This window comes from Panthera pardus, unplaced genomic scaffold (genome assembly GCF_024362965.1).
Source record: "Panthera pardus isolate Hobbes unplaced genomic scaffold, ASM2436296v1 HiC_scaffold_27, whole genome shotgun sequence".
NCBI lineage: Eukaryota > Metazoa > Chordata > Mammalia > Carnivora > Felidae > Panthera > Panthera pardus.
In genome coordinates, this window is record NW_026526843.1 from 20,349,718 (window position 1) to 20,604,654 (window position 254,937).

Consider the following 254,937-nt stretch of genomic DNA (forward strand, 5'->3'; position numbering starts at 1 on the left):
AGGGAAGTGAGACCTCCCACCTTCCTCTCTAATGAGTGAAAGGGACTCTGTCCCATCACACTACCAGACAATGGCTAACCATGTGATAGCCAATTTGTTATAGGATAAACCATGTGATAGCCAATTTGTTATAGGATAATCAGTGAGGAAATGTTACATGAGTGCTGCTTGAGGTTACAAAATCCTAGTAACTTAACCACAAAGCATGTTTATTTCCATCTCACATTGTGTGTCTAATGCAGGTCATCAAGTAAAGTTGGGGGTTTGGGGGGAGGTGTCTCACATTAGTGATTAAATGCTATATTCAGAAAGGATACACATCACTCACACAACTCATTAGCTAGAATTATAGCCCAACCCAACCTTGAAGAGCCAGGACATTTACTTTGCTATGTACCTAGGAGAGGTGAACCACATACATAATCACTGAGAAGTACTAAGGACAACCATTGGAAGTTTCCCTTGATCTTTGCAGGAATATTATTTGTTCCTCTTCCCACTCTGAGGTAGTTATGCCCTCCTTTATAGTAGTCGTCTCATCTTTAACTTTGACACATGAGCCAGCAACATATATTAAAATTCCAAAATGCTGCCAATCATCAGTGAGAGTGTTTACCATTCTTAAAGGAGGGATTTCTGGCCTCTGGATGAAGTTGCACCCTCCCTATGGCCAGGAGTGCAATTAGTCGTTCCACCCATCCCAGGATAACTTGGTCCTGAGCGAAGTGGACCTGGAGATAATTCAAGCCTCCATTGAAATCTTTGACAAGACTACAGGTAAACTTCTTTTGGGATCTCAGTATTTCTGAATTCTTCTGAGAGTCCTGTCAAGACTGAGAGCAGCTGGGGGAAAAAAATGTGTGGAGCAGAGATGGGGTGGGTCCATTTCTGAGCTAGCAACTCCCCATGGGTGGATCAGATGACCAAAATGGACTCCTTCTTCCTGTGGGGTCCCCTCAGCTAATAACCTTATGGCCCTACTTATGGGTGATACCATTCTTAGAGAATGAGACTGCCAGCCTGAGGCCTTTCTAATTAGGAGCTTCAAATCCTATTTTTATGGTGGAGGGACTTTATTAAACACTTCCATGAAGTGCTGCCCAGACTGGTGGTACTTCATGTGCTAGAGGAGGAGGTGCTCCCACTGGCATTTCTGGAAGCTCCCTGACCACTGTGGAATCATTCCATTATTCCTATCATCTCCCCACTTAGAGTATCCCTGACCTCAGGGAAAAGAGAGGCCCTTCCATTGCTCCAGTAAGTACCCCAAGCCCCAGTAGTGGGGGTCTGCATAAACCATTTTCTGCAAGGTCACCTTTGCCAGAGCAAAAAAGGAGTGAGGCCAGGGCTTCCGAGTCCTTCCCTCTAGCAAGAGCTCTCATCCAGGTGGGGAGGGAGGTAGAACTCTGCTCCCATCACATGTCAATAACCTGGCACTGACTTTAAGTCAGCAAAGGACTACTGGGCCTGTTCAGGGTGTTTGTAGTCAGCCCAGCATCTCATTGTCATGAGTCTCTGGAATTACACTATCAAGTCATACATGTATGACTATGTCAAAGATATACTCTCCAGAGCTCCAGAGGTCAGCAGAAAGACTGGTCCAGTAGGAGGCAGGATAAACTGATTATTGGCCCAGTAGCTTTCTCCCAAGCCACTGCTAAGTACCAGGTCCTGCTCTTTGAAGGCAGAGGCCCATGAAGGTGGCAAAGCCATCAATGTTAGCAATAAGGGGGCAGAAGGAGCTACCATTTCCATTCCTCCTCTCTAATTCATATAATCTCTACCCTTTTTGTTATTGATTTGACCAATATCCCCAGCCTCTTCTAGTCCTTCCCCCTCCAGCATTATCCATGTCCTACTTGACTGGGACTGCTGGTTCTCCAGATGATAGAATATATGAAGGATCATTTTACTATTGTGCATACTTACATGCACAGTTGAATATTTTTATAACAATTTTATTTTTTAAGTTTATTTATTTTTGAGAGAGAGAGAGAGAGAGAGAGAGAGAGAGACAGCGAGAGAGAATGGGGTAGGACCAGAGAGAGTTGGAGACACAGAATCCAAAGCAGGCTTCAGGCTCTGCTGTCAGCACAGAGCCCAATGCAGGGCTCGAACTCAGGAACCGCGAGTTCATAACCTGAGCCAAAGTCAGACACTTAACCGACTGAGCCACCCAGGCGCCCCTCTCACTTTCATTCTCATATTGTTTGTTGCTGTAGAAACAAAGTTTACTTTTTATATATTGATACTAAGCCCAGCAAACTTTATATTCACTTTATTGATTGAATAGTAACTTAAGTACTTTTGAATTTTCTTCGCATGCAATCTAATCATCTGTGAATCATAGAAACTTTGTTTCTTGTTTTTCTGATTTCTACCTCTTTTATTTTTCTGCTTTTCATTCCTGCACTGGCTAGTATTTCTATGAAAATATTGAATAGAAATGGTGATTGTAGGTATCCTTGTCTAGTTTGCAGTTTCAAATTAAAAGTGTTCAACTTTTCCTCATACAAGTATGATGTTTGCTATAGGTTTTTCATACTTATCCTTTAGCTAGTTGGATAAACTTTCCCTTTTATTCATTTGCTAAGAAACTTTTTATTTTAGAATGGTTTTAGGTTTGCAAAATTTTGCAAAGATAGTACAAAGAGTACTCATATATACTCAATACTTAATTTCCTCTAGTATTAACATCTTATATTCACATGGTGCATTTGTCACAACTAATGAGCCAATTTTGTTATACTGTTATTAACACAAATTCATACTTTATTCAGATTTCCTCAGTTTTTATCTAATGTCCTTTTTGTGTTTCAGAATCCCATCCAGGATCCCACAATACATTTAGTCATCATGCTTCCTTACGATATTCTTGACTATGACAGTTTCTCAGGCATTCCTTATTTTTGATGACTGATAGTTTTGAGTAGTTTGAGGAGTACCACTCAGGTATATTATAGGATTCCACTCTTGGCATCCTTCGGGTGATTTTGTCATAAAGATACTGGGGTTATGGGCTTTGGGGAGGAATAGCACAAAGGTAAAGGGCTATTCTCATGACATCATATCAAGGGTACATACTATCAACATGCCATGAGAGTTGATGTTAATCTTGATCACCTGGCTGAGGTCATATTTTTCAGGCTTCTCTACTATAAAATTACTCTCTCTCCCACCTTTTTCACATTGTACTTTCTGTGGAAGGAAGTCATTATGCATCACACACTTAAGGAGTGAAGAGTTATGCTCCCCCACCTTGAAAGGGGAGTACCTGTTATGCCCAGAATTCGTGATCCCCAAAGACCACCAGGGAGCCAAGTCCGATGCAAAAGCAAAAGAGCCTTTATTCGAGCTAGCTCGAGCTCAATCCCCTACCTGCACCGAGGCAGTGGTGAGATACCAGGGAGAGAGAGCGAGTTTCAAAAGGACAAATGTTTTATTGGGGCCTAGGGGCAGTTGGTGAGGTAATGGCTGTGGCCTCAGCCGATTGGCTGGGTAAGGGTCAGAGTCCTGTTAGGCAGGTGAGAGGGAGGTTACAAGGGGAGGAGGCGTGGTCAAGGTGAAGGACACAGAACAACATGGAGTCGGCCGGCGTAGGCCCGCCTTTTCAGTACCTACAAAAATGATTTGTAATTCCACCACATGAGAGGTGTATCTATAGTCTCCAATTTATTTATTTATCCAGTCACTTATTTACATCAGTATGGACTCATGAATATACACTTTATACTCTGGGACTAACATTTCTTTTTATTATGACCAGATATAGATATTTATTAAATATTTTTATTTATCTACTTAGATATGATGTTCCTCACTCAATCTGTTAATATAGTAAGGCAGTCTTGGGCCTATTTGTCCCTAGATCCATCCCTCATTCTTCTCCTGGTCTGCCCTCAATTATACAGGGGCTAGTCCCTGAAGACTACAATCCTTAGGCTCACCAATATTTGGCTACCATTCTAGTGCAGCCAATTGGAGGCACCAGCAGGAGATTAGAACCCAGGAGGATAGAGAGTCAGACATTTTTCCTCCTTCTTCCTCTGCATCAAGTGGCTTCTCCTTCAATGACTACATGGGCCCTATGGGTCCAGCCACCATCACATTGGCCCACCATGCCTCCAGATACTAGAATCCAATATTTAGATTATAGTAACACTATCACCTCTCTTTGTCCTACCGGCCTGGAGATCAGATTGACTTTCTCATGTTGCTAATTATTGGGTTGTCCAACTTTCCCTCATTGGGTTCCTCCATCACTTGTGTAATCGGTCCTCTGCATTAAATTTTCACTGTGTTAAATATTTAGAGATGTTTCTATTTTCCTGGGCAATCCCTGACTGTTACATGAGGCCAATTACATTGATTGATTTTCTAGTGTTAAATTTCTTTGTTTTCCTGGGATAAATCAACTCTGTTGCCAGCAATCAAATATGTTTCTCTTTATAACTAACAACAAAAATAAAATAAAATAAAATAAAATAAAATAAAAATAAAATAAAATAAAATAAAATAAAATAAAATAAAACAAAATACTCTGGACCCTGAAATCTCCTCTAAATGACATTTTACCTCTCTCATCTTCTTCACATCCTTCTCAAAAACAATTTTTAGACTCAATTTTCAGTTCCACATGTAAGGAACTTGGAAGTTGCCGCTCCTTCCTAAAAATGAATAAAAAGCTGAACAGACTAAAAAATCAACAACTTTACTTAGATCCATAGAAGAGGTGAGAACACAGGGCAAACAAGTTCTCAAGATTATTGAGACAGGCAGGTGAATACAGGAGGTTGAGAACTTAGCAGAGCAGAAGTTCATAATGGAAACCATTGTGGGAACCAGTTCTGGGGTGACCTGTACTGTAAGTGATGAATTGCTAGATGCTCAGTGTAGACAACTTTGAGAGTTAAAAATTCCGGGTTGGGGGAGTCACTGTAGGGGTGGGAACATTATTGTGAGATTTACTCCAGGCACTCAAACAGGTTCCCAGAGTAAATATCAGAGAAAAATCCCCCCATGCTTCTGGTAGAGGAAGGTACAAAGGAACCATTTTGAAATACACCAGAGCACTCTGTTCTTTGTAACAAGGCCTGACTTCAGGGAAGCCTAGTTAACCAGAGCCTAACCTGGTAGGGTATTATCAGAGCATAACTGACTAGGGGAAGGGAAATACCCAACTCCAGTCAGCTCTAGCTTTTCACGTGGGAGAGGGAAATACTCAATTCCAGCCCACTGTAGTCATCCTGTTCCATCAAAGGGAAAGGGAGAGGGGAAAAATAGAAACACTTGTGAAGTTCACAGTGCAGAGGCACAAGCTCACTAAAAGACTGGGATCTAACATAAGACCAAAGAAAACTTCCCATCCCCCCACACTTTACCACTATGTTAAAGTCTTATTTACAGTAGTTCTTTCTACCCAGTACATCATGTCCAACTACCAAGAAAAAAATTACAAGGCATACCAAAAGGCAAAAAACACAATTTAAAGATAAAAAACAAGCATCAAAATTAGATGTGGCAGGGCTGTTGGAATTATTGGACCAGAAATTCAAAACAACTGTGATTGACATGCTAATGGATCTGATGGATAAGATAGACAGCATGCAAGATTGGCTAGGCAAGGTAAGTAGAAAGAAAAAAAAATTTAAGAACCAGGAAGAAATGTGAGAGACCAAAAACAATATTGAAAGAGAAAAATAAAGTTGGAAGACTGACACTACCCAACCTCAAGACTTATTATAAAACTATAGTAATCAAGATAGTGTGGTATTGGTGAAAGAATAGATGAATAGAACAACAGAACACAACAGAGATCCCAGAAATAGACAATATAAATATAGTCAACTGATCTTTGACAAAGGAGCAAAGACAATACAATGGGGGAAAAGATAGTGCTTTCAAACATATAGTGTTGGACAACTAAATATCCACATGCAAAAAAAATTAATTTAGACAGAGACCTTACACCCTTCACCAAAATTAACTCAAAATGGATCACAAACCTAAATGTGAAATGCAAAATTATGAAACTCCTAGAAAATAATGGGAGAAATCCTAGATGCCCTGGGATATGGCAATGACCTCTTAGATGCAACACACAATCTATGAAAGAAATAATTGATTAAACTGGACTTCATTAAAATTGACAACGTTCTGTTCCATGAAAAAGAATATAAAGAGAATGAGATGAGAAATAACAGGCTGGGAGAAAATATTTGCAAAAGACACATCTGATTAAGGACTGTCATCCAAAATATAAAATGCACACCTAAAACTCAAAACTAAGAAATTTTGATTTTAAAATGGGCCAAAGACTTTAACAGACACCTTACTAAAAAAGATATACAGGTTAAAATGCGTACTTTTAAAGTAACTGTTGGGTCCAAGATGGCAATGTAGGAAGACCCTGAACTCATCTTCTCCACGGAACACACCAAATTACACCTGTTAATTGAACAACTCCTCCTAAATAAGAACAGAGGGCTGACTGAACAATTTCTGCACAACCAGAAATAGAACTACAAAAGAGAACAGCAAGAAAGATGGAGACGCAGTAACAAAGGGAAGCCCTACCCCTGATGCTGTGAACAGCAGTGGGGAAGGATAGTACCAAGGGACCAGGAACAGATTCCTCTGTCCTTGGGCACAGAAAGAAAGCCACAGTTTAAAAGAGCAAATAGCATATGAAAGAGACAACCACTAGAACTCTGCCAAAAGGTAGAGGAGCTGCGGGAACACTCTCCAGGTCAGAGAGACTGGAGAACAACATGGTTTACATTCCCACTCCTGTTTAAATATCCAAAAGGGAGCAGGGTCCAAACTGGCAGGTCTGGGCATCACAACAAGCTTGGGACCACAGTGATCCCAGAGTCTGCAAGCCCACACTAGCACCAGTAGCACTGGGGAACAGACAATAAGGGGTTTGTTGTTGTATGTGTTTTTTTGGTTTTTCGTTTTGGTTTTGTTTTGTGGTTTTTTGGTCTTGTTTTGTTTTTGTTCTTTTTGTTTTTTTTTTCCTTTGTTGCTTCTTTTTCTTTTTTCTTTTATTTATTTTAAAAATTATTTTATATTATTATTATTTTATTTCTTTAAAAAACCACTGTTCAAAAGACCAACTATGATATAAAACAGTCAGCCCTAGAACTCCACCAGTGAGGGGAGCTGATGGAACACTCTCCAGATGGGAGAAGCTAACAGATACAGTCTACACCCCATCTCCACCTTGAATCACAGACCAGTGCATAGTCTGGGCACCCTAACTGGCCTGCTGCCTCAGTGAGCCCCAGGCCCCTAGCCCACACCAGCCCCAGCTGACCTACCAAGGTGGCCAAAGGGCAATGAACACTGGGACACCACTAGTTAGCACTCAAAATGGCCCCAGCCTTCGTGCCAAGGTGACACAGACACAAAGCACCCTAGAACACTTCAGGCCCACACCACTTTGGCTTCAGATGTCTTGCTAGGACCCTCCGGGTGCAGAGCTCTCTAGAACACCTCATCTGATGTCTGTTTTAAATCCAGTCACCCTGCCAGGGTGTCTTCTAAGATGAGCACCCCAGGAATCCCAGGTTTGTGCCTGCATCAGTTTCCGCTAACCCACCAGGATGCTCCCTATATGGAGTATTCTATTTTTTTATTTTATTTTATTTTTTAATATATGAAATTTACTATCAAATTGGTTTCCATACAACACCCAGTGCTCATCCCAAAAGGTGCCCTCCTCAATACCCATCACCCACCCTGCCCTCCCTCCCACCCCCCATCAACCCTCAGTTTGTTCTCAGTTTTTAACAGTCTCTTATGCTTTGGCTCTCTCCCACTCTAACCTCTTTTTTTTTTTTTTTTCCTTCCCCTCCCCCATGGGTTTCTGTTATGTTTCTCAGGATCCACATAAGAGTGAAACCATATGGTATCTGTCTTTCTCTGTATGGCTTATTTCACTTAGCATCACACTCTCCAGTTCCATCCATGTTGCTACAAAAGGCCATATTTCATTTTTTCTCATTGCCACGTAGTATTCCATTGTGTATATAAACCACAATTTCTTTATCCATTCATCAGTTGATGGACATTTAGGCTCTTTCCATAATTTGGCTATTGTTGAGAGTGCCGCTATAAACATTGGGGTACAGGTGCCCCTATGCATCAGTACTCCTGTATCCCTTGGATAAATTCCTAGCAGTGCTATTGCTGGGTCATAGGGTAGGTCTATTTTTAATTTTCTGAGGAACCTCCACACTGCTTTCCAGAGCGGCTGCACCAATTTGCATTCCCACCAACAGTGCAAGAGGGTTCCTGTTTCTCCACATCCTCTCCAGCATCTATAGTCTCCTGATTTCTTCATTTTGGCCACTCTGACTGGCGTGAGGTGGTATCTGAGTGTGGTTTTGATTTGTATTTCCCTGATAAGGAGCGACGTTGAACATCTTTTCATGTGCCTGTTGGCCATCCGGATGTCTTCTTTAGAGAAGTGTCTATTCATGTTTTCTGCCCATTTCTTCACTGGGTTATTTGTTTTTCGGGTGTGGAGTTTGATGAGCTCTTTATAGATTTTGGATACTAGCCCTTTGTCCGATGTGTCATTTGCAAATATCTTTTCCCATTCCGTTGGTTGCCTTTTAGTTTTGTTGGTTGTTTCCTTTGCTGTGCAGAAGCTTTTTATCTTCATAAGGTCCCAGTAATTCACTTTTGCTTTTAATTCCCTTGCCTTTGGGGATGTGCCGAGTAAGAGATTGCTACGGCTGAGGTCAGAGAGGTCTTTTCCTGCTTTCTCCTCTAAGGTTTTGATGGTTTCCTGTCTCACATTCAGGTCCTTTATCCATTTTGAGTTTATTTTTGTGAATGGTGTGAGAAAGTGGTCTAGTTTCAACCTTCTGCATGTTGCTGTCCAGTTCTCCCAGCACCATTTGTTAAAGAGACTGTCTTTTTTCCATTGGATGTTCTTTCCTGCTTTGTCAAAGATGAGTTGGCCATACGTTTGTGGGTCTAGTTCTGGGGTTTCTATTCTATTCCATTGGTCTATGTGTCTGTTTTTATGCCAATACCATGCTGTCTTGATGATGACAGCTTTGTAGTAGAGGCTAAAGTCTGGGATTGTGATGCCTCCTGCTTTGGTCTTCTTCTTCAAAATTACTTTGGCTATTCGGGGCCTTTTGTGGTTCCATATGAATTTTAGGATTGCTTGTTCTAGTTTCAAGAAGAATGCTGGTGCAATTTTGATTGGGATTGCATTGAATGTGTAGATAGCTTTGGGTAGTATTGACATTTTGACAATATTTATTCTTCCAATCCATGAGCAGGGAATGTCTTTCCATTTCTTTATATCTTCTTCAATTACCTGCATAAGCTTTCTATAGTTTTCAGCATACACATCTTTTACATCTTTGGTTAGATTTATTCCTAGGTATTTTATGCTTCTTGGTGCAATTGTGAATGGGATCAGTTTCTTCATTTGTCTTTCTGTTGCTTCATTGTTAGTGTATAAGAATGCAACTGATTTCTGCACATTGATTTTGTATCCTGCAACTTTGCTGAATTCATGTATCAGTTCTAGCAGACTTTTGGTGGAGTCTATCGGATTTTCCATGTATAATATCATGTCATCTGCAAAAAGCGAAAGCTTGACTTCATCTTTGCCAATTTTGATGCCTTTGATTTCCTTTTGTTGTCTGATTGCTGATGCTAGAACTTCCAGCACTATATTAAACAACAGCGGTGACCCTATATGGAGTATTCTAGAACAAACCCACTTGCAAAGGCCTTGGCTTCAGTATCTCAACCAGCACACCCACTGTGCTAAACAGCTTGAGACACCATGGCTTGCACACAATTCAGCTTCAGCTGTCCTGCTAGGGCACATTTTGTATGAAGAGCCTAGGGACCACATCAGCCTGTGCCCATTTTAGCTTTTAGCTGTCCTGCCAGGATGCCCCCTGGAATGCCCCAAGACCTCCCAGTTTGTACTTCACCTTAGCTCCAGCTGCCACTTTAGGGCACCCTCTATGCAGAGAGTCCATAAACACCCCTGATTACATCCACATCTGCTTCACCTATTCCTGCCAAGGTGCCCTCTGTTTGTAGAGCCTTGGGTCCTCCCAGCTTTCACCCACTATAGTTTCAGCGATCTTACTAGAGCACCCTCAGCATAGAGAACTTACTAGGGCCCATACATCGCATCAGCTCTAGCCACCCTGCCAAGGTACCCTCTGCACAGAGCACCATGAGACACTCCATCTTGCACCCATCTCAGCTTTTACAGTCCTTCTAGGGTTCCTTCAGCACATAGAAACCCCGGGACACCCTGGCCTGCATCCACTTTAGCTGTCCTGACAGGGCACCTGCTATGTGGAAAGCCCCAGGACGCTCAGCCCATGCCAGCCACAGCTCCACCCAGCCAGCAAATTTACCAAGCACACACAGTTAACACAGGGGATGATGATACACAAATATATTCCTTCCAGCTGAGGAGAAGTGGCTATTCCACCTAATCCATAGAAACAAACACAGAAAGTCAAGTAAAATGGGGAGGCAGGAATATGTTCCAAAAGAGAGAACAAGAAAAAAAAAAAAACTCTAAAAAAGAACTAAAGTAAACAGATAAATAATATGCCTGATAAAGAAAGTAATGATCATAAAGATACCCACAAGGCTGGAGAGAAGAGTAGAAAAAAATGAGTGAGAACTTCAACAAAGAGATAGAGGGATGCCTCGGTGGCTCAGTCAATTAAGCATCCAACTTTGGCTCAGGTCATGATCTTGTGGTTCATGAGTTCGAGCCCCATGTTGAGCTCTGTGCTGATAGCTCAGAGCCTGGAGCTTGCTTCACATTCTGTGTCTCCCTCTTTCTCTATCCCTCTCCCACTTGCACTCTGTCTCTCTCTCTCTCTCTCTCTCTCTCTCTCTCTCAAAAAAATAAACATTAAAAAAATTTTAAAGAGATAGAAAATATAGAGAAGAACCCATCAAAGTTGAATAATACAATAACTGAAATTTAAAAAACATTAGAGGGAATTATCACTCTAGTGGGGGGTGTTGATAATGGAGGAGGGTATGCATGTGTGGGGACAGAGAGTATATAAGAAATCTCTGTACCTTTCCCTTAATTTTGCTATGACCCTTAAACTGCTCTAAAATATTGTCTTAATAAAAATAAATAAATAAAAATAATAATTCTACACTCTAGTTTTTGTATATGTATGTCTAAAAACTTCTAATACCATAAGTTATAGAGTGATATATTCAACTTGTAAAATATTTAAGTAATACACATAAAGCTATACAATATTACCTTTGTCTAAATGATACTTATCTGGATACTAGTCTAAATGATACTTAACTGGAAATATATACCCTTGAATGTATTAAAAAATAAGAAATATTTATAACATCCAAGGAATTCAAGAAGCTAGGCAATGAATACTATAATAAACCTAAAGAAGTAGAAAATTAGACATAATGAATATAAATGCAGAAATAATGTGCCTGTTCACACTCTGTCTCTCTCTCTCTCAAAAATAAATAAACTTTAGAAAAAAAATTTTTTAAAGGGGCACCTGGGTGGCTCAGTTGGTTAAGCGCCTGACTTTGGCTCAGGTCATGATCTCACAGTTCATGGGTTCAAGACCCTTGTTGGGCTTTGTGCTGACAGCTCAGAGCCTGGAGCCTGCTTCGGATACTGTGTCTCCCTCTCTCTCTGCCCCTCGCCAGCTCACACTCTGTCTCTCTCTCTCTCTCAAAAATAAATAAACGTTAAAAAATTTTTAAAGAAATAATGAAACAAATAACAGTTGAGCTAAATAACAAAAGCCAGTTCTTTGAAAATACTTACAAAATACTTTTGCAAATATGATCAATTACTGAAAAAAAGCACAAATAAACAAATTAATTTAAATAAAATTGGACAAAATATAGGTGCACAGGAGATTTAAATATTATAAGAGAACACTACAAATATGTTACACCTTTTCCTCAGTGTAACCAATGGTGGATGTGGACAAGGAAAGGTCTCTACTGTGAAAACTAAGGAAACGTTGGTTAAAATGGAGTCAGAAGTCCAGTAGGGGGAGCTCTCACATACTACCACTCTTGGTCAATTGCAGACCCAACAGAAAGCGCCCCACCTTGCAAGTAGATTATACTTTAGCAACTACTTTATAATCCCAACAAAGGTAATAAGGTTTCCTTATCACCTAGCAACAGCCCAGCCAATGAGAGAAGGTCACAATTTAGCCAATGAAAAGCCACTATATTTCAAACTCCCAGTTTACTCCCATAGGCTTTTCTGCTCATAAGAGCCCTCCAAACTTTCCCCTTTTCTCTATAAAAGAACCCCTCCTTTGTTCTCCAGCATTGCCTATGGTTTTGCAGTAGCTTGTGTGTCCTAATATTGCAATTCTCTTTTATTACAAAAAAAAAAAAAAACATTTTGCTGGTAAAATACTTGGCTGTTTTATTTTTAAGGTTAACATAACATATAGAAGTATTTCAGCCAATAAACTATGAAAGAGAAAATGAGAGAATTACCATCCTGCATTAATAAAGGTGGTAATTGTTTTTTTTATTTTTTAATGTTTATTTTTGAGAGAGAGAGAGAGAGAGAGAGAGAGACACAGAGTGTGAGTGGGGGAGGGGCAGAAGGCTAGAGAGACAAAGAATCTGAAGCAGGCTCCAGGCTCTGAGCTGTCAGTGAAAGGGCGGGCCTACGCCGGCCGACTCCATCTTGTTCTGTGTTCTCCACCTTGAGTGACTATGTCCCCGACATGACCCCTTTTCCGGGAAAATCACAGAAACCTCAGACCTCGCCTCCTCCCCTTGAGTAACCTCCTGCTCACCCCTTCAAACTTCCTGATCAAAACACGCCCAGCGACCTGCGTAACAGGACTCCGACCCTTCCCCAGCCAATCGGCTGAGGCCACAGCCATTACCTCACCAACTGCCCCTAGACCCCTATAAAACCTTTGTGCTTTTGAAACTCGCTCTCTCTCCCTGGTATCTCACCACTGCGTCGGTGCAGGTAGGGGATTGAGCTCGAGCTAGCTCGAATAAAGGTTCTTTTGCTTTTGCATCGGACTCGGCTCCCTAGTGGTCTTTGGGGATCACGAATTCTGAGCCTAACATTTGGGGGCTCGGCCCGGGATCCCCAAGACCCCCGAGGGACCCCCGACCCGGAGAGCCTGACTGGCCACGGTTAGTGTCTGTCTGTTTGTTCTGTCTTTTCTGTGTGAGCTCACTTCTGGAATTCTGGTAGTGCCCGACGCGGTCTAAGTGGACGCACTGGAGGACCACGGGCCGGGAGTTTCGGAAGACGTTCCGATTCTCCCTTCTGGAGGGACGTGGAATCCCCTCATCGGTTTTGGAGGGACGTGGAATCCCTCATCGGTTTTGGAGGGACGTGGAATCCCCTCAAATGTCTAAGCTAGCTTTCAGTTTTGCTTCCATGGAGTTGGAAGATTTTCTAGGGGCCCTCTGTTTGTCTGTTTTTGTGTTTCTCTGTTTTGTTCTGTGGACTTACTGGACGGACGTTATGGGACAGACTACTCCTCTAAGTATTATGATTGATCACTTTAAGGATGTGAGGGGAAGAGCTAACAACCTCAGTGTGGAAGTCCGAAAGGGTCGGTGGCAGTTTTTTTGTTCTAGCGAGTGGCCAACTTTCAATGTCGGATGGCCACCAGAGGGGACCTTCGACCTCCCTACCATCCACCGAGTCAGGAGTATCATCTCTCAGCCTAAGACAGGCCATCTTGATCAGCTCCCTTACATTATCACTTGGCAGGACCTTGTAGAAGACCCACCCTCTTGGCTTAAGCCCTTCCTAGCCCCGCTCCCTCCGGAGCCAAAACCCATTCTTGCTTTGCAGGGGACAAAGAAGAAGAAAAGTCTTATCCAGCCTTCAGCACCCCTCTACCCTGTCTTACAGGGGGGTACTGAAGAAGAATTAATTTTTCCTCCCTCGTATAACCCCTCTAGGATACTGGAAGAACACCATCCTCCCCCTCCGGGGGAGGCAGACGCTGTTCCAAGAGCAGGAGGCGGAAACGCTCCAGTGGGAAGCCCGCCCTTCACCAGACAAAGGGCTCAGAGGGAGCAATCCGCCTCCGTTGCCGACTCCACTGTTCTGCCCCTGCGAGCCACCGGACCCCCAGACGCGGAGGGGAATCAGCCCCATCACTATTGGCCTTTCGCCACTAGTGACCTCTACAATTGGAAAGCTCAGAATCCTAAGTTTTCCGAGAAACCGGCAGGGCTTATTGATTTATTAGACTCTGTTCTTTTTACCCATCAGCCCACGTGGGACGATTGCCAGCAGCTTTTGCAGGTCCTGTTCACGACTGAAGAAAGAGAAAGAATCCTCAATGGGGCCCGAAAACTAGTTCCGGGCACAGACGGGAATCCCACCACCAACCAGGCTCAGATAGATGCCTCCTTCCCCTTAACTCGGCCCCAGTGGGATTTCAACACGGCAGAAGGTAAGGAGAGGCTCCGGGTCTACCGCCAGACTCTAATGGGGGGTCTCCGAATGGCTGCTAGAAAGCCAACCAATTTGGCCAAGGTAGGAAATGTACAACAGGGAAAAGATGAATCTCCGGCTGCCTTTTTAGAACGGATCATGGAGGCATTCCATACCTATACCCCCATGGATCCAGAGGCTCCGGAAAGCAAGGCAGCTGTTATCATGGCCTTTGTAAACCAATCGGCCATAGACATTAGGAGAAAATTACAGAAAATAGATAGACTAGGAGAAAAAAGTCTGCAGGACTTACTGGTGGTAGCCGAAAAGGTATATAATAACCGGGAGCCTCCTGAGGACAAGCAGGCTCGCGCCATGGCGGCTGCCAGCAGTAAGCAGACTCGAGACCTGGCCAGAATACTACTAGCTACCACTGCTGACTCCCCTGAGGAACGAGACTGCCGTCTCCGGCAGCTGGCAGACGACACAAGAAAAGGTAAAAAGAACCACCAAGGGGGGGAAGCAGAGGCTGCAGAAGGATCAGTGCGCATGCTGCAAGGAGATAGGGCACTGGGCCCGAGATTGTCCAAAAAGGGCCGGTGGGAAGGGAAGCAAGACTGATCGAGTAAAAGTCCTAGAGCTAGATGAACTAAGTGATTAGGGGAGTCGGGGTTCGGACCCTCTCCCCGAACCCAGGGTAACTCTTAAAGTGGAGGGGACCCCTGTTGACTTCCTTGTCGACACCGGAGCACAACATTCGGTCCTCCGCACCCCACAAGGAAAACTAGCCAGCAAGAAGTCCTGGGTACAAGGGGCAACTGGTATGAGCCAGTATTCATGGACTACCCGAAGAACAGTAGATTTGGGAACGGGCCGGGTATCCCACTCCTTTATGGTAATACCAGAATGCCCCTACCCGCTGTTAGGACGGGACTTACTGACCAAGATTGGAGCTCAGATAACTTTCAGACAAGGGGGGCCTCAGGTCACCGATGGCAAGGGCCACCCCATCCAGGTACTGACCATGAAACTGGAGGATGAATACCTCCTCCACCAGGAGGCGCTCCCGAGAGAGGATAATATAGACAGATGGCTACAAGAATTCCCCTTGGTTTGGGCAGAGACTGGGGGGGGATGGGACTAGCCGCTCATAGGACCCCAGTCCTGGTAGAGCTCAAGCCAGGAGAGAGTCCGGTAAGGATCAAACAATACCCCATGTCTCAGGAGGCCCGGAAGGGGATCCAGCCACACATCCGGAGACTACGAAGCCTAGGGGTACTAGTTCCTTGCCAGTCTGCCTGGAACACCCCCTTACTGCCGGTCAAAAAGCCTCACACAAATGACTATCAACCGGTACAAGACCTCCGGGAAGTAAATAAAAGGGTCGCGGACATACACCCAACTGTTCCCAACCCATATACTCTCTTGAGCTCCTTGGCGCCCTCCAGGGTCTGGTATACTGTACTAGATTTAAAGGAGGCCTTCTTCAGTCTGCCGCTGGCACCCCAGAGCCAACCCCTGTTCGCCTTTGAGTGGCATGATCCGGAGGAGGGCTACAGTGGGCAGCTCAGCTGGACACGGCTGCCTCAGGGATTCAAAAATTCGCCCACCATCTTCGACGAGGCACTACACGAGGACCTGGGTGAGTACAGAAGGGAGCACCCTGGCCTCACCCTCCTACAGTACGTAGATGACATCCTGAATGCTGCTGACATGGCCAAAGACTGTGAGGGAGGGACCCAGGACCTGCTGGCTACCCTGGGGGCTTTAGGGTACCGGGCATCCACGAAGAAGGCTCAGATATGCAGGGAGAGGGTAAGTTACCTGGGATATATCCTGGAGGGCGGACAGCGGCGGTTATCAGATGCCAGAAAAGAAACTGTCCTAAAGATCCCTACTCCCACCTCCCGAAGAGAAGTGAGGGAATTCCTAGGATCAGCCGGCTACTGCCGCCTCTGGGTTCCAGGTTTTGCTGAGATCGCCAGGCCCCTATATGAAGCTACCAAAGAGGGGAAAACATTTAAATGGACTGAAAAAGAAGAAATTGCCTTTAATCGGTTAAAAAAGGCCCTCCTAAGTGCCCCAGCCCTGGGCCTACCAGACATTACGAAACCCTTCCACCTCTTTGTAGACGAACATAAGGGAATAGCAAAAGGGGTTCTAACTCAAGCCTTAGGCCCCTGGAACCGCCCAGTGGCTTACCTGTCTAAGAAACTAGACCCAGTGGCTGCCGGCTGGCCACCATGCCTAAGAATTATTGCGGCGACAGCACTCCTAGTCAAGGATGCAGACAAACTGACCCTAGGACAGGAGATCTGGATCACGACCCCACACGCCATTGAAGGGGTCCTGAAACAGCCTCCTGATAGATGGATAAGCAACACACGTGTGACTCATTACCAGAGCCTCCTACTCAACCCTCCACGAGTGCGGTTCCACCCCGTTGCAGCCCTCAATCCTGCAACCCTGCTGCCCGACCCTGACCTAGTTGCTCCACTACATGACTGTGCAGGAATCCTGGAACAAGTACATGGATTCCGGATGGACCTGACCGACCAGCCCCTCCCCGATGCCGAGGCTACTTGGTTCACTGATGGCAGCAGCTTTGTGCGAGATGGACACAGGTATGCGGGTGCAGCGGTGGTCACCGAAACGGACACCGTATGGGCGGAGGCTCTACCCTCTGGAACGTCAGCCCAGCGAGCGGAGCTCATAGCCCTCACCAAGGCGCTGATGCTGGGAGCTGGAAAACGGCTTAACATCTACACAGACAGCCATTATGCATTTGCCACAGCTCATATTCATGGGGCAATTTATCAGGAGAGGGGGTTACTGACGGCAGAAGGACGGACTATAAAAAATAAGCAGGAGATACTTAACCTGCTTACGGCCTTATGGCTTCCTGCCAAGCTAGCCATTATCCACTGCCAAGGGCACCAAAAAGCTGATAACCCAGTAGCTAGAGGTAATCGAAAGGCTGACCAGGCAGCCAAGGCAGTAGCCCTTACTCCAGTCCCCACCATGACCATACAACTACCGGACCCGGGAGACCCAGTTTTACCAGACCAGCCCAAATACTCCCAGGAGGAGTTACAGCGGATCAAGAAACTCCCCATGGCCCAGGAGATAAAGGGATGGTGGTATACACCTAACAAGGAGCTCGTGCTGCCAGACCGGCTCGGAGTCTCAATATTAGAGCACATGCATCGGTCTACTCACATGGGGGCCCGAAAATTAAAAGACTTAATCCGACATGCCGGAATCAAGATTCACCAACAGGACACCAAAATAGAGCAAGTTGTATCTGCCTGCAAGACCTGCCAACTCACCAACGCGAAAGCCACATCAAATAAAAAAGGAACCAGGCTCAGAGGCACCAGACCGGGAGCCCAATGGGAAGTCGACTTCACTGAAGTCAAACCAGGAAAGTATGGTTATAAATATCTTTTAGTATTTACAGACACCTTCTCTGGCTGGGTGGAGGCATACCCAACCAAGCATGAAACGGCTCAGACGGTGGCTAAGAAGCTACTAGAAGACATCTTACCCAGGTATGGTTTTCCTGCCATGGTAGGATCAGACAATGGACCAGCTTTTATCTCTCAGGTAACACAGGCAGTAGCCAAGGCGGTGGGGGCAAACTGGAAATTACATTGTGCTTATAGGCCCCAGAGCTCAGGACAGGTAGAAAGAATGAATAGAACCCTAAAAGAGACCCTTACCAAATTAACCATGGAGACTGGCGGGGACTGGGTGACTCTCCTACCGTACGCCCTTTACCGGGTTAGAAACACTCCTTACACTCTGGGTTTTACTCCCTACGAGATCATGTTTGGCAGGCCACCCCGTTATTCCCAGCCTTCGAGCTGAACTTCTTGCAGAGTTTAAAGATCAAGAACTTTTTCTTTCCTTGAGAGGGCTCCAGAGGGCGCACGAGGACATTTGGCCGCGCCTCCGTGCCATCTACGAGGCTGGCCCGACCCCGACACCTCATCAGTACAAGCCGGGAGACTGGGTCTATGTCAAGAGGCACCACCGAGAAACTCTCGAGCCGCGCTGGAAGGGACCCTACATTGTAGTGCTGACAACCCCCACCGCTCTCAAAGTAGACGGCATCGCGACCTGGGTCCATCACACCCACGTTTGGCCAGCGGACCCCTCCTCGATCCGGAAGGACTTCGTCACGCGATGGGCCATCAGTCGGGACCAACACAACCCGTTCAAGCTCAAGCTCAAGCTACAGCGCATTCGACCCACCTAATATTGGTAACTCTGTTAACTCTGCTTGTCATTGCTCATGCTGCCGGGAGTCCCCACGCCCCCCAAAACATCACCTGGCAGATCATAGATACCAGCTCGGGGACAATACTTAATTAGACCTCCCAGAGCCACCCCAGGGACACATGCTTCCCAGAACTTAGCGTAAACCTCCAAACTCTGTTCCCCTTGTCACCATAAATGCAGCCGGTCCCATGATTGGGTCCGTAAGTTACATGACAAGGGGGGAATGAAAGGGCGGGCCTACGCCGGCCAACTCCATCTTGTTCTGTGTTCTCCACCTTGAGTGACTATGTCCCCGACATGACCCCTTTTCCGGGAAAATCACAGAAACCTCAGACCGCGCTTCCTCCCCTTGAGTAACCTCCTGCTCACCCCTTCAAACTTCCTGATCAAAACACGCCCAGCGACCTGCGTAACAGGACTCCGACCCTTCCCCAGCCAATCGGCTGAGGCCACAGCCATTACCTCACCAACTGCCCCTAGACCCCTATAAAACCTTTGTGCTTTTGAAACTCGCTCTCTCTCCCTGGTATCTCACCACTGCGTCGGTGCAGGTAGGGGATTGAGCTCGAGCTAGCTCGAATAAAGGTTCTTTTGCTTTTGCATCGGACTCGGCTCCCTAGTGGTCTTTGGGGATCACGAATTCTGGGCATAACAGTCAGCACAGAGCCTGGTGCGGGGCTCGAACCCATAGACTGTGAGATCATGACCCGAGCCAAAGTTGGATGCTTAACCGACTGGGCCACCAAGGCGCCCTGATAAAGGTGGTAATTATTAATGACTGCCGGCATCAGCACAAAGAGAGACAACCAGACAATATGTAACGCCTAATGGAAGTACATAGCATCACCTATGGAGTGGTCTTGCAAAACAACAATAATAACAACAATAAAACAAAACAAACACAAGCAAATTAATCTGATCAAGCTTACACTTCTAACCACTAATTAAAAGAAACACAAGAGGCTAAAACACATGTTATGGGACACCAAATTGTTACATTAAGTAAAATCTACACTACAAGAAACAGGTCACAATAGAAGACTTGGTTTGTTTTCTTTTTTCCAACAACAAAAAAATTGTACGGAAAAAGATGTGATGTGAGGGGAATTTATAGATTTTTAAAGATTTAAGGAACATAATGAATAATCACAGCTGTGAACCATATTTGGACACAAATTCAAATTTTTGAAAAAGTATAAGGCCCTCAGGTAAATATGAAAAATAACTGGATATTTTCAATATTTAACATTTCATGCTTAGAAATGTACGTTGAAATATTTAGACATAAAATAATTATTCCAGCAGCTGAGGTGCAAAGTAGGTGGAGAAATAATTGGAACCAGATTGGCCATGTAATTAAGGTTTTTGATGATGAGGGTCAGGTATATTGAGTTCATTATACTATTCTCTCCACTATTGTATATATTTATAACTTTCCACAAGAAAACATTTCATTATAATTATCATTTTATTAAATTTGAAGTCCTAAGTGAAAATGATCATTTTTAGGGGGGAAAAATGTCCAAATTGGCCCATACAGAAATAAAAAAAAAAAACCTTAACAATACAAACTGAAACTGTTTTCAAAACTAAAGTCACCCTCAAAAGTTCTAGGACAGGCAGTTTTGGGAGCCAATTCTACAAAATATCAGGGAAAACTAATCACCATCTTATGTCAACTCTTCCAAAACTATAGAAAGATGGGCAACTGTTCAACTCATTCTCCCAAGCTAGCTATTCTTTTTTTTTTTTTTCTTTTTTTTGAGAGGGAAAGAGGAGGGAAGGGTGGAGAGAGAGAGAGGGAGAGAATCTTAAGCAGGCTCCACACTCAGCACAGATCCTGATGTGGGGCTTGATCCCACAACCTGGGATCATGACCTGAGCCAAAATCAAGAGTTGGATGCTCAACCGACTGAGCCACCCAGGTGCCCCTAGCTATTCTTTATTCAAAAATTAAATGTGGACATACCACAAAAAGAATACTTGTGCCAAGTTCATTCATATAGCAGCAAATATCCTAAGTAAATTAATAGCATATTCAACCCAACAGTGAATTAAATGAGCAGTAATGTCTAAGGGATGAAAATATGATTTAACATTAAAAAATAATTTCAATTGTAATTCCCTACATTGACAAATTAGAGGAAATAAAAAGCATTTGATCACATCAGTTAGTAAAGAAAAAGTATTTTAAAGAAATTCAAGATGAATTCATAGTAAAAAGTTTTAGCAAACTAAGATGAGAAGAACTTCCATTTCCTAAAATAGTGAACATATTTAAATGTCAAATGTTAGAGGCATTCCCATTAAAGACAGGAACTACATTTAGGTAGATACTCTCACCTTCACCATTCATACCTGTACTGGAACACAAAGCCAGACCTATGAGTGTCATATAAATAATATGTATGCACATTGAAAATAAAGAGATAGTGTTTAATAACAATCTCTTCACTTATTTTGAAAAGTCAAAGGAATAGGCACGTGCGATATTCAAGGGGATGAGACTTCAGATAGTGTATGAAAGATCCTTATAGCAAACTACCTAGCTCTGCCACACAAAATTATTAACAAGTTAGAACATGTAATAGAATATACCCCATTCACAATGACAACAAAATTCAAAAATTACCTATAAAGAAGCCCAGCAAAAATGACAAGATCTATGTAACTATACAGAAAACTATATAACTAGGGAACCTGAGTGGCTCAGTCGGTTAAGCATCTGACTTCGGCTCAGGTCATGATCTCACAGTTTGTGAATTCAAGTCCCACTTCGGGTGAGCTAGAGACCTGCTTTGGGTGACCCCTGCTTCTCTCTCTCTCTCTCTCCCCCACCCCTGCTCACTTGCGCCCCCTCTCTCTCTCTCTTTCTCAAAAAAAAAAAAAAGCCTATACATAATCATATCAATTATACATATATATGACACATAGCTTTATATATCTTTATAAATATAGTTAAGTATACAAGTACACAGGTTTACTGATAGATTCAGGTAAAAGAGGTCCCAAATAAATGAACCAGTATATATTGTTCCAGAATATTCTAAACACAGAATTCTGTTTAAATGATTTACAGATTTAGTGCCCTACCGTGTAGCTGGCAAGATGACTATCAAGCTCAGACTGCTGACTTCTCCCCATACCAAACCTGGAAGACTGTAGAAGGAAGGGGAGAAGGGGAATCAACAACAAATTATAAACAACAAACAGGAGAAAGTTCTTCGGGAGAATAGGGAGTAGTGAGTTGGTGCCTGTGTCTGGGCTTGGGGTGTGAAGAGCAACAGGGATGTGGGAAGGTACTGTAGGCTGCATAGATGCAAATGACAGGATGGATAGGAGAAATTATTTTAAACTTCTGCCCCTACATCCTGGCACAAATCTGAGGCGGGTTCTGGCAGCACACATGCCAGTAGCCCTGGAGTAATACCAAGACAGAGGGAAAGATGGGATGATTGAGGCATTTGAGTCCAGAGTCTGTGCTAATAACCATCTGAAATCATCTTAGCAGGGAGGAATACCCTTTCCAAAAATTATTATGTAAATAGAATATAAACAACAGACTAGAATAGAGAGTATCAAAGCAAATCACATGTAGTAAGACAAGTTAGTCTTCATCAAATAAGTATAGTCTACACACATATACACATATATATGCACACTCATATAAATATATAACATAAAGAGGCATGCATATGTATGTGTGTATACATATATATGTATATAGTACACACACTAAGTAGAGTTGGACAATGTACTTCTTACTATGGATGAGCATGACAAAGGAAAACTCACTGCACTGGACCCTGCAATATTAGATAACCATAAAATCGTAGGATCATCCCCCAAAACCCTTGGAGCTCCTCAGCCTCCTCAGTAAATTAAATCTTGAACATATTTCTGAAGTCTGGGTGCTGGCAAAGGGACCACATGGGAAGCAGTGCATGTTCTCTGACCCTTGCCCAGGTTTATGGGCACTAAAGCTCCACTTCAGGCATTTGTCCTGCAACTGCGTGCATTCCCTAAGTGTTGATGAGAGCCTCCTGGGTAAGGATTGAAGATGGCACATGACTCAGAATACTGGGGGCTACTTAGCCCACCTGTGCCCCTGTTGGCAGCTATGAGAGACCTCAAGCCAGGGCAAAAGGCTGGGCACAACCCTCAAAAACGTTCCCTCATGTCTTCAGGAAAGATAGGGAGTGAGAGCCTGGGTCTGAGGCTCTGACCTGCCGGTGCCAAAGTAAAAATGAGGCTCTGACCCAAGCCTGCCAGAATCAAGGTGAGGATCCCAGAGAGGAGGGAAGACTCCCCCCCCCCCCCCCCGCCCCAACCTCCGCCAGCCTCCGAAACCCACCTCTGAGGGATATTATCAATGCCTGGGGACCGGTGGCCATGGGGTCCAGACGTGACGTCCGCCGACGTCCTCCCTGCAGACAGGGGTGACAGAGGTGGGGGTCTCGGTCCAGAAGGCCCAATTCAGGTCAGCCAAGGGAAGGGGCCCAGACCCGGCAAACAGGCATATACGTCGACCTGTGAGGGAGCACAGCGGGCCACCGCAGCCAGGAATCCAGGTCAGCCCCGCCGGCAGCCCAGAGAGACCCCGGCAGGGTCGTCAGGCGGAGCCCCTCTCCCAGCAGGGCTGTGTACACGGGGCCCCAGAGGGACGCGCCCCGGCTCTTCATGGAGCAGGTGTTGGGACCTGAGGGACAACCGTGGAGCCCACTCCACCCCGGCGACAGGCGCTCTGCCCCTGCAGCGGCCCTGGGGTCCCTGGAGAGGGAGGCTGCAGGCCGCGTCCAGCCACCTGCTCCTCCGAGATCCGAGGGAGCTGAGGACCTTGGGGTGAGGGGCAAGATCCCAGTTAGGAGAGAGCAGGGACACGGGCCGGGCCAGGGCCAAGGGACACAGGACCCCAGGACACACAGAGGGGACCTCCCAGAGTTTGGGCCCTGGCATCCTTCCAGTAAGGGCCCGGGGCGGGATGGGGACTCCTGGAGGCAAGTCGGGCCAGACTTCCACAGCCGGGTCTCAGAGACATGGGGCAGAGTAGGGGGTGGGGGGGGCGAGGAGAGGGCTCGACACCTCAGTTTGTCAGAGGGCAGGGCCCAGGTCCTGCGGCGATTCCTGGTGAGTATGCAGAGGACGGAAAGGAGCCTGGACCCAACATCAGAATCAGTCCTGTAAGGCCCCCGAGCGGGATGGAGACACTGGGCAAGACTGGATTCATGCATCCGGGTCTCAGGTAGCCAGGGCCGCGGAGTGGGGTGCGAAAGGGCAGAACAGGGGGAAGGATCGGTGAGCTGGGGAGGACAGGGGACCGTCTGTCTGTCGGGAGCAGCCGCTCAGGTGGGCAGAGGTGAAGAGGGCCCAGGTGCTGTCAGGAGACCAGGTCCACCCCAGCCCAGAGCTACGAAGTCAGTCCGTGCCGCAGGCCCGGGGAGCCCCTGCATCGGGTGGCCAGAGGTGGCGGGCGCCCCGTCACTGAGCCTGGGCGGTGCGTCCCAGAGACCTTCGGACCCTGGTCTGAGGGGCACGAGTTCCCTTCGTCAGCGGCCACGCGCCCAGGCCATCCCCGGGGTGCAGGAGGCCACGGAGGGAGCACCGAGGGAGGGACTCCGGCCCCCAGAACGGAGGCCCCGGCCCGGAAGGCGACCCCTAGCGGCAGCCTAGGGAAGCCCCTAGTGGGAATGAAGCCCCGCGGGGTGTCTGGACTTCCGCATCCGGGTCTCAAGAGACTGGCGGGGCGGGGCGGGGCGGGGCGAGGGGGCCTCGGCGTCGTCGGCGTCTTCCGGCCTGCGCCTCGAAGCCCGTCGGGCGCGGGAAGGGCGCCGAGCCTCGTGGGCTTCGAGGTGAGGCCCAGAGGGAGGAGCGAGGGAGCCGGGACCCAGAGGGGAATGAGTCCGGCGGTGGGGGCGGCGGTGGAGGCCGCAGGGTGGCGCGGCCACGACGACTGTGACCAGGGCGTGAGGCGTGGGCGGCCTCGGGCTCTGGGTCCCAGCCCGACCGAGAGCTGGTTGCGCGCGAGGAGCCGGCGTCAGGCGGCAGAGCCCGAGGCCCAGGCCGCCCAGGGAGTCCGGATGGGGACGAGAGGACAGGGCTGAGGGACCCCAAGGAACCCATGTGAGCCCCTGCCATCGGCCCCGGGCCTCCCCGGACTTGGTCGCCTCGTGCGACGCCAGCCGCCTTGGCCCGGACCTCGCCGGGCCGGGAGGGCTCTGGTGGGAGGCAGCGGGCCCGGGGCTCCCCGGGAGAGCCGTGCGGGAGGACGGCCGGAGGCCCCTTGGACCCCAGCCCCGGGGCCGCCGTCGGAAAGCCGCCCCCGCGGTGGGTCTGGGCGAGGGGAGGGCCTTGGTGTGCGGGGCTGGACCCCGGTCAGCCGAGGCAGGATCCCGGGCCCTGGCCGGGGTGCAGGGGAGAGAGGAGGCGCTGCCTCCCAGCCCAGGACACCTACGTAGGGCCCGGGAGGCCTGCCCTGCCGCTCGGGTCCGCTCTGGCTGTCAGCGGAGGCCCAGAAGGGGCAGGTCCAGGCTGGATGGGGTGGGGGCTCCCGGGGTGGGGGGGCGCCCAGAGTCCTGGCCAGAACCTCCTGGCCGCAGTGGGGGGTGGGGGCCCGGGGCGGTGCACGCGGTCTGCACCCACCCTGAGACCCTGAGGCGCCCCCTCCGTCCCTCCCTCCGTCTCTCCCTCCCTCCCTCCCTCCCTCCCTCCCTCCCTCCGTCTCTCCCTCCCTCCCTCCGTCTTCCAGGGGCTCGGAGAGCTCTGGAGTTGAGGCCTTGGTCTGAGGCAGGAGTCCCGAGGTCACAGAGCAGAGGAGGCGCGGCCGCGTGCCAGTCGGTTGTCCAGGCGAGGTGCGTGCTCCGCGCGTGGGGCCGGGGGCTCGCCCATCCCACCCCAGAGGGGACCCCTCGGCCCCCAACCCCCACGCGGCCCCCGCTCTCAGGCCTGGGAGCTCGGGCTCTGTGGGCTGGGCCTCCCCCTGAGGAGCCACCCCTCATCTGTCTTCAGGGTCTCGCGACCATCATGCCCCTGGGTGAGAGGGGTGCGCTCTGCAAGCTTAAGGAGGAGCCAAGAGAGGTCCCGCTGCCATGGGATGCACCGCTGCCAGAGCCTGAGGACAAGGAGGTGGAGTTGAAGAAGGAGGAGGTGGAGGAGGAGGTGGAGGAGGTGGAGGAGGAGGTGGAGGAGGTGGAGGAGGTGGAGGAGGAGGTGGAGGAGGTGGAGTTGGAGGTGGAGGAGGTGGAGTTGGAGGTGGAGGAGGTGGAGTTGAAGGTGGAGGAGGAGGAGGTGGAAGAAGTGGAGGTGGAGGTGGAGGTGGAGGTGGAGGTGGAGGACGTGGAGTCGGAGGAAGAGGAGTTGGAGGAGGAGGAGTTGGAGGTGGAGGTGGAGGTGGAGTTGGAGGTGGAGGAGGTAGAGTCGGAGGAAGAGGAGTTGGAGGAGGAGGTGGAGTTAGAGGAGGAGGTGGAGTTGGAGGAGGAGAAAGCAGAGGAGGAGGAGAGGGGGGGCCCGTCTCCCTCCTCCTCCTCCTCCTCCTCCTCTTCCTCCCTGTCCTCCTCCTGCTCTGTCCTCATTCTGGTCCCCCTGGAGGAGGGATCTGCTGCTGCCCGGTCCCCGAGTCCTCCCCAGAGCCCTCGGAGCACCTGCCCCTCCCCCAGTGCCATGGCAGGCGCTCCGGGGAGCCAGTCCCACCAGGGCTCCAGCAGCCCCGATGAGGAGGGGTCGAGCACCTGGGGGGCCCCGGCAGGGGCCCAGGCCTCGCTCCCAGATGCGCTCCGCGTGAAGGTGGCCGGCCTGGTGCTGCTGCTGCTCCTCAAGTATCGCACCAAGCAGCCGACCACACGGGCGGAGATGCTGGCGGCGGTCAGCCGAGATGACCGGGACCGCTTCCCCGTGATCTTCCGCCGAGCCTGCGAGTATCTGCAGCTGGTCTTTGGAGTCGACGTGAAGGAAGTGGACCCCCGCGAGCACTCCTACGTCCTGGTCAGCATCCTGGGCCTCAGCTGCGATGGGACGCCGAGTGGTAGGGACGGCATGCCCAAGACCAGCCTCCTGGTGCTGGTCCTGTGGGTGATCCTCCTGGAGGACGACCGTGCCCCTGAGGAGGCGGTGTGGGAAGCGCTGGGGGTCATGGGGGTGTATGCCGGCAGGGAGCACGTATTCTATGGGGAGCCCAGGGAGCTGCTGACCGAAGTCTGGGTGCAGGAAGGGTACCTGGAGTACCGGCAGGTGCCCGGCAGCGAGCCCGCACGCTACGAGTTCCTGTGGGGTCCCAGGGCCCACGCAGAAACCAGCGGCGTGCAAGTGCTGCAGCACATCCTCGCGGTCAACAGCAGGCAGCCCGGGGTCTCCGTGTCTGTCCGAAGAGGCTGTGAGCCATGAGGAAGAGCGGGCCTGAGCCCGAGGGGCAGCCGGGCCCGTTCCCGCCTGGGGTCGAGCAGCTTCTCCTGCGGGGCACGAAGCCAGGCCACTTCTCGCCTGCGAGTGCGAGCAGAGCGGGCGCTGGGCGTTGTGAGTAGTGGAGGGCCAGGGCGGCTTGGGGGAAAGCGGGGCCAAGAGCACGTTTGGGTGGGTTCTTGTTCTCTGTCTACGTGGCCTCGGAAATCGATCTTTGTTTCCTCGAGGAAGTTTTCAGATGTTGTTCCTTGTCACAGAAGGTTTCGTGAGCTTCGGGCTCAGCGTGGGAGTGGCACCCACGCCACAGGTGTTCGAGAGTCAGAGTTTTGCCGTTTGGTGCAACGAGCTGGGAACCCTTCCGTCCTCGTTCGGGATCCAGAAGGGAATCGCGGTGCCTGGGCTGGGCACAGACAGGGATGTCTTGCAAACGTGAAGACCTTGGCAGTAAACGGATGGTTTCAGGACATGGAGAAGTAAAAGATGTTCGTTCTTGCTTCTCGTCCCTTGTCGTCTGTCATTCTGGACAAGGGACATAGAGATGTGTGCCTGCCTTTGCTTGGGTCTCCAAGAAAGGAGGAGACACTCGATCTGAGCAGAGGTCCCCAGCTCACTGGGACATTTGTGGCCGGACATTCGCCGAGCTCTGCTCGCTCTCGGAAGGGCCCTGTGTTGGCAGTGAGGACACTAGGAGAGAGAGGCAGGACACGTCCCACCCATAGGTGACTGTCTAGCAGCGACAGTCCCAGTGGGAAGGCAGGGAAGGGTCCCCTAAGAGGAGCAGAACAAACCAAAGAAGGGTGAGGCAGTGTGGCTCCAGGGGGAGCCCTACAATGGAGACATCCTGAGCCAGGCTGGCTTGGTGTCTCTGGTCAGTGTGATGCCTTCTGCGCAGCTGATCACAATGAAACTGGATGTTGACAGTGGCCAGGCCCACAGATGGTGTCCCTTAGGGGTATGAGCAAAATCTCAAATAGATAATTGCTCTGAGAAGTTCCTTTTGGATCATGGACAAACCAAAGAAATCTCCTCCTGGGTCCGGAAGTGAAAGTGTCCTGCACTCTTGTCCCGGTGTAGTTGAACACAGTGCACGGACTAGGTGTTTTCTACCCATCATCTGCAAGGATTTCTGGAGAAATGCAATAATATTCCTTTAAAGTCAAGCCCAGAAGGCTCTAGACGGACACTGTTGTTCCTGGCCATGGGAAACCAGAACCAAGTGCATTATAAAGATGTTTTCATTTGATTATCTTGAGTGTCCTTAGACAGCTGTAAGCCAGGTCTAGGTTTTGGTGTGGGAGAAATGAATGAAAGTTGTGGTTTGGACGGAAGAGCATGTGGAAGGAGGGAGGAAGTTGGTCTTTGATTCAAATTCTAGCAGCTTTGTGCTGTATCCAGCTGGGACGACTCCCCCACGCCTACATTCCACGCATATTCTCATATATCCCACATATATCCCCTATTTAGAAAATGGACTGTGGGGACCCTGGGCGGCTCAGTCGGTTAAGCATCTGATGACAGCTCAGAGCCTGGAGCCTGCTTCAGTTTCTGTGTCTCCTTCCTCTCTGGCCCTCCCCTGCTCGTGCTCTGTCCCTCTCTCTCAAAAATAAATAAAACATGTTTTAAAAATTAAAAAAAGAAAATGGACTGAGTTTTATTTATGAAGCACCCTCTTTGGCTTATTAGCTGTTCCATGTTCTGTTGAGCTGCATATTCTCTAGCATGACCTGGAAAACAAAAAATATCCCAGAGGAGAGAGTAGAAGGGTCTGGGATCAAAACAACATTAGAAACAACTGCCATTCATCACAGTTCCGATATGTGCCCGGCACAGTGCGAGGTGCTTTCCATACATCACATACATTCCTGCAGTCCTGCAAGATGGGGCTTATGAAACCCACTTACTTCACAGATGAAGAACCTGAGGCCCACAGGGCTTGGTCGTTTTCCCAGGATCACACGGCTAGTAAGTGACAGGGCAGAAACCGGACCCCTGGTCTGAATTCATGGAGAGCCCACGCTGTTCCCACCCACCCCAGCCTGTGGCCGACCGTCTGACTCCTACGTTTCTCTTCTCGCTCCCATGGTGTTTCCCAGGTGACATAAAGTAGGACCCCGAGGCCCAGGTAGTAAAAACAGGCCTAAGGAAGAAAGGTGACAAGAAGAATCAAACACAACTTGGGGATTTTCCGAGTCTTGTCCAGAGCAGACTCTGCTAGGTGCCGCCGTTTCTTTCCAGTCCCAACACTTTCCCCCATGACAGCCCCTGGTCTTCCCACATGTGCCCTCCTGTCCAACTCCGGAACCTGGCCTGCCGGCCAGCTCATCACCACCGCCTCCTCTCCTGGCTGCACAAGGGCTTCATGCCCTCCCATGACATAGAGCATGCCTCCTCCCTGCCCAGGTTCCCTGGCTCTCCTGGAGCTTACCCTCCAACCCCTCTGACAGCTAAAGCCCTTTTGATGGGAAACGGGACTTGGACTGTGACCTTAAGACATCTGTTCATCCCTCCCCAGGGAGTCTTCCATACACTCTCTGTTTTCCCAATGGGCTGTGAGGAATGTCTCATTGCACCTATAACCTACAGGGACTTGGGGATTAACCCTGATGTTACACAGCGGATATTTGAAGCCACCCTGGTGTGTTTGCAGTAGGACTTCAATGATTTTCTTATTTGAAGCTGGGAACGGAACACATATTCAGATGAAGGAGCTTATTTAGGTGGTCAGATAGTAATGCTTCATCACAAGTGGTAGATGAGCAAACATCCACTGAAGTCAAATTCCTAAAATCCCTGGAATGCTCCTGGGTGGCAAAAAATGGTTCCTCGGTGGACATATTAGGCCAAATTGAACCAGAAAGAAAGAACCATCCTCCCACTGCCTCTTGTCTGGTACCAGCCCCACGGAAAAGCCCTGGCGGCCAGTGAGCCTAATGGCACCTGTGCAGGTAAGGTGTTGAGGCAAGTTTAGTCACGTGGAGGGTAGCAGAGACTCACAGGTTCAGACTTTACCCATGTTTCAAAAAGAAGGAGGAAATCCTCGCCTATTGTGATTACAGATGGCAATGCAGGGATTTTCTGCAGGCAATGCAGAAAAGTACTATTGAGTGAAGAAGGTGAACGCTTCCTGCTGAGAGGTACAGGATCCTCTTAACATTAGATGTGGTTCTCTATTTGAAAGTATCTGTCATGTGGTAGGCACTTGAAAATTCAAAGAAAACCAAGGCAAATCTGACCTCAGATTACTCCTCCGAGCAATAAGGTCGGTTGTCCTAACAAATTATGATAGTTGCCTTTGGTTGAGCACCTACTGTGTAGCGATACGTGGGAGAAATTTCAACGCTCATCCATACCGTGTCTTTGCTTTCCTTCCTGGACACAGGGGACCCTGCATTTCCAGTCCACTTGTAGTTAGGAAGGGTCATGTGATGACCCTTTGCCACGGAGACGTGAGCAGAAGCATCGTTCGTCACATCCAGGCATCTCAGAGCCAGTATGTCGGTATGTCAGCTCCGTGCTGTCTCCCTTGATTCACCATGGCCACCCCATGTTGAGATAGGGGAGCCACAAGATGAAAGCAACCTGTCTCTCCAGGGTCTAGGAAAAGCGGAGGGCCCCTGCCAAACTGTATCAGAATTTACGTGCACCAGCATGCACTTTTGTTGTGCTAGCCCTTCAAGTGTCAGGGTTTGTCTGTTGCATCAGTTAGCAGTTACTTTGACATGGCTGCTTTTCTGTTGTTAGACTTACATGGAAATTTCAAGTACAAAGGTAGTAGTGCATATCTTCCTGCTTCCAAAAAACTCTAAAAATACAGGTAAGTCACAATGTTCCCTTTTCAAAGATCTTCCACAGTTCAGCCTTCTCCTCAGAGGTCCCCACGACTAACAATCTAGTGTGTGTTATTTAAAGGTGACTACGGTTTTCAATAGTGTGCTGTCAGAATATATCGGTTTTCTTCAACATAATAGGTAAGAGTGGACATATTGTTCTGCCACTAGCTTTTGGTACTTAATAAAATGGACGCAGGATATTCCCGTGACAGCACATATAGATCCACCTCACTTTTGAAACTACTCCCTGGAGTGTTAAAGTATGTATATACCACAATTAATAACATAAACATTTTTTTTTCCTGGTGGAGATGTAAGTGGTTTTCCCTGTGTCCTATGATTAATGAAGTGAAAACAACATCTTTGAATACGAATGCCTGGGTAAACGTTAGAAAACATTGTTTTCTAATGACATATACATACTAACATAGACATTGGGTTAAAGTGGAAAGGGTGTGGACAGTTTAACATTTTATAGATACGTCTGAAATTTTATTCCAAAAATGCTATACTGATTTGTATTCTCATAAAAATTGCAAATGATTTGAGATTATGCAATACCAACAAGATATTTCCCCTTTACTTTGAGAAAGAAGGATTTGGCCAGAGTGACCAGGAGCCAGGGGAGGGAACCAGACAGGACACCCTCAGCTAGGAAGGGGCATTGAGAGCATCCAGCAGAAAGCGATTGCCACAGTCCATGAGAGAAAAGGAGTACAAAACCAAGTCCAGGGAGCCCCCAGGCAGGCTGGGAGTTGGGGCTCTGAATCTAGAGTCTAGCTTAGGGGCAAAGGGGCCAGAAGGAGAGAAGGTGGGGAGGGAGAGGGACCTGGGACAAAGAACATGAACAGGCTGGGGAAATCTCTGAATCATTATCACTAGCTGGAAGCTTCAGGGTGGTCTGAACAGGGCAGGTCTATTGGATGAATGGACCAGCACCATGCCAGACACCCCGCTGCCTTAGAGTCCCCCTACCTCTGTCAGGAAGAGTACACTTGGCTCCCTGCGTCATTCAGGTGAGCGACATCTCTGGATTACTCTAGCATTATAGCATTATCTAGTGCATCCTTGCCAGGGTCCTGGGGCTGGAAGCTGTCAGGATGCCTGCTGGAGGCTGGGGACTTTCCCTCTGGGTGCAGTGCAACCCCACACAAAGGGCGGGGCTATGTGAGTGAGGGGTTAGTGAGCCGAGGAATGATGGCTGAGAAGGGCCAGGAACAGCCAAGAGCAGTGGAAGGAAGTGTGCAGTGGCAAGGAGGGCGAAATCAGAAGGAGAAAGCCCTGGGACTAATCATCTCAGACTCTGCAGATAAACGGCTGGGCATGGACACGCTTGAACGCTGTCCAAATGGTGTCCCTGGCTCGGACTGCCTTCCAGGGCTTCTGGGGCCTTGGCATAGAAGGAGCGGATGTCCTGTGGCCATGACGACTGGCCTGTGTTGCCATCAGATTCTGTCTGGGATACAGGACTGGCCCAAGATGCAGATGTTTGCAAGGTGGATGGAAAACCTGTAAAGATGGCACTTTTTCTTGTTCAACTGATGAGGAGGTGTGGGCCCCAATGCACGACAAGGAACATGAATGGGCTGGGGAAACCTTCTGATAGACTATGTTTCCTAGGAAGGAAGCACCATGGACACCCTCAGAAATAATTTCCTATGGGAATTCTGAAGTTCATGAGCCATTGGAGAACTGTAGGTTTCATCTATGGAAAGTGGAAGGCTCAGGCAGGGGCCAGGCTCCACATTTTGAGTCAGTGAATGGCACTTTCCAGTAATTTGGTTGATTCACTCATTCATACAGCAAACATTTACTGAACATATGCTGAGAAAGAATATTAAGCAAACAAAGCCAAATAAGACGACAAAGCACTTAATTCAGCCTGAGTGGGAGGATGGTGAGAGATGTGATGTAAAAGAGTTTCAGGAACTGTGAGATGGTGGGGAGAGTGTATAATGACCCAGAATTCTGAGGTTTCTCACTTTGTTGGAGCTTTTGCTCTCATCTCAGATTGAGGATGAGAGAGGAAGAGGTAGTGGTGAGTTGATGAGGAAAATATGGAGAATGCAGTCAGTATGAGCCATGTGGGTGGTGAACTTCTGCTGGTTGTCCAGGTGGGTCTATCCAGTGGGTAGTAGGAAACATGGGTCTAACAGGAGAGGAGCTTGGACTGGACATTGTTAGGCTGTGTTAGCAAACACAGTTGGAAACTAAAGTCACATATTAAATTTAGGAAAGACTTTAATGGGAGAAAAGAACCAGAAAATATAATTACAGAAAGTTTTTATAGTATATGTACTATACTATACTAGTATAGTATAGTACATATATATATACATATGTATATATATATATTCTTGCATTTGTGGCTCATGTACAGTTACACTAATGACCTTTCAATTTCACATCTGCTGTGTTGGATCACTTTTAAGGACTTTACTCTTGATAGCCTTTGGCAAAACTAAGCTTACACTCTCTCTCTGTTGCCTCCAATATCCAGACACTATCTTTTCAAACCTAGTGTGTGCATTTTAGGCAGTTGGCAGCTCTTCAGTAACAGAAGTTGCTCATTACAAACAGACTAGGGGCCTGGAGGACACCCTTGGACTCAAGTCTCTAGAGGCTAGACCCATGATGGGTCATTTAGTGGACATCAAAATTTTAGATGTAGGACCTCTTATTTCAACTGAAGCCTTCCACAGAAATCCACTCCATATACACGAGCAAGGCAGAGAACTCTGGTTGAACTGTTGAAGTGAGGACTATAATCCTAAAGTCCTACCTAAGCCTTAAAAGAAGTGGACCCTGACACTCAGCCACAGACTCTAGGGTCTTCCTGAGCATAGATGTGAAAGCTGTGTGCTACAAGGCCCTTCTTCAGACATGGACTTCCTCATGCTCCTGCATAGACACCTATCTGTGTGGACTCCAATGCGCCCAACGCACTGACTTCTAATTTTGCTGTTGGGTTTTCCAGCACTGCCAAAAGCAAGTGGTGCCCTAACCTCTGTGTGTTCAACATACGTTATAATCCCATTTATTTTCCAAACTCCTCATTGCCCATTGCCCCCCCCACCTCAATCCAGACACACATAAGCACACATTATCTTTCTACTATTCTCTACTGTCAGAACAGAATTGGCTACCCTCCCTCCAACCCACCATCCCTGTTTTTTCTTTCCAGACCTGCCTTAAATTCTAATTTGAAAAGAGGCTTCTATGAGCACCTAGGTGGCTCAGTAGTGAAGCATCTGACTCTTGGTTTTGGCTCAGGTCATGATCTCACAGTTTTGTGAGTTTGAGCCCCACATTGGGTTCTGCACTGATGGCATGGAGCCTGCTTGGGATTCTGTCTCCCTCTCTCTGTGCCCCTCCCCCCACTCATATTGTGTCTGTCTCTCTCAAAATAAATAAACTTCAAAAAATAATTTAAAAAAAAAGAAATAAAAGAGGCTTCTACTTGTGTTTTACCTGCTAGCTCTCAGCCCCAAGAAACATTATGGGCCTTCTTTACCTTCTTACCCATGTTTCCTTCTTTTAAAAGTATCCTCAGGTAGGGGCGCCTGGATGGCTCAGTCGGTTGAGCCTCCGATTTCAGCTCAAGTCACGATCTCGCGGTTCGTGAGTTCGAGGCCCGCGTCAGGCTCTGGGCTGATGGCTCAGAGCCTAGAGCCTGCTTCTGATTCTGGGTCTCCCTCTCTCTCTGCCCCTCCCCCATTCATGCTCTGTCTCTCTCTGTCTCAAAAATAAATAAACATTAAAAAAAATTTTTTTTTTTAAAAAAGTATCCTCAGATCAAGTTCAAGCACCTTCAACAAGAGTGTGGAGCTTGGCTCATTTTATTTACATCTATTGCCTCTGCTTCCCCAGAACATTGCAAAGACATTTTGTTTACTTCTATGAGAGGAGTGTTTAGTCTCCAAATTTAACTGTAGATGTGACTATTCTTTCAGTTCAATCAAACTTTGTTTCTTATATTTTGAAGCTCTGCTTTTAGGTGTATACACACTTAGGATTGTTATGTCTTCTTGGCAAATTGACTCTTTTATCATTATGTGATGCTCCTTTTTGTAAATGTTTATTGATTTATTTTTGAGAGAGAGAGAGAGAGACAGAGTGTGAGCGGTGGAGAGGCAGAGAGAGAGGGAGACATGGAACCTGAAGCAGGCTCCAGGCTCTGAGCTTCAGCACAGAGCTCAACACAGGGCTCGAATTCACAAACCGTGAGATCATGACCTGAGCCAAAGTCAGACACTTAACCAACTGAGCCACCCAGGCGCCCCTGTGATGTTCCTTTTTGTCCATGGTACATTTCCTTCTTATAAAGTCAACTTTTTCTGATATTAATATAGTCACTCTAGATTTCTATATTTCTTATTTTTAAATTTTCAAACAGTAAAATTAGTTTTTTCTTTTGGTGTACAGCTAAAAGTGATGTATAGATTTATGTAGCCACAACCATAACACAAAATTGTTTCCTCATGCTCCTTCCAAAAAAAAAAAAAAACTCTCATATGCTATTTATTTATAATCATACTTTTCCCCAACACCTAACCTTGGTAACCACTCATCTGTTTTCTATCACTGTAGTTTTGTCTTTTTAAAAATGTTACAGATATGGAAGAACAGAGCATGTAATTTATTAAGACTGGTTTCTTTCACTCAGGAAATTGTATTTGAGGTTCATTCAAGTTGTTGTGTGTATCAATAGTTCATTACTTTTTTGTTGCTGAGTAGTACCCCATTGTATGGATACACCACAGTTTGTTTATCCATTCACCCATGGAAGGACATTTAAATAAATATGAACAGATTTTGGCAAATATGGATATAGCTATTATAAACATTCATTAGTAGGTTTTTGTGTGAACATGAGTTTTTATTTCTTCCAAGAGTGGCATTTCTGAGTCATGTAGGGTCTGTATGTTTAGAAGAAATTACCAAATCATTTTCCACAGAGGCTGTACCATTTTACATTCTGACCAGTAATATGAGATTTCAAGTTGTTCTTTATCCTTGCTAACATTTAGTAATGTCAGTAATTTTTTTTTTAATTTTAGTCACTCTCTTTTTTTCTTTTTTTTTAATTTAAATTTTAGTTTGTTAACATCCAGTGCAATATTGGTTCCAGGAGTAGAATTCAGTGATTCATCGCTTACATACAATTCCCAGTGCTCATCACAAGTGCCTTTCTTAATACCCATTACCCATCTAGCACATCTCAAATTTGTGTTGTGTTACCTCATCTTGATTTTAATTTGCATTTCTCTTTATTAGTGTAGAACAATTTCCATGTGCATATTTGCCATCCATATGCCCACTTTGGTGAAGTGTCTATCAAGATTGTTTGCCCATTTTTAAAATTGGGTCATTTGTTTCCCAATTTTTGAGTTTTGAAAAACTTTTATGTATTCTGGATACAAGTCTTTTGTTGAATATATGATTTGCAAATATTTTCTAACAGTCTTTAGCTTGACGTTTTACTCTTTTTTTCTCAGAGCAAGTTTTTAATTTTGAGTAAGCCTAAATCCAGGTCATGAGATTTTCTCCTATATTTTCTTTTAAAATTTTATAATTTTCACCTAATATTTAGATCTGTGATATATTTTATTTTTGTACCATAAAGTGTGAGGTTTAAGTACAGATTCTTTTTTCTTTTGTTTTGTTTCTTTTATTTAATATGGGTGTCTAATTGTTCTGTTACCGTTTATTGAAAAGACCAACATTTCTCAATTGAATTGTCTTACTCCTTCGTAAAAAAACTCCATTGATCTTATTTGTGTGGGTCTATTTCTGGACTCCCTAATCAGTTCCACTGATCTATATGTGTATCCTCTATCCAATATCACACCATCTTAATTACTATAGCCTTGTCTTAAAATCAAATAGTGTGATTCTTCCAACTTTATTCTGCTTTTTCATAGTTGTTTTAGCTATTCTAGTTCCTTTGCTTTTCCATAAACTTGTTGAATCAGCTAGTTTATATCCAAAAAAAATATCCTGCTAGAATTTTGATTGGATTGCTTTGAATGTATAGATCAATTTAGTGAGAACTGACATCTTCACTATGTTGAGTCTACCAGTCCATGAACACAGTATGTCTCTGTACTTACTATTTATTTAGGTCTTGATTTCTTTTATCAACATTTTGTAGTTTTCAGCATACAGATCCTGTGCAAGTCTTACTAGATTTATACCTAAGTATTGCATTTTTGTAGCTATTGAAAATGGTAAGTTTTTAATTTTGGGTTTCCAATTTTTTAATTGTAGCTGTGTGTAAGTATAATTAATTTTGTGTATTGATCTTGTATCCTGCAACCTTGCTGAACTTGTAGTTTCCTTGTGATAGTCTCTGCGTCCCTCCCAGGCTGTCTGATATGAAAAGGCCCACAGAGTGCCAAGCCAGCAGATGCGTTCCAAGCCGTCCTAAGCTGTACCCTCACTAGTAAAGGTGACACAATGCCTAGTGCTTCACCCACTGAAAAGATCATGGACTGGCCAGCCAGAGGCCTACCCACTTAGCCTAAGCCCTTTGGTCCTAAGAAGTAGAGGTTAGAGTCATGATACATTCTTTGCACCAGAAAGGAGACTAAGGGCAGTTGTGTCCAGTACCCACTGTGTACTAAATTCTGAATGGTGCTTAAGAAGGCTTCTAGAAGTCGGGGGAGTCAGGGTCAGTCCTGCCCTTTGACTAAGGCAAGATCCCTGGGGTATTCCACTCCCACCTGTTCTGGACCCACTGCAGCTACAGCTTCCACTCTAGTCAGTTTCCAAGCAAAAGAGTGGAAAGAGAAAAATAGTAAGAGAAAGGAGGAAGAGTATACCTGATCTCTAGGCTGAATATCAGGACTGCAGAAACAGACCAACAATGCACAAGTATTGGGGAAGGAAATGAATAGTAATCTCTTTGTATGTAAGAGGGAAGCCGATAGTCTGCTGTGGTTATATTTCAAATACAGAAATCTGATTTAATAGTGTTCTGAAGGTGCTGTGAAGGGGAAAGTAAGGATCTTTGAAAATCAGAGACACAACAGGAAAGCCAAACCTGGGCAGTCAGTCCAGACCTGGTTCTCTGAAAAGAACACCCTCCCCCCCACCAAGTTGTGGAAAACACTATCGTTGGGGCAATATCAACCTGCAGAGCACCCACCCCTACCTAAGGCCCCATTTGCCTTCTTAGGACTACCTGAAATGCGGCAAGACTTCAGGCATTAATGGATGAGTTTCTCCACATGCCCTACCCACACCATGCTCCTGAAGGCTTCTTCTCTCCCTCCATCCAACAGCTAGACATGAGTCACCCTCTAAATAATCAGAAACAAAGGCTGCAAATATAAAACAGACTATTAAGGAGAAAAAAATAACAGTCTTTGGTCCAAGAACCAGACAGAATGATTTAAATGCATATTTCCCACTTGGAATGTAAAGACACTCAGCAGCACTGAGGAGAGGAGGAAATAAGATTAAGAAACCAAGACACTCAGTTAGAAAGTGCACAGCCTCAGACCTGTGTGGAATGGCGATTGCCCCAACCCTCTCCCACCCCCATTCTTGACTGACCTTCCCCCATCCCCTGCTAAGTCTTCAATCCTCACTGCCTATGGTGCTTGTAAAGCAAACCTCAGAGGGATGAACTTGAAACTTTGAAGAATGATGAGGATTAAAGGGAAAGTGTGGCCTTGATTACAGTAGACTATATAGAACCAGGTAAAATTGCTCCCTGAGAAAATAGTAACTTTGTTTTTTAAAACAGGAAGGAAAGGGAAGAAGGAAGGAAGAAAAGGAGGTAGGGATGAAGGAGAAAAGGGAGGAAAGGAAAGAGAGAGAGAGGGAAGGAGGAAAGGAAAATTATTTATGAATTCATGAAGCAAATAATTGAAAGGGCTGATCTGGAGGGGGTTGTTGGGCGAGCAGAAAAGAAAGCGAAGCAAAAGGAAGTAAAAAATGGTTAATGAAAAACTGTCTAGTGGTAAAAACCTAGGACAGGGATTTTTAGGGAATTCACATTCTAGTCACTGCTCTGCCACTGATTTACTAAGTTACAAGTGTAATCCCTTCTCTGGGTCTGTCTCTTCTGTCACTGGGGGTATGTGGAGACTTAGAGATGCCACCAAGTTTCCTGCATGGCCTGTTGTCATGGGATAAAAGCAGACCAGCTAACACAGAATTAGGCTGTCAATGGGGATATATAATATTTACTCAAATTAGTAATTGATTCAGTAAGTATAAATGTCAGCTGTTTATGAGAGGTTTCCAATATTCCCAACCATCCATTAATTTACATAAATTTCATCATATTGCTCACATTATACTGCAACTTTCTTTCTTAAAAACAGCTTTATTGAGATATAATTCACATACCATAAAATTCGCCCACTTAAAGTATACAATTCAGTGATTTTTAGTATGTTCACAGTTATGCAACCATCACCACAGTCAACCTTAGAACATTTCCATCAACCCAATAAGAAATCCTGTATCATTAGTGTTCACTCTCATTTCCTCCCAATCCCACACCCCCAGCCATAGACACTTTAATTAGTCTACTTTCTGTTTCTACAAGTTTGCCTGTTCATATAAATGGAATCATACATGCAGAGGAAGGGAAACACTTTTGCACTATTGATGGGAATGCAAACTGGTGCAGCCACTCTGTAAAACAGTATGGAGGTTCCTCAAAAAATTAAAAATAGAACTAGCCTATGACCCAGCAATTGCACTACTAGGTATTTATCCAAAGGATTAAAAAATGCTGATTTGAAGGGGCACATACACCCCAATATTTATAGCAGAACTATCAACAATAGCCAAATTATGGAAAGAGCCCAAATGTCCATTGACTAATGAATAAAGGAGATGTGGTACACACACACACACACACACACACACACACACACACATATATATATATACAATGAAATATTACTGAGAGATTAAAGAGAATGAAATCTTGCCATTTGCAACAACATGGATGGAACTAGAGTGTATTATGCTAAACAAAATAAGTTAGTTAGAAAAATAAATATCATATGATTTCACTCATATGTGGAATTTCAGAAATAAAACAGATGAACATATGGGAAGAGTGTAAGAGAAGACAGGGAAACAAACCACAAGAGACTCTTAACAATAGAGAACAAACTGAGAGTTGATGGAGGGAGGTGAATGGATGATGGGCTAGATGGGTGATAGACATTAAGGAGGGTACTTGTGATGAGCACTGGGTGTTATAAGTAAGTGATGAATCACTAAATTCTACTCCTGAAATCAATACTACACAATATGTTAACTAACTTGAATCTAAATTTGAAAAGGAGGGGCACCTGGTTGGCTCAGTCGGTTAAGTGTCCCACTCCTGGTTTTGGCTCAGGTCACGATCTCATTGTTCTTGAGTTCTAGCCCTTCTTTGAGCTCCGTGCTGACAGTGCGGAGTCTGCTTGGGATTCTGTCTCTCCCTCTCTCTCTGCTCTTTTCCCACTCTCTTTCTCTGTCTCTCTCTAAATAAATAAACTTAAAAAAAAAAGTAATAAACCAAACGTTGTGGAAACACACACACACACAAGAAAAGACAATTTCTCCCTCTCTAATCTTTCTTTGCATCCCTATTTAAAATCAATTGTGTGGGGCACCTGGGTGGTTCAGTAAGTTAAGCGTCTGGCTCCAGCTCAGGTCATGATCTTACAGTTTGTGGGTTCGAACCCCGTGTTGGGCTCTGTGCTGACAGCTCAGAGCCTAGAGCCTGCTTCATATTCTGTGTCTCCCTCTCTCTCTGCCCCTCCCCAGCTTGTGCACTCTCTCTCTCAAAAATAGATAAACATTTTTAAAAACAATTTAAAAATAAAATCAATTGTCTGTATATGTGGACATGTTTGAGTCTATTTCTGCACTCTCTATTCTGTTCCATTGATATATTTCTGTCATTATGCCAATATCATGCTGTACTGATTATTCCCACTTTATAATATGCCTTAAAATCAATTAGCGTAACCCCTCCATCTTTGTTCCCCTATGTACAGTTCTTTTAGTTATGTAGGTCCTATCCACTGTCCATATGAGTGTTAGAATCTAACTGCCAATTTCTACTAAAAAGTTTTCTGGATTTTAGTTGGGATTGCATTAAACCTATCAATAAACTTGGAAAGAATTGATATCTTAATAGTACTGAGTCTTCAAGCCCTTGAACAAGATATCTATTTCCATATATTTAGGTTTTAATTAATTTATCTCTGCAATGTTTTATAGTATTCAGTGTACAAACCTCTACATATATTTTTGAGATTTATTTCTAAATATACTATATTTTCTAAAGATATTTTAAATTGCACTGTTGTTTATTTCAATTTCCAAATATTCATTGCTATAATATACAAAATACAATTGATCTTTCATATCGATCTTGTATTCTGCAATTTTGCTAAACCCAATTATTAGTTCTAAAAGCATTTTTTTAGGTTGATAGAATTTTATGCTGTCTTGTGGTCTTTAAATAAAGACAGTTTTACTCTTCTCTTTCAATCAGGAGGTCTTTTTCCCCCTTGTACTAGACAGAACTTCAAGTACAGTGTTAACCCCCTCCTCACCCCCACACTGTGATATCATTAGTTTTAGGCTTTAGTTTTCTACATGAAAACATCCTGCACAACATCCATATGGAAATATTTCCTTTATAGCCCCTACACTGTTAAAACCCAAGACTGGATACTACACCTACTGAGATGAACATGATCGCCAGATTTGAAACAAGACTTAATTTGAAACAAGATATTCAGTGGAACAAGTTTATTCACTGAAGTCTTGACAGCCAAAATCAGTTGTTTTGGACTGAGCAAATTAGGAGAGTGGGACATGGACACTGAGAAAATGAGATGGTTAGAAAAATTCCCTGGTGTAGCCAAAAAGTGGATGGTTTTCACAGTGCATAAGAGCAGTTTGAAAGTGGGAAGTGGGATTATTCACATCTCCACAAAGACTTAAATACATCCACAATGCTTTGGAGTAATTTTAGGTAAACCATACAAACACTAGGTAATGATGGGTGGGAGAGAACACAGTGAACCACTGAATAGGGTGACCAGGGGGAAAAGTATTTCCTTCTCCCTGCCATGTGACTCACCAGGATTAAACATGGGAAGATGATAAGGGGGTGGAAGGTCAGTTGGAAGGGCCCTTTAGGGGTGCTAAAAATACTCGCTTTCTCCAACCAGAATATTTAGGCTCTCCATCATCCCTCCCTCAGCCAGGGGTCAGGGTGATGCATTGTGAGATGTGTAAGCTGCATCTTGGCTTCCCCAGCATCTCCTCGCCCACTATGGGAATGTCAAGAGGGTGTTTGTGATAGCTAAGCTGCTCTAAGGGCTACCATTGACTGGGGGAATGCCTTGCTGACCAATCAAAGCTGAAAGGTGTAGCCCCTCATTGTCTGGGGGAAGGGTATATACATATAAGGAGTTCAAGAAATCTGGAGTAGACCACTGGGAAGTGGTGATATGGCAAAGGTGACCAGGAAACCTCAAACTCCTAGCACATTTATGGAACAACCTACTCTAGGCACCAAAGGGATGAAGAAGAGGAAGATGCCTTGTCAACCCATGTCCAGATGCAGTGTTAAGGTAAGGTGACCACACCCAAGCTCTTTCTCCTCTTCTCCATTAACACCCTCAACAAGACTACTCTCCTGTATTTGTGTGGCACACATCCCCTCCTCACAAGAAGAGTGCACCCCTTCTCCTGAAGCTGCTAGTTTCATCCACCCCTCACCCTGTTCCCCCAAACCAGTGCCTTTCTATGCTCATCCTATTGTCCTTCCAGGTGGCAAAGACAACCATGGGGGTAAAAAGATTCCTTTAAAGGAGTTTTAGGGGAAAAAAATCCTCTCCAAAAATTCCCACCCCTTCCATAAAATCTAAGAAACCTAGAGTATCAACACTACTAGGCCACTATCATAGGCTGAATAAAAATGAGCCATACCAGGACCAAGAGAGCATGGAGAATCCCACTACTTCAAGTGACAACCTGAGCAGCCAGTAACTTTGGAATGATGACCAAGGCCTCAGAACTATCTACAAAGTCTCTGGGATCTGGCTTCTGAGAAATGATGAACTGTATAGACATCAAAATTTACACCAGTAGGGTACACCAACAGTAATGACTAAAATAAAATCAAAGTGTTGTGAGAAGATGTGTGTCTCTGCAAGTTTTTGATGGTGGGGAGGGGGGACGGGAAGAAGCACGTATGTGAGAAGGGAAGAAGGTGGGTTCTGCAGGGTTGAGGCCAGACTTTTAGGTCCAGTTAGCCAGACATTGGTTACAAGGACTGGATAAAGACTGAGTACTGAGGTTAAATCTCCTTAAGTTCCTATTTCTGTGATAAATGCCCAATAGCACAATTTCTGAAAAGTAAATTTCACCTTCACTTTTTTTTGCTTTTTATTTTAATTTTTTAATTTTAATTATATTTTTTTAATTTACATCCAAATTAGTTAGCATATAGTGCAACAATGATTTCAGGAGTAGATTCCTTAATGCCCCTTACCCATTTAGCCCATCCCCCCTCCCACAACCCCTCCAGTAACCCTCTGTTTGTTCTCCATATTTAAGTCTCTTATGTTTTGTCTTACTCTCTGTTTTTATATTATTTTTGTTTCCCTTCCCTAGTGTTCATCTGTTCAAATAATCCAGTGAAAAAATGGGCAAAAGACATAAATAGACACTTCTCCAAAGAAGACATCCAGATGGCCAACTGACACATGAAAAAATGCTCAACATCACTCATCATCAGGCAAATACAAATCAAAACCACCATGAGATACCACCTCACACCTGTCAGAATGGCGAACATTAACAACTCAGGCAACAACAGATGTCAGCGAGGATGCGGAGAAAGAGGATCTCTTTTGCACTGCTGGTGGGAATGCAAACTGGTGCAGCCACTCTGGAAAACAGTATGGAGGTTCCTCTAAAAAGCTAAAAATCGAACTACCCTATGATCCAGCAATTGCACTACTAAGCATTTATCCACAGGATACAAGTGTGCTGTTTTGAAGGGACACATGCAACCCAATGTTTATAGCAGCACTATCAGCAATAGCCAAAGTATGGGAAGAGCCCAAATGTCCATTGATGGATGAATGGAGAAAGAAGATGTGGTATATATGTACAATGGAGTATTACTCGGCAATCAAGAAGAATGAAATCTTGCCATTTGCAACTAAGTGGATGGAACTGGAGGGTATTATGCCCTAAGTGAAATTAGTCAGTCAGAGAAAGACAAATATCATATGACTTCACTCATATTAGAACTTTAAGAGACAAAACAGATGAACATAAGGGAAGGGGAACAAAAATAATATAAAAACAGGGAGGGGAACAAAGCATAAGAGACTCATAAATATGGAGAACAAACTGAGGGTTACTGGAGGGATTTGGGAGGGGAGATGGGCTAAGTGGGTAAGGGGCACTAAGGAATCTACTCCTGAAATCATTGTTGCACTATATGCTAACTAATTTGGATGCAAATTTAAAAAATTAAGTTAAATTAAAAAAATAAGATAAAAAAAAAAAGGAGAGACCATCCACTTGTCAGCCTTGAGGATGTTTTGCCCTTGGTGACCTGTTTGCCCCCCTTTGCACAGATAATGAAATTCAGAGGAACCAGCCCTGCCTCTCTTGGCAGCAAAACATCAGCTGCCCTTCCCCCTCTTCTGCTGACACCAGATATATTCAGCTGTGGAAGCAGAGATGCTCACTGCGCTCTCGGTAGCTATGGAAATCCCAGGGTTTCCTTAGCAACAGTTCTGGTTCTGCCTTGTTGCTAGGGAACGCTGGGATTTCCCAGGTTGCCCCTTGAGCAAGACTTCTCTAGCCCGAGGGCAGAGGTGTGAGCACAGCTGTGGGTCTATTCCTAGGGAATAGATGATCCCTTTTGATTCTGATCATTTTAGGTCATCCTGGCCCATAGCCAAGTGAAAGGGGGATGCACACCGGGTGAGAGGTCTTGAGAGGGGGATCAGGAGGGAGTGCTGTACAATAAGCAAACTAATTAGAAAATTCCAAATGAGCTCAATAGATACCAAGAGGTGGAAGATGGTGGGCTTTGGGAAGCGTTTTAGTCTTCAAGTCCAACATTTGGCTGTCTATAAAGCACTTTCCCTAAGAGTATCATGCAGCACACACCTGTTTGGTTTCAAAAGAAAGCCCAAGGTTAGAACTAATGCCAGCCTCCCTCATGGGTGTGTAACCTAGGCAGTCCCACAGAGCCCCTGCTTAAAAGGGCTCTGAATGGTTGGTATAATGCTCTGTTGTCACCTTGAAATTCAATTTTTGAACAAGAAGCCTTGGATTTTTATTTTGTGCTGGGATCCACAAATTATGTATCCAATCATAATTATAACCCTCATTTTACAAAGGAGAAAACTGACCGATAGGAAGCAGATAAAATTAGCCCAAGTTCATGTGTCAGAAAGCACATCTTACTGGTGACTGTATTTGCCCTTAGCTGCTTTCAGACACCAGCAGCTGGAAGGGCTTAACCCAAACAGGTTTTCAGCATGGGGAGGCTTCCCTGGGATTGCAATGGCAGGAAGATAAGAATGACCAGAGTCATGGTCCTCTCAGTTGTTCTGGGGGTTGAACAGAGAACTGGAGAAAGTAGAGTTTCAGGGAGCTCCAGTCTAGTACAGGAAACTGCCAGCATTAAGGACATATAATTGGAATAAGGTCTGGGGCAGTGGCAAGTCTGTTGGCAGGGGTGGGTGGGTGGCAGGGTTGTAGCAGTTACTGGTTCTGCTCATGTCTTAGAAAGCCCTGAAAAGTATGTCAGCTTCCTACTGCCTGGGATTCTTTAGAAAGTGGACTTTTCCCATCTCTTTGTCCCATAGGCACTAATTCTATGGCAATGGGAAAATAACCATGCAAAATTATATACATATACATATTTAGATTTAGAGATTCCTGCATGCCAGACTCTGGGATAATATCTGTTCTCAGCTGAATTGTGTCCTCCCAAAATTCACATGCTGAAGTCTCAACAACAGTACCTCAGAATGTAACTATATTTATTTTTTAAGGTTTATTTTAGAGAGAGAAAGAGAGAGAGGCAGAGAGAGAGGGAGACACAGAATCCGAAGCAGGCTCTAGGCTCTGAGCTGTCAGCACAGAGTCCGATATGGGGCTGGAACCCATGAACTGTGAGATCATGACTTGAGTGGAAGTTGTCAGATACTTAACCACCTGAGCTACCCAGGAGTGCCAGAATGTGACTATATTTAGATACAGGGTCTTTAAGGAGGTAATTAAAGTTAAATGAGGTCCTATGGGTGGTCCCTAATCCAATCTGATTGGTGCCCTTATAAGAAGAGATTAAGACACAGACACACAAAAGAAAGATTCTGTGAGGGCACAGGGAGAAGAGGACCATCTATGAGCCAAGGAGAAAGGCCTCGGAAGGAACCAACTCTGCTGACACTTGGATCTCAGATTTCCAGCCTCCAAAAACTGGGAGACAATATGTTTCTGTTGTTTAAGCCCTCAGTCTGTGGTACCTGGTTATGGCAGCCCAAGCAGACTAATACAGTATCCTTCAGTTCCACTCCTGTGAAACAAGGACTATGACTATCTCACAGAGAAGGGACCCAAAACTCAGGGGTTAAATATCTTGCTCAGCATCACCCAAGCTACCAGGCTGTCATGCCAGGACTTGGACTCAGCTAAGTTTGCCCCCCAAGCCTGTGTTTACAACTCAGCAGGCCTAGATGAACTGCACCCCAGCTCATCCAATTATGAACATCTGGAGCACTTCCCAGGGCATGTCTGTCCCTCTGCTGTCCTGTGGACTCAAGGACTTCTGGCACAGTTCTCCTGCCCTATTGCCCATGACTAGCATATTTCTGCTTAGCATTCCAGTGTCTCAAAGCTTCCTGGTGGTTGGCACCCATGCCCCAGGCTGAGATGATCACCCAGGTTGGTTCCTTTCACAGAAAGACTCTGAGGCTATATAGACATTGGTCCTGAAGACCAAACAATAAATAGAGTGGATATGCAAGGCCTTTGATAGGTGTTACAAAGTAAAGTGGCAGCTGCATGAAGTCCTTAAGCCCTTCAGTACTAGGGGGACACCTTTCTTTAGTGTTAAAGTGGCTGCATCAGGAAATCCCAGATTCTGCTGCCTTCACATGGGGGAGCAATTAAGCCCTCTCTTTGAATTTCTCCTCTCATCCCCAAGACAAAACTGTGTTACTCCCCTGGAAAGCAAAAGCAACTGCAGGTAGTTAAAGAGATTTTTCTTCTTTTTTTCTTTTTAAAAAAATTTTCTAGGGGTACCTGGGTGGCTCAGTTGGTTGGGCGTCCAATTCTTGATTTCAGGTCAGGTCATGAGGTCATCATGATCATGGTATTGAGCCCCACAACAGGCTCCATGCTGAGCGTGGAACCTGCTTAAGATTCATTCTCTCTCTCTCTCTCTCTCTCTCTCTCTCTCTCTCTCTCCATTTTGTGGAGCTGCTTGTGCTGTCTCTCTCTCTAAAGTAAAAAAAAATTGTAGGTTACTAGTGTTTTACCAAGGTATAATATACATCTAATAAACTGCCCAGATTGTAAGTGTAAAGTTCAATGAGAAATTTGACAAGGGTACACTTCCATGTAATCATCACCAAGTTCAAAATGGTAGTGTGGTTTTATTTTTACATATTTTTTAAATTTTTTAAATGTTTTATTTATTTTTGAGACAGAGACAGAGTACGAGCAGGGGAGGGGCAGAGAGAGACACACACAGAGAAGCAGGCTCCAGGCTCTAAGCTGTCAGCACAGAGCCTGACATGGGGCTCAAACTCGTGAACCATGAGATCATGACCTGAACCGAAGTTGGACACTCAATGAACTGAGCCACCCAGGTGTCCTGGGTAGTTGTGGTTTTAAATATAAATCCCCACCTCTCTGCTACAAAGTCTCCATACATAGTATGTCAACTCTGGCCATGGTAGATATTGGGCCCCAAGGATGCAGAGTTGAAGCACAAGGTCAGTGGAGTGGATGATCTTGCTAATCTAGCAGGACCAGAGCTATGATGGAGAGGACATGGGCTGGGGGAGCACAGAGAGGAGTATAGATCCAGCCTGGGGCCAGTCACAAAAAACTCCCCTAAAGCATGTGACAGGTAAGCTGGATCTTGTAGGCTAAAAGTGAATCTGCTGGGGGTAGAGGAGAAATTAGAGGACATTGTAGACAAAAGGATGTGTGAAGCCTTAGGGGTATCAAACAGCTTAGGAGAAACAGTTCAGACCAAATGGGATGGCTCAGAAGGTGCCACTGGCATCAGGAACAAGATATGATTATAGAGAAATGAAACTGAGCTTCTTGTCTGACTTAGAAACTGTTTCTGAGGCCAGAACAGTCAGTGCCTGTCTAATGTTCATGTCAGGTTTTATTGCTTGTGGTCAAAGGCTGTTGCACAATATACAGTGCAAGGAGCAGGGACTGCGTGATTCTCTTAGCAACATCCAGAATAAATTTGAGCCTCTGTCTGAAAAGTGACTTTGCAGAGCAAGTTACCTAAACGGAATTATCTAATGGATCACAGCACAAATTGATCAAGGCATCTCAAATCAACTTAGCACTGATATTTAAAGCAGTCATTATTAAAGAGATGTTTAAAGTTAGAAAACCTAAATGTATGTTTCATGTCATTGTCCCAACATGTCATTTTCTTCCTCTTCACACATTTGTTTTATTTTGTTGCCAGAATGTATATTTCCAAGCTGCCATAAGTCCTTTCTTGAAAAAAGAAAGGTATACACATAGATGACCATATACATAGGTGCATCAGAGGCAGTCTGTCATTTCACACCTTTCCTGACATAAACCAAATCGCCATATACACTGAAATTTGATTCAAGACCATTTCTTCTGTTCCAATAATCATTTATTTGTTCCTCACCCTACACCACACTGTATTTACTGTAGTTCCTTCCCTTTAAACATTCAAACATTCTCAAGTTTCTCCCATTAAAAATCAAAACAAAGCAAAGCAATTCTCCCCATGCCACTTCTGCATGACCACTAGCTACTATTCCTCTCTGACCCTTTTATAGTAGTCTACTTTCTCACCCACATTCCACTCCTAAGCCACCACAGTCTGATTTCCACAGACATTGCTCTAAGATCTGTCTCTTCTCACAGTTTTCCCTTGCTTCTGTGACATTCTTGCCGTCACCTTCCTTATTTTCAGTGTCTTTGCTTTCCCTCACCTTCTCTTCCCATTTCTTAAACACTGAAGCTCCTGGGACTTTGGTTTTGGGCAACTTTCCCTTAGCACACACGATACACAGTTGCCCTAGGAGTGCTCCCCCCATTTATATTATTTATGACATTGGTGATGCTACATGTTCATCAAACACCATTACCTTTTCCTCCTTTATTTGTACCTAGACCACATTTCCCAGAATCCTTTGTGATTCAGTGTACTTATGTGACTGAGTTCTGACCAATGGGTATAGGAAAAAGAGATGTATGACATTTGCAGGTCTGGCCACTCAAGCCTCACACATGGTCCTCCAAGATCTTTCTCTTCACTCATCTGCCAGCCAGATGCAAAGAAGCCAGGGGAGGCCTTGGAGTGTCTAGGGCCTCTGCAGCTACTGGTCAGAAGGAAGCTGGGTCCCTAATAGCCTGCATAGAGTAGAGCCCAACCCCCACTCCACCCACCCCCACTGATTTTGAACTACAACATGAGTGAAAAATAATAGTTTATTGAGTCGGCTCACTGAGATACGAGATTCTTTGATATGGCAGTTAGCCTGCCCCAACGAATACACTATCTCTATGCTAATGATAACCAAATATGTGAATTCCAGGCTTCTAATTCTCTTTGTACACAAAATAATTGACAATGGTGCCCAAAATGATAGGACAAAAAATGTTTTTAAATTTTTTTAGATGTTTATTTATTTTTGAGTAAGAGAGACAGAGCGTGAGCAAGTGAGGGGCAGAGAGAGAGGGAGACACAGAATCGGAAGCAGGCTCCAGGCTCTGACCTGTCCGCACAGAGCCCAACATGACACGGAGCTCGAACCCACGAGCCTTGAGATCATTACCTGAGCCAAAGTTGGACACTTAGCCAACTGAGCCACCCAGACACCCTGAAAATGTTTTTTAAGGTAGATTATTAGCAAGTCACAGATATTCATTCATTTAATCAATGCATATTTACTGAGTGCCTACTGTGCACCAAACACTGTGCAAGGCTCTAAAGTTGTAATGATGAGCAAAGATAAATTTAGTCCCCACTCTCATGGAGTTTAGCATGAAGTGGCTGACAACGAATTCCCACATCTCCTTATTATATTCCAACTGTCAGAAACTTGCTCAGCACTTGCTGCTTCAAACACATCATCCATATAACTGAGGCCTCTGTAGTCCCTAGAAGCCACTCTTCTCTCCTTTGTGAAAGGAGATCCCTTGTGTATCTAAATAGTGCAACACTTGTTTTTTGTTTGTTTCTTTCTTTGTTTAAGAATTGTTCAGGTTTTTTTTTTACTGTGGTAAAATATATATACCATAATACTTATTATTTTAACCATTCATAAGTGTACAACTTAGTGACATTAAATATATTCACACTGTTGTATAGCCATTACCACTACCTACACTCAAAACTTTTTATCATCCCCAGAAAAACTCTGTACTTATTAAATAACAGCTTCTCCTTCCCTCTTCTCCCAGCCCCTGGTAACCTCTTCTTTACTTTCTGTCTCTATATATTGGCTTATCCTAGGTATATCATGTAAATGGAACTGTATAATATTTGTCCTTCTGTGTCTTGCCTTTTTTCACTAAGCATAATATTTTCAGGATCCTAACACTATAGTATATATAAAAATTTAATTATTTTTATAGCTAAATAATATTCCATTGGGTATGTATACCACATTGTGTTTATCAATTCATCTGTGTATGGACACTTGAGTTTCCACCTTTTGACCATAGTGAATAATGTTGTTATGAACATGGATGTGCAAATATCTTTTCAAGTCCCTAACTTCAATTCTTTTGATAACATATTTAAGAGTGAAAATGCTGGGAGGCTCCTGGGTGGCTCAGTCAGTTAAGGTTTTCAGGGGCACACAATCCAGAAATCATAATGAAAAAAACTGATCATTTAAATGCACTTACATTAAAAAAAAATTTTAAAAGCGGGGTGCCTGATTGACTCAGTTTGTTAAGCGTCGGACTTCGGCTCAGGTCATGATCTCACGGTTCATGGGTTTGAGCCCCACGTCGGGCTCTGTGCTGACAGCTCAGAGCCTGGAGCCTGCTTCAGATTCTGTGTCTCCCTCTCTCTGACCCTCCCTCGTTCATGCTCTGTCTCTCTCTCTCTCTCTCTTTCTCTCAAATATAAATAAACAGTGAAAAAAACATTAAAGAGTGAAATTGTTGGGTCATATGGTAGTTTAATGTTTAACCTGAGAAACCACCAAACTATTTGGCAAAGTGGCTGCACTATTTTACATTTCCACTAACAATGTATCAGGGTTCCCATGTCTCTACATCCTCACCAACACTTATTATTTTCTGGCTTTTTTATTATACCATCCTAATATGTGTGAAGTGTTATTTAATAATATTTTAAAAATATAAGTCATACTGCGATACAATCTTGTTTTAAGAAATTCAAACCCAGAACAGAATAAGAGGAAGAAATCCATTTCCCATAGCCCACCAAGCACCTTCCTCTCTCCAGAGGAAACCACTATTAAAAGTTTGGTATGCATCTTTCCAGACCTCATTCTCTGCATTTATATTTTACATAGGTATGAATATAAGATTATACATAATGTATACACATAAACTATGTCAGTAATATCATTTTCCATCCTTCTTTCCATTCATTCCCTTTTTCTTTGTGTTAGAGAAATTCCACCTGTGAAATCTGGCCCTATAGCTTATCCCACTGATTATGATGTGGTCTTTGATTTCCAGCAGAACTTTGGTGTCTATCTCATGCAGAAAAATCATGATGTCATTGTCACTGTAATAAGCCTGTTCTGGGGATGACCATTTCCTATCACATATACCAACAGCTCTTTATGCTCCTTTCTCCCTCTGAAGTTACCTTTCTTTTGTCTGGAAGGAAAAAAAGAATTAGAAAGATTTTCTCCTTTTTAAAGAAAACAATTGTCTGAGTTCCAAGTGGGAAACAGACAATGTTTGATGGGAGATTGCCCTCTGCTGGCTGTATTAGTTAGAGTTCTCCAGCGAAACTGAACCAACAGATTATACATATACATATAATTAATTATATCTATCTATCATCTATCTATCTAGACAGAAACAGAGAGACACAGAGAGAGATTGATGGATGGATGGATGGATGGATACATGCGTAGATTATAAGGAATTGCCTCACATGATTATGGGGACTGACAACTGTCAAGATCATCAGGATAAATCAGCAAACTGAAGACCCAAGAGAGCCAATGGTGTAAGTTTCTGAGTGTGAAGGTCTAAGAACTAGCAGAACCAATGGTGCAATTCCAGTCTGAAGGCTGGCAGGCTTAAGATCCAAGAAGAGCTGATATCTCAGTTTGAGTCAGAAGGCAGGGAAAAAGCCAATGCCCCAGTTCAACGGAGGAATTCTTTCTCTGTTACTAAGAGAAGGGTCAGCCTTTTTGTTAAATTCATGCCTTCTACTGATTGGATGAGGCCCACTCACATTAGGAAGGGCAATCTGCTTTTCTCAGCCTATAGATTTAAATGTTAATCTCATCCAAAAACACCATCAGAGAAACACTCAAAATAATGTTTGACACCCCATAGCCCAGTCAAGTTTTTACATAAACTTGATCACTGCAATAGCCAAGTGAATGTCTTTGGAGACCTAACCCCATAGTAGGAAGCTGTAATGCATTTAAGTAATTGCCCTGATGGGTGTTGTAGGCAATCAGAATTCTAAGTGAGAAATTAAGATAGAAATCGTGTAAGCCAAACCAGAGAGAAAGAGATAAACCATCCAGCTTCCACTTAAAAGTATTTAAACTCCTTGAAATAAGAATCAAATTGTTTTACTTAGCAGAGTGATAGAGTAGAAAGAGCATGAGCTTTAGAGTCAAACTCTGAGCTTCAGTCTTGGCTTTCATGCTTAACCTTCCTGAGCCTTAGTTGCTTTATATGTAAAATGGGGTAATAATTATCACTGTGCAACACTGATAATACAAAGATCAAGTCCTTTCTAAACCATAAAGAGTTTGGGAAATCCTAAGTCTGGGAGTTATAAGCCACTTTCCCTAGAATGATCTATTAAACCTGACCAGCAAGAGAGAACTGACTGTGGCTGAGAAAATAACCAGAACTTGAGAGAAAATAATAATGACATTTTGAAGTTCATAATAATAATAATAATAATAATAATAATAATAAACCCATTTGGGTAGACATTAGCTATAAGCTTAGACTAGAGGACCCGAGGAGGCAAATTCTGGGAGGAAACAGGCAGGAAGCTAAATAGCACGGAGTATAATCTGTGATCCCACTGCTAGAGACTCTAGAAGGGAATGTAGCTCCTGAAAGATGGGAATTCTAAAAAGGAGAAATCTGCCTCTAACGATTCATATTCCATAACAAAACTTGCCCCAGAAATTTCTCAATCTCAAATAATCCAAATTAAAAAAAAATGTCTAAGTCAGCCATGTAGCTATGCAGGGAGACCTTTAAATGAGCTCATACTGTGAAAAGATACATACTCTCATAGGCAATTCTCAACACAGCTGCCAGCATGAGACTCCGGTGTAAGGCATGTTACTTTCCTGCTCAGATCCCAGTGCTGACCACCACCCCCATCACCCACAGAACATAACCCTTACTTTGGGGATTTACAAGGCTTTAACTTACCCAACTGCTGCCTCCTTCTGCAACTTGCCATTTTTCACTTTGGTGTGAGTGAGGAACAGCTCACTGCTGCCTCAGGGACTTTGCACTTGGTGTTTCCTCTGCCTGGGTACTCTTTCCCCAGATCTCCACATGGCTTCAGGTCTTTTCTAGAATGTCACCTCTACAAGGAGGTCCTGTCTACCCTGTCTAAAATAGCACCCCTTCAATCCTTCACTAGATTGTAAATCCCATGGGGCTCCTGGGTGGCTCAGTCAGTTAGGCATCCGACTTCGGCTTGGGTCATGATCTCATGGTTTGTGGGTTTGAGCCCCGCATCCAGCTCTGTGCTGTCAGTTCAGAGCCTGCAGTTTGCTTCGGATTCTGTGTCTCCCTCGCTCTCTGCCCCTCCCCCACTCTTGCTCTGTCTTCTCTGTCTCAGAAAATGAATAAATGTTAAAAAAATAAAAAATAAATAGACTGTAAATCCCATGAAGCTAGCAACTGTGTGTTTCTTTTTCACTTCAGACCCTGGGTCAAGGCCTGAGTGCTCATTAAGTATTTGCTGAATGAACAAATGAATGAATGAATGAATGAATGCAAAAGAAAGGAGAGAACAGATCTAATAATGGATTTAAAAAAAAAAGCAATGATGTGGATCCCAAAGAAAAAAAAATCAGGGAGGTTAAAGCTGAAAATGGATTGAAGGTTTCAAAAACTGCTGAAGACAGATAGGTAAACAGCCTTTTAGTCAGTGCAAGTAAGAAAAAAAGCAACTTTCTGAAAGAAAATAAATACTCTTGTTGGCATATTCCTTGAAGAGGATTGATTTTTCAAGCTAAAAAAGACTGGAGGGAAGGGAGGGAAGATCGCAGGAAGTCCAGGTGAGTGATGAGGTTGCTGGGTCCAAGGAGTGACTAGTTGCCAGGAAGTCTAAACAGGGGCAGATACAGCATTGTAGAGATCGCAGGTCCCACAGTGACAAGGAAGAAAGGCCATTATAGCAATCCAAATTTGGGTTGAGGTGGTAGTTTCAGAAATGAAAAAGAAAGGGGTGCATCACAATGACTACTACAGGGAAATCTTGGTGACATAATAGACTTTTGGGGCAAAGAGGAGAAAGGAAATGAAAATCACAAGCCTCTAAATGGTAGCTAGCAACCAGAATCAAAAGGAGAAAGGCAGTGGTTACTAGGAGGCTTAGAAGAGATGACTGGCAGTCAGCAGGGAAAAGCTAGAAAAGACAAGTTCTGGTCGTAATATTTTAGAAATGGGCTCGGAGCCTCTGTGAGAGTCTTAGGGGCCACTGATGGAGATTTGGGTCACTAAATATGTCTGATATGTCACAGCATGGCACACTAGAATGATGTCACTGTTTCACAGCTGTGATCAATGCAGAGTGATTACTTTTGCTACAGCTGAAGATGTGCAGTAGTCCAGTGGCTTCTAGAATACAGCCACTAGAATACAGTGGCTTCTAGAATACAGGGGGCGCCTGGGTGGCTCAGTCGGTTGAGCATCCGACTTCGCTTCAGGTCATGATCTCACGGCTTGTGAGTTCAAGCCCCACATCAGGCTCTGTGCTGACAGCTCAGAGCCTGGAGCCTGCTTCGGATTTTGTGTCTCCCTCTTTCTCTGCCCCTCCCCCGCTCGTGCACGCGTGCACGCGCGCTCTCTCTCTCTCTCTCTCTCTCTCTCTCAAAAATAAATAAACATTCAAAAAATTAAAAAAAAATTTAATTAGAATATAGGATGTTGAGCAGAGCAAGTTCTGAGACATGGAGTGGACGAGGGAGCCACTTGCTACAAGACAGTTATCACAATGGCCATGGAGGGCTCAGAAACACATAGCACCTAGACTGGGGGGGAACTTGGCTTCGTGAGGGAGCATCATCAGGGAGCAAGCAGTTCTAGTCAAAGCGATATATCAATGCATAGTGGGATGGCTGTGGAGATGTGACAGAGTTGTAATTGTTGGTAAAGTGCTGCTTTGAGTGTATTACTCCCTTCGAGTGTGCTGCCAAAACTCAGTATTTGAAAGTGTGACCAAAACAAGCATTTAAAATCTGATAGGAGGTGAACAGACCCCAGAAGATGCCCCCAGGCAGCCAATGTATATTTCTGCCCTTTGATGTCCCGTCAACATCCTGGATCCAGCAGCTCTTCCATGTCTGAAAGATGGGGACTGAGCTACCTCCTTTCTTTAAACAACTTTCTGAGATAGATTTTACTTATATCAAGCCTGAGTATGGCTATTGATTAAGACAGCTGTTCCTAGCAGTTGGAATGCTTTGGAGCAAAGAAAACACTATTCCACTGGAAAGTTCCTTCAAGGAAATCCAGTATATCCCTCAGTTAGTATGGAGGCCCACAAGGCCCAACAGGAACTGGCTTTTTTTTTATCCCACCCATCTCCCCCCACCCCAAAGCCCCCATTCCCACCATCTCCCTGGATCTCTCTGCTGGATTCTCGTAGGAAGTGACCCCAGCTCCCTCTCTATCCTCACCCCTCCTCCTCCCTCCACCTGTCTGCTCCAGCTCCATATGAAGATACTTCTGATCCCTCTTTATCTACATGCCTGCCATCTCCCTATGACTCTCTCTTGTCCATCTTACATCAACCAACTTCAGCTCCCTCTCCTTTCCAATACCCAGCTCAACATGAAATGCCCTCTCTTGCTCTCCATCCTACTACACCCCTACATTTTTCTACTACCCCCTAACATGAACTAACCTCTGCTCTCATTCCCCTCAGCTCCACATGAAGGAATCTCGCCCCCCACCTCCCCTTCCCAACTCTCATGAACAAATCTCTGTGCTATGTCAAATCCCACCCCACTCCTCTACAGCTCCCTGGTCCAGCTCCACATGAACTGACCTCTGCTCTCCCCATCACCCCCAAGCCCCTACATAGAAACTATGGGCTGGGCCATGTACATGGAAACTATGGGCTGGGCCATCTACATAGAAACTAATTCTTGCTCCCTTTCTCTCCCCTTTCCTCCTCCCCCTACCTGAATCACTCTTTCCTGCCCTCATAGACTGACTTTGGGCCCTCTACTTCCCAGCCACCTCTCCTCAGGATCTAATTCATCCCCAATTGAACTGACCTCTCCTACCTCTCCCACTCCACCCTACCCTACTCTCCATACATCTCCATCGTTGGTTCCTGTTCCCTTTATCTCCCTTCCTATCTTCCTTCATTCCCCTCCAACTCTGTAGACCCTTCCTGTGAACTGTCCTATGCTGCCTTTCCCTCCCCATCTACCCTACACCCCCCAAGTCTTACCTAACTACTCTTCCTACATTTCCCTGATCCAGCTTCACAAAAACTAGCTTCTACTTCTCTATCCCCACCCTCTGCCATCTCCCCTACATCTCTTGGTTCAGCCCCACCTAAGCTGACTCTGCACCCCCTCTGTCACCATCACTCTCCACCCACTCTACAACTCTGCATCACCTGCACCTGCACTGACCTCTCCTACAATTTCTTCCCCATCCCATCCGTTCCCTTCAACTACCTGGTCCAGCCCTATATAAACTGACTGCAGTCCTCCCTCCATCCACATTCCCCCACCCCCTTGTAGTCCTCTTTTCTGCCTTCGCATGAAGTGGTCCCAGCTGCCTCTCTGTCTTCATATTCCTGACCCTCATGTGACTCTCTGTTCCAGTCTCACACCCACTGATTCATGCTGCTCCCTCTGTCCCCATCCCCTCCACAAACCTATTTTAAAATGGCTGGCAGGCACCAATATAGTGAGTACCTCGTGCTTGTTTTTATCCTTAAGGATAACATGTTACGTACCACTCTCCCTTCCCCCAAGATTCCTGACTATATTTCATTTATGAGAACATTAAGAAGGAGGAGATAAGAATGTTTCCAGGGTGACAGTTAACAGTAAAATGGGAAGTAGGACCCAGTCTTCCCGCTCCTTTCCATTATCGTATGTCTTTTATCAGATCACATGCCTCTTATTAGAAAACAGAAATATGACAAAGGTCAAATCCTCCCAGTAAATGCTGTCAACTCGACTTTGGAGGACAGTATACATTAAAAACTTCATGGATGCACATCTAACAAAGCTATGTGACAATCACACCAAGGAAATGACATTGAGAACAAACAGTTCTGAAATGCCCTCTTGGCCCTTTGTGTGAGTCTGCATTGTGCCCTCAGAGAGTCAGACTTAAGCACAACTCTTCTCCCCACTACACAGACAAGGAACCTGAGGCACTTGGAGAGGGAGCTTGTCCCAAATTACCCAGCCAGAAACTGGTGGAGCCCATGAGAGAACCCAGGTCTGAGGCTACTCTGGGTTCCCCCACCACATCCCCCCAGTGTTTCTCAGAGTTATGCCCCTGTAGACTTGTCTGGGAGTGGATCACCAAGTTGTTCAGGATGCCAGTGTCCAGGAATGAGGCCCAGGGTCATGCCTCTTTACATGTTCTCCATGTAGGGTTACCACTTGAAATACAGGAAACCCAAGCAAAGTTAAATTTCAGATCAACAGTGAATAAACAACACAAAGTCCAAATGGGACATACTTGTACTAAAAAAAAATTGTCTAAAATTAAAATTGACCTAAGTGTTCTCTTTATTAGCTAAATGAGGCAACCCTATCCTGGGATTAGGATGCCCCCAGAAGTTTGAAACCCATTCTTTTCCTCTCCACGTGTGGGTGAATGAGCATTCCATCACTGTTGTTCATTTTCCACTTCCCCTCCGCCTTTCTTGTTCCCCACCCTCAGCCTGGGGCAAAGACTTTAATATTATCTGCCATGGCTTCTCTTCTAGGTTATCCCATGTAGGGTGAAGAGGGGGCTAGACAAGGTCATTCAGCCCAATCTGACACAGAGATTCTGAGACACCATCCAGCAAATAAACTGACCAGAGGTTGGCTGAATTCAACCTACTGTCATAATAACTTGCCTTTCCCCAATTTGTCCAAGCACAAATTACCAATAAGACTCTCAGACTAACTGCGCCCAAACTATTTTTAAGGCATCGTTTAGGCTTAGGTGAAATGGAAATTCTACTAGTTTTACACACTGATGGATTCCCAAAGAAACAAATAATTCAAGTCAGTAGTAAAGGATTAATTTTCTGTCCATCAGCTGGGAAGGAGTTGGGGATCTACCAGGCTGTCTTCAACACAGTGGTTTAGAAGATGAACTCATATTCAAGGTTAAAGAACTCACCCTTAGAGAACAAAAGCTCAAAATAAAAAAGGCTTTATTTTTAAGACAAAAAAATAGCACAAACACACATCCAAATGCAAGTGAATAACTTCACTGGGTTTTATAAAAGAGAAAGCTGCACTCAGGTGTCAATTATAACTGGAAACCTCAAAGAGAGGCCCCCTGCTTCTGGTGACATGGGTACAACATGTGCTAGTCCAAGAAGTCATTCTGTGGTGGCATCAATGTGGAAATGCATGACAAGAGTGAGGTGATACAAGGCAGAACTGCAGGTGGGTGAAAGCTTTAAGACCCTTTTCTCCACTCTAATATGCTCTCATTTTGCTTTGGGGAACTAAAGTAACCAGCAGGTCACCTTACAAAGAACTTTAATGTCTAAGAACACTTTCAAATACCTAAAAGAGATTCAAGGTTGTTACTAAAGTTATACAGGGAGGTCAGTGGGGGAAAATAGTTTGTGTTCTCAAAACCCAGATTTCACACAATATGAAAAGAAGACACTGATCTTAGTAAAGGCTGGTCTTTTTCATGATGCGCAGGAACTCCTGCTCATTGACTTCTCCATCTCCATCTCGATCAGCCTCATCGATCATCTCCTGTAGAACAATAAGGATTCAACTTAGATTCATTCATAAATGAATTAAAATGACTGAGCAATGGCTTTCATAAGGTTACATGAATAGACAGTTGTGGTCCACCCATTGCAAATGTGCTGCTTTTTAGAATAGCTTGGTTCCCAAAAAGTTATTTGAAAATCAAGCAATACTTTGTCATACATATCATCCAGAAGAGAGCCTGAAAATCATCCTGACTAGGGGGATTCTTAAAACCTAAAATAGGAGGTAAAATTTTACGTGTGCATTTTTCTGGGAGCAAGGCCCATAGGCTTGTCACACTATTAAAGGAGAAATTAAGTGGTCAAGAGAGGGACAAGAGAACACTAGTTTTCCTTCAAAGTGGGGCTCACATCAGAGAAAATGTTATTCAGAAAAGTCACACAGGGGCTCCAAGCAGGAGCTAAGCTCAAGTCCGATGCCTTACAAACCTGCAGCTCCTCATCAGTGAGGTTCTCACCCAACTCCTTGGCCACACGCTTTAGATTTTTGAATGATATCTTCCCAGTTTCATCATCATCGAAGAGCTTGAAAGCTTTCAGAATTTCTTCTTTGGTATCTTTCTCAGACTTAGCAAGTAAAACAGATAACACAGAAGCAGTTACTTATGCAGCAGCTCACCGGCACCTAACCCCTCTACGTGGTCTTGGTGATGGCTTTCATGACATAGGTCCTAGCTCACAGGAGATCAAACGTCATCCAGGGTAGAAGAGGACAAACTCAATGACATTATTATAAACAGGCTAAAAAGGAAATATAAAGGACTGACTTAAAATATTCTTTCTATACAAAGCAGAGAGAAACAGGAATAGAGGGTAGAGTTAAAGCTAGAGGAAATATAGTGCTTGAGCTGGCAGAAGAGGGGTCCTCTCGGTGGGGGAATGGGGGTGCAGGGAGGAAAGTGAGGGCTATTTAACTTGTTATGAGATAACAGAGTTACTGGGATCCCAAGTACTCCAAAAGAGGAAGAAAGGAAAATCCCCCAACAGCTCAAACTCCAGAAATTCCTGAAAGGTAGCGAAAGATACACAGAACCTCTCTAATAAGAGCAATTTCAGAACCCACCTTTAAGGTGGGACAGCTTTACTAGGTGGTTACAGAAGGTTAAGCTTCCTGATCACTTAAATTAGTACACAAAGAAAAATACAGGTATCATTAGATGATTTCAAAGCCACAGAATTATTAGAGTAGGAACAGACCTGTGACCTGAGACACACATGGAGTTACTTTTTACATGCTACTAAAGCGAAGATAAGCCTCACAAAAGGGGAGCTGGAAGGCCAATGAATGAGCAATGGCCCAATGGGAACATCAACATACATCCTGGGTGGAATGACACTCAGGGGAGTGAGGTGTATTGGTCAGGTGACACGTCTTTCTTGACCCCCTGGGCCCGTTAAAATGGTGACACCTGAGGGACTAGAGAATGGGTGCATTCAACCTTGAAAATGCTAAAAGACCAAATTCCCAGGGCAGTGAAAAGCTAGGCTGTTGAAGTAACCTGCCCTCAGGCTAAGGCTGCCCAGAATAACAAATGAGAGAGAGAAGAATTTTGACCTTTAAAGTATAGGCATTTCATCTTGTCAGGCACTGTAATATTGCTGGTGTTTATAGGTGTTACTGCTTGTGGTTATCATATTGAGAAATCAGTTGAGAAAAATAATCACAAAAGAGTGACAGCAGTAGTACTTTTACGACTTTACAGAGGGTAAACTTTACAGAGGGTAAAACACTTTTCCTGTGATTTGTGTGGCCTTGAAGAAAGCCAAGAGGAACCTAAGCATTCTAATTTTCAGTCATAAATACCATCCTTTATCAGCTGAACCCTCCAGTTTGTATTAACTTTTCTTCAGTGAAGACATTTTCATATCTAGATTCAAATTTGTTCACCATTATGGGTGGAAAATATGCTGATTATTCCAGCTAACTTACCATTTTCTGAGTCATCACAGTCAAAAAGTCACTAAAGTTCATTTTTCCTGTCCCTTCCTTATCAATTTCGCTTATCATTTTCTTGATCTCTTCTTTCTTGGGTTCAAAGCCCAGTGCTCTCATTGCCACCTACAATGAAAACAGGATCATCTCAATATGCACATCTAAACCATTAACAGGAACAAAAATGACAGCATTGAAAGTATTAACCCAGCATCTGACACAATTTCATTAAAATGATTGGGAGGGGCGCCTGGGTGGCTCAGTCTGACTTTGGCTCAGGTCATGATCATAGTTCGTGAGTTTTGAGCCCTGCATTGGGCTCTTTGCTGACAGCTCAGAGCCTGGAGGCTGCTTCAGATTCTGTGTGTGTCTCTCTCTCTGCCCCTCCCCCACCCGCGCTCTGTTTCTCAAAAATAAATAAACATTAAAAAAATTTTTTTAATGATTGGGAAACACTAGAACATTATGCAGATTGATATTTGTGCTCCATTTTATTTAATAACACTTGAGGTAAAAAAAAAAGATAGGAAAACAGAACACAGTGCATCCTCCCCTGTTACTTCTTGCAGAGAGATGAGGAAAAAAGAGGTACAGTGGTGACAGGGAAACAAAAAGATGTAGAGGAAAGGCAAGGCTGGGGAGTTGGAATGTAAATGGCTTGCCTTAAGTTCCTTAACATCTATGGTTCCAGTTCCATCAGCATCAAAGAGATCAAAAGCTTCCCGGATTTCCTGTTTCTGCTCTTCAGTAAGCTCAGGCTTAGGACTCATCCTTTTTCGCTGGGCAGATGTTGCCATGCTTGCCTTCTTAAAGTTAGAGGCCTTTACACGTTTTACAAACACAGAAGCACAGTATTATGTAATATAATCTATATTTTACATAAAATAGTTACAGACAACAAATTATTTTAAAATTGTTTACACCAACCAATTCCGAAGCTTTGCTTAACAGAAAAGATAACAGGGTTTACTGGAAAGAACAGTGAATCCTTCCATGCACCTCTATCCCTCCCTCTTCTTTATTTACTACTGTTTCTAGAAGCAAGAAGACCCCTTGTTCGTTTGGACATCTCTGATTGAAAATCATCCTAAAAGAGATCTAGCCAAGGAGCTGACTGCATAAACGTACAGATAACCAGGTGACCTTGATTTTGGGGATCCTAATGATTATCTAGAAACGTCCTTACAACACCCACTCGCGGTACTCCGCTTCCCTCTATGCAGTCCGACTTTAAGAAGTAACCACGCTTCCAGATTTGGCCAAATATTACTAGGTTGCTAAAATGTATATTCTGCCAATATTAAACAATAAAACTCAATCCACTTGACACATCTGTCCCTCCTGCAAGGAGCTCAAAACATGTCCCGAATATCCCTGTACTTAAATTTCAGGATGCATGTTACCAATCAAACATAATAAATCTCCTCCCCAGTTCTATGGGTAAACTTTGGTAGAGCGAGGCGGCCAGGTCAGGATCTGAGAAGTCAGGGCCTGCAGGTAACGTCAGTTTTCTTTGTCCAGGGGCGGTCACCGAGGGGGCCAGCAGGGGAAGATCAGGGGAGCCTAAGGGATGGGTGGGCGCAGCGCAGACTGGGTGAAGGGGAGCAGCAGCGAATCACAGGCCCAGCTGGGCGGCAGGCGTCTCTACATTACGCTTCCGGGAAAGAACTCAGAGGAAGGAGGGGCACGCCAAAATCGAGAACGGCGCAGGAGAGCTGGCAGGGCCAGACGAAATCTTGGAAGGGCTCAGCCTCTGGGCGCGGGGCACCAAAGGACGGCCTGCACTCACCATTGCCGACCAACTCCGCCGCCCGTTGTTACGGCAACCGACGTATACACTGACTCGGCGCCTTTCCCACCGCCCCACGCGCGCGGCCCTGCTCCCCATTGGCGGCCCACTAGCCGCCGCCGCTTCCCATTGGCGCAGGGCTGTGGTGGGTGGGGCTAATCGGACAAAGGCCTGGCCCAGGGCCTGGGGGCTGTGCACTCACAGCTAAGACCTGGCCTCATTGGGCAGGATCACGTTGTGAGCGCCGATTGGCTGAACCAGCGCCAAACTAAGCCAATCCCGTTGGCGGAGGAGTCTCGGCAGATCCTCTGCTCACGCGGGCGTGGAGAAACCGGTGCCCGTCGGCGGCTGCAAGTCTTTGGGTGCTAGCTGGGGGAGCGCTGAGGCTGACCAGGGGATCGCTTACGGACGGTAAGGGTTACGACCTCGCCCTGGGAGGCTGCCTTCTATCGGCTACAAGGCAGGAGGGCAAGGGGCTGGGTGAGGAGGTCTGGTCGGGAGGTTTCTGGTCTGGCCTAAGACAAAATTAGGGTCAGAAGGGCCAGAGAAGACCGTGACCTTGCGTGTTACAGCGGAGACTACACAAGGAGCAACTGAGACCCAGAGAAGTGAAGGGGAATGTTGCAGAGGTTTGGACGGCTGGGACTTAGAAACCGTGTCCCGCTGAGGCTATTTCTTCGAGAGTGTCCATTCTATAGCACTGCCTTCCCCCCCCCACCCCCCCCACCCCCCGCGCCCTGCCCGCAACTGATTTTAAAAGTGGATCACTTTGGTTCCCTCCTGGCTAAAAGCAGCCAAGGAGATGAGGTGGGAGCCTGGGAACGGACTTTGAAGGAAGTGAAGGAGATATGAGCGAGCATGAGGGGAGAGGTCGTCAAAATAGACTTTTTTGATAGTCACTCAGGCGGATAGGGGGGAGCATTCCAGGCCCAGACATTGCCATGAGCAAAGTCACGGAGGACTTTGAAGTGTGAGGGGTGCTTGGAGAGTGTGGTTTTAGATTTTCTTTTATTTATTTTGTTTTTATCATGATAAGTGTAGTCTTTAATCCCCATCACCTATGTAACTCATCTCCCCACCTATTTCCCCTCTGGTAAGGATCAATTTGTTCTCTATAGTTGAGAGTCTGTTTCTTGGTTTGGCTCTCGTTTTCGCTTTCCTCATTTGTTTTGTTTCTTAAATTCCACATATGAGTGAAATCATATAGTATTTGTCATTCTCTGACTGACTTATTTCACTTAGCATTATACTCTGTAGCTCCATCCATGTCATTGCACATGGCAACATTTCTTTTTTTTTAATGGCTGAGTAACATTCCATTGTATATTTATACATCTTCTTTCTCAGTTCATCCATCCATCAAAATATGGGCTACTCCCAGATCTTGGCTATTGTAAATAGTGCTGCTATAAACATTGGTGTGCATGGATCCCTTTGAATTAGTATTTTTGTATCCTTTGGGTAATACCCATTAGTGCAATTACTGGATCATTTTTAATTTTTTGAGGAACCTCCATAGTGTTTTCTAGAGGCACTGCACCAGTTTACATTCCCACCAACAGTGCAAGAGGGTTCCCCTTTCTCTGCATCCTTGCCAACATATGTTGTTTCCTGAGTTGTTAATTTGAACCACTCTGAATGGTGTGAGGTGGTATCTCAGTGTGGTTTTGATTTTTATTTCCCTGATGATGAGCGATGTTGAGCATCTTTTAGTGTGTCTGTTGGCCATCTAGAGGTCTTCTTTGGAGAAATGTCTATTCATGTCTTCTGCCCATTTTTTAATTAGATTATTTGTTTTGGGGGTATTGAGTTGTATCAGTTCTTTATAAATTTGGATACTAACCCGTTTTCAGATATGTCATATGCAAATATATTCTCCCATTCAATAGGTTACCTTTCAGTTTTATTGATTGTTTCCTTCGCTGGGCAGAAGCTTTTTATTTTGATGTAGTCCCAATAGTTTATTTTTGCTTTTATTTCCCTTGCTTCAAGACACACATCCAGAAAAAAAAGTTGCTACAGCCAACATCAGAGAGATTACTGCCTGTGCTCTCTTCAAGGATTTTTAGGGTTTCAGGTCTCACATCTAGGTCTTTAATCCAAATTTTGAGTTTATTTTTTTGTATAGTGTAAGAAAATGGTCAAGTTTCATTCTTTTGCATGTGGTTGTCCAGCTTTCCCAACATCATTTGTTGAAGAGACCATCTTTTTCCCATTGCATGTTCTTTCCTGCTTTGTCAAAGATTAATTGACCATATAGTTGTGGGCTTATTTCTAGCTTTTCTATTCTGTTCTATTGATCTATGTGACTATTTTTATACCAGTACCGTACTGTTTTAATTGCTACGCTTTGTAATATAACTTGAAATCTGGAATTGTGATATCTCCTGTTTTGTTTTTATTTTTCAAGATTGCTTTGGCGAATCAAGGTCTTTTGTGATTCCATAAATATTTTAGAATTGTTCCAGTTCTGTGAAAAATGCTGCTGGTACTTTTCATAGGGGTTGCAGTAAATATGTAGATTGCTTTGGGTAGTATGGACATTTTTAAAATATTTGTTCTTCCAACTCATAAGCATGGGATGCCTTTCCATTTCTTTGCCTTATCTTGGATTTCTTTCATCATTGTTTTATAGTTTTCAGAGTACAGGTCGTTGACCTCGTTGGTTAAGTATATTCCTAAATATTCTGTCGTTTTTGGTGCGGTTGTAAATGGAATTGTTTCCTTAATTTCACTTTCTGCTGCTTTATTATTAGTGTATAGGAATGTAACAGATTTCTGTACATTGATCCTGTATTTTGCGACATTACTTAGTTCATTTATCAGTTCCAGTAGTTTCTTGGTGGAGTCTTTAGGGTTTTCTATATATAGTATTATGTCATCTACAAATAGAGTTTTACTTCTTCCTTACCAGTGTGGATGCCTTTTATTTCTTTATGTTGTCTGATTGCTGTGGCTAGGACTTCCAGTACTATGTTGAATAAAGTGGCAAGAGTAGACAACATTGTCCCGTTCTTGATCTTAGCGGAAAAGCTTTCAGTTTTTCACCGTTGAGTATGATGTTGGCTGTGGGTTTTCCATACAAGGCCTTTACTGTGTTGAGGTATGTTCCCTCTAGACCTACTTTGTTGACGGTTTTTATCATGAATGAATGTTGTATTTTGCCAAATGCTTTTCTGCATCTAGTGAAATGATTATATGGTTCTTATCCTTTCTCTTATTGATGTGATATATTACGTTGATTGATTTGTGAATATGGAACCAGCCTTGCATCCCAGGAATAAATCCCACTTGACTGTGGTGAGTGATTTTTTTGAACGTATGGTTAGATTTGGTTTGCTAATATGTTGAGGATTTTTGCATCTGTATTCTTGAGAGATATTGGCCTGTGGTTCTCTTTTTTTGTGTGGTGTCTTTATCTGGTTTGGTATCAGGGTGACACTGACTCATAGAATGAATTTAGGAGTTTTCTTTCTTGTATTTTTTGGAATAGTTTGAGAAGAATAGGTATTAACTCTTCTTAAAATGTTTGGTAGAATTTGTGGAGCCGTCTAGTGCTGGAGTTTTGTTTTTTGGGAGTTTTTTGATTACTGCTTCAATTTCTTTGCTGGTAATTCATCTGTTCAATTTTCTATTTCTTCCTGCTTTAGTTTTGGTAGGTTTTATGTTTCTAGGAATGTATCCATTTCTTCTAAGTTGTCCAATTTGTTGGCATATAAGTTTTCATAATATTCTGTTACAATTTTTTGTATTTCTCTGGTGTTGGTTGTTATTTCTCCTCTTTCATTAGTTATTTTGTTTAGTTGAGTCCTCTCTCTCTGTCTTTTTTGATGATTCTTGCTAGAGGTTTACCAATTTTGTTGATCTTTTCAAAGAAGCAGCTCCTGGTTTCATGCGTGCTTGGAGAATTACAAGGGTGTGTGTGCAAGGGTATGGGCTGAAGCATTGGAGCTGGAGGTCCAGGATCTGCCCTCCACAGCTAGCCTAGTGTAAGAGGGCTCTCAGTCCTTACATGCTTCCCCTCTGGGCATTGGGGCATTATTTAGGGAGGCAGGGCATAGAGCATAAGCTTCTTAGGCTGAGAAAGGCATGAGATATATTAGCATCTATTAAATGAACATCTTTGCTGACCTTCTACCCTTTTTTCCCTTCCTTTTTCAGCATGAACCAGGTCCAAAACCATTCAGTCATATTTGACTCTTTTCCTGTCCCCTCCGCATTAACCAGCCTCTAGGTTCTATCCGTTCTCCCACTTAAAGGCCATTCCTTTTCTCTTTTCCACCTCTGCTGCTCCTCTTCCAATTCAGGCCTTTGTCAGCAGTCTCCCAACTCCTACCAGCCAGAATTCTCACCGTGGTCTGCAGGGCCTGGCATAGCATGCCCTTTCCTTTCTCCAGGCTCATTCCAGCTGGGACACTAGGTTCCTTGTTGGGCCTCAAACACACAGGCACAATCCTCAGAACTTTGGCTCCAGCTGGCCCTTCTGCCCGCTTGCTCCACTTCTTTCCCTCCTCCAGGTCTTTGCTCCACTATCACCTTCTTTCTTAGTGAGCCACCCTAAGCACCCTATTTGTTTAGCACTGCAGCCCCCAGCATGCTTGAGCCCCATATCTTGCTCTACTGTTTTCTCCTGGTACTTGCTTATTTTGTTCTTTATTGTCCACCCACTAGAAGGTAAGCTCTATGAGGGTAGGCATCTTTGTTTTGTTCACTGCTGGTACTCCAGTACCCGGAACAGTGAAGGGCACATATTAGGTACTCAGTAAAACTTGTTTGAATGACTGGTGAATAATGTCCCTGTGCCTGCTTCGCACCTGCCTAGTCTACCTGCTCTGCCAGGTTTGTCTTCCTGGTGAACACTCTGGTCAGGTCATCCCCCCTGCTCTTAAACCTTCAGAGGCTTCCCATGACTACAGAGTAAAGTCCAGACCCAACCTGGCATCTGAGCCCCCTGCCCAGTTTTGCCTCTGCTGGTCCTTATATGCCTTGTCTTCCATACCCTACTTCCCAGTCTGCAGGGTGACAGCCTGGCAGAGTAGAAAGAACAGCCACAAAGTTCTGCCTTGGCTGTGTAAAATCTGTGTGGTGCAAGTCACTCGATCTCTGTGCCTGAGTTTTTCTTTTGTTGAATGAGACCTAACTGGGTGCTTTAGGGATCTTAATGGTGTAATATACTTAGATGTAAAAAGACCTGGCATTTGGCAGTTTTTCGAGCAATGTTATTTCTTTTCTCTGATTTGCTCTTGTCATCTCCCCTACCCTGCATGCCCAAAACTTTAGACTTGGGTAAAATCCCTTCTCCGCACTGCAGCCAGAGTGATCCTTCTGATCTTAACACTCACCCTGCTTACAGCTTCCCAGGGCTTCTCCCTCTCCTCTTAGTGTAACCTTAACCTGACACACAGTCCTTTCATATTCTCAACTTTGCTCCCAATCTTGCTTCATAATCACTGTGACACAACTTGTCACAGTTGCCAGAACATGCTGGCTCTGTGCTATCACCTGTCCTTCCCACCCCTGGCCATGGAAAGGCTTTTAGGACACCCACCCCTGTTTGACTCACTCCTCCATGGCCTTGAGAACTTGGCTCAGGGATCGCCTTCTTGGGCCAGCCTCCCCGTTCTGGGTTTACCTTCATGAGAACTCAGAAGCATTCCACAACTGTCCACTAAGTCTGTCTCTCACACTAGATCGTGGGCTCCCTGGAGGTTGGTGCTGTGTCTTAACGCGGGTTCTGCCTGGCAGTGGCCGGCATTGGGTGAGTGAGCCAAAACCTGGGTGATTGCTCTTTTACAAGTTGTAGCTCCACTTTTATCCCCGAGCCTTGTTTGAGCCCCATAGCAGCTCTGAGGTCAGCAGGGAGGATCACTGCTCTACAGAAGAGACCTCTGGGAGCAGCTGCAGGAGAACAATACAACCCCTGCTCTGTTCCAGGCTCTTTGCTGGCCCTCAGGGGGCTCACAACCAAGTAGGAAAAAAAAGGTATAATTGAGTGTGCTGAGTATTAGAACGGGAGCAGACAAGGAAGGAGCTGACTGTCCCCAGGGAGGGAGAGGAGGTTCACAGTAGTGACAGTTGAGCTAGGCCTTGAAGGATAAGGAGGAACTCACCAAGGAGAGGGAAGGTATTCTAGGTGGAGGGGATAGCATAAGCTCAAGCTCGCAGGCATGCTGATGGGTTTCTCGGGGGCCACTACAAATCCAAAGCCAGGGTCTTTCTGTGTCCTAAAAATAGACAATCAGAGAGACGAATGACTAACAGAAACAACCAGACGCCTCAGGTCTATGAAAGGACAAGATTTGGCTGATTGAGTCCTTTGGGGAAGTGTGTTTTGCCTTGACTCCTGTTTGCAGTTTTCTTGCATACACAGACATTGTCTGTCCACAGACTAGACCGGTGAGCTTGTGGTAGCTACATCTTACCTTCCTGCACTGACTCCATGGAAGACAGCAGGCCGGGCCCCGACTACCCCCACACACCCTAACACACCCCTCTGAATTGCTCTGCATTACCCCTTTACAAAGAAGCTGATCTCCCATGTTTTCAAAGGAGGGAATACTTTTTCTTTCTATCTGGTTTGAGGTGGACAGACTGTCCCTTCCTTTTGCCTCCAGGACTTAGTTTTTGGGGACTTTCCCCAGCAAGAAGATTAGGCTCACTTGCTTGTCTTCTTATATAATCCTGTCAGCAGCCTTTCTCCCCTTGCCCAGAAGTTGAGCAAGGCACTTAGATTTCACCAGTAGAAGGTGGATCTCTTCCTAGTTTGTTTTTTTTAGTTCAAAGCTTTGTCTCAGTATGAATATACTGGTTTTTAATGGATTCAAAGAACTAACATTTTACAGGAGAAAGACTTGAGGCTTCTGATGTGTGAACCTTAACAATCCCAGCCCCCTGAATGTTGCTCTTTAGGGTCTTATTTTCCCATTCAGAGCTATTCTGAGCCCACTTTTAAGAGTACGGTCAGTGGCATTCATTTCACATTGTTGTGCAACCATCCCCACCATCCATCGCCAGAAGTCTGACTCTTGTAGAACTGAAACTCTACCTAGTAATCACTAAGTCCCCAATTCCCCCTCCTCCCAGCCCCTGGCACCCACCATTGTTTCTACATATATGAGTTTGACTACTATACATATCTCATATAAAAAAGGATCATACGGTATTTGTGCCTGGCTGATTTCATTTAGCATAATATATTATGTGAAAAGTGAAGTTTTAATATGTATTTTCCTGATAACTTCCATTATGATTTCAGAAACATGTTTCCGTAAAATGGCCCCATCAGACACAGAGGTTCATAATATCCATTTCAAGGCCATTTCATCCAACCACAAAATCATTTCCTACAAGAACGTGTGTGTGTGTGTGTGTGTGTGTGTGTGTGTGTGTGTGTGTGTGTGAGAGAGAGAGAGAGAGAGAGAGAGAGAGAGAGAGAGAGAGAGAGACTAGAGGTGTGGAATTGGATCGGAGCAGTCATGGTGTTTGAGACCCTGGTGTTGGCTGCCTGGCAGCCACCTTCTCACTGATAAGTGTTCTGTGAATCTAGCTTTTTGCACGCAGTTGGACTGTTTTCTTTGTCACAGATTTCACCACCTCCAGATGTTAGGAGATCCATGACTTAAGTAAATTGACCACTACCAAGAAAACAGATGTAAGACCAAATACATCTAACCCAAAATTGAATGCTTCTCTTTGTTTGTGAGTCAGTATTATGGGTGAATGAAGAGAGGAGCATATCCTAAGGGCTGTCACAAAAGCTTGTCTTATAAACTACTCGTCTGTTTGGTGTTACGGTTCTTCCATCAGCTGGTATGCTTCATTGTGTCTTGGTTGTGAAGTGCTCAGTCCCCACCATACTCTGACCACTTCCTGAAGGCTTCTGACAACCCCAGACAGAGTTCTTCCACATATAGTCAGGGTGGCTTTAATTTCACCACGAAGAGCTCTGTCTTCTATTATGCTGTTCCACTCCCAACACCCCCTGCCCTAGCATCATGGGGATGAGCACATAGTCCCTTTTATTCACGGGAAAACTCAGCTGCAGCAGAAAGACAGGACTGGAGTGGATTTACCTAGTTTGTTGTAGGGCTGGCACCAGAACCCAGCACTCCCTGGGTCTGTGCATTTTCCCACTGCACTCCCACAATGTAATGATCAACACAAGGAAAATCGAGAATAATTGAAATGTGTGAGTGCCATGGAAAAAGCTACAATGCCAAAGATGCTCCTTTTGTTGTAAATGACGAGAGAGGCCATTTAACTGGCTTCCCATTTTGCCTCTAATCCAAGAATGCAGTGAGTTATGGGCCCAGTTACACCTTTTCCTCAGAAAGAAGCCTGTCACAGGAATATTAAGCCAAAGATGCTCCTTTTGTTGTAAATGACGAGAGAGGCCATTTAACTGGCTTCCCATTTTGCCTCTAATCCAAGAATGCAGTGAGTTATGGGCCCAGTTACACCTTTTCCTCAGAAAGAAGCCTGTCACAGGAATATTAAGCGGAGGGCTTCATTTAATAGCTACCACTGTGGTTCAGCTCTTTGTGGAAACTTGACAGGGGAATGGCATCCACACAAAAACACTAATGCCTAAAAAATGTTTCAGTTTATATTATATAAATGTCTGTCTCTAAATATGTCTTTATGAAGAGAAAACTTCATCGCAAACATAACGGTATTTGGAGCTGAAATGGAACGAGCATTTGGTGAGCCAATGAGAGACCAGGTCACACGGACACATTTGACAGAAGACATTCCAAATGTGAGTACTGACACACAAAAAAAGGTTAACCAAAACCAGATAAGGGGAAAGTCGAGCACATATATACCAGGAAGCCACTGATATTACCTGTGGATTAAAAATTGTATTTGGTACATTTATCAAATCAATTAATGTTGAGTTTATACACATACACACACATATATACATATATATTCAAGGTTTCAGTTACTTATTGCTATGTAACAGTGTTAGAACATAGTGGTTTAAAACAACACCATACCCATTTCTTTGTTCTTGATTCTGTGATTCAGGCTGGCCCCACTTGGGAGTCCTTGGCTGGTTTCCTCTGGGTTTACCCACCCACCTGCAGTCAAGGGGACCCCCCCCCCCAAGGTGTGAGTTCCAAGAGGCCTCACTCACATCCCTGGCAGTAACTGCTGGCATTGGCTGGGTGCCTCAGTTTGCCTTCACGTGGCCTTCAACAGGCTAGACTAGGCTTTTGGTTGGAATGGCAGAAGGCTTCCCTAGCAACCACACTGGCAGTAGCAAGGACTCCTAAGATCTAGCATTGCAAGTATCAGAAAGGACTTTAAGGAATTGTCAGGGCTCCTGGAGGTTCTTCATGTAGGTCTGCATAGGTTTGGTTTGATTCATTTTTAATGAATGCTAATGTTTCAGAAATGAAATCACGTCAAGATAAAATGTGTTTATATCAAATGTTAATAAATTAAAGATGCCCAGGAGTTTCCCCACTAGATCACACTTGTCTTGGTGGGTAGCTCAGAATAAAGCCTCCTCTGTGCCTCTATAATAGAAGGTTAATGTGAGATTCTAATGTTCAGATGAACCATCAGAGTCCCTTGCCATCTGGTTCCTTGTTTGTATAAATTAGGATTTTACTGATACTCAGCAACCCAAAAAAATTACATTTCAATGGTTGTGTCATGGTGTTCTTTCTCACTGGTTGCCTTTATAAGAAGTATAAGTTAAAAATTTAAAAAGAACACTTTCATCTTACCTTATATATATGTTCTGTGTAAGACTTCTCTGAAAAGAGGCCCACTGCTAGAGACAAAGGAAAACAGAACAGGTTAAAAGAAACCCAGGGGCCTAGATCATTCTCTTACCTCAAGGTCATATTGCAATTAAAATCATTTAGATGGCTTTCTTTTCTGTTCTTAAAACTCTCTCCAAGATGTTGATTTTATAACTTCTCTCAGTAACCCATTCTTGAGTCTCATTACCTGTTTACAGTCCAGAGTTTTATTCTTGTTAGTACATGTTCCTTCTTGTCTACTGTGCCCACTTCCTCTGCATCATCTTTCATGGCCATAAAACGTAAGTGGTTATTTCATATGATCTCTAACCATGTGGTATTATAGGTGTGATTAAAGACGTTGGCCCATCACACACCTGACTTTTCTGGGGTAAATGTCAGTTCAGTTCTCATCACTACAGAACTCTCTGTGGAATAGCCATTGGCCCACTTGTTCCAAGCAATATTGGTGCCACATTTCAAAATAATAATAATGATTTAAAAAAAAAAAAAAAAGCGGGGGCGCCTGGGTGGCTCAGTCTTGATTCTGGCTCAGGTCATGATCTCGTGGTTCATGGGTTCAAGCCCCACATTAGGCCCTGCACTGACAGTGCAGAGCTTGCTTGGGATTGTGTCTCTCCCTCTCTCTGCTCCTTCCCCACTCATGCTCGTGCTCTCTCTCTCTCTCAATATAAATAAACTTTAAAAAATAAATAAATAAAATCATGAAAGGAAATTGCACTGGACATAGTAGAAAGGTTATTTGATTTTTTAAAATAATTAGACCATCAAACTATGAAACAATTATAACTAGAGATGCTAGATAACAAGAGAATCTGAAATCCTTTGGAATACTGTCAAAACATGTCTAGTTTGAACCTCTTTGAACTAAGGCAAGCTTTTAGCAAACCAAGAAAAATCAGTTTGGGGAGCAGGGAGGCTCAGAGTTATTCTAAAAAACCTACATTTACCTGTACAGCTGACTTGAGGGAAGGAGAAGGTATAGCCAAAATGAGGATCAAATGGGATTTGTGTATTTAATTTGCCTGTGTCCTGGGAATATCTTAGAAATTCCAGTCAAGGTACAAATTATTTAGCATGGTGTGATTACACGTATATGAGAGTAATCAAACAAAACCTAGACAAAAATGGGTTGAAGAGATCATTTTGTTGGGGATGGGGTGCGGTGTGGAATAGTGAAGCTGATTACATCAGTAGGTTACACGTGCCTGAACAAATGATGCTTAAGCTCCAGAGCCATCTCTGGGTGGCCCAGTGGACTCCAGTAAAAATGCCAGTCCATGGGATACTAGGTTGGGAGGGGCGAGTCTGTAGTAGGGGCCCTGACACCTCTGAAGTCTCCTGCATAACTCAATTGTATAGATATTTAAGGGATAAATAGAGGGGTTGTTTGTTTGTTTTCTAATCAGGATCAGAATTTCTTTAATATCTTTAGTTTCCACACTCCCAACTTTGATTTACTGTACATGAGCTTAGGGAAAATGGGTGTTTGTCATTTTCAGGAAGCCCAGATACAGTTTTTGAAAGACCCCAGGGAGGATGGATATCACTGGTCCTCCTTTGGAGACTGTTGGGGCCAGCTTAATCAGTGTGCAACAGACAGTTTTATTCTCCCTGGCATCAGAATATTGAAGTGTCTGCATCTGGTGCTCTGTCCTTCCATTATCCCCAGTTGTCAGATTTGGAATTTAGCCCAGAAAGTGCACATGTTGCAGAAGGTGAAATGTAAGCACCATAGCTCTTCCCTGATTCGTCGGTTTGCTCAGAGCTCAGAGAAGGGAAAGCAAAGCCGAGGGCCTGGCTGATTAACAGTTTACTGATCCTCCCTGCAACCCCTCCAGGAGATCCCATCAGATAGCAATAGTCTTGGATATACTAAGGTGGGAAGGGATTAGGTGACAAATCCAAAGTCACACAGCACAGCCCTGTAATGGTCAGTTTGAGGAAAAGAGGCTGACTTTCTCCTGCGAGCATAGACACTTTGCTTTCTTCTTACTGGTATTTTAAGTCGACATTGTCAGTTGAGTGGGTGGCATGTTGTGTTGTGTTTTATTTTGTTTCTGTCTGTTCTAGAAGTGCCCAGGGCTCTGTTATTAGGAGCAAGAAGGTATGACTTTGGGATTTTTTGTATTGTCCAGTTTTGATCATACATAGTTTCATTTTTTCCAGAGGTGTTTCCTGCTCCTTTCGTTAAACACACAGCATGCGTGTATCAGATCATCCAATCCAGCCAAAGTCTATCTCAGTATCATTTGCTATCTCTCTTTCCTCCTTACTTATCTCTGGAGAGGAGGGTGCCACTGGCTATAGAACACCAGAATTATATAAAGCTTCCAACTTGACTCAAAAAGAATTTCAAACAAACAGATGGACTTGCTCATGAACATGTGAGTCAAAGTTCTTTATAGCTTCAAATTCTCATATACCCTCTGCCCATCCCTCTCTTTCTGCAGGCCAGTAAGTGCACAGTGATCGGAGGCTCTGGATTCCTGGGGCAGCACATGGTGGAGCAGTTGCTGGCAAGAGGCTACGCTGTCAATGTATTTGATATACGGCAAGGGTTTGACAATCCCCAGGTGCACTTCTTTCTGGGTGACCTCTGCAACCAACAGGTAATGGACCACCCAGCCTTGCCAGTTTTCCACAGGCCCCCAAAGGGAAACTACCAGGCTTACCCTGCTCAGAGGTCAGCCAAATTGTTTCAAAAAAATTTCTTTTGAAAAAATTTAAAGTTACATGAAAGAATTTAACACATACCCTCATTTCGTCAGTACAACTGCACTCTACCATGGTAGTGCAAAAGCAGCCATGGTCACTACATAAAGGAATGGGTGCAACTGTGTGCCAATAAAACTTTATTTACAAAGTTGTCCACAGGCTATACTGTGCTGACTACTGTTCCAGAGTATTCAGTTGATCTTAGAACAACATGGGTCAGAGGCACCGACCCTCCGTGTACAACTTTTGACTCCCCAAAAGCTTAACTGCTAGTAGCCTACTGTTGACCTTACCGGTAATATAAACAGTCACTTAACACACATTTTGTATGTTGTATGTATTATATACAATATTCTTACAATAAAGTAAGCTACAAAAAAGGAAATGTTGTTAGGTAAACCATAAGGAGTAGGGCACATGGGTGGCTCAGTCACTTGAGCATCTGACTTTGGCTTAGCTCTTGATCTCACAGTTCGCAAGTTTGAACCCCACTTTGGGCTTGCTGCTGTCAGTGCAGAGCCCACTTTGGATCCTCTGTCCCCCTCTCTCTGCCCCTGTCCCTCTTGTGCTCTCTCAAAAATAAATAAGCATTAAAAAAAGAAAACCACAAGAAGAGAAAATACATTCATGGTCCTGTACTGTATTTACCTCAAAACCGCATATAAGTGGGCCCATGCAGTCCAAATCCGTGTTGTTCAAGGGTCACCTACGTACCCCAAAGTGCAGTCGCTGGTTTTCAGGGTTTTTTTATTGGTATGTTTCACATTCCATAAACTTCATATTTTTAAAGTGTACAATTCAGTGGTTGTGTAGTCAAAAAGTTGTGTGACCATCACCTTGGTCTCATTCCAGAACATTTTCATCATCCCAGCAGAAAATCCCAGGCCCATTAGCAGTTGCTCCCCTTTTGCTCTCCTGCCCTCCCAGCCCTTGGCAACCCACTCATCTCCTGTCTCTGTAGATGTGCCTGCTCTGGGCATTTCGTATAAGTGGAATCATGCAATAATATATGTCCTTTTATGACTGGCTTCTTTTACTGAGCATGTTTGCAGGCTTTACTTGTGTCATAAAGGTATTAATATTTTGAGTTTTATTAGATGTTGCCAAATTGCTGAACAAAGCTGCTATATCAGTTTTCTGTTCACACCAGCAGTGTGGTTGGTAGGATCCGCATCGTTCTACGTCTTTGCCAACACTCAGTGTACTTAGACTTTTTGGTATTGCCATTCCAAAGAATGTGGAATGGTAGTTTGGTGAGGCTTAGAGTCATGTGCCCTCCCTATTCAGGAGGCCAGACTCTGTGCTCTTTGTTGATCCTCTGTGAAGTGCCTGTCAACAACCTTTGTCCATTTGTCTTTGGCTTACCTTGTTTCTCTTATGGATTTAGAATGCTCTATCACAGACAGCTTCCTTCAGCCTGTCCGTGGGCTCTTATCTTGACTTTGGCGTCATTTGCCATAGTTGTTTTACTTTGAATTTTAAGGACACAGCTTCCCTCGCAGGCTGTCTTCTCTCCCATCCTGCCCACACCTCTGAGCCTGGAGATGGGGTAGAAGTCTTCCTTGTCATTGCCACTTCCTCACTGCCCTAAGATCCCTCTGGCTGTACAGATGGTGCCAGCGGACTGTACATACCCCAGTGCCTTCCTTGGGACAGTCATCCACAGCCATGTGTTCCCTTTCCCAGGGGACTCCATCTTATTTCTTAGTGATTTTAGCTCCTGGCCGAGGTCAGCCTCATCATAACTGTCGATAAGTTCAGTAATCACACAAATGACCCTGCCAATACCCTCACCTCACCTCTCCTTGGCCTTCTGTCACTCAGCCTCTTGGCTTCCAGGCCTGTTGTCATCCCCCGCCCCAGAGCCTGTTACTGTTACTAAATGTGTCCTCAACATGATCTCACTTACAGGCCCCCCACCACCTCCTATCTTTCTAGTTCGTAACCTAATACCTTCACCTACCAATCCTTAAACCACACCCAGATTTCTGGCTCTTTTCCACTCTCCGTCACCCAGTTTGTGTCCTCACTGCCTTTGAGTCCAAGGCTGACTTACTCTCTTGCATAACACTTATCCCCCTTGCCTCTTTCTTCTTGTCTGTATCAGTCAGGGTTCTCCAGACAAACAACCACTAACGTGTGTGTGTATGTAGATAAAGAGGAAGAGGGAGAGAGAGATGGAGAAAGGGATAGAATAAGATTTAATTAAATAAATTGGCTCATGGGATTGTGGGGCTGGCAAGATTGAAATTTGCAGGGCAGGCCAGCTGGCTGGAAACTCATGCAGGAGCTGATGCTGCAGTCCTGAGGCAGAATTTCTTACAGAAACCTCAGGGTTTGCTCTTAAGGCCTTTCAAGTAATTGGATGAAGCCCACACAGAGTATGGAGGATAATCTCCTGTACTTAAAGTCAGCTGATTATAGATGTTAACCACAGTCATAAAATACCTTTATGGCAACACCTAGACAGGTATTTGATGGAATGATGGGACTGGAGCCTCACCAAGTGGACACATAAACTTCTACATCAGGTTATACTTCCTAGGTATAACCCCAGTCCTGGTTAAATCTGATTCTCCCTCCTCCCTTGGGGCCTCTGGGCACTGAACAGGGCCGAAGAAGAAAATACAAGGTTTTTTGCCTTGTTCTTCATGGCCATGGCCTTCAAGCTGGTCCCATGGTACCTCATGGCACCACATACACAGACGTGCCTGTGACCACATCCACGCTCTGCAGGTGCCTTATCTGTGCCAGCTGGAGCCCCTCTCTTCCTACCCAGTGATTCAGCTAGGGATTCTGGCCTTTCTCTCCTGCATCAGCAATTGATCCCTTTCTGCCCAATCATAGCCATCAGCACACAGACATATTGCAGGCTCACCCATCGTAAGAAAGCAAAACGCCCTGATGGGAGATCCCACTCCAGCCATTGCCCCACTTGTCTCTCTCGTGTCATAGGGGGAGCTCAAAGAACCATTTGCACTTGTCGCCTCTGATTGCTTCATTCCATTGTCTCTTACAAGTACTCCAGCTAGGTTGTCACCAACAGCCCCCTGTCACAGCCATCGGGGGCCTAGAGGAAACCAGATCCAGTGGCCAAGCCTAGGACACCCTACTTGCCCATTTCTCCTCTTGCCATTCTGTCTCATCTCTATAATTTCTTTTTTCTGGTTCTTGTTCTCCTTATCTCTATAGTTTCTAAATGTGGCAGGCTCCAGAGCTTATTGCTTAGATCTCTTTTCTTCTCTGAGCACACTCAGTGTCCACGTGAATCCCCCCTCCCCTGGTTCACCGATGAAATACAGTCTAGGAGCTGATGAGCTCCCAGCTTGATATCTCCAGCCTGTAGCTCTCCTGGACTGTATCTGTCCAGCAGGCAGATATCTCTATTTAGATACATAACAGACATTTTAGACTTGCCATATCCAAAATTCAGCTCCTGGTTCCCTGCTACAGGCCCCCTCTCCCACTACAGCAAGCCTACTAAAGTCCTTTCCATCTCAATAAATGACCCACTCTGTCTTTCCAATTGCTTTGACCAAACACAATACATTTACCTTTGATTCCTTTCTCTTGTACCCTTCATCACATTCATCATCAGATCTTTTTGACTGCACTCTCCGAATAGATCCCCAATTCACCAACTTCTTATTCCTTCATTTGTTACCATGCTTCTCGAAGCCACCACCCTTTTAATGCATAAATCAAATCTTGATACCCCTCTGTTCAGAAGTCTCCAGTGATCCAGTTATGTTTAGAGCAAACATGTAAGCCCTTATAGTCACCTATGAGGTCCTGCATGATTTGCCCTCACTACCTCTCTGGCCTAACCCTCTCTTGTATTACTCTGCTCATTGCTCTGCTCCAGGCATACTGGTGTCTTTACCACTCCTCAGACTCACCGAATTTCTGCCTCAGGACCTTTGTACTCACTGCTCTTTCTACCAGGAATGCTCTTTGTGAACCACCAACCTTGCTCCCTAAATTTAAGTCTCCGACCAACTTATTATGCTAAGCCACAAGCCACTCTAGATCTCCTTTACTCGGTATTATATTTCTGTATAACACTTGATACTAGCTGATATACTCTGTATCTACTTGTTTATCTGCCCACCATCCCTGGAGAAAGGAAGTTCCATGAAGGCAGGGATATTGTCTCTCTTGATCAATGCTGTGTACTCTCAAAGGAGATGAGACTCCTTAGCAAACTTCAGCTTCCTTCCAAACTGCCCTCTCAAGTCTCTACTACTCCTGTGATATGGTTGCTAGTCTTTTATTTACAAAGTTTTTTTTAAACACAAACTTAAAGCAAGACCCGCCAGCATGGTGTATTCTCCAGCTACACTCAGCTACTCAGGCACCAGCAGGGAGAAGGAGAGAGTTGCATTTAACCAGGGCTGCAGTTTGCCAGACCAACTTGATAAAGACAGACATAAGCAAGGTCAAGATTGCAATGATGGATCAAGAAGTCCAAGCTAAAGAGGATGTGAAGAGGGTGAAGGGGTTTAAAATGGGTTTGAAAGTCACTACTTAGGTTTTGTGCCATATTCTTGAATTCGTTCATCAGTACTTCTTCTCTCCCATTTCTTTCTAGGTTCCTTCCTCTTCCTGAAATGTTTCCTTTAGCATCCTTCAGTGAATATTTGGGCAGAAAACTTTCTATGGCCCTTGTATGCTTGAAAATGTTGTTATGTCACCCTTTCTCATAAGTGCTTATTTGCTGGGGGTGGAATTGTAGGTTCATAACTATTCCTTCCAACACTCAATCTGATCATTCCTTTGGGGGTCAGCTGGGTTTTCCTCTCATGCCTTTTAGGATTTTCTTTTTTATCCTGTATACTCTATGGAAAACATGTCTAGGTCTGACTTTTCGTTTTGTATTTAAATCCTACTCAACACCTAGTGGGCCGTTGGACTCTGAGGATGGAATTCGTCCTCATTTCTGGAAAATTCTTCAAATACTGACTCTACTTCCATTCTCTTTTCTTTCTGGAAACCTTACCAGACATACATGGAGGGAAGGTGGGAGTCCTTAATTATATTCTACATGTCTGTTAGTTTCTCCTTCATGTGTTCTTTCAAGTTCTGTCTTTGTAATATTTCATAGATTTCCTCTGTATCATATCCACTCACAGACAGTCTTGTTTCACCTATATCCCCACCCCACCCTCAGATTGTTTTGAAGCCAATCCTAAACACCATTATCATTTTTATTCCTGTAAGTATTTCAGTATTTGTCACTAAAAGATAAGGAGCCTTTTTAAAAACACAGTTCCATAACTACATCTAAAACATGGTGACAATTCCTTAAGTTCCAGCCTGTGTTTAAATACCCCTAAATGTCTCATAAGTGCTTTTAAATAGATTTCTTTCCAAGTAACGAACCAAGAAGATTTCTTTCCAAATAACGAACCAAGAAGATTTCTTTCCAAATAACGAACCAAGAAGATTTCTTTCCAAATAATGAACCAAGAAGGTTAAGATACTGAAGTTGATTGAGCTAGTTAAGTCTCTTATAAAAGTTCCCCTTCACATTTCATTTGTTGAATAACTGATATTTATTTAGAACTGTATTTATTGTCCTGTAGCATTTCCCATGGACTGGATTTTGCAGATTGCATTCCCATGGTTTTGTTTGACATGTCCCTCTGTTCTCTAGGGTTTCTAAACTGGTAGGTCTGGGACTGCACTGTCCAGTAAAGCAGATGTAGTACAGAAAAAGGGAATATACATAATTCATTAATAATTCTTATCTGGATTACATATTGAAATGATAGTATTTTGGATATATTAAATAAAATACATTATAATTATTTTCATCCATTTATTTTTACTTTTTTGATGTGAGTACTACAAAGTTTAAAGTCAGATCTCTGCCTTATATTTCTAGTGGACTAAGAGCTGGATCTAATTCTGGTTCAGTTTTTTCCTTTGGGGCACCAATAGCAATATGTACATCTAGTGCTCAGATTTTGATTTCTGTATGCTATTGCCCATAAAAGGACCAGGGTTCCTTGGGAATATAGCCTATTCAGGACTCTGAGCAGGGGTAATACAGTGAGCCTGAGACATTTTCTTAGGACAAAATTAAGAAAGTGCTCAAAACCTAATAAGAATATGTCAAAAGGACATAGGAACCTGGGGTGCCTGTGTGGTTCAGTCAGTGAAGTGTCCGACTCTTGACTTCGGCTCAGGTCATAATCTCACAGTTTTTGTGAGTTTGAGCCCTATGCCAGGCTGTGCTCTGGCAGGTTTGGAGCCTGCTCAGGATTCTCTCTCTCTGCCTCTCTTTGCCCATCCCATGTGCCCTCCCCACCATCTCTCTCTCTCTCTCTCTCTCTCTCTCTCTCTCTCTCTCTCTCGATATATGTGTGTATGTGTGTGTGTATATATATATATATATATATATATATATATATATATCTTTCAATAAATAAATAAATAAATAAACTTTAAAAATTTTAAAAAAGAAGGACATGAACCAACTTGAAGAGCTTCCACTGGCCAAATTTGGGGCATTTAAACCTCACAAAAGGTAATAGTAGTGAATAGTAATGCATTGAATAAAATAAGAATCCATGTGTCCCTGAAAATGATAAAAAGAAAAATTAGGGGGCACCTGGGTGGCTTAGTCAGTTATGCTTCCAACTCTTGATTTTAGCTGAGATCACGATCTCACAGCTCGTGGGCTCGAGCCCTGTGTCGGGCTCTAGGCTGACAGCATGGAGCCTGCTTGGGATTCTCTCTCTCCCTCTTTCTCTCTGCCCCTCCCCTACTTGCTTCTCTCAAAATAAATAAATAAACTTTAAAAAAAAGAAAAACTAGTATAGAGGAGGGGGAACATCTACATTACAGAGGAATGCCAACTAATAAAAGTAAAACAAATGCTAGAATTAGGATTTTTACCATTTTGCAATAATGTGTTAATAAGTGTTCCAGGCAAGAATCATCACTGAATGTTCGAGATTGAAAGAGACAGAAGAGATATGAGGACTAAATACAATATGATCCATGATTGGATCCTGGATCCAAATATAAAATTGCCTTTAAAGGACATTACTGGGACAATGGGAGAAATTTGGATATAGACTAATTATTGGATAAGAGTGTCCCATCCTGTTACATTTATTGTGTGTGATCATTAGTGGTATTTAGGAGGATGTCTTTATTCTTAGAATATACCTAATGAAGAGTTTAGAGGCAAAGTGGCACAGTGTCTCAACTTACTCTTAAGTGGTTTCAAAAAAAAAAAAAAGATCTTGTGTGTGTGTACCTACAAAGAAAATTATGGCAAAATATTAATAATCAGTGGATCTAGGCACATAAACTCATGATTGTCTTTGTTTTAGTGATGTTCGTCTGTTGATCATTCCTAGATCTTATTGCTTAATGAAGGTTTTGTAAAATGGCGACATGCCATCATTCTCTCTTTCTTTCTTAATTCAATTCTTTGCACCTTATGCAGATTAAATGTTTGACTGTTTGTTTCCTTTATTAGTTTGTAGAAGGAATTCTTATTCTTACTGGTGATCAAATTGCCCCTTCTTTGGCCAGTGAGAGCCTCTTCAAGTTGACTCTTGAGTCCTTTTAACAGGACCCCAGGAGTCTTGACTAGCTAGCTTCCTTACTTTCTGGCTCAACAAGGTGTTCCTGACTCGTCTTATCTATTTCCTGCCCCAGATCTATAATCAGCCCTTGCTCTCAGGAGCTCTGGTTCCTTTTAGCAGTAAATTAAGCATACCTGTTTTTATTTCCTTTCAGCTCTTGCTGTTCCATATCTATTTTCACAGAAGGGACTACTCCTGTGTATTGGCTGTTTGCACTGCCTTTCATGTTGTGGGACTTTTTCATATTATTCATAATTTGTATCTATGAGCTGGTTTTCCCAGGAGTTTTACCATCAGGTGCCCTGAATTGTCACACACATGCATACATACCCCCCATGGTACACAGAGGCACAGATATTGCCTTTGTCTGGACCCCACAGGCTTCTTTCTCATGCCCTAAACCAGTTTTCCCTGGGGACCAGTCAATGGGGAGGGGCGATTGAAAGGACAACATGGTTTCTATCCTATGTACTTCTGTATTATTTGAATCTTTTACAATGAGATGTATTTCCATGTTAATTAGACTTATGAAAGGGCAAGACACCTACATGCCATAGATTGGAGAGTGGGAATGTGAGGAGGCTGTTTACTTGTCTAAAGCAGGAATAATTTCTTTGGTCTCTGTTTGCTTTTCTAGGATCTCTACCCAGCTCTGAAAGGTGTAAGCACGGTTTTCCACTGTGCATCACCCCCACCATCCAGTAACAACAAGGAACTCTTTTATAGAGTGAATTACATTGGCACCAAGAATGTCATTGAAACTTGCAAAGAGGCTGGGGTTCAGGTAAGGGGAAAGCTGGAGTGAGTGCTATCAGGAGCATGTCGTGGCCCCTTCTAAGTGTGTGGGAGCCAGGGTTCTTCTTGCTCTCTTCCTGGGTCTAGCCAGGCTTGCTTCCTAAAATATTGTGAAGATCCTAGAATCAACCCTAGGAGCTGCTGGGCCAATTTGAGCTATAATATTCTAACTGCATCTCAGTAGACCATCTGAGGATGCTAAGGCTTATCAGTCTCTGGTTAAAGAGCTGTAAAGTGTCTATTGCTTATATTTTTTATTATGATGTCATAAAATTTACCATTTTATCCATTTTTTAATTTACAGTTCAGTGGCATCAAGTACATTCACATTGCTCTGCAAACATCCCCACAACCCATCTCTACTTTCATCTTCCCAAACTGAAACTCTATCCCCATTAAACAATAGCACCCCTCCCCCTCCTATCCAAGCCCTTGGCACCCACCATCCTACATTCTGTTTCCATGAATCTAGAGACCGCATAGAAGTGGACTTTATATCTAGCTTCTTTCGCTCAGCATAAGGTCTTCTAGGTTCATCCATATTGTAGCCTGTATCAGAATGTCTTTTTTTTTTTTTTTTAACCACTGAATAACATTCCGTTGTGTGGAGAGGCCACATTTTGTCTAGCCATTCATTCATCAGTGGACACCTGTTGCTTACATGTTTGACTATTGTGAATCATGCTGCTAGAGGTGTAGGTGTATAAATATCTGCTCCAGTCTCTGCTTTCAGTTCTTTTGGGTAAATACCCAGAAGTGGAATTCCTGGATCATACCCTAATTCTATGTTTAACCTTTTAAGGAACTGCCATACTATTTTCCAGACCTTGCTTACATTTTCAAAGAAAAATTAGCTGTTTACTTTTTACCAATAGAAACCTGTTATAATTCAGATCTGAGGGCATATGAATTTCCACCCTGTCATAGCTTGCTGCTTTGTTATAAATCCTGGTTCTCAGGATCATCACCCTTAATGGGCCACCCAGCATCATCAACTGACCCAGCAAGAACAAGTGGGTGCCTGGTGGCTCAGTCGGTTGAGCATCCGACTCTTGATTTAGGCTCAGGTCATGATCTCACGGTTCATGGGATCAAGACCCATGTCAGGCTCTGCACTGATAGCATGAAGCCTGCTTGGGAATCTCTCTCTCCCTCCTTTGTACCTCCCCAGCTCATGTACACAATCACTCCTGCTCTCTCTCTCTCTCTCTCTATCTCTCTCAAAATAAATAAACAAACACCAATAAATAAAAAAAAAATAAAACATTAAAAGAAAAGAACAAGTGGATAAGGAGCTCTTCAGAGGTCAGTGCCTGGAAAGGTTGGATCATAGTAATAGTGACCCCTTATACTTTGCAAATGATAAGACATTTTGCCCTGTAGTTGTCACCTGATTTGCTTCTCAGTAGGTAACCAGGAGCTACTAATGTCTCTTAATAGGTGAGGAACCAGATTTGGAAGGCTAAATGATATCTCTTTGCCAGTAATGAAAGAGGTGGGATTAAAATCACCCTCTGATGCCAAATCCCAGACTCCTTAGTCTATACCATGCTTGAGCTCTGTGAATTTCACTGCTGCTGTTTTTTTTTTAATGGAATAAACAAATAAGAATAATATAGTACTCATATAATCATCACAGAGTATAAGTAACACTACTGGTGAAGTTGAAGCCCTGTGTGTTTCCATCCTCAATGCCATTGCTGTCCTTCCCCACCCATGGAGAATGACTGTCCTGAACTTGGGTTTATCATTGCTCTTTGCTCCATGTGCAGCCAATATAAGTTATCAGTTTGCATGTTAAAAACTTTATAGAAATGATATAGTGAATATATCTTCCTGCAACTTGCTTTTTCTCCCAACATGTTTTTTGAGATTTTTCCATCTCAATATATGTATATGGAGTATATTCACTGAAGTGGCAGAATAGCTTAGTGGGCTGCAGTGCAGAAAATGGCTTTTCATATTATATTTAGGAAACATTTCCTAACACTGGAATCAAGAGACTGTTTAATGTGGGTTTTCTCCCCAAAGGTTTAAAGTGTTATTTTGCACATTCAAATCTTTAACCCACCAACAGTTTAAGTTTGTATGTGGTCTGAGGTAGCGATTGAATTTTTGTTGTTCAGCATCATTTATCATGTGACCCATCCCTTACCTGCTCTTCAGTGCCCCCTCCAGCACATCTCAGATGTAGGTGCCTTCCATGGGTCTCTTCCCAGCTCTTTCCTCTGCTTCATTGGCTTCCGCCTGTGCCCATGCTACTGTGCTCTGCCTTCAGTAAGCAAGGCTTAAGGTCAATCTCAGTATGTGCTAGAACAACTCACCCCCTAGCCATGTTCTTCAGAATTTGCGTGGCTGTCCTTAGCCCTTTGCTCATCCATGTAAATTTTAGAATCAACTTCTCGAGTTCCTTGATAAAGGCTGTTGGAGTTGTTATTGTCATTGCATCAAATTTAAAGGTAATTTTGGAGAGAATCGATACCTTTCCAATACTCAGTCTTTGTATCCATAAATACATGATAACATCTCTATCTCTCTCTTTAATGCCTTTTAATAGAGTTTTATCCTTTACTTTAGAAAGATTTTGTACATCTTTTGTTAAACTTATCCCTGTGTTCTTAATTTTGGGTTATTAAAATAATATCTTTCATATTATATTTTTAATTGCTAATGACAAACACAATTTTTGTATATTGATTTTGGACTCCCCAACTCTGCTGAACTGTAACTATAATATTTTCTGTATGTTTATAATGTTTTCTGTGTAGACATTTCCAACATCTGTGAATGGTGATAGTTTTGTTTCCTCTTTTCAAATTACTCCTTATTGTTTGTCTTAACCCACTACACTTACTAGGACTTCCAGTACAATGTTGAATAAAAGCGGTAAAGATACGATTCGAGCTATTGGTGTTCAGTTTTGGACGTGCTGCCTTTAACCAGAGGGCTGGAAGCTGGGACCCTTGTAAGAAAGCATTTCCTTTCTAATAGCACTTCTCAAGTGGGTATGGTGCACATGCGCTTGTGTACCTGTGCTGACATGCCAGGGTTGGTACCAGAAGCACCAGGCATCTTTTTCAGACAGACATCTCCCTCTAAGTTTGGGGGCTATCCTTCTCCCTTGAGGAATCATTCCCACAGTGAGATACCTGTTCCACCTCTCAGTAGTGATAGAGAAAAAAACGTGAAATCCACTGTTTTAAATGCTATAGAATGTATCTCGAATCCACATAGCTAACAAAAGATGCTGATCTTTGAATTATTTTAAAAATACCTGAATAGCAAAGCATTGCAGTAAATAATTTGTGCGGTGCCTTGCCTGTGAGGGTTGTGAACATGTTGTTTGATTCTCTTTCATGCATGACCATCAGATTGTTTAAATAACGATCATTTCTTACTTTTATTTTTTTTAACCTTCCTTTCTCCTCTGCCAGAAACTCATTTTAACCAGCAGTGCTAGTGTCGTCTTTGAGGGTGTCAACATCAAGAATGGAACCGAAGACCTCCCTTATGCCATGAAACCCATTGACTATTACACGGAGACAAAAATCTTACAGGAGAGAGTATGTACCTGAGAACTCATTGAGTGACAAGCGAGTTCCATGAACATCTGTAAGGTTTAGATTTTTAAGAAAAATATTTATGAAGTTAGTGTTCTCAGGCCTGAATACCTAACTTGGGAAGTAAAATTCATGGATGAAATTCGATTTAAAAAATAATAACAATAGCTTAATGTGAGTGTTTTACAGGAACTTTCTCATTTAAACTTCACAATGACCCTATAAGGTGGATATTATTATCATCACCAGGTTACAGATGAGGACAGTTGATGCACAGAGATTCACTTTCTTCCTGAGACTCTGCAACTAGTGGGTGGCTAACCCCATGCACTCAACCTTTACGCTATGCAAGGTTACTCAGTTGCCATAGAAATCAGAGGCAATTTATGATAATTCCAAGCATTCAAGCAGAACTTGGGCTTGACACACAAGTGTTTTCATTTGAACACACCTTCCTAGTGGCACTCTTACCCCCTTCCCATATTCTTAAGCAATGAAAGGATCTTGCTTTATTTTAAGGAAAAGTACACTGCAAGGCACTGGTTTCCACTTGGCAAACTAGCTTCGCCCAGGAGCGCCTGGTTTTAGCAGCAGTCCGAGTTGAGTAACAGGGCCAGTAAGCCTTTGGACTCCAGGGCTACAGGGACCCTGACAGCAGCTAGCTCCAGGACTAATGTCCAAGGAGAATATTACCCTAAGGACATACTTAACTTGAAGGCCATAGATGCTCATTGAGCACAGACAGCTTGCCTTAGCAGGGGAAGCTGTGACCTTACCTCTCCCAGGTGTTTGAAGCATATCATACCCACTGAGGTTGCATTTCACAGCCAGCAAACTAGAGCTTAGTGCTGGCTTGGCATGCATCCCACTGTGCTGTCTGAGAGCCAGCTGCCTCCCATCTGTTTGGTATTACTCCAACTCAAAAAGTTCCTGAATAACTCATCTTCAGGGAGACACAAGGGCCTCCCCAATCTAGGGGGTGGAAGCCTGGCTTTTTGTAAGCTGCAGTCCTGTCTCCAGCTTCTGCCACCCTCTCCTTGGAGCATGGAGAGCCTCACAGAGCTCCCACCTGATAGGACTTGAACCAAGAAGCACTCTCGTCTAAGGCACTGGGACTCCCCCTGTCTACTGTAAGTGGCAGCCATGCCTCAGACCATCGGTGCCTCACTTGCGTTGACTTTTGGCTGCTCAATTAGAAGTAAGCAAAGCCTATAAATGCCTGCAACATTGACCTTCCTGGAGCCCCATGGTAGCCCCTGTTGGCACACATCTCGCTGTTGATTTTCAGACCTCTCAACTGATGATAAACTCAGTCAACTCAAAGTCAGCCTAAACTCACTGGGAGGAAAACATGTGCAAGAATTTTGCCACCATAGAGTAGAAATCCTAGGTGAGGTGGTACAATAAGTACACATACCAGGCACATACCGAAACAGTTGACGTGGGTCACCTCATTTGGTCAGTGCACAGCCCCATCCGGGTAGGAGCTGTCATGGTCCACATTTTTACCAATAACATAGCAAATCATTTGGGATGTTTTGTCACTTTTGAAGCAAAACCTGTTTCTCTGTACTTCAAGTCCTTAAGTTCTAGTTTGTCCACTAAGCCACGCGAAACATATCTTTTCTGACAGTGGATGACAGAAATAACGGCTGCCACTTCTTGAGTGCTTACTAGGTACTAGGCACTGCTCTAGACTTTACCTGTGTTGGATCATCTCTTTAGCTACCCAGTAACTGCACTGTTTCTCCCAGACCCATTACCTTCTCAGTCCCTTCTTCCTGGCCCACTTGGGTTCATCAGAGACCCTTCCCGGGAGGTCGTTCTTAGAACTGACCAGAGCGGCCTGTGACTGGTGGAAACAAGCACGTGGAGCTTAAGGCAGGAGGCTAAAGGCTAACTTGCTAACTAGAACCCTCAGATTTTTTCCACAAACTGCGGCCAAGGCTCATCTTCCCCTGGCTGCAGTTGTGCATTTTAGGCCTTTCTCTTTAATCATACTGTGGTTGTTGTTGTTGTTGTTGTTGTTTAAGTAGGCTCCACACCCAACATAGGGCTTTAATTCACAACCCTGAGTCGCATGTTCCATTGACTGAGCCAGTCAGGTGACCTTGATCATACTGGTTTTGACCCAGCTACCTCTCCTGTGTTTTCAAATTTGGGTGGCATGGGTGGATGGAATAGAGCAGTAGCTTCAAATTATACCAGAGCAGAGGCCAGCCTCCATGTCTCCTGTGAGTCTTGCTACTGACCTGCCCTTTCTGCTCTTTACAGGCAGTCCTGGATGCCAATGATCCTGAGAGGAATTTCTTAACCATAGCCATCCGCCCTCATGGCATTTTTGGCCCAAAGGACCCCCAGTTGGTCCCCATCCTCATTGAGGCAGCCAAGAAAGGCAAGATGAAGTTTGTGATTGGGTAAGTTGGCCCACAATTGGTCTTCTTCATGACCCCTTGACAAGTATCAGTCAAGTTTGTGTAGCTCTCTTCTAATGTGGCCTTTTCTGCCACCCTCTCTGTTTGTCTCCTGGGGCTGCCACAAGTGACCACAAACTGAGGGCCTTAAAACAACAGAGATTAATTCTCTCCCAGTTCTGGAGGCTAGAAGTCCGAAATCAAGGCATTGGCAGGGTTGGTCCTTCTGGAAACTGAGGGAGAATCTCTTCCAGGCCTTTCTCCCAGCTTCGGGTGGTGGCCAGCAGTCTTTGGTGTTACTTAGCTTATAACAAGTCACTCTAATCTCTGCCTCCACATTCACATGAGCATCTTTTCTGTGTGTCTCTATCCCAATTTCCCTTTTAAAGGGATGCCAGCCACTGGATTTAGAGTCCATCCTACCCCAATATGTCCTCATCTTAACTTGATTACACCTTCAGAGACTCTAATTCCAAATAAGGTCACATCCAAAAGTTCCAGGGAGACATGAATTTGGGGAGGACAGTGTTCAACCTAGTACACTGTCAGGTAGCCTGGGAAAATATTTGTGTCCCTGTTGGGAAATTGAGGAAATAGGCTCAAGGGGGAAAAGAGTGGCACAAGGTCAAGGGCCAGGCCTTCAGCTCTCCTTGCATCTAGGAAGGCAGGTAGAGGTGTTCGCATTCCTCATCAAGGAAAGTGCAGGTGGTAAGACCCTTGCAGGTGGTGACAGAGTGTGGCTGTTTCCCCAGTACACCTGGCTTCCTTCCTTTCTTTTTCTTTCTTTCCTCCTCTTATTCCTGTGTCCTGGCACCTTGCTTCTCTGCCTCTTGCTTTGCTTCCTTGCTGCCCTGTCTTCTTGCTTTGAGGGATTAGAAAGAGATGGTAGAAAAGTGTGAGGCCAAAGTAAGCCATTAGCCCAGAGTGTCCCAGGGGGAGTTGAAGACCCTCTACCCAAATAGAAGCCCAGAGCAGATAATACCGGGGTTGGCCTTGCCAGGATAGGGCAGGCTGGGCACTGGGCTCTCAGACTCATTGCTTGGCCCTTACATATCCCACCTCTGAGGGCCCCAGAAACGTTGGCCCCTGCACATCTCTAACTGTGGAACCATTCCCGGCACGCCCACAGAAATGGGGAGAACCTGGTGGACTTCACCTTCGTGGAGAATGTGGTGCATGGACACATCCTGGCTGCAGAGCACCTCTCCCAAGATGTGGCCATCAGTGGGAAGGTAAGGCTCCTGCTCCTCCTGCCCCGTGTGTGTTTGCCCGTCTTCGGATTGTGTCTCCCCATGATTGGATTTGTTGGCAAATTGCCTTCATGTTCCCGTGTCCTGGCCGATCTGGTCCGAGGTTGATCCCCTATGGTAGGTGGTGGGGTGACATTGCAGTGCCACACAGCTCCAAACAGCCCAAATCCAGGGCCAATGAGCTGGGATTGAATAAACATTCAGGACCTGGTTCTCCATGTTATGTGACCTGGATACACACAGTGGACTTGACTGCTCCCAGCAGGGTCCCACATACATTTGATGGGGTGCTTCCTGTTCATCTTTTCTCCTGCTTATTCTGGAAATTTCTCCATTTCTCCCCCATTGCCCACCCATGCTCATGCCTCTCACCACTCCAGAGGGGTGGATATACCTAAATGTCCTGGCATTTGGCACCTGGTGGGCAGGATGGACATGTCAGGGGAGGTGAGCCCTCACGCAGAGAGGGGAGAGCACATTAGGGCCTCCTCAGCCTCTCCTCCCACCCATAGGGCCTCCATTTTCCTGTTTCTCACCACTACCTTTGGAAGTCCCTCTTTGGGCCTCATTTTTCTCCTGGACCTCTGCTGTTTTCCCACTGCTGTAACACTTAGGGTGGCAGGACTAGGGTAAGTGTGTGGCTTTTGGTTTAGACGAAACACATCACATTTGAGAAATGTAATATAACCTGTTTGTTGCATCTGAAGATAACGAGTTTTACCATGAAGAACATTATTATTAAATTAAGTGCAATTAACAAACATACTTTCCTGAATTCAGTCTAAGCTTCACTTAAAAATCCTGGCCCATAGGTAAAACTCCTCACCTTCCCTCTCGACTTTAAGGCTACCTGCCCATAGCTGCAAACCAAAAAAGCCCCTCTGCCGCAGTCTGACATTGGTAGATTGGAGACACTAGGTGGGCAGGCAGGGAGAGCCACTAGCTTCCTAAAATACTGGTCCCAGGCTGAGCCAGCAGCGTGTGGCTGAGCTCCCAAGTTCCAAGTGTGGTCTTCTCACCTCTGCAGCTGGGGAGCATTTTCTAACTTCTTGTTCTCTCTCCAGGCATTTCACATCACCAATGACGAGCCCATCCCTTTCTGGACATTCCTGTCTCGTATCCTGACAGGCCTCAACTATGAGGCCCCCAAGTACCACATCCCGTACTGGGTGGCCTACTACCTGGCTCTTCTGCTGTCCCTCCTGGTGATGGTGATCAGTCCTATCATCTGTGTCCAGCCCACTTTCACACCAATGCGGGTCGCACTGGCCGGCACATTCCACTATTACAGCTGTGAGAGAGCCAAACAGGTCATGGGCTACCGGCCCCTGGTCACCATGGATGACGCCATAGAAAGGACTATACAGGGCTTTCACCACCTGCGGAAGGTCAAGTGAGGCACCCCGGATACTGGGCCCTCTCAGTGCATTCCCCAGCCACTAACTGTCCCCTGTGGATCAATAAACTAACCTCCTTCAAGTGAGTTTCCTCTGAGTTTAGGTCTCCTCCTGCCAGTTAGATGAGACCACACCCAGCTCTTCTGCGACCACAAGGGTGGAGAAAGCAGCAGACATTTCTCCCTTTGTAGGATTGGATTTGAATTTCTTAAAGCAGGCAGCTTCATATTCTGCTGTTTGGTGTTCTCGTTCTTTCCCTCTTCCTCTCTGCCACCCCTCCTGAGTCCTGGGTTACTTATCATTCCAGTGTGCTTGTGCATAATCAAGGAAGCTATAGGGGAAAAACAACCCATTTGCTAATTGATGATGAGAAAGTACATTTTCTTCCATGTGAACTGATACTAGAGGAGAAGCCACAAACTGTTCGAGGAGCCACATAATACAGATATACTAGAAGAAGAGCAGAAGTTATAAACACATGGTGAAACTTCAAATGTACATTTCAAATACACACAGAAGTTAGAGCAAAAACTTAAAAATTTTAAGTAATTGTCATCCCACCACCAGCAATCTCCAGAGGGAAGAGACCGCTTGTTGGTCACCTCCATATATGCGTCCAGGTTCTCTCTCAGGTGTAGCTGGTGTGCCTGCCTGCATTGTTTTTTCATAAAATGTTCTTTCATGGACAAATGTCTCTTTAGCAGCAGAGCCCCATTGTCCATTTTAGTTGCAAGGTGGTAGTGTGCCCCAGCAGCCTGCCATTTCAGCTGTGTAGTTCCTGTTCTAACATGGGACGTGGGGCCACTTGACAGTCTGCCACTGAAGAGGTCAGAGAGAAGTACCTCCTGGATCTGCTTGGAGTTTGGGCAGAAACTCCACGAGATGATGCAGAAAGGGCTGTTTCTCTGCAGCTCACGTTCATAGAACCCTTCGGCCAGTTTCCAAAAGGCAAAGCACATATGTTTCAGTGCTCTCTATTTTCTGGTGATATTCTGCTTACAGAACCTGCTTTCTTCCCAGACTCATTGAAATGTAATGTTAAAGATTTCTGCTTTCTTCTCTGCCTTTGTCCAGGGGTGGAGAGGCAGCAGGAGAGACTGGAGTAAAGTGAAGGTCTTGTACATGCCATGAGGTATGTGTGATAGGAACGTCACCCCCGCCTGGGGGTAGACTGTACGAAGCTGATGGGGCAGGGGAGCACAAGCAGAAATAAGACAAGGTCTTTGCCCCGGAGGCACTTAGAATAGAGGAGCTTGATATATGTTCACAAGCCGGGGTGCCTGGGAGACAAGGTGGTGTAATTTCAGGGGAAGGAGACATGGATTCCAGGCAAGACCATCAAAAAGGCTTCCAACGAGGAGGCGACAGCATTGAGTTGGACCTTGAAGGATGGATAAAGGGTCCATAGGTGTAGACCCCTAGGTGGCGTTTCAGGCTGAAAGGCCAGGTTCATAAGCAATGACTTGTCATAAGTTCATCAGCAGTGTGTTGTCTTTCTCAGATTCAGTGAAGTACAGAAGTGACCGGCCTGGCTTGGGGGGGGGGGTGCGGCGTGGAGCAGTGGGAGGTTGGTTTGGTTGAAGAGCTAAGTAGGGCTGAGGATACCAAGCCAAGGGGCCTTAAACTTTGTCCCGTATGCATGGGAAACTGTTCAGGGTTTACACAGTGGAGGGCAAAAATCAAGAAGCTTATATCACCACCCTGTGTGGGGCCTGGGAGATAAATAGGAAGTAACAAAAGGCTGAGCAATGCTGTAGCCATGGAAATAGAAATGAAGCCTTAGTGGGAGCACCTGGAAAGGACTCAGCTTGCTGCCTGATTTCTTAGGCGGAGTGGGAGGGAGGAGGAGGCCACGGCATAGAACTGATGGACTCTGCTTTCAGAGCTGTGAGGAGGAGACTCAGGCCTAGAAGAGGGAGACTGGCAGACCAAAGTGCCCACAGCTTTGTCCTCCCAGCTTTCTTGGGAAAATGCTACCAGCTGCCCCTACAAAAGGTGTCCCTCACCGAACTGTCCAGAGTTCGTACGTCCTGTCCATCCGTATCTACTGCCTCAGGGAACCTCTGGTCTGCTCACTTGTTTTATTCACCCATTCATTGTACACGTTTTTTGGGCACTGCCTGGGCTTCAGTGGTGAATGAAACAGGTACAACCTGGAGCTGACATTGCAGTGGAGCTACCCTCCCTGCCGCAGAGGGCTTTTATGACTCCTTGCTCTGCCCTGTATTCCTGACTCAGACCTACATCACTCCCCACCCCCACCCCCATCCGTTTGGAGAAAATCCAACTGCCCGGGAAGGCTAGCCTTGGCGTCCCTATGGGGATTGTTAGAAATGATGGGGCCCCACCTCAGACCTACTGAGCAGAGACTCCGTGAGCCTGCCACTCTGCTTACGGGCTCCACGCATGGTTCCTCACCACTGAAGGAGACTCCCACCAGGTCACCAAGTCCAGCTAGAACCTTGCTTCAGTTATTGCAAGACTGAACTTGTCTTGCTAACCAGCCCGAGTCCCTGGGCCACCCCAATCTGTCCCTTTCCTGATGGCTGATAGCCTTGTAGTACACCTCCCTAAAATAACATCCTAGAGAACCAAGCTAGGCCTGCGCCTCTCCCCCATGGCATATCCATCTGTAAGATCAGGCTGGAGGGAAGGCAGTTCTCTCCCAGCTTGAGGACAGCTGAAAGTCCATGTCCAGTTCTGCATGTTCATTGGGAAGGTCTCTCATTTCAGTCCCTCCTCCCTCCCCGTTGATACTGACCTAGTTCAGCACCTGGCCCTCTCTGTACCTGGATCGGGTGTACTGGGACAGCCAAGATGATCTGTCTGCCTCCCCTGATCCAGACTTTATGTATCTCCAGGTCATCCTTCCTAAAAGAGACCTAGATCTGTCCCTCCTCTGTCAAAAACACTTCAGTGGGTCCCAACTTTCTCTGGAACACATTCTGCAGCCAGTTTTTCACAACCTGTGCTCAGCCTGCCTTTCCAGCCTTTTCCACTGGGCTTCACACCTACTGCACTCCAGCCAAACTGCTCATGCCTTGTCAGACGTCCCCTTGCTCACATTGCCCTGGCTGCCTGTCCTGTCCTCTCCCTGTTATGTCCCCAAATCCAAAATAGCCAGATCCCTTCCCTGCAAAAAGCCTACCCTCTTTCTCCCAATTGGAAATCATCCACTTGCTCGGGACTCCCAGCCTGTAGCTCTCAATCTTTGCTTTATTTAATGTATTCCCTCGGTGTACTTCCTCCCACCCCTACCACGCTAGGAGCTCCTTGAGGGCAGAGCCAACCAACATCCCCACAGCACCAAGTGGGTGCTCAAGAAATGGGGGTAATTACCTGCCTGGCTTGAAATCCTAGAGTAACTGTAGCAATAGAAGGAAACAGCCAGTGGGACTGGTTGGAGTAGGGGTTCCAGGCCTGGCATTCATGCGTGGAATTGGGAGGTCTGTGAATTCTATGAATTGGCCACAACCTTTGGGACATCCGTGAGTATGTGTCTTTTGTCAGCAGAGGGCACAGAGCTGTCAGCTTTTCAAAGATGACTATGGCCCAATACAAAATCCAAGCTGGGGGGATGGGTGCCAGCAGCTGTAGGGAAGCCTGCTTTTGAGGAAGGGTCCAAGAGAGACAAGTTGACAGGGAAGAGGCCAGAGTGGAGCTCCCAGGCCTCATTAGCATCTCCATCTGCGAGTGTTCGTGGACCAAGAGGTGGCTGTGGCCAGCTGCTCTGCCTGTAGGTCCATGACTTCAAGATAGAGAAGGACTGGAAGCAAGGTAGAAGTGGACTTGTCAGATGGGACAGAAATGCGTTAGGCCTCTGGCCACAGCCCTTCAAGTGCTGGTGTGCATTTCTATCCACTGACTAGGATATCCTTGCCTTGCTGTGTGATAATAGCCCTTGCTGGTAGAAAGTTCTCCCTTCTGCTGAACTGAAATACCTCTCTGCAACTCCCCTTGCCTTCCCTCTCTCCACCCAGCACCAGCAAGCTAGCCTATAAGCTCCTCATGGCTCCTCAGCTGCATTCTGCTCTGCATCGCTCACCTCAGGGTATCTGGTCCTGCTGGGCAAGCAGCCTGTTCTTTCAAACTTTCTTTCCAACATCATTCACTCCTCACAGCTTTTGCCCTACAGTCTCTCTCTCCTGGCTTCCTACAAAGCCCAGCCTGCACTGCCATCAGTCATTGGCTCAGCTGCCCGGGTCTCCTACAAGCCGCTACACTCCTCAAGGTCCAGGGACTTTGGATTTGTTTCTCTGCCTCTGAAGTCCTGTGCAGTGGCTGCTCCTGGGACCAGACTGAAAGGGTATTTAGAGGACAAAGCTACTAACACCCACTTTGACCAGCTGGGGGAGCCCCAGAGAGAAGAAGCCATGGCATAGGGCACTCAGGCAATTAGCGGAGCCAGGACTAAACCACAAGCTCGGAATCCCCTAGGTTAGTGCACCCCACATTATCCACCAAGATTCAGGCAGTTTACACAGCAAAGGTGCCCATCTGGGGAGGAAGGGACACAGGCTCTAATCTGAGGCTTTGCAACATGAAGGGCTCAAAAGGCACAAATAAGAGGAATGGAGACCAAAAAGAGGTATGTGGAGAAACACTAGAACCTTCCATCAGCAGCATGCACCTCTTTACCCCAGCACTGCCTAGTTGTCAATTGTGGAAGACTTCAAATGATAATGGACCCAAATTAGAGCCTACGCTTTGCCAGCTCTTTCACCCACTCAGCCCCAGAAGGTTTGTTCACATTAGATCCTTCAGCCCAGAAAACTTTCTAGCATGAACTGGGTAGGGGAGAAAAAGAGGGAAGAGAGTGAAAGCCTCTCAGCCCTTGCCCTGTACTGCAACTCTTGGGAGACACCTTCTCTAGTAGGTACTGGTAGACATACACACCACTGGCTTTGTTCTCTGTGGGGAGGGGTGGGGACCATCAATTCAGAAAATATTAACTGAGCACCTGCTAAGTCCAAAGGGATGCAGAAGTGACCAAGATAGAGCACTTACCCTCAGAGAGTCCCACAGAGAAAGTAATATCCCAAGTGCTCTTTCCCTTAAGAGCAAAGGTCCACAAACTGAACTTGGGGTTGAATCCTGTTTGTCTGTGTTTAGTCAGTAAAATTTTATTGGCATACAGCCACATCCATTTGTTGACATGTCTGTGGGTGCATCCATGCTACAACGGCAGAGTTGACCAGTTATGACAGATCTGTAACTCACAAAGCCTAAAATATTTCCTGTCTTCCCCCTTACAGAAAGTTTGCCAACCTCTGCTTAAGAGTGACTAATAGGCCAACAGGTACTTGAAAAGATGCTCTCAACATCTCTAATGGTTAGAGAAATGCACATATCAAAACCATAATGAGATACCACCTCACACCCATTAGAATGGCTACTTTTAAGCCAGGCAGAGAAAGACATACCATATGTTTTCACTCATATGTGGATCTTGAGGAACTTAACAGAAGACCATGGGGGAGGGGAAGGGGGGAAAAAGTTACAGAGAGAGAGGGAGGCAAATCATAAGAGACTCTTAAGGATTGAGAACAAACTAAGGGTAGATGAGGGGTGGGGAAGAGGGGAAAGTGGGTGATGGGCGGGGAGAAGGGCACTTGGGATGAACACTGGGGGTTGTGTGGAAACCAATTTGACAATAAATTATATTTAAATAAAATACATAAATTAAAAAAATACAAAGCACTGTAAATCTGAAAGATATAGAATATATTTTAACCTGTTTTATAAACATACTCCATTTAGGAATATTAAAAATTATTGACCTCTTATTCATCAAATATTTTTACACTAAAAAAATAAATAAATACATACATACATATAGGGCAAGCCCACTTTGGCCAGCTGGAAAAGAGAAGGAATGGCCTTCTAGCTTCCAGGCCAAGGGAAGCACTGTGGTCTGTGCCTGGAAATGGTAGGACGTGAGGTTGCAAGGGTCAAGGAACTTGGACTTGATTGCCCACTGAAGAGTGACATGGTGGCCTTTGTGTTTATATGATGAAAAGAGTGCAAGGGGGACCAGAGGCAGACACCACTGTAAGCGGTGGCTTGTGGCCCCTTCGTCCATCATCAGAGTGCATTGCTCCCATCTCCACTTCCATCAATACATCTCAAGGGGTGGACATTTTGGGGGGGCAACTACTCAATCTACCACAGTGGCCAGTAAGGTACAGCCTCCAGCTGGAAGGGAGCCAAAGGACAGACAAGTCCCAACAGGCTCAGCAGCCATGAATCTAGGGAAAGTCATCCCCTCACCAAGGTGACAGAGGTAGGTCCCTGGGTAAAGGGCCGATGCTCCAACCTCCTGACAGGCCACGGGCTTCAAACAAACTGCTGGATCCCTGCAGCCCTGTCTGCCAAATACTATTCAAATAACTCACTGGGCTAGTTTGGCACTGAGTGATGATTGCAAATCCTGTACAGAGGTCACTAATATGATGGTGCAGGTTTAGAAGGTGCTGAGAAATGTGGGTGGATCTGCAGGGCGGGTTTGGAAAGGCCTAAGAATCCAGTGGCCCAGGTGAGCAAGTGTTAGGTCTCAGCACTGCCTCAAGGCCTGGGACTGGTTCTCATGTCCCGGCAGGAGAGGAACTAGGATTTGGACATGCCTCTTTGTGCTATATTTGGGGCTGGGATTAGTGTTTGGGGAAGTGAAGCACAGGCTAAGCTAAGGCCACCTGAAGACCATCTAGCCATAGCCAACCAAAAGGGCTTTAATACGGGCCCAGGTGGTGCTGAGAGCAAGCCTGCAGAGGCTGGGCCTAGATGCAAAGCCCCAAGGCACTGTAGGCTGTACAGGACAGGCTGCATTGAGGTACCGCAGAACCAAGGGTCCCGACGTCCTTGTCCTATTCACAGTCAATTGTCTGATTGCTTCCTTCATCAAAGTCAGTTCTGGCCAGGCCACTGAATGCTAAAAAGCTGCCTTCAGTGTTGAGCCCAAGATAACCTTTGACATCTATGGCCCCTCTAAACCAGGGACCCTGCAGGCAGTCTGATCTGGAGCTTTAAAGGGACTCCCACTGGACTAGGAAGCCCATTGCTCATGGCAGCACATGGGGGCCTCTCCCCAGAATGCCTTCTGCTGTCCTTGCCTGGCTGACTCCTACAAGTCTTTACTGGGCTGGCAGCCAGGCCAGGTGAAGCTCCTGCTGTACTCTCTCCCAGGCTCCCACTGTGCCTGCCTGGGGCTTCTTCCACCCATGACTCTAGCCCAAGACTCCTGGCTTGTGTACCTGCCTCCCTCCGCACTAAGAAGTACTTCAAGGCAGGGCCTGCCTGTGATCCCTGCAAGGCCAGCACAGGCATTGGCACTCTGGGGCCTACCTCTCTCCACCCCAGCAGGAGTGCTCCACAGAGCCAGAGAGAACCCTGCAACAATGAGAAAACAGTAATGACCCATTTTCAAATCCAGTCACATTTACAGGCACTGGGAATTAGGACATCAACATATCTTTTGGGGGGACATAATGCAACCCATAACAGGACCCATCATCTGATCTCCAGTGCCCAATGAGTGCTTCATTCCTAAGAGTTTCCCTCCCTCACTCTTTCTTCAGCACTGGAACGTGGGGGTGACTGAGAGAGCCAAAGGCTTCTAGAAGTGGGACTGAAGACTCTAGGTGTGCCACTGTTCTCAAAATGAATTTTATCATTTACATTAATATGGGGTCATTCAGGTGGGCCCTAATGCAATATGATGGCCTTTATGAGAAGAGGAAATAGAGATACGGACACAGGGAAGACAGCTATGTGGAGGACAGAGGCAGAGATTGGAGTGATGTGGCCCTGAGCCAAGGAATGAATGCCTGGGGTAATGCCAGAAGCTGGAGGCTGGAGGAGGTAGGAAGGATCTTCCCCCCCGGAGGGAGCATGGCCCTGCCCACAGCTTGATTTCAAACTTCTGGCCTCCAGAACTGTGAAAGGATAAATGCCTGTTGTCTTAGTTTCCCCCACCCCCACCCCCCACCACCACCGATGTGTGGCACTTGATTGCAGCAGCCCCAGGACACTCCTACAGACACGTGAACAAATGTCCCCTAGCTCCTCACAGCAAGACAGAAGCAGAATCCTTGCCCATCTTCCCATTCTAATGCCAGCACCCCCTTGTGCAGCCTCTCTGAGCTTACCACTTCCACCTTAATTGTGAATAAACAGTGCTCCTCAGCTTCAAAGCACTTTGGACATACTAATTAACTCTCAGTTAATTGGATGAAATAACGTGAAGCTCTAGTGACATCATTTCCATTCCGTGCCCAGATCTAGCCACAGGCAGTCTGGTGACTGCTGGGCTGTGAGCCCGTCTTGTGGTAACATGTTGTGCCTTTTGCAACCGTCCCACAGAACACTGATCTGGGAGGGCCCTCTACCCTCCTCCACTCCACAGGCTTTAGAAAATGACCAGCTATGGGCACTCTTGGCCAATAAAGTACACATGACACAAATGGTTCTGTGACTGTGTGTGTCTGTGTCTGATCTACACACCCCTGCCCTGTTCCACATCACTGAGATGCTCTTACTGGAATTTTTAAACAAAAGACTACAAAAACTCAGATGTATCTTCAGATATCCCAGAAATAACCCTGTGGGGCTCTTTCTTTCACCCTCAGAGCCTGTGTATCCCCCTTGTGGAACAAAGGAGAAGAATCCCCTTACTCTTTCTATTCAGGACCCCAACAGATGAACAGTACTTGAGCTGGGCAAATAGCTGTTTGCAATGCCTGGAGGCAGGAGCCTATTCCAAGTTAGGGTGGGGAGACATTTAGACCACAAGGATCATGAGGCATGGCGGGGAGGGGCAGGGCTGCAGCTGTCCTTACCACACCAGGGTCCCCCATGGGTAGATAGTAGATGTGCTATGGTGCACAGAGTCAGGGGACTGGTTTGATGTCCTGTCTTCAACTATGCCACTGATAACATGGATGATGTCAACAGCCTCGTCCCAGGTCTCCCTGACTCTATTTGGGCCTGCCTTTGTCTTCCCCCCAGCAGCCAGGGTCTCCATGAGCCAGGCAATCTGCTCTTGCCAGTCCCCCCTAAATGCCAGGCAAAAGCTGCTCATTTCCCTCACCCCGTGTGTCCCAGCACATAGGCTGGAACATTGTCAATGGTACTTGTAACAAATAAAGAAAGGCCATTCCTATTCAATTCTCTTCCAATCCTGCAGACTACTGGGGGCAGGGGGAACCCTTCAAATTTGGTGCTCTTGTGTTTTTAAACTGTATTGAAACAAAAGACACAAAAGAATATGCATATTATGCATATCATATATAAGTGTACAGCTTGAAGACAGCTCACAAAGACAGCATGTCTGTATAAAAGCACTCAGATCAAGAAACATAATATGACCAGCACACCACAAGCCCCTTCTCTTGGTCCCCCCCTACTCACTATGTGTCTGTGGCTAACCGGTATCCTAGACATCTAGCAGCAGAGATTAGGTTTGCCCATTTTTATATTTTACATAAATGGAACCACACTGTATGTGCTCTTACACATCTGGCTTCTGCCCCTCCACGTTATGTATGAGAGCCTCATCCATATGTTTGCAGTTGGAGTTCATGCTCCACTGTTGTGGACATGCCATGACTGACTTGTTCTTTCTACTTTGATGGGCATTGGGGTTGCTCTTGGTTATTATAAATAATGCTGCTATGGATATTCCTTTTGTATGCCTTTTGTCGAACATGTATATGCAATTGTGTTGACTATATACCTGTTTTAGTTTGCTCAGACTACCATGAAAAAGTACCACAGATGGGGTGGCTTAAACAACCGAAATTTAGTTTCTTACAGTTCTGGAGACTAGAAGTCCAAGATCAAGATGTCAGCAGCTTCACTTTCTTCTGCAGCCTCTGTCCTTGGCTTGCAGACTTCTCTTCTCCCTGTGTCTTCACATGCTCCCTCCGTGCATGTCTGTGTTCTAATCTCCTCTCATTATAAGAAGTCATATTGGCCTAAGGCCCACTCTGTTCCAAGTGGGACTCTAATGACTTCATTTTTACTGAATAACTCCTGAAATACCCTAGTTCTAAACACAGTTACATTCTGAGGTACAGGGCAGGGTAGAATTCAATATATGAATTTTGGAAGGACACAATTCAACTTATAACAATAATGGGGTTGTTGGGTCAGAGAACTCATATATTTAGCTTTAATAGATAAAGACAAAGAATTTTCCAAAGTGGTTGTACCAAATTATCCTCCCATCTGCAATCTGCGAGTGTTCTAGTTGCCCCCATATCCTTGCCAACATTTGGTGTTCTTTCTTTTAAATGTGACATCTTATGGCCTTAATGTGCATTTTCCTGAGAACTACTGAGACGGAGTACCTGTTCTGATCTTTACCTGCTTTCCTATTAGCTCACCTACCCTTAGTGTTGATTTATAGTTGTTTATTTGTTTGTTTCTTTGATATATTGTGGATGAGTATTCTGTTAGATTTCTGTATTGTGAAGATCTCCTCTCATGTTTGGGGTGGATTTTCATTTCAACAGTATGTTTTCATGAACAGAGGTTCTTCGTTTTCATTTATTCCACTTATCAAATGTTTATTTGATATTTAGTACTTTTTGTGTCATGGTTGAGAAATTTTTCACCACTCAAAGTTCACGAAGATATTCTCTTGTTTTTCTTTTAGAAGCTTTGTTGTTTTACCTTTCATATTTAGACCTGCAGTCTGTCTGAAACTAATTTTTTGTATCATATGCAGTAGGATCCAAGGACATTTTTTTCCCACATGAGTACCCAATTAAATGATGTTGTGTCCTTGTAAGGGTATCATCTAGATGATATTAATTTTTTTTAATTTTTTTTAATTTACATCCAAGTTAGTTAGCATATAGTGCAACAATGATTTCAGGGGTAGATTCCTTAATGCCCCTTACCCATTTAGCCCATCCCCCCTACCACAACCTTTCCAGCAACTCTATGTTCTCCATATTTAAGAGTCTCTTATGTTTTGTCCCCCTCCCTGTTTTTATATTATTTTTGTTTCCCTTCCCTTGTGTTCATCTGTTCTGTGTCTTAAAGTCTTCATATGAGTGAAGTCATATGATATTTGTCTTTCACTGACTGACTAATTTCGCTTAGGGCATAATACCCTCCAGTTCCATCCACGTAGCTGCAAATGGCAAGATTTCATTCTTCTTGATTGCCGAGTAATACTCCATTGTATATATATACCACACTTTCTTTATCCATTCATCCATCGATGGACATTTGGGCTCTTCCCATACTTTGGCTATTGTTGATAGTGCTGCTATAAACATTGGGGTGCATGTGCCCCTTTGAAACAGCATACCTGTATCCTTTGGGTAAATACCTAGCAGTGTAATTGCTGGGTTGTAGGGTAGTTCTGTTTTTTCAATTTTTTCAGGAACCTCCATACTGTTTTCCAGAGTGGCTGCACCAGCTTGCTTTCCCACCAGCAGTGCAAAAGAGATCCTCTTTCTCCACATCCTCACCAACATCTGTTGTTGCCCAAGTTGTTAATGTTAACCATTCTGACAGGTGTCAGGTGGTATCTCATTGTGGTTTTGGTTTGTATTTTCCTCATGATGAATGATGTGGAGCATTTTTTCATGTGTTGGTTGGCCATCTGGATGTCTTCTTTGGAGAAGTGTCTATTCATGTCCTTGTCCATTTCTTCACTGGATTATTTGTTTTTTGGGTGTTGAGTTTGATAAGTTCTTTATAGATTTTGGATACTAACCCTTTATCTGATATGTCGTTAGCAAATATCTTCTCCCATTCTGTTGGTTGACTTTTAGTTTTGCTGATTGTTTCCTTCACTGTGCAGAAGCTTTGTATTTTGATGAGGTCCCAATAGTTCATTTTTGCTTTTGTTTCCCTTGCCCCCAGAGACGTGTTGAGTAACAAGTTGCTGCGGCCAAGATCAAAGAGGTTTTTGCCTGCTTTCTCCTTGAGGATTTTGATGGCTTCCTGTCTTACATTTAGGTCTTTCATCCATTTTGAATTTATTTTTGTATATGGTGTAAGAATGTGGTCCAGGTTCATTTTTCTCCATGTCACTGTCCAGTTTTCCCAGCAATACTTGCTGAAGAGACTGTCTTTATTCCACTAGATATTCTTTCCTGCTTTGTCAAAGATTAGTTGGCCATATGTTTGTCGGTCCATTTCTGGGTTCTGTATTCTGTTCCATTGATCTGAGTGTCTGTTTTTGTGGCAGTACCATACTGTCTTGATGATTATACCTTTGTAATACAGCTTGAAGTCCATAGATGATGTTAATTATTTATTTATTTTTATTTTTTTAAATATGAAATTTATTGTCAAATTGGTTTCCATACAACACCCAGTGCTCATCCCAAAAAGTGCCCTTCTCAATACCCATCACCCACCCTCCCCTCCCTCCCACGCCCCCCCCCCCCATCAACCCTCAGTTTGTTCTCAGTTTTTAAGAGTCTCTTATGCTTCGGCTCTCTCCCTGTCTAACCTCTTTTTTTCTTCTTCTTCCCCTCCCCCATGGACTTCTGTTAAGTTTCTCAGTGGATGATGTTAATTTTGATTACCCAAAGTGATAGCCAAGTTCTCCCCTGTATAGTTGCATTCCCCCCATGCAAATAATTTTCATGTAACTTGCCCCCTCCCATAGACTTAGCATCCATTGATGATTTTTTTGCAATGATGATTGCAAAATGTTGAGAAAAGTGTTTTTTAATGTTATGTTACAGATAATGTGTATTGGAAAGTCCATCCTTTGCCTACTGCCTTGCGCTATACTGCTACCATTTCATTAGATTCTCAAACACTTGGTAAATTTTCTACTTTAACAATAAGAGAACAGGCCTCAGTCTTAAACCATTCATAAAACCACAATATTTTCATTAATATGTCATATTATTCCCTTTTTATTGTAATGTTTCTTTTTATGGCTCCCCTCTATGGCAAATGACTAGTTTTCCATTTGGAATAGTAATATAAAATTACCTTTTATGTAAATATGTATGACTTTGGAAGAATGAGTCAATTTAAAGAACACATTTTAAGTAAATAATTGTATATGTAGTACTTAGATATGGCAAAAATTGGTGAAGATAGCATGCAAGTAACTAAAGTGTGGACAATACTGACTCCCAGTAACATGTCCTAGATCCACAGGGAGACACTAGCTCCATAGTTCAACTCTCAGTCACTTTCCTGAGCTCACCTGTGGCAACCGTCCTTATCAGACACATACTATAAATGAACTACGTTTACTATGTTTAAGGAAATGAATTAAAAACTCAAAAGATATCTACAGGGAACAGGATTGAAATCATATAGAGTGTACTCTCTGATAATAATGCAATTAAGCTACAAATTGATAATAAAAGCAGCTGGAAATTTTAGCATGTTTGGAAATTAGGCAACATACTTCTAAATAACTATAGGTCAAAAAATCATACTGGAAAGTTGAAAATATTTTCAATATTAAAAAAAATTAATGTTTATTTTTGAGACAGAGAGAGACAGAGCACGAGCAAAAGAGGGGCAGTGAGAGAGGGAGACACAGAATCCGAAACAGGCTCCAGGCTCTGAGCTGTCAGTACAGAAACTGATGCGGGGCTTGAACCCACAAATCACGAGATCATGACCTGAGCTGAAGTCGAACGCTTAACTGACTGAGGTACCCAGGTGCCCCTATTTTCAATATTTTAATAAGGAAAATAATACACATAAAAATTTTGTTTGAGGGGAGGTGTATCAATCAGGGTCAACCAAAGAAATCAATAATAGTTATATAAACAAGTTTATTACCAGGAAGTGGCTTACATTATGCTGGGGGCTGACCAGGAAGCCATAGGACAGACTAGGAAGAAGGGCAGGCCTCCTGGGAATGGCAACTTTAGCTCCTGTGAGAGAGTTCCAGCTCTGTTCTTAAGGCCTTTCAATGGATTGAATCACACCCACCCAGATTATCCAAGGTAATTTCCCTTAAAGTCAATTGATCACAAGGGCACCTGGGTGGCTTAGTTGGTTAAGCATCCAACTCTTCATTTTGGTTCAGGTCATGATCTCATGGTTTGTGAGATGGAACCCCATGTTGCAAGCCCTGTGCTTTCTTGGGATTCTCTCTCTTCTCTCTCTCTGCCTCTCCCCTGCTCGTGTGCTCACTCTCTCTCTCAAAATAAATAGTTGGTTTCTAAATGGAAAAAAAAAGATAAGCAGCAATGAATAATAAATGGAAATTTGATGGAGGCTTTCAAAATGCCTCATATTTGATATCTGTAATCTATTATTTTAAAATGTATCTTCAAAAAAAATAAATGTTAAGTCCCTTACCAAAAAAAAAAGAAAAAAGAAAAAAAGAAAGCCAATTGATTATAAGGCTTTAATCACATCAATGAAATGCCTTCACAGCAACACCTAGAAGAGTGTCTGATTGAGTAAATGGGGAGGGTAGCTTAGTCAAGTTGACATGTAAAATCGACTATTATGGGGCAGGGGACTTTTAACTGCTGATTCAATTTTTAAAGGGTTATAAGACTATTTGGACTTCTCTAAGTTGCATTTTTTTCTATGAATTTGTATTTTATTTCAAACTTCTAGATTATCCTTCAATTGCAAACCAAGTCTTGCAGCATCAATTCATATTAATGTAAGTGATAAAATTCAATTTGAGAACAATAACACACCAATAGTCAAACTTTCTAATGAAATGCATTTTTTTAAGGAGGCTTCATGCCCAGCGTGGAGCCCAACATGAGGCTTGAACTCATGACCCTGAGATCAAGACCTGAGCTGACATCAAAAGTCTGCCACTTAACCGACTGAGCCACCCAGGTGCCCCAAAATGTATTTTAATTTTTTTTTAGTTTTTTAAATGTTTTATTTATTCTTGAGAGAGAGAGAGAGACAGAGTGCAAGCTGAGGAGGGGCAGAGAGAGAGGGAGACACAGAATCTGAAGCAGGCTTGAGGCTCTGAGCTGTCAGCACAGAGTCCAATGTGGGACTCTAAATCACTAACTGTGAGATCATCACCTGAGCCGAAGCCAGAAGCTTAACCAACTGAGCCACCCAGGCACCCCCCAAAATGCATTTTAAATAAATGTGAACATCCTTCAGTTACCTTCATATCTTTGGTATCCTTAATACCTTCATGCCCTAGGACCCAAAGCTGACAAACCAGGTTGAGGAAGTTTCCTTGGCCACACAATTTTTCCAGCTCCACCCCTGCTTTACTCTCCTGAAACTCCCCACCCCGCCCTGCATGCCTTACTCAGGAGCCACAGTTCTTAATCTTTGGAGTACATCTGAATCTCCAGGGACATTTGTTAAAAATGAGAATTGTCAGACCTTATCTCAAAGAATTAGGAGCTCTAGGGGTAAAGCCTGGACATGTGTATGTTTCAAAGGTTGTCTCTTCCCCTCCTGACCTGCACCTTCAGGAAGGTTCCTCTCAAGGTGAGCTTTGACCTCCAGCCTGGCAGAGGAAGTAGAATCTGTCAAATATAAAGTCCCTCAGCACCCCATCCACACTGGAGGTATGCATCCACATGTGTGTACTATCCCTTCTAGGGCTTTCAGAACCAGCAAACTGAGTCTCCTGGGGGAATTTAGTGGTACCCAGCAGAGAGATTTTTCTGAAGGTCTCTGGCTGCCTCAGATTGCTCTCCAGACTCAGCCACTCCTGAGTGGAGTGGCCTTGGGCAAATGACCTCATTGCTCTGAGTTTCAGTGTCCTAATCTGGACCATGTGTAATTCTCTCTCTCTCCTTTCAAGCAGTCAGATAGTCAAGGTTAGGCTGCCCAAATACAAGTCATTCTCTGATCTTTCTAGAAATATCTTGCTAAAAGCCAATTACATGCTTTCTTTCAAATGTGACATTCTGTACAGGTGTTTAAACTCTGGCATAAGCAGCAAGTTGTATCAGCCTCTCTTCCATTTAAGGCCTGCACAATTCTAGTAATTTAATTTTGACCAAAAAAAGAAAGTCTCCTTAGGAAGTGTTAGAAAAAAGGGAAGACAAGTCCCTCAAGAGAATTTTCCCAAGACATCTACTAACAGAGGCTGTTAGCAATATGTCTGGCATATAGTAACCTTTTAATAAGTATTAGCTTTGCCATTGGTGAGACTAGTGTAGCTCCCACAAATGCCCCCAACCCAGTTCCACATGTACTGAATAATTGAGCTAATAACAGTGGAGGTTAGGAGTCCAGCTCCACTTGTTAGCTGTGTGACCTTGGGCCTTTGCCTCCTCATATGTAAAATGGGGATAGTCCTAGTGTTTCCCTCAGAAGGCTGCTGTAGGGGTAGACTGAGATGATTTCTATAAAGCTCTGGGCACAGGGTCCAACATAGAAGGCATTAAAACCCGTCAGCTATTTAGGTATCTCTAATCACTCTCTTCAGTTGAGCCATGTCAAGCAAGGCATGCCCATTCATTAATAGCATCTTGGGCAGGTTTTAGAAGCTTGGTTATTGAAATAGAGAGCAGATTAAAATGTCAATCTCAGACTTGATTTAACTCTCCCTTCCCCTAGTGCAGCCTCCTTGAGGCCCTCACACCACCACACCCTCTTCAAGAAAATTAACGGACACTAACTCATGGGAGAGTTTTGAATTCTTGAGGGTTTTTTGGGAATCTCCACTGTCAATCCCCTGCCATGCACAAACCAGCTCCTACTCTCCTTCCTTCCCTGGTAGGGGGAGGTGTGGGAGTGGCAAGGGGTGGCAACAGTGGCTAGTGACAATGGTAAGGTCTCTGTTGCCATCTTTTGTACATCCTGGGCATTTTTAGCTGGTGGCTATAGTAGTCCTTGGCTCTTAGAGTGAACAAATCATTTGGGAGCAAGCAGTTCAAACCTAGTGGGCATCCTGTTCCCTCTATGCCATGCTCACTTCCTCTGCTCCTTGCAACAGGATGAGTCTTGGAAAATGTGACTCCTGATGCCTGATCTCTGACCTTTTCTTCTCAGGCTCCTTCCGCATTGGGGATTCTTTTTGGTGGAGCTGGGCAGGGCTCCTCCCTGACTTTCCTTAACATTCTACATGCACTCAACTCTTACCATACTGCTTAGGTGATGCCATGTCCTCTGTGGCTTCCAGGGGTCACTGAAAATTGCCTTTACCCCAACACACTTGGTCTCCATTCTGGAAAGTCCTTCTGAGGCCCAGCCCTATAATATCCTGCTGTCGGCTCATCTTCTCCACTTGGATGTCTCATGAGCTCTTCAGTCTCATTCTCTCCCAAACCAGTTTCATTACCTGCCCCTCAGAATGGCAGTCCTGAAGACTAAATTCCTACTCAATCCCCTTCCTCAATTATTTCACATGAATAAATCTAATTCCTGAGTAAAAGATTTGTCCAAGTAACTGAAGCAAGTAGGCACCCTCTTTCTTTCTCATTCCTAGCCCAAACTCCCTCCAGGTTAAGCTCATTCCTTGTTCTAATGAACACCAAACCCCTGTCCTATTTGTGCACGGGCCAGTTTAACCCCTCCAGACCAAGGGACATGAGGTCTAGTGGGGTACTGCCTGTGGAACCTGGGAATGGTGGCCAGGGAAAGGGGAGATGAAAGTATATCCCCGCCATATAGGAATGTTTCTGCTGGTGCAAGAAACTTGCATCAAAGTGGCCACAAATGAGCTAATAGAAGACAGACAAATGTGAATCCACATTTACTTAGCTTTATGTGGAGTCCTGACTTCATAGGGTGGGGCCCTGCCTGTGCCAGTTTCCTGATCCCTTCCTCTTCTTCCCAAGCTCATGGAGCAGGAAGCCCACTCCTTCCCCCACCCCCATTTAGGGTTGGCATTTTATATTCTTATCTTTTCCATTATTTTTTTCTTCCTTCTATTATCTTGAAGCACATGCTGACCTTCTCTCTCTACCCTGCTTTTTTCCCTGGAGAAATATAATAAATGAATAAAGATTTATTCATCTCGAAAAAACTTCTGTGAATCGAGCTTTTATGCATATGGAATGAGCTGTAAAGAAACTTGATTGATGGTGGCATTTCACTCACAGGACATTCTCTCCTTCCTTCCCACTCTCCCTCCATCCTTCTCCTTTTTTGCAAGCATTGACAGAGCAGCCCGTATCCCCTGTGGGCATAGCCAGGGGCTGAGACCTGTGACCTGAAAGAGCTCTCAGCTACCCCAAGAAGACATGACTTCCACTTTCCACCTCTGCCTCCTCCTTCCTTGAGGCCTGAAGCTCTAAATGGGTATGGTCTCTGCCATATTCAGGCTCCCCTCCAGGCTATTCTTTCTACCACCAACTCTTTCCATTTTTCCCCCAATATCATTCTATCTCTACCCACTGACTCCCACCACATTCCAGTGGCTGGTCTTGCCTCAGAACTCAGTGACTTTTTAAGCCTCTTAGGCACTTTTGTATCCCCTACCAGACAGAGCTACCTGGGACCAAGGCCTGGCTCAAGGCAGACACTCAGAACATGTGTGACCACCTGAAGCCTGCCTCTGGATGTCATTTCCCTCTGTCTGTATCACAGGGAGAGAAGCAAGGAATGGAGCTCAGGGAGCACCTTCTGGAATGACTTCATACAATCCTATACAATTGTGATATTTTAGAGCAAATATACATGAATTTTTTTAAAAAAACCTTTAAAAAGCAGAATTTAACCTGTTTTAAAAACACACCGAGTATTTACTGGGCTCCTACTTGTGAACAAGATTGTGACCTGAGCCAAAGTCAGACACTTTACCAACTAAGCCACCCAAGCACCCCTTTTATGGCAGTTTTATTAAAGAGAAAGTATACATTCAAAAGACTGTCACCTCTTCCAAGCCAGTTCCTAGAGAGGGACCCACTTGTCCAAGGAGGCTGTCTTGGTTTAGAACTCAACAGTGTGAGCCAAGCTCTGTGTGTTACTGGCTTGATGGGCATACTGGGCCCTAGCAGATTGGGCAGTAATGCCAGGAGGTATCCAGCTATGACTGTCTACTTTCAGTTTTGAAACATGGGCATTTGCAAAATAGCATCTTTGTTTTCTTTCTATATTGAGATGATCCCATTCCATTGTCCCAACACTTGCTGAGTACTTAGTGTGTGCTAAGCCTCATGCCTGTTAGGAAGAGGCAGGAGAGGAATGAGGACCAGTTTCTGTCTTCTGGAGCTTGTGAGCTGTGGGGGAGACAAAGGAAAATGAATGATGACCACATGATACACTCCACGAAGAGACTGAGCTACATGTGTTGATGTGGTAGTCACTCAGAGCTCAGAGGGGCTGCTGTGAAGAGGAAGCATCTCTCCTTCTGGTGGCTTTCGAGAAACTACAACTGTACGCAGTCCCATTGTACATCCAGTTCATGCTGTGTGAAGTCTTTGTTTTAGATCAAATTAATTCTTTCTCAGTTGGGGGAGATTTCTGATTCTAGCATCCAAGTGTGTCATAGATGACTTCACATTCACCATCTCTACAAACTTCTGATTTTGTAGAATTTATTTCTTCCAACCTCTGATCTTTATAGACTTAAAAGTGCTTTGTTAGAGACACTGATTTTCATTATTGGAGCTTGCCCGCCTCTGACAGTCAGCTCCTTGGCTGTGTTAATGTTTCTCTCTGTGCCCTCTGGGGGGCTGGCCTCTCCTTCCACCACAGAGGGTGTGGGAGCCCACAGGCACAGGCTTTATGGGGGTGACACATTGCTTTTGGCTCAAGGCACCACCCAGAAGCAGGAGGAACTCTTTCTTGGGCAACCCAATGACTGGCCTTGGCTCCAAAGCTTGAAAGCTCCCTGGCCAGAGGAGGTCTGGCACAACTTAAGTGGGTTCCTTGTGAAGTCTCTGGAGCTTCAGCATAGCTAGGTGGGCCGGGCTGGCCTGGCAACAGCAGGGGCTGCCAGGGCTGGCTTGGGTGTTAAGAATAAACTCTCTTTTCTTTTTTGTTTTTATTAGTGTTTTTTTTTTTATTATGAAAGTAATACACTGTCATAAAAATCAAAGAGTACAGAATGGAATAAAGAGAAAACTCAAAGTACCTTCCCACTCAGCCCACACAAACCCATTGCCTAGAAGCAGCCATTCTGACCAGTTTCATGGGAAACCTTCCAGATACTTTCTATTATATACAAACATAAATATCAGAATGTATTTTTTTCAAAATCACTCTTTTAAAGAAAAAGGAGATATGCACACTTAAAAAGAATTGACATTACAGAAAATTTTAAAAAAGAAAGTAAAGTAACCCCGAATACATCTAAAGATAACAAGTATTAACATTATCCAAGGTGTTTCTCAATTCCTTTGAACAATTTTACAGAAATGAAATCACACTCTACATGCTGTCATGTATCTTAGGTAAACTTCTTTTCCCCTCTTGTTTAACAATATATTATAGGCATTTTCCATATCCATAACTAGAGACCTATAATCATCATCCTCATCACTCACATAGTATCCTGTGGTAAATTTTGAAAGTACCTATTGATGGAAACCTAGATTGTTACCAGTTTTTAAATGTCATAAACAATGTTACAATGAGTATACTTGTACTTATGTCCCCCACCCCATATCCCATGTATTTGCCACCTGAAGATAAATACAACTCAAAACCACAATGAGCTAACATTTTGTATGTACTATGTTGGTAATACAACAGGTCTGACAACATCAAGGGTTGGCAGGGATGTGGATCACTGGGAACTCTCAAGCAGTACTGAAAGGAATAGGAATCAGTGTTCTGTTGTCAGATAGAACACGCATGAATCCTATGACCCAGCATTTCCACTCCTGGGTATAATACACCCTAGAGCTATGGATCTCCGAGTGTAATTTCTGCACTAGTAACATCAGCATCACCTGGCATCTTCTTAGAAATTCGGATGGATTCCAAACCAAATCAAGAACTCTGGGGATGAGGTCCAGCACTCTGGGTTTTAACAAGCCCTCCAGAGGATTCTGATATTCACCAAAGTTTGAGAACTGCTCATCTGCGGAATCTCTTTCCTGTGTGATTAGATGTATAAGGGAATTTTCAGAGCCATGTTGTTCCTAACAACAAAACAACTATCAACTCACCAAATGGTAGAGATGGGGAGAAGTGGTCAGATTTCTGCATCTATTGGAAAGGTGGGGCTGAAGGATTTCCTAATGGATTAGATGTAAGGAGTGAGAGAAAGTGAAGAGTCAAAGATCACACCAAGGTTTTCAGCCCAAGCCACTGGAAGGATAGTGTGACCACCAACTTTGTAGGGACAGCTATGGGAAGAATGAGTCTGGAAGAAAAGGCTGATAAGGAGTTTGGTTTGGACACCAAATACAATGCCTAATAGATATACAAGTGGAGATATTGAATAGGTCTTGTGATACAGGAATCTGGAATTCAGGGGAAAGGCCTGAGTTGGAGATGAAAATATGGGATTCATCAGCCTTCATATGGTATTTAAAGACATGAGAGTTCTGGGTTATTCCAAAGTTAAGTTAGACAGGGTAGGAGTGAAGAGAAGAGGTCAAAGGAAACTTAAAAGGAGCTGATAAGGTCTAAGGGAAGCCAGGAGAGTAAGGTGTCCTGGAAGCCAGGAGAAAAGTGTTTCCAGAAGGAATGTTTCCTATGTCAAAAGCTGCTGACATATCTGGTAAAATGAGAACTAGAAACTGACCGTTTGATTTAGCAACATGGAAAGCAGTGGTAGCTTTGATAAGAGCCATCTCTGTGGAATGAGATAGAACAGAATCAGTCACAGGGAGTGTGGAGGGTTCTTTCCAGGATTGTTACTGAGAAGGGGAGAAGGGCAATAAATGGAGAACAGCTAAAGAGAAAGATGTGATCAAGAAAAAACTTTTTGGGGCGCTTGGGTGGCTCAGTTGCTTAAGCGTCCAACTTTGATTTAGGTCATGATTTTGTGGTTTCCAAGTTCAAGGCCCACATTGGGCTCTTTGCTGTCGGTGCCGAGGCCTGAGGCCCACTTTGGATCCTCTGTCTCCCTCTCTGTCTGCCCCTTCCCCGCTTGCACTCTCTGTCTCTCTCTCAAAAATAAACATTAAACAAAAGAAAAAACTTTTTTATGGTGGGAAAAATTATAACACATTTGCATGTTGATCAGAATGATCCAACCAAGAGGAAATAATTGATGACCCAAGAGAAAGGGCAAAATGTTAGTGGGATGTTCCTGAGTAAGTGGCAGGAGATGGGATCAAGAGCACAAGCAGAGACATTGGTCGTTCATCCCAAGCCAGGACAGGTCATCCTGAGTACCAGGACTCAGGACAAAAGGCTTAGACAATGATGCTGGCTAGTGGGTACATGTTTACCTGCATCACATTTTATATAATTTACATATATACCATTACGTGTGTGTGTGTGTGTGTGTGTGTGTGTGTGTGTGTATATATATATATATATATATATATATATATATATATATATAATAAAGGGAATTTTTAAATGTTGGTATTGCTGGGTCTAAGGGAGTCTTCCTCTTTCATTTTGTTATATATTTCTAGATGACCCTTCCAGAAATGTTACAACAATTAATACTCTCACCCCTAGGATACCCATTTTCACTTTTCCATATCTGAGAGAGGGATAGGAATTTCTGACTACATTTACATTTCCTTCATATGTTAATGAACTTCTTTTGTGAATTGTTTGTTCCCTTCTTTGCTGCCTATTTTCCTATTTGCTTGCTTTGAAAGGAGCCCTTTTTTATTTTAGGATGATTAAGACTTTCCCTGTCATATGTGGTACAAATAGCAAATAACTCTTCCTCGTTTGTCATTTGTCTAATGACAGTTACAGTGGGTTTTGCCATGCAGAAGTTTTCAATTTCTCTTTTATTTTATGATTTCTGGTTTTCATGACATACTTAGAAAGACCGTCCACACCCCAGGATTCCTTCTAGTACTTTTATGGTTTCAATTTTTTTACATTAAATTTCTGAGCCATCTGGAGTTTATTTCAGAGTGTGAGGTAGGAAATCCAGCTTGTTTTTCCAAATGGCCAGTTGTTCCAATATCATCTATTGAATGATACACCTTTAATCCGCTGATATGAAATGCCACCTTGATCATACACACTGCATTTGAAATGAACCTTTATCCTTTCCTTCATTTATTTGGCAAATATTTTTTGTGTACCCACTCAGGCACTGTACCAAGTGCTTGGGTGAGTGGGCAAGCATGAGATGTGTTTCTTACTGTATCCAGGCAGAAGGAAGGAGTGAGACAGGAGACAGTGACTTTGCAGAGTAGTGAGTGCTGGGGCAGAAGGGCAGCCCAGGAAGAGACACTTAACTGGGTCTTGGAGTGGGAGAGGGAAAGAGTAGTATCAAATGGCACCCCAGTTTCCAGTTTGGACACCTGGGTGAATGGAGTTACCTTATCACTCAGACCGAGAGCATAGAGGATCATGGCTCTGGCTGACTTGTGGTCAGTACATGCAGCAGGGCAAGACTGGAAGCTAGGAGACGTTGATGAGGTGAATGAAGACACTGGCTAGGACTAGCCTGGTCGTGGCAGTAGAAGTGGTTAGAAGTGCTCAGGATCTGGGTATATTTAGAAAGTAGAGCAGCAATCAGGACTTATTGATTGGTTAGATGTGGAGATGAGGGAAGAAAGAAAAATCAAGTTAGCCTTTGACTTGCACATCTGGGAGGTGCCACTGATGGAGATTAGGGAGACCTAGAGAAGAGAGATTTGGATGGGATGGAGTGATGGAGTTTTGTTTGGACATGTTTAGCTTGAGTGGACCTTTATACATTGAAAGGGAGGACAAAGATTTCCTGAATCCTCTTAGGGTCTTTGGTTGGCTCTTAAAACTAGACTGACAGAGACAGATTAACAAGAGAGAAGCATACACATTTATTTAATATAAGTTTTATGTGATATGGGAGCCCTCTAAGGAAATGAAGACCTGAAAAAATGGTTAAACCTGAGTGTTTTCATGCTAGGTTTGGTGAAGAGTGGAGAGTTGTGAAAAGATATGACAGGGTAAAGAGTTTGAGCTAAGTGTAATAAACTGGGGGGAACTTAGCAAAGCCTGTTTGTTCAGCTACTTCTTGGCATTCCCCTCCCCCTTGGATGTTCTTTTCCTAAGGGTATAGGTAGAGCACCTCTTACATGAGGGTCTTATGATCTGCTTTGGGGGGGGGGGGCGGAGCAGAGGGAAGGTCAGAAACCTTCCTGCTTATGCTGTTTTGTCAAACTCCTTCATCTTAAAATATTGAATATACCATGGTACCATGTTTTGGGGTAGCATGTCCTAAAGCCCATCAACAGCCATATGGTGATTTCATTGAGCATCTCTCTATGTAACAAGCTCTATTCTTAGTACTGTCCATATAACCTTTACAATGAGGCAGATGCTGGTATTCTTACCTCTGTTGTACAGGTGAGAAGTGGAAACCCAGAGAGGACAAGTAACTTGCCCAAGGTCACACTGCTATTTATTGGCACAGCCAGGATTTTCACCCAGACAGTCCAGTTCCAGAGGCTGTGCTCCTAACTTTCAACACCTCCAGATAAGTAGAGTGTCATAGAGACCAAGAGAAGCATGTTTTTCTATAATTAAGGAGTGATCAACTATGGTTAAGAGGTTAATAAGTAAGGGCAGAGATGTGACCACTGGGCTTGGCAACATGGAGATCATTTGTAACCTTGACAACACTTTAGTGAGTGTTAGGGTTGAAATCCTAACGGAAATGGGTTTATGAAGAATGGGGGAAGAAGTAGAGATAGTGAGTCTAGATACCTCTTTCATAGAGTTTTGCTCAGTAGAGCAGCAGAGAAATGGGACACTAACTGGAGGTGGGAGTGGGTTAAGTGAAATTCTTCTTTTATTTTGTTAATGTTGATGGGAATGCTCCAAATGATGCAAAATAGAAAGGGATAATTACTAAGAAGGGAGTTCTTGTGAATGTGAGAAGGGGTAGGATCCAGAAATTTATATTGATACTATTTTGCATAGTTCTGTGACCTGTGCCAGTACTATCACTGCCTTGGGGCAGGCATGAAGAAAGCAGATGTTTGGATTTGTCCAGATTTGATGCCATGTCAGGTGGAGGTGACAGACAGTGCAATAAAGGAGATTCAGATGTTGACAAGAGAGTTGTTGAAGTGATGGGCCATTGTCTCTAAGCTGTATAGGGCGAGAAGTGAACAGAGAAAAGGGTTAATGGATGGGAGGAAAGTAGAGGAGCAAATGCATGGGAAGTCCCCATGACCTGGAAAAATAGTTGTTGCTATCTTTCATAGAAGGTCAATGAACAAGCCTGCTAGAAAAAGAGGAGGTAGGGGTCAGAATGTGGAAGGGCTGCAGTGAGATTCCAGAGGTGACAGGATGCAGACTGCCTGTTGGAAGAGGAGGTTGCAGTGGAATTGACAGGATCTTCAGAGATGTCAGGGTCAAAGACCTGGGAGGCCTGAAGGTGGTGGCAAATAGTCTACAGGCATGGATGCTGAAGTCACACACTTATTATTCCACCTCCCAGTCACTTTCTCACATCCATATGATCTGGGTGGAAAAGCAGGATGAGCCAGATACAAAGACTTGCCTGAATGTTGGGTGGTGTATTAAGCAGTTGGCCTGAGCTGCTGAAGAGGAAAGGTTTTCAACCAAGGGCAAACTAGTCTATCCAGAGATAGATGGGGTATGGTAGAAGGAAGAGGCTTACAGAGTGGAGCTGCAGGAGGACTTGTCAGTTAAGGAGGAAATGGAGAGATTCCCTCTAAGGAGAATTGGAGCAGATAGAGTGACACTAATAGAACTTTCTGCCATGATGGAAACATTATCTATACAGGATCTGCTACCCACATGGGGCTATTGAGCACTTGAAATCTGGCTATTGTGACTGAGGAACTGAATTTTCAATTTTATCTAACTGCAATTAATTAAATTTAAATAGCCACATGCAGCCAGTGGCAACTGTACTGGCTAGTAGAGCTCTACAGAAATGTGCTGGTTAGGGAGCTGCAGTCCTCAACATCACAGCTGGGCAGCCTGGGGAGGAAGGGAAGGGTGCAGGACACATTGCCAGTGAGCCTAAAAGCAATTGGTCAAGGTACAGGTATAGGTTACTGGGGCCAAGTGGAATGGACAGGGAACAGGTGTGCCCCACATCCTGGCTTTTCTGATCCCTTGTGATGAGAGCTAGACCCTTCCCTCCATGCTCACAAGATGTGAGTTTCTGCCAAAGGGGACTTTGGCCAACAGCTCCTTGGTCCCGCTCAGATGGATGAAGAGGCAGCCTCTGAACTGTTCCCTCCAATCTCTCAAAGGCTGTTTCCCTTGAGGAGCTTAAGGCAGCTAAGCACCCAGGAAAGTTTCCAGAGACTAATAGAGAAGCATACATCCTACAAGAAGTGAGTCACAGTAACCTGGTTCTCCAGTGTAAAAGAGTCTCGGGGATCCACTGCATTTCCCCTTCCCAGGTGGGCATTTCCCAAGTGCAAGGGCAATGCTTAGCTAAAAAGAACAAATCAGAAACTCTTGGAGCTGGACAGACCCTCAGGTTGCTATAGCTTCATCTCTACTGGCCAGTGGTTTAGCCAGGCCAGGCTTAGCAGGGTCCTTGAGTGAGAGGTCCCACCCTTGCCAGACAGATCTAACTATTACGAAGTCAGTTTTCTCTTGCAGCCTGTATCCCCCTGCCAGGTCTTCCACCTCAGGGTGCTAGTCAGGTCAGAGGCAGTTACACACACCCCAACACTCTGGCCTTCCTGTTTTTTGAGCAGGTGGTAGCTTCCACACCTTGTCAGTTCTGGGCCAGTCCTCACAGTGCACAGTGGGAATCAATCTTTCAAGAGGGTTCTGGGAGTCTGAGCTACTTCTGTCACCACCCCACCCCCCCCACCCCCCCTCACCCCCCCCACCCCCCACCACACAGGGCATCCAGGGAGCAGGGCTTGGGAGTAACTTGGGGGAGGGACTCCCAGCACGGCCAGACAGTTTCCAGATTCCCCCGTCACTGAGACCCTCAGCGCGGCCCTTTGCCCAGAGTGGCTGAGCTCAGGGATGAGGGGGCGCTGGGCAGGGAGCCCACTGTCTCCTCCTCATGACTTCCCTTCCTCCTCATCCCAGGAGCCTCCTTGCCGGCCAACTGTACTAAAACTCCGGAAAACCATGGCGGGGAGGTTTTCCAATTAGAACATTCTTTTTCCGATCTGTGGATGATTCTTAAAGCAGCAAAAATCCATTCTTCAGGGCATGCGGGGATTTATCTGCCAGCGAGGCCTTGGCTCAGCTTGTGCACTCGTGCTCTGGAGGCCTGGCCTGGGGCTGCTTCAGAGCCAGAAACAAGAGACAGTCTGCATTTTGGGGCATCAGGTCACACAGGCCAGAACCAATGGCAGAGTGTTTCGTGAAGTTATTCAAAATGGTAGATTCAAAAAGCAGTGGAGAGTCCAGGCTGCAGGGATGGGAGATGTCAACATGACCTGGGGAGGCCCGCCTGCATGATCTGACCTCCCTGATCCCAGGGAGGCCACTGTCCACAGAGCAAGAAATCCCAAGGCATGGATTCCGCCCCTTGGAGCTGCACTGGTCTGCCATTCCCATCAGACTGGGAACTGCTCCAAGCCAGGACTGGGTCTGACTGGTCTCTAAGTGGGTGGAGGGTGTGGCAGTGTGGTGGAGAACAGGAGGCCCAAAGGGGGCACTTGGTGAGTGAGAGTATATATTTGTGCCAGGTAAATGGACCAGTCCCTTAGCTTGGAGTACAGGCTCAGGGCAGGGTGGGGGCCCCCCAAAGGCAAGACTGGGCAGGTAGGGTCTCATCCCATGTGCTGACAGATTGGACCAGCTCCCAGCAACCTGGAGAGCTGGTTACAGTCTCAGAGGTCTTGCCCTGCAAGTTCAGAGCTCCATAGGGGCCACTGGGGGTGCAACCATGCCTGGGGACCCCTGCCCTGAGTGGACCCACCCTGCTTGGAGTCAGCAGAGTCACCCAGCAAGTGAAAACTGGTTGAAGAGCTTAGGAGGATAAGGCAGCAGGGTGAGCCCTGGAAGGAGGGAGGGAAGAAGTGGATTAGGGTGCAGACAGGAGCCCAGCCCTCCAGACATGTGAACCTGAGCACCCTAGCTGGGCAGGGGCTCCATCCAGAGTAACTGGAGACCTGGTTTTTGTCCTAGCTCTCTCTCAGACTGGTTGTATGGCCTCAGCTAGATGCCATACCTGTCTGGGCCCATTTCCCCATTTGTACAATGGCAGAGTTTGGGTCAGTGCTTTGTCTCCAGTGGTCTTCAATATGAGGACACTCTTGCCTGGGTTGGCTTTGAGGCCTGACAGCTTTCAGAACCCCACCCATTATCTCCCTCCCTAACCTGGGAACTCTTCAGAGCACTGCTGGCCAGTTCTTTCCAAACAGCCACTTATCCCCCTACTCATCTGCTTACTTCAACCTGGTCTCCCAGAGAATCTGTCTTCTTGCCTACTCATGAGCTGTGGACCCCCTTCCCCTTCGGGGTGAGGTTGTCACCTGCCCACTACTGCCTCTACCTTCCAGGCCTTTTGTCTACCCAAACAGCCCAGCCTGGCCCCACCATGAAGCTCACCTTAGTTAGAGACTTGAGCAGAGAATAGAGAGGGACAGGGCCAAGCTCAGGCCAGGCAGGGGTAGAGCCAAGTCTGGGGGCAGCCAACAGTCACTAAAATCTTGTCCCCCAAGTTCTAGGCCAAGGCAAAGTTTGTGAATGAGCCAATGTTGTGGTTTAGAGTGGGCAGAAGGTCACCACCAAGGGGACATCTTGTGCAGGGGTCAGTGGTATGAAAGCACTTGGTGTGTCTGGGCCCAGGTGCCTGAGAACAAGGAGTCAAAGAAGAGGCTGATGAAGTTGGCAGGGACCTTGAAGTCTGGCTGCGGTGGCTGGGGGTGGCCCTGGTAGGAGTGGGGGTTTCTGTTGGGACAGTGAACAGGTGGGCAAGGCAGGGCAGGGTAGGGCAAAGCAGTTACCATTCGAGTCAAACCCGTTTTAGGTGAGATCAGCTGCAGGGCCTGGCAGCCTGGGAGGGAGGGAGGAGTTGAAGAAAGTCTGGTCTCTTAGGCTGACACTGTCATGGCATATCTGGCCTGGGCAAGGGCTGAATCACCTGGGACATGGGAAGAGCTTGAGGCCCCAGGGAAGCCCAACCCAGGGCAGCCTTCACTGACTGGTCATTGGTGGCTTTGGACCCCAGTCTTGTGCTCTGTATCTGACCCACCCACACTTAAGGCTCTGGAGCAAGCTTTCCCCTTCCCACTGGAGGCTTTGGGAGGCAAGCACCACCTTCTTCCTCACCCTTATATCTAACCCATCACTGTGCCCTCTACATCTTAAGTTTCTTGAAAGGAAAAGGGATGTGATACACCCTAGGTCATATAGTGAGTATATTTAGGAGCTAGGAGGCCAAGCCAAATCCATGGCCACCAGCAACCCAAGCAGAGGATGGGAAGGCATTAGATAATGACCACCAGAGTGGAAGCAGAAAAATGCTGGTTGGCAAGAGACAGATGAACTGAAGTGACTTTATATACAATCCCCCCATCCCCACTCCCTACACACATAGTCACATAGACACAGGGTCACTTCCTCCCTACTTGACAAAGCCCAGGAAGAGAATAATGAGAATTATTCCTAGAGTCTCAATCACCCCTCAATTCCCTCCTTCTGCAAATCCCCTCCAACCCCTTGTGCTTGTCTTTGTGTCCCAGCGATGACTCAGATGTGGCCCTGCCCTCTTGGAGCTCACCATGTAGAACAATAGAGGTGATGGCCACTATGCTAGAACTATGTCATCAGAGGGAACTGGGGGAGCACACAGAAGGAGGCAATCTACTTGCCTGGGTGGCACATGCAGTCAGAGAAGGATCTACAGCCACTTGAGTGAAGGTTTGGAGAACTACTAAGACAAGGGGACAAAGGACATTGTAGGGAGTCTGAGTGCCAGGAGCAAATGCCCCAGGAGATAGGACTTGTGATATTCAGAAGGCAGAAACAGGGGAGTGTGGCTGGATGTGCAGAGAGAGGTTGGTGCCACAAATCCTTGGGGCCCCTTAAAGTTTGGCTTTTATCCTGAGAGCAATGGGAAGCCATCAAAGAGTTGCACGCATGTAAACTATTAAACTGACTTGTGTGTGGAGACAGGATGGGAAGGAAGGCAAAATCAGAGGCAGGGAAACCAGCAAGGAGGCTGGTCCTATAGCCCAGGCCTGCACTAGGGTGGTGGCAGTGGGCATGGACAGAAGTCTATGGATTGGAAGGCCATTTGGGACATAGACTTGACAGAGCTCGATGAAGGAGGAACTGTTGGTCCATCCTTTTGATCCTGTCATCTGATAGGCCAACTTTTAGCCAACCCTATGCCGGCTGTTCGACGGCAGTTAAGTTCCTCACATAAGAGGCATTCCCTGGACCCACAGGCAGGGTTGGGGGCTTCTTTTGAAGCTCCCTCCTTCCTAGTCCCCAACCCGGTGCCTTGCACATAGCAAGTACTCAGTAAGCATGATTCAATGACACAAGTACTCAAAAAGCACAAATGAATGACACTTATCAAACTGCACTGGTCCTAGGGGTCTGGATGTGTCACCTGTGAGGTGGCCCGGCTTGCTGACAAGGTGCTCCCAGCATGGCCTTCCAGGGTGAGAATTTCTCTAGTGTCGCTGGTGAGCCAGGCTCCCTCACTTCTTCTTCCCAGCCTCTGGGATTTCCTGTATGATCTCAGCCTCTGGCCCCCTGCCCCCCCTCCCCGCCCCTGTCTGGAATCTTCATCTGTAAAATGGATCTAGGAACAGTAGTTCTCGACAGAATTAACCCAAAGCATCTGTGGAAGTCATTGGCCTTGAACCGGGGCCAGATTGCGTCGGGTGTGGGCAGGGGCGCAAGTAGGCAGCCGGGGCGTTCATGTGGCGGAGACCTCCCGGTCCGGAGGCGGGAGCCCAAAGGAATTTGCCTGGAAGTTTTCCACCGTGGCAGAGCCTTCTGGAGCTTGCTCTGTGCTCGCCACGGGGTGCCCCGGCCTTGATTTCTCCAGCAGCCCCGAGGGGCGGGGCTGGGAAGGAGCGGGAGGGCCGAGGACACTGGCGGGAGAATGTGCGGAATGTGCCAGGCGCATCTACCTACCCCAAGAGAGGGCAGAGGAAGGGGGCCGGCCGAGGGGAGGGGCGAGGGGCGAGGCACTGGGCGCCGGTGAAAACCTGTTTGTTCTCCTGCGGGTGGAGCCCAGTCCGCGCCTCCTCGCTGCCCTGCACGCTCTTCGCTGCACCCGGCTCCCGCTGTCCCACAACCGCCGCCCCGGGCCCGGCCTAGCCTGGCCCGGTTGGGCGCTGTCCACCCGAAGGAGCCCGCGCCCCGTGCCCGCCCGATCCTCTGCCCATCCCGCGAGCCGGGCACCTGTGCCAGGTAGGGCTGTCGAGTCGCCTTTGGCGCGGCCCGGTGGAGAGGCAACGGGGTGGGGGTGGGGGACGCCCCGCCCATACCCAGTCAGGTGGCGGGGACAGCTCAGGGCCTCAGTTCCCCCTTCCATGATCCTCACCCGCTCCAAGCATTCCTCCTGGGCTTCCACCAAGGAGGCAGTGAACTTGGTTTTCTGGTTTTCCCTGTAAGCAAAGAGAGTAAGCTAGAGAGGCAGAGAAGGCTGGCCTGGTCCCTCTATTCTCACCCTTTCTGGAAAAAGGATTTGATTGTTAGTGAATGGCCTGGGGCCAAGGTGCTGTAAGAGTTGACTGCAAGCAAAGGAATCAGGGCATCTCAGATCAGCTAGTTCACCCTGTGTCCATTTTGTAGATAAGAACACTGAGACCCAGAGGCTGGCTCACCCTGGAGCCCAGAGCAGGGGGCTTGAGGATTGCTTGTGATGAGCATGTGCTGGGCACAGGGCAGTCTCCTGCAGGGCTACCAGAAAGGTAGCTGCCCAGACAGAAGGCGCCGAATCAAGTGTCACTGAGTGTTATCAACAGGATCTGCAGCAAACGGGCTCTGTGGCTGAATTGTTTGGATGTCCTCTTTGGAAAGGCTGAGTGATACCTGGCCTCAGGAAGACTGAATAGCTCAGCATCTCTGTCTGCTCTGCTACTTCCCAGCTTGGGTGCATTTGGGCAGCTCCATCAGTCCAAGGGGTAACACACCAGGCCTCCTCCTACCCAAAGCTGTTGGGGGTTCAGATGAGGTCAGTGTGAGCGGGCCTGGGCTCTGGAACATCTGAGATGTGGTAGGAATTGTGTTCTCACTGAGCTGTTTGCACTTAGATTTGACATTGTAGATGGCAAAGCATCTCAGGATCACACTCTGTGAACCCTGAGAGAGACATGCCCTCACACCCCATCCAGCAGTAGAGCCAGTCTTGCTTTGGTCTCATGGCCCTTTAGATTTCTGGTCATGGTACCTGGCTGGGGACTGGAAGCAGGGTCCCATGAGCTGATTAGTAAGCCTAGGCAGTGGGGAAAGGCTCTGCATTCCTGCTCCTTCCTCACCAGCTCACATAATACTGGGCAAGTCTTCGAGAAAGGGGAAGCAGGAGATGTACCTACCTTTCCAGGGTCTCCACTGCCTCATCTGAAAAATCAGGGGCAGCCCAGAGGCCAGCTCAAAGGCCCTGGTTGCCACTTAGAAGCAACTAGCTAGGACATAGATGTACAGACCAGGGGCCAGCTTTCTGGCTGGTCTTGGTGCCTGTGCTATTTGTTTCATTACCCCTGGGCCATAGGATGGGAAGGAGAAGACCCACCTCACTTGCCCTACCCACTTCCATCAATTATCAGCCCCAGCCCTTGTGCCTTCCGGGCCTGGACTTCAGATGTCCTGGCCTGCCTGCAGTCCCTATACTCAGCCATTGTAAGCTGATGGAAGGTACACAGAGCAGCACACAGCAGGTGCTTCACATCTGTTCATTTCCACTCTTTGGACATCACAAGTCAGTGACAGAGGTGCCTCATTTCCATACTGGGTGCTGCAGCTTTGAGTAGCATAAACTCAAGGGGCCATGGGAGCCTGGAGCAGGGGAGCAGCCCTCACTGGGAGTATCAGGGAAGGCTTCCTGGAAGAGGAGGGCTTGGAAGTAAGGGAAGGAGCTTGGCAGCTGCCAGGGCAAGGCCTATATATCCACTGGGGCTGCATGAGTCTAGCCTCCCCCGTGTTCCTGAAAGACCAAAGCCAGTTCTTCCTAAGCCCCTATATGTTCTACCCAGAGCTGGACAGTGGGGGCCTGGAGGGAAATCACAGGCAGGCTTTGCCCCAAGGAGTGACAGGCTAGCTGGGGAGATGGACAGCCACTCAGTAGGGAGCAGTGACCAGCATCGAATCTGTCCACCTCACTTCCTTCTCAACTAGAGTCCAGATTTCAGCCACTGAAGACAGTGACCCCAGGGGTGGCTAGTGTTTCACCTCAGCTTCCCTCAGCATGCCTGGTGCTCTTTGTGTTTCTGCCTAGTGCACATGTAGCCTCCTGAGATCTAGCAGGGCAGATAGGCATCAGCAGCTAGTCCCTGAACTGTCCTCAGTTACATGGCAAGAAAAATCCCAAATCTGACTCAATGTACTCTGGAAGCTGGAAGCCTGCCTTCTTCCTTTCCCACTCAGCCTCCACGGGTGACTGATCCCTTTGGCCTGGATCTTGCTTCAAGCCACAGCCCATAAGGTGCCAGCTCATGCATAACACCAGCTTTCTTTCTGCTTGCTGGGTCCTGAGGCTGCCCCACTGCCAGGCCCTCCTGGCATGGGACAGAATCATGGCTGGAGAAGAGGAGAGCCATTTTCCATGGCTTCAGAGCTGTGAGCAGCAACCCACATGGTGCACCAGGCCTTTGGCTCCTGTGATTAGGATCCATCAGGGACTCTGTATTCATTTCCACTGTGTCTGCAGAGAGCTGGCTGATGCCAGGACAGGGGCAGTGCACCTAGTGGACCCACATGCCTGAGAGTGATGTTCAGGAGAGGTTGGCATCATTGCTCCTGAGGGTCAGCAAGCTGGCAGGAGACCAATGAAGTGGAGCAGAGAGATGAACAGTAGTAGAGTGTGTGATGTACCAGGGAGGTGTCTTTACAGCCTAGTGGTAAGAGAGCAGCTCAGAGGTCAGATTGGGTTCAAACCCCAACTCAGTCACCATCTAGTTGTGCAAACCCGAGCAGACCACACAACCTCCAGAGGCCTCGGTTTTGTCACCTGTACAGAAGGGAGGCTGAAGCCAGGAACACCTGCTGCACAGTGTCCTCCTCCAGTGGCTGTGATGGCCAGGGCTGAGGGTGGGCCCAGCTTGGGAGGAATGTGGGTTCCACATCTAAAGAAAAATGATTTAAAAATCACTACCAGTCTGTACCAGTGAGGCATATGGTGTCTACCCACAGTTAAATATTTGCCACAGAACATTTAATTCTTAAATTCACTTCTGGATGCCTACTAAAATCTGATTTGCTTCCTTTTTTTTTAATAATGTCTACTGTTTTCATTTTTAACTGTTTATCTTGGATTTATTTAAAACACACAGCAAAGTTGTGAGAATGATACAAAGAACTCCCTCAAAGTCTCATCTGGATTCCATGCTGTTAACTTTTCTGATAATTTTCGTTAGGAAGGGAGAAGTTGACATGGGAGGACTTGTGTGACAGTAATGTTCGTTGAGGAGTGGCCATGGAGGGGTCAGGGAGTGGACAGGGCTCGCATCAGTTCTTTCTTCCAAAAGGGAAACTGAGGCACAGAGAGGTACCCGCTCAAGACTCACTTGAGGATTAAGAATGGAGCCAGGTTACTTTGTCTCACAGATAATGTACGTGTTTGGTGAGTGTTTTCTGATTACTTGCCTGTGTTGGGCACTGGGGCACAGCAGTGAATGAGAACTGAGAAGGGTAGGGGAAGGAAAGCAGGACGGACAGGTATGGGTGGAGAAGGGGCTGAAAAATGAAAGGTCAAGAGGCCCTATGGATGTCATTGTCAAACTCTAATGTGGGGAGTCAGGAACTTACAGCTTAAGCACATGTCCCAGGGGTTTTGTATTCTAGAGGGAACTAGAGGCCACTTTCAGAACCACTGTCTAGGTTTTTCCTGTGGGGAGTGTGCTCATTTCCAACTGCAAGAGGAAACCAAGAACTGGAGCCACTGGTGGTAGCGGTGGAGGTAGCTGTGGAGCTATGTGGCCATGCCCTGGGTCAGGGAGGAGACCTGGCCTCTGGGACCAGTGGTGGGCAGGCCTCATGCTGCTGCAGGCTGTTGCTGGTGGTCCTGACCTTTACGCTGTAGTCTGGTTCCTGTGATAATTGACTCAGCACACCATTTTCTGATGACTAGGTCAGTTTTCCAGAGAGCTTGATGTGGCAAGGGTTCCAATCATAAGAATGAGTGAAAATGCTTACATCAGGCAGTGCCTGGTTTAGACTAAAAACAAAACAAAACAAAACAAAAGAAAACAAAACAAAAACCCAGGATTTGTCTCACCACTTCTGCCCGGTGAGCTCCCACTTATTCTTTCATTCTTTTGGGACGGCCTGAGCCAAGGGCACTTCCTTGGGAAATGTAGCACTCTGGCAGTGCCCTAGAAGGGCTGCTATAGGCTCCTGTCTGTCTGTCTGTCTGCCCAGTACCCAGCCTGGCTGTCAGGTCTCCATAAATGCTTGTTGAATAAATGAAAGTGTGGCCTTAGGCAAATTCTTTCTCCTCTCTGAGTCTCCATATTCTTATAAAAAAAAAATGGGGACAGTGATAATAGGTAAGGGTGGAGCTCAGGACACTCTGGGTCCTGGGTGGACAAGAAGGGGAGAAAGTAGCTGGGAGGAGGCCTGTCCAAACTCAGCTGGGGTGGGAGGTATTGTTGGGTGGGGAGAGGGGGCTCATTCCTCTTTTCCTCTTGAGCTTTACTCACAATCACCTGTAACTAGGACAAAAGGAATTCTTTGGCCAGTGTTAGTCAGGGGCAAGTGGGGGAGCGGGGACTTGTGTGTCACCAGGCCTGCTTTGGCAAAGGCTGAATAGGTGGCAACATTGAGGGTACAGGGGTATTCTTGAGGAGGGAGTTGGTTAAGGTGGGGGGTGGGATCTATGACCCCTGAATCCCTTTCAACCCCTTTGGCTGTCTGTGTGCTGATGGGGATAGCATCTCTGCCCTACTGGGATGAGTTTAAGACCACCTTGGTTTTTAGGTCCAGGGGGTGAGGAACCAAGCCAGCCCAGGCCTTGAAGGAGAGCTCCCAGGGTTCCTCTGGGCCTCTTCTCATGCTACAGCATGAGAGGTAGAGGCCCTGGAAACAGTGGGAATAATTCATATAGATGGCTCTGGCAAGGGGCTCTGTTTGGGGTAAGGGTTCATGGGCCCTGCTATCCCCATCGTTTTAACCCTGCCCAGACCCTCAGCCTCCACAAAATATCTCAGAGGGCCCTGCCAAGAAGCCCTTGCTGGTCCCTGAGGCCAAGCTACCTCTGAAATGGACCAGTCACCCCAAGCAGTCACTTGTATCCAGCCTGTGGAAAACTAGAAAGTGGGCACAGGACAGCCAGAAGGAATCCTGGCTCCTCAAGAGTGACAGGCAGCCATGGCTCCCTTTACCCCCTTGGGGCTTGAACTCTCCACTGCCTCTGGAGAGAGTTGGCCTGTGTCAGACCCTCAGATAGCTGCCTTCCCGGGCCCTCCAGCACTGACGCCAAGAAGTCTAGATTCTGGGATGTTGGGGGTGGGCTGGGGGAAGGTGAAATTCCAGACTTTCATGTAGAACTCATTTACCTGTAAAGCACATTTACAAATACTACCCCCCCGCTCCCAGGCATTCTTTTTCCATATTACATTTTTCCCTCTGTAATCCAAATCTCCTCCAGCTCTTTTTTCCACGTGGTGCACCTCCTTCCTTCTGCCTCATTAGCCTCCACATGGGAGTCCCTAGGACTGGAGCATCACATGCAGGTCAAGGTGCTCTGCTCCACTGGGGCTCCTGGGAGCTGTGTGCTGAGTAGCAGACTGGGGGTCTCTCACATGACCCAGCTGCTCTGCCATTGCTCTGGCAGGCCTCTGAAGGGCCCCTTCCAGGAGGAAAGCAACCTGTCTGCTGATCGTCCTCTTGCCAGATGCTGAGACTGGGAATCAGGATGTCCTCAGTCATGAGACCTGGCCACAGGAGACTGCTTCATAACACATTTGATCATTCTAGCACTTGGCTGCCTGAGTATTGGCCTGGGTCCAAACCTAGACATTAGGCCAAATGCCTTCAGAAAAGACTGGGTGAGGGCACCCAAGCTGGGGGTGGAGGTCGCACTCCCTGACTTTTGGCATCCCCAGCTCTTTCACACTCCATGCTATATCCTGCTTGTGGCCTCACTCCATTCATCTCTTTGTCCAGGCCTTTCTCAGCCTGGCATGTGGAGTGCATGCCAGCTCATTCTTGCACTTCCTGCTGCAGCCTCCTGGGAGAGCCTGTCCCATGGCCTGCCCAGTGTCTTAGGCCTTTGCCCTCCAGGGGATGTTGCAGAGGGAGGACAGGACAGGGAGGGAAGCTCACTGACAACAGCACTGCATAGGGTCCCATGGACTTGCTGATGAGCAGACGGGCTGCACTGAGACGCATGCCTTCCTCCCATGACTAGGGACTTCATCTTCACCCAGAGAGAGTAAGTGACATGTCCAGTGACTTGTTTTGACAGAAGTAGGACTTGGACCCCTTGTCTAGTGCTCTTTCATTTGTACCCGAGTTTGAACAGACATCACAGATGTGTGGCTTCTTGGCCTTGGCCAAGTCTTCCACATCTCTAGCAGCATGAGTGTGCCTCTCCCATGAAATGACAGATAATGAGCCCAGCTGGCTTGGCTCTACAGCTATCTGAACAAGCATGGTCTCCTACCCCCTTCTTGCTTCTGTTTCTGGTGCTTAGAGGGAAAAAGTAGGAGGCAGAGTCCTCTAGCAGGCAGGCTTGACTACCTTGGTGTTACCCTTCCCCTGGTAACCCAGACCACCCCAATCCTAGTATAGTTCATTACCCTGAAGGGGCTTAATAGGGGCCTCTCACGGGTATTTATGCACAAGGGAGGACTCTAATCTTGAAGCTCAAAGGCACTTACTTGGAACACACCCAAAGAGGACCTAGATGTGCATTCCAGAAGGTGGATCTAAGGCACAGGGTCTTTTCTTTGAGACTTTCCCTCCATCCTGGGACCACTGATGGCTCTGTGTTCAAAGGGAGTGTTTACAGTGAGAATGAACAGGAGCCTCATCCTCATGGTCAGAATCCCCCATTACCAGTTGGGCCAGAAGGGAGGTATGGAGGGATTCTGGCCAGTAGAGCTAGAGCCTTGTTGTTGTAGAGCCCAACTTAGGCTGTTATAGTAAGGCAAGAAGGAACAGGTATGACAGCTGGAGTCATCCATGCAGGCTGTGTCTTTCCACTGTTTAGTCACTGATACCCTCACCCAATGATGGGGAGCCAAGGTCCCATGCAAAAAAGGAGTGTCCTTCCTGTCAGTCCAGCTGTCTTCTCTGAGACCGCCTGACAGTGCCCAGTGGAAGGATCAGAAGTGGCTGGATTTACTCATCTTAGAAACAAGTTGTTGAGAGACAAGGGACTTTTCATTACTTCACCTCTTCCCTCATGACCCAGATAAGAGCACTTATGTTTTTGCTGAAGTGATTCTGGGGCTCTGCCTCTCTTAGGGCTCCCTGCTTTGGAGTCCCATGAAAATGCTCACAGACAGGGGCGCCTGGGTGGCTCAGTCAGTTAAGTGGCTGACTTCAGCTTAGATCATGATTTCATGGTTCATGAGTTCGAGCCCCACATCGGGCTCTGTGCTGACAGCTCAGAACCTGGAGCCTGCTTCAGATTCTGTGTCTCCCTCTCTCTCTCTGTCCCTCCCCACTCATACTCTGTCTCTCTCAAAAATAAACATTTTTTTAAAAATGCTCACAGACAAACCTTTGCTCAAACGTGGCCTGAAGTTGGCCCAGCAACTGGCCCATGCACCGGGAAGCCCAAGGCCTTGTAGCCTTCATGAATATGTCACTTACCACATCCATATTTTGTCACTGGGCTTGGCCACATGGGCCATTCTTGGGGTTGTGTCTTCTTGTCCTGTCCCACTGGCTTCCTCAGCCAACTCCTGACTCACACCTAAGGGGTCAACCCAGAGTTGAGCTACAGGCTCAGGTTCCAAAAGACACAACTGCATGTGATCCCTGCTGGCCGGGGATGGGGTCCACAGAAAGTTGGTACACATAGGGAAACACAGCCAGGCTCCCTCTCAGCCTTCTGGGTACAGATTGTCAAAACTCACCTCTGGGTAAGAAGTCCCACCTCTTGCTCTTCTGTCTGTGGTGTGCCCACTCATGATTGCTCACTGTGGCCGGCACCCAGCACACACACATTCAGACAAGTCCCAACACCTGTGTCCTTTGGCTGCAGCTCCTTGGTGTGCAAAGCTAAAGGTGTTTTGTTCCTCTTCCCTCCCAGTTTGCCTTGGAGATCCCTGCCTGGTATTCAGCATTCCCCCATTCCCCAGCTAACCACTAGCTCAACTTGTCTCTTTTCACACAAGCCCTTGGTACAAAGATCCCAGGCCAGGGTCACTGGGGCTGGGGTGGGCCCATGGGATAGATGTCCAGGCTGTTTGTGTTCATAGGCCTAGCCACTTCACCTGCTTGTTGGTGTTCACCCAGTTGTCTGTAAGAAGCCAGCTTGTCCCAACTGTGATGGGGGAGGTGAGGAAAGGCATTTCAGTCCTGGGGCAGGCTAGCATGAGGGCAGCAGCAGCACCAGACTGAGGACTCCAGGATGGGTGACACTCAGGGGCCGGAGACAGCCACAAGGGCAGATGCCTGTCTAGGTCCAGCCTGCTGTGGTGTCTGCCTGAGGTGGACTCTGCCCCTACTCCTTCTTCCTCTCCTATGGTTTCCTTTTCCTTCCAGGTTATTGGGAAATGCAGACATTTTTAGTGCAGTGTGACCGAGAATGGGATTAGCCAAGGGGCTGTGGGACTTGATGGCTCCTCTGGGACATGCTTCTTGGGCTGAGGCTCTAGGCCATTTGGCAAAGAGGTAGCTGCAAGGGCAAAGAAACAGAAGCCTGCTTGAGAAAAAGGGTGTGCACAACATGGAGAGTCAACCTGGGTGGCAATTCTAGAAAATTTTCTCTGAATTAGTCTTCTCATCTTGGAGGCAGAGCACGTCCTTGTGGGGCAGAGGCTCTTCTCCTGCTGCTTCTCTCTCCATCTCTGTCTCCTCATGCATCAACCAAGCATTTGCGTCACTGTCTTCCAACTCCCTGGCTCCCTCCCTCCCCCTCCCTCCTGCTAATCTGCCTGCATCAGCTCCTGCTTGCATCAGCTCCAACTCCACTCCCTGACCACACCAGGCTTGCTGTGGCCTGGGGAAAACAGGCTCCTTGCATTCCCTCATTGGCTCTTTCCTTCTCTCTATCCAATCAGGGCCAGAGGCCCCTTCCCTGGGAGGTTGCTGGAAAGACTTGAGAGGCTTCAGCAGTTGGGAGGAAGGTGCATTCAGAGACCATCTGCATCAGGAGTGCCTGTCCCCATCTCCCCCCAGTCATCCTTGCTAAGGATGCTCCCCCCTGCCTACCCCAAGAAGCATCTGCAGGCTAATGGGAGAAGGAGGAATAAGGGTATGAAGGGCAAGGAGGGTGGGCTGGGCACCCATTTAGTGTCTGAGGTGGCCTGGCTTGCTCAGGAGGACTTAGACTTGGTCCTGAGCTGCCATGGGACAGGCTGGTGTAGTCTCGGTATATACCCTTCTTTGGACTTGGCACAAGGAGTTGCCCTATGAAGGATAGCTAGGGTGGAAAGTGGCTGATAAGCCACCTGTTCCTTCGTGGTCTAGGCCAGGCCCCTAAGCAGGGCAATATGACCATTCCTAAGGTACCAAAAGACTTCCTATCAAGGCAGAAACAGGAGCTGTACTACTGAAAGTGTACACAGAGAGGCTATCCTAACTAGAAATGCACTCACACGGGCCATTTGGAAGATGAAAACACCCACCAACATCATGACACCTAAACTATGGGATGGAAAAGAACTGGTACCAAATTCTAGTCAGTGACACATGCTGTGGCTTGGGAATATCCTGCCAGGAGGAGACCCAGCGAGCAAGTCCATGGGTTTGGTGGCTTGGCGCCACTTTACAGATGAGATTGAGGTCCAGGCAGTGGGACAGTGTCACAGCCATGTGAAGCCACTTAGGGATGAGGAGCAAAGATGTCAGCTGTCAATCCAGGTGGCCCTTCCTGATGTGCCAGGGAAGCCTAGGAGGCTGTGCAAGAAACCCAAGTGCCCCAAGGAAGAGTAAGACTAGAAGTAGGGTGGGAGATACCCCCCCAAAATGCATACCTGTTCTCCCTCCCACCCAAGCTGTGTGCAGAGAAGACCCAGGATCCTTGAGGAGGCTGTGTGTGTGCCCACAGGCAGCAAGGCTCTGCTCAGAGCAGCCCAGAGGGACCCTAGAGGCACAGGGCACCTTCCCCAGGATGTCTACCCCAGAGGAAGGAGAGAATTCCCCATGCATCCATCGGCTCTCCTCACTTCCCAGTCCTTCCTTGGCACTTTTCACCTTGCGTCAACTTTGGAGATCCATCATTACCTATCCAAGCAGCCCCAGCTCCCATTTTATTTGGTTAAATGACTGCTTGTTTAGTCTTTATCACACAGGCAATGCACATTCATGATAGGAAAAATAGAATACACAGAGGAACATAATATTTTGGTATATATCCATTCAGGTGTTTCTTTCCCTGTTCATTGTAATGTACATATATTTTTAAGTAAATAGCATCATCCTACACATCTTTTTGTTTAAAAGCTTTCTTTCACTTAATGATATATGGAAACCATACACATGAAACTTGTTAAATTACATCATATATCCATATCATTTGTAATAAGTGCATAGTATTTGCTTGAATCATGTATCATACTATGTTTAAATATCACTGTTGGGAATTTACATGATTGCCTAATTTTCACCATTATACTCAACACTGGGACACCACCCCTCTTGTATACTTTGTTCTGCTTACTCATTTGTCTCCATAGGAGAGATTTCTGTGAGGGGAGCTTCTGGACCAATGGTCTTACCCTCTCAAGGCTTTCAAAACATATAGAGATTTGTCTTCTGAAAAGATGAGTCCATTGGTCTGCCCACCAACAGTATGTGAGTGCTGCCTGGGAAACATACTCCTGAGTGGTCTGCATCCCATTCTTCAGAGCTGTTCCTGTCTCTAGTGAGGGTTTTCCCAGGTGTCCATTGATTGAGGATGAAGGGGATTGTGGGTCTGAGAAGAGACTTGGGTCCAAGGAGAGGTGGCAATGTATGGTTAGTCAAAAGCATGGCTCCTGCCAGCCTTCAGTGCAGATAATCAGTGCAGGATATGTATTGGGTATGTGAGGGGATGCCTCGGTTTTGTTCTTGCTGAGGCTGGTAGAGGGAGCAGGTCTTGTCTGGGAAGACTTTGATCAACAGTACCAAGGCATGAAGGTCAGACAAGGGGAGAGTCCTCAGTAGGAGCAGGAGCAGGCAAGACAAGTGGACCCCTGAGGTAGAGGCAGGGCTTAGCTCAGCAGGAGGAGTTGAATGGCATCCCAGGTGGGAGGAACCAGCATAAACAAAGGCATGAGAATTACTGTGGTAGGGCCACCTTCTAAGGATGTTGAGGTACATGGTCTTCTTGGAGCACAGTGTCAACATTGAGGATCATTTGTGAGAAAAGTAACTGGGTCCAGACACTGGAGAGTTTGCCCCCAGGCTTAGAGACAATGGACAGCCAGCAGAAGCTGAGTGAAAAGTGAGGGCTGATGTGGTCCAAGCTGCGGGAATGAGGCACAGATGAAAGCAGGTGCAGGGAGAGGAGGGACCAGTGAAGTGGACGGAAAAGCCAACTCTGCGGCTGGGACATTGATTCATACCTCATGTGTCCATCTGTCTGGCTGGGGCGCATCACTTTAAAGGCTCCTTGCTCCAAAGAGCTGCCTTCTTCAAGCCCATGGGAAGACTCTACTTCTTGACTTTTTCAGATTTACTGTCCCATCAAAAGGGGACATTTGACTTCTGAGATGTAGCATCAGCCCTGCTCTTTGCCTGGTGAGGTAGGGCATAAGCCTTGAGTCTTCTGACTGGGGTCTTAGTTGTGTGGATGGGACCTAAGGCAACTCCACCCTCCCTTGCTGTGGGTTCTTACACGTATCCCTGCCCCTTTGGCCAGGGAGTTCCCAGTGGTCCCTCTGCCTCTGTCATTCTGCATGTGTGTGAGTGTATCCTGATTTTGGAGGTGGCTTATTTGGTTCTGATTTGGCAGGAAACTTCTAGGCAATGTGGTCAACAGGTTTGTCAAGAGGAAACTGATGAATTCCTGAAGGAACTTAAACACTCAGCAGTAGGAGGCCCTGAGCTGAGGCCCAGAGGTAAGGTACTGGCCCAAGGTCTCACAGTCAGTCAGCAGCACCAGGAGACTGAGGGGCCAAGATCCTAGGTAGCAAGTGTGTCTGTGTGTCCTGCCCAGTGGGGCTACTCCATGGGCTGCTGGGATGGGACAGTTGGATGTATGTGGTCTAAAGATTGCTTATGAATGAGTTCTGCTCAATATAACTCTGATGTGGCAGCCTTGGTGGAGGGGCTGAACAGTGGGGCTGCCATTTGCTGTGATGAGGTGCCATTCCTGGCACGCATCAGGCTTGGGCCTCCTGGGCTGCTCATTCAGTGCAATTTATGGGAAAGCCAGCTCTTGCTGACATGGCAAATTTGGTTTGATCTTGGCCCTTGCCTTAGCCATTTTAGTGTGCCCTTGACCTCTAAAGAAACATGTCCAGGCCTTGCCAGCTGGCAGCAGTGGGGGCCAGCAGGTAACAGGCTCCTAAGGGAGAGGCTGCTCTGCCTCAGGACTATGCCAGCAGGGCCAGGGCCCCTCCTTCCCATCATGTCCACTTGCCGGAAACTCTAGTCCTTCTATTGAGGCCCACAGGGCTAGTTGTGGCAGGCCAGAGCTGGGATTAGACCCACGATATGGGCCTTCCATCTGCCTTTAGCACTGGGCCGTTCCCAGCCTGGACAGTTGGCTTCCTCACCCCAGCCCCTTCTGAGACAAACATCTTCACAGTGCTGTGAGGCTCCGGAGGTCACTGTGGTCCACCTTTCACTGGCTACAGGAGGGAAACACATAGCTAAAGGGCAGAGAAAAGACAAGGAAGGAGAGCAGGGCAAGAATAGAGAGAGGAAGAGAAAGCAGAGCACAACAGCAATTCCTTACCAGATCCCAACCCTCACTTGGTCCCTGAGCACTACTAGAAGTTGGCAGGGGGGCCCTGGGCTTTCCCCACTGGAGATGAAGCAAACCCGTGAGCATCACAGGGCTGCACACTCTCAGGCTTGGTGGTTTTGATTGAGGACAGCTGACAGTCTCCTGTCCCAGTGAAGACAGGTTGAGACTCAATTGCTCCTTGGCTCCTGTCCAACTGCCCTGTGATCTTTGCTGTGCCCAGGTGGTGCCAGGCATTTTCAAGAACATTGGTGCATTCTGCCTTCATGGCAGTCCTGAAGGGTAGAGTTTTTAAAATCCCATGTTACAAATGAGGACAGTGAGGCAGACTGGACACATTAGCTGACCTGCCAAAGGTCTGTCAGACAGCTACTAAAGAGTGAGAAAGATAATCCAACCCCAAAGGAACTGGTCTCCCAGCCCCCACCCTTCCTTTAGTCCCTCTTTCTGAGCCCACTAGTGCCAGCCCTCAGGAAGCCTACCCTGTGGAGGTTCCACTGCTTCCCCTCTCTCCCCTACACTCATCTGGGCCTGGAATCTGGCCATCAGAACTCTCTGGGCGGGGGGGGGGGGGGGTTGTGGTTTGCCCTTATAAGCTATCTGTTGAATAGACAGCTCCATAGCAGTCCACGCCCCATTTGAGCAGCTCTGGGCAGACAGGTGGTTTTACTATCAGACAATGACAGGTCCAGTGTGTGCTCACTCCCTGGCCTCTGCCCACCACCCAAACTCCAACAACTCTTGCTTCCTGATACCCAAAGGGCAGTCAGGGACCATATGATGACCTGCAAGCCATTATAAATGCATGAAGTGACAAGCCATGTGCTTGCTTTTGTCCTCAGGAGCCCTGTTGAATCAACTGAGAAGGAATCTGCAGAGCAAGCGCCATGAGTATCTCAGCTCTTGGAGGCAGCACCAAAGGTGAGGACTGCACTCCCTCTTCTCCCAGTCTTGGTGTGTGGCCTGCCCTGCAAGGGCCACAAGCACGGCAGCAGAGAGCAGCATATTGGGAGGACTGGCAGGGAGGCGTCAGTGTCCTGGGGCTGGGTTCCCCTTCTGAGGCTGCCTGGCCTTGCCCCTCCAGGGAAACCACTACTACCAGGTGAGGAGGAACGCAATAATGTCCTCAAGCAGATGAAGGTTCGGACCACGCTGAAGGGGGACAAGAGCTGGATCACCAAGCAGGATGAATCAGAGGGCCACACCCTGTAAGTCCAGGAGGCTAGGAGGCCAGCAACAATGAGGTGGGGTAGGGTTGTAATCCACAAAGGCCTGGGGTCGATGCCTGGGGATGCTGAGGGACTTCCACCACTCAGACTTCAGTGGGGGCATGTGGCCACAGGCAAGCTGGGGAGGGCAGAGCACAGGAAAGCAATCCAGTTGAGGGCAAGTCTCAACCAAAGTTACAGGGTGGGAAAGCCCTTGATGCCGAGTGGGCATGTACATACTTGCCTGTGGAATGTGGAGAAAGGCCAGGGAAGGAAAAGGTGAGACGGCAATGGTGAGCCAAGTTCTTGTGGTGCATGCACTGCACCCCACCTCACCTGCTTTGGGGCTCAGCAGACAGCCTCTAGGATGGAGGCTGCAAGGGGACTGATGGCAGAGAGCCACTCTTTCAGGATCCCTTTTTCTCCAGAGAGCTGCCTTCTGGTCGGAGTCGAGCTACATCCTTTTCATCAGCTGGGGAAGTCCCGAAGACCAGGTAAGAGGTGATGCCTGATGGCCAGTGGGTGGGCCTCATGCCGCAGTCTTCAGGGGATAAGGAGGAGCCCAAACTCAAAATAGATGTTAGGGTCTGCAGTGAATCATTTCAAATCCACAGGAGAGACAGGCTTTTCTGCTCTGCTTCCTCTTGGGAAAGGGAGTGCAGGTGTCACTGTGTTCAGATCCCTGGCCTTGCTGTGTGACCTTGAGGCTGGCTGCCTAATGGGCCTCCATGGTTCCAGCTGCCTAGTGGACATTGAGAAGTCTCTGTAAAGGGTGAGACAACATATCTGAGGTGATTTACACACTGTTGAGGGTCACACATGACTCTCTTGTAGGTAGCCCTGATTGCTGAGTGCACTGCGGAACCAAAGAACTGCCCACAATTTGATTTTACAGCCTTTGCATAGCTCTCTGGGGTGTACAGGTGAATTTTAGGAAGGAATCAGGGTGTCAAGGAGATGGACACATTTGTTCCAATGGTCTCCCGAATTCAGGATGACATATTTTGACATGTGGCCAAAGGGAACAGCCCATCCCCTCTGCATTTTGAAGACTTTTGCCTATCGGTGTCTAGGGGTGCTCCAAAGCACTGCCAAGTCAGTGAGTGGTGGGAATGCAAACCTCAGGCTTTAGTCTTGCTACAGTTCACTGGCAGTTGGTAGTGAAGGCACTGCCAGGATCTTTCTCAGGTGGTGATAGAGGCAGTGGCAGCAGCTTGAAGGGAGGGATCCAAGTTCACTGCTAAGTCTCTGGGGCTGCCTCTAACAACTATGGACTTGCCCATCACCACCCCTCCCTGACTCGGCATCCACTACCAGCCAGGTCCTGTGCTCTCTCCTTGGGGAACTAACATCTTAGCAGGGAACACAGGCATGAACCAAACAGAGAGGTGAACATAAAAGAGAGAATTATGGATTGTGATTATTGCAGTTGGCAAAGTTGGTGAAGACCTGAGGACGGTTTAAAGACAGTCTACTCACCAGGGGGGTAGTTTACTTTGGGTGGTACGGTTCTCACCCTGGGCTTCTGTTTGGGGCTATGTTTAGAAAGCACATCCCAGGGCACTGTGACTCAGGGCCTAGAGCAGGGATACCTGGAAGTGTACATAAACTTTGGCTCTCCTTTTCTCTTGGGGAAAGAAGTGGATCCAAGGGACAGCCAGTGATCATGGCCTAGCCTCCCCAAGCCAAAAATGTTTGTGTGGCTAGATGGGGGGAAGTGGCCTTTCTTTCTCAGGCCCCACCCCAAGTGTGCTTGCAAATTTGCCACCTGCAGGCTGCTGTCTCTATTAAGGACAGGGTCTGCCATGATGGAGAACACTGTGGCTCTGTGCTGCCCTTCCCACCTGCTTGTGTGGGGTTCCCTTAGACCCACTTCCCCTGTTCTCCAGCCCTTAAGCTACTGTCTTCCTAGAAAGAAAGGCCATCTGCTGAATCCTTGTCTCCTTCCCCTGCACCCCAAACTCACAGCTCTTTGCTGCCTACCACTACTGGCCCTCTGAACCCGCTCAGTTGCTCCCAAGCAGGAGACACCCAGCATGTGCAGTCTGTTTTCCAGCCATGCCCTCCAGTCCCAAACTTTCATCAAGTCTGTGATGTGGGCATCTCAGGAGCTGGAGGAGAGAGGCCCCAAAGGAGCATGAAAGGTGGGGAAGCTGCCTTTGGTTCTACCCCTTGGTCCCTCATGAGCCTTCCCAAAGGAGTCTGTGTGGTTAGGTCCGGGACCCTGGGCTCTCCCTGCCATGCCTCAACCCCAGGCCTCTGACCATGCAGCCTCCAGTTGTGAGAGTAGAGAGTGGGAGCGCTGTCATCAATCCCAGAAGACTTCTTGTTCAGGGGAGTGCTGGGGCCTGGAAGGTGAGAGAAAAACTTGAGTTTGGAGGAGACCCCTCTGCGGCAAATGTTTAGCCATGGAACACATCTTCCTGGGCACTTACTGTGATCCAGGGCCATCCTGGGCTGGTCCCGGTACTTTTCCTGGGGAGCATGAGAGAGCAGAATAGGAAGCCTGGCTTTGGGTGAAGGGGTAGCTGGCTCTCTTGAGAAATGGCCAGCCACTCTTGTTCCCCTCATTCTGACCACACTGGGGCACCCACCAGCCAATCCACTTTGCTGGCATTGGGTGCAAGGGAAATAGGGCGTCTTTGCTTCACCTCATACCTTCTTTTCCCTCGGCAGGCCTCCAAGCACAAGGGCTCCCACTGGCTATATCATCCGGTAGGTAACCATAGGACCCTGCCTGCCTCCACATGCCTGCACACCACTGCTCCCTGGATTCTCACAGGGGAGCTCACAGGGCTACTTCTTCTGGGCTTTCTTATAGGGGAGTGTTCACCAAGCCCATAGACAGCTCGTGTCAGCCACAGCGGCAGTTCCCCAAGGCCAATGGAGATCCAAAAAGGTGTGTGTCCTTGGGGTGAGGGCCTAGGCCAAGCACCAGGCATGAGGGCCTAGGTCAGGCTTATGGCAGAGAGATTACTCTATCTGTCACGAGTGGGGAGGGGTGGTGGATGGTAGCTCTCCTGTGTAGGGCAGGGCCCTGGAGAGTAGTGCTGGGACACAAAGCCCTAGGTGGATGTATGACCCAGATTGGGCAGTCCTGTTTCCCAGCAGCTGTGTGCTTTACTTTACCTTCTTCCCAGAAGGCTGAAGTGGCATGTCATCAAAGCGCCTTGGTGTCAGGTTGAACCTGGGCTCCATCATAAAGGCAGGGTCAAGGGGCCTGGGTCAACCTATGGCAGGAGGGCTGCCCTGCTCAGGGTGGCACAGATGGTATGGGTGTGTGGCAGGGCTGAAAGAAAAGAAGAAAGGCCACCAGCCACATTCCTGCTGGGGCATGTAGACAAATTTAGAAGCAAGAGGGGGCTTGGGAGTGGGCACATGGAAACTCCTTTCCTCTCCAGTGCTGCTGGTCTGCTGAGAGCAGCTCCCAGTGGGCTTCCCCGGCCCTCCTCCTCCGGCTATAAGATGACCACTGAGGATTACAAGAAGCTGTAAGTATGCAATGGCAGACCCAGTTCAGTTCCCTCCTTCAAGGACAAGCCCAAACAGCAGGCCTGACATTCCTACCAGTTGCCACTATGACCTGGAGCACATTGCTCTTCTGATCTGTGGCAAAGCAGGGGCTCTAAGAAGCTTATAGAAGGGGCCGGTGAGTCTGGAGGAAGGGTCATGGGTCATATCTCTGGGGCTGCTGTTGGCTGACTCTGTTTCCTGGACATGCCTCTGCCCCCCTCTGGGGTGTAGGCCTGGCCGCTCTGGGGCCTGATGATCCTGAGCATGATGATAGCCCTGGCAGCCAAGTAATTGGCATTTCGTGCTGAAATCTGAACCGCTTCTTGGATATAAATCTTTGGGGCTCCCCTTCTGGCCCCTATCAAATAAGCCCCCCACTATATGGCCAAGGAGGGGGTTTCTGGACAGAAGTGTGGGTTGAATCTGCAGTTCCCAAGGGCCCCACATCTTTATATTGCTTTATATCCCTTGTCACAACCATCCAGTGACATGGACCAGGTAGGAAATCTTTCTGGAGAAGGGGAGAGGCTTGAACTGGGTCTTGGAGGACAGTTAGGGTTGGAATAAGGAGAGAGGAGAGGGCTGGCTCTTGAGGAGGAAGAAGTGACATGAGCAAAGACTCAGAGGCAGCAATGCCAACATGTGCTATTATTGTTGTAAGTCAGGAAGCCAAACTGCTGAGTGTGGCAGCCTGTGACAGGGAACAGGGGCAGAGATAGGGGAGGAGGGGCCACAACCAACAGCATCCTCACACCATCTCCCCTCCCCCAGGGCACCCTACAATGTCAGACGCAGCTCAGCATCAGGGGATGCTGAAGAGGAGGAGGTTCCCTTCTCATCTGATGAGCAGAAACGGAGGTAATGGTGCCCGCTGAGCATCCCACAGTCAGGGCAGGGGCCCAAGTTTCTGTGGACCAGTAATATAGGAATGGTGCCAGTTGCAGTGACAAAATGCACAACATGTACAATATCAGTGCTGGCTTGTTTGCTGGAGGAGTGGCTTCCAGCAACAGGTGTCATTCATTGAATCCCAGAACCACCCACTCAGTGTTGGGCCAGCTCAGGGGACCCTTTATGAAACTTTCATGGAGCAGAACCTAGGTAATGAGGGCTGGGGAAAGCCTCCCCTGGGTGGACAGAGTGTACAGAGGGAGGTGCTTCAGGACTTTATATCAATTTGCTAAAAAGCGTCCTGGGCAAATTGAACCAAAATCAGCCATCCTCCTAGGAGGAGCCCTCTGTGTGTATGCCGTGTGTGCTGTGTGGATGCTGTGTATGCTTTATGCTGGGCAGGGCCTGCATGGCTGGGTGGCAGAGTTACGCTCTGGAAGTGCCAGTGCCCCTCACCCCAAAATGAGGCTCAGGTACTTGGGCAGCAGCTAGGCTCTGAGGAAATAACCGCCCCCCCCCCTGCCCCGGGCTGAGCCTGCCCCCACTGCCAGTGTCTGTTGGGCCCTCTGCGCCTTAGAAAATAGCAAAGCTCCTGTGCTGAAGGTCTGGCAGATGGACAATCCTAAGGCCAGAGTCTGCAGTGACAGTGGTCCCCGGGCTTGGGAGGTATAGGGGAAGGGCCAGAAGTTCAGGAGCCAGGCTGCTGAGCATTGACTGCCCACTTTGCCATCAGCTAAGTGTGTGGTCTCACACAAGTCACTAAAGTTTCCCATGCCTCAGTTTCTTCATCTGTAAATTGTGGGTGATACTAGCACCTACTTTCCTAAGTTGTAAGGACTCAATGAGCCAGTATGGATTTGCAGCATGCAGCACAGGGCCAGGCCCACAATCTATGCTTGATAAATGTGGGCTGCATGGTCTCTGTTTCTTTTGAATAGTTCTGGGAGCAGGCGCTAATTTGACTTTGTGCACTTGCCTCCCTGGGATGGCCCTGAGCCATCCTGGGTAGCCGCTGGGCTATGCTGGCAGAGTGAGTCCTGCCTTATGCCATTAGATACCTTCTCTCTGTGCCACCGCAGGTCAGAGGCTGCAAGCAGTGTGGTGAGGAAGACAGCCTCCCGGGAGCACTCCTACGTTCTGTCAGCAGCCAAGAAGAGCACCAGGTGAGTTACATGACAGGAGACACAGCAGGGCCTGGCTTCTGGGCCAGCTCAGCTACCAACTGGCTCCCCTCCTTTCCTCCTGGCTAGACCTTCCAGGATTCTCAGATGCTCTTTCTGGAAAACTGAGAGGTCTGGCTCCTGCCATCAGGGCTAATGAGGTACTGGGAGTGAGAGAGAGGCCCAGGACCCTATAAAGCAAAGTGGTCATGATGTCACTTGTCCATGGGTTCTGTCCAACACATTGCCTTTCTGCTTCCTTTGCAGCAGCCCTGCCCAGGAGATGCAGGCTCCATTCATTGCAAAGAGGTAAATGTCAGCAAGGGAATCTTTCCAAACCTCTTGCTGGCTGGAGAGAAAGCATCCTGCCAGCAGAGGTGGAGTATGATCACCATGGAAAGCAGGTGCAGAGTGGGAAGGGGCCTCTGTCCCTGAGCAAGGGAAGTTGTGAGTGCCTAGTGGCTTTTGTCTGGAGGCCAGATGAGCAAGTAGGTGGGTATGGTGGCACTTGTGGCGTCAGCAGGCAGTTCTGTGTAGGCAGGATCTGGCTGACAGAACATAGCTTGTGGCTGGAAACTTCCATTTGCTAACAGGGCTATGCCCCTGATCCCCAATAGAGCCTTAGTGTTTCCAAGAGCTTCTGGGGTTTGAAGCAAAAGTAGCTACCAGGCTAAAAAGGAGTTGTTCCCCTGCCCTCCCTCCCACTCTACCAGGGACAGGCTGGACAATGCCTCAGCAGGAGAGATTATTGGGCTGGGGTCCAGAGGCTTATCATTGGGAGCCTCTGCCTGGCCAGGCCCTTGGAAGTGACCATAACATTGGAGATGGGCCCTAAAGGGTGAACAGAATTCAATACGAAATTATCAGGACATTAGGACACTCCAGTTGAGTGAGAGAGGCGTGTCCCCATCAGTTGAGACAGAATATCTTCTGGGAGAGAATATTTGGGGAGTATAGGGAAGAGACTTCCAGAAAGTTGAATTTTAGGGATATTCCATGAGGTAAACAAGGAAAGCATCCATGACAAGGTTGCATAGTGAGCTGAAGACTGGAATACAGTCAGGAAAGGGTAATGGCAGCATAAAGGAAGTGACAGATAATGATGTGCTTTTACTGGCTGAATTAGGGTGCCAGGGCTGATATAAGAAAGTACCACAAACTGGGTGGCAAAGACCCGAGAAATGTACTGTCTCCTGTTCTGGAGGCTTTAAGTCCAAGATCCAGGTGTCAGCGGGATTGGTTCCTTTTGGAGGCTGTGAAAGAGAAACTATCTCTGGCTTCTCTCCCAGCTTCTGGTGGCAGCAGGCAACCCTTGACAATCCTTGGCTTGTAGACACATCACTCCAGTCTCTGCCTCTATCATCCTATGACCTTTTGTCTGTGTGTCTGTGTCCAAATTTCCCTCTTCTTATAAGGACACTGGTCATTGGATTTAGAGCTCACCCTGTTCCAGTGTGACCTGATCTTATGTTGACTATATCTGCGAAGACCTTATTTCCAAATAAGGTCACACTCACAAGTTCCAGGCAGACATGGATTTTGAAGGGATACTATTCAACCTGATATACTGTCCTTTATCCCAAACTGGAGTTGCTGAGCCTCCAGGCTGGGCCACTTCATGGCCATAGACAGCACGGAAGGAAATCATGTCCTTTAGGAACAGCAAGCTGTAGGGCGGCTGAGCAGGCCACAGGTACCCTGGAGACAGGTGGTGCATCTGTTTCTCGTCTCGCCTAAAGGGTTGAGGTGGTGGATGAGGACAGGCCTTCTGAGAAGAGCCAGGACCCACCTGCTCTAGGAAGATCCTCTCCTGGCTCAAGCAGGTAATCAATTACTCATCTCTGTCTGGGGCTGGTGGCTGCCAGGCTTGCCTGCCACTGTTACTGTGGAACCTCTGCTAGGTCATCTCCTTGCAAAGCCTCAGGGTCAGTGTCCCCATGTGCTCAGTGTCAAGACAGGGCACAGAAATCAATAAGAGCTTTCTGGCTGGATGTCCTAGGGCTAAAAGGAGCAAAACAGCCTGACCTCCAGGGAGAGAGTACATCACTCTTGTCTTTTTAATGTTATCTGTGTCAACTTAACCCACTTGTGGCCACAGCATCCTAGGAAAAAGTACTAGCCATAGGGTTTGAGAGGGCCTACCATCAGAGTGCTAGCCCTGCCATTCTTGGGCTTGTTAATAGCTCTATTGTAAATTGTCCAAGTTCAGCCTGCCAGCTATGTCCTCTGTCCTCTGCTGGGGAAGGAGGCTCTACAGCCCCCAGCCCCGCTCACAGCTGCCTTCTTTGCCAGTGTGGATGGAAACAGAGCCAAAGTGTCTCGGGGGATTTGGATTGAGCACATGCTGACTCTGCCCAGCCCTGGCAGGAGCTGGGAGCCCAGGTGGGTTCCATGAGCTGGCTTTGGCCTGTAAGCTGGTCAGATGGGACAGCCTGGGACTGGGGTGAGAAGGCAGGGGGCAGACTGAGTGCTGGTGATCTCACTACAGACGGGGTCCGGATTTGGTCTGATTTCTGAGCCCTGAGTGTCTGGGCAAATAATGGTGCTCTCTTGTCTGCAAATGAAGAGCAATCAATACCTCCTTGTACTTTTCAGTGAATCAAGGTAAGTCCTGTTCAGAGCACCACTTCCCTGTTGCTGCTGTTTAAAGCTCCTGCCGGGACTGGGAGCTTTGTCCAAATCCAAGTCTGCTAAGTGGTATGCCTCCATGGCACCCTTGGAAGACTCTGAAACCAGAGGGGCAGAGAACCTTTGTCTACAGGTCACTTTTAGGGACCCCAGGGGATTTTCCAGCTCTTGTAATGCCACTGTGAGCCCCTACTTTCCTCCCCAGTTCAAGTCCCACAAAAATTTGTGTGTGACCATGGTCCCTCAGGGCTCCCTCCTCTGTGCCAGGAGGGAGATAGGGCCACCTGCCATAGCATAGACTAGTGGAGAGCAAGGCTGCAGACCTTCTTTCCTAGAGGGAGCCAGGAGTGTGAGGCCATCCTGAGGCCATGGCTCCAGCGGCACCACTGCCCCTCTTCTTCACTGCCTCCATGTCATGATTCTCCCTGTTTGTCTAAACTTTTGTCCATTAGAATTTTTATTTATTTTTTTCAAGTTGATTTATTTTGAGAGAGACAGAGACATCGTGAGCAGGGGAGGGGCAGAGAAAGAGAGGGAGAGAGAGAATCTCAAGCAGGCTCTGAGCCATCAGCACAGAGCCCAAAGCAGGGCTGGAACTCACAAAACCCTGAGATCATGACCTAAGCCAAAATCAAGAGTCGGACACTTAACCGACTGAGCCATCCAGGTGCCCCTGTCGGTGAGAACTTTTAAACAAGTGGAAATATTTCAGAGCTCTTCACAAGGCAGCACTGATGGGACTTGGGGATTGATGGGACATAGGAGCTGTGTTAGTTTGCTAGGGCAGCTGTAACATGGAACCACAGATGTGGTGACTCAAACAACTGAAATGTATTGTCTCACAGTTCTAGAGGCTGGAAGTCTGAGATTTAAGTGTCAGCAGGGTTGGTTCTTTCTGAGGGCTGGGAGGGAGGCCTCTCCTCGATTTGTAGATGGCCACCTTTCCCAGTGTGTCCTCACATGCTCTTCCCTGTGTGTGTGTCTGCGTTCTAATCTCCTCTTCTTATAAGGACATCAGTCATGTTAGATTAGGGGCCCACCCTACCTCAGTATAACCTCATCTTAACTAATTCCATCTGTAGTGACCCTATTTCCAAATAAATGTACCATGAGGTACCAGGGTTAGGACTGCAACATATGAATTTGGAGGGGACATAATTCAGCCCCAAACAGTGCACATCTCTGATTTCTCCTTGTCTTTTGTTCAGAAAAAGAAGAGCAGTGAATGGTTTCAGATGCTTTTTAAAAGAGAACTTAGGAGAATTAGGTTGTGCTGTATTATGTATTTGAGAGGCATTTTAACATATCTTTTGGATGTTTAATACCCTTCATCTGTTGTCATAGCAAGGTGGCTATAGTGGTTTGTTAGGGCAGCAGTAAGAAAGTACCCCAAACTGGTGATTCAAACAACAGAAATATACTGCCTCACAGTTGTGAAGGCCAAAAGTCCGAGATCAATCTTGCCTGTGAGGCCCCAGGAAACAGAATTGGGACCAGATTACAGAAAGTTCTAGATACCAGAGATGTTTCACAATGGGGCAGCCTCCAATAGGAAGGAAAGAGTTCTCATCAGAAGTGTGCAACAGGGGCTGGTCAGGGAGGCTTACTTTGATACTTCTCATAGTGCTTCTTCCCTCAGATTGTGCAGTCACACAATATCTGGAACCCTGCCAGGCAGCTTCCAGGTGAGCCACTGCCTGGTCCTGGGTGGCCTTCTTTTCTGACCCCACTATACCAGAGAGGTCTTGCACTGGTCAGGTCAGGCAACCACCATCAGTTCCCCATACCCAGCCTCTCTCTGCCTTGTTATCTGAGAAATCAAGGCTGGATTGTGCCCTTGAAGAAGTGCAGCCCTATGGGGAGCAGTGATTCAACCAAACTCTGGGTGCTGTACTGACTCAGAAAAAGCTGGTTTATGGCAGAGTGGGGCAGGAAAATATCACAGCCTTGTTTCCAGGTATGGCTCTGAAGAGGCTGCCTCTTCCCCAAGTCTGTCCTTGCCATATCCTCCTTGGCTCAAGTCTGACGTAACTTCCTCATCTCACCCAGCAGGCCAACCAGGAGTAAAGCCCTTGTCTTAGGTGCCAAACCCTTCAGGGACTTCAGGGAGGGCTGAAAGTTTGGAATAGGAGTGCACCACAAGAACACCTATAGGCTGTGTCCTCCGGGCTGTCCAGCTGTCATTTCCCTTCCATCAGATGCCGGACCTGCCTGGCATCTCAAAGGTCCCCCAGCTCCAAGTGCTTACATCTGAATTACTTGTCTCTACCATCACTCCCACCCCCTGCTCAACAGTGGAGGGGGCCTTCCCTCCATGCACCCCAAAACTTGTTTTCTTGGGTTCATCTTGTTTTTAACACTCTCGTTGTGGGACAACTCCTATATACCTTCTGGACTGAACTTATTCAGATACCCTCTTCCAGAGAAACTGGTATGCACAAAGGCCCCCAGGCCTGGTTGCTGTCCCTGTCACAGCACTGGTCAAGCTTCCTTGGCTTTCTGCCTCATTCGACCATGGTGAGGCCTGCAGGCTGTGCCCCAGCATGCTGTCTGACAGAGTAAGCTGGAGAGCACTGAGTAAAAGCACAGCTTTTGGCACAAGGCAAACCCTGGCATTGCCTTATACTGGCCTTGTGCAAGCCACTTTACCTCTCTATGCCTCAGTTTCCTCATGTATACAATAGTGAGTAGTGGTGCCTACCTCCTGAGGCCTTCTCAAATACTAAATGGGATAATACATATGAAATCTTTGGCACAGTGCCTGGGTGCTTCCAGTTATAGGCTTGCTGATTTGCAGGGCAAATGAAGAGACCAATATCGCCATCTTGCCGGCCTCTGAGGGAAATGAGGTTGTGGGTGCGGAGAAGGAGGTACTCCCACAGGCAGGTGGGTCCACACTGGAAGAGTGCTCCCGGTCTCCATCGGCTCTCAGCCTAGCTGACAACTTAAGATTGGACTAGAGCCATCTGTGGTTGAAGGTCTGGTGAGGGAGGGGCTGGTAGGCTGCTGCAAGAGACACCGGAAGGCCCCTGTATGAGTTTGCTGGAGCTGCTGTCACAAGTTAACACAAACTCGGTGGATAAAACATCAGAAATGTGTCCTCTCACACCTGGAGGCCAGAAGTCCTAAATCAAGGTGTCAGCAGGGGTATATGTTCCCTTCAAATGCTCTGGGGGAGGATTTGTTCCAGGTCTTTCTCTTAGCTTCTGGTATTGCTGGCAATCCTTGGCAGCTCTCAGTTTGTAGATGTATCACTCCAGTCTCTGCCCCTGTCTTCACATGGCCATATTCCTTCTGTGTGTCTGTGTACAAATGCCCCCTTTGTATAAGGGCATCAGTCACACTGGATTAGGACACTCTCCTCCAGTATGAGTTTATCTTAAGTTTATTGTATCTGCAATGGCCCTATTTCCAAATGGGCACAGTCATAGATACCAGGGGTTAGGACTCCAGTATATCTTTTAAGGGGACACAGTGCAACTCATAACAGCCCCTCTGGAAGAGGTGCCACTTGAGCTGGGTCTTCAAGAAGGGATTGCTCAACGGGGTGACAAAAAAGGAAGAAGGCATTGAGGGAGAGGTGCCAGCTTGGGCAGGTTGGGGTGACACTTTGTTCCTATTTCCTCCGCCATATAACCAGAAACACCAGTGAGGAAGTATGTTTTACTTGCCTGTGATGTTCCCAAGTGGGGTGTGTCCTGGCCAGGTGCTTTATGCTGTCATCATTGCTATCATGGGAGGAGACATGCACAGATCAGAGCTGCCCCTGTGCACCAGGCCCCCTGTCCCTGGAAGCCCTTCCATTTCCCCCTGTCGTCTCTAATGTGCGACCTCTCAGCCAAATCCCAGGAAGGACATACACAGGCAGCCCACTGACCCGGTCCTCTATGGCCCCCTAGTTTAGCTTGGAGCCGGATGTCAGGATCAACTCCAAGGTGACTTTCCAAGGAGAGCAGCGAAGTCACACCGGCTCACCCAAGGTGAAGACTACCTGTTTCTCTGCCTTCACCCTGGCCCCTCCTTCCCTGTCATGGACCCAAAGGGGCCTTTCTAAAGTGCCAGTCTGATCATGTGAAGCTCTTCACCCCCCACTTTAAGCCCATTCCATGGCATCCCTTTGCCACACCAGATCTGGTTTCATCATTTAAGGCTCCTGCCAGCCTCCATCTCTTCCTCTCCCACCTGCTTCCAGCTGGCCCCCAGCGAGGCCACATCTCCATGAAGTTTCTCAGGTGCCCTTGGGGCTGAATTTGTGCACAGTCTTACACTTTAGTAGAGTCAGGACCCATGCTACTCTGTCCCTATTTTGCCCCCCATACACACTAGGCTGGGGGCTTCACCTGGCCTGGGACTCACCCCCATCTATAACCCAGGACCCAACCCAGTGTCCACAGGCAGCTGAAGAAAGGAGGGAGTGGCTGTAAGTGGTTTGGGTCTTAAAGGATGGCTTAGGCCTTACTTTGTGGACCTAGAAAGGTATGGTCTTGAGTGAAGAGTACTCCCACAAAGCCAGAGAGCTCTAGATTGCCTCTGGCTCTGGCCATCACCATGGCCCAAGCCTGCTGGGGGTCAGGTCCTGCAGTGGAATCAGACTTGGCGGGATGTATGTGGTCAGCTGTAGGCCAGGTTCTGAGCACGGGAATCCTCAGAGGGGTCCTCTGAGTGCTGAGAATGTCTGATTCTCTGTGGACTCCAGTTCACAGGCAACTGGTCACTTTCCTTCATCCCCTAAGTCTTTGATATCCTACTCCCACTGGCTCTCACTCCAACTTTGGCCTGTAAGTTTCCTGATTATCTTGTTTGTCATCAGTCCCCATCAGCCTATATACCCAGAATTCCCACTGGCTTCACAAATAGCCACTTTGGGCAGTCCAGTGGAACCATAGCCAAGGCTCATCTCTGCAAGTGGGTGACAGCATCATGACAGCAGCTACAGACAGGGCATTGGGGCTGGGCAGTCCCATTTCCATCCAGAATCCACTTGCTATGCTTAAAGGGGGCTGGGCTCAAGGGTGGGAGACTGGTAAAGGGGTGTTTCACTCTCCTTCTTCTGCAACCTGGAGGTCAGTGGGTCAAGCTCAGCTGTAGCACCAAGAAAGCTAAAGGCCAAAGAGGAGACAAGAGAAAAAAAAAGACAATGGTTCTGGGTGTCCCACTGCATTACCCAGGAAGCCTCTGAAGGAGAATGCCCTTGGACCCCTGGCACAGATGGGAAAGGGGGAGGCTTTCCTTACCAGCAACTCCCTGGCTATCTTTCTTGGCTGCAGTACAAGAGGTGAGGAAGTTGTCCACCTGCAGATCATGACACCTGGGGCAGGACTCCGCCTGATGACCTCAGACCTGGAAGGAATGAGGTATGGGGGCCCTGCTGGGCTCCTTCCACACCATTTTAGAGGTGGGATAAGCAAGGAAGGGATGCAAATGATTAGGCCCAGGGGCTAGTTGGTAAGAGACATGGTCAATATAGGTCCTCTGCCTCCATTCATGTTTTCACCCCACACCTCTTTAGGGGCAAGTACTTGGTTCATGTGAGGCAAACCTGGCCCTGGCGAGCCAGAGGTGACTGTCCCCTGGCCAGAGATGCTGACCATCTGCCTGGTAAGGGAGGCAGACGCAGACACCAGCAAGCTGTGAGGGCTCAGCCCTCCCAATCACTGAGAACAAGACAGGACAGCTGTGCTGGGTTGGGACATGGGCTCTGCAAAGCCCCCTGAAGCCACTGGGGCAGTTGCTCTGCTTGTGTGACAGGACTATTGGGAACAGGGTAGGGTCACCAGGTCAGCCTTGACAGCTCATGATGCCACCACACCTGGTGCTGGGGAGGGTGAGGGACAGGAGGACTACAAGGAGCACAGAGGGCCCAGCCCCTGCCTCAAGATAGGAGGCAGAGAGCCATGCAACAGGCAGACAGGATGGGGTGTGGATTGCTAAGAGCTGGGGTGGGGACAAGGGGAGATCTGAGCATGGAGGGGCCAATTTTCTTTGGAGGGGCAAGTAGTGGGAGGGATCCTGCAGCACTCTCTCTCCTACTCATTTAACTATTCACTCAACTAACATTTACTGAGCCCCTGATGCACACCTGACCCCTGTGCTGGGGCCTAGAAGGCAGCTGTGAAGCAGCCAGACTGAGACTCTTCCTCATGAATCCCAGAGTCTGGGGAGGAAGGCCAGAGTGTATGCCCACTGGAGCAGTAGGAGCTCCAAAGGGGCCTCTCACTAGCATAGGGGTGGGTTGGTTAGGGAAGGCTTCCTGGAGGAAGTGTCATCCAAGATGAGTCCTGATGGATCTCTAGGTACCTTTACTCTCCTCTTTGGTGCCTTCTTCTTCACACCCCCACCCCAGTCTGGCACTGAGTCCTACCCATTCTATTTTAGAGATATTTCCTATTCTTATTCTCCTATTGCCCCATCCCTAGACCCTCCACATCTCTACCTGGGTGAGATTTCTAAAAGGCAGAAGTAGTCATTCCAGCCCCCTGGGAAAACCCTGCAGTGCCCCCCACCCTGATTGGGCTCTGCAGCCTGAACTCAGTACTCCTCATATACCCCTCCCTCCTTGGGCCCTTGTCTCCAGCCTCCCAGGTCTCCATGTGGTGCTTATGCACAGTTGTCCACTCCTGGATCAATTTTCCCTAAGAACTCTGAGAGCCTGGAGGGCAGGGGCTGCAGCTAAATGTTCTCTACATTCCCTTTGGCCCAGAACAGAAATGTGAGAGTGTTTGTTGCTGGAATGATTGAGGATCATCCAGTGTGACAACATCTTTAATAAGGTAACATTGGAAGCTGCTTCACTGATTTTCCTAAGGTGACCAGTCTTTGAGAAACAGGGTCCAAGTAACCCCGAGAGATGCAGGAGGAAGCCAGGCTGCCTCCAGTGAACATCCCTGCTGTGTCTCCTGTCTCCAGAACCCACAAGGCTTCTGGTACTTTGTCTGGGAGTGGCAAAGCTACAACCATTGAAATCCCATGGGGGTGCTCCTCTCCCACTTTCCAGAGAATCAATTTGGGGAAAGAAGAAAGAGAGAAAGCTAGAATTCACCAAGCCTTGCCCTGCCTCAACAGCCTAGCAGGTATCCTCATGCATGATGCAGATGCAGTCACTATGTCTATTTTACAGATGAGGAAACTGAGACCCTGAATCGTCAAGTAACTTGCTCAAGGTTACATGGCCAAGAGCAGGCAGATCCAGGACTCCACTCAGGCTGCCTGACTCCCACTCTGCACCTTTTGCTCCATAACTCACCACACTACTGAGGACCAGGGGCAAGGGACAAGGAGGGGTGATATAAATACTTAGTATTTTTAAATGAATATATGAGTTTACTTGGGGGCAACCAAATACAAATTGCTGGGAGGCATTTGAGGGTTTGTAGCTGAGGTTTGGGAGAGAGGTCAGGGTTCAAGAAATTTACATGTTATATGCAGACAGATGAAAGCTGAAATAATGGGATTCAATGTCAGTGTTTACATGAAGTACAATATCAAGGGAATTGAGAGAGGGGCTAGCAGGCTGGGCACAGAGCCCAGTGTGGAGGTGGCAGCTGCCTGGTCTTCCCCCCGAGGGCAGCTGGGAGTGGCAGTCAATTCTAGCCATATCGAGGGTGAGCTGACCGAGGGACAGTCTGAAAGGCATTGGAGGTATGGGTCAGGAGCACAGAGATGTGCGAACATGTGGAAGTCATTGGTTTGAGGGTAGCAGTTGATGTCAAGGAGGAGGAGGTGGGCAAGGAGGTGGAGCATGCAGATGGAAAGGAATGCTGATAACACCAACATTAAGGGGCAGAAGATGAGGGAATGGTGAAGGAGACTGGGAAGGTATGGCAAGAGAGGTAGGAGATGGTGTCACAGTCATGACAGATGAATTGGGGAAAGAAGACAGGAGTGGCCCACTGGGTTAGTGGTCCTGAATGGTGATAATGAAAGTAGTGTATCCATTGCGTTGGACACCATGAGGCTCCTCGATGACCTCAGAGAGAACATAGGGAGGTTGAATTAGCAGCTTAGGAGAAGTCTCAACACCATGGAGGATTATAGTGCAGAACTCTGAAATCAGACTGGGTTCAAATCCTAGCTCTTCCCCTTGGGAACCTTGGGGCAAGTTGCTTGGGCTGTCTGTGCTCCCATTCACTCATCTAGAAAGTAGGCAGGGATAAATATACTGCCCATATCCTGGGGTTTATGTGGGGGGTTAATGCATGCAAAATCATGAGAATGGAGTCTGACCCTAAATCAATAGTAGCTATTAGTAATGATATTTTGAGAATTGGATAGTCCTAGTCCTGCAATATCAGCTTTTAAGTTCCTTGGAGACAGTTGGCATCTGAGTATGAGATAAATGCCTTCATTTGAGTGTGGTTGGATGGTTAACATGTTTCTTTCCTCCATAGGTCTTCCCTGGGCTCCAAATACAAGGAGGACCCCAGTCCTAGAGAGGCCAAGAAAGACTTGGCTGGTGAGGAGGCCTGCAAGGGCCCCAATCTAGACCTAAGGTAACTCAGTGCAGGGACATAGAGCCCATGTGGCCTATGGTGTAAGGTCCATGGATACAGCTGGGACCAGGACTGTCCAGTTCCCCACTGTGTCCCCAGTGCCTGGGGCAGTGCAAGTCCTCAGTGAATATCTTTTGAAAGAATAAATGAAGGAATGTATGAGGTTTGGAGAGGGGCAGGCCCCTGCCAAGATCCCTCAGAAAGCCAGTTGCAGAGGAGGACAAAACTCCAGGCCAGACCACCCCTACCCAGCCCTTGGCCCAACTTCACTGTGCCTTTGCCCCCACTGAAAGCAGTCCTGCTGATGGCCAGGGCAAGCAAGCCTGCCAAGTCAGAAGTTTAGGGAAGTCAATAACCGAAGGATGCATTGACCTCAACAGAGCATCTAGCATAGACTTCCAGGATGAACTGTGGATAAAGGGAGACATGGCAGGTGCTGGCAAGGATGGGAGGCAGAGCCAGTGGTGGATGATGAGTCCAGAAGGGATGGTTGTGCCCAGCCATCCTATGACTATCTCATTGAGCTGTCCTTCATGCTAGACCAAGGAAGCCTGGGTGTGGTGAGCAACGGCTGAGAGTTGAGTGTTTCTTCAATGGGAAGTTGGTAACCAGTAATGGATAAGAGCCCACAGCCTTGCCTGTCTGCCTCCATTTTATCACTGTGGGGTTCTGGATCCCCAATGGGGACTCAGTCATGAAATGAGGGAAGGGGACCTGGGATGTCTGGGGGAGCTTGTTTCTGCCTTGGGCTCTATTATTTATTAGTGGCCCCAAGTGCTTTGCCCTTTGTTTTTTTGACCATTGGCTTCCCCACGTTGTGCCAGCTTCCTCCCAAGTTGCCACTTTGGTCTGTTTTTTGGCTCCACTCTTGCTGCCATTCTATCAGGTTTTGAAGAAAAGCAGAAATACTTGCTGATGTCCAGTTGGCTCTAGTTGGAGCAGCACAGGGTGGCAACTGGGAGCCTGAGCTTCTAGTCCTTGAGGCCTGCTCTCAGGACATCTTAGTTATATTAGATCAAAACCTAATCAGAGTCAGCAAATGTTTCTCCTCCCATAACAGGTCAAGTGCACAGTCAAGTGATGGCAATGTGGGATCCAGAGCCATGGGCTTCCCACCTGAAGGCTTGATTGAAGCAGACATTGACTCTGGGAGAGGAGGGTAAGCTGCCTGGAGGAGGCAGATGGCCCCAGGTTACTGATTCTCTCATGTCCCTGGTGACAGGCCAGGGTCAAGCTGCCAAAACTGCCTGGGTTACGGGGGACTGAACACTGGTCATTTCCCATAGTCCTGTCTACAGCTTGCTTCTCCAGTTTCTCCCACCACATCCTTTGTCCCTGTGCTTTCCACTTATCAGAATTGCCTATGCTTGAATCTTGCTCCTTCTCCTGCCCTCTGCCACTTGCTCTCAAGATCCTCCAGAGCAGGCACAAGGGTCCACTTGCAGCTGGAGGTTCAGCCCTGCCTGGGCAGACACCAGGAAGTAGAATGAATATGTATGGAATGAGTGAAGGGACAAATGAATGACCAAATGATGGGTTAATCAGTGCCTTCTCTCTTCTTGGCTGAGCTCCAAGGACAAGCTAGAAGGAGGTCCTTCATCTCTGCTTTCCTCTTTTCCTTCCACAAATCCTTAAACTCCTTTTCCTGTCCTGCCCACCTCCTCTGGACAGCTATGCTCTGTGGTTCAGAGAGAGGAAAAGCAGTGGTCCCACTGAGAAGATAAACATGTCTGGCTGGGCTCTAAGTTCCTGGATCTGGGTGGAGTCAGGGTCCACTTTCTCAGGTGATTCAGGGAGTGGTTCCCAAGGTCCCACCTGTCCCTAAGTGGCTGCAAACCAAGCATGAGTCATCCTTGGGGACAAAGTATAGGTATGCTGATGTTGGCACAGATAGTTCAGCTCCAAGTTGTGCTAGTGCCCTTATGGTTCAGAGCAGACGGACAAAGCCAGTGTCTGCAGAGAGCCACAAGGGCATGCTGCCAGCCGGCACACCTGCCCTACCACTCTGCTTCAGCAGGTGCAAAGAAAGGCCACTGGGTTGGGGCCTTGGCTCTTTGAGCTGTCACTAGTGGAAACCACTGTCTGAAAGGCCAACACTTGCAGCCTGCCTCACTGTGTCCTGACCAGCACAGTTGTGCAGATTAACTGTTGCTGTTGTAGACCTCTGGTCCAGTGTGATTGGGTAAAGTTCTTGACTGCTTTATCTTTGAATATTCATCCAGATCATTCTTGCTAACACACCCTCCTAAAACAAAGTCTTTGCTTTCTGCTTTCAGTTTCTTTAAAATTAAGCCAAACATCAAATTAACTTGCGAAACAGTCTAAAGACTTTTAACCTAGTTTTTTACACCGTCTTACCTGTACATATTTTGGCAATGATTTTTAAGAAACTTACCTTTATTATATTTCCAAGGAAAATGTTCTTTTTTTAAGATTTTATTTTTAACTAATCTCTCCACCCAACATGGGGCTTGACTTTATAACCTCGGGATCAAGAGTTGCACATTCTACCGACTGAGCCAGCCAGGTGCCCCAGAAAATGTTTCTTATGCAAAAAGCAACCACTCCTTTTCCATTCACTTTTATGAGTTTAATAATTGAATTTAGTAATTATGGTTGCAAGTACAACTGGGATAAATGGATGTGGGAACAAACATGAGGAATCTTAGTGAATGTGTTACTCAAGTGCAGGCTTGCATGGGCAATGAGGTGCTCTGTGAGCTGTGACTGCTCAGCTTGCTGTGAACATCAACCTGCCTGATTTACAGAGACAAAGAATGCAACCTACCCCTGGAAAGACTGGGTAAGACAGCACCCAGTCACTCAATCTGTATCAAGTTGATGGATACAGATAGACTACAAAGGGATGCTGCTTCTATAAATGTCCACAGGCCCCAGTAATAAAAACAGGAACAATTTAGCACAGGTTAGGACCCAGGCATTATTCTAAGTACTTAGCATCTATTATCCCATTTACTCTCCTCAGAAAACTTATGAGGCAGACACAATTATCATCCCCATTTCAGGTGATGTGCGCAAGGTCACACACCTGAGAGGTAGCAAAGTACTGATTTGAATCCAGGCAATGTGCCTGCAGGGAGCCTACACTTAACCACAAGGACACGGTGGCCCAGTGTCAGGCAGCTGTGTGATCTGAGTACTGTGCCCTGAGCATCTGTTCGAGCAGTCCTTCAGTTCTCATCATCTGTTGGGGATAGAATCCATCCCTTTGGGAGGAAGTACACATATAGACACAAAGTCCTAAACCCAGACCAGGCTTGGACTCCTTCCACAGAGTGTGCCCAGCTGTTGGCTTCCCTCTTCTCCTGGATGATCAAGATGTGTGTGGTGAAAACTCTCAGCCTTGAAAGCCCAGCATGTATTCACAAGGACCCAAGCTGAGGTGGCAGAAGGGATGGCATTAGGAAACAGAGCCTGGGAATAGACCCTCCTGTAGGGACTGCAACCCAATCCAGCAAGCAGGAATCAGAGGAAGGAATCCCAGGGACAGCCAACTGGCACTAGGAGGCTCAGTACCAGGGAGCACATGTAGGTGGCTGAGGAGGGCACATGGCTCTAGAGTGCTAAGGTGCGATGGGAAGGGGTTGTGCATTCCCAAACTGCAGGCTTCTGCCCTATTCCATCTACCAGTCCACCAGTAGGAGTGGCCAGTTTGCTGTGGGTGTGCAGAGCATTTAGTAAAGAACAATCTTCCTGGACTCCCACACAGCCCTAAGAGGTGTATAGGTCAGGCAAGGATACTGGAGCCCCAAACTAGGAGACTTCCCCAGGGACCCCTGAGCTGATCAGGGGCAGTGCTTGATCTTGAACTCAGGTGCCCAGTTCACAGCTGGGACTCACAAGACGTTATCACACACAGTGGCATCTGTGCCATACTAACAGCAGGACTGAGATGCCATCCTTTACTGGCAGATGTAGGTTCCCCTTTCTGGTGAGAAGGCAGCTGGCAAGGGCCCCGAGTCTCCTTTGCTCTAAGGCCTCAGCAGGCCTGTGTGCTTTCTCCCTCAGCTCCAGTTCCACTTTGGCCTCTGCTGGACCAGCTGACCAGAAGAGTGACAGTCCAGCAGACCTGGAGGACAAGGATGCATACTCGAAGGGGTAAGGCATCAGGGAATAGTGCTGAGCTTCTGAGGTGGAGAGATGCAGGTCAGGTATGCACTGGCCTTTGGGCTTGGAAGGTGAGGCCAGCAAGGCCTGTGAGCTGGTCTGAAGCAGGTGGCAAGAGGTGAAACTGCAGCTAGAACCCTCTGGCTTCTGGCTCTGAGGCCAGAAAGTCTTCCACTACACTTTGCTTCCTCCAGCCAGGAATTCTTCCAAAATCAGGAAATCACCCAGTCTTTTTTATTTTTATTTTTTATTTTTTTTTTAGTGTTTATTTATTTTTGAGAGGGAGAGAGTGCAAGCAGGGAAGGGGCAGAGAGAGAGGGAGTGAGATAATCCCAAGCAGGCTCTGCACTGTCAGCACAGAGCCTGGATGTGGGGCTTGATCCCACAAACCATGAGATCATGACCTGAGCCGAAATCCATGCTTAGCCAACTGAGCAACCCAGGTGCCCCAGGTACCCACACTTTCCATCAGCAATCACTCGAATGGCACCTGCCCTGTGCTGGAGGCTGGAGCACACAGATATGGCTGATGGGAGGTAAAGCCCAGCCCAGATTGGAACAATACATTATGCTGGAGCAGAGGAATGGGGGACTCAGGAAAAATTTCATGGGGGAGGTGGCTTTTGAGCCTAATCTTGAAAGGTGAATAGGAGCCCTTCAAGCAAAGGGAAGAGGATATGCAAAAGACTCCAAACAACCTGGTATTTCCTGAGCACTGTATGCAGTTGAGTGTGGCTAGTACTGACGGTCCTTGTGGAGGAGTGGTGGAGTAGAAGACCTATTGAGGTATGAAAGGGCTGATTCTTTAATACTGGATATTGTTAATGACCACAATAGCTACTTAACTTTGGGTCACCTACTGTGTGCACTGCACTCTACTCACTGTGTCTCATACAGTGCTCCCCACAATCCTGTGAGGTTTGCACCCAGTAGGAATGAAGAACAAAGGTGTGAAACCTAAGTCTCTGTGCCTTCTGGGAAGAACAGTGCTCTGAAAGAAATACCCAGGGGGCTAAGATAGAGTGGTGGCAGTGAGGAGAGCTAATACATGGGGCAACTCAGGCAAGCTCCCATAAGGAGAAGGAACCAATTCTAGAAAAGAGAAAAGAGCTGCAGACCTAAAAACACTGCTGTGGGAACACACCAGCATGTTCCAAAGCACAGAGTGGCTGGAGCCTAACCAGTGACAGGGATGATAGATGGAGTAGGGCTTTAGTAAGCTATGAGGTATGAGGCCCTATTTTGTGTCTTTTTGGTTTCTGACTGCACTGACAGTTAACAGAGTGAAAACAGTAACTGACACCTATAGTGTGCTCTGCTGGATGCTTTACAATCTTTCAAGCAACTCTGTGAAATGAATAAGATGGGGAAACTGGGGCACAGAAAGGTTAAGTGACTTGCTCAAGGGCTTACAAGTGGTAAAACTGAGTCCCAACACAAGAGCCTCTAAAAAAAAAAAAAAAAAAAAAACCTTCAGGAAAAACTTTAAAAAGCTAGTTTATTAAGTCTGTTGTTTGGAACCTATTCTTAAGATCCAGAACCAGTAACTCTCAGCTGGTTAAGGTGTAAAGCACTCTGCCTGCATGATCTCATCTAATATTCCCTGAACTGGGACAGGATCTAGCTTCTTATGCAATAGGGCAGTGGAGAAAACTCAGGCTGCACTTGAGAATCAACAGGAAAATATTTTAAAAACAAAAAAGCTTCCTGAGCCCTATGCAGAGACTTAGATTTAATTGTTGTGAGGTGGCTTACATCATCATTGTCTTTTTTAAAACTCCCAGTTTATTATCATGTGCAGTCTAGCTTAAAAATCCTTGTTCTAGGGTAGTGGTTCTGAACCAGGGGCAGCTTCCCCACCTCCTGAACCCCTAGGGATCACTTGGCAATGGCTGGAGACACTATTGTCACAATGGGGAGGAGGTTGCTACTGGCAAATAATGGGTGGAGACCAAGGATGCTACTCAATGACCTACAATATACAGACCAGCATCCACCATAGAGTAATCCAGTTAAAATGTCAATAATGACGAGGTTGACAAGCCTTACTCTAGAGCCTTCACGATGTCTGTGGAAAGCCACCAGATGCTGGATTGGAAAGAAAAATGGTTGAGATCCCAGCACTCCTCCAGGAGTCTGAGCAGCCGGGACACAAGTCCGGTTTCGCGCGTGCGCTGCTGATTGGCGCGTCCCTGTGCCCGTGCTCCTAGTGGGGCGCGACACCGTCTTCTGTGTGCCTGCGCGCTGGAGCGAGAGCGCTGAAGCTAGTGTGCGCCTGCGCGCACCGCCATTTCCTTGCAACTGGAAGCTTGAGTCGCAGCGCCCATCGGGAAATGCGACAGTTCACCGAACGAAATGGCTGCCCTGGGGGAGAACGGCCTCAGTGTAGCTTTTCTTGCTGCCATGCTGGTTCCGGCCGCTAGATGGTGCGCGAGGATCACAAATGGGCTAGGCCTGCCGTCTGGGAGGCTCCCTGGGCTCTCGCTGCCCTTGCTCTGCTGGCCCGGTGGGCTCTGGTGGTGCCACCGACCTTGGGGTTGAAGCAGCCCCTCTGACCACGTGTGGACGGACCATCGCCACAGTCCAGGCGGAGGCGAGAAAGAGGGAGCGAGCTGGGTGCCCGTAAGGAGCTGAACGGGGCTCCTGTGGTCCCCGCCTGTTTGGCAGGGTCCCCGGCCTCTCGGTCGTTTCCGGCCACTGGCCACTGATCTTCAGAGCTGCCCAGGGGCAGGGGCTGTGGACATACGGGGAGGGCAGCGGATCCTCCACCCATGAGGGAACCTCCTGGGCAGATCTGCCTGGGCAGGGCTCTGGGGCTCTGTGAAGAGGCAGCTTAATTCCCAAGAGTTGGGCGAGGAAGGGTGATGGGGGCAGGGGGCAAGGCGATCCTGCGGAGTAGTCAAACTGTTCCAAAGTTGATGAACTCTTCCCTAGTCTAACTTGGTCTTGCTTCATCACATGTACAGGAAGAGTTGGTATAGTATGGTAATCAGGAGCATGTATTCCTGTGCATGGTCTTATGCTTAAGCTCTGTCACTTACTGGCTATTCGACCTTGGGTATCATTTTCATCTCTTCTAACCGAGTCCAAGCTCATTTTGCTCACTGCAAGACAAGCCAGTAAGTGGAAAGGCAAGACACTGGGGTAAGGAAAGCGACTTTATCCAGACAGACAGCAAACCAAGGAGATGGTGGACTGTTGTCCTAAGGAGCTATCTCCCCTTGGCATGAAATTTGAGCTTTATAAAAGAAGCAAAAGAAACTTAGCAAAAGGTGGAATCAGGAGGGAGTGGAGTTAAAAGATGACTGACATCTGTAGACATCCCAGGAAGGTTGTGTAATTTCTCTGTCCTTGGTCAGTTTATCTTTGTTTACAGGAATTTGGTCATGTTATTCCTGTAAATCTTAAACATAGTATAGTCATTTCTGTGCATACTTCCTTATCCCCTTGGGTGAGTTAAGTTTTGGATAAAGAGTGGTTTTTGCAAATCTTAGCTGTAGCATGCCTACATGCAGGGCTAAGCAGAAGTTTCTAAGCTATAGGTCACAGTAGCAAGGGAAATAGAAACAATATGGAGTCAGACATGCTAAGTTTCTTCCTCTTACACTCTGTGTTTGTATTTCCTTACTGTAGAATAGTGGTAATAATAGTTCCTATCACACAGTGTTGTTCTGAGGGTCAAGTGAGTTTGTCAAAAGCATGTAGAACATTTCCTGGCACAAAGTACTATGTCAAACTCTCCTTTTATAAAAGACTTCAAGCTAAATAAAGCAGCCCCAGAGGAATGCCTCCTTCCACCTCAAGAAAACACTGGGAAAACTGGCCTCTGCTTCCTTTTACCAGCTTATTGGCCTGATTTCATTTAATAAGACAGAGTAGTTCATTTCTTCCCCAGCAAACTTTTGTTATTAGACTTTACATCTCAAACATAGGCTGTTTTCCTCTTTGTTATGTTGCAAGTCTCGGATTTTCAGGTTTATGTTCTTTCTGCATGAGAATCATGTGAACTTTAAGCACATGTATTCACTGTGAAGAACCATTGACAACCAGCAGAGGAGTCTTTTGGGGGTAGTTTAAGAATGGAAGGGATTGTTATCTTCCATGTGGAGAGTCTGATTGTGTCAGGAATTGGCAGTAGCTGTGTTAGGCTACCGGATCTTTGATCTAATTACAGGTGTATCTCTAAGCACGTGACTTCCAGGCAGTTCATTAGGGGCATGGGAGATCTCTGGGCTATTACATTGCTCAGCAAGACTGCCTGTGACTGTTTTAGTAAGATTTACTTTTTATAGGTCAGGTGGATTACAACTCCTATAATCATAGTGGCTTTGCTCTAAGGCCTAGGGCAAAGGAACCTTATTCACCCACTTGCCACTGTGTTGCAGTAGACCCCAAAATTACTCTTTGCAGAAATCTTGACTTGATTCACAAACTTCATAAGGACAATCTCTGTTACTGTAATTCTATAACAGATAGGAGATGGGACAGGACTCTGATTAAGTCCATGGCAAAGCTAGCTCCAGGCTTACAGAGGCAGGAAACAAGCTCTTTGGGCTTCTACGTTTGTTTTTGGCTCAAGCATGTATGTCACAGATAAGGGTGGAGTGGGTGTGTCAGGGTATCTTGCTGACTAAGGGACTGGCATTATCTGAGCAGACCACTTTTGGTATCTGGCTGGGCTGCAGCAGACCATTAGGGTAGAAGCAGCACAGGGAGACACAACATCCACTTGCCTGCAGATCTGCCTGGGCAGCTGGAAGTGGTAATAAGTTTATTGTCTCTGCTGGGATATTTTTGTTCCTCTCACCTGAGGCTGAAGAGTCGCATTGCTTTCAGGGCATACTTTGCAAAAAGCATGGTCCCTGCTTCACTTGAAGCATGAAGGCAGGGAGCATGCCTACTATGGGATTAACTTCTATGAATAAAAGATCCTAGGGCTGGAGGTAGCTGGTAGTGTGATCTTCTTGTCCCAGGGGAGCCTCACCAGTGATTGGAGGCAGGCTGCTGATGTTGGGAGAGTTGAGTTTAGCCTGACTCAGTGTCCCTGGCCTAGTGTTCATATAACATCTTTGAGGCCTCCAGGCAGCAGCACCATCACACTAGAGGTTAAGGAGGAAGCACCAGGAGAAAGAATGAGACCATTGGAAGCACCTCAGATGGGGATGGAAGGGTGTGCAAGTGTAGGCATGATGTGATTCCAGGGAGGAAGAAAGATCTCCCTTGATGCCTAGACAGCTGAGAATCTGCTTCCTCATTGCTCTATTGCTCTATTGAGGGTATGGCAAAATCATCAGAGGCTCATGCTTTCTCTGGTACAAGTGGGGACTGCCTTTGGGCTCCTCTCTTCCCTACCCTCTGGGAGAGGAGCCTGTTATGGCCACAGGAGGTGACATCAGCATGCAGTGGGTGAAGAAGGACTGGTCCCAAAGTCTCATTCCATAAAGGTGTTCACTCTTCCTCAGCACCTTGGCTGATTCTGAAGACAAGAATGTGGCTGCCAAGGTGGGAGAGACCTGGCAGGAGAGGCCTGCAGTCCTGAGAGGTGGCCATGGGGACCCAGCTGCACCCTCCCAGCAGTCTGCAGCCCCCAGGACCCCAGAGCAGCAGAGCATCTCCAAAAGACCAGAGCAGCTTGTGGAACTGGACAGCCAGGCCAGCAGGTAAGTATTAAACTGTGCTGGGTCCCTGCCTACCTGAGCTGGAGAGTTGTCAGGGGCCATGACCCAAGTGGGACCCACTCTTACCCCATGTTTATGCCAGTGCCTGGCACATCACACACCAAGGTGTTCAAACTCCTGCTCCATGAGTGGGATTGGGATAGTAACTCCCTGGGTGCAAAACAGTGTTTAGGGGCTTCCTATAGCACAAGTAGTTGGGATAGGGATGGGATAGGAGCTGGTGTATGTATGCAGAGGTAAGAAGCCCTGGCTAATTTCTGACATGTGGACCAGGAAGGAGGTCTCCCAAGATGGGGGTCATAAGTAGGAAGAGGACTATTTGTGTGTGTAAAATGGCACTGTGTGTGTGTGTGTGTGTGTGTGTGTGTGTGTGTGAGAGAGAGAGAGAGAGAGAGAGAGAGAGAGAGAGAGAGAAAATTCTTCAGACAACCTCATCCACTCTGCAGCCCCTAGTATAATCTTCACTCAACTCCAGACCTACTGGACATTGTTGTCCAGATTCCCTGTAGGCACTTTACATTCAGCATAACTCAAATGACCTTATCATATCTCTGCACAGCACCTCTCCCCAACTTCCTTGCTATATCTCAGCTCATTCTTTCCACAGCTTGCGACCATCACCACCCACTCAGTTGACCAATTCTGAAATCTTGGAAAAGCCTTGGCTACCACTTTCCTTCAACTTTACATTTTATAAGGCAATAAGACTTGTGGCCTTATCATTTCTCTCTTGACTGAGCAAATAGTTTCCTAACTGGTCTCCTGCATCATCTTACTTTATAAGGCCTGGCCTGATTCTCCACATGGCAGCTGGAGCGAATCTTCCTACAAGTCATGTCTGATCTGTTCATGATTAATATAGCATTAATGTTATTAATGCCAGTTTTGTTGTTGTTTAATGGATGTGGAGTTTCCCTGGTCTCTTGTTTATGCTGCTGGCCTCCCTTCCTCCTCTTTTTCTCTTGGGCAGGAATGGCTGATTGGTTGCCACATTGGGAACAGAAACTGCATGGATCCAACTTGGCCACCAATCCTCCTTGTCTTTGGAAGAAAATGGCTTCATATGTACAGCCAAGAAGGTTCTCCCTGGATTCTTTGCTTTTGTCTACAAGCCCCTGGGGTCAGTTGTCCAGCCAGGCTCTTGGCTGGGTGAGTAAGGCCCTGTGGTTCAAGGATGTAAGGGGTGCCCTCCTTTTTGGCTCTATGTGTAAAGCCATCAGCTTCATCAGTGGACCTTTATCTCCATTTTCTGTTCTTTTGTCTAAAAAGAGGTGTTAATTATTGGCCCCCTAAAACTCTGAGTCCATACAATGAAAAAAGATAAAAATAAGAGCTACAAAGGCAGATTGGGTCAGAATTCTGGCAAATAATATTGAAAGGTCTTGTAGCAGAAGAGGATCTGAAAGGGGATACTGAGAAAGAAAGTTTTGGATAAATGGAAGAACTTGGAAAGAGTACTGTCATGGAAACCAAGCTAGGCTGAGCTAACTTTCCAGTATGCTGTGGACCTTTAAATAAGACCACAAGATTTGGTAGAATGGAGTTTATGGCTGCCTTAAATGGAGGGCAGGTCAGGGAGGCAGAAAGGTTTGGTTGACTTATGGTGGATTGAGGAAGAATTTGGAGGTGAGGTGGTGCAGTTGGTGGAGGTATACAACTCTTTCTAAAATGTTGGCCAGCAAGTGATGGAAATTTGATGGGTGATTAGATAAATACAGCTACAGGATGATAGGAAACGCTTTCTAGAGTGCATGCCTATGTTCCCAGGGGAGGAAGTACACTGTTGGCAAAGACAGTTTGATATTTGAATAAAGAATGAGCAAACCCAAAGGTTAATGGTCACTGAATTTATGGTGGGCTTAGGATGGGGTTCTAGAGTCTTGGGAAGGAAGTAGAGGGCTCTGTTTTTGAAACAGGAGGGAAGGATGAGTGCAAATGTAGGTTGGAGGGCAGGGGAAGGAATACACAGAGTAATGTGGGCTCCTTGATTTTTTCTGTGAGTTAATGAGCCACACATTGTAAAATTAAACAATATTTTACTTAATGACTAGCCCATGCGAAGCTATGTCCTAAGCACTGGAGATACTGACCTCAAGGAGGCATGGATAGGTTATAATGGCAGCATAGTAGGAGTATGTGACTTGGCTGGCTGCATGGAACCAGAGAAGGCTTCACAGAGGTGACAGTTGATGTTCCTCTTGAAGCACTTTGTAAGGAGGTGAAGGAGGGGCCGAGGAGTAAGGGTAATCTCCTGTGCTGAAGGGTAGATGGCAGTGTTGCATGCTTCGGAGCACCCTGTGGTTTGATACGGCTGTGGTTTATGATGAGAAAGCCGTTGAAAAGTTGACGTTGGGCAGACAAGAGTTAACCTAGCAGGCCTGAGGCTACTCTCTTTAGAAAGGGCTGCTTGTGGGGCGCCTGGGTGGCTCAGTCAGTTGAGCATCCGACATCGGCTCAGGTCATGATCTCGCGGTCTGTGAGTTCAAGCCCCGTGTCGGGCTCTGTGCTGGCAGCTCAGAGCCTGGAGCCTGCTTTGGATTCTGTGTCTCCCTCTCTCTCTGCCCTCCCCTGCTCATGCTCGGTCTCTCTCTGTCAAAAATAAATAAACATTAAAAAAATTAAAAAAAAAAAAAAAAAAAAAAAGAAAGGGCTGCTTGCAAGATGTGCCCTTGGCTGGCCTCCAGGAACTTGAAGAGGTAAACAGTTCTCTACACTGATATGAAAACTTCCCTAAATGATGAGAGTTAAGGGTGACCACCTGGATCACTTTTACAAACAACGTGCTTTATGCTGAGTGTCTGCTTGCCTCCTGGGAGTTGGGAGTTTGGTTCGTGCCAGGCAGAAAGTTCCTATGTGACCAGTCTCCAGTAATAATCTTGGGTCGTGAATGAAAATATCACCTTTTTCTTTCACTGATTTTGCTTGGTATCCTTCTATGGTCATAAATCTTAGCCTTGAGGATGACTATATGCTGAGTCTTGGGAGTCCTCCTAGTGAATCATTGACCCTGGTGGTGGTCTTAGGGTCACCAACACACCATATCAATCTAATAAAGGACAAAAGCCACCAGAGTCTGATCTTTATGCCTTAACAAGGGCTTGGACTTTCTCCAGAGGACAAAGAAGAGTTAGGAAAGTTTTTTTTTAATTGTTGTAAAATTCACAAAACATAAAAATTGCCATCTTAACCATTTTAAAGTATAAAGGCAGTGGCATTAAGTACATTCATGTTGTTATGCAACCAATTTCCAGAACTCTTTCTGTCTTGCAAAACTAAAACTCTTTCCCTATGAAACAACTCCCATCCCCTTCTCCCCAGCCCCTGGCACCCATCATTCTACTTTCTGTTTTTATAAACTTGACTACTCTAGGTTCCTCATAGAAGTGGAATCATGCAGTATTTGTCCTTTTGTAACTAGCATCTTTCATTTAGCATAATGTCTTCAAGGTTCATCCATGTTGTAGCGTATGTCAGAATTTCCTTCCTTTTTAAGGCTGAATAATATTCCATAATATAGACATACTGTATTTTGTTTATGCATTCAAGTGTCAAGAGACACTTGAGCTGCTTCCTCCTTTTGGCAAACTTGAATAATATTGTAATAAACATGGGTGTAGAAGTATTTCTTTGAGATCCTGCTTTCAGTACTTTTGGGTATATACCCAGAAGTGGAATCGCTGGATCATATAGTAATTTTATGTTTAAATTTTTTGAGGAACTGCCATACTATTTTCCACGGTGGCTGTTTTCTACCATTTTACATTCCCACATACAGAGGCAGAAAAGGTTTTTTTTTAATTTCTTTAAAGTTTCTTTATTTCTGAGAGAGAGAGAGAGAGCGAGAGAGCGAGAGAGCGAGAGAGAGAGAGAGAGAGAGAGAGAATGAGTGGGGGAGGAGCAGAGAGAGGGAGACACAGAATCCAAAGCAGGCTCCAGGCTCCGAGCTGTCAGTACACAGCCTGATGCGGGGCTTGAACTCCCAAACCGCGTGATCATGACCTGAGCCGAAGTCAGACGCTTAACTGACTGAGTCACCCAGGCACCCCCAGAGCCAGAAAAGTTTTAAGCAGGGAAGTGAAATGGTCAGAGTTGTGCTTTAGACTTATTTCTATGGTGGCAGTATGAAGAATGAACTGGACGTGGGAAGAGTGGAGGCAGGGAGAAGAGCTACAAAGAGGTTCAAGTCCACTAAGTAAGAGATGATGGGACCCCAGCTAGGGTGGTAGCTGTGGATATGGAAATAGAACTCTTAAGTAAGTAAAATGGACCCAGAATTGGGCAGCTGATAAGACTTGGGGGAGCAGTAAGGGAAAGAGAAGTGTTAAGTCAGAAAGTCATCTTTGTGGCTCAAGTGGCAGAGTGGAGTGTGTGACCCCTTCTGGCCCAGGTTGTGGGCAGAGTATCTCCAAGCTATTTTCTAAGTGCCTGGAGCCAATTGAGCAAATGCCCAGTCCATGGAGACACCAAGACAAAGCGGCACACTCAAACAGATTGGCAGACAAGGGCACCTGAGGCAAGGCTCTGACTTTCAGACAGAGGCTCTGCCTGGGCCAGCCTGGATGAATTGCCCTGGCAATACTGTTCTGTTTCTAAGGTGGGCAGCAACACCTTGCAACTGTCCTTCCTTTCTTCCTCCTAGTAGTCCAAATCCCCAAGCATGCTGGGTGTGGTTGTGGAAAAGTCTTCTTTCTAGAACCGTCTAGGTCTTCCATTTCCGGGTCAGGTCACTGGCATGGCATCTTGGTAGACTAGGCTCATCAGTAAAGGTGACATTTGGAGTCTTTGGGCCAGAGGATTAAAGACCACTACTGCTAATAGTCCAAAGTAGCAAGCAGACCCTTAGCCCCATTCTGGGTATGCACCAGGAGGAAAGCCAGTCAGTGCAAACCTCCTAATGGACAAGGCTTGACTAGCCTGGGATTCCAGGAAGTACAGAGGGAAGTAGAGTGAGACCTGCAGGGATGTAGGCAATGATAACAGCAGAATTGTGAGGGAGAGTGGACAGAGGATTGGAAAAATCCCTGTGGGTATTTTAGAATGTATGAATTGACCAGGTTAAACTCTTCCAGAGCCCAGACAGAATAGGGATTTCTCATGGGTGGTCCAGATATTATTTCACATGGGGACAGTTGGTGTGACCCATCAGGAGAGGATCAGAGGATGATCGGTGCCAAGGATAAAACCTTAGGCCATGGGAGATTGAGTTCTTCCATCAGTTTAGCAAGCTTTAATTTTTATAGTTCATTAGATCTGTTATCTCAGATGACCGACAATGATAAGAACAATGTAATTGGGGGAAGGAGAAGAACCTGTTGAATTTCTTAGATGACTTAACTGGTGAAATGGATTCCTCAGTCACTTGAAGGAGTCAGAATTCCCCACGTGGGTGTACTTGTTCTCACAAAAGTTTAGCAACAGTAGTGGCAATGACCCTTTTAAAAGGGAAAGTTTCAAGATAGTGAAAGACAGACATATGGTAGTAAGAACATATTTAAGTTACATTTAAAAAATAATTAAAATTATGACTGATAACATTGTGCTGTTGTTTTAATATTTGGCAAGGCAGCACCAAGACAGTGAGGGCACTGACAGATCGCTAGGAATTTTATATAATTTCTGAAATATTTGTATAATTAAAATTTTACCCCTTAAAATTTAACTTAGGAAAGGCTCAGCATTATTATTTTTGGATTTGACACTGCTTCCCATAAAATGTATACAATATTAAATAAATATGAATAGTTTTAGTACTGCTCTTGTTGCAAGGTGAAAGAATAAATAAATCCTTTGGGCCCTCTGGGAAATCCCAGTGTCAGTTTTAAGTGTAAAAGATATTTCAGATTTGATTTGGGGAAGTCAAAATGTCAAATGTTATCAGAAGGTTTGAGGATTTGATAACGATTATGGGATAGTGAGAAATACTACTTGGTTATCTATTAAATCAAAGTGTGAGAAAAAATTAAAGTAAACATAGGAGATAAAATGATTGTAAACACTGTTAGAGCCTTTAAAATGTCTTTTTTAAATGTTTATTTATTTTTGAAGGAGAGAGAGAGACAGAGCGTGAGCTGGGGAGGGGCAGAGAGCAAGAGAGACACAGAATCCCAAAGCGGGCTCCAGGCTCTGAGCTGTCAGCACAGAGCCTGACATGGGGTTCAAACTCACGAACTGTGGGATCATGACCTGAGTAAAAGTCGGACTCTTAACCAACTGAGCCACCCAGGTGCCCAAAGACTATTAGCTCCTTTAAAATTAAGTCCTTTTAAAAATAATTGACATGAGGAATTCGTGAGAAGATGGCGGCATAGGAGGACACTGGGCTCACCGCGCGTCCTGCTGATCACTTAGATTCCACCTACACCTGCCTAACTAACCCAGAAAACCGCCAGAGGATTAGCAGAACGGAGTCTCCAGAGCCAAGCGCAGACGAGAGGCCCACGGAAGAGGGTAGGAAGGGCGGAGAGGCGGTGCGCGCTGCACAGACTGGTGGGAGGGAGCCAGGGCGGAGGGGCGGCCCGCCGGCCAAGCAGAGCCCCCGAGTCTGGCTGGCAAAAGCGGAGGGGCCAGACGGAGTGTGTTCCGACAGCAAGCGCGACTTAGCATCTGGGAGGTCATAAGTTAACAGCTCTGCTCGGAAAGCGGGAAGGCTGGAGGACAAAGGGAGGGAGAGTTGCTGAGCCCCGGGATGACAGAGCTCAGTTTGGTGGGGAACAAAGGCACTAGCCAGCGCCATCTCCCTCGCCCATCCCCCAGCCAAAATCCCAAAGGGAACCAGTTCCTGCCAGGGAACTTGCTTGCTCTGGGCAAACACCCAACGCTGTGCTTCTGTGGAGCCAAACCTCCGGCAGCGGATCTGACTCCCTCCTGCTGCCACAGGGCCCCTCCTGAAGTGGATCACCTAAGGAGAAGCGAGCTAAGCCTGCCCCTCCTGCCCCCGTGCACCTTGCCTACCCAGCCCAGCTAATACGCCAGATCCCCAGCACCACAAGCCTGGCAGTGTGCAAGTAGCCCAGACGGGCCACGCCACCCCACAGTGAATCCCGCCCCTAGGAGAGGGGAAGAGAAGGCACACACCAGTCTGACTGTGGCCCCAGCGGTGGGCTGGGGGCAGACATCAGGTCGGACTGCGGCCCCGCCCACCAACTCCAGTTATACACCACAGCACAGGGGAAGTGCCTTGCAGGTCCGCACCACTCCAGGGACTATCCAAAATGACCAAACGGAAGAATTCCCCTCAGAAGAATCTCCAGGAAATAACAACAGCTAATGAACTGATCAAAAAGGATTTAAATAATATAACAGAAAGTGAATTTAGAATAATAGTCATAAAATTAATCGCTGGGCTTGAAAACAGTATAGAGGACAGCAGAGAATCTCTTGCTACAGAGATCAAGGGACTAAGGAACAGTCACGAGGAGCTAAAAAATGCTATCAATGAACTGCAAAATAAAATGGAGACAACCACGGCTCAGAATGAAGAGGCATTAGAGAGAATAGGTGAACTAGAAGATAAAGTTATGGAAAAAGAGGAAGCTGAGAGAAAGAGAGAAAAAAAAATCCAGGAGTATGAGGGGAAAATTAGAGAAGTGATACACTAAAAAGAAATAATATATGCATAATTGGTATCCCAGAGGAGGAAGAGAGAGGGAAAGGTGCTGAAGGGGTACTTGAAGAAATAATAGCTGAGAACTTCCCTGAACTGGGGAAGGAAAAAGGCATTGAAATCCAAGAGGCACAGAGAACACCCTTCAGACGTAACTTGAATCGATCTTCTGCACGACATATCAGAGTGAAACTGGCAAAATACAAGGATAAAGAGAAAATTCTGAAAGCCACAAGGGATAAACGTGCCCTAACATATAAAGGGAGACCTATAAGACTCGTGACTGATCTCTCTTTTGAAACTTGGCAGGCCAGAAAGGATTGGCACGAGATCTTCAATGTGTTGAACAGAAAAAAAAATATGCAGCCGAGAATCCTTTATCCAGCAAGTCTGTCATTTAGAATAGAAGGAGAGATAAAGGTCTTCCCAAACAAACAAAAACTAAAGGAATTTGTCACCACTAAACCAGCCCTACAAGAGATCCTAAGGGGGATCCTGTGAGACAAAGTACCAGAGACATCGCTACAAGCATGAAACCTACAGACATCACATTGACTCTAAACCCATATCTTTTTATAATAACACTGAATGTAAAAGGAATAAATGCGCCAACCAAAAGACATAGGGTATCAGAATGGATAAAAAACCAGGACCCATCTATTTGCTGTCTACAAGAGACTCATTTTAGACCTGAGGACACCTTCAGATTGAGAGTGACAGGATGGAGAACTATTTGTCATGGTACTGAAAGCCAAAATAAAGCTGGAGTAGCCATACTTATATCAGACAAACTAGACTTTAAATTAAAGGCTGTAACAAGAGATGAAGAAAGGCATTATATAATAATTACAGGGTCTATCCATCAGGAAGAGCTAACAATTATAAATGTCTATGCGCCGAATACCGGAGCCCCCAAATATATAAAACAATTACTCATAAACATAAGCAACCTTATTGATAAGAATGTGGTAATTGCAGGGGACTTTAACACTCCACTTACAGATGGATAGATCATCTAGACACACAGTCAATAAAGAAACAAGGGCCCTGAATGATACATTGGATCTGATGGACTTGACAGATATATTTAGAACTCTGCATCCCAAAGCAACAGAATATACTTTCTTCTCGAGTGCACATGGAACATTCTCCAAGATAGATCATATACTGGGTCACAAAACAGCCCTTCATAAGTTTACAAGAATTGAAATTATACCATGCATACTTTCAGACCACAATGCTATGAAGCTTGAAATCAACCACAGGAAAAAGTCTGGAAAACCTCCAAAAGCATGGAGGTTAAAGAACACCCTACTAAAGAATGAGTGGGTCAACCAGGCTATTAGAGAAGAAATTAAAAAATATATGGAAACAAACGAAAATGAAAATACAACAATCCAAATGCTTTGGGATGCAGCGAAGGCAGTCCTGAGAGGAAAATACATTGCAATCCAGGCCTATCTCAAGAAACAAGAAAAATCCCAAATACAAAATCTAACAGCACACCTAAAGGAAATAGAAGCAGAACAGCAAAGACAGCCTAAACCCAGCCGAAGAAGAGAAATAATAAAGATGAGAGCAGAAATAAACAATATAGAATCTAAAAAAACTGTAGAACAGATCAACGAAACCAAGAGTTGGTTTTTTGAAAAAAATGAAATTGACAAACCTCTAGCCAGGCTTCTCAAAAAGAAAAGGGAGATGACCCAAATAGATAAAATCATGAATGAAAATGGAATTATTACAACCAATCCCTCAGAGATACAAACAATTATTAGGGAATACTGTGAAAAATTATATGCCAACAAATTGGACAACCTGGAAGAAATGGACAAATTCCTAAACACCCACACTCTTCCAAAACTCAATCAGGAGGAAAGAGAAAGCTTGAACAGACCCATAACCAGCGAAGAAATTGAATCGGTTATCAAAAATCTCCCAACAAATAAGAGTCCAGGACCAGATGGCTTCCCAGGGGAGTTCTACCAGACGTTTAAAGCAGAGATAATACCTAGCCTTCTCAAGCTATTCCAAGAAATAGAAAGGGAAGGAAAACTTCCAGACTCATTCTATGAAGTCAGTATTACTTTGATTCCTAAACCAGACAGAGACCCAGTAAAAAAAGAGAACTACAGGCCAATATCCCTGATGAATATGGATGCAAAAATTCTCAATAAGATACTAGCAAATCGAATTCAAAAGCATATAAAAAGAATTATTCACCATGATCAAGTGGGATTCATTCCTGGGATGCAGGGCTGGTTCAACATTCGCAAATCAATCAACGTGATACATCACATTAATAAAAGAAAAGATAAGAACCATATGATCCTCTCAATCGATGCAGAAAAGGCCTTTGACAAAATTCAGCATCCTTTCTTAATAAAAACCCTTGAGAAAGTCGGGATAGAAGGAACATACTTAAACATCATAAAAACCATTTATGAAAAGCCCACAGCTAACATCATCCTCAATGGGGAAAAACTGAGAGCTTTTTCCCTGAGATCAGGAACACGACAGGGATGCCCACTCTCACCGCTGTTGTTTAATATAGTGTTGGAAGTTCTAGCATCAGCAATCAGACAACAAAAGGAAATCAAAGGCATCAAAATTGGCAAAGATGAAGTCAAGCTTTCACTTTTTGCAGATGACATGATACTATACATGGAAAATCCGATAGACTCCACCAAAAGTCTGCTAGAACTGATACATGAATTCAGCAAAGTTGCAGGATACTAAATCAATGTACAGAAGTCAGTTGCATTCTTATACACTAACAATGAAGCAACAGAAAGACAAATAAAGAAACTGATCCCATTCACAATTGCACCAAGAAGCATACAATACCTAGGAATAAACCTAACCGAAGATGTAACAGATCTGTATGCTGAAAACTATAGAAAGCTTATGAAGGTAATTGAAGAAGATATAAAGAAATGGAAAGACATTCCCTGCTCATGGATTGGAAGAATAAATATTGTCAAAATGTCAATACTACCCAAAGCTATCTACACATTCAATGCAATCCCAATCAAAATTGCACCAGCATTCTTCTCGAAACTAGAACAAGCAATCCTAAAATTCATATGGAACCACAAAAGGCCCCGAATAGCCAAAGTAATTTTGAAGAAGAAGACCAAAGCAGGAGGCATCACAATCCCAGACTTTAGCCTCTACTACAAACCTGTAATCATCAAGACAGCATGGTATTGGCATAAAAACAGACACATAGACCAATGGAATAGAATAGAAACCCCAGAACTAGACCCACAAACGTATGGCCAACTCATCTTTGACAAAACAGGAAATAACATCCAATGGAAAAAAGACAGTCTCTTTAACAAATGGTGCTGGGAGAACTGGACAGCAACATGCAGAAGGTTGAAACTAGACCACTTTCTCACACCATTCACAAAAATAAACTCAAAATGGATAAAGGACCTGAATGTGAGACAGGAAACCATCAAAACCCTAGAGGAGAAAGCAGGAAAAGACCTCTCTGACATCAGCCGTAGCAATCTCTTACTCGACACATCCCCAAAGGCAAGGGAATTAAAAGCAAAAATGAATTACTGGGACCTTATGAAGATAAAAAGCTTCTGCACAGCAAAGGAAACAACCAACGAAACTAAAAGCCAACGAACGGAATGGGAAAAGATATTTGCAAATGACATATAGGACAAAGGGCTAGTATCCAAAATCTATAAAGAGCTCACCAAACTCCACACCCGAAAAACAAATAACCCAGTGAAGAAATGGGCAGAAAACATGAATAGACACTTCTCTAAAGAAGACAGCCGGATGGCCAACAGTCACATGAAAAGATGCTCAACGTCACTCCTTATCAGGGAAATACAAATCCAAACCACACTCAGATATCACCTCACGCCAGTCAGAGTGGCCAAAATGAACAAATCAGGAGACTATAGACGCTGGAGAGGATGTGGAGAAACGGGAACCCTCTTGCACTGTTGGTGGGAATGCAAATTGGTGCAGCCACTCTGGAAAACAGTGTGGAGGTTCCTCAGAATATTAAAAATAGACCTACCCTATGACCCAGCAATAGCACTGCTAGGAATTTACCCAAGGGATACAGGAGTACTGATGCATAGGGGCACTTGGACCCCAATGTTTATAGCAGCACTCTCAACAATAGCCAAATTATGGAAAGAGCCTAAATGTCCATCAACTGATGAATGAATAAAGAAATTGTGGTTTATATACACAATGGAGTACTACATGGCAATGAGAAAGAACGAAATATGGCCCTTTGTAGCAACGTGGATGGAACTGGAGAGTGTGATGCTAAGTGAAATAAGCCATACAGAGAAAGACAGATACCATATGGTTTCACTCTTATGTGGATCCTGAGAAACTTAACAGAAACCCATGGGAGAGGGGAAGAAAAAAAAAAAAAGAGGTTAGAGTGGAAGAGAGCCAAAGCATAAGAGACTCTTAAAAACTGAGAACAAACTGAGGGTTGATGGGGGGTGGGAGGGAGGGGAGGGTGGGTGATAGGTATTGAGGAGGGCACCTTTTGGGATGAGCACCGGGTGTTGTATGGAAACCAATTTGACAATAAATTTCACATATTGAAAAAAAATAATTGACATGATAACGTCAACATAAAGAATAGGATATTAGTTTGATAAGACATAAAAACTTTTCTTTTTAGATAGTGTTCACCTTAAAAATAAAAAGGCAGTTATTTTACCAGCAAAATGGATTTATTCAGGAATAGCAGAGAATTGCAATTCAGGACACACAAGCTACAGTAAAAGCAAGTCCAAGAGCAAAGAAGAGGAACACTCTATTACAGAAAAAGGAGAAACATTGGGAAGGCTTGTTATAAACAAAAAGTCCATTGGAGTGAACTGGGACTTTGAAGTGTAGCGGCTTTTCCTTGGCTGAGTTGTTACAGTCTCTCATGAGCTGGGCTATTGCTGGGCAAGGAGAAAATCTTCCTCCTGCTGGAATAGTAAAATTTAGGCTTCTTCCTGTTAGTTTTGCAAAGGACACCAAGGAGTGGTAGGGCATGAGAGCTCCCACTTCTGGCCTCCTGACTCCATTTTAGTGAGGTTTTCCTTTATTCATTTTCACAGTAGAGTACTGAGGAAAAAAGAACTATCATTAACCTTTTATTAAGAGCACGCCAGTGAGCCAAGAAACTCTTACTATTTTAACAGAGAGAAAGCCAAATTTTAGTTTTTTATCAGTACAATACTTGATACTAGAGCTCTTTTTGAAAATACTATAAATAATCTCGGGGTGCCTGGGTGGCTCAGTCAGTTAACCGTCCGACTTCTGCTCAGGTCATGATCTCGCGGTCCGTGAGTTCAAGCCCCGCATCGGGCTCTGTGCTGACCACTCAGAGCCTGGAGGCTGTTTCAGATTCTGTGTCTCCCTCTCTGTCTGACCCTCCCCCGTTCATGCTCTGTCTCTCTCTCTCTCAAAAATAAATAAACGCTAAGAAAAAATTTTAAAAAGAGAAAATACTATAAATAATCTCACTAAATTTTAGTAAATTTTGAACACGGCAAATAAAATTTATTTTCTGTAAACATTTTATAGTTTTAAAACTATCTACTTACACTTCATCTTACAAAATTTTTGGAACCACTATTTTAATTTAGGACAAACTTGTTCTTTTTCCTTAACAAAAACATATTTTCATACCTTGCATACAAAGTTGTTCTCCTTTGCCTTATTACTTTTAGTAGTCTCATTTATACATATTGATTATAATTTTAAACTGTTAGTAACTTTTATTTTACAGAGAAAAATAGATGTAGATCATTTTGAATTATCTGTCATATACCAGCATTTTGCAGTAGACTAGTAAAGCTTATGAATATATATCTCATAAAACTTTATAGTTATATACTTTTTTATAGTATAATTTTTCAATGTGCACAAATGAACACATTTATTAACAAATGTATGTACAACCTCTCTGTACTATAAAAAATAAGAAGCAAAAAGTATATAAACTTAAACTTAGGCTTAGTAACTAATATTTCAGTATTTTATCTTACTTAGAAATTATCTAGGTACTTAGTAAGTATCTGTTAATTTAATTTAGCATCAATCTAAGGTTTTAAATTTCCAAAAAGATCTTGGAAACTGTCTTTAAGCTGACATGTTATAAAACATAATTACTGCTGAAATAGAGTTTGTCAGAATAATGCCTCAGTTTGATTAAAAGCAAATTTATATTTTTACAATCTAAACATAGATTATATATATAAAATGTAAAATAATATATTTTATAATATAATACTATATTACATCTAGTAGATGTAATACTAGCTTCTGTGGCTAAACCATTTAAATTTATGAATATTATACTCAAGTATAATAAAAATACGTGTGGGGCGTTTGGGTGGCTCAGTCGGTTAAACATCTGACTCCTGCTCAGGTCACCGTCTCACAGTTCATGGTTTTGAGCCCCGCATCAGGCTGTGCTGACAGTTCAGAGCCTGGAGCCTGCTTCTGATTCTGTGTCTCCCTTTCTCTCTGCCCCATCTCCCATTCATGCACCTGCACTCTCTGAAAAAAATAAATATTAAAAAATTAAAATATGTGCTTCTATTATATGTAAGGTTGATAACTCACAAGACAGCTGTTTTCATTAAATTAGGAATATTAAACTAGTCTTGTTTGCCAAAGATTTAGCTAAGTTTTTGAACTAGAATTTTTAAAATATTTGGGTTTTTGTTTTCTTTTTTAAGTTTTTATTTAAAACCTAGTGAGTTAACATATATGGCAAAATTGGTCTCAGGTGTAGAATTTAGTGATTCATCACTTACATATAACACACAGTGATCATCACAAGTGCCCTCCTTGATACTTGTCACCCTATTAGCCCATCTCCCACCCACAGTGCTCTATCAACCCACAGTTTGTTCTCTAAAATTAAGAATCTCTTATGGTTTTCTCCTCTCTCTCTCTTTTTATCTTCACCTATCTTCATCTCTTTTGTTTCTCAAATTCCACATATGAGTGAAATCATATGAAATTTGTCTTTCTCTGACAGATTTTTTTCGCTTAGCATAATACAGTCTACCTTCATCAACATTGTTGCTAATGGAAAAAATTCATTCTTTTCAATGGTTGAGTAATATAAATGCACACACACACAACATTTTCTTTATCCATTCATCAGTCAATGCACATATGGGTTCTTTCCATAGTTTGGCTATAGTTGATAATGCTGCTATAAACATCAGTGTTCATATGCCCCTTTGAATCAATATTTTTATATCCTTTGGATAAATACCAAATAGTGAAATTGCTGAATGGTAGGATAGTTCTATTTTTAACTTTTTGAGGGAATTCCATACTATTTTCATAGTGGCTGCACCAGTTTGCATTCCCACCAACTTTCTCCACATCCCCACCAATATCTGTTGTTTCCAGTGTTGTTAATTTTAGCCATTTGTGTTAGTTTTTATAAGAATACTGGTTTTTTTTACAAAGTATTAGAAATTGTTTCTTTAATTTATGAAAGTTTTAGGAATGTTTAATTTGTGTAAGTGCTTATTTATCTCTAAGTTATTTGGAATAGAAGATAAAAGATTTTATAAATTAATTTGGTATACTCTCCAGAGATAAGAAAATATTATACATATATAACATACATATATACACAAACATATATACATAAACATATAGACAAACACAAGCAGAGATCTCATGGCTTTAATTCTAAATTTTCAGCCATGAGTAAGTATAAACACACACAGAAATTCACTGGTTTTATGAGTTAGCTCTTGTCTTTGCCCCACTTTATTTTTTATGAGAATTGTGTTTCTGGTGGATGGGTAAATTGAGGTTACCTGTTCCACATGAAGACTAAAGGTTCCTACTACTATTTGTAGAGGAGGGTTTTAAGAATTTTTTTTTTTTTTTTTGCCTGGATAGTAATCTTATGGAGACTGTATCTAAGCGAGGAGTGAGGGAGCAAGAGAAACAGCCCTTGGGGTGTCTCCAAGGCTCATCTACCTGGATAAAATATCCAGAGCATTTCAAATTAAGTTTTTCAGCTTCAGATGATTGCTTTTGGGGTCCCTGAGATTCTGGAGAGTCCCCAGTGGGGGCAAGGGCTAAAGGACCAGATATTGGTACTAGGCACAGATAATTTGGGATATTGGGAAGCAATAGTAGCTTCAGTGGAGAGTTGACAAGGAAAAATGAGTCAAGAAGTCACAAGAGTAAGTGTAGACAGCTCTTTCATAATGTTTGGCTGTTGTGGGGAAGAAACTGAGGTTTTTCAAACTTTTTGTTTGTATACTTATCTCTTATCTCGGACATTTAAGTGATGAGCTCTTGCTTCTGCTTCCATTCCACTTTCATCTCCCAGGGAGGGAGGCTGAAGTTCCATTCTGACTGCCATTTATGACCTGCAAAGGGACCCTTACCCCAGATTGTTCATCGTAAAAAGAGGATGAAAATACTATTACCTCGTAATAATAGCTAGGACTACTTAGCAATAAAGAAGACACATACTCCTAGCTGTGAAAATAAGGCTGCCACAACATACGTATGCACCTGCCTGTGTGTGCGCCAGGCTCCTACGCATTTCAGTGTGTGCGCACCGCGAGCACCACCATTTCCTGCAGCCAAGCGTTCTGACCGCGGTGCCTGCTGGGAAATGTGACCATCTATAAGGAAAATGGATGTACTGGGCAGGGCTTATGCTGCAGTCTTGCCCATAGCAGCCACCAGATGGCGCTTGAGGATCACAAATGGGCCAAGGCACATATTTCTGGCCTGGCCCAGAGTCTTTGGGTATTGGTGACCAATTTTGGGGTCATTAGCCCCTTTGAAAACCCAGTGAGCATTATGGTCTGTTTCCCTTTTGTCACCTTCACCCAGCCTGCCAGGGGAGCCTAGGGGAGATGCTCCTTCCCAGACAGCTGGGCACTGGCAGGACTGGCTGTGTTCATAAGTCGTCTGAACACTACTGCTTGGGGAGGAGACCAGATGGCTTGAGGCTTTTTAGACAGGACAGATGGACTGGGACAGGGAAGCCTTGCAAAAAAAAAAATGCCAATGGAAGGAGGGGACAGGAATGCAACTGTTTCCAACTAGAAGAAGACTGTCTTTTAAAACCTCATTGAAGTAATCATGTGTTCTTGGAGACTGTCTTTGTCAGTAGGAAGGGAGCAGTAGTGCTGGGTTACCCCCAAAGGGGAGACAGACTCTCCCTGGGGTGGGGGCCGTACTGGGCTCCTCTCTTCCCCACCCTCTGGGAGAGGAGCCCATTATGGCCACAGTAGGTGACATCAGCATGCAGTGGGTGAAGAAGGACTGGTCCCAAAGACTCATTCCGTAAAGGTGTTCACTGTTCCTCAGCACCTTGGCTGATTCTGAAGACAAGAATGTGGCTGCCGAAGTGGGAGAGACATGGCAGGAGAGGCCTGCAGTCCTGAGAGGTGGCCACGGGGACCCAGCTGCACCCTCCCAGCAGTCTGCAGCCCCCAGAACCCCAGAGCAGCAGAGCAGCCCCAGAAGACCAGAGGAGCTTGTAGAACTGGGAAGCCACACCAGCAGGTAAGCGTTACACTGTGCTGGGCTCCTACTACAGCCCAGGTTTCTTTTCATGAGCCACCATCCAGAACAAACCCTAACATGTTAGGCAATCCTCTCTGCAGATATAAGTGGCCAGGAAGCAGTGGAAAGGTGACCAGCAATGAGTGCCCAGGGGTAGGTCCTCATCGACTTCAGTTTGAAGCCATAGCATCAAATCTTTTAGACCAATCCTGGAACAGAGAAGGTGAACAGAGTACCATGTTTTCTGGCAGCCATCCGGAGCATGAAGACCTGGGTCAGGAGAGGGATGTGGAATGCCTTTGCCATTAATGGAGATGGAAGATCTCTGAGGAAGGTGTACCCTGGTGTGAACAGGAGCTCCTATCAGAGATAAAGGATGTTGGATGAACTCTTCCACTGCCACCCCTACAAGGGTGGCCTTGCATGGCAACATTTGGGTGCTCTCTTTGCTCTCTGGAGATCTTTCCCCAAAGCAACCATGAGTTTGGAAGTAAGCAAGAGCCATGGGCCTAGAGACAAAATATAAGTACCTTCTATGAACCAGTTGTAGGTATCACCCACATTGAGCAAGAAGGCCAGGCCCCTGAGCACTTACCCTCAGGGACTGCATGGTGTACCAATGAATAAACACTATAGCAACAATACCATAATGACAACCATTAGTGTCTGCTGTGTACTGAAAATGTGCAGGCACTGTTCTTGTGCCTTATGTGTACTTGTCTCATTCTCACACCAACCCTATAGGGGAGGTGCTATTATCTCAGATCTACAGAGCAGAAACTAAAGCAGAGGGAGGTTAAATAGCTTGCCAACAGTCATTTGGCCAGGCAGTGGTCTAACAGGGATCAGAACCCAGACAGTCAGAGTCCAGAGCCTATGATGCTAATGGCTGTGCTCTATTTGTGCTTCTCCATTTGTGATAAGCCCAGAAAAGAAGGAAACTGGGTCCTCTGATGAGAGAGGCTGGAACAAGGAGTGTTGTAGCTCAGATTGTTGGGGAAAGCTTTTCTGCTAAGAAGGATACAATTAAGTTGAGGCCTGAAGCACAAGGAAGAGCCAGACTGGAAAACAACCTGGAAAGACACAACACGGGCAGCATGTACAGAGACCACAATGGGAGAGGGAGCTGAGAAGAAGAGAATAAATGAAGGGTTCTGTGGATGGAGGCTAAGAAGTGAAGTGAGGAGGGAGAAAGGAGACCAGGTGGGCAGGGCCAGGGCTGGATCTTAGATTAGGAGGAGGAGGCTATGGGAGGGAGGTGGGATGTTACCTGACCAGGAATAAGAGCCTTCCTGGTGGGGGTCTTCAATTGCTCACATTGCAGTCCTAGAAGGATCCCCACGGAATTTTTTTTACCTTGCCCCTTCAGCTCTATTGTCCCTTCAGTTATTGTGCTAAGTATGGACCACAGAATGCCGGACACTTGCTAGTTGTTCTTTCCTCATGCATTCAGTTTCTCCTCATACTCTGGCTCTGTATTTTATCCCCCATCTGTCTTTCCCATGGGGCCTCCCTTCCCAGTCAGCCCACCTCCTCTAGTTTCCATGGTTCATTCCTATATCATAGGGTGACATAGGAATAGGCATAGGATCACTGGGTACATAAAAGCAGGGTACTATGCCCAAAGCAAGGTACTTCTCTGAGGTGATAGAACAAGTACTCCAGAAGGGTTTCTGAAAGGAGAAGGTGGTGTTATGTGCAAAGGTATTAGGGCAGTTAGTGTGGCTAGAGATTCAGGTGTGTGTGTGTGTGTGTGTGTGTGTGTGTATATGAAATAGTTTGAGAAGATGAGGCTGGGGAGCTAGGCAGTACAAGATTATGATTGTTCTCACCCCTGCCCACTGTTAAACTAGTTGAGGTCTTGAACACTGGATTCTGTAACAAGGGAGTGATACCCCAGAACCCGGGTCAGGTTGAGACGGCCACATCCAGAACTTGATCTGAGCAGCAACATGTTGGAGAGAAGCCAAATTCATCCCAAGACAATGTATGCCTATAGAGCTGTCCCAAGGCCGCTGGAGAGTGGGTAGATGTAAAGGGGATGGCACAAGTTTTGGGGGGGGGCAGTGGTGGTGCCCAACAGAGTGCCTTAGACGGCAGCAAGCAGCTATGGCAGCTTTGGGTATGGGACTGGTGACCCAGGAATAGGCAGAGTGAAAGTAAGTAAGGGCCTGGCCAGAGAAAAACCTTGCAAGCCAGCTAGGAGGTCAGATTCTAGGCCAAGGACTGTGTGTACAGTCAAATGGTGGAGATTCAGAAAAACCATCATATGTGTCAGTTTCTTGCCTCTGCTTGTGGCAAATGCCTTCCAGAATGAGGTACATCCAAGTCTCTTCTTTGGTGATGCCTAAATTCATTTGTCCCTCTCTCCCTTGGCCTTCTATTCTCCAGAGAGTTCTCTGGAGGATGGGGGATAGAGCTGATCCTAGGAAGGGGCTGTCCCATCCAGTGAGGAGGTGAGTTGAGTTGTTCTGTCAAGTCCCTGTCAGCTCAATGGCTCTGCTCAAATCAAGTGAGTCACAGGCCAAGGCCTTTGGCTGTACTGGGGAGTTCTGGGAGGATCTGTAAGATTAAGGTCTTGCCACTGACTCAGTGTTACCTGGGTCACTTAACCTGGATTTTCTTATCTATAAAGTAAGTGTTTCTACCCACTGATCTCAGGAGACTTGTATAACTTGTATAAGCTCCGTGATTTGTGTGGGTTGTTTTAAAAACATTGGCATATTTTTTAACTCCTTCAAGTGGCAGTCTCAGGAGTAGGCCCCCAAACCCTATTTGACCTTGGCAGATGTCAGCTCTCAGTGTTGACAAACTCCCCCCTCCATTTACTTCCTTCAGGGTGAAAAACCCCTCAAGCTGTATGGTCACTGTTACCACTACTCCTTCTACTGAGCAGCCTCATGTTTACATCCCAGCCTCCCCAAGTGAATTGGACTCCATTTCAACCAGGTAATAAGAGACAACCTGGGAGGTGTTCTCTGGGCTATATCCCCCCAAGAGCTAAATGACTTGGTTTTTGCCCCATGTCACTTCCCTAATATTAGCTCTAGTGCCACCCCCAATTCCCAGAATCCCATTGGTTAAGGGACCACATAGTGTAGTCCAGATCTCCCCAATTTAAAGTCCTGTTTGTAAGCCTGGACAGAGTCTCATCGTATCCCCTTCCCCCTATCCCAATGTCAATTCCTGGTGTTCTGCCATCTGTAGGACCTTGCTAATAATATCTCTTGAGAAACATGTGGTAAGGCCAGAGAAAGCCCACTGAGGCCAGAGCCTATGTCTGTCTCTCTCACATTATTTACTGCTTCACCTACACTCCTGGCCTCGCCTGCAGTATTAGCTATTGCAGGAAGGCTGAGTGAGGTGTGTGTATGGGGAGGGCAAGGAGATCAGAGCACTCTCTGATAACATCAAGCCAGCTTGATAAAGGTCAAATTCAGGGCCATGGTAAGCCAAACATGAAGCTGACTTCCAGTTTTGCCACAGGCCTATCTAGGATTGAGAAGGGAGAGATTTTATTGTTGCTAGAGATTCACACAGAGTGGCGAGGACCAACAGTCTACGGCTGCAGTTTGGAAACTATCCTGAGCCAGGGAAAAAGGGGAAGAAAATGCAGTCAGAGAGGAAGATAGGAAGTTCACTTTACTGCAGTCTGGGGAGGTGGGGGACAAGCCTCCCATAGTATAGAGATCTTCATGAAGGAAAGCATGTTGACATTGATTGCAGGGAGCCTTTTTCTAGGGCTCTCACATTTGTACACAGCAACCTGAGCCCACAGCCTCCAATTTCAGCCCAGTCAATAGTACACTCACCAGTGCAGCAGCTCTTGTTTGCCATTTTCCTTGCCTGGTGGCAGTTAGAGCCCATCAGTGCCTCTACCTCCAGGGCTTACCATAAGCTCCTTCACTTCCTCCCAGCCTTGGGACCCTCCTTTGGGCAAGACCCAGTGCCCTGGAATCTTTCAGTATACCTCTTTCTGTTTCACTGTGCTTCTTTTACAGCAAAGGGATTCTCTTCATGAAGGAATACATGAATGCTAGTGAGGTATCCTCTGGGAAGCCAGTGTCTTCATGCTATGACAGGTAAGAGCAAGTCTCAGATCCTTCCATGATCCTGAATCCCCCATACCTCATCCAGGGCTTGCCCCAGAATTGTTTCTGTGTAATCATTTATTGAATGGATGAATGATATAATTGCCCACAGACATGATTTCAAGCTGTTCTACCTAAGTTGGTACCTTTGTGTTCCCCTTTATTGTTAATTCATCCTACATCCTACTTCCAGTGCCATGCCCTTCTGCCTAACTTTTTTTCTTGGTAGACCACAAGCTTTCTTTAGTGAAATTCTAAGAGCATTCCTCTTTACAGAGCTGGCAAAGCCCTTAAGGACTTTTTATCTAGTTAATTCCATCCTGTTCCAATCTCTTTTATCTAGTTAATCCCATCTCTACCATCTCTTAAGCTCCCATGCCCTTTCCAGCATGCTAGGGTTCCTCACATTTAATTGCTGTATGGCCACTGTATGGCCATTAATTGCACACATTTGAGCACACATTTGACTACAGTTCCTGATATATACTTAACTTTTCACTCATCATCTCTTTATCTGCTTGTTTCCTGATGCCACATGGAAGGATACCTTCATGCCACCTCAGTTAAAAAGTAATCTACACTGACATACCATTCTCCCAGGAATATTTTTTTATGGCACATCATCTCATGCCTAGGATGAGGATTTTAGTTACAGAGAGGAGCTCCCTGGCCTTATTTCATGATTGGGCCTCTGGGGATTCTGGACCAGCTTTCATGGGTGTTGTGGGATAATGGACATGGACGTCAAGTTCAAGCCCTAGCTTGGCCCCCATTGGTTGGGTCATTTTTCACAAGATTCTCAACCTTTCTGAGCCTCAGTTTCTTCACCTGTAACTCCTAAGGGTGGTTTTTGTCAATAACTTTATTGAGATATAATTCACGTGTCATAAACTTCCCTCTTTAAAGTGTGCAATTCAGGGGCGTTTAGTACATTCATCATGTGTGCAGCCATCACCACAATACAATCCAATTTTCATCACCCCAAAAGGAAACCACATAACCATTAGCAGCCTCCCACACCACCAGCCACAGCCCCTGGCCACCACTGATCTGTTTTCTGACTCTATAGCTTTGTTTTAGGGAGGTTTTGAGATTAGAAATAATATATGCAAAAACCCCAGCACCCCCGAGGGAGCTGTCCCTGCCATCCAGCATTTGCCTCTAGGAGTGTTACTTGACTGAACTCTTGTCTCCTGGGTTTTCTTCTGTCATTCCCACTCCTCTGTAAACTTTAATTCTTACCATATGACAACTACATTTATTTGAAAAAATTTTAATGTTTATTTTTGAGAGAGAGAGAGAGAGAGAGAGAGAGAGAGAGAGAGAGAGAATGAGCAGGGGAGGGGCAAAGAGAAAGAAGGAGACACAGACTCTGAAGCAGGCTCCAGGCTCAGAGCAGTCAGCACAGAGCCCAACACGAGGCTCAAACTCACGAGTTGTGAGATCATGACCTGAGCCGAAGTCAGACGCTTAACCGATTGAGCCATCTAGGCACCCCATCTAAATTTATTTTAAAATTGAAGTTTACATTCAGTTAAAATGTTATGTCTTATGAAAAAAGCAGAGTTTCTCTATTGGAGGATTGTGTCGTGTATTGTGTTTCCCCCTTTTCCTTTACCTTCCAGGAAGCTTAGAGATAAGCTTAATGCTGAGAAAAAAAAACCACACACACACACACACACAAAACAGAACCTGGACTGAAATTCTAGCTCACTCCTTACTCCAAGCATGACCTTAGGCAAATCACTTAACCTCTGAACAGCAGTTTTTCTGGCTACCTCTCATGGCCACCACATGGCTCCTGTGAGAATGGCAGCTTCACTAAAGTGTATCCCATGGCTTGTAGCTGGTCACACTTTCCTGACAATAGGGTTTTTTTTAATCATTTGTGTTTATTATCAAAAGTCATATTGAAAATAAAGATGCGAAACGGAAAAAAAAAAAAACTTCACCCCAATTCCCCCTGTAACTCAAACACAGGTAATATGTCAGAATCTTTCCTTCTTTTATTTGCTCCCATTCCTAACGTCTGATTTCTGCTGTGAGTGGGCTCTTAGTGACTCACATTATAACCCAGACGCATATGTGGGGAGAAGAGCCATGATCTTTTCCTACTGGTCAGTGAATCTGGGAGGGTGCCTCCTGGAATACACAGCCTTAAGAAGCATGGCCACTGCCCTTGTCATCTTCCTCAGCATGGCAGGTATTCTTTGCCCCCATGCAAGAGCCCTTCTCCAAGAGAATTATGCCTCCCTGGCACCAATTTCAAAGCTTCCACTGCCCTTCAGCATAAGATGATGGCTGGCCATGCAGAACCATGTCTCAGCTTGTGGCCACAGGATTAAAAATATTATAAAAGCATTTCCGCTCATGACTGTGGTAGTCATCTGGTTCCCATCTTCTGCCCTCTTCTTCCCCATCACACTCTCTGCAGCATTAGAAGCATTGAAGACTCGTGTGATGTGGAGAAGAAACCTGCATGTGACAGCTCTCTGTACTCTGAGAGGTAAGTCTACTATCTTTCCAGGGAGCTCTCAGGTCTACAGAGAAGAAACAGCTGAGAGACATTTCCACACTAAGTCTATTTGCTTTTGTCTTCCATTTGGCTGCTTCTGATCCACTTGCAGATCTGTCCTTGGGGTGTCACACTTGTGGCAACTAAAGCCTTTGGACCCAGCTAAGACAAAGAGGGCAAACTCAAAAGGCTACTGAGAAGGGAAATTATGATGTCTGAAAGCCCAGGGAGCTCATGTTAGCAGGAGAGGCCCTTGGAATTAGAACCTAAATGATCACTTAATTAACCTGTAAATATGACCAGAAAGAAAAAAAACTAAACTACAAAAGACAGCAATAGGTGGAAAGTGAGGAAAAATGGGTTGCTATCATCAAGAAGCCAGAGAGAGCCATTCATGTGAATTGAATGAAGGTGCAGACATTGCTTCATTCAGCAGTTTTTAAAGCTGTCACTAGATGACAGTGGCCACAGGATGGTCTTAATGATAAAAAAGTCCTATTTCTAAATTCTTGAAGTAAAAGAGAAAGGAGTCTTAGAGATGCAGTTCACTCAGGTCACAGTGAAGGGAACAAGCCTGAAAAGAATAAATAATGTACCTTATGTTACACAGTGAGTTAGTGGCAGAGCCAGGACTAAATCCCAGGTCCATGACTACTCCCAGGTCAGGGGTATTTCTACTGTGTTATCTGACTAACTGTGAGCTGAAACTGGTGATGGTAAAATACATGGGGGGCGGGGAACAGGATTTTGATTAAGGCAGGAGTCTTTAGCAACACTGTTAAGAGACTGAGCCCTACATGATGGAGGGACCAAACCTGAGATGATCGTGGTAATTCTGGGCCCTTGAAAGGAGGATCCTGTGTGGCTCCAGGTTGGTAGCAACACCTCTGGCTTCTGTCAGAAGCATACCCAAATCTCTGAAAGAAAGCACTCCCAATTTATGCCTGAAGAATCATGGTGGGCAGGCATTTTGGGCAGATTCCCTCTGAGGAGGAAAAGCAGTGGTGACTCTCAGAAACAAAAGCAGGGACCCTCAAAGTGGGAAGATACTCAACCTAGAAGTCAGTATCTAGAACTCAAACATGATGTCCCATCAGAATCTACAGCCAGACTGTCTTTGGGATGGTCATTGGAGTATCATGGGGCAGGGTGGGTCCAAGAGTGTAGGGTCTGAGAGGCAGGGCTTAGTGGCCCCAGGCATGAAGGGAAGCATCATGAAGACAGGGGGCCAGGTAGGGAAGACAAGGGCACATGTCCTATAGAAGAAGGCATGGGTCTTCCTGTTCTAGAGGAGAGTAGTGCCCCCAGCATGCCAGGCAAGGGGTCAGGGAGAGGTAAGCTGCCTGGAATAAGAATCAAACCAAGGGGTCCACACATATGATTGTGAGTAAGGTGAAGATACATGACCAATTTCTGGAAATATCATGAAGGTCTATAGTAAACTGAGGCCCAGCCAAGGGATATGTAACCAATTGCACACTGCAGAAAAAGATGGCAGGCTGAGAATACAGGCACATAGGGCTGTTTGTGTCAAATCAGAGGGTCTGGCTGCATCACATCAGTAGCCTGCATGCCAGCCTGATTGCCAGGTTCTTGTTTTTCATCTCACAGAACAACTGGAGGGATCTGTACTTACTGCAACCAGGAGATCAGAGACTGTCCAAAGATTACCCTAGAGCATCTTGGCATCTGCTGCCATGATTATTGCTTTAAGGTAAGGAAGAAGGGTGGTGCTAACATCGTCCAGACTTAGGGAGCCTCGTGGATCAAAGACTAGAAAGAAGGCTTGATCTCTGTGTGATTGTGCTCCATGCCAGAGGCTTGGGAGAAGTGGGAACTGAACGAGTGGAGGGAGTTGAGGATGCCAGCAGTCATTTCCACGGTGCTCAGCATCTTTTGCAAACTGGAAGCCAGAATGCCTGATCAGCCCAGGGCAGCTGTGGAGATGGTTGGAGACCTAGACACCTAGGAACTCATGACCCCTCTTATTCAAGACTGTCTGCAGGAAGGTCCGCTGTAGATGACTGGCCACTTTTGTCCTTCAGATATCCACTAGAGTGGCAGGTGTGAGAGTCCTGAGGACAGCAGAGCTACACTGTTGTAATAGCCTTCCCTTTCATTAGGTTTTCATATCACCTTCCTTTGGACCTTAAGTATCACAATTAAAGTCCTTCAGCCCTCCTACAACAGCAATGGCTTATTTTACATATGACCCCAGGTTCAGTGTCCTTTATGGGCTACCTCACCATACCCTTATGATAACCTGCCAGTGTGCCCACTTTATATATCAGGAAATAGAGTCTCAGAGAACCTCAGTAACTTGCCCAAGATCACCCCGCTAATAAACAGTGGATTTAGGGCTCAAATCCAGGCACAGTTCTGAAACCTGGGCTCCTAACTACTATGTGATCATCATGCCTGCTAATTTGTGTGGGTTTGTTTGTTTGTTTGAGTTTTGTCTCTGTTTTCTACCAACTTTGGTTCTCTGCTTCAAAGTCCAGGATGTGCCATCAAGTCAGTGTCTGCTCAGGTGCACCCTCCACACTCCGCTAATTTATGTTGCTTCACTTACATGTTGACCTCTAGCTTGCTTTCTCTTTCAGTGTGGGATTTGCAGTAAACCAATGGGTGAGCTCCTGGATCAGATCTTCATTCACCATGACACCATCCACTGTGGGAAATGCTATGAGAAGCTCTTCTAGGTGGGTACCAAGCAGCCAGGAAACTTATTTGGGAGAAGAAATGTGCCCGGGTCTCTTCCTGAGTCTCAAACCAGAATGCTACTATCTCTCTTAGCCTTGAGGCTTTGAAGTTTTAGGTGGTACAGATAAAGACCCTCCCCACAGACCCTTCTAAGTTGCAGGAGTTATAGCATCTTCCTCTCAATAAGTACCTTTCATGCAGCATCTTATCTGAGCTCTCTAGCTTCCCTGGGATGCTGGCCAGGCCTGTGTTGTTAGCCTCATTTGAGAACAAGCAAATGAAGACCTAAAAAGGAAACAACTAGCTAGTGGATGGCAGAATCAGGATCTCAACCCAGAACTTCTAATTCAAATCCAAGGCTCTCTTCTAAATTCCACCATTGGATCACTTCCACCATTGCTTATATAGCATAAAATCAGGACTCAAAAAGCAAGGTGCTCAGTGAAACTAGAATCAGGTGGGGGACCAGCAGTAGGTAAAGGCCAGGATAAATGGGCATATGTGGGAGGGGATGGTGCCATCCTGGGGCTGGCCCAACCAGGAAGGGCTGCTTGGGTAGCCTCTGGACCACATCCCCAACACTGCCTGAAGACAGGTTTGCATGCTAAAAGCCAGTAGAACTGACCCAGACTCAGTGTCTGAGCTGCATGGGACCTGGTGCCTATAGGACACTGCCTTTCCAAATTCTGGGAGCCCCTTCTCCTTAGCACCTCCTCAGCTAGAAACACAGAGCAGAGTATCCACCTTGAAGACAATGGAAATGGGTAGCTGCCAGGCTCTGCACCAGCTATAAGCCTGTTCTGCCTTCTCTCTAGAAGACACTTGACCTGGACTATTTTTCCTAATGCCTGGAGACATCAACCACCCCAAGAACCTCTGACTGGTTATTGGATTGGATGTGCATTTCTAATCTAATGGCTACTACTATTTTCTTTTAGCTCTTCCAGGCTGAGAAGAAGTTGATGACTCCTGGACAAGTTTGGCTGTCCCCAGTTGCCCCAAGTTGCTAGCTCCTCTTCCCTCACTTTCCTCCTCCCCATTTGATTTCTTCAGACTTTTGCCCTTCTCAAGTTGAACTGATTGCATCTAGTAGAGTATCTTAATGATGACAATAACTTGTGTGTGTAGCTTTTAATAGCTTAGCAAGCACTTTACATCTATGATCTTATTTCAGGCTCAAGAAAAAAAAAGATTCAACAAGAATTCCATCTTGGCTTTCTTAAGATAGGTTGGCTTCCTGATGAGTTTAGATGGTCTGGTACGATAGGCAGGAGCATGAGTTTCAGTGTGTCCTGACTTTTGGGACAGAGAGCAACCCCACATTCTAGGTTACAGCTCTAAGTGTATCTTTGGGGCTTGAAAACAAGAGGTCCCCTGAAGCTTCTGAGGGGCCAAATGGGTAAATCTCTGGTGGGTAAATTGCAGACATTGAATGCTAGGGATTGGCTTAGGCTAATATTTAGCTTGTCTGTTATAGTTGCCATATATATGTGTGTATGTATGTATACATATATATACACATATATATACATACATTTATATATTTAACTTTCCATACACATTTAAAAATAGTTAATTGCTTTTCATTGAGTTATATAGCAGATTTTAATTATCTTCTCCTTCCCAGTTTTCACTATAATTGAGGTTTTTTTCCTGCAAGCTTGTGGGCATGCATTTGAAAGTCTACACAGATAAGATTGCATTCCATGGGGTGTGATTCTTAAGAGGCCACTGACCAAAGGAACATCTGTCTCTGAATCTTGATAGCTGATTAATACCTTTTCCCTCAATTCCAATAGTTACACAGAAATCTTCAAAAGTAGGTTTCAGGTTGTATAGACTCCAGAAGGATTAAGAAGGGAGAAAAACAGTTAACATTTCTCAAGGCCTTACTACCTATCAGGCATTATCACAAAGTGATGGCATCAATCCTCATACTAATCCTATGCAGAGGTTATTCTTGTCCCCAGTTTATAGATGGGAATATCAAGGCTCAGAAGGTGGTCACTACATCGTGTGGAACCATTGCTGTCTCTCTCCAGAACCCATGTTCTCAGTAACAGTAACCACATTACCAAGCATTGATTTAGTGTCGTGTGCCAAGGTCTGTGCGGAGGTTACCTCATTTTACCAAGTAACATTGCCCTCCATAGGTCTTCCCTGAGGCATACTCTTACAAAGAGAGGAAAGTATAAAATCATGTTCCTCCTCTGGGCATCCTAGGTCTCCCTATGAAGTACCACAAAAGTCAAAGTGCCCTCCTTCCCTCTCCTCCCCTTTCTATGAAAATAATTTTGAACTGAGATACTCTTCCAAACTTAGATTTCTCTGCTGGGTAGAGACTTGACTCACAGACCTTCCCAAAGAAGAGCTTGTCAACCCAGGGAAAGCCACAGTGAGCTACCCAATCTGAGCTAGCCAGGATATCAGCAACTACTGGAGTCCCAAGTACTTGGAACAGAGAAAGCTGTTGACTGTCTAAACAAATTGCAGGCCCATCCATGTGGTCAGCTGATACTCTACTCAGGTTCAACTAAGCTCATCTGCCTTTGGGACCAGGATCACTATGTAAGGTCCTTGAGAGGAAGGACAACCTGAAAGTTTTCTGATGAAAACTGAGGGTCTGTTCCCTTAATTTAATTAGAAAATGTCTCCATCTCTCTCCAGTTTCTGACTCCTACGCACATTGGCTGGTGGACTTGTCTTCCCGTCAAATGATCAGAGAGGAACATTCCATTTATTTGCATAGATGTACATCAGATTTGCTCTGGAGGGGAAAAGTGGTACAATAGGTCATGTACCACTAAATATGAGCTGGTATTCCCCAGGTATAGCCCACAGCGAGGGATTTGGCACATGATAGACACTGACAGGTGCTAAATGAATGAATAAAAGGGAAAGAAAGGCTGCTCCTTTGTGTTGGAGGTACCAACCCTGAGTCAGTATAGCCTAGTTGATCGAGTACAGGATAAAGAGATCCAAGATAGGCTGACTTCTCCACCTTTAAGATACACTGTGCTTTTAAGGGAGTTTTAGAACCAATATGTAAGAAATTGATGGAAAGCTTGTAAGATCAATATTGATTTCTATTCAAAACAGACACTTTCATGTCTAAAAAGGCACACAATTCTGCAGACTTAAGAGAGGTGGTTGCATTATACTTTTGCTTCTTTTTAATTGTCTAGTGTTTTTAATCACATTTGCTTAACCCAAATTAATGTACTCAATTATAATAAATGTTGAGATATTAAATATGTCAATGTAGTCAATGTTAAGGTTTCCTTTTTTTTTAAGTGTAATAACTTGGTGTATTGGCTGTGTTATTTTCTTTTTTTTATTTTATTTTATTTTTTTTTAATTTTAATTTTTATTTTTTTTTAACGTTTATTTATTTTTGAGACAGAGAGAGACAGAGCATGAACGGGGTAGGGTCAGAGAGAGAGGGAGACACAGAATCTGAAACAGGCTCCGGGCTCGGAGCAGTCAGCACAGAGCCCGACGCGGGGCTCAAACTCACGGACCGCGAGATCATGACCTGAGCCGAAGTTGGCCGCTTAACCGACTGAGCCACCCAGGCACCCCTGTAATTTATTTTCTAATATTACCTGAAGCCATTCTCTATAAAAGCAAATAAATACTTCAAGAAGTATCAAATCTAAAGAGGCAAAAAATAGCAAAATCTAGAAATCATGCATGCACAGGAAGCATAGCATTTTAGACTAGTCAGATATTTTTGTTTTTTTAAGTTTATTTATTTATTTTGAGAGAGAGAGCAAGTGCACAAGTGGGAGATGGGCAGAGAGGGAGACCGAGGATCCAATGTGGGCTCTGTGCTGAGAGCACAGAGCCTGATGCGGGGCTCAAACTTGTGAACCATGACACCATGACCTGAGCCGAAGTCAGATGCTTAACAGACTGAGCCATCCAGGTGTCCCTAGACTGATGAGATCTTAACAAAGAATATTTTATTCTTTTGGGTCCATCCTCCCCTTTATTACCATTGCATACAGATGGCCATCTAGTCCTTATTGTACACTTGCAATGATCAGCTCAGTCCCATACAAGCCCACTCTGTGGACAGGTCCAGTTTCAGAAAATGCGTTGTTCAGTTGAGTTAGAATCTTTTCCTTTTAACTGGTAATATATCCTCCCTTGCCTATATGCCAGCCCCTAAAGTAATAAAGATGCTTATTGGGTTCTCCCTCATCAACTCTTTTCCCATCTAAACAACCCTGGTCCCATAAACTCTTCGTTGACAATAATTCTAAATATGTATCTCTCAAATATCCTTCTCAAAGGTGCCCACACACCATCTGAACCCATTCCTTCAGAAGTGTACCAGTAGTCAAGACTTGCATCTTTCTCATTAAAGTCAGTGCTACAGAATCCTGTTGAATTATCCTGCTGCCTATCAAGTGACCCACACTTCTGAGTTTTATATCCCAAAATACAATTTTCTTACTGTATATGTCTTAATCTAGCCCAGGGATAAAAAAAGGTGATCAAAAGTCCAAAGATAAAAGACATGACAGAGGAATCCTTCTACTAGTGAGCAGTGACCTTGGAACCCAATGTTCAATAGCTATTGAGCTAGTGTCCCTGGAGCTACTTTCTCACCCCAACCTCAGTCACCATCTTGGCTACATGAGTACAATTGGGAATGGAAGAAGAGGTTTTGTTACTTCAGAGGATAAGGACTACAGCAGTAGCTCGTAACCAGATATTTCTAGGACTCTGTTGATGACAGTATATGACACAAATACCTAAAAGGAAAATACGGTAGTGTTATTTTGAAAAATCACTTAGCATACCATGTTTCCACCAAGAAGGCTGATCCCAGAACATACCCTCTATTCCTCCCCCACCTCCCCCATAGATCTAACCTGTGAAAGCCCCCAACCCATGAACCCTCATGTGGTGTCCTCTAAGGACTCTGCTTATGAATGTCTTCAACCTGTAGGTCTCCAAAGAACACATTCTTCTTGTGATGCTTCTTTGTACAATATCTTCTCCCTGTGGAGGCCTCAAGGGAGGAAAGCTTTCACCAGGGGAACCAACAATGGTTCCATTGAACTGAAAGTTGAGATTGCCACATGGCCATGTGGGGGTCCCTCATGCCACTGAAACAACAAAGAAGAGGGTTAGTGGCTGGTTGATTGCTTCTGATTATCAAGGGGAAACACGGTTGCTGTTACATAGTGGGGGCAGGAAGGACTATGTTTGCAACCTAGGAGACTGATCCTCTGAGAGTGTTTCTTAGTGTTCCCATGTCCAATAATACAAGTTAATGGAGAACTATAGTGACCCATGCAGGCAGGACCACTAAGGGCTCGTACTGGTCAGAAATGAAGATTAGTATCTTCCCACCAGGTAAACAACCCAGCCACCTGAATGAGGTCATAGAGAACTTGAAATACTGGTGGAAGAAGGAAATTATAAATACTATGACCTAATGACTAGCTTCAGAAATAAGAGCTATAGAAACTATGCATATTTTGTCTTGCTTTGTTGTTATATATTTGAATCTATTAGCCCAATTTTCCTTCTCTCATTTATTAACCTCAATTTAAATTGTGTGGGTGGTGCTTAATCTTATAGTCTGTGGATTACAGCATATCAAAGTGTAATTGTGACAGAACTAGAAAAGGAACAGACATCCCCCAGAGAATGAGGGTGTTTCTAATGGGATTTTTGACACTGCTTCTTGGAGAAGATGAAGGCACATTCCCCTATATGAAGGATGCTTGCATTATGCTAAGCAGAAACATAGTATTGCTATTGAATATTTGGGAGAAAAATATGGATAGAAGAGTATTATGGGTGATGAGTGGTCAAAGAGGTGGCCCATGCTGGATTGGCTGTTAGCAACTAGGCAGCATGCTTGCCTCTTTGTGCATTCTCTCCCCTATATAAGGGAGAATACTCGAAACTACAGGTCCCAGAATCCATCATCAAAGTGTTTCTGGGATCAGTTCTGCAGGTACTTGAGTATTCTAAGAGGTAATTATACAGGATTTGGAAGGCAGAAGAGAAGCCCTTATTCTCTGGCAGCAACACTGAACACTATGGGTTGTCAAAAATAGGGTACACATGTATTTTTTCAGTGGCCTCTGGAGAACCTGAGGATCATCCATGACAGTCCTTTTGGAAGCTGGAATCATTGGGGTTTTTTCCTTATTTTCTAGTGGCAGCCTCCTTGATCTTTGTTGCTCTAGCCTTCTGTTGGTGTAAACCACGGAGTCCCTGTTCTCAACTCTTCCTGCTTGAGAAAGACTGGCACTGCTTTCCTGATGGGCTTCCTTGTTAACGCTGTTTCCACCCAGCCTTCTTTTATGTGAATGGTCTCTGCAACATGCACTGTGCCTGTGAATGTTTTCTATCACACCATCTGCTCTGCGAAAGACCCATGCTTCAGACCCTCTTCACTGTACACTGTTATTGAACACTTTCTGCACAGTGCTGTCTCCTAGGGAGCAATTTGTATGCCAGGCCTGTTATCTAACTTTATCTGAAGGATTCCTTTCTCTTTGAATGTCATATGAACACTGGGCCCTGCCTATGAATGCTGCCTGTGACCCCAGTCCCCCCCTCCCTCCCACTGCTCGGGAACTACTTTTGTCTGCTGCATTCTACATAATGTGATCAGCACAATTTCTTCCTCTGGGTGCCTTCTGCACCTACTTTCTGGTTGGAAATATGTGTGTCTCTCTCTGAAGTTTTCTCTGGCTGTGAGAGATAACTACAGGGCATTTTAATTTGTAAATGTTTTTGTACATTCATATTTTTAACAGCTTTACTTTTAAAAAAATTTTAAATGTTCACTTTTGATAGAGATAGAGCATGAGGAGGGGAGGGGCAGAGAGGGAGACACAGAATCTGAAACAGGCTCCAGGCTCTGAGCTGTCAGCACAGAGTCTGACGCAGGGCTCGAACTCACAAACCAGAAGATCATGACCTGAGCTGAAGTCAGACACTTAACCAACTGAGCCACCCAGGTGCCCCTTTAACAGCTTTGTTAATATATATTTAACAATAAGAAATGGCACATATTTAAACCGTACGTGTTTAGTTTCACACATATATACATCTGTGGACCCATCACCCATTAAAATAGTGAACATATGCATCTACTTTCCTTGTGCCTTTTTGTAGTCCTTCCACCCTGAAGTCAGCAATCTATTTTCTGTCACTATGGATTAGTTTGCATTCTTAAGAGTCTTATATAAGTGGAATCATACAGTATGCACTCTTTGATGGAGTGATGGAAACATTCTGAATCTTGATTGCAATGGTGATTATATAAATGCATACATTTATCAAAACTCACGGGCCTGTACAACTAAAACAGGTGTGTTTTATTGTATGTTAAGTATTTTCAAATAAAACAAACAAATACAGATTTAGTAAGAAGAGATTTTTATTCAGAAGAATTATTACAAGAGGGAAAAGGGGCTATTGCAATAGGGAGAATGCTGTGCTGTGACCATAAAGTCTTCAAACATCTGAAGAGTTATGCAAAAAGCATTTTTCTGTTATAAGAAGAGTAAGCAAGGCTAGAAAGAATCAAATGTGGAAAAGTGGGCTGGAAAGGTGGTATGATCACATAGTATACCAGAGAATATTTTCCCCTGAGGCCAGTCTATTCTCAGTAGGTGCTTAGGCTGGGGGAAGGCCAAAGTTCAGGGAATTGGAGAAAGGAGAGAAGCTGAACCAAAATTATATTCATGAGATGGAAGCGAAAAGAAAGCTGGGATAGCAATATCTATGTTGGACAAAATAGAGTTTAAAATAAAGACTGTAACAAGAGACAGAGAAGGACACTACTTAATGATCAAGGGAACAATCCAACAAGAAGATATAACAATTGTAAATATGTATGCACCCAACATGAAAGCACCCAAGTACACACAACAACTATTAACAGACATAAAGGAAGAAAGTGATAGTAATACAACAGAAGTAGGGGACTTTAACACCCCACTTACATCAAAGGATAAATCATCCAGGCAGAAAACCAACAAGGAAACAGTGGTTTTGAATGACACATTGGACCAGATGGATCTAACAGATATATTCAGAACATTCCATCCAAAAACAGTGGAATACATGTTATTTTTATGTGCACATGAAACATTCTACAGAATAGATCATGTTAGGCTACCAAACAAGTCTCAACAAATTCAAAAAGATTGAAGTCATTTCCAACCACAAGAGTATTAAACTAAAATCAATCATAAGAAAAATTCTAGAAAGACCATAAATAAATGGAAGCTAAATATCATTCTACTTAACAGTAAATGGTTAAACCAAGAAATCAAACAGGACATTAAAAAATACATGGTGAAAAATGAAAATAAAAACAATAGTCCAAAATCTTTGGGATACACAAAAAGCTGTTCTAAGAGGGAAGATTACCACAATACAGGCCTACTTCAAGAAGCAAGAAAAATCTCAAATAAACCACTAACCTTACACCTAAAGGGGCTAGAAAAAGAAGAACAAATAAAGCACAAAGCTAGTAGAAGGAAGGAAATCATAAAGATCAGAACATATATAAATGAAATAGAGACTAAAAAAAAAAAAACAGAACAGATCAATGAAGGCAGGATCTGGTTATTTGAAAAGATTAATAAAATTGATAAACCTTTAGCTAAACTAATCTTTTTTTTTTTTTTTTACAAAGAGGGAGGATTCAAATAAATAAAATCCGAAATAAAGGAGGCGAAATAACAACCAACACTGCAGAAATATAAAGGATTATAAGAGAATATTGTGAAAAAGTATATACCAACAAATTGGACAACCTAGGAAAAAATAGATAAATTGCTAGAAAAATACAACCTTCCAAAGCTGAATCAAGAAGAAGTAGAAAATTTTAACAGACTAGTTGCTAGTAGTTAAGTTGACTCAGTAATCAAAAAACTCTCAACAAAGGTCCAGAACCAGATGGATTCACAGGTGAATTATACCAAACATTTCAAGAAAACGTAATGCCTATTTTCCTCAAACTATTTCAAAAAATGGAAGAGGAAGAAAATATTTCAAATTCATTCTACAAGGCCAGCATTACCCTGATACCAAAACTAGATAAAGGCACTACAAAAAAAGAAAACTACAGGCCAATATCTCTGATGAACATAGACACAAAAATTCTTAACAAAATATGAGCAAACCAAATTCAACAATACACTTTAAAAGTCACCAACAAATGAGATTTATTCCAATAATGCAAGGTGGTTCTATATTTGCAAAGCAATCAACATGATACATTACATTAGCAAGAGAAGGGATAAAGCTCATATAATCACTTCAAGATGCAGAAAAAGCATTTGACAAAGTACAACATCCATTCATGATTTAAAAAATCTCTGAACAAAGTAGGCTTAGGGGGAACATACCTGAACATAATAATGGTCATATATGAAAAACCCATAACTAACTGAGGGTGAAAAACTGAGAACTTTTCTTCTAAGATCAGGAATAGGATGAGGATGTCCACTCTTGCCACTTTTATTGAACATAGCACAGGAGGTTCCAGACACAGCAATCAGATGAGAAAAAAAGAAAATGAATCCAAATTGGTAAGGAAGAAGTAAAACTTTCACTATTTACAGATGATATGATATGATATATAGAAAACTTTAAAGACATCACCAAAAAACTACTAGAACTGAAAAATGAATTCACTAAAGTCACAGGATAAAAAATTAACATACAGAAATCTGTTTCATCTTTATACACTGATAATGAAGTAGCAGAAAGAGAAATTAAGAAAACAATCCCATTTACAATTGCACTCAAAATAATAAGATACCCAGGAATAAACCTAACCAAAGAGGTGAAAGACCTGTACTCTGAAAACTATAAAACACTGATCAAAGAAATTGAAGACAACACAAAGAAATGGAAAGACATTTCATGCCAACGGATTGGAAGAACAAATACTGTTAAAATGTCTACACTACCCAAAGCAATCTATACATGCAATGCAATCCCCATCAAAATACCAACAGTATTTTCCATAGAACTTCAACAAATAATACTAAAATTTGTATGGAACCATAAAAGACCCTGAATAGCAAAAGCAATCTTTAAAAAGAAGAACAAAACTGGAGATATTACAATCCCAGTACTCAAGATATACTACAAAGCCATAGTAATCAAGGCAGTATGGTATTAGCACAAAAATAGACACATAGATCGATGGAACAGAACAGAGAGTCCAGAAATAAATCCACACTTTTATGGTCAATTAATCTATGACAAAGAAGGCAAAAATATACAATGGAGAAAAAAATAATCTCTTCAACAAATGGTATTGGGAAAACTGGATAGCTACATGCAAAAGAAAGAAACTGAACCATATTCTTACACAATATACAAAAATAAACCCAAAATGGACTAAAGACCTAAATGTGAGACCTTAAACCATAAAAATCCTATAAGAAAACATAGGCAGTCATTTCTTTGACATAAGCCCTAGCAACATTTTTTCGAGATATGTCTCCTAAGACAAGGCAAACAAAAGCAAAATTAAATTATTGGGACTACACCAAAACAAAAAGCTTTTGCACAGTGAAGGAAACGATCAACAAAACAAAAGGGCAACCTAATGAATGAGAGAAGATATTTGCATGTTATATATCTGATAAGTTGGTTAATATCCAAAATATATAAAGAACTTATAGAATTCAACACCCCTTCAAAATAATCTGATTAAAATAGGCAGAAGACATGAATAGACATTTCTCCAAAGAAGACATACAGATGGGCAACAGACACATGAAAAGGTGTTCAGCATCACTAATCTTCAGGCAAATACAAATCAAAACAACGAGATACCACCTCACACCTGTCAGAATGGCTAAAATCACAAACACAAGAAATAACAAATGTTGGTGAGGTTGTGAAGAAAAAGGAACCCTCATGTACTGTTGGTACAATGCAAACTGGTGCAGCCATTGTGGAAAATAGTATAGAGACTCCGAAAGGAAGAAAGAAAGAAAGAAAGAAAGAAAGAAAGAAAGAAAGAAAGAAAGAAAGAACAGAATTACTGTATCATGCAGTAATTCCACTATTGGGCATTTATCCAAATTAAATTAAAACACTAATTTGAAAAGATGTATGTACCCCTATGTTTACTATAGCATTATTTACAATAGCCATGATATGAAAGCAACCCAAGTGTCCATCCATAGATGAATGGGTAAAGAAGATATAATACACACACATACAATGAAATATTAGTCATAAAAATAATTAAACCTTTCCATTTGCAACAACATGTATGGATATAGAGAGTATAATGCTACATGAAATAAGTCAGAGAAAGACAAATACCTTATGATTTCACTCATATGTGGAATTTAAGAAACAAAACAAAACAAAAAAAAAAAAAAACAAAGGAAAAAAGAGAAAGAGAGAAACCAAGAATCAGACTCTTAACTATCGAGAACAAACTGATTGTAACCAGAGGGGAGGTGGGGGGGGGATGGGTGAAATAGGTGAAGGAGATTAAGAGTATATTTATCATGTTGAGCACTGAGTAATGTATAGAATTGTGGAATCATTATATTGTACACCTGAAACTAATATAACCCTGTATGTTAATTTTACTTGAAAAAATGATGTAATCACACCAAGTATGCTCTTCAACCACAATGGAATGAAATTAGAAATTGATACCAGAAGTACAAGTGGAAAATTCACAAATATGTGGAAATTAAACAACACATTCCTACATCACAACTCAAAGAAGAAATCACAGAGAAATTACAAAATACAGCAAAGTAAATAAAAATGAAAGTACACTATATTGAAATCTATGTGATGCAGCAAACAAGTGATCAGAGGGAAATTATAGCTGTAAACACATATATTAAAAAAGAAAAGGATTTCAAATAATAACCTAAACTTCCACCTTAAGAAACTATAAAAGGAAGAGCAAACTAAACCCAAATATACCGGAAAGAAGGAAATAAAAAAAATAGAGAGAAATAAATAAAATAAGGAATAGGAAAACAACAAAGAAAATGAGCAAAACCAAAAGCTGTTTCTTTGAAAAGATCAACAATACTGACAACCTTTAGTGAGACTGGCCAAGAAAAAAATAGAGAAGTCTCAAAATACTAGTATCAGGAATGGAAGAAACATTACTAGCAACCTTGCAAAAATAAAAAGGATCATAGGGAATACTGGTGAAAAATTATGTGCCAACAAATTAGATAAGCTAGATGAAATTGAAAAATTCCTAGAAAGACACAAACTGCCAAAACTGATTCAATAAGGTATTAAAAATATGAACAGAATTATAACTGGAGATTGAGTTAGTAATCAAACAACTTCCCACAAAAATAAAGCCCAGAACCAGATGGCCTGACTGATGAATTCTAACAAAGAATAATTAAAATGACAACCTTTTCAAATCCTTCCACAAAAATAGGAAAGAACACTTCCTAACTCATTTTATGAGGTCACCATTATCCTGATACCAAAACCAGACACAGACATCAGAAGAAAAGAAAGAAAGAAAGAAAGAAAGAAAGAAAGAAAGAAAGAAAGAAAGAAAAGCTACAGGCCAATTTCCCTCATGAATATATATATGAAAATATCCCCAACAAAATACTAGCAAACTGAATCTAGCAGAATACAAAAAGATAATACATGACCAACTGGGATTTATTTCAAGAATGCAAGGTTGGTTCAACATACAAAAATCAATTAATGCAATGCACCATATTAATACAATAAAAGGAAAAGCCTATATAATCACCTTAATAGATACATGAAAATCATTTGAAAAAGTCCAAAACCATGTCATGATAAAAACAGTAAAACACACATGCACACACAAACTAGAAATTGAAGAGAACTTCCTCAATCCAATATGGAACATCTAGGAAAAAACCCACAGCTTACTTCATACTCAATGGTGAAAAACTGAAGGCTTTTTCTCCAATATTCTGGAACAAGGCAAGGATATTTGCTCTCATAACTTCCAGTCAACATTGGTCTGAAGGTTCTAACCAGTGAAATTAGACACAAAATGAAATAAAATGTATCCAGATTGGAAATGAAGAAATAAAACTATCTCTACATATTTATGACATAATCTTATATAAGGAATACAAAAAAAAAAACTAATAGAGCTCATAAATAAATTCAGCAAAGTTGTAGGCTACATCAATATATAAAAATCAGTTGTATTTCTATACACTAGCAATAAACAATATGAAACGAACTGAAGGAAACAGTTTTATTTACAGTAGCATCAAAAAGAATAAAATACTCAGCAATAAATTTAATCAAAGAAGTGAAAGACGTGAACCCTGAAAACTATAAAACATTGTTGAAAGGAGTTAAAGATCTACATAAATAGAAATACATCCTGTGCTCATAGATTAGAAGACTTAATATTGTTGATAATATTATCCAAATTGATCCAAAGATTAAATGTATTCCCTATAAAAATCCCACTGGCTTTTTTTTTTCATAAATGGAGACACTAATCTTCAAGTTTGTATAGAATTTCAAGGGACCTCTAATAGCTCAAATAATCTTTAAAAATATGAACAAAGAAGACTCAACACTTCCTGACTTCTAAACTTAATACAAATCGAGAGTCATCAAGACTGTGTAGTACTGGCATAAGGGTAGACATATAAATGGAATAGAATTTAGACTCAATAAATAAACTTATATGTCTGTGGTCAATTGATTCTGATAAGGGTGCCAAGACCTTCCATTAGAAAATAATAGTCTTTTCCACAAATCATACTGAGATGACTGGATAGCCTAATGTAAAATAATGAATTTGGACTCCTATCTCACCTCTTATACAAAAATTAACTCAAAATGCACCAAACACCTAAATGTAAGAGCTAAAATTATAAAACAGAAAAAAAAATAGGTATAAACCTTGTGGCCTTTGATTAGGCAATGTTTCCTTAGAAATGACACCAAAAGCACAAGCAACCAAGGGAAAAATAGATAAACTGGACTTAATCAAAGTTTAAAACTTTTGTGCATCAAAGAACACACATCCTCTAAGAAGGATACTGTATGTGCTGATGGCAGCAGCCAGTGAAGGACAAAGGCAGATATTCTTCGGGCAGTCTAGAGTCTGGAGGAACATCTTTGCCTTAGCCCAGGAAGAGCTGCACTTTTGCCACTAGTCTCAACAGGGGCAACATTAGCAGCCAAATGATCTGCCTTTTTGTACAACCCCCAAGAGACAGCCATGGGGCATTTCCTTTTGAGGACTGCTGTGGTGAATTCCTAGCTCTAGGAAGCTTATATTTACTATTTGCCATGGGTAAACTGTGAGAATCCATGTCACTATACTGAGTTACTACATCTATTTATTTTTGTTATTATATTGCTATCCACTGTGTTTCCTATTTCTATCAATTGTTTTTGTTACTTTTTCCCACATGCCAAATCAAAACATCCCATGTAAGCTGTGATGGCACTACAGAACATTCCCCCAAATGATCCTAGGATAAAACACAAAATGTTTTTGTGAACATAAATATCTCAGAATGATGCTGGTCTATCATCATGTGATACATCTAGGAGAGACTGATAGAAATGTTGTGAACAATTTGGATAATAAATATGGATACAAAATTCCTTTTTGCCTTAGAAGAGAACAGTCATTTGTTAATTAAACACTCAATTTCACCTTGTCTAGTGAACCAGCATTAGGTTCTCAAGTCTGGCTTTACAATGTCCCATTGTTCTAGCATTCTACATAAAAATTTGAGAAAACTGTTGGGGCACCTGGGTGGCTCAGTTGGTTTAGAGTCTAACCTCAGCTCACGTCATGATCTCTTGGTCCATGAGTTCGAGCCCCACATCAGGCTCTGTGCTGACAGCTCAGAGCCTGGAGCCTGCTTCAGATTCTGTGTCTTACTCTCTCCCTGCCCCTCCCCCACTCGTGCTCTGTCTCTCTCTCTCTCAAAAATAATAAACATTAAAAAATGTAAAAATTGAGAAGACTGAATAAGAAGTGTGGGGTGGAAAAATGAAGACTTTGACACTTATCTAGGTGATAGGCTAATAAGAGTCTCAGAAAAATAGCCAGTGGATATCTTTTCCATTGATAAATCTGGTGCAAAATTATGTATACTTGCGACTAGCATAGCCAGGGAGCAAAAGGAAGCCCCTATTACTAATATCCATAATTCAACAGAAATGGGCCTTTGGGAAATTATAAATCCATCAGGGTTCCCTTCCGTCTCGTGTCAAAAAGTCACACACACTGGATACCCCAACTACCTTAAGCAGTTCTAGTATTAAAAGAGAAATTATTTAAAATGTCTCCAGAGAAAGAAGTACCTTATTCATGGATCTGGAATAAGCTCGTTCTGTCTTCTGGTTAGACTGTACATCATGACAGAGCATTGATCCCACTGTAACAACTACAAGAAATCAGATGGTCAAAGAAAGTCACATATTTTTAAAGGACATTTGAGAGTTCTGGGTGTAATGAAGTCTAAAGTAACTAAATTCCAAAGAGAGACAAGCACATACCAGTAGCCATTGTCCTCCCTGGCAAGAATTGGCTTGGAAGTGAGAGAATTGGGTCAGTCATGGGCTTAAAAAACTGCTGGGATGAGGATCTGGTAATGACTGTGTGGCCTGGATAGACAGATTGAAATCTGAACAAGCCCCAAATGCATAGCTAGTTCTCCCAATCTATGGATTCTCCCAGTAGGTTTTTTAAATATATAGTGATATAATATGGCAAATTAATGTCTCTACCAGAATTAGGGGTGGGGGAGAGAGTTGGAGTTAAGTCTGTAAAAGCAGAGAGTTACACTCTGTCATCTCAGTCGATCCTTGTGTTTCTCAGGAAAACAGTTCCAATGTTTCCCTTCACATCCCCTTTTTCCTCAGGGCTCAGACTTGGGACCACTGAGGTGGCTGTAACAACCAGCCTTCAATACCCACACCAATGCTTGCCTCACCACATCCTTCTATTCCTACATCATTGTGTCCACTACTGGAAGATTACCATGTGTCCAGTCTGAGGTAAAGCTCCATGAATATGCTGGAAGAAGAGTGTTCTTTAGTTTTTAAAGTTTGTTTATTTAAGACAGACAGTCCAGTCTGAGGTAAAGCTCCACGAATATGCTGGAAGAAGAGTGTTCTTTGGTTTTTAAAGTTTATTTATTTAAGACAGACAGAGTCAGTGTGAGTTGGGGAGGGGAAGAGAAAGAGGAAGAGAGAAAATCCCAAGCAGGCTCTGTGCTGTGGCATGATGCAGGGATTGAATTCATGAAACCGTGAGATCATGACCTGAGCTGAAACCAAGAGTCAGACGCTTAACTGACTGAGCCACCAAGGTGCCCCTGAAGAGTGTTCTTATTGTCCAATTTACAGATGATGGAAAGAAATTCTCAGTAATTTGTGCAAGGCCACCCAGCCACTAGGTGAATCCAGCTTTGCCTGATTCCAAACCCCACAATCTCCAATTCAGGGCCTGCCTAAGAGGTGAGAGCTGGTTTTGCAGTATAAGAAGCTGTAATTAGGCCTTTGAGTTAGGAACAGCCAGCCTGTGTCTGTTATTGATGTATCTGGCATGATGGGGTTAACCTGTGAATGCAAAGTGGCACTAGGGACATTGGCACCCAGCTAACCACCCACTCCCATTTTCCAGGCCCCATTCACAACCATTGAATTTTCTCTCTACTAGCTTCCCCCAACCTTACCTTCCCACACCCCTATTAAACCATTTTGTAGCTGGAGGGCCAAAGGGTGTGCCTGTTGCTTCTGGAGGCTCCAAGGCTTGTCACATCAAGCCCTAACCAAGCAGGTCCCGTTGTCACGGCAACACGGATGCCTCTTCTCCTGCTCTCCTGATCCTGGCATTTGCCCTGCACTGAGATACCGAGATCTTGTTCCCTCATCCACCTGGGGATTCTGGGAACACCGGGAAGCCCACGTGGCCTTAGTACCGAGGACTTGGGAGACCTGCTGGACTGTGCAGTCCTGGGCAGTGAAGCTGAGGTGCATTCTTGTGATCCTCTCGCTCCAGGGCTTTGAGGTGGCCTCCAGAGTCGCCCTGCAGCCCGCAGGCGGCGTGTCTCTGCCAGGCAGCGCCTGCAGAGTCAGAGAAAGTGAGCCGGAGACCAGGGGCTTTGCTCCAACGGGACCCTGGAAGTACCGAGCGCCTCGGGTAAGGGCTGGATCTCTGCCAAGGCAGGCAGTGGGGGCAGGAGGCGGAACCCAGCCGGCGCTGGAGGGGAGGGGTGGGAAGAGCTCCTGACTGCGGAGGGCGGCTCCAGTTGCAGAGGGGCAGGTGCTGGTGGGAGAGGGCGGGACCCATGTCTAGGTCGCCCAGGCAGAGCAGGGGTGCCCTGGGTCCAGCCCTAAGAAACAGAGGATGGGAGGGCTCCTGGCTGTGGGGATCAGGAAGGGAGGGCTCCCGGCCGCTGCGGGGTTGCAGACGATGGTGGGAGGGGCTCCGGCTGCAGTGGCCCCAGCAGGGGTGTCGGACAAGGCGAAAGGGGACCTTCTCCTTGCAGAGGTGAAGGGCTGCATGGTGGGGGTTCTGAGTCGTGGCCTGGAAGACGTGAACTGGCCAGGGAGGAGATCCAGGTCGCTGTGGGGGGCGGTGCGGTGGGCTGTCTGGCACCAGTGTCCCTCTCTCCCCTTTGCACCCACAGGCCTCCACTGCAGAGCCTGTGACAGTCTGCGCGCCCCTGTGCGATCGCGCCCCTCCCCCGCAGGTATCCGCGATGGCACTGGCAATGCTTCCTGGCTGGTGCAGGTGGATGGGCGTGGATGAGCAGCGCTCGCCGCTCATCCTGGGCATTCCCCACGACTGTGAGGACCAGGAATTCCAGGAGGCCGCGCAGGCTGCCCTCCAGCCCCTGGGAAGATAACGAGTGCTGGACAAGGTATTCAAAAAGGAGTTCAGATCCAAGGTCGCCTTGGTGGAGATGGCTCAGTATTTAAGCCGAAGTGTGATCCCCCGACAAATACCAGGCATGGGAGGTCTTTCTGCCCCAGGCCCCGGAATCAGAGTCAGAGGATACACTCAATTTCCTTGCACAGACCCAGAGGCAAGCAGGGGTTGCCCTGGCAGGCGAGGCAGGAGCTGGGGATGGGGCAGGAGCTGGAGGCAAGGAAGGGGCTGGAGGCGGGGCAGCAGCTGGGGGCGGGGCAGGACCTAGAGGCAAGGAAGGAGATGGAGGCGGGGCAGCGGCTGGAGGCAGAGCAGGAGCTAGAGGCGGGGAAGGAGCTGGAGGCGGGGCAGCAACTGGAGGCGAGGAAGGAGCTGGAGGTGAGGAAGGAGGCGAGGCAGAAGCTGGAGGCGAGGCAGGAAGTGAGGCAGGAGCTGGAGGTGAGGAAAGAACTGGAGGCGAGGCAGCGGCTGGAGGCGGGGCAGGAGCTGGAGGCGGGGCAGCGGCTGGAGGCGGGGCAGCAGCTGGAGGCGGGGCAGGAGCTAGAGGCGAGGAAGGAGCTGGAGGCGGGGCAGCGGCTGGAGGCGGGGCAGCGGCTGGAGGCGGGGCAGGAACTAGAGGCGAGGAAGGAGGTGGAGGCGGGGCAGGAGCTGGAGGCAAGGAAGGAGCTGGAGGTGAGGAAGGAACTGGAGGCGGGGCAGGAGCTGGAGGCAGGGCAGCCTCCAGGGCCAGGCAGGGGCTGAAGAGGAAGCAGGAGAGTCAGATGAGGAGGGAGCCGCTGGGGACACAGGAGTTGCAGCTTTGTTAGGATCTGTGAGTGTGGCAGGAGCTGCAGGTGAGGCGGGACCTCCAGGGGAGGAAGGAGCTGTGGGTGTGGCAGGAGCCATAGGTGCGGGAAGATCCTGGACCCAGCCTTGGAGCCCGGCCTGGCAGCCTGTGCTGGAAAACAGGGCCTCTATGGAACTGAGAACCTTTCCTGGAATGGAAGAGCCACACCGAGAAGAAGAGTCCTTTGAGAGCTGGCTGGATCACGCCAGTGACATGCTGTACCTGTGGTGCCACATCACAGAAAGGGAGAGGAGGAGGAGGCTGATGGAGAGCTTGGGTGGCCCCGCACTGGATCTGGTGTGCGGCCTCCTGGCAGAAAACCCTGACGTCCCTGCACAGGATTGCCTGGCCGCGCTGGTCCAGGTGTTTGGGAGGAAGGACACCCCCACGACGGCACGGCTGAAGTTCCTGACCTGTGGCCAGCGGCCCCAGGAGACTCTCTTTGTCTATGTGATTCGCCTGGAAGGCCTGCTGCAGTGGGCCGTGGAGAAGGGGGCCATCCATCCCAGCCTTGCGGACCAGTTACGCACCCGGCAGGTGCTGATGCGGGCCCGCCCCAACGAGATGCTCGAGAACAAGCTGAGGAGGATGCGGCTGGACAGGAGACCACCTGGCTTCCTGGGGATGCTGCGGCTCATTCAGGAGACCGAGGCGTGGGAGGCCACCGCAGCTAGGAGTGAGCACTTGCAAGTGGAAGAGGGGGCCCGTGTGGGCACCGGAGGCCTGGCCGCTGCCCGGGCCAGTGGAGAGGTTGCCGAAGCCTCCCCAGCCAGGGAAGATGCTTCCCAGGCTGCCCTGGCCAACCTGGGGGCCAGTGAGGCAGTTCCTGGCAGTGCCGAAGCTGATACGGCTGCTCCTGAAGCCCATGATGCCGCCAGGGCAGCCCTCGTCCCTGAGGAGGCCCCCAAGATCTTCCCTGCCACGCAGGAAGATGAAAATGCTCCCGCCTCTGCGGGCCTAGATCAGGCAAAGCCCCCAGAGGCCCCTGGGGGCCCCACCCCTGCCCAGATGGGCAGCGCTTCCAGGGAGGGCCCGGGAGGTCCTGGCTGTGAGCCGGAGGGCCTCGCCCAGGCAGGAGACCAGGAGGCTGGGGAGCCCCTGGAGGAGGGGCCCAAGCCCATCCCAGAGGAGTCGGGAAACGAGGACGGGGCTGGGGAGGTGAGGCCCCCCAAGTCCTCCTCGGGCAAATAGGCTCAGAAGGCCCAGGGGCCCCCTCTCCTCTCAGGCAGCAGCGCTCTGGAGGCAGGGGGAGGCCACGCCAGGGCAGCAGCCTCTCCCCACATGGAGGCAACAACCCACCCAGCCCAAATTCCCAGGACCCCATCTTCCCAAGGCACCACCATGCCTTGGTGACCCCATGGCCACCACCATCAGCCCTTCCAACGGGCCAGGATGACCATACTTGATGCAGAGTGGGGCAGGGAGAGGTGCCCCCTCCCATGGCAGCTCCGCCCCAGCCCCAGCCCGAGCCCCAGCCCCAGCCCGAAACCCTGCCAGTCCAGGCAGCCAGCCTGGGAAGCACCCCTGAGTGGCTGGCCCTGGCCTAGGTGAGGGGCACCTGAAAATATGTGCCACCCACACTGGTCTGGGAGATGTTAGGGGCCGTCTCAAGGGTGCCGGCCCCTCGGGCCGCCCAAGAGGGGGACCCTCATTCACTGACCCATGGAGCACGTCACTCCACGCTCTGAGAAGCCCACTTGTGTCTCTGTAAGCCCCTTAGTGACCCCCGTGTCAAGTGCACCCCCCAGCTCCTCCTGAACGCACCCTAGTTACCATTCCCGTGCAGAGCCTTGAGGTGTGCAGGAGCCTGCAGTGGGTGTCCTGGCCTAACGCAGCAGCCTCCTCTCAGCACGGGTGCATGCCACAAGCTTCAGTGCGAGCCCAGGCTCTGCTCGCTGTCGTGTGGTGTCGTGAGCTCAGCCTCTGCTTCCTCGGTGTAGGTTTAGGCCAACTGCTGCTTGTTCTTGTGGAGATGTGTGTGTGTTCTTATCTGAGCAGCCGCCCCCACCCCACCCTGGAGACCTCTCGAGCCCAGTCCCAGGAGATGGCGGGAAGGACAGAAGGCATGGTTGGTGCTCACCCCATGACCTCAGGAAGGAGGAACTGGACCAAGGACAGAGGTGGCCTGTGAGAGTCTCCCCGGAACTGTGCTCTGATGTACCACTCTCTTGTTACTTGTGACTCAGTTTCTTCGGCTTGTCCAAGTGTCCCCTGCTGAGTTTTCCAGTGTCCTGTGACTGTCCTGTGTAGGCAATAGGGCAGGACCAGGCCCCAGCATGTCAGCAAGAGGGGAGGGTGCCCTGGCTAGCATCCATCATCCTGGCCAGAGACTGTGGGGCCCTCAGGAGGGGAGACTATGGGTGGATGCCATCATGTTGGGGCAAGCAGAGGCACCTTGTTTTGGACCCGAAGAGGAGGGGAGCCATGACCTGTGGGCTGTAGTGGCCATTAGACATTCTTCTCTATGTTGTCATTACCTCTCTTCAATGGTTTCAGTAAATGTCTTCAATAAAGTGCATTGAATGTTTCAGCTGAGTCTGGCCTCTGCTGTGGGCAATTGAAGGAAGGGCCTACTGGTATAGGAGTGGGGTCAACAGTGGCCTGGTATCCTGAGTTGGTAGTGAGGTATGGTGGAAGCATGGTCCAAGATAGGGTATGGGGTGCCTCATGTGTAAAATTTGTCACCACACAGCGAACAGTGGATTATGGATTCTGTACGGGAACTGAGTAAGCTAAATTTTGTCCATCAATAGGAGTCTGGTGTGTGCCGGCAGCAGCTCATTTAATGTCCTGAGCATACCCTGAACGCTATGGAGATAACTAGGCAAGACACTGAAAGAAGGAAAAAAAAAAAAAAAAATATATATATATATATATATATATATATATATATATATATATATATATATTTCGAGAGAGAGAGAGAGACAGAGTGTGTGAGTGGGGTAGGGGCAGGGATGGAGGCACAGAATCCAAAGCAGGCTCCAAGCTCTGAGCTGTCAGCACAGAGCCCAAGGCAGAGCTCAGCTCAGGAACTTTAGGATCATGACCTGAGCAGATGCTTAACCGACTGAGACACCCAGGAGACCCAACAGAGATATATATTTAATAGCTCTTGGTTTTATTGTCATCAACTCAGTCTCTGCAATTAATGTTCTAGAGTCTTCACGATATGTTTGGAAAACAAGGAGATTCTGGATTGGGAAGAAAAATGGTAGAGATTCCAGCACTCCTCCAGGAGTCTGGGCAGCCGGGACACAAGTCTGGCTTCCCGCGTGTGCTCCTAACTGGCGCGCGTCTGCTCGCGTGCGCTTATTGGAGCGTGACATCGTCTTCTGTGCGCCTGCGCACTGGGCCCAGCGCGGTGAAGCTGGTGTGCGCCTGCGCGCACCGCCATTTCCTGAAACTGGAAGCTTGGGTAACTTTGCCCATCGGAAAATGCGACAGCCCACAGAGCGAAATGGCTGCCCTGGGCGAGAACGGCCTCAGTGTAGCTTTTCTTGCTGCCGTGCTGATTCGGGCCGCTAGATGGTGCGCGAGGATCACAAATGGGCTAGGCCTGCCGTCTGGGAGGCTCCCTGGGCTCTCGCTGCCCACTTGCCCCGCTGGCCCGGTGGGCTCTGGTGGTGCCATTGACCTTGGGGTTGAAGCAGCCCTTCTGACCACGTGTGGATGGACCATCGCCACAGTCCAGGCGGAGGCAAGAAAGAGAGAGCAAGCTGGGTGCCCTTAAGGAGCTGAACGGGGCTCCTGTGGGCCCCGCCTGTTTGGCAGGGTGTCCCGGCCTCTCGGTCGTTTCTGGCCACTGGCCACTGATCTTCAGAGCTGCCCAGGGGCAGGGGCTGTGGACATACGGGGAGGGCAGCGGATCCTCCACCCATGAGGGAACCTCCTGGGCAGATCTGCCTGGGCAGGGCTCTGGGGTTCTGTGGAAAGGCAGCTTAATTCCCAAGAGTTGGGCGAGGAAGGGTGATGGGGGTGGGCAAGGTGATCCTGCAGAGCCGTGGAGCCTTACCTTTCCTAGGTCCTGAGATCATGTGGGCCTTTCTTTTTTAATCAGTAGAAACTGAGTTACAAGAAAAATTAAGGGATTGTAGTGGTACAATGGATTACCATTGTAGTGAAAGGGATTGTGCTCCTTTCATTCACTATACAGTTTCCATTTCATAGATAGTTCTTAACTGCCATGGCCTTCCTTGATGAGCCTAGTGGGAGAGTTGCTGTGGCAGTCAGACTGGATGTGAGGGAGGGGTCAGCTAAGGCTGAATGATTCTCCAAGTGTCTCCTAAACAATCCTATCTTATCTTACTTCCTGCCTCCCTGATATTTGTAATGGTGCTCCAACGCTTCTATTCTATTTAGAAATCTATTCTTGCTCCAATGGACCGTCTGTATCATGTAATTAAGGCTCAGTTGTTATACTTGAGAGGACTTCATGAGTGACTCTCCTGTTGTCTTTATTTTCATGGAATCTTCTTGATGCATTCACACTAAAGCAAGTAGTTTCTGTTAACATTGGTACCAAGCAGCTGAGAGGTCTTAATGTCATCTCCATTTCCATAAGTGCTGCCTTTCAGCCTTATTGCATTTTTATGTTTTCTAGAATAATCTCTCCCTGACTTAAGACAGACACAGTTCAGGCCATTTTGAGGCTTATCTTTCAAGTTCTAAGAGCCTCCATTTCCCAAAGCAGAAGCAGTGCAGGAAGGGGCACTGCTCCCAGCCTTTATTCCCCCTAGAAACTAGCCTTTCCTTTTCAGATGTTTCCCTCTTCACCCTGTGCTTCATATCTGGGCAACCTTGTAAGAAAGCCTGGGTGCTCCCTCCTTTGGCACCAGAGAGAGATTGGAAACAATCATGCCCCTGCCTACATATGGGAATGCTCACCCTGGCCCCAGTCACTTCCTTGCTTTCACAAGCCATTTTGCAACTGCTTGAGAGATCTTTCCCTCTTCAGAATCCTCAATTATGTAAGTAATGAACCTTTTTTTTTTTGGCCTCTTGGTATGTGTGTTTTGTCATTAGTCTCAACATCCAAAGGAAATTTTAGGTGGGGGTCTATCTGTCTCTTGGAAACCATAACATTGTTAAAATCCATGTCAAATTCTAGGCAACTGCACACCCCCACACACACACACAGAGCCAAGAAAGTGAATTACAAACAATGTTACAGGAGGCATGGTGGAGATTAGACCCTTCATATCTTAAAGATCTGAAGGATACAGAGGTGGTTGTACCCATCGTATCTCCATTTGCCAGTCTGAATACTCTATACTTACTACCCGAAACTTCACCAAGTAGTAGTCCCAGTTATAGATGCTGTGTGCTGGATGTGATAACATTGCCCAAGCAGTACCTAAGGCCTTAGGTACTAAAACAACGAAGTATAAAAGCAGATATTAAGGCCACTCTTGATCTCATGAAAGTAGGGTGTGTCTCCACCTCTGGTAGGAATATGTTAGTGGGTCTTGTGGTGGCGGTGATAGTGGTTGAGATTTTTGTTCTTGTTGTTTGTCTTAATGTTACAGCTGTTTCTACAAAATAGTTGTGGAGTAGTAGCTTTATTTTAATTCTGGAAAGCAAAAGGACATAACTAAAACCTTTTACCAATGAATATTTTAAGACCCATATGTCAACATTTATGGAGTGACTTATACACTTTAAATTAAAAGTTTTTAATTTAAATAAAATAAATTTATTTACACTTTTGTTTTAAAAAAATAAGGCCATAAGGTATATGGCCATTGACCTAACAAACGCATTCCTTTCTATCCCAAGCAATCAAGCAAAGAGGATAAGAAGCAGTTCTTAATTATGTGTACATACAAAGGTCTTTAATTTATAATTTGTTCTATGACTATGTTACCTCTACTACCCTATGTCATACCTATCCTCTCATAATATAGTCAGAGATGTGGATCAACTTAACAGCCTATAGAACATCACTACATCACCCATATCCATTACACTGACACCATTATACTGATTGGAGAGGATGAATAAAAGGCTTCCGTAAGACATAATGTGTTCCAGAGGGTGGGAGATAAACCCTGCAAAGATTCTGAAAGTAACCAATTCAATGAAGTTTTTAGGAGTCCAGTAGTCAGGGGCATGCCAGGATGCCTCCTCCAAAGTAAAAGACAAATCATGTCTTGAATCCTCCACCAAAAAGAAAGAAGTAATGTACCTGGTAGGCCTCTTTGGGTTCTAGGGACAAAACATTCCACCTGCAGGGGCATCTGTGTGGCTCATTCAGTAAAGCATCTGACTTCAGCTCAGGTTATGAGCTCACAGTTCATGAGTTCCAGCCCTGTGTCAGGCTCTGTGCTGACAGCATGGAGCCAGGAGCCTGCTTTGAGTTCTGTGTTTCCCTCTCTTTTCTCTCTGCCCTACCCCACTCATTCTCTCTCTCTCTCTCTCTCTCTCTCTCTCTCTCTCTCTCTCTCTCTCTCTTTCTCTTTCTCTCTCTCTCTCTCTCAAAAATAAATAAACATTAAAAATTAAAAAAAAAAATTCCACCCCAGGGTTATTGCTCTTGTCCATATATCAGGTGACACAGAAGTCTGAGATCTTTGAGAAAGGCAAGGTGCAGGAGATTAATCTACAGCAGGTCCTGGCTGCAGTGCAAGCAGTCACTTGAACCATCTCATTTGGCCGACCCCATGGTGTCAGAGGTATCAGCAGGGGACACAGATGCAGTATAGAGTTCAAGGCCTGCCTGTGTAGGAGAATCACCACCCCAACACCTGGGGTTCTGGAACAAGGTTATGCCATACACCTTTCTAGAAACAGCATCTGATGTGTTTCTGGGCCTTGGTAGAGACCGAATGCTTGACTATGGGGCTCCAAATGACTGTGCGTCTGGAACTTCCTATTATGAACTGGGACCTATCAGACTCATAAAGTCAAGATCAGATGGCCCATCAGCAATTAACTGTAGGATGAAATGGTATGTCTGGAATACAACCTGGGCAGGAAAGGAGGTGTAGTAAGTTCTGTGAGCAGTAGCTCAGATACTCATATTATCCATCACAGTTACAAGATAGCCTTTATCTCAGCTCACACCTATGGCCATATGATCCCATATTGGCTTGGTATTTGGGTACCAGTTGAAAGCAAATGGTTTCTGCATTCTAGATATAACCAGAGATGCCCCTGAAAGAAAATGGAGAAGGAAGATCTTCCCAATGAGTGGAGGTAAAACAGAAGTACATCATCCTTTTTGTAGAAATAGCCCAGGATGAGACTATATACAGGCACCTGAGCAGTGGCCAATGGCCTAGCTCAGGTCCTGGAAGGAAAAGAATTGGAAGATTGGAGACAAGGAGGTCTGGCATAGAGGCCTATGGCTATACATATGAGAGTGGGCATGGAGAGAGAAGAATTTTATATTACATACTAATGCTCACCAGAAGACAACACTTAAAGAGGAACTTAGCAGCCAGTTGGGGAAAAAAAAAAGACTTTTCAAGTTGATGTTAGCCACCCTTCATCATCATCCAGCCTGGAATGGACACAATGGGCACATAAATGGAGTGGCTGCAGTAGGACAGATGGAGACTGCTCATGAGTCCAACATCATGTAATCCTACTTATCAAGGCCTATATTGCCACTGCTGGCTCTGAATGTCCAATCTTCCAGCAACAGAGACCAATGTTGAGACCCCAATATGGCACCATTCCTCCATGTTTACTACATGTTTGTCCCTTATATCTTGGAAGGAACATTGGTTCTTTCTTACAAGAATTTTAACCTATTCTGATAATGGGTTTGCCTTTCCTGCTGGCAGAACTTCAGCCAGCATCACTATCCAGGTGCTTTCAGAGTGCATGATCTTCAGGCCCATAATACCACACAAGATAGTATACTACCAAGGGATATACTTCAGAAAGAAAAAGGTGTGTGAATGGGCCCACGGGCATGGGATCCTCTGGTATCACCCACTACATCACCCGGAAGCTGCTAGCTTGGTAGAATATCAGAATGTCCTGCTGAAGGTGCAGCTGAAGCACAAGCTTAGAGGTAATACTCTCTAAGGATGGAGTACCATCCTCCAAGATGCAATATATGCACTGAATCTAAGACTTCCATGTAGTACTGTGTCCCCAGTGGGAAGAATACATGGGTCTGGAAACCAAGGGGTGGAAACTATAGTGGCCTCACTTTCCATCTTTCCCAGTGACCTACTCAGGGGTGGACCTTCACATATTCCAAGCTCTGGACTGTGCAGAGGTAGAGGTTATGGCCCCTAAAGAAAGTGCACTGATACTAGGTGACACAACCAGAGTCCTGTTTTGTTTATAGATATGGCTGCTGCCTGGGTATTTTTTGTTTTCTGTGTCTAGAGACCAGTAGGCAGGAAAAGTCACTATTTTTGGCAGTGGTAATTGACACCTATCAAGGAAGGGGTAGAACTGCTGTTACAATGGGGGCATAGCGGAATATGTGGGGAACCCAGGTGGTCTCCTTGGTTGACTCTTTGTATTCCCTTGCCTAATTATGACCATGAATGGCCAAGTGTAGCAATTCTGGTGTGAGAAGAGTATGGATACCAGGTACTCAAACCCCTCAGAGATGAAGGAACATCACCAAGACTGAAGAAATGATAGGTGATAGTGAGAAAAACCTAGAACGGATAGTGGAGGAGGGAAATAATGAGTACCTATTGCAGCTACAAGACCAAATGTATCAATGGGGTTTTACTTTGTCCCACCAACTTCTGTCTTCTAAGTTTACCCTCAGGAAGAGAGGCCCATGGGAATAATGTAGAAACTTCTCCCTAAACAAATGGAGTAGTGGGTCTGTGTGGCACAAGGGGTGGACTGTGGTAGCTGTGGAAGTTCACTACCTAGATATCACTTTAAGAGAGGAGTACATTAAGATGACTGCATCAAGGTGCAACATTTTCAAGATTCACTGCAGCATTTGAGCAGAGGCCATGCTATTCCCAGGCAGCTCCCAGTCAATGACTTACCACAGCAGGACTACTGGAGTAATTTCTGCTCAATGTGGAACTCTCTATGGGCCAACTTTGTACCAGATTGCCCAGTTGGGCTGGCCAAGGATTTTTCAAAGTAGCACCACAGTATGAGGCTCTTTCTTCCAATCCTTTTTCCATCTCCCTTTTCTTCCACACATGAGACCTTCACTGTAATCTGAAGGTCTTCCTGACCTCTCCTGTGCCCTCTCCCCTTTATCTTTATCAATAAATCCTTTGCACTTATAATTCCATCTTGGCTTTCTGGAGGGTCAAAACTGACACAAATGATTGGGAAGGGGTAGAGAGAACCCCTTCCTCTCTTTCATGGAGAAAGTAGGGGGGAAAAACAACACACACTTTCTTCCTACAAATTCCATTTAAAATAACTTGGAAATATCTGATCTTCTCTTAATTAGCCTTGATATGATGGTGCTTACTGAAGTGGTTTTGCCATCTTTTAGTAAATTCAACACTGTAGGGTGTTTGAGGGACTTGGGGGCTGATCAGGAAAAATATATGACCAAGAAAGGCAGTCACACAACAAACTTTACTGGGCTGCACTTGGACAAGGTTGCACACCCTTCATAGCATGAGACCATCCGGAGGCTTATGGGTAGACTAGGGGGCCACCATCCAGAAAAGGAGGAGAACAAGGTAACTTCCAAGAGAGAGAGGATCAGACAGGGTGCATAAGTGTCTTGGTGATGGGGAAACATCTTTGGAATCAGACAATTCTGAAGAACAGCAGTAGTTTGGGGTCTTTATAACCACCAGCCTTCATTTTATCAATGGATAGCAGATGTAGGGTAAGGTGTCCTGGAATATACAAAGAAGACAGACCCTAACTGGCAAAAATCTGCTTGTTTGGACCATTTTTAAAACAATTAATTGTGTAAAAATTAGACTTTTGCACCAATGGGCTTTTGAACTGACAGGTCTCAGCCTGCAGTGAAGAAATAAAAAACCTAGAAGCCAATGCACATAGGCCATGTTAGGCTAATTTACATAACAAGCATTGTGTTGTGTTTCCACTGAGACTAGAGACTGTGCAGGGATTTAGCACCTCATAGCCTCAGATTTGGGCGAAACTCCTGTGGAAATAGGCAACAGTCCCTCTAACATTCTGTTACATATTCAATAAATACTGAATAGCTATGGTCTGCCCTACCTTGCTCCTGGTGCTAGGGATACAATGGTTAACAAAACCAATCACGGTCCCTGATGTCACAGAACATTTAATTGCTTAAGGAATTGCACAAACACATATATAATTATTGTGTTAAGTGCTTAGTAAGGGTAAGTACTACAAAATTGTGTTAGAGAGGGACCTAAGTTAGATGGGGGCAGGGTGTCAGGTGAGGTGCCCTTGGTGAAAGAACATAAATGGCGAAACCTGAAGAAAGAGTAGGAGTTGGCCAGACAAAAGGTGAGAGAGGTCATGCTCTGAAAAAAAGAACACAACATGCAATGGGCACAAAAGTGACCTTGATCTCAGCCACTGTCTCCCACTGACACATCCCAGGCTTTGTCATCTCCTGTAAGTATTTCCTTGAGAATCAATGATTCAAGCATCCCACTCTCTGAGCACAGATCTCCTGTGATCATTTTCTAACCTCTTCAGGGCCTTCAGACATTGAATCCTCTGATTTTTCAATGTGTCAAACCTATCTTTTTTTTCACCTAATCTTTTAATTTAAATTACTTTATTCAGGTGTTTTTGACATGCACATATTTAAAGTGCACAATTTGATTAATGTTGACATATGTATACACCAATGAAGCCATCATCACAATCAAGATAATAAACATTTCTATCCTCACAAAGTTTCCTCATTCCCCTTTGCAGTCCCTCCCTTCTTGTGATTAAATTCACTTATTACTTCTAAAAGCTTTCTTGGTAAATTCTGAGATTTTGTACATAGAAATGTCTGTAGATAAGACAGTTTTACTTCTGTTCCAATAATGAATGCCTTCTTTTTCGTACCATGAGACACAGTAAAGTACTGTCTTAGAATGGCTTTCTTCTTAGCTACTTAGCTTCTTACTGCACATAACTTGAAAATTCAGCATAGGTCTTGAGGGGAAATCCTGCGGTGTGACATACTCAGTCCCCTGCCTCTACCTTCTCTTTGCAATCTTGGCTTTTTTTTTCTTAACCCTATGATGCAGCAATTGCACTACTAGGTATTAAAAAAAGAATACAAAAATACTAATTTGAAGGGACACATGCACCCCAATGTTTATAGCAACTTTATCTGCAATAACCAAATTATGGAAAGAGCCCAAATGCCCATCAACTGATGAATGGATAAAGAAGATGTGGTATATATACACAATGGAATACTACTCAGCCATCAAAAAAGAATGAAATCTTGCCATTTGCAATGAAATGGATGGAGCTAGAGTGTATTATGCTAAGTGAAATAAGTCAGTCTGATGAAGACAAATACCATATAATTTCATTCATATGTAAAACTTAAGAAACAAAAAAGCTAAGGGAAAAAAAGAGAGAGGGAGGCAAACCAAGAAACAGACTCCTTTAAAAAATTTTTTTAATGTTTATTTATTTTTGAGAGAAAAAACATGAGCAGGGGAAGAGCAGAAAGTGAGGGAGATGCAGAATCTGAAGAAGGCTCCAGGCTCCAGGTTCTCAGCATTTGGCACAGAGCCTGGCACGGGGCTTGAACTCACAAACCATGAGATCATGACCTGAGTCGAAGTCGGACACTCAACTGACTGAGCCACCCAGACGCCCCAGAAAAAGACTCCACCAGAGAGGAAGTGGGTGAGGGATGGGTGAAGTAGGTGATGAGGATAAAAGAGTGCACTTGTGATATCACTGGGTGATGTATGAAAGTGTTGAATCACTATAGTCTACACCTGAAACTAATATCACACAGTATATTAACTGGAATTTAAATAAAAACTTAAAAAACAATCTTGGCATTTTAAGTCTCCAATTTTGTCTCTCTAGCCATGTGAGACTACTGAAATGTCTCTTGGTTTTATGGTTCTCTACTGTTGTCATCTACCTGGGTGACACCTGTATTCTCAGCCTCTTGCACTGTACACAGAATTGGCAAATGCCCCCAGTGGGAAGAAAAGCAGCAAAATGTCAGTTCACCTTTCCATGGTTCTCCTCTCCTACATTTTGGCCCTTTGAATCTCGATCAGTTCAGTAGTGCTCCAATGGCTTTAAACTGAAGGTTTTTTTCATGTGTTTTTGTTTTTACTATTTAAAAAAAAGTTTTGGGGCACCTTGGTGGCTCAGTCAGTTAAGTGTCCAGCTCTTGATCTAGGCTCAAGTCATGATCTCACAGTTCATGGGTTCAAGCCCTACATTGGGCTCCACACTGACAGCACAGAGCCTGTTTGTGATCCTTTCTCTCCTCCGTGCCCCTTCCCCACTCATGCACACACTTTCTCCCTCAAAATAAACATTTAAAAATAATTATATATATATATATATATATGTGTGTGTGTGTGTGTGTGTGTATATATGTGTATATATGTGTATATATATATATATATATATATATATATAATGTTTTGATTTGCATTTCCCTGATGATTGGTAATGTTGAGCATCTTTTCCTTTGTCTTTTGGCAACTTGTATGTCTTCTTTGGAGAAAATGTTTGTTCAGGTGCCCTGATCATTTTGAAATCAGATTTTTTTGTTTTGCTCTTGAGTGGTATGAGTTCTTTACATATTTTTAGATGTTAACCCCTTATTGCATATATGATTTGCAAGTATCTTCTCCTATTCAGTAGGTTGTTTTTCTGTTTTGTTGGTGGTTTCCTTCACTGTGCAAAAACATATTATTTGGTATAGTCCCAATTGTTTATTTTTGCTTTTGATTCCCTCGCCTGAAGAGGCAGATCCAGAAAAATATTGCTGATGCCAATGTCCAAGAGTTTATTGCTTCCATTTTCTTTTAGAGTTTTATAGTTTCAGGTTTTACATTTAGGACTTTAATCTATTTTTTAACTTTTTAAAACATGTTTATTTATTTTTGAGAGATAGAGCACAAGTGGGGAAGGGGCAGAGAGAGAGGGAGACACAAAATCCGAAGCAGACCCCAGGCTCTGAGCAATCAGCACAAAGCCCGATGCAGGTCTCAAACTCCCCAATCATGAGATCATGACCTGAGATGAAGCCGGAAGCTTAACGGACTGAGCCACCCAGGTGCCCCATGCCTTTAATCCATCTTGAGTTTATTTTTGTGTATGGTGTAAAAAAGTGGTCCAGTTTCATTCTACTGCATATAGCTGTCCAGTTTTTCCAGCACCATTTGTTGAAGAGACTGTCTTTTCTTCATTGTATATTCTTCCCTCCTTTGTCATAAATTAATTTATAATATAAGCATGGTTTTATTTCTGGACTCTATATTCTGTTCCATTGATCTATGTGTCTAATTTTGTGTCAGTACCATGCTGTTATGATTACTATAGCTTTATAGTATAGTTTGAAATTTGGAATGATGAGACCTCCAGCTTTGTTCTTCTTTCTCAAGATTGCTTCGAAAGGGACTAAAAGGTACAAACTTCTACTTATAAAATGAATAAATCACAGGGATGAAAGGTACAGCATAGGAAATATTGTCAATAATATTGTAATAACCTCGTATGGTGGCAGATGGTAACTACCCTCATCATGGTAAGCATCGTGTAATGCATAAAATTGTTGAATCAAAATGTTGTATATCTAAAACTAATATAATATTGTATGACAATTATAATTCAATTAAAAATAAACAATTTTTATTAAATATAACACATATGCATAAAAATATCATGTATGATGTATATCAACACTTTAAAGACCAATAGAAAACTGAACAACCCATGAATCCACCATGCATGTAAGCTTCAGGTACAGACCCCTCCTTGACCCTCTTCATTTATATTCAGTTCTAGTCCACCCTCATGCCACTACCCTACATTACTGTAAATTTTAAAGTTTCATTTTAATTGAGATATAATTGACATATAACGTTCTGTAAGTTTAAGATATAAAGTGTTGATTTGATATACTTATATAGTACAATATGTTACCGCCTTAACCTTAGCTAACACCTCTATCATGTCACATAATTATAATTTCTTTTATGTGTTGGAAACATGTGTCACGTTTTAATGGGATTTTCTTGTTCTCTATAGGAGCATTTGTTGGCCAAATGCTACCTTACCATTTATCCTCATTTCCTCTACCACCATCCTCATCCAAATTATGACCATAACTCCCATGTTAGTGCAGTAGCCTCCTAAACTGATGTTGCATCCACTTTGCCCCCTTCTTATGCGTTCCTCATATAGCAGCCAGATTTTTTTTTCTTAAAATTTATTTTGGGAGAGAGTAAGGGCACAAGCAGGGAAGGGGCAGAAAGAGGGAAAGACAGAATCCCAAGCAGGCTCCACGCCATTAGTGCAGAGCCTGATGCAGGACTTGAACTCACAAACCATAAGATCATGACCTGAGCTGAAATTGAGTCGGACGATTAAACGACTGAGCCACCCAGGCACCCCAGAATTATTTTTTAAAGAAAGATCAGATTATGTTAATTCCCTGCTCAAAACCCTTCAAGTTCTTCTCACTGTTTTCTTAGCATAAAATGAAAAATGTTAATAAATGGCATTTGCTGAGTTGTGATAATGTCCAATGTACCAGACACTACATCATTTGACTTTTACAGTAATGCAAAAGATTATTTAATTTCCATTATTTACCTCATTTATACTTATGGGGAAGCAAAAATTTGTAAGTTTAATTTAATTGCTGAACGATACAGTTAGAAGTGGTGGAGCTGGAATTCCAAGCTAAACCTTTTCAACTATAAAGTATGTTTTTGTTTTGTTTGTATTTTATTTTATTTTATTTTATTTTATTTTATATTTTATTTTACTTAAGAGAGAGGGCACAAGTGAGGGAGAGTGGCAGAAAGACAGAGAGAGAGAGAGAGAGAGAGAGAATGTTAAGCAGAGTAAGTTTGGAACCTGTCGTGGGTCTTGATCCCACGACCCTGGGATCATGATCTGAGCCAAAATCAAGAGTCAGACACTCAACAGGTTGAGCCGCCCAGGTGCACCCAGGTGCCCCCAGAGCATGTCTTGAAGCAGATAGAGTCCTGAGTGAAGTGGCTTATTTTGTACATTTTCATCTCTCTGTATGACAGAAACAGAACCAATAGGGAATATATAGATTACATAGATAGATAGATAGATAGATGATAGGTAGGTAGATTAGATTAGATAGATAGATGAATGATAAATGATAGAGAAAAGAAGGAATTGGCTCATATAATTGTGGGGTGGGAGCTGGTGAGTCTGAAATGTTCAAAGCAGGAAGGCAGGCTAGAGACCCAGGGAAGAGTGAATATTGCAGCTCAAGTCTGAAGGCAGTTTGGAGAAAATTTTTTTTTTGTCTTTGAGGGACCTCAAGTCTTTTCTCTTAAGGCCTTCAACTATTTGGACGTGGTCCACTCAGATTATTGACAGTAATATACTTTATTCAAAGTCCACTAATTTAAATGTTAATCACATCTAAAAATATATTCACAGAAACATTTACACAGATATTTGACCAAGCAACTGGGCAGTATAGCTTAGTCAAGTTGACACATAAAATTGACTACTGTACTCCCTGACTATATTTTCATGGTAAAAATTTAAAACAACAAGAGATATGCTGAAGAAATACTAAAAGTCACACTCCCAATTCTGTTCCCTTCCCTCCAGAAGAGGTGAGCACTGTCAATCTCTCAGTGAGCATTCTTCCAGAACTCTGCCCCCTCAACACTAATACATATAAACATATATGTATATATAATTTGGTTTTATTTTATTTAAATAGGATCATTATTTTTTTAATTTTTATTTTTTTTTATTTTTGAGAGAGAGAGAGAGCAAGGTAGGGCAGAGAGAGACAGAGACACAGAATCTGAAGCAGGCTCCAGGCTCTGAGCAGTTAGCACAAAGCCTGACATGGGATTTGAACTCACAAACTGTGAGATCATAACCTGAGCTAAAGTTGGATGCTTATCTGACTGAGCCATCCAGGTGCCCCTAAATGGGATAATTCTATAAGTATTGTTTGATGTCTTGTTTTCCCTCTTGAATGGTAATTCATATATATTTGTCTTTTTTTAGCTTGGACAAACAAAACATTTATCCAATGTTTATAGCATTGAATGATAAAATTGAATAAAAAACAAAAAGAATCTCTTTGACTCCTTCCTGAACCTCACTCATCTCCTCCAAGATAAATGCTGCTATCATTTGGTGTGTACCTATGAAAACCGTAGACAGAATATTATATACAGAGGTGAAGATGGCAGGGTTTGACTCTGTCCCTTTCATGTGCTTTCTTCCTGTCCATTCTCACTCCTGAATAAATTATATCATTAATGGCATGATATGACATTGAGATTATGTCATGTGACATAATCTATATACAAGAGAGAAGCTTGTTTGACTTGCAAGTATGCCTCTATAAACCATGTGAAAAACCTAAATCTATTCTTATGTAGGACTGTCAGTGACTGGCAGCTGTAGAAATCACCCTTTCTCTACAAAGCTGGAGTCAAGTACTATAAGCGCCCAGATTGGCTAGGTATATAACTGTCAAGAATAATTTTTCAACTATAAAGCCAAGACTTCCATTGTGTGGATTTATTAGGCACATAATTATTATTTATTATCTGCAGGAGCTTTCCAAGAGAAAATATCAGGGGAATGGAGAGGTGAGCCCAGTGGGTTGGACCAGAGCAGGGGCATGAATTGGGACCTGTGGCAGGCTGAATAAAGACCTCAAAAGATAGTAGGTTCTAATTCCTGGAGCTAGAAAATATTACCTTATTTGGGAAAAAGGATTTTGAGATATGATTAAGTTAATGATTTTGACATGGGAAGATTATCCTTGGTTATTCAGATGGGCCTAAAATCCAATCACAACTGTCCTTAGAGAGATAGTAGAGATCTCCCCCCCCCTTACACACACACACATACACACACACACACACACACACACACACACACACGAGGAGGAGGAGGAGAAAGTTATGGGAAGGAGTAGAGACAGATTAGAAAATACTGACCTTGAAGATTGGAGTGATGTGGCCACAAGGCAAGGAATGCTGGCAGCGAAGAGAAGCTGAAAGAGGCAAGAAAGGATTCTCCTCTAGAGCATCCAGAGAGAGCTTACAGTTGCCAACTTTGATTCATCCCAGGGACACTAATTTTGGACTTCTGTCCAACAGAACATTGATAGAATAGATTTCTGTTGCTTTACACCACCCAGTTTGTGGTGATTTGTTAAAACAGCCACAGTAAATTCATACAGGACCAAATCCAACTTTTCAAGTGTCAGCCACAACTTCCATACAGCCAATGTTAAAGATTAGGTGGTCATAGAGGACTTAGGAGCTTTGGAGAGGGAACCACCAACATGCTTAGATCCATAGGCTCCAGGGCAAGAGGGCTAGGGAACTATGCATAAACATTTTTATTTTGGGGCTCTCCCTGTGACTGAGGAATGGAAAGAGAAATTGAATGAGAAACTGAGGTGTTAGATCAATGTGTACTCCTTTGTGAGTAGCTCATGAAGTACACAAAAGAGGGAAACAGTGAATAGAGTTACAGGATCCTCAGTCTTTTAGGAAGCACTCCAGGGGAAAGGCTTAGTCAGAGGTCAATGATTATAGGGACTATGTTAATGAAGTCTTAAGTTTTAGCACTCTAGCTAAATCAAGGAGCTGGATGTATCTACATTCACAGTAATAAACAACAATTCCAGAGGACATAAAATGGTCATGCATGGCAGGATTCTGTATAAATGGACACAGAGACTGCCTGGAGGTCAGGGTGACTTAGACCACCTTAGACAGCCCATGGCTATGTGTAAGTCTCAGGAGAAGGAGAACAGGCATACAGAGTAATATTTATTGCTATTTGTACTTTGTTTAATGCTCTTTTTATCAATTTTATGATCTTGAAAGCAACCAGTTAATAGTTATAATAATTTTTAAACATTTTTGGAGTATAATTGACACACATGTTACATTAGTTTCAGGTGTACAACTTAGTGATTTGACAAGTTTATACATTTGCTATGTTCATCACAAATGTAGCTATAATCTGTCCTATTACATCACTATTACAATATTGACTATATTCCTTACACTGTGACTTTTATTTCCATTCTGTTTTCTTTGGTTTGGGGGTTATTATTTTATTTTTAAATTTTTCTTAAGTTTTAATTTAAATTCCAGTTCATTAACATAGAGTGTTATATTAGTTTCAGGTGTACAATATAGTATTCAACAATGCCATGCATCACCCAGTGCTCATCACAACAAGTGTACTCCTTAATACCCATCACTTATTTTACTCATATCCCACCACCTCCCCTCTGGTAACCATCAGTCTGTTCTGTATAGTTGAATATGTTTCTTAGTTCCTCTCTCTCTCTCTTTTTCCTTTGCTCATTTGTTTTGTTTCTTAAATTCCATGTGTGAGTGAAACAATAGGGTATTTGCCTTTCTCTGATTGACTTATTTTGCTTGGCATTATACTCTCTAGTTCCATCCATGTCATTGCAAGTGGCAACATTTCATTCTTTTTTAATGGCTGAATTATATATAATATAATATAATATAATATAATATAATATAATATAATAATATAATAAATATATATCACATCTTCTTTATCGATGCATCAATTGATGGACACTAGGCTGCTTCCATAATATGGTCATAGTAAATAATGCTGCTATAAACATAGGGTTGCATGTATCCCTTTGAGTTAGTGTTTTTGTATTCTTTGAGTAAATACCCAGCAGTGGGATTACTAGATTGTAGGGTAGTTCTATTTTTAATTATTCAAGGAACTCCTATACTGTTTTCCACAGTGGCTGCACCAATTTACATTTCCATCAACAGTGCATGAGGGTTCCTTTTTCTCCACATTCTTCCAACATTTTTTACTTCCTGTCTTTTTGATCCTAGCTGATCTGACAGGTATAAGGTGATATCTAATTATGGTTTTGATTTGCATTTACCTGATGATTAGTAATATTTAGCATCTTTTCATGTGTCTGTTGGTCATCTGTATGTCTTTTTTGGGAAAATGTCTACTCAGGATGCCCATTTTTTAATTTAATTATTTTTGGGGGTATTGAGTTGTATAAGTTGGTTATACATTTTATATATTTTGGATATTAACTCCATCCAGTAGAACATCTCTTTGTTTTGTTGATGATTTCCTTTGCTATGCAAAAGCTTTTTATTTTGATGGAGTCCCAATAGTTTAATTTTGCTTTTGTTTCCATTGCCTTAGGAGACATATCTAGAAAATATTGCTATGTTCAATGTCAGAGAAATAGCTATGCTCTCTTCTAGGAATTGTATACTTGCAGGTCTCACATTTAGGCCTTTAATCCGTTTTGAATTTATTTTTGTGTATGGTGTTAGAAAGTCATCCAATTTCATTCTTTAAGTGTAGCTGTCCAGTTTTCTCAGTACCATGTATTGAAGAGACTCTCTTTTCCATTTCATATTGCCTACTTTGTCATAGATTGACCATATCAGTGTTGGCTTATTTCTGCTCTCTCTATCCTGTTTCAGTGATTTATGTGTCTACTTTTGTGCCAGTACCATGCTGTTTGGATTACTAAACCTTTGAAGTATATCTTGAAATCTGGGATTGTGATACCTCCAGCTTTGTTCTTTCCTAGGATTGCTTTGGCTATTCAGAGTCCTCTGAGGTTCCATAAAAACTTTAGTATATTTGTTATAGTTTTGTGGAAAATGCTTTTAGTATTTTTATAGGTATTTAATTGAATCTATAGGTTGCTTTGGGTAATATGAACGTTTTAACAATATTAATTCTTCCAATCCATGAGCATGGAATATCTTTCCATTTGTTATGTCATCTTCAATTTCTTTAATCAATATTTTATAGTTTTCAGGGGACAGGTCTTTCACTTCTTTGGTTAAGTATATTCCTAGATATTTCATTCCTTTGGGTGCAGTTGTAAATGGGATTGTTTTCTTAATTTCTCTTGCTGCTACTTTGTTATTAGTGTATAGAAATGCTACCAATTTCTGGGTATTAATCCTACAACTTTACTGAATCCATTTATCAGTTCTAGTAGTTTTTTGGTGGAATCTTTAGGATTTTCTACATGTAGTATCATGTAGTCTGCAAATAGTGGCAGTTTAGCTTTCTCTTTACCCATGTGGATGACTCTCATTTATTTTTCTTGTCTGATTGGTGTGCTAGGTCTTCTAGTACTATGTTGAATAAAAGTTGTGAAAGTGGATATCCTCGTCTTATTCCCGATCTTATAGGGAAAGCTTACTGTTTTTCACTGTTGAGTATGATGTTAAGCTGTGGGTATTTCATTTATGGCCTTTATTATGTTGAGGTTTGTTCCTTCTAATCTCACTTTGTTGAGTTTTTATCATGAACAGATGCTGTATTTTGTCAAATGTTTTTTCTGCATCTATTGAGATGATCATGTGATTTTTATCCTTGGTTTTGTTGATGTGGTGTACTACGTTGATTGATTTTCAAATACTGAGCCATCCTTACATTCCTGGAATAAATCCCACCTGATTGTGGTGAATGATCTTTTTAATGTATTGTTGTACATGGTTTGCTAATATTTTATTGAGGGTTTTTGCATCTATGTTCATTAGGGATACAGGCCTGTAGTTTTCTTTTTTTTGTGGTGTCTTTTTATGGTTTTAGTATCAGAGTAATGCTGGCCTCTTACAATGTATTTGGAAGCCTTCTTTCCTCTTTTATTGTTTGGTATAGTTTGAGGAGAATAGGTATTAGCTCTTCTTTAAATATTTAGTAGAATTCACCTGTGAATCTATCTCATCCTGGACTTTTATTTTTGGCAGTTTTTAAAAATATTACTGATTTAATTATGTTATTTACGATCAGTCTGTTCAGATTTCCTATTTCTTCCTGGTTCAGTTTTGGGAAATTGTATGCTACTTTTTTAAAGTTTATTTGTTTTGAGAGTGGGGGTGGAAGGGAAGAAAGAGAGAATCCAAAGCAGACCCTGCACTGCACAGAGCCTGACAGAGTACTCAATCCCACACCATAAGATTATGACCTGAGCTGAGATCAAGAGTCAGTCACTCAACCGACAGAGCCACCCAGGTGCCCTGAGATGTTGTTTCTAAGAAATTATCCGTTTCCTCACGGTTGTCCAATTTATAATTCATCTTCTTTAAATATTAATGATAACCTTGCTGAGTAGAGTATTCTTGGCTGTAGGCTTTTTCTTTTCAGCACTTTGAATTTATCATGCCACTCCCTTCTGGCCTGCAAAGTTTCTGCTGAAACATTAGCTGATAGCCTTATAGACTTTCTCTTTTAGGTACTTATTTGTTTCTCTTTTACTGATTTTACCTTTATCTTTCACCTTTGACATTTTTATTATGTGTGGTGACGTGGACTTCCTTGGGTTAACCTTGTTTGGAACTGTCTGTGCTTCTTGGACTTGGATGTCTATTTCTTTCTCTAGGCAATTTTTCAGTTTAATAATAATTTAAATAAGACAAATGGCCAGGGTTCCTGGATGGCTTAGTCAGTTAAGCATCTGACTTTAGCTCAGGTCATGATCTCTCTGTTTGTGAGTTTGAGTCCCATGTTGGGCTCTGTGCTGACAGCTCAGAGCCTAGAGCCTGCTTTGGATTATGTGTCTCCCTCTCTTTATTCCTCCCTCCTCTTGAAAATAAATAAAAAATAAAACAACAAAAAAAGAAGGCAAATGGCCAAAATACCTCTGAATGAACATTCCTTTGCTGTTTATGAATTTAAGAAAGTGACTTTCTTCAAACCTTTAAGCATTGGCTAAAAACCTAAGAGAACACTTAAGAAATTTATATAAATTACCTGCCTAGTATTTCAGGCTCTCTTTCGTGTTCCATACACCTTTAAAAGCAGGCAGAAGTGGAAGAGATGTTTGAACTGTCAGGGTCTCAGTGACCCCAGGCTAGACTCCAGGACTGTGCTGGTACTAATACCCCCCACCAGTACGGGGTGGTAGTCCAGACAACATGGCCTCTGGACTTGGAAAGGGAGGAGGGGTCTGAGAACTGCTTTTTGCAGGTCTCCCCTGATCCCTCTCCCCCTACACAGAATCCAGAATATCTGGGGAGGTGCTCTTCCCACAGGATGATGGGGAACAGAAGAACCTCTTCCCTTCATGCAAGGAGTATGTGTGTATAGATCATATATACCATCCAAACATGGGTGTCCCAACCAGAGTTAAAGTGGACTTGCAGAGGCAGCTCTAGAGTGTTGGATTCATCCAGGTTATAATGTTCTGGAACAGCCTTTACCCACTGGAGAATACACAGGGAGAAAGACAACATCTAATACAGCAATACAGCAGTGTGGCTGGGGAGGTATGGAGGAGGGATGGAGAATCCCGCCCCCCCAGGACAAGGATCTATCCACATAGGAAGAGAAAAAGTTGACTCCTTTTTCTTCTGTTTTGTTTTTGGGAAATCCTTTTGGTGCTCTTTTCTTCATGGTTTCCACTTCTTTGTTTTCTTAAGAGAGTTACTCAGTTTTAACTTTCAACACTCTAATTTAGTCATCAGCAGTGTCATCAGCCCTTCTATTGGAATTTTTTGTTATTTTGGTAAACACAAAAATTTCAAGGATTCTCATTACTTCTTTTTCAAATTAGCCTTTAGTATTATCCAGGCTAACTAGATATATTTCTAGCCTGTTGTTAGTGGCAACAAATACACTACTCCTGAAAAGCTTCTAGATGTGAGCATTGGCCTTGCTGTCAGCCCTAGAGGAGGCACCCTGATTTGACATTGGATCCTATGCAGGGATAGGGAACTGAAGCTGCCACTTCAGAGGATTGGCAGCTAATGATGTTAATGCATTTAAGATTTTAGCGCTTCAACTAGTCTGTCCAGGGCCTAGAAGTTGTCTGGGTTAGCTGCCTACTAGCTTTAGGGACCCAAGTACATATGACCTTACAAGTTCAACACTTAATTTGCAAAACGAACAAACACATGCTCAAAGTGAAGTCTTTTGGAGGCCAAACTACACCTGGCATCTCCAGACCCAGCTCAGGAAATACTGTTTTTGCCAAAGACCATCCACATTCTGGGGAATCCCTGAACCACTACTCAGTCACTCAGGAAAATTCCTCCTATGCTTCCAATAATCTCCTGGCCTCTTCTTTCCTCACCATGTCATTGAGGCTGAGGTTTGAGATGTAATATGAGGTTTTAGATGTAATAGTGAGGTTTTATATTTAATATGTTCCTTATTGGGGGAAGGGCACTTACAACTCCGTTTATGAAATGCCAGTTATGAAAGCTGTTATTTTTTGAGATACTGATTTAAGTTTAATCTGTCACTGAAGTATGGAGTTTAGGTTTTGTGACTCATTCCTTTATAGGACTAAAAGGAACTTTCTGTATATTGAAATTTTTGTCATGGCAATTAAGAGCATGCATGCATGCTGGGATGACTAAATTCACGGAGTATGTTTCCACCTCCATCTGCTTTGGTTGCTAAGAACCACAGGTGATGTTAGAAGTGAAAGACTAGTTTAGAATAGAAATTCTTTTAGTTTAGAATAAAAATTCTAAGCCCCTGAATGGAGTACTTGGATAGAAAATTATACTGGTGTATGAATTTGGAACCTTTCAGAACCTGACCCCTCAAAAATGAAAATTGAAGACCTTCCTCAAGGACTGACAGGAAACCCAACATTTCTAGAGTTTTCAGGGTTATTAGACCAGAGAACTAGAAATGAAAAGTCTGGAACCAGCTACTAACGTGTCATCACTCTCATACATAAGATCACTGCCCAAGGTTGGGACTCAGGCAGCACTAGGCAGGCATGGACAAAACCTCATGTATTCATGAGCTGGTCAAGGTTTACAGTATAGTGATTAGCTACAAGAACTATTGGCCAAGATAAAGACACTCCAGCTTGTCCAAATCTAGCCCTACACACTACTGATTTCAAGTGGGCAACACCAATATGTTGCCTCCACAAGGCAATCCGCCTTCATCATCCCAAAGACAGGCTACACAACATTGTCTAGCCTACAACATCTCTGCGCCTCCTGTGTGTTCCTCAGAAGTGTCAAGTTCAACCTCAGTCATGGGGACCCTCCAGTCATCATATACTCTAGAGTGGCCATCAGGGTGACCTCAAGAAGCCAAGTCAAGTAAATGTAACACAGACCAGCCTGAAATAAGGGAAAAAATCCCATATTCCCACTAGAAAAATACCAAGGGGCTCCAAATTCCAAAATCCAAAGTTCACCATAATAGTGATAATCCTGAAAATTGTATAAAACATAATGGCACATCAGTATACAAAATGGCACATCAGTATACAAAATCTCTATTTACATTTTTCATGAGGGCCCAAATGTCTGAAAAAACTCATAGTCTTTCTCATGAAAAATTACCCATATTCCTCCTACTTAGAAACAAGCAATTCCATTGTTAATTCTTATTTTCCATTCAATTCTCCTTATAACATCATTATATTTGGTTCAATAGGATCTCCATTCAAAGCACCATTCCATGCCCAGTTCTCAGTACTATAATATTACAGGTTATGTGTTTCTTCCCATTAAGCAGGAAAATGATGCAAAACATACAAAAAAAATTAGGAAGACTCAATGTTGTCAAGATGTCAGTTCTTCCCAAATTGATCTGTAAATTGAACACAATTTCAATGAAAATCCCAGCAAGCTATTGTGTGGATATTAACTGATTCTAAAGTTTAAATGGAGAGGCAAAAGACCCAGAATAGCCAACTCAATATTGAAGGAGAACAAAGTTGGAGGGCTGACACTACCCAACTCTTAAATTTTTAAAAATGTTTGTTTATTTTTGACAGTGAGAGAGAAAGAGAGCATGAGTGGGGGAGGGACAGAGACAGAGGGAGACACAGAATCAGAAGCAGGCTTCAGGCTCTGAGCTGTCAGCACAGGGCCCAAAGTGGGGCTTGAACTCACAAACCATGAGATCATGACCTGAGCCAAAGTCAGATGCTCAACCGACTGAGCCACCCAGGGACCCCCAACTTTAAGACTTACTATAAAACTAGAGTAATCAAGAGGGTGTGGTATTGGGAAAACAATAGACAAACAGAATAATGGAACAGAATAGAAAGCCCATAAATAGACCAACATAGTCAACTGATCTTTCACAAAGGAGCAAAGATAGTCTTTTAGACAAATGGTGCTAGAAGAACTGGACACCCACATGTAAAAAAAAAATAAAAGAATTTAGACATAGACTTTAAACTCTTGATAAAAATAAACTCAAAATGAACGATAGACCTAAATGTAAAACACAAAACAAAAAAACTCCTGGAAGATAACATAGGATAAAACCTAGATGCTCTTGGGTATGGCAATGGCTTTTTAGATACAACACCAGAGACACAATGCATGAAAGAAATGATTGATAAGCTGTACTTCATTAAAATTTAAAAATCCTGTGAAAGATATCAAGGGAGTGAGAAGACAAGCCACAGATTGGGAGAAAATATTTTCAAAATACACATCTGATAAAGGATTATTGTTCAAAAAATATAAAGAACATTTAAACTCAAAAATAAGAAAACCAAAAATCTTATTGAAAAATGGGCAGAAGACCTGAAAATACACTTCACCAGAGAAGACATATAGATGGCAAGTAATCACATGAAACTATATTTCACATCATATGTCACCAGGGAAATGCAAATTAAAACAATGAGATACCACTACTCACCTTAGAATGGCCAAAATCTGGAACACTGACAACACAAAATGCTGGTGAGAATGTGTAGCAACAGCAATTCTCATTCATTGCTGGTGGAAATGTAAAATGGCAAGGCCACTTTGGAAGAAAGTTTGTAGGTATCTCACAAAACTAAGCTGACTCTCACCATATGATCTAGCTATTGTGCTCCTTGGTATTTACCACAAAGAGCTGAAAATTTATGTCCACACAAAAACTTGCACATGAATGCTTATAGCAGCTTTATTAATAATTGCCAAAACTTGGAAACAACAAAGATGTCTTTAAGTAGCTGAATGAAGATTTGAGGAAGATGGCGGCGTAGGAGAACGCTGGGCTCACCACGTCCTGCTGATCACTTAGATTCCAGCCACACCTGCCTAAATAACCCAGAAAACTGCTGGAAGACTAGAAGAATGGATTCTCCGGATCCAAGTGTAGACGAGAGGCCCACGGAAGAGGGTAGGAAGGACAGAGAGGTGGTGCGCACTACACGGACTGGTGGGAGGGAGCTGGGGCAGAGGGGCAGCCTGCTGGCAAAGCAGAGTCCCCAAATCTGGCTTGCAAAAGCAGAGGGGCTGGATGGGGAGTGTTCTGACAGCAAGTGGGACTTAACATCTGGAATGTTATAAGTCATCAGCTCTGCTCAGAGAGCGGGAGGGCTGGAGGACAACGGGAGGGAGAGTTGTTGAGCCCCGGACAACAGAGCTCAGCTTGGTGGGGAACAAAGGCACGCGCCAGTGCCATCCCCCTCGCCCATCCCCCAGCCAAAATCCCAAAGGGAACCAGTTCCTGTCAGGGAACTTGCTTGCACCGCGCAAACACCCAACGCTGTGCTTCTGTGGATCCATCTCTCCAGCGGCAGGTCTGACTCCTTCCTGGTGCCTGCAGGGCCCCTCCTGAAGCAGGTCTCTGAAGGAAAAGCCAGCCAAGCCTGCCCCTCCCACCCCTGTGCACCTTGCCAATCCACCCCAGCTAATACGCCAGATCCCCAGAACCACAAGCCTGGCAGTGTGCAAGTAGCCCAGATGGGCCACGCCACGCCACCCCACAGTGAATCCCGCCCCCAGGAGAGGGGAAGAGAAGGTACACACCAGTCTGACTGGGGCCCCAGCGGTGGGCTGGGGGCAGACATCAGGTCTGACTGTGGCCCCGCCCACCAACGCAAGTTATTCAAGACAACACAGGGGAAGTGCCCTGCAGTTCTGCACCACTCCAGGGACTATGGGAAGTGATGAAACGGAAGAATTCCCCTCAAAAGAAACTCGAGGAAATAGCAACAGCTAATGAACTGATCAAAAACGATTTAAACAATATAACAGAAAATGAATTTAGAATAATAATCATAAAATTAATCGCTGGGCTTGGAAACAGTATAGAGGACAGCAGAGAATCTATTGCTACAGAGATCAAGGGACTAAGAAACAACCAGGAGGAGCTAAAAAATGCTATTAATGAGCTGCAAAATAAAATGGAGGCGACCACAGCTCGGATTGAAGAGGTAGAGGAGAGAATAGGTGAACTAGAAGATAAAATTATGGAAAAAGAAGAAGCTGAGAAAAAGAGAGATAAAAAAATCCAGGAGTATGAGGGGAAAATTAGAGAACTAAGTGATTCATAAAGGGAAATAATCTATGCATAATTGGTATTCCAGAGGAGGAAGAGAGACGGAAAGGTGCTGAAGGTGTATTTGAAGAAATCATAGCTGAGAACTTCCCTGATCTGGGGAAGGAAAAAGGCATTGAAATCCAAGAGGCACAGAGAACACCCTTCAGACGTAACTTGAATCGATCTTCTGCACGACATATCAGAGTGAAACTGGCAAAATACAAGGATAAAGAGAAAATTCTGAAAGCAGCTAGGGATAAACGTGCTCTAACACATAAAGGGATACCTATAAGACTAGTGACAGATCTCTCTACTGAAACTTGGCAGGCCAGAAAGGAATGGCAGGAAATCTTCAATGTGATGAACAGAAAAAAATATGCAGCCGAGAATCCTTTATCCAGCAAATCTGTCATTTAGAATAGAAGGAGAGATAAAGGTCTTCCCAAACAAAAACTGAAGGAATTCATCACCACTAAACCAGCCCTACAAGAGATCCTAAGGGGGATCCTGTGAGACAAAGTACCAGAGACATCGCTACAAGCATGAAACCTACAGACATCACATTGACTCTAAACCCATATCTTTCTATAATAACACTGAATGTAAAAGGAATAAATGCGCCAACCAAAAGACATAGGGTATCAGAATGGATAAAAAACCAGGACCCATCTATTTGCTGTCTAAAAGAGACACATTTTAGACCTGAGGACACCTTCAGACTGAAAGTGAGGGGATGGAGAACTATTTATCATGCCACTGGAAGTCAAAAGAAAGCTGGAGTAGCCATACTTATATCAGACAAACTAGACTTTAAATTAAAGGCTGTAACAAGAGATGAAGAAGGGCATTATATAATAATTACAGGGTCTATCCATCAGGAAGAGCTAACAATTATAAATGTCTATGCGCCAAATACCGGAGCCCCCAAATATATAAAACAATTACTCATAAACATAAGCAACCTTATTGATAAGAATGTGGTCATTGCAGGGGACTTTAATACCCCACTTACAGAAATGGATAGATCATCTAGACACACGGTCAATAAAGAAACAAGGGCCCTGAATGATACATTGGATATGATGGACTTGACAGATATATTTAGAACTCTGCATCCCAAAGCAACAGAATATACTTTCTTCTCAAGAGCACATGGAACACTCTCCAAGATAGATCACATACTGGGTCACAAAACAGCCCTTCATAAGTATATAAGAATTGAGATCATACCATGCATACTTTCAGACCACAATGCTATGAAGCTTGAAATCAACCACAGGAAAAAGTCTGGAAAACCCCCAAAAGCATGGAGGTTAAAGAAAAACCTACTAAAGAATGAATGGGTCAACCAGGCAATTAGAGAAGAAATTAAAAAATATATGGAAACAAACGAAAATGAAAATACAACAATCCAAATGCTTTGGGATGCAGCGAAGGCAGTCCTGAGAGGAAAATACATTGCAATCCAGGCCTATCTCAAGAAACAAGAAAAATCCCAAATACAAAATCTAACAGCACACCTAAAGGAAATAGAAGCAGAACAGCAAAGACAGCCTAAACCCAGCCGAAGAAGAGAAATAATAAAGATGAGAGCAGAAATAAACAATATAGAATCTAAAAATCTGTAGAGCAGATCAATGAAACCAAGAGTTGTTTTTTTGAAAAAATAAACAAAATTGACAAACCTCTAGCCAGGCTTCTCAAAAAGAAAAGGGAGATGACCCAAATAGATAAAATCATGAATGAAAATGGAATTATTACAACCAATCCCTCAGAAATACAAGCAATTATCAGGGAATACTATGAAAAATTATATGCCAACAAACTGGACAACCTGAAAGAAATGGACAAATTCCTAAACACCCACACACTTACAAAACTCAATCAGGAGGAAATAGAAAGCTTGAACAGACCCATAACCAACGAAGAAATTGAATCAGTCATCAAAAATCTCCCAAAAAATAAGAGTCCGGGACCAGATGGCTTCCCAGGGGAGTTCTACCAGACATTTAAAGCAGAGATAATACCTATCCTTCTCAAGCTATTCCAAAAAATAGAAAGGGAAGGAAAACTTCCAGATTCACTCTATGAAGCCAGTATTACTTTGATTCCTAAACCAGACAGAGACCCAGTAAAAAAAGATAACTACAGGCCAATATCCCTGATGAATATGGATGCAAAAATTCTCAATAAGATACTAGAAAATCGAATTCAACAGCATATAAAAAGAATTATTCACTATGATCAAGTGGGATTCATTCCTGGGATGCAGGACTGGTTCAACATTCACAAATCAATGAATGTGATACATCACATTAATAAAAGAAAAGATAAGGGGCACCTGGGTGGCTCAGTCGGTTAAGCGGCCGACTTCGGCTCAGGTCACGATCTTACGGTCGGTGAGTTCGAGCCCTGCGTCGGGCTCTGTGCTGACAGCTCAGAGCCTGGAGCCTGTTTCAGATTCTGTGTCTCCCTCTCTCTGACCCTCCCCCATTCATGCTCTGTCTCCCTCTGTCTCAAAAATAAATAAACGTTAAAAAAAATTTAAAAAAAATAAAAGAAAAGATAAGAACCATATGATCCTGTCAATTGATGTAGAAAAAGCATTTGACAAAATTCAGCATCCTTTTTAAATAAAAACCCTTGAGAAAGTCGGGATAGAAGGAACATACTTAAACATCATAAAAACCATTTATGAAAAGCCCACAGCTAACATCATCCTCAACGGGGAAAAACTGAGAGCTTTTTCCCCGAGATCAGGAACATGACAGGGATGCCCACTCCCACCGCTGTTGTTTAACATAGTGTTGGAAGTTCTAGCATCAGCAATCAGACAACAAAAGGAAATCAAAGGCATCAAAATTGGCAAAGATGAAGTCAAGCTTTCACTTTTTGCAGATGACATGATACTATACATGGAAAATCCGATAGACTCCACCAAAAGTCTGCTAGAACTGATGATACATGAATTCAGCAAAGTTGCAGGATACAAAATCAATGTACAGAAATCAGTTGCATTCTTATACACTAATAATGAAGCAACAGAAAGACAAATAAAGAAACTGATCCCATTCACAATTGCACCAAGAAGCATAAAATACCTAGGAATAAATCTAACCAAAGATGTACAAGATCTGTATGCTGAAAACTATAGGAAGCTTATGAAGGAAATTGAAGAGGATATAACGAAATGGAAAAACATTCCATGCTCATGGATTGGAAGAATAAGTATTGTCAAAATGTCAATACTACCCAAAGCTATCTACACATTCAATGCAATCCCAATCAAAATTGCACCAGCATTCTTCTCGAAGCTAGAACAAGCAATCCTAAAATTCATATGAAACCACACAAGGCCCCAAATGGGCAAAGTAATTTTGAAGAAGACCAAAGCAGGAGGCATCATAATCCCAGACTTTAGCCTCTACTACAAAGCTGTAATCATGAAGACAGCATGGTATTGGCACAAAAACAGACACATAGACCAATGGAGTAGAATAGAAACCCCAGAACTGGACCCACAAACGTATGGTCAACTAATCTTTGACAAAGCAGGAAAGAATATCCAATGGAAAAAAGACAGTCTCTTTAACAAATGGTGCTGGGAGAACTGGACAGCAACATGCAGAAGGTTGAAACTAGACCACTTTCTCACACCATTCACAAAAATAAACTCAAAATGGATAAAGGACCTGAATGTGAGACAGGAAACCATCAAAACCCTAGAGGAGAAAGCAGGAAAAGACCTCTCTGACCTCAGCCGTAGCAATCTCTTACTCGACACATCCCCAAAGGCAAGGGAATTAAAAGCAAAAATGAACTATTGGGACCTCATGAAGATAAAAAGCTTCTGCACAGCAAAGGAAACAATAAATAAAACTAAAAGGGAACCAATGGAATGGGAAAAGATATTTGCAAATGACATATCGGACAAAGGGCTAGTATCCAAAATGTATAAAGAGCTCACCAAACTCCACACCCGAAAAACAAATAATCCAGTGAAGAAATGGGCAGAAAACATGAATAGACACTTCTCTAAAGAAGACATCCAGATGGCCAACAGGCACATGAAAAGATGCTCAACATCGCTCCTCATCAGGGAAATACAAATCAAAACCACACTCAGATATCACCTCACACCAGTCAGAGTGACCAAAATGAACAAATCAGGAGACTATAGATGCTGGAGAGGATGTGGAGAAACGGGAACCCTCTTGCACTGTTGGTGGGAATGCAAACTGGTGCAGCCGCTCTGGAAAACAGTGTGAAGGTTCCTCAAAAAATTAAAAATAGACCTACCCTATGACCCAGCAATAGCACTGCTAGGAATTTACCCAAGGGATACAGGAGTACTGATGCATAGGGGCACTTGGACCCCAATGTTTATAGCAGCACTCTCAACAATAGCCAAATTGTGGAAAAAGCCTAAATGTCCACCAACTGATGAATGGATAAAGAAATTGTGGTTTATATACACAATGGAGTACTACGTGGCAATGAGAAAGAATGATATATGGCCCTTTGTAGCAACGTGGATAGAACTGGAGAGTGTTATGCTAAGTGAAATAAGCCATACAGAGAAAGACAGATACCATATGTTTTCACTCTTATGTGGATCCTGAGAAACTTAACAGAAACCCATGCGGAGGGGAAGAGGAAAAAAAAAAGAGGTTAGAGTGGAAGAGAGCCAAAGCATAAGAGACTCTTAAAAACTGAGAACAAACTGAGGGTTGATGGGGGGTGGGAGGGAGAGGGGGTGGCTGATGGGTATTGAAGAGGGCATCTTTTGGGATGAGCACTGGATGTTGTATGGAAAACAATTTGACAATAAATTTCATATATTAAAAAATATTTTAAAAAATAAGTCATGTGTAAAAGAAAGAAAAATAAGTAGCTGAATGGATAAACTATGGTGCATCCAGACAATGGAATATTATTAAGCATTAAAAAGAAATGAGTTATCAAGTCATGAAAAGACATGGAAAAATCTTCAATGTATATTACTAAATAAAAGAAGTCAATCTGAAAAGGATATATACTATATAATTCCAGCTGCATGACATTCTGAGAAAAGCAAAACTGTGGAGACAGTAAAAAGATCAGTTTTTGCTAGGATTTAGTGGGGAGGAAAGGATGAATGGGCAGAACACATAGGATTTTTAAGGCAATGAAACTACTTTTTATAATATTATAATGGTGGATATATGTCATTATATTTGTCAAAACCCAGAGGATGTACAACACCAAGAATAAACTTAATGTAAACGAGTTTGAGTAATTGTAATAAATGTATCACCATATTGTGAGATGTCAATAGTGTAGGGGGTTGTGTGTGTTGGGGGGAGTAATGAGTATACAGGAAATTTCTATATTTCCCACTCAATTTTGCTGTGAACCAAAACTTGCTCTAAAAAATAAAGTTTATTAATTAAAAATAATGCAAAATTATGGCTGCATACCTTTTTTTATAATTACATCTGCAATGAATGATCTTAATTGCAGATAAGGCCACATTCTGATATACTGGAGGTTAGGATTTCACCATATGAATTTTGGGAGGATATAATCCAACACATAGCAATCTTAAATAATTAAGGGGAGTAATTTCTGTCTGTACATGCATTCTCCCACAGAAAATTTATTATAGTCCACAGCAAAAACTTCATTGACCCAAGAATGGTAATTCAGAGGAGCTATTGTAATCTGACTGTGTGTAAACATTTAGAATGTTATTGGCTGTGAGTACCCAAAATACGATTCAATGTCAGCCATGTGAGTGAGCCATCTTGGGTTTCCAGCCCAGTCATGCCTGCATATCATTAAATTCCCAGCTCACATCTTCAACCACATGAGAAACCCTAAGTGAGAACCGCCCAGCTAAACTTTCCCCTAGTTTGTAACTCACAAAATTGTGAGCAAAATAAAATGGTTGTTGTAAGCCAGTATGCTTTGGATAATTGGTTACCAATTGGTTACCAACAAAAGTAACTTAAATAGAAAAAGTTTCCAGATTACACAAAGAACTCCTATGAAGCATAAAAATGAGAAACTTCCAATAAAGAAATGGGAAAGATTAGTAAGAATTTCAAATAAAAGGAATCAGAAATGGACCCCTAACTAAGGTATTAAACCTCATTTATAATCAGAGAAATTCAAAGTAAAACATAAGAAATAACAATTGACATCCCTCTAAATTGGCAACATTTAAGTCACATAATATGTTGGTGATGATGTGGAAATTGATAGAGGTATAAACTGGTATATCAAGCTGAAGAACAGTTTGACAATGTATCTTAACACTAAAAATAGTCTTTGACCCAGCAATGCCACTGCTAGGTACGTACCATAGTGAAACTCTCCAACAATATTTTAGAGAAGCTTTATTTGTGATACTAAAAATGAGAAACAACTTAAATATCCATCAGTGTGAAAACTTATAAGTACATTTTTGTATACACACACACACACCCATACACATACATACACCCCTACAATGGAATATTATACAGAAGTGAAAATTGATGAACCGAACTTGCATGTATCAAAATGGTGATTCTCACAATGATTAGTTAACTAGATGGGTGAATACCAACAATATGATACCATTCATACAAAGTTTAAAACATGAGAACACAATACTTCCAGTTGTTTAAGATAAATTTATTTGCAGTGGAAATACAAAAGAAATGCAAATGTATAACATTGCTTCCCTCTATGGGGCAGAGAGCAAGAAGCTATTGGGAAGGAGTATGCAAAAAGGTTAACTTCATTGGCAGTGTTTTACATCTTAGGTACTAGGTATCAGAGTATTGGTTGCACTTTTTATAACCTTTTGTATGTTTAATGTTGTAGAATGTATTTTTTATAGTATTTACTTACCAGAAACTCTGGTAAAAAAAAAAAAAAAAATCCCAGGTCTATCTCAGACCCAGCAGATCAGACTCCCCAGAGGTAGGGCTCAGGAATTTGTTCTCTAAATAACCCTGACACTACTGGTCTAAGCTAGGAGAAGGCCACTCCAGTGGAGGTGGCCTCCTTCATGCTTTATTATACTTTCCACTTTATAAGTGGAATTTATCTACCGGTTCCTCAATTTTCGTGCTTTTGTGCTAGAACCATGCAAGGCAATGGAGACATAAAAACAAATAAGATATTTTTACTGGCTTGAAAATTCTTCTATTTAAATAGAAGAGACATTATTCTTTACCATCCTTTAAGCACAGAGTCAAGGAGGCCCTAAAACCAGAGGAAAGGTTATCTCCAATTACAAAAGGGTTCAAAAACTTTCAAACCAAGCATATTGAAATATATCACTTCAACCCTGGTGTCTCCAAATCACTCTTTCCTGACATCCAGGATATACACAGATCTGCTGCATTGCACCTGGCTGGGACCTCTACATGCCTTTTCCCAGAGAAATCCTGAATGCCCCCTTTTTCCTTGGAGATGCCTTTGCATCTCCCCTTGATGTCTCATAACTTTGCCATTTACTCATTGTGTCATTTTGGGCTGGTTGTGTTCCTTCACTGAGACTCATTTCTGCTTCTGTAAGTTGAGTAGATGGTTAAGTCCTCTGAGTGGCAAAACTGGGAACTGTATGTAGTCTTCTAGATAACTATGCTATTTCATTGCCATCCCAGGATCACAAAAAGCTGATTTGGAAATTGGCAACCAAGTGTTTTATAAGAGACATGGATTTTGAGTAACTTAGATGTTTTTAAGAAAAAAAGATACACATGGTAGACTTTCAAAGCACCCCTGAGTAGTCCCTATTCCATATGCCATAGAAAGTGAATCACCACTTTTGGAGAAAAACAATTTTTAACAATTTTCCCATTTTCTTACATGATTGAATAGAAGGAAACCTACAAATCTAAAGTTGAGCCAATTTACTCTCTAGTAAATATGAGGAGAATTTTTCCTCCTCACATGGACTGTGAGTGGACGGAAATAAGGGAAGTAAATTCTAACGTGGATGACATAATCAGAATAGAAATAGTCCTAAGTCTACTCAAAGGGCTATAGGGACCAATTTAGAATCTAATTTCAATTCCACCTGCATTAAGGTGCATGCTTTTGGATATGTCCCTTCACCTCTCTGAGCCTCATGAGTCAAATAAGGATGCTAATACCTATCTCTCAGGGCTCTGGTGAGAGGTAAAAGAAATAAGTTTTATCAAGTCATGGTAGGAACGTTTATCCAGTTTGAGCAGAGAAAAGCACTTAGAGGTCATTATTACATGGTCCCTGTCAGGCAAACAGAATGCATCATCACAATGTGGAGTGGGAATGCAAGTGAACAGTTCTTTTTTTATATTAAATATAATTTATTGTCAAATTAGTTTCCATACAACACCCAGTGCTCATCTCAACAGGTGCCCTCATCAATGCCCATCACCCACTTTCCCCTCTCCCTCACCCCCTATCAACCCTCAGTTTGTTCTCAGTATTTAAGGGGCACTTGTACCCCAATGTTTATAGCAGCAAGTGAACAGTTCTATGCCACACCCAGTACAAGGTGTCTCTCCAGACTTGGCTGGATGGGTGAGCCTAACCTAGGCATTCACCAAAGGTCCCTCCTTCTGTAGCTTGGGAGAGCTCTGCACACAGGAGGTGAGGATGTAGTTGGCAGAGCAGGCAGGAGCACAGACCACTGGACCTTTTGCCTGAAGGGCAATCATTCCTTTCCTCTTTCTGATACCACTGGGACCCTACAGATGCAGTACAACCCACAGCCCACTGCCATCACGAAAAGGCAGGTCCAAGGGATTGGGCTCCAAATGGAGTGCTTTCTTTTCCAGACAGTGGACTTGCAGCACTCAAAATGGAAAAGGACCAAGCAAACCAGTACGCTGGGTCACCCTCCTTGGGGCAGGGCCCTGGCACTGGGGCAGCGACGCATCTTGGCCCGTCGTGTGCCCACAGCGGCCACGGCCCCCGCGCGAGTATGGGGACTGCTGACCCCCGGTTGCGGTGGTGTGTGCGAGCGCTCATGTGCGCAGGTGGCATCTATTCCACGTAGTCGCACCTGGACGAAGTGCTTCTCGCCTAGCTGGGACAGGACCCGTTCTGGGTGGAGTGGAGGAGGGGCGGAAACAGGTGAAGGAGCCCCAGAACGCTCCCCCATCCCGCGCTCCACCCATGCCAGAATGCAGCGCTGGCGGGCGCATCTCGGGCCTGCCCAGCGGCTCTCTGGTGGGCACCCGGGGATATGGACCCCTCGCCAGGCTGACGCCCCGAGAGCATGTTCCGGGAGGGGCGGGCGGTGGGCAGGGTTGGGTCTAGGATGGGGGCACTGGCTCTCGGGTCCCCAGGGTCCCCACCTGTGCCAGCGCCCCCTCGGGGGCGGGGGAAGGAGCAGGTGACGTCACGCGCGGTCCCGGGGTGCCCGCGGCGGTGGCCACAGCCTGGCCGCGTGACCCGCGCGCGCCAATGGCCCGGCGGTCTCCGGGGCGACGCGGAGGGTCCGCGCTCCGCCGCCACTGCGCCCCCGCCCCGAGTCCGCACTGCAGAGAGTGGTGGCGAGCAGGCGCCGGCGCGCTAGCCCACGTGCCGCGCTGAGAGAGGGACAGGGAGAGGAAGAAGGAGAGGGAGTGAGAGGCAGCCAGGAAAAGAGGGGCGCACGACCCCGCTGCCGCTCGGCGCAGCCCCTGTGCCCCACCTGCTGGGACCTCGACGAGGAAGGACCCCGACCCAGAGGAAGGTAGGTACCAGAACCGGGGAGGGTGTGCTCAGCCCTCCGGGAGTCCCGCCCGCCCGCCCCAGTAGGACTGCGGCAGCCCGCGGGGGCGAGAGGGACGCGGTGGGGAGGGGGCCGTGGCCCCGGCAGGCGGGTGGAAGGCGGGGCAGGGGTCTAGCCTGGGCTGCAAAGGCACTGCCCCGGGGGAGGAGGGTCACCTGGGGGGTGGGCGCGGCGGGGCGGTGGGGGGCGCTTAACCTCGCTCTCGCCTCGTTTGTATTCACAGGCTGTGGAGATCTGGGCTGTCTGCTGTCGCCCTGGGAGTTGGCCTGATACATGTGCACCACGCAGTGATCATTATCCCCTAAATTAGGCTCCACAGAGATTGGGGACATGCCATTGACCCTGTTGCAGGATTGGTGTCGGGGGGAACATCTGAACACGCAGAGGTCCATGCTTATCCTGGGGATTCCTGAGGACTGTGGTGAGGATGAATTTGAGGAGACTCTTCAGGATGCTCTCAGGCACCTGGGCAGGTATAGGGTCATTGGCAGGATGTTCAGGAGGGAAGAGAATGCCCAAGCATTTCTCTTGGAGCTTGCCCAAGATATTGACTATGCTTTGATCCCCAGGGAAATACCCGGAAAGGGAGGGCCCTGGGAAGTGGTTGTAAAACCTCGGAACTCAGATGGGGAATTTCTCAATAGACTGAACCGCTTCTTAGAGGAAGAGAGGCGGACAGTGTCAGATATGAACAGAGTGCTTGGATCAGACACCAACTGCCCTGCTCCAAGAGTGGCCATATCACCTGACTTCTGGACCTGGGCCCAGACCCTGGGGGCAGCAGTGCAGCCTCTGCTAGAACAAATGTTGTACAGAGAACTAAGAGTCTTTTCTGGGAACAGTGTGTCCATCCCAGGGGCGTTGGCCTTTGAAGCCTGGCTTGAGCACACCACTGAGGTGCTACAGATGTGGCAGGTGCCTGAGGGTGAAAAGAGGCGGCGGCTGATGGAATGCTTGCGGGGCCCTGCTCTGCAGGTGGTCAGTGGGCTCCGGGCCAACAATGCTGCCATAACTGTGGAGGAGTGCCTGGCAGCCCTGCAACAGGTATTTGGACCTGTGGAAAGTCGTAAAATCGCCCATGTGAAATTTTATAAGGCCTATCAGGAGGTAGGAGAGAAAGTCTCCAGCTTTGTGTTGCGTTTGGAACCCCTGCTCCAAAGAGCTGTAGAAAAAAATGCAGTATTGCGAAGGAATGTGAATCAGGCTCGCCTGAAACAAGTCTTAAGTGGGGCTACCCTTACTGACAAACTTCGAGACAGGCTTAAGTTGATGAAACAGCGAAGGAAACCACCTGGTTTCCTGGCACTGGTGAAGCTCCTGCGTGAGGAGGAGGAGTGGGAGGCCACTTTTGGTCCAGAAAGGGGGAGGCTACAGGGGCTGGATGCAGGAGTAAGGGCATCTGCCAGAGCCAATGCTCTCAGAGCAGTGTCTTTTGCTGCCCCTGACAGCACTCTTCAGGCCAGGCCTTCCCAAGGTTCCCGGCGCAGGAGGGGCAGAGGACAGCATCGAAGGGGGCGTGTGCTGAGGGCCAGCTCCCGAGGTTCAGGAAAACGGAAACATCACACATTCTGCTATAGCTGTGGAGAAGATGGCCACATCAGGGCACAGTGTAGCAACCCTCCAAACCCGCTCTTGGTAAAGCAGAAGAGACAGGCTGCAATGGAGTCGGGAAATGGGAACAGGGCTTGGGAAAAGAGCCATCCCAAGCCCAAAGCCAAGTAGGCTCAGGAGAACAGGGCACCTCTTCTTATTTCAGGCAGAGGAAACAAAAGAGATATTGGAAAAAGGGAAAGGGGCAGCCCACAGAAACAGCAGGGGACTTGAGTGGGGTAGAGGGGCAAAGAAGCCATGACCAGGCTGAGCCCCCTCATCCTCTGCCAGATGAAAAAGACTCCACTCACCAAGCTACATGGGACTCAGTGAAGGCCAACAACAGTGCACTGAAGAGGTGCCAGAGACACAACTGGGGGGTTGCCCCAGCCAGCACATGGGGTGCACCAGCTGCAGGCAAAGACCCCAACACAGCAGAGGCTGAAGAAAGTGGAGCTGGGGACTCATTCATCAGCCCCATCATCTGGCCACCCCCAAATGCCCACCCTGTGGGCTCTGAGCTAAAGATGCCAACTGACCTCCAGGCCATGTGGGGCCTGGAGGAGCCTTCCCCAGGACCAGCCCTGCCTGAAGGAGTCATCTCAGGCAAAGAAGAGCTGTACAACAGAGAGGTAATGCCCCAGACAGGAGGCCACATGGTCCAGCCTGTTTTCAATATTATCTATCTACACTATTCTAGGGGACCCCCAGGAAGGCAGCGCCCTCAAGCCCCTGCACAAGTGAGGGTAGGAGAACCAAAGGCTCTGGGAGACTAGCACCAGCCTACAGGCAGTTTCCTTCTGCTACAGCCTGGAAGGGCTATAGGGGCAAGGATAGCAAAAACTACGAGGAGAAGATCCTTGGGCCAGAGCTTCAGCTCAGCCTGGCAGGTGGGAGTACTGGTACTTGGTGGGCCAGTACCTCACAGCTGGCTTTGGTGTGAGTGAGTGTGTAGCAGAGAAACTTTGGTTCCAAAGCAGGAGGAGGAGGAAGAGAAAGAGAAGGAAGTGGAAGAGGAGGAGGAGAAAAGGGTGTAGGAGAGAAGGAAGAGAAAGAGGTAAAGAAGGAGGAGGAAGAAAAGGTAGAGGGGAGGAGGAGGAGGGGGTAGGGCTTGGTGGTGGGAGGTTGTTCTGCTTTTGTTTATACAGTGCCACTGGAGACCAGGAGCCTGCAGGCAAGGAGGCCTGGGACTGGCCTGGTGAACGACAACTCAGCAGCTGGCAATGCCAAGGCCAGCACCAAACCCTGTCAATTCAGGCAGCCAGCCTGGGAAGCACTCCTGAGTGGCTGGCCCTAGCCTAGGTGAGGGGCACCTGAAAATGTCTGCCACCCACACTGGCCTGGGAGATGTTAGGAGCCGTCTCAAGGGTGCCGGCCCCTCGGGCCGCCGAAGAGGGGGACCCTCGTTCACTGACTCCTGGAGCACGTCGCTCCACGCTCTGGGAAGCCCACTTGTGTCTCTGTAGGCCCCTTAGTGACCCCCATGTCAAGTGGCACCCCCCAGCTCCCCCTACACACACCCTAGTTACCATTCCTGTGCAGAGCCTTGAGGTGTGCAGGAGCCCGCGGCGGGTGTCCTGGCCTAACGCAGCAGCCACCTCTCAGCCCCGGGTGTGTGGCACAAGCTTCAGTGCGAGCCCAGGCTCTGCTCGCTGTCGTGCGGTGTTGTGAGCTCAGCCTCTGCTTCCTCGGTGTAGGTTTAGGCCAACTGCTGCTTGTTCTTGTGGAGATGTGTGTGTGTTCTTATCTGAGCAGCCGCCCCCACCCCACCCCGGAGACCTGTCGAAGCCCAGTCCCAGGAGCTGGCGGGAAGGACAGAAGAAGGCATGGCTGGTGCTCACCCCGCGACCTCAGGAAAGAGGAACTGGACCAAGGACAGAGGTGGCCTTCGGGAGTCTCCGTGGAAACCGTGCTGTGATGTGCCACTCTCTTGTTACTTGTGACTCAGTTTCTTTGGCTTGTCCGAGGGTCCCCGTCTGCATTTTCCAGCATCCTGTTTCTGTCCTGTGCAGGCCATAGGGCAGGACCAGTCCCCACCATGTTGGCCAGAGTGGAGAGTGCCCTGGAGTGAGGGGCCATGGCCCTCCATCATCCTGGCCCTCCATGGCATCCATCATCCTGGCCAGAGGCCGATCATGGGGCCCTCAGGAAGAGAGACTATGGCAGGAGGGCCACGGTGTTGGGGGAAACAGAGGCACCTTGTTCAGGACCCCAAGAGTAGGGGTCCACGACCTGTGGGCTGTAGTGACCATTAGACATTCTTCTCTGTGTTGTCATTCCCTCTCTTCAATGGTTTCAGTAAATGTTTCTCTTCAATAAATTTCATTGAATGTTTCAGCTGAGTCTTGCCTCTGCTATGGGCAATTGAGGGAAGGTTCACCTGGGGGTGTGGGTGTAGAGGGGAAACAGTCGCCTGGTCAACATGAGAGTATGTGTAGGATAAGGTCCATGAGAGCTTTGAAATGTCTTAATTGCAAAAGGTGGCCAACATTTAAGAAACAGTGTCTTACGGACCTTGGCAAGGGAATGAAGCTAAGCAGAGCCAGATGGTGCCAGTGAATAGGATGCTGGTGGGAGTGTGTAGTGGCTGTCTAGATTCCCAGGGAACTTCCAGGAATAAGGGAGGGTGAGGAACAGCAGGCAGTCGCCAGAGACTCCAAGATCCCTCACTGCCTCGTTGGGGCTCAGGGCATCCAGACCTGGGGCATCAAAATCAGGCCAGCCTGTGTCAATGTATCTGTAAGTGTGTGTATGAATGTGTGTGAAAGTATGAGTGTATGAGTGTGTGAATATGTGCCTATATGTGTGTCAGTAAATGTGTGTGAATGTGTGATCAACTATGTAAGTCTGTGAATGTGTTAGTAAATGTATGTAAATGTGTGTGTTGAGTGTGAGCATGGGTGAATATGTGTTAGTTTGTATGTGGATGAGTGTGTGTGACTATGTGAGTATGTAGGTATGTGGATGTATGTTTATGTACGTTAGTATCAGTGAAAATGTGTGTCATTGTGTGTGTATATATGTGAATGAGCAAAATAAGCATGTGTGAGTGAATGCATGTGAGTATGTATAATTGCGTACATGGGTAATGTGTCTTGTGTGTGTGTGAGTATGTGTTTGTGAGCATATATAAGTTTGTGTGTACATGACTATGTGTGAGTGACTGAGAGTATGTGGGTAGCCAAGTGTATATATGAATGTTAGTGTGTATAAGTGGATTTGTGTCAGTGTATATATGTGAGCGTGCATGAATGTGTTCATGAGTGAAAATGTCTGGTGTATGAGTGTGAGTGTGTGCATATGTATGAGTTTGTGTGAGGTAGTGTGTGCATGAGTATGAGTGAATGTGTGCTAATGGGGGAGTGTACATGTGTTAGTGTATGAGTGAACAAATGAGAAGATGTGTGAGTTTTTGTATGAGTGCATGTGTTAGATGGTTGGTGGTTTTTTATTTCTTTGAGGAATCAAACAAGAAAGTTGGAAGAAGGCAGAACAAGGCACATGTCACTGCTTCACAAAACAAGAGCAAGACTTCTGTTGGTGCCAACTGATGAGTGGTACAGCTGGGCCTACTATGCAATCATCCATCTGCAGCCCCTGGTACATTACTGTTATCAAGGTGTCTACAGCTGTGTGTGTTACTAATATTGGTGTGTGATCAAAGCCTATGTGAACATCTATTTGTGTCTTTTTGTGGACGTTTGTTTTCCTTCTCCTGAATAAATACCTAGCATTGAAATTACTATGCCACAGAGTAGGGCTATGTTTATAAGAAACTCCTCACAGATATGCAAAGCTGTTATGACAATTTGTATTCCCATTAGTAGTATCTCTTTCTTGGGATTCTCAAAAATTTGGGGTTGTCAGATTTGAACTTTTAGCCATTCTGGTCAGTGACTCATAGTGGTATCTCATTGTGATACTAATTTGCATTTTTGGGATGACTAATGATATGGAGCACTTTTTGTGTGCTTCTTAGCTATCTTCCTCAGTGAACTGCCTATTCAAGTCTCTTGCCCAGTTTTCAAGTAAGATCCTTTCCCTTGTTTTATTAGTGGCTTGTGCAAATTGTCAAAACACTTTGGATATAAGCCCTTTATAAGATATATGTTGGGACTATTTTCTCCATGTTGTGTCTTGTCTATGCATATTCTTAGTGGTGTCTGTTCATAAGCAGATGGATTTAACTATGATGAGGTCCATTGCATTATTTCTTTTCTTCTACAGTGACTAGTTTCTGGGTCCTGCCTAAGAGATCTTTGCTTGGCCTACATTTACAAATGTTTTACAGAAAACATCTGTTTTCCTCTAGAAGCTCTGTAGTTTTAGCTTTTGCATTTATGTCTTAGGATGTACCTAAACCAATTTTTATATTTTAGGGGATGTGTGGAGTCAGGATGTATTTGAAAACTTTTCATTTTGACATCGATTTTATTTGGAGTGTTGGTCAAAAATCAATTAACTGTGTACCTGTGGGTCTATTACAGTGTTCTATATTCCCTCTTCTGTATTTTTCAGTTATAGAGTTTCCATTTGTTTCTTTATTATAGTTATCATTTCCCTGCTGAGACTTTTACTCATTGGTTCCTTCATTATATTCATGCTTCCCTTTCAATTCTGTAGCATATTTGTTTCCAATTGCTGTATTTAAGTCTTTATGTGTTAACCCCATCATCCTTGCCATTTCTGAACCTACTGGTACATTTCCCCCTTGGTTATGGGTCATGTTTTCTTCCTTCACATATCTAGAAATTTTGCATAGAAGTCCGCCATTTGGTTGTTATGTTGTTAAGTGTCTTGGTTTTGTTTACCTTATTTCTGGGTTGAGTTTTGTTCCATCATGAAGTTTGTTTACTTACAGACCAGAATGAGCTTCTTAAGGCTCATTTTTAGGCCTTGTTAATATAGGTCTTGTAGAGCTACATGAACCATTCTCCTAATGTATTGCCTTACTGGGTTCTGTGATGAACATCTGGGGACTTCAATATGGTCTCTCCGCTCTGGCTGGTGGGAACACTGTGTAATGTCTGGTAGTTCTCCATCTTACAGCTCCTGGAGGGTGTTCTGTGCCCAAACTTGTAATGTCTCAATCTGAGCATGCAGCATTAGTATTCAGTCATAATCTCAGTGAGAGCTTTGTGCAATACCCTGGGCTCTGTCTATGCCCAGTTCCCTTCTCTCTACTATACTGCTTGCAAAGTGGGGAACATAAAAATCCACAACTCAGCAAGACTTCCACATGCTGTTTGGATTTCCCCTCCCTTTGCCATAGACTGTAAAGTACCTCCATACCAAAATCTGGGCTGATCTTTGACCCCACCTTGACTGTTTGCTTTCTCTCAGGCCTCACAATCCTGGTAAGCTCCTCACAGCCAGGACCCTTATCTTGTAGTGGATGGAGTTGAATGGTCAGAGGATATCTGGTGTCTGGGGAAAAGGCTGGTGTAGATGGGGTCTGGAGTGATGGATAGAGGGGCAAGAAGAGGGAGCAGTTCCACAGGGAAGTTGTATGGGGTTATGAAGTTCCTGTGATACCCATGCTAACTTTGGATTTCTGTTCCACATGTGAAGTAGGCAACCAGAATCTCAAATGAAGTATCACTTCCCCAGAAGTTTTTACAAGAGAGGGATAACATGCTCATGTCTGTGAACTAGAGAAGTCAGTGAGAAAGCAGTGTTGGTGATGGACTAGAAGGAGCACTTGTGTTATATCAGAAGTGGCTACTGGGATCCAGCTGGTGAGTGAAATAAGTGTTATCTACTGAGGTTGGAGGAACATCAGAACTGGGAGTCAAACAGATTCCTGATGGACAGGATCTCTTTGCAGTTTGACTTGGGCCAAACTTCTACATTGGAAAACAGCATTTTACCTAGCCATCTCCCACTCCTTAGAGGGAGCTATCTTTCTCAGCTACTATCTGCTTCTCTCTAAATCAAAGATACATGCCATGGGGCATTCAATGTCCCCCAAGAGGGAGGGCCTAGGTTCTGTCTGGAGGCCATGTACTGGTAGCTGCCTTCTTGTGTGAGTTGACCTGAAAAGGCTCGGTTCTGCCAAGGAGTATGTGAATACCACAAACTCAGGCAGGATCAATTTGGCCCAACTTTGCCCCATTAGGTCATCCCAATTTAGGCCAGACACCTTGCTTACAGTTGTCACTGCTAGTGACAAGTGTCTTACTGGATTGCTCACAACCTCTTTGCCTACAGGGAACACTTCTGTGTCATTCCCTCCAGGGATCCTGATCACGGGCCTCCTCATACACGCCCTCAAGATTTGAAGAAATTATAGTCTGGTTTCTCTGTGGCTGACAAGAGCTTTGGGGAGACAAAAA

At 45.2% G+C, this 254,937-nt stretch overlaps 7 protein-coding genes and 1 long non-coding RNA gene across 37 annotated transcripts; 7 read left to right on the forward strand and 1 right to left on the reverse strand.

Moving 5' to 3' along the window:
* Positions 1-13,525: 13,525 nt before the first annotated feature.
* Positions 13,526-19,113, forward strand: LOC128773910 (uncharacterized). Its single transcript, XM_053892028.1, is given in 4 exon segments — positions 13,526-14,878; positions 14,910-15,578; positions 15,581-18,336; positions 18,338-19,113. Coding segments are annotated over 4 exon segments (5,154 nt in total). The 3' UTR covers positions 18,714-19,113.
* A 5,399-nt stretch (positions 19,114-24,512) lies between these two features.
* Positions 24,513-25,858, forward strand: LOC128773830 (uncharacterized). Its single transcript, XR_008418284.1, has 3 exons — positions 24,513-24,585; positions 25,482-25,584; positions 25,742-25,858. It is a non-coding gene; the product is annotated as an uncharacterized LOC128773830 (long non-coding RNA).
* Positions 25,859-26,277: 419 nt separating this feature from the next.
* LOC109260196 (melanoma-associated antigen 9-like) lies at positions 26,278-27,621 on the forward strand. Its single transcript, XM_053892029.1, has 2 exons — positions 26,278-27,241; positions 27,385-27,621. Exon 1 carries the CDS (start codon positions 26,393-26,395, stop codon positions 27,110-27,112), a length of 720 nt encoding a protein of 239 aa, XP_053748004.1. The 5' UTR covers positions 26,278-26,392; the 3' UTR covers positions 27,113-27,241; positions 27,385-27,621.
* A 31,406-nt stretch (positions 27,622-59,027) lies between these two features.
* CETN2 (centrin 2) lies at positions 59,028-63,471 on the reverse strand. The gene is made up of 5 exons (XM_019438244.2): positions 63,349-63,471; positions 62,222-62,380; positions 61,557-61,685; positions 60,056-60,193; positions 59,028-59,606 (listed from the first exon to the last, which is right to left on the reverse strand). The coding sequence occupies exons 1-5, from the start codon at positions 63,445-63,447 to the stop codon at positions 59,517-59,519; spliced, it is 615 nt and encodes a 204-aa protein (XP_019293789.1). The 5' UTR covers positions 63,448-63,471; the 3' UTR covers positions 59,028-59,516.
* A 150-nt stretch (positions 63,472-63,621) lies between these two features.
* On the forward strand, positions 63,622-93,090 carry NSDHL (NAD(P) dependent steroid dehydrogenase-like). Of its 9 annotated transcripts, none has more exons than XM_019438239.2 (9): positions 63,625-63,759; positions 70,932-70,999; positions 71,995-72,106; positions 75,578-75,736; positions 84,084-84,230; positions 87,676-87,804; positions 90,076-90,218; positions 91,345-91,447; positions 92,530-93,090. In XM_019438239.2, the coding sequence occupies exons 3-9, from the start codon at positions 72,035-72,037 to the stop codon at positions 92,860-92,862; spliced, it is 1,086 nt and encodes a 361-aa protein (XP_019293784.1). In that variant the 5' UTR covers positions 63,625-63,759; positions 70,932-70,999; positions 71,995-72,034; the 3' UTR covers positions 92,863-93,090. The 9 variants fall into 9 exon arrangements, with proteins under 9 accessions (XP_019293788.1, XP_019293784.1, XP_019293783.1 ...); XM_053892033.1 differs by lacking the exon at positions 63,625-63,759 and adding an exon at positions 67,329-69,106; XM_019438238.2 differs by lacking the exon at positions 70,932-70,999.
* Positions 93,091-93,202: 112 nt separating this feature from the next.
* On the forward strand, positions 93,203-194,409 carry ZNF185 (zinc finger protein 185 with LIM domain). Of its 21 annotated transcripts, none has more exons than XM_019438215.2 (24): positions 93,203-93,994; positions 137,821-137,899; positions 138,063-138,186; positions 138,615-138,680; positions 140,863-140,901; positions 141,008-141,085; positions 141,588-141,677; positions 142,471-142,557; positions 143,670-143,753; positions 144,018-144,059; positions 145,490-145,573; positions 146,043-146,132; positions 151,646-151,732; positions 154,766-154,867; positions 155,928-156,026; positions 158,897-158,986; positions 164,440-164,655; positions 181,616-181,831; positions 184,670-184,780; positions 185,833-185,913; positions 188,357-188,428; positions 190,049-190,151; positions 191,041-191,139; positions 192,079-194,409. In XM_019438215.2, exons 2-23 carry the CDS (start codon positions 137,866-137,868, stop codon positions 191,137-191,139), a joined length of 2,094 nt encoding a protein of 697 aa, XP_019293760.1. In that variant the 5' UTR covers positions 93,203-93,994; positions 137,821-137,865; the 3' UTR covers positions 192,079-194,409. The 21 variants fall into 21 exon arrangements, with proteins under 21 accessions (XP_019293760.1, XP_019293771.1, XP_019293767.1 ...); XM_019438216.2 differs by lacking the exon at positions 93,203-93,994 and adding an exon at positions 123,932-124,161 and having other exon boundaries at positions 144,021-144,059; XM_019438213.2 differs by lacking the exon at positions 93,203-93,994 and adding an exon at positions 123,933-124,161.
* Positions 194,410-209,790: 15,381 nt separating this feature from the next.
* LOC128773762 (paraneoplastic antigen Ma6E-like) lies at positions 209,791-212,410 on the forward strand (the record flags this gene model as incomplete). Its single annotated transcript, XM_053891333.1, has 1 exon — positions 209,791-212,410. A coding segment is annotated over one exon (1,281 nt), but the record flags the coding sequence as incomplete, so codon positions are not given.
* A 34,932-nt stretch (positions 212,411-247,342) lies between these two features.
* On the forward strand, positions 247,343-250,137 carry PNMA3 (PNMA family member 3). 2 transcript variants are annotated; one of them, XR_002076898.2, is made up of 2 exons: positions 247,343-249,234; positions 249,751-250,137. XR_002076898.2 is itself a non-coding variant. In XM_019438246.2 (1 exon), exon 1 carries the CDS (start codon positions 247,343-247,345, stop codon positions 248,732-248,734), a length of 1,392 nt encoding a protein of 463 aa, XP_019293791.2. In that variant the 3' UTR covers positions 248,735-250,137. The 2 variants fall into 2 exon arrangements, 1 of the variants encoding a protein (XP_019293791.2); XM_019438246.2 differs by having other exon boundaries at positions 247,343-250,137.
* Positions 250,138-254,937: the final 4,800 nt, after the last annotated feature.

Bases quoted from the DNA above. Each gene is read 5' to 3' on its own strand.
- CETN2 (XM_019438244.2), bottom strand. From the start codon at position 63,447: ATGGGGAGCAGGGCCGCGCGCGTGGGGCGGTGGGAAAGGCGCCGAGTC. The intron at 62,381-63,348 runs GTGAGTGCAGGC...AAACGTGTAAAG, and splicing joins GGCGGAGTTGGTCGGCAATG to GCCTCTAACTTTAAGAAGGC. The intron at 59,607-60,055 runs GTTTGTAAGGCA...ATTGTTCTACAG, and splicing joins TCACTGATGAGGAGCTGCAG to GAGATGATCGATGAGGCTGA.
- NSDHL (XM_053892031.1), top strand. The intron at 72,107-75,577 runs GTGAGTACTGAC...CTCTTTCTGCAG, and splicing joins TGACAGAAGACATTCCAAAT to GCCAGTAAGTGCACAGTGAT. The intron at 75,737-84,083 runs GTAATGGACCAC...TTGCTTTTCTAG, and splicing joins GTGACCTCTGCAACCAACAG to GATCTCTACCCAGCTCTGAA.
- ZNF185 (XM_019438215.2), top strand. From the start codon at position 137,866: ATGAGTATCTCAGCTCTTGGAGGCAGCACCAAAG. The intron at 144,060-145,489 runs GTAAATGTCAGC...TCTCGCCTAAAG, and splicing joins GCTCCATTCATTGCAAAGAG to GGTTGAGGTGGTGGATGAGG. The intron at 184,781-185,832 runs GTAATAAGAGAC...CTTCTTTTACAG, and splicing joins TTGGACTCCATTTCAACCAG to CAAAGGGATTCTCTTCATGA.
- PNMA3 (XM_019438246.2), top strand. From the start codon at position 247,343: ATGCCATTGACCCTGTTGCAGGATTGGTGTCGGGGGGAACATCTGAAC.
- LOC109260196 (XM_053892029.1), top strand. From the start codon at position 26,393: ATGGCAGGCGCTCCGGGGAGCCAGTCCCACCAGGGCTCCAGCAGCCCC.